Source organism: Chaetodon auriga, chromosome 2, assembly GCF_051107435.1.
Source record: "Chaetodon auriga isolate fChaAug3 chromosome 2, fChaAug3.hap1, whole genome shotgun sequence".
NCBI lineage: Eukaryota > Metazoa > Chordata > Actinopteri > Chaetodontiformes > Chaetodontidae > Chaetodon > Chaetodon auriga.
This window is the reverse complement of record NC_135075.1, coordinates 9633047-9892146: the sequence shown is the minus strand read 5'-3', so window position 1 is coordinate 9892146 and position 259100 is coordinate 9633047. Positions and strand designations below refer to the sequence as shown.

The 259100-nt window shown below is 40.9% G+C and overlaps 2 protein-coding genes across 19 annotated transcripts; one reads left to right on the top strand and one right to left on the bottom strand.

The window, feature by feature from the left end:
• The first annotated feature begins 19443 nt into the window (after positions 1-19443).
• LOC143334276 (band 4.1-like protein 1) lies at positions 19444-97442 on the top strand. 17 transcript variants are annotated; one of them, XM_076753007.1, is made up of 25 exons: positions 19465-19608; positions 59592-59729; positions 60821-60988; positions 65706-65810; positions 69717-69759; positions 69959-70034; positions 70374-70592; positions 70979-71066; positions 71176-71328; positions 72809-72906; positions 73919-74094; positions 75684-75904; positions 76320-76355; positions 77016-77060; positions 79298-79447; positions 80691-80777; positions 81044-82462; positions 84292-84342; positions 85341-85697; positions 86166-86294; positions 91890-91949; positions 92656-92751; positions 93448-93528; positions 93619-93735; positions 94023-97442. In XM_076753007.1, exons 2-25 carry the CDS (start codon positions 59691-59693, stop codon positions 94026-94028), a joined length of 4020 nt encoding a protein of 1339 aa, XP_076609122.1. In that variant the 5' UTR covers positions 19465-19608; positions 59592-59690; the 3' UTR covers positions 94029-97442. The 17 variants fall into 17 exon arrangements, with proteins under 17 accessions (XP_076609149.1, XP_076609141.1, XP_076609122.1 ...); XM_076752992.1 differs by having other exon boundaries at positions 85338-85697; XM_076753017.1 differs by having other exon boundaries at positions 19468-19608; positions 60827-60988; positions 85338-85697.
• A 2130-nt stretch (positions 97443-99572) lies between these two features.
• Positions 99573-237306, bottom strand: cntn4 (contactin 4). Of its 2 annotated transcripts, none has more exons than XM_076753139.1 (23): positions 236812-237306; positions 221921-222057; positions 195523-195655; positions 186129-186304; positions 171555-171650; positions 151084-151287; positions 148641-148743; positions 147548-147732; positions 142785-142924; positions 138826-138955; positions 137835-137985; positions 120131-120258; positions 110743-110918; positions 108539-108659; positions 107935-108093; positions 106914-107063; positions 106135-106205; positions 104386-104620; positions 103981-104096; positions 102882-103068; positions 102687-102799; positions 102421-102589; positions 99573-102009 (listed from the first exon to the last, which is right to left on the bottom strand). In XM_076753139.1, exons 2-23 carry the CDS (start codon positions 221973-221975, stop codon positions 101918-101920), a joined length of 3090 nt encoding a protein of 1029 aa, XP_076609254.1. In that variant the 5' UTR covers positions 221976-222057; positions 236812-237306; the 3' UTR covers positions 99573-101917. The 2 variants fall into 2 exon arrangements, with proteins under 2 accessions (XP_076609254.1, XP_076609262.1); XM_076753147.1 differs by having other exon boundaries at positions 108539-108656.
• Positions 237307-259100: the final 21794 nt, after the last annotated feature.

Sequence of the window (259100 nt, the reverse complement as noted above, 5' to 3'; positions counted from 1 at the left end):
AACAGAGCAGCCTGAGTGTAATGGTCAGGAACCTTGCTTGATGTCATTGTTATGAGCTTCTATTAGTTGGTTTTAAGGTACTTCATCAGAAACTGAAAATTCCAAAAGTTTACGTTAAAAACATTGAAATAAGAATATTTTATTTTCAGGATGATTTAGCTCTTTTGTCACATCCTGTAATTGAAGTTAAACCAACAATGTGCAGAGGACTAGTTGCTGTGCCATTTGAATAGCAAGCAACTGTATTGTTATAAACATAAATACTTAATTGGGATCGTCATTACTAGTCTTGACTTGGACGTATGATTTATATGATGCAGAATAATCAGAATAAGTTCTGATGAACTTATTCCATCTAATATGGATTTGCAATAACAACTTACGACTTGCACAGTTTCTTTTCATTCATTCTTTCATTGTGACAAACACAAATAAGCTTGTGTTTTATGAGCAAGTAAAATTTTCTTGTAGAATGTAGATTCTGGTATTCAAATTCAGATGATACCAGACAGGTTGATTCATCCGGGCAGGGAAACTGAGAGATCAGTGCTTGGTCCTGCTGTCAATACTACTGAGGTGCCCCTGAGCAAGGCCCCTTACCCCGTCTGCTCAGTGGCTGGTAAGTCAAACAGAGGTTGCTCTAGTTGTACTCTGCAGCTGCCAGGTGTGAATGTTTGTGTGTGTGTGAACAAAGCGTGACTGAGAAAGTGACCATTTTTTTTAGCGGTACTTCCCTAAAATACAACAGGATAAAAGAGCTTTGTTTCATGCTTTCTAGGGCTTGTGCTGGGAGTCTGGCTGTCTTTAAACACAGTCAGATCGAGCTGCTGCTGAAACTGTTGCAGTGTATTTCTCACTTATGACAAATCAACACCAACTTTGCTCTCTGTTAACAATAAGGTCTACTGTTTCTTAGCAGAACAGCAGACTGTGTTTCTGTCAAACTGAGCCATTTTTCTTCGTGTTTGTAAAATGAATTGGCTTAATTACTGTACAGAACATTAATGAGTACGTTGAGTGAATGTTGGCCAAATGCCCAGCAACTGTTGTTGTGTCTGCTATTATTTCAAGCTGCTATAGAACCAGTGGAGTAATCTTAAAGCTGCAATGTGTAAGAATTGGCCACCTGTTAAATTCATACAGCAAACAAATAGGAGAAGCTTATCACCAGAGTAACAACTAACTGCTGCTAACTGTAGCTGGTATTCGCTAGTTAGCTCAGTTAGCTGTGCAGTTAGAAGTCCTGTTAGCTGACTCTGGCTGGACTGGGTGCTTGGAGCACTGTGGGGGTGTTGGTGTAGTTTACACTGCTAGCACAGAGCTTTGGACCACCAAGAGGAGGAGGTTTTCAGGCCTGGGCAGGGGGGGCTCTAGATTGGGAATGCTGGCAGGGAGCAACTCCATAATGGGCACCAGAACTGGAGCAGGGCAAGTGGGTAACGGAACCAGCCTCAGCAGTCTCCAAGTGAACATGGCCGGACCGGGACCAAACAAAACCTCCAAGAGCAACGGAGACCAACCAGTTTGATGACTGTGGATACAGTGCTGGCGTGTTTTACAACAGCTCCAACCAGGACTCTGACTCTTTGGATGATGAAAACACAGCAGGTTCCAGTGGGGACAGGAGAGAGAGGGAGGTCGGGCATCGCTCAGAGCCCACCTTCGGAGGGCTGAGCCAGCGTTACGGGGTGCCAGGAGCCAAACCTGGCAAGAAAACCACCTTGGTGTTGTTGGACTGAGGGCAGACCGGATGCTACAGTGACTCACTGTCGCCTTTTGAGGTACAAAGTGGTATTACAAGAGAGGATGGGCAGGGACTAGCTTGTTAGCATGCTTCAGTAGATATCTCTGCAACACAATATATAGACATCTTTGATATGATATCAAAACTGTTATTTCCTCACATTCTGTTGATAATTTTGGTTCATTTTTGGATGTTTTAAACAAACATTCTTACATATTGCTCCTTGCTTGGGTGCCTGTTCTTGATCTTAGAACGGTTTATAGTCTGACACAATAATCTTAACTCTAGGTCCACTTACTCACTTGCCGATGACAAAAGGCTGATGTTTGCAGTCCAGAGTGAGTGAGCCTGGAGAGCAGGTCAGTTAATTCACACACTCAGAGACCTCTCTTAATTGTTCGGGCCATTTGGACACACAGCATTGTAAAGCCTGATGTGTGCTGACACACAAAGAGCACTCTGTGCTCTGTGGGGAGTACAGATGAAACAGAGGCTGAAGATGTTCTGCAGCTCACTACAGAGGAGGTGGAAGTGTAGTCCACGAGGGGTTCACACAGAGTTCACATTCAGCGCCATGCTCTCCTCTGCCTGCAGGCTGTCCACACACAGACCTACAGCAGAGAGCCTTTCCTTTCATATCTTCACCAGTGAATTTGATTTAGCCAGTAAATAAATTTTAACTATGTGTTCTGCATTTGTAGAATGCTGAAATTCAATGTTGTTATCCTGATCTGACCTTTTGAATATTCTGTTGCAGATGAATCAAAAATATTTTAAACGTATGTCCATTTTTAGACTCAGAATCCACATCACCCCTGCACTGTTGCTACTGCCATTATCTAACATATCATGCAGGGTTTCCACCTTAATGCCACATATGAAGATCAAGCTGATTGTTCCTCCTGAATGAGTTCACCCCCAAAACATGTCAGTGGTGCATTCCTGCCCCCTTGAGGCTAAAGGTTGTATGGCATCAAACTGTGTCAATACTGTGTAGATGTACTTGTTGATGGTGCAGAGGAAGGCCTTTAATATCAGACTGTTTCTAATGAAGTGTGTGATCAGGAAAAAACAATTACAAGTGCTGACAGCTTTTTGAGGAACTGCATAAAAAAACTCCCTCAATCTCCTGCACGCTGTTCTTAAATCAAGCATCCCTTTCATTTTGATAGCCCTCGCAGTGAGAGCATTTAAGTACTCTTTTCACCTTCAAAATGACCTGTTTGCCAGAAAGTATTACTCATTTCTCAGTACTGCAAAATAAATATCTCTGAGCTGAAACCGTAGAGGATTGTGCAAATTAGGTGAAACTCACACCAGAATTATATTTTAATCAGAGAGGGGGATGCAAAGAGAGGTCTTTCTGTATGTATGTGGGTGTTCTCATTTCATTTGCACAGAGACCCAAAGCATTCAAAATTATATAAGACATTATGAGTTCGACCAAAGGAACAGCCAATCATATCTGCTGCACTCGTCTTGATTGACACATAAAGGGAGAATGTTGTTGTGAAATAAACAGACTTTGGCAAAGGGGATGTTTTGTAATGAAAACAGCTAGAATGAGATACAAAATGACCTCACTGTGAAGAAGCATGATAGAATATCATTTCATAATAATCAGCTTTAAATTTTACTGGATCATTTCAGAATTTCATGGTTGGATATTTTGCCTGTATTCATTTATCTGATTATTTATTTCACAACATATTATTCATTTACTTACATTTGACCTTTTCCTTTCCTTTCATTTACTCTCTTGCAGCACACAAGCTGTTCCACACAGACCTTAAGGGTAATAATAATAATAATAATAATAATCATGTTATAGATGTGAAAAAAGTAAGAAGTAAGGAAGAATGACTGGTCCAGGCCTCAAACATGTGATATCATCAAAGCTGCAGAGCAAACAAAGAATAAGAACACTGTTTTATGGACCCAGCATGTGTTGAGCTTATACTCAAATGTAGTCTTATAGCAATGGGCCGACCTGAGACTGGATGCAAAACTGGATGCTCCGTACTCCCTGATTTCTTGCTTACCCAGTTAAAATATTGACATTTGGGGAAGAAAAAAAAAAAATGCAGCTCCTGAAAAATGAGTGTCTGTTTAGATTTGCAAGCTGCGGTATGCAGCCAAACCAGCTGCAAATGTCTTTGGCTGTTTATAAAAGGAAATATTGACACCAGCACCTTAGACATATTTTGAAGGAGCTGTTTTCCATTTGTAAGTCGTGTTGCACACCCTTGGAACAAACCGTTCTTCCATGAACTCGTTATCTTAAAGGTAAACCAAGGGCAGAAGACATTGTAGATGCTCTGGCAGTGTAGTAATGGGATGACTCAGATGGCCTGGGCACCCTGTGGTCACACTGTGGGCATATCCATTACTGTTTCCTTCAGGATAGAAGGGCCTCAAGGACATCCTACTCATCTCAAAACAGCAAAAAAAAGAAAAGCTTTTCTTTTCCAAACACAAGTACAAACATAATCAGTCTGTGTGTGCTGAGTGTTTACAGTCAGTTCAGGCTACAAATTCTCATGAAATCCTAAAAAAATAAAAAAACATCTCATTAAAATGGATGGAGGTGTGTCAGATCACCAGTCAGTGCTTGCCTGGATGAACACCATAACATCATATTCACGGCAAGAATGTGACGCAGAACGTCAGAACTATCCCAGGAAATTTCCATGTTGGGCTGCAAGATTCACTCAGCGGCAATTACACCACTGAAACTGACAGTTGATAGAATTTCATTTAATTTCACTGCTTAATGAGTCGTGTGAGTTATCCAATAACTCATGGGTGGAGGTAAACACTGGGAAATGCTTAAATGAGCAGTTTCCTCTTGCTCTCCTTTGGTAACCTCCTAAATTAATGACTCCAAAATGGCAATGAGAATTAATTTAAACTGCTTTCTGAAATCATGCAGTGGGGGATCAGTAAAAGGCACGCAGCATGCTCATGATTACCACCGAGGTCTTTGATGGCTTAACACCAAAAGATGCCAAAGGGACAGTTTTAACATGAATGAATCTGGCTTCCTCTAAACACAGTGTCTGCTCACTGCTGTGTAGGAGACAGTTTGGACTGATATTTCATATTTCAAATCTTCCTGGTGTGTGTCAAAGACGTCCTACCACTGATTATATAAAAATGAGACCAGTGTATTTTTATATGCAAGGCTGCCTGTGAGGCAGTTGCTAATGTTGCCACGCTAACATGCTCACAATGATAATGTGATGAGCAGGGATGATGTTTACCATGTTCACCATCTCAGTTTAGCATGTTAGCATGCTAACATTTGCACACTACACACAAAGTACAGCTGAGGCTGCTGGGAATGTCATTTGTTTTGCAGGTATTTGGTCATAAACCAAAAGTGATGGACAAGTTCTAGTTTTGACCTGACGGTGCTCGAGGGAGCATCAGGGGGTCACCATAGTTCTTACAATTCATCCTGAGGGAAACATGGATGTATGAACCAGATTTTATGGCATCCTGTCGAATAGCTGTCGAGACATTTTACTCAAAACCACAAATTTATGGTGCCAGAAGAAAAGTCAGGGTCGCCAAAGTCAACATAATTTGTCCTCTTGGGTAAATATCTTTACAATATTTTGAACCAGTCAATCTAGTGGTTATTGAGGAGTTTCACTGGATAAGTAAAGACTTCAAATTGCTGGTGGCGCTATGAAAAGTCAGAGGATCATTAGAGTTTGCGGGCACCATGAACGCCTGTACCAAAATTTCCCAGCAATCCATCCAATAGAGATGGAGATATTTCAGTGTAGGTCAAAGTGGTAAAAGTCAGTACTAGTGCTGAATGCAGTGTATTTTCTATAATGTATGTGAATCATATATTTTAAATGCATGTTGTTGTCTTGAATATGCTCTTGCTCTATGTAGGTCAGTTAATATTTTATCACTTGCTGTACTTGTTATAATGTCACATTACTCTGAAACTAAGACACATTTCCAGTGTGCGTTTTTCTCTTGGCAGTAGTTCATAATTAGAATAAGTAGATGTGATTAGGTCTCAGTTCGATCATCTTAAATCATGGCACATTGTGTGAAAAGGGAAATTTCAGTTGTTGATGAGCTAAATCAAACCTTACTAATTCCAACCACTCTCACAGTAGTGAAGGACATAACAGGGGCGGCAAATAGCAGAATTAAAAATGTTGCTTTCCAGAGCTATAAAAGCCTCGTATTGACAGGCTTCCTCCCACTGAGGCTGTAAACTGGTCAGTGCATTAGCCCGCACAGAGTGCGCTGAATATCAATCAGGCAGCTCCAGGCCAGCAGAGTGATAGCTGACCACACAGAGAGAGGGAGACACAAAGAAAGAGAGGCTGGTGGGGGGTGGATTGATTTTTTTTTTTTTAATCGGAAACGGTTTGTAATAACCCTGCCCCGTCGAGTATTGACCAACTTTCTGATTTGACAGTTTGCCATGTAAAGCTTTACAGCTAACACACAGACCTATAAACTCTTACGCACACATCAATTCATGTGGATTTTCTGGACAACTGTTGTAAATTCTACTGCTATTTTTAATCCTCGATCTGTTACAAGGCTCCACATTATGTTGCCTCAGTTTATCGCTAATCATTTAACCCAGGGAGTGTTTAGTTGGTGTTTGGGACAGACACTTAATAGCAGCTGATCTGTCTGCGTTGGTCAATGCAGCACATGAGGCCAGATGGTTGACAGTTTAAGTGAGACTATGTAAGTTTTGAAAGAAGAAATAAACGATTCTTCCTCTTACAAACAAAAAGTTGATTCATGTGCTCCCCAGTACAGTCAGGCTGTACTGACAAAGCCTCACTTGGTCTGTTATGACTAATAGCTTTTGATGGCAAAGGTTAGCTCATGTTTATGGACTGCATAGCTGTTAAACTGACATTACCAAGTGAGTTTGTCATAAAAAATAAATTTTTGTCAAGAGTGTTGGTCAAAATCACAATTCACTTTATTAGATTTTCCTCTGAAGGCATAAGTTTTGAAATTAAGAACACTGTATTGCTCTCTGTCTTGACCCCATTAATAGCGCTGTGTAGTGCCTAAAATGGTCTAATTTACATGTTGTGGCTTTAAATTGTGTTCAGACCGGATGCAAATCTTAGAGGTGGGGGGACTGCATATAAAGTGAAGTGAAAATAGGCTGTGAAAATATCCTGAAATGCATGTTCACTATCACTATAATGCAATTAAATTGTGAACCGAAGTGGAAAATGGGCAACACTCCAATAATAAGCAATACCCCAACGTATCCATCTGAAACATCCAAAGTATTTGACAAAGTATTTGCTTCTCACTCTAAGCTGCACTGATGTTTTGGCTACTTGGAGACAGTGGAACAAGCAAACACAGCATTGACATTATGACCTTAAAAAGTTGATATGGTCCACTTGTTGGCAAACAGTCTGTTATTTACACATACAGCAGATATGGTGCAACTTTAGCAACACCTGACGAATACGTCCAATATTGACTGCCCATCTAATTCATTTCACCTGAAGGGAAATCTCTGGCTCTTTATCTGATGAATGCTCTGCTAAATTCACTAGCTTAAAAAAAAGTGGGTGGAAAGCACTTTTTCCATTTTTCTTTTTTTATACTGAAAACAGCTACCGGCTGCTGCAGGACACAGGGTTGATGAGAGAAATGAGACTGAACCAAACAGTAAAGTCGTGGGTGGTAAAACCAAACCAAAAGACTCTGAAAAACTCACCTGAGCTGAGGGGAATTGATTCGGGTCACACAAACACATACAAGAATGGTGTGCATGTTGCCAGTGAGTTGCTAAATTCATAATTGTGGGGTGAAACAGCAGGCACTGCAAAGATACCACACTGGTCAATTTCTTGTGAATAATGTAAAGGGGAATTTGCTTTGTGTTCAGTCTGATCACACCTTAACAGATGTCTATTTATCAAAGATTTAATATCTCTGTCTGACAGCAAATCATCTGTACCTCACAAATTAAGCAGTGAGATTAGTTCCCCTCATTTAACCACGGTTGCTTAAATACCTCTTGAAGTGTTTGTACTTCCTGAAATCTCAGAAGTTCCAGCGACAACGTTTTAAACTTTCACTTCCCCAGTTACTCATGCTTTGACAGGCGTTAAGCAAACCAGTGTTTGCATGTGAGATGTTGTCAGATATTGTGTTCACTGAGCCCTGCTGGAGCCTGTGCTGACCTGAGCTGTGTTGGTGCAGCGAAGACGAGGGAGCCTCAGATCAATGGTTCAGTGTGTTGGGCATAAAAGGCGCAATGTGCCCCAGAGAGAAGGGCTGTCTGTGCCCCAGCGCCATGCAGCTGTGGGACCTGGGCACCCATCCATGCCCTCTACTGCATACACTGCTAGTCCTCCCTCTATGGCCAAAACACTGCAAGCTGTAAAATTATTTCCATAGAGGAGTCCACAGGAAATCCATCTGCTTTTATGTCATTTTGAGATGTGTGTAAGGTGTTCATTTCTGTCGTCAGAGTCAGTAACTTTCTAACTTGTGTTTGACTTACTATTTTCTGTTTCTACAAAGGCTGCTACATGAGTCCGGTGAAGCAGCACGTGGAGGGTGGGAGATGTATTTCTGTATCCAGGATTTTTACAGTTGCTTCATCTGTTTATCATGTGTTTGAAAGTTCAATGATCCCTGAAATCTTCAAAATGTTTTTTTTTTTTTTTTTTTTTCAGAATAAGAGGCAGAGCAGGAGCTTTCTTGTGACTGCAGGGCTTCATGCTCAATAGCACACACAATAAGGCCTCTTAAGTCCACTCCAGGACACGTCTGGGTTTTGATCTTAGATATTAGATTCTCTGCTATACCCTATTTATCTCTTATGTTAGTGCAATGGGGTGAAAACCGTTTACAGCATAAAAGACTCTGACAAAGATGTAAATAAAAGCTGCTCCTTGTTAGAGACAAGACAAATGTAAGCATTGTTAGTCTGACATCAAATCTAACTTCTCTATGTCAACGTAAGCGTTTCTGCTGTCAGTTCCGGTGAAGGAAAACACAAACTGATTTAATGAGCCCCTTAAAGGGAAGCACAGAGATTTACTATTACACCTCCATGGTGTTGGGGGACTCAGAGATAGACTAAACGAAAAACAGTCAAAATTGAACCAGCAGACTTTTAATCCCTGTTGGTCAAGCTCCAAAAATGCTTGATTCTGCGTTTCCCACAGTGCAGCTCAATAACATCTTACTGTTATACCCTCCCTGCCTGGTGAACACCCACATCTTTCAAACTCCAGTTGCACTGTGGGTAATGTGGGTGCCAGGTTTTGACAAGGAAGAAGAATGTGTGAAATAAAAAAGACAATATCTGTGGCTCTGCTGCAACAATTTTAATTTGTTAAACTGTCCGTCGTGAGTGCAACAGTGTTACAGGAGTGCAATGCTAAATCAGCAGAGTGCTCCTGTAATAGTCACAAAAAGTATGAATATAGGCGAAGACTAAAATTCTCATATTATCAGCAAAAAGTATTCTGGATATGTCTTTCCCCCCTCAATCAAATGTATTAAACCAGCTCATGTCTGACTGAAATTCAAATGAGAATGCGACTAATAAAGTTAAAATATGAGGATAATTATGTCAGTTATTATGCAGGCCTACAACGTCACCAGTCAGGTCTAAATATGAGTCAGCCTCTGTGGGCGCAAATGCAGAGAGAGAGAGAGGAAATGCTTAGAGGGACACACAGTTCAGTTAAGCTTTTATGCAGCAGGAATTCAAACCGAATTTGTGTGTGAATACATGAATCATCAGACCACTTACATTTATCCATCAGCCAGTCACTCGACAGCATCCTCAAGTGTATGAGCAGAGTGGAGCTATCTATACATAGAGTACACTTCAAAGTTCGTCCAATCAGAATCTTTGTTCAAATAACTTTGACTAGATAACCCAATTTCAAGCGGACTTGGTAAGTGGTTTAAGATATCGTTAATATTTTCATTGTGCCAACATGATTACAGTTGAGCTTATATTTACACTGTATGATCAGTTTTATGCAATACGTTGGAGGCTATAGTCTTAAACCTTGGTAATGGATGTCATGCCTCTGGGACCTCTAGAGAAATAAGTTATTTGAACTTGTAGTGTTTTCATCCTGTGCCATACCTCAATTTTAGGTGTGACAACTTCATATGTTTTGTCTGCTTTTTATTGTTTGTTTTATTTTGCTCATTTTGTGTCTCAGCACGTCCATGTTCTATGTTGGATTGAATGTGTGCGTTTTTGTTTCTCTGGTGGGAAAGTGTGTCATGTGTAGGCTGTTTTATGACAGAATCAAACCAAACCAAAGCTCGGAGCTCTGGCTTTGATTGCTTTTCTTTTTTTATAGAATACTTTCTGCTTTATTATGAGAGTGACAGGAGGACCAGAGATGACATGCAGCAGAGGGTCTTGGGCTAGGATGGAGCCCGGGTCGCTGTAGTGAGGACTCAGCATCTGCGTGGTACTCGCTCTACCAGGTGAGCCACCAGGGCACCCTGGTCTGCTTTTCTTTTGAACCATCCTGTATTGCTGATGAATCTGAGATACTGGGAAGCTTCTTTTTTGGTACCTCCTAATATTGTTCTGCCCAGCTCATTCAGGAGCATAACAAACAAGGGAGGTGCACGCAGAAACCATTTAAGTAAACAGGGAATTTATTAAGGATAACTCAATAAAAGCAAACTATGAAGTATTAAGTCAGCAATCAGTGGTGAAGTGTGTTAGGTGAAAGGGAAATGTGGGTGCTCAGCTGAACTACCTGTAACATGAACCAAGGCTTAAACTAAACACAGTCAAAACCAAACAAAACCAAGCAGAGTGGCTGAAAAGCATCAGCTCTCCAGGCGGGAGAGAGAGAGACGGAGCCATGCTGAAAGCACTCAGCTTACATGGGTGCATCCAAAGTCTCTTAAATTGCATCCGTCTTTCCCTCGCTTGTGTCTTTTCCTTGCATCTTAGTCCGTCTCATCGAGCGTGCATGGAGAGACGCAAGTAAACCATGTGAGGCGAGAAGAAATAAGGAAAACATGTTTTTAAAGAAATGAGGCATCGTCACATGAAGCGATGTCCGTTTCTGCAGATGATCACAGCTGGATCAGCTGTCAGTCAGCTGTAGAGACTTTTGATGGTTTGTGTCTGCACACATATGCACTGTTCTAATAGGCCTCCTCATAAAAGCACACAGCCATCCGTGCCAGAGCAGCAGTGTTATCTCTCTGCAGCCTGTTACCTGTTTAACAAACAACTGCACATGAATACCAATCTGTATTCTGTGTTTATACTGTATTCTGCTCAGAGGCACAGGAACCATTTCTACCAGCAGAATGTCTTTATATTATTAATCCATTCTTCGCATCTGTACTTATTGATATTTATTGTATTTATTGACAAGTGACTTCCAGTCACTTATTAGATGAAATGTTTCAGAAAAATTGAAATTATGTAACCCTTATCCCCCGCACTCATCAGCCTCTGGAAATAAGAATAAATTAAGCAGAGAGTGTTTCCTCCTGACTGACAGACTCTCCAACCCTAATTGTATCTATAATCAAAGTTAATGGAGGGAATAACAAACGTGAACAGAAAAATCTTTCTCATAAATGACTTGTTTGTGGTCCTTTGGTTTATCAGACCTACAATTAACACAGATTAACTAGATGGTGAATCAGAAAAGAAAATCTAAAACTGGAGTGACACACTTGAATTTAGCCTGTTATCTGTCTTCACTTTGATATGAAACGCCACTGATGTTGTGATGTATCAGATCAGTCAGCAGTGTCCGATCAATAACGAGGGGCGTGTCAGCCAGTCAAAGACTTCTGTGAATCCTGCTCATGTGTATCATTCATGGCTCCTCAGAGATCTCTCCTTTCTCCTCGGAGTAAAAATAAGAGCTATGGGACAGGCAGCAAGATGGCGGACCAGAACAGCATCAGGTTCAAGTGAGGATGGAGGAAACGTTGCACGTTGAAAAATGACGCTAAAGAGTTACCCAGCATCTGGAAAAAGTGACCAAGCGTCTGCATGTGATGAGCTGCTAGTAAGAACTGGAACCTGAACCTGAAAAAGGAAGCAGAAAAAAGGCCAAAACAAGTACTGTCATACAGTACAGGTCACTGTCACTGTCAGCGGGCTGTTGTTATTATTGTTGTGATGACCATATGTAGGCAGGGGCCACAAGGTTCAGGATGCTGGTTTCCTGCGCAGCTGTGAGGGAACTGCTGCCGTCTGCAATCATCATGTCTGTCGAGGTGCACATGCATGGTGGAGCATGACAGGCGGGTTCCCTTCTGACCCCTGATGCTGCACAGACACATGTGGGGTGAGGCTACAGATGGCACAGGGATAAGAAGGCAGCAAGTTTAGCCTAAAAAATAAATAGGAAATCAACACTCCAGTGGCATGGTATGAGGCAATCCCTGCCAAGGATAAATGCTAATTTCCTTAAAAATGACTTTGAATATGAAAATGTTCTTGGTCTCTTTAAAAAAAAGTAAATTATTGGCCATGAAATGCAGAAGATCCACTGTGTAATGTTATCATTCTTATCAGCTAAGGACTTCCTTTGAATGGCTAAAAAAAATCTCTTGTTTTAATGTCTATGTAATCAATCATCTTGTCAAAGTATGGATGTCACCTTGTTTTGTTGCATATTTGAAATCTTCAAAGTTGTGCAAGCATAAAAAGCATCCACCAAATAATCCTTGACAGATGAAAACCATGTGTTGACCCTGTAGTCCCATTAATGGCTTTTTTGTCTTTCCTTCATTCTGACAGATAATGAGACTGCACTTGAAAATTCACCTTTTAACTTTGTGTTTTAGCCACACTTCCACCGCCACGGAAAAGGTCATGTGGTTATGGAACAAATGAAGAGAAGGAAATAGCCATGTCCTGGCCAAAAGATAGCGGGGAAAGGGAATCAGACAGTGAAGAGACAGGATGCCGCAGCTCTCCTCTGAGTCTTTTCAAAAACACTGTAAATCACTTGGATGGGCCCATTTTATCATTTCACGCCAGACTTTATCACATAGGGGGGAATACTGTAAGGGATGTGACTGTTTCACATAAACAGATGGGCTATGTGCTAAATGGTAGCGGCAAGAATAATTTAAAAAATGGGATATTTTCCCAGGTGCGGTGCAAAACACAGCTCTTTTATGGGTATTCTGCATAACTAAATAGACGCCATTCAAATGCAGTTAATATGCTGTAGGGATGATGCTATTCTAGGACATGGTAGCTCAGTGGGAAGGTGCACAGCACGAAGGACCCAGATTTGATTCCTGGCCTGTGTGGACACCCGATAAAAAGCAAATTAAATTTACCTTCAGGGAGAGTGAGAAGTGGTGACTTCATCAGATGGCATAGTTTGGAAGTCTGTCAAATTTTTATTTATTTATTTTTTATTCTATTTTATTTTGGCTTTAACAAATAATGTCAAAAAAAGAACAGGAAAGAATAAAGAGAGCACATTAACATTCAAGCGAGACCCCAGGCTACCTTCACTATTCACTATTAAATAGATAATAAAATACATCATGAAATAAATTATTGTATGACTAAAATAAATAAATAAAAATGAACTAAAGATTTGTGAAATAATTGAAGAAATCAATAAAACTCAACTCATTATTATGAAAAGCTATTTCATCATTCAGTTCCAGAAAAAAAGATTTTATTGGATATCATTTTTATTTCATTATGGACATTTTTATTTCAAAACACACATTTTCAAAAGTCTGTTTTTATTTCAGTGGCCCTTTTTATTTCAGCTGCTACCAGATGTGACCAGTTAGCTCTTTTAAGTAAATTCTAATGATCAAACTGATTCTGTACATTGTAACCTATGTTTTTTCTGAGCTGAAGTTTTGCCTTCATTGACATGGATGTAGTCTCTGCAATGTCGGTGACAGTGGTTTCAGCTGTGACCATCTTGGCAGTGCCTGACTCCACCAAACTCCCAGCTAATCCGAAAATTAGCAAAGAGGTGCAGCGTGAGGTGGAGCCATGGCCATAATTAACTTTAAGCCTTGATATAATTTAAACAAGGGAGTTATTTAAAAATTCACTCCTCCTCATGAACAAGGAAATTAGCTAGAGGAACCAAAACCATGTTCTGTACCAGGCTGTAAACATTCCTGTAAATAGTTTGATGTTGGCTCACTGTTAGAGGCAGCATCAAGGGGCCAGTTGACAAACTGCAGTTTTTGGCATTTTCACGTTTCCCTGGAGGTTGCCGCTTGGTTCCTTTTAGTAACCATAGCATCATTCTTCCAGATGTGATAATCCAAAGCATCATCTGTCATCCGCCTCCTGGTCCTGCTCATGCAACATTGATTGGCTATTGATGGACTGATTTAAAGTATTTAAGTTGTCATGAAAATTTGCTGTAATGTAACTTTTAATTTTTGGACTTCAGGAGGATATCCAGTTATACCGACTGAAAAGGCTAAATCGAACAGCTGGATAGAAGAATGCTTGAACATTGATCCACTGGAAAAGAGGTCATAGGCCTGTCCATTTGATATGCCATGCAGCTGCATTCCTGCTCCATTACACTGCAATTGGAAGAGGACATTGGCTCTCAAACAGCAATCAGTCTGATCATCAATATGCACCATCCATGGGCTACTGCAGTACATCACTGTCTCCATCTGACCAGTTGCATATTGCTAAAACCTTTTTCAAGTGTAGATGAGTAATGCACTCACAGCCATATATTTTGGACTTGTCTCTGGCTGGAGGATTTTTGGATGGTGGTATTTAATACTTTGCTCAAATTTTGGGCACAGTTGTTGATCTTGACCACTTCCATATTCAGGGTGGTCCTAAAGATCACAGCTAGCCAAGCTGTGGTCTTCTATACACTGCATGCTTGTCTATTCATTTGCCTCAAATGGAAAAAGACTGCATCGCCATCTCATGACACTGGCTGGATGATGTAATGGCTAAAGGCGTGCTAATGTATACTCAACAAGAAAGTTTTATATGATCAAGAAACCTTTTCTATCCTGTCCTTACCACAGTAACTGATTCTAGGTCGGAAACAGGAGTGAAATGTATGTTTCTAATGAAAATGATCCCCTTGGCCTGCCCAAGCTCTACCTGTCATGTGTACTCTTTTAGTTTGCTGGCTCTTTAAAGTCAATAGCAATTTCAGACAGTTTATTTTCAGCACTTTCAAGGCAGACTGAAGACTCTACAGTGCACATCGGTATGAATGTGAGCATCTGTCTCTTGTGTTAGTCATGTGGTGGACTACCTACTTGTGTTTTCCTGCCTCCCATCCAGTGCGTGCTGGGATAGAAAACTGCAGGTGAGAAGGGAGAAGAAGTGAATGAAATAATTATGATGTTCTGTCCTATTTTAAAATGTCATTGGAAGCAGCATATCTCAGAATACATACAACGTCATTGCTTCTCATGGAGTATTCATCCTCTCTTTAATTGCCAATGTGCAGCTAATAGCCGATGCCAATAGAATTCTAAAAGCCTGTCTGAGCTCTAATTCTGGGGAGCACCAGCCCAAACTGCCCTGGAGCTGTGCAGAGGAAGATGGATTATAGGTAGATGATGTCTAACCAGGATTTGTGTGGTTTCAGCTGTTTTTGTTGTCCACTGTGCTTCCACTGTCCTGCCAATTGGGCGTTTGCCTGGAGCCAAAAAAAAATCCTGCTTCCATGGAGTCAGAACCTGACAACTAGTTTGCACAAAAGCATTATTTAAAGGCAGTAAATCTTGTGGTGTGCCTCCCTGCCAACTATTAATCACCAAATAATTCAGCTGATGTGTGTTTCAGTGCCATTTTAATGTTTCATCATGGTCTAAATGCTGTGTGAGAGGCTTTTCCACAGTGACAGGAATAAAGTATTGACAGAAACATTGATTCTTTCTGTGTTTTGTGGCATGAAAATATTATGATTGCACAAGCAGTTTAAGAGCTGGCTGAAAAGCAGTATTTCACTGCTATGTCTGGTTTCAACCCTGTTTTACCTCTTCTAGCATTGATGCTGGGTGTGGCTGGGTGTGGTCAGAAGTATGTGAGGGCACCTGCTAACACACCTAATGTTGAGAAGTTAAACAAAAAAAAAGATTTTCAGGGATTGCTACGTAGCTTTAAAGATTTAAAAGCGTATGTACTTCTGACTTACAGCCACTAAAAATAGAATTTTCAAATCATCCAACTCAGCACCACCCAGTGGTGGAATCCAGAAAGGCATCACCAATTGCTCACCACTGGGACAGTAGTTTAGAGTTCCTAAATGTAGACAGAACTGTCATAAACACTCATTTGTTCCTTCGTCCATGGTGTTAAACAGCAGCACTTAAATACTGTACTGGTGGAGTTCTACATGGACAGAGCAGATTTTTTTCCTGCTGAAGGTGCAATATTCAGGATACAAGGTGTGATATGTGCAATATTCCAGTTTTACTAGTTTTATTGGTTGCATGTGGGTTTTTAAAATTGGGTTTTATTGGTCTTTTTGTTGAATATATGAACACTGGCTTGTAAAAAAATGTCTTCTGATACATGAGTGATTGTAAGGAGGCTGTTCGGTGTGTCTGGAGATGAACGCAGTGATGTGGAGCCCAATAAAAGTTACTATTTTTCCTCTATACTATCAAAATTATTCAATTCACTTCAGTTTTAAATACTTCATTCATCCCTCAAGGGGCAATTTAAGGCGAGCAAATTTGCAAACTATTTATTCACACATATTTAAAGGAATCTAAAAACACAAAATACAGTAATGTAAGAAAAGGGCTGAAATACACAAGGGTTAATGGAAGTGGCCAATAATATGCTTATCCAATACCACAAGGGTGCCTTATCCAAAAGTGTAACAAATGATGCAAAATCACTGCATCAATCTACGCACAATGTAACCTGACCATTTCTCCTACAGCAGCTGTTCACAAATCAAGTAACTTCTGCAATAAAACTTAAGTTCCCTTTGTTTGCTTTACATACAGACAGCCTTATACACCCTCCTGATGGCATTAGATTGAAGTAGTCATAGATGACACGTGCAAGTTAAAATGTATCATAATTCCAGTCATTTGAATCACATAAAAACTCCATGCGTAATGGCTTTAACATGGGACCTATGAAAGGTGTGCTCAGAGTTGTTAACAGTCTACAGTAGAAATGAAAGTGTAGCATACAGATGGAAAATGTAATATATCTGTATATAGTGAAATTTCTTGCTAATGTTCCTTTTTATTTTAGAAATGAGAACATTTTGACAGCTTCCCCATAGATTGTGAGCTTCAGAGCAGGGCATCAGTGATATCAAAGTATAATTGCAACCTCACAATGTTTGAGAAGTTCAATTTGCTGGCTGAACCCAAAACAGCTGCACTGAGTCACGCCTCTGTGCTTACTCAGCCGGTGTGGACAATTAAATTGTGACCAGAGGACTAACACCCAGGATCAACATATTTCCATTTTAATGTCTGGTTGTGCATGAATATGCATTATTACTATGCTCTGTACATTCATTTAATGTTCGTGTGTTTGTGCCTTTCCTGCAAGGCCTGATCATCATCTCTTTACACCTCCAGCTCCTCATTTATGCTGTTATGAAAACTCACCTGCACTGTTGTTTCCTGCTGCAGACTACAGAGATGCCTCATTAATGACCAGACTGGCTCCAAAGTAGTTATGATTGACAGTTCACAATTTAAACAATCATATGTGTTTTAAAAGGAGCATTAAAGCATAGATGAGCAGGTCAATATTTGAAGCATTTTCATTTGAGCTGGCCTATGAAGCACGGTGTGTTCTGCTTATAGGTCCACTGGTTTAAGAACAGCTAGAGCAAAGCCAGAATACAGCCACTTAAACACATATGGCTTTTGAATTCATGCTTGTACTGTATGTCCTTGAAGTAGAAGTGCTATCAGTAACAGAGGTGTCACACTCCGAGTGAAAAGCAAGTGGCCCTTGACACCCATAAAGCAGAAACCTCAGAACTGTGCATGTGTAGTAGTTTTCATGTTGGGATTTGAAACCTGGGATTCTTGTTTTTTAAATGCAATGGCGTGTTTATGTCTCATGGACTCTCAAACAGATGAGATGTTGCACAATGTATAAATCCCAGCCATGACACCACAAGTATGCTGACTGAGTCAATGGATACTTGTTTTTCCTTTAATTTGTCACCTATCTATAGATCAAAAGTTATACAGAGAATAAACATGGCTGGATTAACCTGCCTGGGGCCTCTGGGTGAAGATAAACTCTAGGCCCCAGTTATTATCTGGCATCAGTAAAGTTGCGGGCTATAAAATCAAAACAATCATCTGAAGGACACTAAAATGCTATGCAGGGCCGAGGGGATCTAAAAACATTGATTTACCTGCTTTAATCATATGAATTTAAGAATGTACAAAGCACAAAACTGAAATAATAAAGGTCTCTGAGTTAGATTTTGACACAGAGAGCTGAGACAAGAGCTCTAGAGTAGGCAATAAAAACAGTTTGAGAGGGGGATACCACACGTTACACACCAGGTCCTGAAGAGTACTGCTGCGCATGTGAAAAGGCTGTATAAAGCCTGTTGTGGCCTCAGAGGGAGCTGCCAAATTGTTGGCGGGCGAGTTGCACTGTGGGTAATGTAGGCGCAAGAGTTTGACAAGGAAGGAGAATGCCTGGAATGGTTTGGTATGTGAAGTTATGCTGCATCGATTTGAAACCTTTTGTCAGTATTCAGACAATGAATACAATCCACAATCACTGGAAATTCTCATTATTATTATTATTATTATTATTATTATTATTATTATTATTATTATTATCCCAAATAAATATCCAATCAAATTAACACAAATCAGCGTTAGCACAACACATGTTAGATATAAATACAATTATATTGTTCTACAGTAGAATCCTTAGAGCGTGTAGTAGTTGCAGTGACCTTGTATGTTTTATATATGGGGTCATGGTTATGTCTATATTGCTTTAGACCCAATACTATCCCGAGCTGCAGTATGCTAGCCCTGCTTTTGTAATGACTGACAGTGATTGTGTATCAGCAACATTCCCTTTCATCAGTGATTAATTACATCAAACTCAGTTAGCCTCAAAATAAGATGTTGCTCATTAACCAGGCACAATGGGGAACTGATACCTGCGCATTTCCCATTCTTTGTGTTTAAGCAGCGGGAGAGTCAGGGCGCGCTGCCCTTTGTGCTCATAAATTCCATCATCTCTGTATGCAAAGGTGAGGGAGTCACGGCTGCGTGTCGCCAGCAGTGGACGAAGTGATGAAATCAAAGGGACTGTGTGCCATCCTGACGACACTGCAAGAAATATTAGCAGCCCCTCTGATGTGGCGCTGGGACTTTAAATATTTCAGTAAAAGCCTGAAAATGAAACATCTTCACTCGCCAACACATTCGAGAAATACATCTCTCATATTGTTGCCTTTTCATGACAAATCACTGACAGGTCCCTGGAAGCAGCTGCTGAAACAATATGAGCTTATGTCACCTTGCTGGCATGTTTCCGCGTGTTTATTGAGGTTTGACTACTTGTTGACAGAAAGGAGCATTTTCGCTCGAACGACAGAAGCGTTGTTTGGCTTTACGCATTCCGCCTGCACACAGCCTGACTGTATACGTGCGTGTGTGTGTGTTCCTCCCTCCTGCCTCTCTGCATCTGACAGTGTCCCTCCCTCTTTCTCTCTCCTCCTCCTTCTCTCATTAGGCTTTTCACCGGCAAAACACCGACACACTCCCTTTCCCTGAAACCGGGGAATAGACGCGGAGCGGCGGCAGGAGCAGGATTGACCTCCCCCGGTGCGCACCATCCATGGTCCTCCCCTGGATCTCTGTCTGACAGGAGGGTAGGTTGAAATATTGCTATTTTCCTCCTGCCAGTTTGCTCATGTCGTTGGAAGCCCGGGCTTGGTTATGTTAAACGATTTGTTGAATGTCGGGCTTTAAGGTTTGCGAGATATTTCCCGTGTATTTGTGCGTTTTACGCGCAATTCGTCATTGATTGCGATGCTTTGTTTTATTCGCTTTGTGCTTTTGGCTGCTGCATTGTAAATGTCTTTTTTTAAAGCTGCAGCTGTTCAAAAAAACCATCATTTCATAACGCGCATGGACTTTGCCCGCTTGCTTGCTGTCCTCCACCGGGGGATGAATGTTACAGTGGGAATGAAGCAGAAGCAAGTTGTAGCGTCGTTTTGTGCCCACTGGCCCAGTCACTGTTGACATCCAACCTGAAACCTGCAGCCAGGCAGTTAGACCCCTCCAGTGTCTCCTCCTCTGCTACCTAGACAGCCTCTTCACGGGCTGTCCTCACCTACAGCACGGCCTTCGCTGTCATTTAGGATTTTTCATGTCCTTCAAAGTTGCGCTGGGCTTCAGAGATCAGCTGTTTTCTACTCCTTTCAGTTTGTGTCTCAGCCTGTCAGAAGAAACTGGATCTGCATTTGGTTTAGTCAGTGTATGCTCCAACACACCCAGCACTAATTATGCAACAGCCTCATTGACAGCTGCACATACAGGCTTGGGACTTGCACAGTGTTGCCTTTGTCACACTCTCTCATCAACACCTCTGCTTTGCCCTCACAAAGTGGTTGAGTTTGCTTTCAAAACACTTAAATCAATTTGTTAATTGATTTTGGCCCTTTGTGTTACTCACGGTGTAATAGTATGTCCGTGATGTGTGAATGGTTTCAAATACAGGCTTCAGCCGAATGCTGTAGAGACGTTTGGCAGAGGTGAAGCAGCACTCTGCCTGCATGCTCAGGCAGGTCCATGTATGGAAATGAGCCCACCTTTGCCCCCTCTGGCTTTCAACAGTTTTGTGGAATTATATACAGTACTGAAAAAGAATGTTTCAGCTCTGCACGGGTAGGCTTCACCTTCCTGATGCTTAGCTTGAACTTTTATATTTCTACCTCTATGTCTGGCGAGTTAGGTAATCTCTAAGGCTGTTGCAAAAAACTGTGCAAATAACATTTCCAAGAAGTTCTACATTAAGACAAGTTATTATATCATATTTCTTATTATGTTTGCTTGTCATGTCCCAGTGTTTGTGTAAGTCAGACCAAGTGTAGCACGGTTCCTCTGCAGTGTTGTGGCCTGCTCCCTGTCGCCGTACAGGTGGGCTTACGATACTTCGTCACACTCTTCCTCCAGGCCGCACACACTGTCAGCCTCTTCTAGCAGACCTGCTGTCACACAGCATCCGTGTCGTTAACATCGGCCACACTCCTGCGCCTGCTGTGTCAGCCTGCCAGCCAGCCTCCCTCTGAGTATCACCTGATGCTTTTTCACCCCCCCCCCCCCAAATGCCAGGGAGCCATTATCTCATCTCAGCACCAGCACCAGTTTCTCCCCTCTTTGCTCATCAGTACCCCAACATGAATTTGTGGTCGTACAGAGTTGAGACACATCAAAGTGAGTCAATCTCAAAGATTCCCCGTGTGGCTTTTCCTCTTTACCGTGGTGTGTATGTGCACAAAGGCTCGCTGCTATTGTAGTGTGTGCATGTCAGTGTTTGTGCGTGAGTTCAGATGCCCGAGGGTGCTGCTGGGATTTCACAGCCCAGCATGCTGCCATTCTCCATTTGCAATTCAAATGAGCATGTATGAGGCATCCAGTGAGACTCCTCTGTGTCTCATTGGAGACAATCACTCCTTGCTCTTGCAAGTTAACTCAACCACTTCTTATTGACTTCTCCTTTGGAAAAAGCGAGCAGTTAGTGGCTCCTGTGTATGAAACACAGGCAGAATATTTTCAGGTGGCCACTGAGTCATAGTTTATTTTGTACATACTGTAGCTCTTGGCACAGGCTTGGAATGCTGTATGATTGTGTGGGGTCACCTTGATGTTACCACTGACGATGCCAAGGCATGCAACAGGTTGTATGTGCATGCTTGTCTGTCTGTGTGTGTGACTGTCATTGCTGTTGGTCCCGCTGAATGTTCTTCGACCCGCTGTTCAGCTGGGCCAGCAGTTCAGTGTGGTCACGTCTCTTCCTGCCCGCTGAACACCAGTGACTAATCACACGTGCATAAACAGAGAAACACAAACATACATTTGTACTTCTGTGCTTGTGAGGCTCCTTATTGACATCATCCTAATTCTTAACAATAACTGTATCCATTATAGCCACATATGTCATCTAACCCTTAACCCATTTTGATACTATTTCTGTTTATGGAAATAACCTTTCATTGTGTTTGCATTCTGTTGTCGCCTCTTGCTAAACTTGTTTTCACTGATAATGACATAGTCTTCTTTTCCTGCACACAGTCAAATTGCGTACCCAGACACACGGGGATTCACAGGAAGTGATGCTTGCATGTAGCAGATGTGAAGCAGAAGACCAAAGCTGCTGCGTGCATGTAGTTTGGAACATTTGATATATATATATACATAATCGAAGACATGAATGTCTTCTTCTGCCATACAATAAACCCTCTCAGCCCTTGTTTTTCCCACAGGGGTACATACACGTGTCATTTTTGGAAAGAACCTGTTATATTAAAACACTTAAGGGGCGATGTGACCATAATCTTCTATCATGGCATATATCATTTTATATCACAGTAAAGGCATATATCATGGTACATTATAGTATAGTTTTGTAAAATCAATGAAATAACCGTACCATACTTCATCACATTTGATTATTTTCTTATTTTATTTGGAACACAAAAAACAAAACAAAAAAACAGCTGCCTCACACTTAAAACAGTAAAACAAATTTTCTGTCATTATCGCTCCCTAAGGCTGTTTTCTCAAATAAACTCTAGGTAATGTCCACAGAATCCAAGAGTCCAATGACATGCACCAGGAGGAGGACTCATCCACAATCATGACTGTTTTTGTATTGATATCAATACTACATATATTTGGACATATCCGTCACATCAACCAAAAAATGGAAAGCAACATACAGACAGGCAGAAAAGACAAAGCACAAAGCAGCTACACTCTGTGCAACGTCATCAACACACCCACTGGCTCGCTGTGCAGCAGTGCATACTCTGTGAATGACAGTGTGTAAATATGGCTTAAGGGTTAGCTCATCAAGTGGAAACAGTGCAGCCAAATCTCTACCAGTGGTCACCTTTTTACTGTCGCACAGTGTTTGAACCGTCATATCGCCCAACCCTACATCAGACTTTTAGAGCACTTGTCCAGAGCCACAGAAGACAGTTTCCAGCTGCTATCATGGCTGACGGCTCTCCATGATGAGCAAGCTGACCTGTATGTTTAAAATCAGTGGAGTGCCCCTTAAAGGTTGATAACTTTAACCCTGAAGCTGAACGTGGTTCTCTATACAGGAGCACATTCAGAGGTCAGTGACCAGAAAAACATGGAGTCTGTACACTTTAAATTCTGTGTTAAAATGACTGCTTACGACTTTCTATATGCAAATCAAGCATTGTTTACACACCATGCAAATAATACTTGATACCTGATAACTGGGTTATTGATTGTTGGCAGATATTGCAGTACTACAGTAGTGCAGTGCACAGCAGCTTTGTGTTTGTTTACCCGATATGCACAGAGACCTAATCTTAGACCTAAATCACTGTTTTACATGCTCTTTTATCAGCTTTGTTTGGAATAACCAAAAGAGGATAACAACATTACCGCAGCTGAATCCAGTAATCACAGTGGCTGCACGCTTTTGTTTTATGGGAATTGAATTAAGCCTCATCTGGATGCTGCTTCCACTGCAGTCCGGTCTAAATCTTGTTAGGGTGCAGACTTGAACATCATACTGTTTCACTGTCTCATCTGTAATAGTGTGTCTGGGGGTTTTGAGCTACACTGTCTGCAGTTATTTGCAGTGGTCAAATCCCTTCTTCATCCTTCTGTTGAGGGTCTCTCCCCAAAACCAGTTGCAGTCCTGTCGCTGTCTGTCTGATCAGGGCATTATTTTGAGCTGTTTTTACTCACATCTGCATCATTCTGTCTGCACTCGGATGTGAGAGCAGAGAAACAGAAGCTATTTCATGCAGTAAGACGGTTTTATTTCACCATTCTGTTTCCCACCTTCAGTCATGTCGCTCTTCAGAGTTGATGAGAAGCATCACATTGTCCTTCTGAAGGGGAGGCAGCGAGCTTTACCCTGAGCAGCAGCAGCTCAGCTTGCCTCAGCCTGATGATTACAGTGAGTCAGCAGGTTCTCCATTTTTTTCCCCTTTTTCCCCTTCCTTTGCATACCTACACTTGTCTCCCTCGCTCCCTCTCCACTGCTGCCTTCTTTGAACAAATCCCTTGCTTCTCAAGGATGAGACTCATCATGTTGTTGTCTGGCTTTGATCTGGTGCAACGATACCCATAATGCTGCTCATTTCTGTCTCCCCACAGCAAAGCAGAATTCATATTTCAGGCAGAGTTGGTTCATGTGGGGAAAGGGAACAGTTGCCACTTCTTTTTGGACCGTTTATTCTGCCCTCAATGTGGTCTGCAGCAGAAACACTTTTCTCCAGCTATTTTGGCCTCTTCCAACAAAACCAAGCCAGCAGCCATTGTTTTCTTTTGGCCACTTCACACTTGGCAATCATTAATTAGAGCCTTTGCATTCAACAGTTGTGGAGGAAGGCTAATTCCATTGTTGATCTGTGTTCATTTCCCTGATGATTAGAGTCTGTGATTGCCAGGGTCTCCCACATTGTGGAATGCTGGTGAATCGAGGAAAATAGCGCTAAGGTTGATCTTGGTGCAAACTATTTATAGATACATAAAACAAGGCCTAAAAAGAGGACTAAGAAAAAAAATGGAGTTGCAAAAAAAAAGTTAAAATTCACAACAGTAACCTGCTTGTTACAGGAGGAAGAGTTGATTTGCACACATATATTTTTACACCATGATTAAGTTGCATGCTGCAGGTATAGTTAAGTGAAGTTTCTCTGGCTGAATTTGATTTTTGAGGACGGTGGTCCCATGGTAACTGTACTTTGATTAAAAAAGGTTGCTGCTGCTGTGTGTTCAACGAGATATGCAGCTCCACTGAGGAAGGTGGGTACACTCTGACCTCTGCATTATATTTCACTGGTAATTAGACTCAAATATAATTACGCACAAATACCCAGTGAAGCAGGTGGGTGTAGTCTGTATCCAGACTGTGGCTGGCTGCCCGCTTGTTGGATAGCACCCACCACTCAGTGATGAGAAATGTGTTTGTCGAGGGTCGTGCCGGCTTTGTTTGTTGCAGTGGTCTGCGCGGGAGTACATACACAGACTACTCCCAGTCCCTCTGGGCCTGTCGTGTGTCTTCTAAACTGGTCAGACAGGTCGGAAGGCAGATCCTGACACAGCCTCAGTCGTTACTCCACTCTTTGTACACTCACACTTGCTCTGTGTTTACTGTTCTTAGTGACACACGTGACACATGTTGTCTGTGTGGTTCATGTATTTTGGTTTGTTGACTTGATTGTCGCTGTGTTTGTGGCCTAGTGAAGAATCAAGTGTACTGTGCACGTGCGCGCGTGCGCACACACACACACACACACACACACACACACACACACACACACACACACACACACACATTGTGTACACTCTCTACCATTTCCCAGCAACATGTTATATCAACAGAGCGTCTGTGAAAACATATCTGAACATGGTGTCTTTTGTCAGAGGTCAGGCTGTTGTTATCCATGCTGACCATTTCATATTGAGCTGTGTCAACAGAGTTTAAAGGATCATACTGTATTTTCAACATGAGACAGCAGTGTACCCGTGGATGCACAGACCACTGTTACTGGATTACTATGATACTGTGGAAAACTGAAAAATGTAAGTTTCCTCTAGAACTATAAGGAGCATTTTCGTCTAAGACTTCTAGGTGGATGTATGGACTCAGCCTCCACGGGGGGGCTGTTATAGCCAGTACATTATCAAAGCACACCATCTTTTAGACTACTGGACATGTCCGACTCTACCTTACAGGAAATCCAAGGCTACCATTCATTTAATACAGTTAGATATAATCAGCTTGTCTAGACTTTAAACCTATAACAGGGCTGCAACTAGTGATCATTATCATTACATTTTAGTGTGTAAAACAGACACTGTAAAGTAGTTATTCCAAACATCTGAAAAGCTGAACACAGCAAATATTTGCTATTTTTGCCTGATGGACTGATCTGAACCGTAAATCAATTATCAGCATAGTTGGCGATTAAATGTTTAATAATTGGCTGATCAGTTAATTGTCTAATCATTTGAGCACTGGTTAGATATCATTTGGTTACATGATGAATGATTGGCTGATTAGAAAAATCTTTTGAAAATTCTATGGTGGGTTCAAGTGCAGTAGGGAAGATCTGACATTACAGATCTGAGAGTTAACTGGCACACAGAACTCCTTTTTTTAACTTAATGTTATTTATCATGTTTTATTATCTGACGACATTGCTTGGTAGTTAAATTGTAGTTCAGTTCCTTCAGGATTTGTCTCTCACTCCAGATATTAGGGCTCGCCGCCGTGAATACACGCTTTAAACTGGATTTTCATGCAACCGTAACAGATCAGAAATACATTTTCACGGTGATGGATTGCCTTTCTCGAGCAACTTTCAAAGAAAAAGCAAGTCTCATTACATGTTTTGTTGTAAATGGTCCAAAAATGACACAAGCTCTGGTACGAATGAGTTCCTCTATCGCCTCATTTTGCTCTTACAGTGTATCCATCACAGCTGAATCAGCTGCATGCTCTGTTGTTCCTCTTCACTGCCTTGCTCCTCAGTGTGCCAATAAACGTCCTCTCACCTCATTAATAAGGTTGTTGATTTATAATCAGAGCAGGTGCTTTCATCTGCAGTGAGCTTCTCTGTGAAATCACACGCTGGTTTTGCTGCAGCAGCATTAGGTGGTCTTGTTGGGAATGTGTCAAAACTAAACCCAGAGTAAAGTTACAACAAATCCTAAAATCGGCAGTGGTTGATTCAGCAGAGGAAATGTAATGTTTTGGGGTGGTCCACGCCCACCTGAAACCGCTGCTCACCGGTTGTTTGATCACTCATGTGATTGTATTGTTATCGCACCCTGCACAACACTCTCACTTCTCCTCCCCACCTGCACTCATGAGTTGTAAGACCACTCCTCACCGACAGAAGCCACTCATTGTTTTGGCATCAGCAGCTCCCTCTGCAGCTCCACAGGCTTTTTCTCTAATTGTTCCATGGTTTTTAGAGCTTTTTAGCTGGCCGGCTCAAAATGTTTGCCTCTGCACATACTGTTCATTCATGGATTCTCTGTCATGCATCGATTTTTTATTATTTTTTTTTTGCTTTTGTTTTTATGTTGGCAGCGATAATGAGAGGCTCCTTTATAATTCATGCCATGATTGATGTCCCTCTGGTAGCAGTTTTCATGCTGCAATCTCACCAGGCACTTTTACGCCAACAGCACACAGCACTGCCAAACACTCCAGTCCACAGATTAAGATGCTTGGTGTTGGCTTTCAGCTGCCATTTAGCAAACCACACTTTGTTGTCCACATAGTCGTAGTTCTTAGCCAGTGACTGACTGTGTACAGAAAAGTTTACAAGACAACTCTAAAATGTTCTTGAGCGGTTTTGAAATGCTTTTCAGCCTCAGTCTCTCTGTGCCTGTCCCTGTCTATACTTAAACAAATAGCATTGAGCTCCTTGTTCAGCATCTTTTCAAATCCTCTGACACTGACACCAATAACACAGAGAGCTCCTGTAGCTTCCTTTCAGCCCCAGCACTGATCCTAATAAGGAGAAGAATGGCTCTATACAAACAGTAGAGTGAAGCTGGGGATTGGATGTATGCCCACTGCCTCTCTCTTTGTGTGTGCTGAGGGTGAAATGCCTGTTTCAGTCCACTCTGATCTGCTTCTGTTCCTCTGTTGACCTGGTGAGTGGTCGGTTCAGGTGTGGACAGAGGGGACAACTCCCACAGCTCCTGGATCAGGCAAAGCTAATAGTTTGCTTAAAGTGAAAATCAGAAGACACACATGCATGCACGCACGCACGCACATACTACTTTTCAGTTCAGAAAGCACAAAATGCAGATTTTCACTTTGTAACTGAAGCTCTTTTACAGTATATGAGACAATACTTAAAGTTACAGAAAAGGGCCTCTTAAAACAAAGAAACAGCTAACTACATTTGCTAACTTGCTTGCTATAGGCTTTTTTTTTTGGACTCACATGCACCTATTGCAACCTTTTGACATCACAGAAAAAAATAAATTACATAGTTGATAGTGTGACGGAATGAATGATAGTCAGTTACTTTCACAGTAGAAAATTTCATAAATACTCATGCTTTATCCATTTGTTCTCTTGCTACTTTTTTCTACCTCTTTCTAATTTAGAATTAGCCAATTAGCATCGAGCTCACTCAAAACCACACAGAGCATTGTGGGTATACTTGCATGTAAGTCATGCTTCCTGGGATTACAGATTGGATCTTTAAAGTCCCGGTGAAACGGCAGTCTTTTGTTTCCGTAATGTGACTTAATGCCATGTGAAACAGAACATGCAGCAGAGAGCAATTTCAAGAGGGATTCATAGATTTGATTTCATTGCTTAAAAGTCAGTGTAAGTCAGTGACGGATGAGGGTGAAATGAATAAATTCAACAATAACCACGTGCTCTGGGAAATGTAGCCGACACAAAGTTTTTGCCAACTGGTATAGACACAACAGAGCCATGATAAATCTAGGCGTGCACAATGGATAAGTCTGCTTTGATACAATGGGTGGGGTTAGCTGGGTGCGCCAAATCCTGTTTAATTGGATAAATTTGTTGGTATGTCGCTTAATGTAGGATGAGTCATCAAAACTCTTTTAATATTGGACTAAAACAGAAAAGAGAGGTACAGTTGATACTTCACTGTGTCTTTAACACTCAAAATGGTGTACTCTGTGCCAACTGCTGGTCCATGTGGTCACAAAGAGAATATAGAGTTTCATATTAAATGTGAACAGTTTATTGGATAGGGATACTCTACTATGTGTGGACATGGTGTGTGGGGCCCTGCTACAGTAGTGGATTGGAGCTTTAAAAAATGCTATTAGGGGACTGTCACACATGGAGGAAGGCAAGACTGTAAAAAAGGAGTTTTTTTTCCTCCCCTGAACTCTCCTTTAACACTTGGAAACGATCAGCAGAGGACTTTCACACCCAGTGTCAGTATGATGTTAAGTGTTGCTGCTTGCTGTCTTCATGTACATTACAGGGCTATATTAAGAACCACTATTATGAAAGAAATGGAGGAAAGCTCCATCAAAGATTAGCCAAAAGTCTAAAAGCATTTATGTAATTCAGTCTTGATACAGATTTGTCGATTTTATGGAAATGAAATCACAGAACTGGATGATATTAATTCATTTTAGTTCATACTTTAAGTGCTTTCCTGATATTTTGCACTATGTGGTATCAGGATGAACCGTGCAAGAAAAGAGCATCAACCCTTTTTCTAGTATTTTGTACAAGTTTTTACTGTAACCTTGTACTTGGTTGACAATATACAACAAGATGAGAGCAGACCATTGTTGGAAATAATTTATGTGGAGGAATATGAAATCCATGACCAGTAAAAGACTGAATTCCTCGCGTTATTGTCTTCACTCTTATTTATTTCCCTGCACAGAGAGTGGGAAGCTCTCGCCATAAAGTGGTTTGCATTTGCACATGTTGTGTAACAGAGAGAAAAAACAAAAAAATGTGGGAGTGAAGTGGTGCACTGTCACAACATCGCTAGGATTATATGTTTTTCTGTTGGTTCTTCTTTGCAAGCTGTAGTTGTTTTTCCAGCATATCTGCACACTTGGTGCTTTAATTGTACATAAAGAGAATAAACCGTGTGAGTTTTACCCTCAAAAATAGAATAGCTCTCTCCCACAGGACAGGGTTGAAACAGAATGAAACTCCCTGCAGCTGACTGTGATTCAACAGTGACAAACCTAAATCAAGTGTTTCATTTAATTTGATACCCTCATATTAACAGCATCTTTCACACTTAACGAAAGCAGTCCAGACTGCTGTTGATAGACTTTTCTGGTCACATACCGTTTCGCCTCAGAGCAAGCCTGATTCTGTCTCTACACCTGAGTCATCGCTGCTCGCATTCAAGAATTTTATTTTGCTTAGAAACAGTGTTTTTGACACCACCCTTATTGCAGCCGCTGGCAGTCTATGAGCTTTACTGATTATTTTCAAGGCCTGTCTGACCTGCAACCACACTGTCTCCTCATAGGCAGGCGGTCAGGCATAGCTTTGGCAGAGACATCTTAGTCACCCCAAACTCTGGATTGTGACCCTAAGCTGAAGGTCAGCCTAGGAGATTCCCTCCAACACTGGAGATTCAAGAAATAGTTTGACACTTTGGGAAATACACTTATTTGCTTTCTGTCAGACAATATGTGTCTTTCCACCTACCTGTTTGTAATGTCTGAACAATTAGCTGGAGAACAGGGGTGGGTGGAAACACTACTAATTGGAATTTCATTCTGCCAGTTTTCTGTGAATTTGTTTAAAATTTGCATTACATTACAGGAAACCTGAGAAGTTAGACGAGATCAACACTGTCATTATTGTAGGATAATTATGAAACTACTGCCGGGAGCCAGTCAGCATAAAGCCTGGAAATAGGGGAAAAAGCTAGCCTGGCTGATTTTTACCTTTTGCTTTTTGAACAGATTAAAGAAACAAGATATGCAATTAGTGTGTTTAATTAGTGTGAGTGTTCAAAGTGCAGGTCCGTAGATTGTGTTACCTGTTTCCTCGTTTCCAGTCTTTGTGCTATGCCAAGCTAACCGGCTGCTAGCTTATATTTACTCCACAGCCATGATTTTTTGTTTTTACAGCCACTTCTCTGTTTTCATTTTCTGAAGCTTTTCAGAACACCCGATGAATGTGACAGATGTGTTTATTGAATGTTTTTTGAAGCTGTAAATGGGTAAATGTTTATTCTTGCAAATTGAGGATCTAGTCAGTAATCTGCAGACTTTGTGCAGTTGCTCTTCCATCCACCTCCACATCGTCTCTGCCAGGATGGGCTGCATGCTGCCATTAGAATTTCCAAAAAGACAAACAAACAAAGCTAATTAGATAACTCAAACAATGTCTCGATGACGCATTTGACATTTCTCTGGGATCGATATACCCTTACCACAACAACAGCCCCTACAACAATAACAAATGTACATAGAGACGGATGAAGCAGAGCAACACCATCATCATTCACTTCTCTGTGTTGCTTTGTGTTATCACTTAATCCTGCAACAATCTGCCTGAAAACCACATTCATAATTCATGTATATTACATTAATGTTTAAATATTTCATGTTTGGGGTACCATTTATCTCTTACTGAAGAAATCCTTCTGTGCTCACATTTAGCCCCTTCCTCAAGAAAAAATGTACTAAAAAGGACGCTGGGTAACACACAGAGATGGGTTTCATCAGGAAGGCCCACTTTTCAGGGACCAATGTTTATGTAATCCTAATTCATATTCACATCATCAAACTGGACAGTAGACTGGAAATCGACACACTACTCCAGAGGATGAGCAGCAAGCAGACTACCAATAGAACATTCAGTCCAACCACTATTATCTCATATTGTGTGCTTGTCTTCAACCCCCCCCCCCCCCCACCCCATACTCTGCTCTCTGGTACTGCTAGTTGCATGTCAGATTTTCCTTACTGGGTTGGATAGTTGGGTTTTTTTTTGTTTACTTTATGAAACTTGATGTCCTCAGAGAGGCAATTTGTGTTCCAGGTACACACAGTATCCCCCAACCAAGCTGAAATTGTTAATACATGAGTATCTAAATTGCAACACACCCAAATGCTAAAATCATCAATATGTTCACATATGTGGCCACCACATCTTATTTGTGTTATTGCCATAGGAATAAATGTATGTTTTACATGGTTGCTTTTTAATCTGGGGCACCTGTTGCTAGAAGGAAGCTGAAACACTGCTGCTAACTTGTCACCTTCATTCTCAGGCTGGTCAGGTACAGGTGGTACAACTCTGCTGCAATCTCATGATTTTTCCACAGGTCTTAACAGTATTCCCTATAGGGGGGCACCAGCGGAGCAACTGTAGCATATCATTGGTGGCCTCCCACTGTTCTAATTCTCTTAATTCTTGCCTCCATTTTCTGATTTTCATCAGTTTGTGGTTCCTCTGATGATGATGAAACATTTTTTTTTTTTTTTATCACTCTGCTAGCATACCAAGGCAAACTGAAAAATGATGAGTAAATGATAAAGTTGCTATGGTGAACATGTTAGCAAACAGTTGCTTATTTACACATTCAGCATATTCAGAGTAACATTAGCCTCATATTTGTTTCAACCTGACGCCCAATTGTCCTTCTCTGGTAGCCCTGCTTTGGTCTCTACCTCTCCTGAGGGAAATATCTGGCTTTTTAGCAGATAAGTGCTCAACTCTGTTCAGACAGCAGCTAGTACTGACTGTGTCTGTCTCTGTTTGGTGCTGGGCATGTAGGTCAGGGTGGGTTTATCAGAGCTTTTTCACTGAAACAGCTGCCTGCTGGACGTGATGCTGATGAGAGCAGTGAGACCAATTCACAACTCTTAAGTTTTTGGCCGCACAAACCAAACCATGAGTGAAAAGACACTGAACATCTGCAGAGTCCATGGAACATTTTCTGTGGGTTTGTCACTTTGAGCAACCCCTTTAACATTACACATCATTCAATCCATTGTTGATATTAAAATCTAGGCTATTCTAGTGGATAGAAGGTTTCTATGGCAAGTGGCAGTGCTATTGGACTGATGCCTTGTAGCCTTTGGCTGCCAGTTACAACTGCCACATAGTCTTGGCCTCAGCCAAGATGGCAACAAACTGTCATTTGGATTTTGCCGTTGTTGAACAAACAGCAAATTAAATGGCTGTAGTTCGATCTGGATGGGCTATGTGACATTTCACTTGCATCAATGCAGCCTCACTGTGGCCACAGGACCTTTGGAACATGGAAAATGAATCAGCTCAGCAGGGCATCCACCTGTCTGTGTTTGCTGGTGTACATCATTCGTTTCTTTATCATTGCTCGTCATGGCCACATTTAGAATTCATGCTCATTATACTTTCAGATTTTTCATATTTCACGCTTTTCTGGTGATTATCCATTTTTCAACAACTCCTGTCCAGTGTGGTTTTGTTGTGTTTGTATGAATATTTAATAACTAGAGATGGAAAATGCATGGCTTCAGCGCATTAAATGTTGTCATTCATATGATTGGTGAATGAGGGAAACAGCAGGACTCTATTAGTGCTGATTTCTTCTGTTTTTGCCTTTGAGCGTTGTTCAGTGCAGAACTAAGGACGAGCCATTCGTCTAATTCATATAATTATATCGGGGAATTTCTTGCTTCAGAAGTTTTGCAGAAAGTCGTTGTGTGTGTGTGTGTGTGTGTGTGTGCACGTGCGTGCGCATGCATGTGTGAGTGGCTGCAAGTATGCGCTGTCAAAGATATTGTTCCCCAAAAGTGTTTTTCTTTTAATTTTTGGAGAAGTAAAGCAGCTTCGCTTTTAGTTTGATAGGAATGCAAATGAAGGAATATATTTTGATTTTAAATTAATTTCCTGAAACCTAAGTGCAAGTAATGGACCGTGCAAGCTTTTCAATTCTGTAAATAATTGAAGTGTAAAACAGAAAATGTTTGAGTTGGAGTTACAAGGTTTTCACTTGGCAGCAGTTCTACAGGGCTACAGTGACCTAAAATCCCTATTATTCATTTATGGCATCACTTCAACACCTTCTGTCTATAATTCTATCTGACAACTTTTCAAAAAGAAGTAAAATTGAAAGACTAAAGCTATGCCTGACAGACCTTGACAGACTGAGAGTCTCCCTAACACGGTGTGCAATGTGTACATTGTTTTGCCACACTCGCTTTAAGCATTAGCTCCATTAGAGTGTAAAGCACAAGGGGAGACTGACAGTGAGGCAACGGTGACTCAACATAGAGAAGTTTTGTTATCCTTTCCTCACCATCATAGGGCTGGGTAAGAAATACAATTTCCCAATAAATGTGACTTTCAGATGACTGATAGAAGCTAGATTCTTAAAATCCCGAGGCTGATCTTTGCATCGGTGCTTTTTCTCAGGGAGTATGTGTACGTTTGTGCTAAATGTTATGTGTGGCTGTTGTTAAATGGGCTGCATCCAATGTTACATCGTGGAACTCAAAGTATTACAACATGTTATTTTCACTCAGAAAATCAGCTGGCTAAATTAGCTGTTTTGAGTAAAAAGTTCTCCAAATATAATGACAAAATACATTGTTTGAAGCTGCCCTTCAGAGTAACACAGTGTTCTGATTTGATGCCCTTATTGGCAGACAACTTAATTGGTCTGTTCCTGCTGGAGCCGTTATGAATCTCTGTAGAAAAAGGAATTTCTTTTACAATACTAGGCTTTGGTTAAGGTTTGGGTAGGTTTAGTCACCAAAACAACTTGGTGACTATTTTGTTAAGGTTAGAAGACCTTCTTTCTTTGTCTTTGTTACAATAATAAAGAAGTTAAAGTAGCAGTCATCTGTCTTCAAGTCTGATGATCCATCCACCACGATGTCCTTCTTATATAGACTTTGTCGCTCTGTAATGTCACCTGTAGACCTCCCCGTTGTCCATTAATTCCTGATAATGGACACCTCATAGGGCATAATTCCATACTTTTTTACATGACAAAATAATCAAGAATAGAATCAAATTGAATTAGTCACTTAGTGCCAATATCCAGGTCTGAATGAACACTGAATATTAAAGTAATAAAAGCTGTTATTTTGGGGCCAAATCTCCAGCCCCAAAATAACAGCTGCTACCTGAAATAACAACTGCCACCCAAAGGACACTTACTCTGTTTGAAGGAGACCAGGCAAGTTGCACTTCATTTGTCTGGAGAATACTTCATCTAGCCACTTTTTGTCTCTCCTGTCTCTCAGTAGTTGTCCCTCCCTCCCGTCTTTCCGCTTCACGCCCTCAGCATTGCACTTCGGTCACCCTTCCAACCTTCCATGATTCTCGTATTGATGTGATGTGGGTATCTTGGCCAGACTTGGAGGGAACATTGATTAAACTGGGCGACAGGTTATTAGCCATCTCTTTTGTTTACCCAGCTGAACAGGCTTCAGCAGAAGTCGAGAGCAGGAAGCGGAGTGAAGATCAATGTCAGATTCAGAGCAAGGCTTTTTATCACAGCACATCAATCAGAAGTGTCTGCCAGTGAGTCATTCTTCATACTTCTTTGATAGAATCTCAATTTAACCATCTTCTCAAGGTTATTACAATACCTCTTCAAAAGCCAGGGGTGTGCGAGCTTCTAGTCCAAATCTAAAACTGCATCAAATAGTCATTGGTGGCATCTTTTATGTGTCAGAGCTGTTTATTAAGGTCAGATTGAGCTCAAGGCTGATAGCTGATGTTATGCCAGTTGGAAAAAGTTAACTTTTACTATTTTGACCCCTGTGGGTGAATCTGTCCTCTGCATTTGACCCTTCCTAACTTCTTAGTAGCAGAGATCAGCTTTCCAGTGCCAGGGGATGAAGTCTAATTCAATGCATAAGCCAATAGCAAAGTCAGGAGTATATTTAATACCAAACATGTATGACTTTTGGTGTGGGAGGAAACCAGGGCAGCCAGAGGAAACCCACACAGACTCAGCAAAATCATGCCAACTCCAGACAGGAAGGGGGCTGAGATGTTAACCCAGGGCCTTTTAACAGCTAACTACTATGGGAACATGGTGCTAAGCTAGCGTAGTTATTCTCAATGTCTCTACGTCTGACAATTTCCACACCACAAAGATATCAAGAATGATGCAAGGAGATGTAACACCAGCACTGATAACAGTAGAAACTGTTTTCCTGTGATAACACAAAAAAACAAGGAATTACTGCATCATAGATCTGGTGTTGCTGTATGCATCACCATGATTCATAAGATTACAGAAAGGCTCACATGGACAGTCAAGAAACACTTGGACGTAGTCGATGTAATGTCTCCCATTGAGGTTTCTGATGGAAAATAGAATGTGATACATCTGATGGAAAATTGGAGAATTAGGGCAATGAGGCTTCGTGTAGCTGGAGTAGGCCTAGAGTGAGCAAGCAACAAATACCATACACTGCTTGAAAGCAATAGACAGACTCAAACAATTAAATTAAAGCTTCACCAATCAATATTTTTATATCAGCAATGGCTCAGAGGACTATGCGTAATGCAAAAGCAGTTACTTGAGGAGAGACATGCTCAAAAAGTCGTTACTGAATGCTGAGTTCCAGTCAGCTCTTTAGTGTTTTTAGTGTTTTTAGCTCACTGTTTTGGTTTTAAAAGCTGCACATTTACTGTTTTGGTTCAGTCTCACTGCTCATCAACGTCTTAGCAGTTGGCAGACCAAAAAAGAGCTGAAGGAGGAGTGAGTATTGAACATTTTTCAGATGGCCAGAAAGACAACTCCAAGTGAACGCTAGTGCCGCTCAGTGTCTGTTGGATGTGTAAATAAAAGGGCAAAAAGGGCAATTGGTGCACTGCTGTACTACTAGGCTACATACTGTGATACATTAGCCATATCAACTTGATAAGGCCATAATCTGTTAAACCAGGGATGGGCAACCTTTTTCCTATCAAAGGCCATTTCAGTTTTTATAACATCCATCGAAGGCCATACTAAATTATTAAACACACTAACCTCTGAGATGGCTGGAACTGCTCCTCTTCGGTGAGGGGTCTGATGTCAGATGGTAGAGATGATGATGATGCTACTTGCAGCTGGTTTCCCTGGTTTGGGCCAGTCAGTCTTGAGTGGAACTGAGTCTGTGCAAGAGTCAATTCTGAGAAGAACTGCTAGTAGTTTGTTGATGATTTCATGTTGTAGGTTTTCAGGAACATCAGCTGGTTCCACATTAGACAGGGTAGCAAATATGCTCAGTACCTTTTGTTTGTTTTGTATGTCCTGAAACCTCTCACCAAATGCCTGAAGGAGTTTTTACTCTCAGCAGCATATTCAGATGTCACAGCAGCTTTTGTTCTTGCAGAGCAGGAAAATGCACAGTGTTTCCCCAAATGATTTCACATTTGAAAGCAGAGAGCTGAAAAACTGGCTGGAGTTTGAGGTTCACTGAGTTCTTCAAATCATACAGACACTTGCTATCACTGAATTTCCACGTCAGGTTTTCCTTCATCTCCATGAGTTATTGCAGACAAACTGACACTTTTTTTTTTTTTTTTTTTGTTTAGCGATTTTACGCAGTCTGGTAATAGCAGCTTCACAAAGTCTCCTTCTGAACAGGGTTTCAGCTTCTTCACTGTTAGCTCACTCATGACAAAACTGGCCTGCAGATCACTGTCTCTGTCAGAATGTGGTTATGTGAAAGCTGCTTGTTGGGCTCCCAAACTCCACAGAGGAATGTTCAATTTTTGCCCCAAATTTTGGTCCCCAAGTGGCTAAAGAAAACCAAAACCAAATCATTACTGCTTTAATTTACTGTTAAGCTTTAATGTCTTCTTAATGGAAAAAGTATTGACAACACATGCATTGGAAGCTGTAAAACTATTCATTGGGGAATTCTCTTGGAACCTGTGTTGACTGTATTCTAGATAGGAGTAGAGGATTTTTCAGTTGATTCCAGTGCAGTCAAGAGCTTTCTGTAGCTACCATTGCCTGTGTCATGATTATTAGAGGAACAGTATCATAACCACCCCCACATTGCCTTAACATTCAGTCATGGTTGTTGACATTTGTGCTAAGTGTGCGAGCGAATAAATGAATATATGAATAGGTGACAGCTATGGGACTGCAGCTTCAACTAACCTTTCCTTTGATATTTCGGTTGATTGTTCATCTTTGTTGTCACTGTAAGTGTAATTCTTCTATTTCATGCTTCATACATCAGTTTGTCAACCAGTTTTGAACTCGAATTTAGTTCAAGATGTGCTGGACAGTTATTGATTTCATGTTTTCTGCTTCTCGCCTCTTGCCTGTTGCATTTTTGCCCTCAGTATTGCAGTGCTCTGTCCAGAGCCTGACTGACATCTTCTTTAGCTGCTCCGGTCTGCACATATTCACCTTGAGGCCTTGGGACGTGACTTTGAAAGGAAATTTAAGATTGCAGGCCACTATTTGTTCACAGATTAAACTTGAAAGTCAACATTGAATTGAGTTTTTCCCCTTTGTTATCCAAGTGGTATTGAAATTCTGGTTATTGTCTAACAAGGATTGTGTGTTTACTGCAGACTCCTACTCTTGTCTTGCTGGAAAATCTCCTGAAACAGAATTAGAACTGCCATGTGACTTCTAAGCTAATAAAACGGAAATGATGGGTTGGCTGGCCTTTCAGATGGATTGCGTCTGGTTTCTTTGCATGTTTTACAGACTGACAACCTTTCACCGGGTTTAAAATCCCTCCTCATCACATTATAATAATTACCTTGGTCAGCCATCTGTGGTGCAAGCCATTGTAATAACAACATACTGTACATGGCTATATTTATGTGCTAGAATGATAAAGATTCACTACATTAGCTGTGATGAGGAAGAAACAGTTTTATTGCTGGTAGATTACATGACAAAGCACTATCTAATTTTAAATGAATAGACCAGTCATATTGACACATGAGCTAACTCTAACTCTAATTTATACACTGGTCATGCAGCTTAGACTGTTTTGCATCACAGTGGCAGACAGTGCCTGGAGAAAGGTCTGGCAAAAATGGTTTGGGGAAAAATGTCTAGTTAGGTTATTATATTTGTATTTACATCAGCCAGTTTCAATAATCCACTGCAAATACTCAAGTACTCAGTATTGAGCATTGTTTTGTCTGCAAAGGAGTGTGTGTTTGTGTGTAAGAGAGAGTGAGAGTGTCCACTAGCACTCAATCCCCTCACAGACAAGCCTGACAGGACAGATAGCCATTTACCTACAGAGTGCTGGGTCAGCACATTCAGCCTCTCTTATTTCAAGGCGGCAGGCTGCCAGCCATCCCATGAAAGGAAGAAGGAGAGAATTGAAAGGTGCCTTTGTTTTGGTGTGATGCTGCCTCTTGTCGCTGTACAAGTACGAAAATGTTCAGCTGACTTACAGTCGGTTTCTGTTCGCTGGTGTCCAGCCCTCTGCTGCAGTTGTAAAGGGGCTGAAAGATATGAAGATGAATGGTCAAGGTCATAGACTGAGCCAGCATGCAAGTGTGCTCCACCAGGTAACACACTTTACCCTGTTTCTGCTTGTTGGACACTTTTTCATCTCGTGTTATAAATGTCTTAAATATTGTATGTGCAATCATGCAAACTTTAATACACCACTTTGCACAAAGTAGTGCAATATTAAAGGAATTCTTCATGCCATCTCCAAATTAAAAAAGTTTTTCAGGTCAGTTTTCTTGAAAGCCATTTGAGGATGGGGCCTGGGGGCTAAAGCCTGTCTTTGCCACAAGCGACATGAATTTTATTCCCCTCATGCAACCTAGGTCTGTTTTGTATCTTCTGTGTGAACCCATGCATCTGCATTATATATTTATGTATGTATTCATTCATTAATTCATTCATTCATATTCTTAGGCATGTAGAACATGTATCTCCTCTTGGATCTGAGCATGCACAGGTGTCAGTTTTGACATCCTTGGCAGTAAGCCTTCAGTTCCACAGGCATATGTCTCCTGAAAGACATGCCAGCGAGTGCTAACATTAATAAGTCAAATAATATTGCATAGTGGCATTGGTACAATAGGTGCATGGAGTCATGTGTCTGAAATGAGTTGCTTTCTACAATAGAGATAATCAGAACACACTGTAATTTCAATATGGCTTTGTGAAGACAATCTCAGCTTTTGTTAAAGCTATGTAAAATGAGGGCAAAAAGAGCCCCATCCTCTAACATTAATAACATTTTTTGCCTTCTAGCATTCTTTAGAAGTGTCACAGGGTAGCTGTTCATGTCTTAAGGAGGACACAGAAGTTGCCTTTAAGCAAAGGAATGCATTATTCAAGAGGGTGCACACGGGAATAGGGAGGGGGAATCATAACCAGCAAAGAAGCTGAATATCCTCTGATAACTCCTAATAAATAGAAGCAAACATCAGCATGAATGTAGAACATCACTGCACACATAAGGGACTTGAACATCGACAAGTTGCATCACATGATAAGTAGCTGCTTGTGCCGTGGAGTAATCTTGTAGATAATTTAGAGGGTTTGGTGATCGAGAGGAATTATGAGTAGCATGCTTGCCTCTCTCAGACCCCCCTCTCCTCCTCAATTATTCATCCACTCAGGTTCCAGGTCAGCCTTGGTTTAACACAGATTGATAGATTTTATAACCAGCAGGTTTTTACTAAGGGCTCTAATTATACCCTGGGCTAAGGACAAGCATATTAAACAGGAGATTATGTATAATGCTTTCTGCAATCTCTCTGTAAGGGTCTTTGAGGTGACAAACAGTGCTTGAAGAACAGGGGGAGCCACACACTCACACACATACACACACATGATTTGTGGTGAATTGGAGACCGACTGCCCACCTTCATGTCAGCTTAATTGGACAGAGTGTGATTTTAGGCTTCAGCGGGCACCAGCCCAGATCTTGTGTGTTTTTTAGACTTTTTGTACGGAGCCGTGTGTGTGAGGAGTATCTCTGAGCTCTTTAATGTTATACAAGAGCTGAGACTTCAGAAGTGATGTTTGTTTTACCTAAAACTCGAGCTGCGTGTGACAAAGCTTGCTCAGACTGACTCAAGAATTGAGAATATTAGGTTTGACAGTTTTGTGCGTGATGTTGCTGATGTGGTCATGTTAAAGCGTCTCCTACCAGTGTAAGATCTTGAAACAGTGCAAGGACCCACCAGGGCACAACCAGTGAGAATATTTGACCAATGATGACCCGTCTTTTACCCACTGGACCTGTTGGCTTTGCACTGCCATGCTTGAGGACTTTAAACCTGCATTAATTGATTTTTTTTTGCCTGCTTGGGGACAGTGGAAAAAAGTTGTGACCACAACATTGACATATCGTCACCTTCTAAGTTGCTATTTACACATCCAGCAGCTTTCGTATTTCTGTGCCACCTGCAAATGTAAATCCAATGTTCACTCTCTTTTTAGCTCTGTTTTTGGTCCCTGAGGGAAATGTCTGTCATTGCATCTTAAGAGACAACCACACCAAAAGACTCCTCTTGATCTTTTTCATCTCATATTTGATGTAATTCTCCAGGTGTTAACTGCTTGTGCCACCTCTTCCTTTTCTTTTCAGTGTCTCGTTCCCCAGCAATCTCAAAGTTGTCATTTTCTCCGAATGGATTAAACGAATTGTTCCAAGTCACTCATTGTAATTAAATGTTAGCTTGATAACTTGTTGCAATAGATGGAGGCTTTGACTCCAACCCTGTTGCTATGGTGACTCATTTTCGATACAGGCTGTGCATTAATTTTATAACGTTAAGTAGACATTTGAACTGGCACTGCTTCGTAGGTGTCCATTATCAGGAGTTAATGGACACTCCTCAGTTAATAAGAAAAGAAGAAAAATAAGCTCTGTGTGCAGATTCAGGAGATAATTCAGTGGAGGTTCAGCATTACGAGCAGCACTTCACCTCATCCTACTGTTTCCCCATTGTCATCTGATACATTGTTATGAAAATACCAATTACAGCCTCTCCAAGCTGTTGAACTGAAGCCTTATCGCAAGCTTGAACTTTTTCTTTTTTTATTCAAATTGCTATTTGAAACAAGAGCCTCAATTTTATGATCCCTTACATTATTAACAATGTCTTAACAAGCTGACAAAGTGGAATATTTGTTTGGCCACCAACAATTTCGCAAGATAATGACAACCGTGACCAGAATATCTCGTCGGCTGTCGGGAGTTAACATGATTTATGTCACTTAACTAAAGAACAAAATGAAAGTCTGGCTGCTGTCTGGTTAATATGCACTGTTGATATTATAATTTTGATGCTTGAAAAGATGGAGTGGAGTGTCTGTGCTGTTTTAAAAGCTCAACAGATGGACGCGTCTTTCTCTACATAAACAGCCTAGCTGTCAGAGTTAGCATCATATCATTTTCAGACAGTTAGCTGGTGTTAATGACCGACAGCTGGAAACAGCAGTTGTAATCTCCCAGTTCAGCTTTTGAGTACATTATATTGTAATTTAAACTTCTTCAGTTATTTGTTCTGAAGTATCTCCCTCAATGTGAGCTGCATTTGTCAATTTGTCTGTTGTAAACTAGCTAAGTTATTTAGTCTATTTGACTTTCACTTGCTCTCCACAACTTCTGTTCTGTTCTTTTCATGCAGAAACAATACGTTTGTGACCTTAAATAGTGAAAATAAGCCTGGAGTTTAATCAACTGATATTCAGCCATTCATATCGGAATATTTCAATCAGATATGCAAGTCCCTCAGATCGATCAGCCCTATCTCATTGTATGCCGCAGTTTATGGCATTTGTGTAAAATGTTTTTATGTACTTTCTCTTGCAGACGTTAGCCTGACACACACACACACACACACACACACACACACACACACACACACACACACACATGTTTTGATCACTTCTGGGAACATTGCTTGACCTACTAGCCTTACTTACCCTCACCTTAACCCAAGTCTACGCCCTAAAATTTAGGATTTATGTTGGGGACTTGTGTTTTGTCCCCCATCAGGAAGACAGGTCCCCACAATGCGACTATGTAAACAGATTTATGTCCCTACAACATGGCTAATGTGCGCACACACACACACAGACTGATGCAGAGAGTTTCCTGTGCCGCAGTGGCTCTTGGCATGCCCTTCGTGGGAGGATAGCGGAGATTGGATGAGCATTCGTGCCTTCATATAAACACAATGCAGTAGCTGATGTGTGAGTGTGTGTTCGCCCATGTGTGCAATCTGCAGCAACAAGGTCATGTTAGTCCAAATGTGTGGGCCCTCACTGATGTATGTGTGTGTGTGGGTGTGTGTGTGTGGGCGTGTGTGTGTGTTTCCCAAGTGAACAAAGTCAGAATTAAGTTGCTTTAGCTTCAGAACCTGGCTGTGCTGTCTGTAGATTTCACTCTGTGTGTGTGTGTGTGTGTGTGTGTGTGTGTGTGTGTGTGTACTTGAAAAACTCCTCTATAATTTCCCAGTAGGAATACATGTTCATGGAGGCAGTCAGGAGAGTGCAGGGTGTCCCAGTGTGAACTCCAGTCAAATTCAGGAACTTCACTTTCTGCAAATGTGTCAGCCCATGGACCGTTTCTCCCTCTGGGTTTACATTTGGAATAGTGTTTCTCTCCTCCTGATAATGTACAGTATGACACAATGGAACACTACTTTGTATAATGTATAAATAACACATGGCAGTGGCAGTGTGGAACATGGTCTGAGAGGGGCAGGATTATTTGGAAACGGCTATCTGGCACTTGGTCAGAAGTACGTGCTGTGCCTGTCTCAGTGGTGAATGCAGGAAAGAGTCTTAAGGAGGCCTGAAATCCTTCATACATGGATTGGGATATGAGTTATTGATGAATTCAGCCTGTTCCGTCTTAACTTGTCAGGCTGTTGCGTTCGCTGTGTGAAAGTCTAACACCGCAGATCATGAGAGTCAATAAAAGCAGAATCAGTTCTCTCAGTGAATGTCCCACAGCTCGCCCAAGGATGACTCTCTTCTTGGATTTGCTGCAGTAATGACAGTTTCTTCCTTTATTTGTGGAATCAAGGATGACTCAGACTTAAAGCAGAACAAAAGAAGATTCAAGTGCCAGCCAAAGTATTAAGTTTAATTGATTCTGCAGCTGAATTCACAGTAGTGTTGCGCTTCATTTGCAGGCATGCATGAGCCTTTTTTTTTTGAAAGCACATTGTCCTCGGGAACAATATCAAATTAAGATGTCAAAATGTTGATGTTTGGTCAGGGTCAGAGTCTTAGCCCACTAATACAAAGAAATACTTTGTTCTTTCACCACCATTGGCTCATGTTTTGTTTCCATCCAGCACGTTTAAAGCAAGGTTCCCTGGAGTGTTGTGTGTTTCTCGCTTTGATTTCTTTTCCACACTGAAAAGTCCAGCTCTTATGATTATTAGCTTTCATCATGATCAAAGTGACTGTGAGATACTGTGAGATTTTAATAGTTTAACTGTTTTCACATCCCATAAATCAGATCGAAGTGAATAATTGGGCTTTCATGCCATCAAAAATCACCTTTCTGCAACACGCAAGAACTTCTTTCAGGAGAGGAATCCTGCTCCTGCCGTGTGTCACATTGTTGCAGTGAGGCTGAACCTGCTCTCAGGTCAGCGTGGTTGTAAAATCTGATGCTGAGATGTGAAGATATTAAATGTGGAAACTGCAGGAGCTGGTGTTTAACATGAAGGAGTAAAAACACTTCCTCACTGTCATAACAACAGCGCTGTTGTGCCGTGCCCTTCCCTCCATGAGCCACACGTCTCTTGTACTGTGCACATTTTACACAGTCCTGATGAATACCACTTGAATGTGCAAGCTGAAGACTGTAAGGGTTCAGTTTCCTTAAAAATGTGCAAGCAGACTGTCTGATATTGAAGTCCTTGTGTGATTTTGCCTTTAACACAATGAAGTTTAAGCTAAGAGTTCAATCAGACAACAGGAAGCGAAATTATCAGTAAAATTTGCTGGATACTCCCTGTTTGTTTGTCTTGGTGTAAATAAATTAGTTATATAGACCTTATTAGAGTATTTATTGAGGCACTTGCAATGAAGTGAGACTTCAGCTTTCTTATCTTGATTGCAAGAAATCAAGCCTGAGTGCAGCAACAGTGCTTTTACTTTGAATATTAGAAGGCTGAAAACAAAACAGCCTCTGTCTTTTTCTCTGTTCTAACCAGGCTGCATATTTGGAGAAGAAAATAAATGGCTTTTAGAGTCAATCTCATCTTCAATTTGGTTTTTCAGGGGTGGAAGAAAAAAGAGATGCGAGGAAGCATCTTAATGAGATGTGGAACAGTCTGCTGGCCCCCTTTCTATACAACACCCATTGTTTTGCATCTCAGAGGATGTGTTGAGGAAAATCCCAAAATGCAGAGTTTAGTCAGCCGTGAAACACAACAGCACCACAGCTGCTCTATCCCTGCAGCAACAGAAAATTAACTGAATGATCATTTTGCTAATCAGCTAATTGTTTAAGTCAGTCATCATGTAAAAATACCAAACATTTGCTTTGCAACTGTTTCTCAAACATTGGGATTTTCAGCTTTTCTTGTCTTTTGTCATTCTCTTTCATATTTAAGTCAATTTGTCAAAAGCTAAATAGATTATGAATCGTCTTAATACTTGCACCCTTAAAGCAGGATTAGCAGCTAATAGCCACATAATTGAATAAACCCTGTGCTTCCTTTCAAATAATGTATTCGAGTTATTTGTGTACAGTGTCTTCTATATTTGTTCACATTGATTACAACTCAATGAAAAAAAACAAACAAACAATTTTAAAGATACTTATCACAAAAACGTACGCGCCATGTCATTTTAAGTAAAGTGAAAAGGAGAGAAATTCTTCTGTGTAATCTGATATTCTGCATCTAACTGTCCATGATCTGTAACTCCAGAGTGTTTCTGTGCAACCTTGTGGTATGAAAGCTCTGCGCCCACTGGCAGACTGTGCCACAGATGTTGAACAGTGCTGCCGGCGCCCAGTACCCACTCTCCATGTTGCTTTGTAAGGACAGGCAGCAGAGGACACTTTGAGGAGGACAGATCGATGGCAGCAAAGAGTGTGCTGTGGCAAATCTCATACCACAGAGAGCAAACCTTTGTAACAGAGTCACACACATACCCAGGTACGCCAAAACACATGTGTTGCTCTCTTCTTTTAAGCACATGCTTATTCGTGCTTCATTTCATCATTTCATCTGATAGAGTTCAGATGGATGGATTGCCGGATATGATCTGGATAATGTTTATCCTGAGTCACTCTTATACAGCAGAGTGCTGTAGATAAGAGCACTCCTTCACGTTGGGCAGCTGCTTCTTGTTTCAGTGTGCTTTGCAGCGTCCGCAACGATGAACTAGTGCTTACTAAAAAGGTGGGCAAGGCATCATTAGGCTAAAGCCAACCACCAACAGAGAAAGGTGTCAAATTAAGGACTGGAGATCTGTAAATTACATCAGTTTGATACATATTATGTTTTAAAAGATTCACTTGAGCATTCAACATTTCCTGTAGCGAGAAGACACAGATTAGCACATTTACAGTAAACATCTTTGGTCTCAGAAAATCTACTTGTTATACAAAGCGAAGAGAGAATTTAGGAGGAAATTGTAAATCCCTGTCTGTAGGCCTGTTTGGTCTGTATGAGTTTAAAGTTGTGATATTGGGATCCTGGTTGGTTTGGCAACACCCCTGGTTACTGTGGTAACAGCAAGGGCGGGTTAATACCACGGCAAACACTCCCTGAGCAGCTGCTTTGTCGAAAATAGAGGAGCAACTGGTGTATCTCTTTACAGTGCAGCCAAACAAACTGGCGTTTTTCTAAAGTTTATGATATTTGCAACTGCGATCTTATTTCTGACAGCTGCTCTCGGTGTCGGCTCCTCAATAAAAGCCACTCCCCATTTCCTCGGTTGAACATTTTTGATGTGAAGCAGCTGCGGTAAGATGTCCTGTTTGCATTAGAAGTAACAGCTCTGATGTGGCTGTAGGAGAGTGAAACCTTTCCTGTGAAACCCTCATTCCAGGAAGACATTCTGAATCCAGCATGGGAATGGTGGACTCGACCACTACCAGAAACTGTGGCAGAATAATTGAATGTAAATGCTTTTAATGGATTTTGCAGGAAAGTGCCGGCCATCAAACATGTCGTTTGAGTGTATGCAAATCTTAAAGATGCTAACTTTAAAGTAAAACAAAAGATATGAGTGATGTGATAACCAGCAGAGCTGATAGAGAGGGCTCAGAGCAGAGCAGGTGGAGGGTGGAGATGTTGTTGATATGCCTCACTAGAGGTAGCCCAGTGCAGAGTGTCTTATCTTTAGAGTGCAATCATACCCTGAAGTGATGTCACAGCTCACTGAGCATCACTTTCAAGCTTCATTTTAAGGAACACAAACCACTACTTCCTGTCCTGTTTGTTTACTTTTATGAAATATTCAGAAATGACTTTGTCATTTGTTGCTTTTACTGATTTTCTTCTTATTTTCTCCTCAGCCTGTATTGTTTCAGTCATTTATTTTTAGTTAACTGATTTAGTCCAGTTCCCTCGTCACATGTGTCTCACTCTTTGTCTGCTGACATTTAGATTTCTGTGAGAAAAAGAAAATCAAGTGTGTCACATGTGTACCTGAAAACCTTGGCAAAAGCTTGTTACATCTGGTCCATCTGTAGCAGTCCAAATGGTATTTTTGAAATCCAATTTCCACACATTTTGTAATGACTAAAATGAACATAGACGCATTTACAGATTCATTTGTTAACTTTATCTATGTTTTTCATTGAAAAATAAAACCTGAATCTGAGGAGCCCTGTATGCTTCGTGGTACATTGTAATGCCTTATGTAAATGTTCAAGTGACTGAAGGCTTAGCTTTTTGCAAAGCTAATACATATAAACCCTATCTAAACCCTAGCAGCTTCATTTCTGGCTGGTTTTAGTACATAATGTCAGACATTGAAAACAATATGATATGCGACATCCGATCTGACTGGTTGATGACAGAGCGCCAGTCACCTAGTGAACGCCTTATCAATACAACCTTTACATAAATGTGAAGCCTGCTGAAGCTAATATTAGGACCTGACACTAATGATTTTTTTTAAAGCTAGTCTGAACCTCCGCACATGATAATTACGTGTCACTGTGACGGCTTCCACTGTTATTACAGAGCGCCACATCCAGATTGCACCTGCTGAGATCCATGCAGCTTTATCGGCGTGCTGTAATGGAGCTGTTAGCAGATAACACGCTAACTGCTTATTATTCTAGGGCTATCAGATCACAAAGGGCATCGGGGGAGAAACAGAGAGAGAGAGAGAAAATGTAACTGCCTCAAACATGCCCCTTTCTAGACCTCATGTCTTCATCTGCAGTCAAGATCACCATCTGTTTTACATGTAAAGCGGGACGCCGTTTTGCTTGTTTGAGCGGCCTGGTAAAGGTGCTGTGCGGGGAAGGCTCTCTGGCCTGGTTATGAAGAAAACCTTCCTGATCACAGAGGCATTAATTAGTCCAATGGACAGGATCCTTCCTTTCACAGCTCAGCTCTCCTGTGGTGCTGCAGCCCGCCACATAGAATACCATATGGCATGGCCTTGTGCCACCTTCTCCCATGGGCACAAGGGAACAAGCTTTAAATGGGCCATGACAGGGACAGTGGGTGATGCTGCAGGCTCTGTTGCCATAGTATTTTGTGTGAAATAATCTCTTTGTTGCGGATCAGTCCAGTAATTTGTTACAGAGACATTGCACATGTTGTCTCCTCTCCCCTCTTTCCTCTGTGTGTCCTCTCCTCACACCGTCGTGGCACTGCGGTATTTTGCATGCGTATGGAAGAGCCTTAGATAGCCATGCCACAGCTTCATTCTCTGCATTCTGGCATGGAGAATGTGAATCGGCCCGTAGCCAAAATGTTTTGGAGTGTGCAGCGCTTTCCTCGGATGATGGAAAAGCTTAGGCCTAGGGTGCGTGTGTGTGTGTTTTGCATGCGTGTGTGTGTCGAGAAAAGGTGGGTAGGAACGTAGGCAAGCAAACAAACACACACACTGACTCATGCGCTCCAGCTGCTGCCTCAGTCTGCACCTGCAGCATGCCAGCCATGCTGATGCACGTGCCCACAGTCACTCCGCCTCCTCTCACTTTAAGCAGTCCATTAGCCAACAGCAGTTGAGTGCCGCTCCTGCTAGCTGGGCAGCAGCAGGATGTGTTTAGCTGGCAGAGAGTGCTGCCACTGGGAGCTAGCAGGAGGCCCATTTATGCCAAAATAGCTTGCGTCCAGCAACCCTCTTAAGTTTTCTGAATTGTTCCCGTCGGAGCACACTGCAATGTCATTCTGATGAGTTTTTCCTGAGCGCCTTCTGCCATTAACATTTATAGAGATGCTACATGAAAGCAGCAGCTTTTGCTTCACCTCTCTCTTACCACAGAAAGATATCTGTAAAAAGCATTCAACCTTTCTGTGAAACATTCTAATTCTCTGTAATAATCTCTAAGAAATTCTGCACTGATACCAAATTCAAGGGCATTTTTACTGCTCCAGGCTTGCTCATGGGAATCCCAACAATCCCTCCTGTGTTTTGCCAGCTGATCCATCTTGATCCCCTGAGATAAATACAGTAAAAGAGTGTGACTATAACTCAACACGACCTGTGCTGTGATGAGTCCTGCTGTGAGCGCCTCCCTGTCATCCAGCATTTTCCTGTTGATTTATTGCATTCTCTATGACTTCTAAGGGTGAAAGGAAATTGGAAAAACCACCTTCGAGGTGATTGCTGTGTATATAAGTGGCAGCTCAGTGTTAGGAGGCAGTTAGTTGTGTCCTTCCTATGGTAGATATCCGAGGCCTGTGGCGCTCTCTCCATTTATTCCCACAGTGGAGATCTCTTTCTGATGAACTCTGTTACAAGGACATGCGCTTGCAAAATGCATTTGAGCATGACCATTAGCATAATATTATGCATATGCAGGTTGACCCGGGGCTTCATTGTCACTTTCTTGTGCGGGACAGACGCAGCACTTAAATCCTCACTAAACAAAAGCAATATTTGTGAGTTGAGTAGAAGAAATGGGAACATAGATTGACCTTGAACACATCACAAATGCACAAAGAAAACATAACAAAAGATGAAAATGTTTTTTTTTTTCTTCAGAGAAACACATCTTGCTGAAACACACCTTGTCACTGGAAATTGACCCAAAAAAGCAGAGTACATTTTAAAGAAAGCCTATGTGCAGATCAGTTTTCCACTAAAAAGGAAAACTAATCTGAGCCTTGCGCCAGCCAGGCTAACACTGTGGGAAACAAAGCAGGTATTGTGTCAGTGCTTACAACAGGGTCATGAGGCAAGACTTGCAACTTCCCGGTTGGAGAGCATGGATTTCACAACAGACTTAGGTATTTTATCTCACTGTTACTAGAGGCAAATAGATGTCTATAAACATATATCCAGGAACAGTGTAATGACATGAATTGCATGACTGTGCTCTGTGGAACATTTATAATTCTAAGCAGTGAATTACACCAAACCAGTGAGACTTAAAACTGAAATGAAAGGAGGGAGCACGTACATGGAATATATAACTGTGCTGACTTCATCTGTTTGATAAAGTAATGGCTTATCATCATTCAGACACAGAGTAGGTGTCTCTTACATAAATGTTCGTTATGGCTTCATTCAGATATGACACGACTCTTAGAGGAAGACCCAATGCTTGATCGGTATGTGGCACCACTGATGAAGAACAGGTGTGTTCGAAAATAATGACATCAAGGAGAAGATGGTTCCTGATGGAATGTGCTCACGTTAAAGCTACACCTCTCAATGTTTTGATGTCAGCAAAAGGTCAAATGATTATGTGTAATGTGTAAAGGGTCACTTGTAGTGACGAACTCCTCGAGAATTGTTACCAAACTCAGCAGTTTACCTCCGCCCTGTGGAGCTTTTCAGTGTCTCTCAGCTCGTTGTTTTGGTGTTGAGGCCTGCAGCTTCACTGTTTCGGTTCACTCCTACACCTGTCATCAGCATTGTTTCCAGCAGCAGTAAACACATGTTTTAAGTTCAACAATTTAAAGCTCTGATAAACCCACTGGATGCTCACGGCCAAGAACTACAAAAAACAGATGAAGTTAGTGACAGGGTAGGATATGGCTGGCCAGAAACAGAACTCCAAATGAATGCTAATGTTGCTACCTGTCTGCCTGATGTGGACATAGACAACTGTTAGCTAGCACAGTCACCACATCATCTTTATAATGTGACAACAGAAATGATGCAGGAACTGGGACACCCACCGAGGAGTCATTTTCTGTATGTGTCACATGGGTGTTGCCACTGACATACGCCTATAGGAGACGCATGATCCGGAGTCTGTTGATTTCAAAGAGAGAAGTGAATGTAAGCACTGATTATGATGAATTCTTTTGCCCATTGTCACTGCAGTAAATATTGGACTCATTTTTCACACCCCACTTATCTGAGCATTCTGACACTAAAATGTAATTTTTCAGACCAGCAAATGTGGAGAAAACTAACTTTGCTGGAGATGTGTCTCAACAACAACAAATTCTCACAAGCTCTGGAGATCTGGAGTGAGCATATTAAGCTAGCAAATAAAAACAAGCAGAAAAACATGGCACAAACATTAGATTTGCACTGTATCTAGTGTTGTATTGCTTTGAGAGGGACAAGCAAAAGTCCACCACTAATGTGTTAGTGTTAAAGAGGTCCAGTGGAGATCTGGGGGAGCATCACTGGTGATAAGTTTGTGTTAACAGTTTATTGCATTTCGCTGAAGTCGCCAGGAAAATCACTTAATCCAGGTGATGTAAAGGGTATGGCAGCACAAGTTAAGTACACACACACACACAGGGTAAACTGTGGGAAGTTTGTAGGCTTTTTCAATATTATCAGGTAGCAGCTGGCATTCTTCATGCAGTGTTGGAAGTGGAAATTTTACTACCCCCCTGGGAAGACTGCTGTTGTGACTTTTGCATAAAAGTAAATCAAACATTATTCAAACATTATTCAGACATGAGCCCACCATGTCAAATTTCATCACATCAAGGTGCACGTCTGAAAGGGGCTTGTCAACAAATGCTCCTGCATTCAATGACTGCTTTCGGACTGATTGCAAGGCAGTTGATTTGTTCCCGCATGAAAATAAACATAATGACAAAGTAGGCTACAGTAAACAGTACAAATCAGAAGAAAAGCTAGAGGCTTGTAAACACATCAGAAAAACATGAAAAGTGTGAAAATGAATATGAAATGTATACATAAGAACAAAAAGAAAACTAAATTAATATAGACCTAATGCAGAAAGCGAAATCAAAGGGAAAGTGAGTGTGTTGCGTGGGAGGATGTGTGTGTGCATGTGTGTGTATTTCTTCAAAGGGAAAGGGAAAATGAGGGTGAGACTAGCAGTGTGTGTGCCGTGCTGAGGCAAATCTTCAAGCAGTTTGGGTCATCAGACGAGTCCTGTTTGAAATTGTTGAGTGATGTGGATTTATTGACAGCTTGACTTGAACTGCGGCACAGTTGAGTTTGTCTCATCTAATGGAGAACAAACAGCATCAGCCTGCAATTCTGGTGAGTTTTACGCCTCTGGAGTATCTTGTATTATACTGTAGTTTTGCATTTGTGAACTGCATAGAAAGTGCGCTTTAAAGTGGGACGGCGAGGGACTTAACCTGATCTATGTATTCAGTAATAACATACTTTGTCAGACTGCTTGTTGACAGTCACCAGGCTACCAAATCTGTGCAAGTGATATGTTAATAGTGAGCATCTTAACAATGCTTATCTGTGTTTGTGATCAAATTATCTTTAACCCTGCTACACTAAACAGTAAAAACGCTCGCGAGTCATTTCATCCAGGCGTTAAACTGACTGAGTGCAACGTTATTGGAACCGCTCTGACCGGTTTGTTGTTTTTTGTCATCAGCACTTTACCAAAGCCAAAAACCAGCTGTAATTGTGGTTGCAAGGAATGAATTTTGCCGCTCACAGATTACAGTGGTGGAGAATCTGGTTTGGGATGTGCAGCCATTGTGACAGTCTCTCATTAACTGGAGCACAGCGGAGGCTTCACGCCGAGACAATTACACAGTGGCCTTTGAGAGTGTGACAGCACTTTTTGACAGGAACTGATAAAACAGGAGGCACATGTGTTCGTATCTGAAAGTGTTAGACTCGAGATTTGATTGATATGTAGCATATTGTATGCATCTGATGGGATAAAATGGAACAAACTGTTTTGTTCAAACTGTTTTTCCATTACCAGTACAAAGTACTCTCAAATTCTTGACATTTGGTGAGGAGAATATGAGCCCTTGCCATGAAATAATAATTATTCAGGCAAAAAGCAGTAGTGAAAAAAATAAGAACAGTTGGAAGACTTGATTTGGGAGACTTCGACAATTGTATCCTGAACATTCGCAAGAGACAAAAGGGAATATTTCAAAAGCAAGCATTTGAAGGGTAATGCCTTTAAGTAGCATGGATCTGTGTGTCATATTCATGGTTCTGAGAATTTAGCACAGCTTTGACAGAGCACTTACAAGCCAACAAGCTATGTCTTGCAACCATGTGTCTCCCTGCCCCCAAGGTTCATGATGATGGCTGCACAACCGCCCATGTGCTCCCACACCCATGTCCTCATTTCAGCTCTAAACTCCCATTAGCATGCTCTCAAACTGCTATATTTCCCTTTGGCGTCGCTGCTTTTGCTCATTTATCCCAGTATCAGCTGCATTTGTAGTCCCCGCGGTGCACGGCGTCTGGCAGCTTCAGGGACAGACCCGTCAGCGGTGAGACGTCCTGCCTCGTGCATGCACCACTGGTCTCCAGCACAGCATGAGAAAGGTCAGCTTCCATTAGATACACTGTGACAGAATGATGTCTCTGCAGCAATTTGTACCCAGCCAGCCTCTGGCTCTGGCTAATTCTGGTCTCTATCTGCGACTGTGTGTGTTGATATTCATCTGAGAGTGAGCACCTTTAATTTAGCTCAGTGAGTGGCAAACTTTGTGTTCAGACATCTAGTCTGCTGAGAGGAAGGCGAGCACGTGTTATTACTACAGCTGCAAGGAGGAAACATGGTCTGTTTTTTTCTCAGGGGGTGATTCCAGGCTGTTGCAGGAATGTGAAGCATGAAGAGTCATGCAGTTGTTGTCGCTGTACTTTACTTAAGCATCAGTCTTTCCGCTCAGGCTTCATCTGTCACCAACCATTGGCAGGAGCTCATCCAGGAAAGGTAGCAGAGTAATGAGGGGGCAGGGAAGGTGTTTGGGCGGCATCGTCATGTTAGGAACGGAACGCCACTCGAGTGGAAAAACACATTGCATCTCTTAACACATGATGCTTTGTAAAAATGTGCTCTGGGCGATGACTGAGTGGCTTCCATGAGTTTTTCAGTGTAGTTGTCAGTGTATGTGACAGGCCGTATGTGTAATGTTGGTGAATGAGAGCCGTTGAGCCTCCCTTCCTCGCCTCTGAGTGACTGTATGAACTGTCACTGACATACTGCAGTGTGCCGTGCATCAGTGGGGCCGAGACATGTCAGACGGAGACACTGCTGCTTTCTAGGAAGAGGAGCCAGAGTTGTTGATGACATGGTGAGATGATCACGTTTTAACTTTCAAAGAAAGCAATGCTTTACGTTTGTGAGGCCAATACCACAGAGTTGCAACGTGGTAGTATCTGGTTATGAACTGAAAAGTTCCATTTGTGATCCCATGACTTTTCCTTGAGTGCCACTGTGAGATTTCTGAAACGACACCACAGCTAACCTCAGCAACACAGCAAAATATGAGCATGAAAGCACGCTAAAAAAATATGGTGAAAATGGTTAACATTATAAAAGATCAGGATGTTTTTGTGCACATGTTAGCAGGCTGGTGTTGGCATTTAGCTGAAAGCACCATTGTGCATAAATACAGCCTCACAGAGCCACTAGTGAGGATATATTCTCTTAGGCTACCAGCCATCAGCATGGTTTGGCAGTTGGCTCTTAAAATGCTTTATTTTTGGAATTGGAAACAAAACACAGCTCCGTTGTTTCTGAATTCATTCAAAATCTACAACTGAGCTATAAACTGAATGAATATATTATCAGGCTGCTACAACAATCACAATAGAATTTCAAGCTTGGTGGGCGGATGTTTTGATTGAACCAGAGGAGTTTCATATCCATCAAAGCGGTGCAGGTGCTCCAACTGTCAGTCACATAACCCCGGACAACTGAAATAGCTTCTTCCACTTTGCAGCTGTATTTGACCTCAAGCCCTGAAGCGGAATGGGACTTTAACTCTCTGTGCCTGTAATCCAAGACTTCACTTTTATCTTCAGTATATCATCGCTGTCATTTCATCATTTATAGGTTGTTCTGTAAATTCTTTGTACGTCACACATCAGTAATGTCTCACTCTAATTTACAACCAGTTGTCCAGACTGTGGAAGCTGGAAGGTCAACATCTGAGTCTTCCTCATAGTAAAAAACTCATGAAGTGTGCTTGTGACTCTCTTTTAAGAGTGAAACTTATAGCTGTAGCTGCAGACCTGTGTGTTCACTTCCATGACTACATGGCAACAGTTGAATTCATATGCAAATAATTTGCAAGCTGGTAAGGGGACGTATTGTAGTTGCTATTGTGTTCTGTCTCAGTGCTCAGTGATTACTTGACTGCATTGTGCGCTCAGTGCATGCTAATGGATAAATGTGATTAAGACCACAGAGCTGAGCCATGGATTGTACAATGGAATTAGAGTTGTGTACGGGCCAAATAGTGATGACTGTGCACTGTCGAGGCTCAGATGAGGAGCAGGTTATGTTTGCTGGTGGATGGGAGAGGGAGGTTAGCAGCAGCGGCCTGCATCCCTGCTTCAAACTCCCCATCCGTCCCTGTGTGCAGCTGTGTGCAGCCCCTCGACTGCTAACCAGAGGGGGAGGCTGCTTGACATTTCCTTTGAGTCGCGATGCCACATCAGCTTATTTCCTCCCTCTTGTCATTTCTTATCTTTTCAGTTTATCCTTGATCCCTCTGTCTTTCTGGCCGCCTCATCTTCTGGCCTCTCATCTTCTCTCCTTGTTCCGTTCGTCTCTCTGTTTCTCTGTCACTCCTCTGAGGAGAGAGACGATCGGCTGTGAAAAAAAAAGAGTACTCTATGCTGTTACCATGGCAACTGCATCCAGGAGCTGAGCCAGTACTCTTCCACAGACATGCGCGCTCCCTCTCTCATTCTCCCTCCACTTGCCTCACTTAGATTAAAGCTCACCTCTGATGAAAATGAAGAGAAAGAGATAGAGGCAGGAGAAACAAGGGAAAAGGCTACGCTTGTTAGGGAAGAGTGGCGTTTCATAACCCTCCAAGGAAACAATGCGCTTTTCTCTGTGATGAATCATTATTACTGATGGCAGATATCAAAGACAGACATTGTCAGTGAACTGCACGCAGTGCACAACAAAGGAAACACGCAGTGTATTCCTGTACTGTAAGGTGCTTTCCTCTCCTCTGTAGAGGTGTCGGTCGCTGACTTGACCGAGGTGATTGTGCGTAATGGTCTGTTACAGAACATTAAGGCATTCGCAGGGCTCTACTGCCTCGCTGCATGACATCAATCTGCATTAATTTGCCAATTAATCTGATTTCATGAGAAGATGTCTCAATAAGGGGCCCCATTTACCACAAACTAACTTTGGATGCGATTTGTGTGATCTGTATTCTGAATCGTGTGCACGTGTGTGCATGTGTCCTCGAAGGGCTTTTTCATTACTGGCTGACATGTTTTGTACAAATCTATTACGACCACTTCAAAGCAGCAGTAACTATCAATTTGGGTATGGTAAGTAAGTGTGTCATGGTTGGCTGTGTGCTCGGTAATGTGTTCGGAACAGAAGCGAAAAATGTCCACAGTGGGGAACAGAAATGGTTCGACTGGAGTTCAGATAATTCTTTGCTGTGAAGACAAAACAGCACAGCAGACAGGTATATTCACACAGATGGCTGTAGATGAATGCATTGTGTCATGTAGCCCAGATGGATGTTAAGTGAGGGGGGACGTCAGCTTCTGTTTGACTTGGAAAGAATGAGAAAATGTGCGCCTGTAATGCACACAGGGGAGACGCGACGTTATTTTCAGCTCGACTGAATGGTACTGGGAGGCGATAACAGAAAGACATGGTGGTGCGGAGTGTTTGCTTCCTTCACCACCAGAACACGATACCCGGTGGAGTTTTTCCTCTCCAATCAGGAAGTTTCTTTGGCAGTTATATCCACGATTCAGCCAGTGAGGGAAAATTGATTTAGCAACTTATAGTTCAGTGCCCAGCTGGATCAGACGGCAAGAGCGAAATGAGGCCCTGAGTGGACATACCACTCCACGCTTCATTTTTGTCCCCAAGGAAGGGAATTCATTTCTGTCAAATCACTGTGATTGTAAGTAATGGGACGGTTGTTACAGCGTAGCCGAGCAGGAGGAGGAGGAGGAGGAGGAGGAGGAGGAGGAGGAGGAGTGAGGGGGGAGGGTTTCACACTCCTTTAACCACGTGCAATATGTCAAGACCTTCCCTGGTTGGGAGTCGGAGGGGGATTGTCTCTCCTCTGAACCAGTGTGAACCGGTTGTGTTCCTGCCTCAGTCATCAACCCCTGGAACATTACGTGGATATGATTTGCTGCTTGTGAGGCAGTGAGACCTCCTGGGTTATATAAAGATTGAATTATGTACGAGGTCGTGAAATGTCTTGGGAACTGTTTGATACATAGGCATTATTCCTATATGCTGTGTAGTATAGATCCCACTGAGGATATGTTCACACATTATGGGCTTTGTCTTCCTTTGATAAAAGGTCATGGAAGAGCATGTTCCAGGGTCATAAGCATCTTTTTCAATTCACAGAGTGGTGTAAAAAAAAAACCTTGAACACACCCTCGAACACAGGAATATCTATAAACAGGCTGCCTTGTATTTTTGGGTGTTGGTAGGCAGCTGTGGGCAACTGCGGGGGAGGCAGAGATGCAACTTTATCCCTAACAGACACCAATGTAATGCACACAATGTGATTTTTTTTATTTTTTTTGTCTGTGTCTTTCACATAAAAGTACCCAGCCTACATGGGTTTAGAAGACATCAAATAAAGCGTTGCAGTGGGGAAACAAAAGCTTGTCATAAAAGAATATAAATTATTACACGGAACTCTATTGCAAACAAAATATGTCTACCAAGTTGGCTTTTCTGAGCTCCAAAAATGTGACACCAAAAAAGGTTTCCTCCTGAAAAAACACAACTCAAATCTTTTATTATCATGCAGACAGAATAAACACACATTTAATTTCAACATTTCCTGGAAGAGTACAGTCCTTACATGAGGTTGCAGTAAAGATGTAAAATCCATATGAAGGATGTCATTTAACCTGAAATTAATATATATATATATATTTTTTCCTTTTTTGCATTGACAGTTTTATATCCCAGAATTCCAAAAATAAATGGGATACTCCTCTCAAAAAATGATTCTACCAAAAACAACAACAACAACAACAAAAACTCCATGTAATAACAAAAAACAAGGTGTCCAGAGTGTGTGCTCATCTGTGTTTGTGTGTCTATGTGTGTGTGTGTGTGTGTGTGTGTGTGTGTGTGTGTGTGTGTGTGTGTGTGTGTGCCCTTGTGCTTGCGTGGGCATGCTCAATCTAGCCTTGGCTACATTTGCTGGACAAACTCTAAATTTAATAACAGCTCAAACCACTATAGAAGAAGTCAAAAATCCTGACTCTCTCAGCATGGGTCCCTCTCCGTCCTCACCCTCTGCCATATTTCCATCAAGTAAGCTCAAGCTCTGTATTCCCCTGCAACAGAGACCCTGAACCACCGCACTATTGAGAAATACAGTTAAAGTAGTAACGCCTATACTGTCCAACACTGACACACACACATACTGACATAATCTACTTTGCTGGAAAACCCATAGAGTATTATGTAAGTGCAACAGTCAGTCAGTGTACTATGGGACACGTCTATGAAGAACATTTACATACAGCATTAACAGACACACATACTGACGCTGCATGCAGCAGAGGAGGCTTTCCTGTAACAGCAAAACCAGCTGAGCTTGTGCTGCGGTATGAAGTGTGGAGATAGCGTTAGCTCTGCCTGTGCGCGACTACAAAAACAGCTACCCACATCCAAGCTACCACTCTGCTCTCTCTACTACACATGGCGCTGTGAATGTAACACTCTTGAAAATAAATGATGATGACATTGATAGATGCTGTCTGTCAAAAGTCCCAATTCATTTACTCAGATATCTCTAATATCTTTCTATTGAGCCTCTGTTTAGACATGCTTACAGTACCCACCGATGTAAACTGACAGTCCAGCCACACTGATAACCTGCAGCTGAAGGCGTCATATTCCAACAAATCTCCAGAAAGATGTAGAATTGAACAGAGTGAAGTAGAAGTTGATGAGGTAGGCGGTGGGGAAGTGGCTGCACAGAAAGGAAAGTAACAACACTTCAAATATGAAACACTCACACAAATGACGTGCCCTGCACTCTGATATTCTGCTGTGTGCGTCTTTGTGTTGATTAGTATTAATGCCTGAATATGTTTTTGTATTAGACAAAACAAAGACATAATATGCCTGCCCAGGCATCCATATCCTCTCATGGATCAGTGGCAGTGCTTTTATCAGTTTTTTGGTTGAACACCTTTGTGATTTAAGGAATGCACTGTTGATAGCCAGGAGCACTGACGGTAGCGCTCATGGCCTAATTCTCTAATTCATTTTTTTTGGTCGTCGTCATCTTAGTGGTGCAGCTTGTCTTGCTTAAATAGATGATCATTATCTGGCTCAGTGAAGGATTTTATAATTAAAGTAAATGTCCTTGACAGCAAGGTGAATTATGTCTGTGGAAACTGTGTTGTATCGAGAAGCCACAGCTTTCAGAATGCGTGATGAGCGTGTGATCCTGGCGTGAGTGTCGTTATTGTTTTGGGTTGAATGCATCCGTGTTCAGAATTTTTCACAGTCTCCAGCTGCAGCACCTGTCATCTCGCCTCTTTTGATTCTGACAGACAGCATGCATTAATGCTTTTGACAGGGCATTTTGAAGAGAAGGCGCCAATCACCTGAGACACTGTTTGAACATTTTTGCTGTGATCTTGTCTCGGTGCAGGTTGGTGTTACATCGGTGAAGCGACAGAGGCAGGCCGTGAGTCGGAGGTGAAGAGAGCCAGACAGGAGTCCTCCCAGCCAGCAGGGAGCAGCAGCAGGCATGCAGGACTCCGCTTCGGACAGCAAGATGGCCAAACAGGTCAGAGCGGCAATAATTGCACTAATGGATTACAGCCAAAGCCAAAGGCTTAGCAGTGGTTGTGAAAGTGAAGATAGAGGAAATAATACAAACAAACAAGACAACAAATCAATCCACTTTGTAAACAGGAAGTCACTGTATCATCACTAGCTGTAAGACAACTGCTAAAAATAACAGTTAGAAGGGTGAAAGATACATTAAACTTAACTGACAGTCCAAGTCTGACTAGTACTCGTACAGTTTAATATGCTACTTTAGTCTACCATTTTGAGGTTTATTGTATGATTTTTGTGAAATATAATTTAATCAGATTTGCTGACCATATTCCATATCACCTCTTTTACTCTTAGGTCTAAACTGTACAAGCTTTTTAAGTTCAGTTAGCACCAGCCCCACCTGGCAGTTACCGGGTACATCTGTGTGACAACTGCATTATAAGAATAAACTTAAAACTAAACACGATCTTAAAACTAAGCAGAGTTTGAATGTGCAAAGAGCTGATGCAATAGCTTGTGCTTCAGTGAGCTGAGAATATCATAACACGGCAGCAAAATAGGGTTCATTTCTTCATATTGCCTCCTTCGGGTCTTGTAGATAATGAAGATGACATTTGTTATGAAGGAGTTTTATCTGGATTCATTAACGTACATTATTTCTTGATATTGCAGCGGTTTTGCCTGGTCTGAAACAGAGTTGAAAGAGTCTATATGTCGATTATATAAAGGGGAAAACATCACTGATGACTGCTGTGATTATATTTTATGTCTGATTTCTGTTTCGTCTTGCAATGCAATGATTAGTTTTAACAACTGGGAGTCAATGCAGTTTCCAGTAGCTCCACATTTTACTTCATGTTCTTCAATATTTGAATTAGATCAGATGGCACACAGTCAAATATCCATTAAAGCCTCAATGCTGACTTTTCCTCACGCCATTATAATCAAAAAACTTAATGTTAAGGCATTGTCCTGATATTGATACAGTACTTCAGTGTATTTGAACTGTTTCAAATATCCACTCAGGTGTCAGGGATGACAAAGGAAACCTAGAACTGTGTTATTTGACTGCCTTTTCTACATTTCTGTGTTAAGGAACAGAACTCTAAGCATCGTGAGGAACACAGAGAAACGGACGACATGTCTGAAAAGATGTCGCCAAACAAAAACCCCAAATCTCCACAGAAAGGCTCCAAGCGACTTAAAACCACCCCCTTCAAAGTGACCCTGCTGGACTCCGCCGAGTTCGAAGGAGAAATTGAGGTATGCGTGATGAAAAACAATTTGTGGTAACATGTCTTCTAGAATTAGCCTTAATGTGCTTTGAACAAACCGTTGAAAAGCAATGTTTTTTATTTCCTTTGTTGTTATTTTCCTCTGTAGGCAGTTGTGTGCGTTGTACAGTGCTGCGCAGAGCAGATAAAACAGGCAAAGAGAATAAAAGAGAGGGTGCCATGCTGAGCGCTCACCAGGGGGGTGAAGCCAAAGCAATGTTACACATTTCTGTAATACACACACACAAAGTATATGCACACAAAAACGTCGTCATTCCACACAAGATATGTGTTGTCATTAGTCCAGCAGTGTGAGGAGATTTCCCACTTTCTGTGGATGGAAACTGAAGGCATGGATAAAAGAGAAGGGCAGAGATAGATGGAAGTCCATTGCCTTAGATAAATCTACTTCTTTGCTTTTATGGCTAGCATCAGCATCCACCTGTGCCAGAATAAGTCTATTATTCCTCCTGAAATATCTTTTACAGTATTGTGATTGAAGGAATTCATATCCAATTACTCGACTGTGGAGGTGAGTATGCAGCAGTATTTTAAGCTCTGTCTTGTTAAGGCTCAACTTTCGATTCTACTCACTGTCAATTCATTAAGTCACCCAAATCGAGGATATGATGCGTCTGTCTGGCGCCGCAGCCTCTGTACCTGAGATGATGGAGATAAATCAGGCTTCTGTCTGGCCCTGTTGGTGGCAGCCAGCGTGTGTCACAGCTCAGTGCCCTGCCTCTGCATTTCTTCAGCAAGACTCCTGTCTGATGCAGCATGGACTGGGACTGGAGATACACTGAGCATGTTCATGGGTAGGACTGGGCATAACCTCAATATATCTAAAACAAAACAAAACAAAACAAAAAAAGTGTCGAACGTTACAACAAGACCTCCAACCATTACCTTTAAAGATCTGGCACCCTTATCAATAGGAAAACAATGTTTGTTTCCAACTGGAGAATTAATCCTATGACTGTTTTCTGCCACCTTTAGCGTTCACGTTTGGTTACATTTAGACAACAAGAACTACTTGGTTATGTTTAGAGAAGGTTAACATAAACCAACATTGATGCGAGGAGCAGCCTATAGTGTCAGAGATGCACAGTAGGCCTCCTCATCCAGTCTCCCTCCTGGCAAGTTGTCTGTATACTAACAATGTCATGCTACTTACTATATGTCCTGTCATTATCTGCACGGACACAAACATAGCTTGTTTTAAAGGAATAGTTTGACTTCCCGGAGTCTTGTTCTCAATATGAGGTTGTCAGGCAACCTGTGGTGACTCCAGGAAGTCACTGTCCAGTGACTCTGTAAGACCTCATTCACATTCAGATGAGGACTCAACATGGGCTGAAATGTCCTGGATTTAAGTCTCCAGCAGGGGTCAAGCTTCCAAAACACTGGATTCTATATTTTACAGTATGCAACTCAGTACCGTCTTTCATTAGCATCACTCAAATTCTTAACCAGCTTCTCAACCCAAATCCGCGATAACATGATGGCTTCAGGGTTATTTTCTCACATTTGAGAGTCACAGAAGACGTTCTACTTTTATTTTCATAGGTTATGTAATTCATTGATCTTCTGTATTTGTGTATTTTGTCTAAGGTAGCAAAAAGTATTGTTTTCTTACTGATACTGATTTCTTATTGGCACTAATTTAAAAAAAAAATCTTCATTAGATAGATACTGGGGTTCACAGGATGTTGCTTTTGTCCAATAAAAGCCTCCAGCACTGGTCGTTAAAAGGGTGTTAGGAAATCTATAGTTATTACATGGTTGCAAGCCAGGTGCAGCCAAGGAGAAAATAGAAGAGCAATGTTATTATTATGAGCCACCCCTTAGGATACTTATGCACAAGTGCATGAAACTTTGTGTGTGTGAGGTAAGAATATCAGGAATGCTATGCTTGCACCAACCTCTCTCTCAGCACTATGAAAGCATTCAGTAATACCTTTGGGGCTTTTCCACACCACAACAATAGTTCACATTATGGTTATGAAAGCTTTTGTGTCTTAAGTGCTCTTCCTGAATATTCTCCCACCCTCGCAGCACTGCCAATCAGTGCCAGAGAATCATGCACGAAGCAGCTTGCTGTCAGCCCATGATTTTTTTTTTAATTCTAGTTTGGTGTGAGCCTCCAACCTCCAGGTCATTGGCAGGCCTGCTCTCCCTTCCTGTCTTTAATTGCTGGGGTGGAACTTCATGCCTGCCATATCCGAACCTCCCTCATGCTTTCAGGAGCTGGTAATAACAGTGTTGCGAAAAAGCAGGCCACGCTTTCCGAACGCGCTCCCCGAAGGAGGTGCGCATTCATGGGTTAATTAAGTCTCTTGTCATGGATGCATGGCTGAGACTCCCCGTGGTCCTCAGGCAGGATAGGAGGCCCCCCGCCCTCACCCACTTCTCTCACCCAGTCTCCCCCCTCTGCTCACTGGGGTGTAATCTGCTTCACTATGCATGGTCAAGCCTAGCCAGGCCGATGTGCACAACAGAGATATTTTGGGTGGAACTGAGTCTTTCATGCTGGTCTGTTGTCTTTTCATGCTCCACATGGTGATTTGTTTATTTAATTTTGCTGGCAGGTGCTGATGTCATACAGCACCCTCTTGCTTTACATCGGGGACATACTCACTGACATGATGAGAGCTTCTAAAAACTTCCCAAGTGTTGCTCCACCATCCTTTTACCCATAATGAGGCTAAGGCAAAACTCTTTTTCAAGTCCTAGCCTTGAGATATTAAGAAACAAGACAGCAGAGGAATAATACTGCATCTGTTTCCCTGGCAACTGCTTGCTCCATCTCCCTGTCACCTCACAAAGTAAGCCCCAGGGGAGGAGGGACAGTGTGTGTGTGTGTGTGTGTGTGTGTGTGTGTGTGTGTGTGTGTGTGTGTGTGAGTATAATGTGGATGTGTGGTTCAGTGTTAGGTCTACTTCACATGTGGCTGCTAGTTCAGTAAGTGATTGTCTGTTGATCAGATTTCTTTAAAAAGGTCATTATGTCCAGGAAGCTCTTGCCGATTGGCAATCCGATTGGCTATTGACGATTGAAGAGATGATTGGCCATTGATTTTTTGCAATATTAAGGAGCTAAATAAACTGTAAAATCTGCTCTATGCTGTGCATTTACAGGAGATGTTTCTTGTGGAGTGGCATGTTTGCACGCAGCGATGATGATCACTGCTAATCAGCACAAGTGATTCTGCTTGTTGTTCCCATTTACATATTTTTCTGTTTTTTTGTTGTCTGACGCAGATGTACTGTGAGATTTGATCACAGCTTATGAATACTACCTTCACCAGCAGTCATTACCAAGCTATCGTACTGCAGATAAAATCATTAATATGTGATCACTGCATCGTCTGACAAACTGAACAAAAATGTTCAAGCAGTGCGTGAGATCGGCTGTGTCGGCATTTAAAATGAATGATCACTGAGAAAGTCAGAGTCCACATCATGTTTAAGTCAAATAAGGTTAGTGTTACTCTTGTTTGTAGATATCATAACTCCACACAGGCAACATAGGTACAGTCTGACCAACCAGCTTTTGACCTTCAGTTTGGGAGGCATGTGTGCTAACCAATGAACCGCCATGACAGCTGATTTTGGTAGTTTTTTCATTGTATGACTATCACTGAAATGTGACCATCACTAGATGATCCAATCTATACTCAAAACAAGACTAGATTTTTAATCTAAATATGTGATTACCTCAATAATTAGAAATGTACATTCCAATAATTGTGATGGTGTCAATCACTGGGTCCACTACTTTGGTCCAGACTGAAATAGCTTATCAACTATTGAGTAGATTACTATGAGATTTGCTATAAACATGCATGGTCCCCAGAAGGTGAATTGATGACTTTGGTGTTCTCCTGACTTTTCATTTAGCACCATCATTAGGTCAAATTTCACATTGTCAAATACTTTTGTTTATGAATCTGAAGTAGTTGATAAATAGTTAACCATGGTTAACCTTGTGCACGTTAGCATGCTGACATCTGTGTTTAGCTGAATTTACTGCTTCGCAGAGCAGTGATGAAGTTACTTGTGTCTACATTTTGTCTGTTTGGAATTCTTTCTTTGCCCACCTCTCTATTTTTGTACACTTTTTGCATCCAGGCTATACACTAAGGATAAACTGATCTCTGCCAAATCTGGTCTAAAGCTCCTTCAGTATTGTAAGCAAGAAGTTTTATTTGTGCATCCTGATGTTCGCTAGTCAAAAAATAAATAAATAAATAAATAAATAAATCCACATCGAAACGCCCTTCAATGTAAAAACATGAGCTTTTCACTTGAATTTGAAAAGAAACATTCCTGAAATGTTCACCTTGATCTCTGTCAAGAGCAGATGAATTCTCAGCTTACAGTACAAAGACCAATCTTCCCCAGCAATTCACATTCCATTCTCACTCTCAAGTGTTTGATGCACACTGACTGTGACACGACGCCCAGTGGTTGAGCTGTTTTATTCTGTGCAGAACCAGAGAACAGGAAAGTAGTCTTTATAAGCACACCTGTTGAATAGGGTCTGACACTGGTGAGCCAAGCTTTTCCCAATAAAAGGGAACCATATCAGCAGACTCTCGTGCACGCATGATATTTCCGAAATGTAGTAGAGGATCTTTATTTTGTTTTCTTTGGCATTGCTGTTGACCCTTTTACCACTGCTGTGTCATCTATGTTTGTCTGCAGAAACACTCCAAAGGACAGACCCTGATGGACATGGTCTGTGAGCATCTCAACTTGCTGGAGAAGGACTATTTTGGTCTGACCTTTGCCGACACAGACACCCAGAAGGTCAGTGAATTGTGTGCCACAATAACCCCATGGGATGTCTCAGTGCATAAACATGTTGCTCACAGAATAATCTGTATTCCCCTCACTTGTCGGCTGGGTTGGCTCTCTCAGGGGCACATTATCCATCATTCAAAGATGAATGGAAAATGGAAATTTCCATGCTCTGTCTGAGTCTGGACAACAGGCAGTTGTAAAATTTGTGCAGCTGAAGTGAAGACGAAAATGGCTCATCTACTCTTTGCAAAATGTAAACATGAAATTTATTTATACAAATATTTCTCAGAGGCAGAGATGCTCTGGAGGTGGAAATAATGTCATTGATTGGTTGACTTAAACCTCCAAGAGCCAGGTTTATTAGAATAGATAGAAGGAAAAGTTTGGTAAAAATGATTTCAGGGACTTTTTTCTCTTTCTTTCATAACCATGGCACATTGAAGTATAAGCAGGCTAGCTTACTAGCTTACCTTTAGCCTAATAGCTATAGGGAAGTTTGAACTAATATTTGCCCCCATGAGCTACTGGTCAGTCTGGAGCAGTGATAGCATGATAGGTTGGTGATTTTTACTTTTATTTCAATTCTTTTAAAACTTACATCGTGTAACCTAACTTTAAGGTCAGCCATTAAAACAAAAAACATGTCTGCTTCTGTAACATGTGTACATACATTAAACTTCAATCAGCTCACGTATCATTCTGACATTTCAAGAAGAAGGTCTGAATATGTTTTCCTCTGATCTTTGTTGACTTATTATCATATAATCAAGTAATTGACTCTGAGCTGATGGGCCCTAGCTGTCCGCTGAGCTCTTTTCTCAGATGTGGGTGTGTTGATTGACATGAGCCTCCCTGAAGGCGGTATGTGTTTGCAAAGGGCTGCAGAGGCACCTGCTGCCTTTTGAAGATAGGAAAGATGACAAGGCTAAGTCCCTTTTAACATCTGGAGCATAGCCTCATCATCAACTTGCGCCTGCTTTGTCAGCTCACATGTTGCTACTTGATGCGTGTCTGACGGCTGAGCCTTTGGAGCATGATGTCGGCCCATACAGACAGGTTAACTGGGGTGTTAGGGAGGTAAACAGACTTGAAGTTCAAATATGTGGCTCTTTCTGAGTGTAGGTAAGGCTATGACTTGGATCAATATGACAGGCTCATCAAAGACAGGCTTATCAGAGCGCAGCTTGATCCTGCTGTCTGGGGTCATTGCTGATTGGTAGACCAAATACGCCTGAGAATTGAAATGTCATTTCAGATGCCCTTTCTCTGTCTCCGTTGGGGGAACAAGGATATAATCTTCACCGTTTGGGAGAACATTTATTCCGTGTGATTGCTTCATGAGCTAAGGTTGCAAAGGGAAGAGCGAAGCCTTGAACAGTCAGTGATTAAAAGTTCTTCCTGCTTTTCTGCAAAGAAAACCAAAGCGGCAGAGACTGCCTTAGTAATTGAGCACTCTTTGGCCTTGGCTGATACAAGATAGATTCAGGGGGACGGTAAATGCCTGCGGCTCATTAAAGTCTTTAGCAGCCTGATTAAACACTGGAGGAGCATGTGTATTTTTGCCGGTGTATTGAGTGTGTATGTGAAGGCACAGTTCGAATTGCCAAAGATGCTTGCAGTTTTCCCAAAATGGCCACAGGATTGCGCTGTGCTGTATTAACCTTTCATGCCCCTGATTCCACTCTGACTGATGTGATACCAGCTGCCAAAAAGACTGTTAGCAGTAATAAGCAGCTGCTGGGTGGTATTCAGGTTAGCGAAGATCCCTGTCAGCTCTCTGCACTGCAGGCAGCATGGAACTATGCTGCGTGGAGCAAACACCTGTTTATGTGTATGTGTGTGCAAGTAGCAGAATTTAAAGTAACAAATTATATTAACTCCCATTACTGTAAGTGAGTAGATTTTCTTGTCTTCTTCTACTTCTTTAAGGAATAGCAACTAGATTCACTGGATGGTGCTGTCGACCAGTTGGTCCACCACTGTGGTCCTGTCCAAAACATCTTAACAGATATTGGGTGGATTGCCATAGCATTTGGTATAGATATTCATGGTTCTCAAAGGATGGAGCCTACTGACTTTGGTAATCCTCTGACATTTCCCCTAGTGCCACTGTATGGCTTACTTTTTATTTTTAGTTTATTATTTAAACAAATGACTGAATGGATTGGCACAACATTTGGTACAGACTTTGGTGATCCTTGACCGTTCACAGGAGTGGTTTTGAGTGATATACCTCAACAAATATGGCATGGATTACAATGACTTTTGATAGTGACGTCCATGTCCTCCTCACAATGAATTATAGCAGCTTTGGTCAACCCATACCTTTTCATCCAGTGGCAGGTCAAAATTGTCCATTGCTTTGGTTGATGACCAAATACCTGCAAAACTAATGACATTCCTAGACTTTATGTTTGGTCAATTAAGTTTTAAGTTAGCATACTAATCCACTAAACTGAGATGGTGAACATGGTAAACACACCTGCAAAACATCAGCATGCTAGCATTTTCATTGTGAGCATGTTGTCATGCTAATGTTTGTCATTTAGCTCATAGCTAAATGTGACACAAAGTCTGACAACTGTTAGGGCCACTGTAGAGTCAGAGTCTTGTTAAATCATTTAGTCGTTGTTGGTGCTTTCTGGTTATTTCTGATGTCAAGCCACCCCTGTAATTCAGATGTAGCAGTAGTTAAAAAAGCAGAAAAGATTCCTTTTGTAGGTGTAATAGTTCTGAGAGGAGTAAAGTGGCCTCTGAGGAGTCCAGTCTTTTTCAACTGATGGTGTTCGTCAGGGCCGCTGAGCACTTCTCAGTAATCTCAACTAATTGGTTTTTATAGAGATGTGTCATGAGGTAAAATCCCCTATATATATGCTGTTTCTCTTTTTATTTTAGCTTATGTTTTATGTTTTAAGAGACCTGTAATAAATATACATAAAACTATGTAATGTGTTTTCAAAGTATGACACACTGAAGACACATATTCAAGGTTAAGACCTCCTTTATATCAGCATAGATGCAAATCTGTTAAAAAAGATAAGCCTGATGAAGGCCACAAGCTGAAATGTGTTGGTCTCAAAATTGTTGCTGGAGTATTGACCTCTTCACGTGTCACCCAGTCACACCTGAATACCACACTCGACATAAGCAGTCAACCAATAAATTCATTTGGGAATTCAGATAGCAAGTGTATGATATAGGATATCAAATCTGTAGATTACTTTCTAAGTGGGCTGATGACAAGGACTTTTAAGACGGAAAAATTCAGGTGTCACTTCACTGTAGTCAGAAGGTGTCATTTTTGAGGAAATTAACTCGTACATTACAGTTACTCGGCTGTGAGGGAAACGGGGCTATAAGAGGACATGTAATGAGAGATTCCATAGAACACCACAAACCAACAAAACCAGCAAAAAGTAGATTTTTCATTCACATTTTTTACTGTTACAAACTGTGTCCAAGTTTAGCAGGCTAAGAGTACTTGAGGGAGGTATTTCATCACTTTCTCCATTGCCATCTCTGTGTTGCTGTGCCTGTTAAAGAGCTCGATTTACAGCTAATGTTACAACTGAGTCAGTGTGCACTGCACCACTGATGAGACGCTGTTGCAACCAAATCAAGAATGATGCCCCTACAGGCGAAGCGGCTCATGATACGGTGGGATGTGAGGAGATCAGATAGGTAACTGGCTGGCAGTGATTTTGCAACACAATGAAGAAACAGATGCTTGAATTAAATCTGCTCTCCGCACATTTGAGAGGCTCAGCAGGGGAGGGCTCAGTTTCTTTATTTAACCATATGGAAATGCTTTCATTAGGAACACTGACGGCAATTAGAGCAAAATGTGACACCGGGTGTGCATTAGCCATGTTTCCAGTCTGCCCTGTGTGAATTCTGCCTTCTGTCTTTCAGAACTGGTTGGACCCCTCCAAGGAGATCAAGAAGCAGATGCGCAGTGAGTGTCTTTTACAAGTAGCTGAGATGATAAATCTTTGAATATTCAATTAGTAAACTCATAAAATTAAATTTGTTGCCATATGAAATAATGCACAGTTTTGTGTTAATGTACTAGATGTTGAATCACAATTTTGTACAATTGTCCTGAGCAGACATGATGGTTGTCCTTCCATCTTTCATTTCTCATTTCTCTTCAGACTCTCCATGGCACTTTGCCTTCGCTGTCAAGTTCTACCCTCCAGACCCCTCCCAGCTCACTGAGGATATAACCAGGTAGAATACACCTTTACCACACACACTGCTCCTCTGGCTGTGCTGTCACATGCTCTTCAGTGTTGATTAGAGGAGAACACATGTTGGTTCTGCAGGTGATTTGCCTCTTTTATTTTCCTGTAGATGTCTGTTTTCACAAAACTATTGTAACAATTTACATGGCATATTTGCCCCGGTGTCAAAGCAACCCAAATCCCTCTATCCTTTTTGAGGATTAGACCTGGAATGCTACTAACTGCCATGGATTAACTACGCTGAATACTTGTTGGAGCTTGCTTTGGCTCAGGCTTGTTTGACTGCCAACACCCTCCTCTCCTCCCTTTTTGTCTTGTCTGACAGATACTACCTGTGTCTGCAGCTGAGGGATGACATGCTGTCAGGTCGACTGCCGTGCTCATTCGTCACTCACGCCCTCCTGGGCTCCTACACCGTTCAAGCCGAGCTGGGGGACTATGACCACGATGACCACGGCTCCGACTACGTCAGCGATTTCCGCTTTGCCCCCAATCAGACTCGCGAGCTGGAGGAGAGGGTGATGGAGCTCCATCGAAACTACAAGTACTGGACGTGCTGTTTGAATCAGAATTTCATCAGCTGGGATGATCAGCTGATGAGTTTAACGTTGCGTGGAGACGCTCCATCATACATATGGCTGATAGATGCCGTCACATTACTGCACCATCTGTCAGTGAGATGTACATGTGCGAGTATTGCCAGTGTGAAAACAATTTCTCAGTTAGGTCTTCACCATGCTCTGATTTGGCATTGCTTTTTGGCATACGGTGGAATGAAATGCTCAGGGGGATGGATGGGAGGAATTTAGAGTTGAAGATATCAAGGATATTATTAAGATAATTCTTCCCCCACTGTGCAAGATTATGGCTTTATTACTTAAGAAGGCCTGTTGTTGTTGGTTACAGATATCACCGTTATTCTGCCCACAGGGGGATGACTCCAGCAGAGGCTGAAATTAACTTCTTGGAGAATGCCAAGAAACTATCCATGTACGGGGTGGACCTACATCATGCTAAGGTCTGCTGGTTCCAAAGTTATTTTAAGTTGCATGAAAGTGGGCGCAAGGATGCACACAGTGTTGCTCTTTAACAATTGCTGCCTCTTTTCTGTCCCTTGTCTGTTGCAGGATTCTGAAGGGATTGACATAATGTTGGGCGTCTGTGCCAACGGCCTGCTGATTTACCGTGATAGGCTGAGGATCAACCGCTTTGCCTGGCCAAAGATCCTCAAGATCTCCTACAAGAGAAGCAACTTCTACATCAAGATTCGGCCTGGAGAGGTATGCGTGGTTAAGGATATTGAAGGGGTGCACTATTCATTTTACACATTAAAGTTTTTGGTCAACATGTTTAGTGCTGCTTATCAAAATAGCTGTGTGATGTCTTCTCTAGCTTTGGAGAAGCTTTGGCAAATTTGAGATAATAACTCTGATGATTTTTACCATACAATTTGGTTGTAGTTGAATTATGTGAAATGTAGGCTTTAGTGTTTTTGGAACTTGATCCATACTGGGATCTAAAAGTCAGGATATTTGGATCTTTGCTTCAATTTTTTTATTCTTCTTTTTTTAACTTGTCTCTCACAAGTTCCCCAGATTTACTGAAATGCAATGTTAAATCAAGAATGTCGCTGAAGTCAGCAGTCAGTTAGTCTAGCTTAGCATAAAGACTGGAAACAGGGTACCAGCTAGCCTGACTCTTTAAAAAGGCAAAACAATTTGAACTTACCCGCACCTCTTAAGTTCAGTAATTATTGACACATTATACCACGTTTGTTTAATTTGTTGGAAAACAGTTGTAGTTTCAGGGGGATTATATGGTGCTGATGCCTGGTGATGGCAGGGAAGTCACTGTTTTTACACTTTAGTTTTTGTCTGGATTAAAAAAATGAAATATAACCTGTTAAATAGTGATCTTATAAGATGCTGGTAGGCTGAGTCTTTTTTACCATTGGACAATGTTATTGACTGTTAATGTGTAAGTTTCTGAATAAAAGTGAGCAAGTCTAATTCTCAAAATGTTGAACTATTCCTTTAAGCCATGACCTCAGATTTTGAGTACAGTAACAGCTGAAGGTCTGTCACAGCTGCCATTGCAGAAATGAATGAGTGGTCAGTTGTGCTGAGCAGATGACTCTAAAATTCTTAGCTTTATACCTCCAGTTTTGCTCCTCTGCATGGTCAGGGTCTATATTCTGGCCCTCCTCATTGTGCTGTGCAGCACTGCAGCTTATCCTCCATGCTGAGCCTCAGTGTGACAGGCTGTCTGGGCCAGACCCAGTCAAGTGACAGAGCCACACAGTGAGCCTGTGGTAGAGCCAAATAAAGAGCTCCTTTAACAGAGCTGCTGCAGCTGCAGCCATAGCCAGAATAGAGGGATAAAGAGTGTAAATATAGAGCCATGAAATAGTTTTCCTCCCTTTTGCTCCCCATGTCTGAACAGTGGACATTATCCTCCCTCTGTCTTGATCTGCTCCTTTCTGCCTGGTCAGCAAAATCCATGTGTTTGCTTATAGAGTAGCAGCGTTTATGCTAGGACAAATTAAAGCATGCTTTATTGATTGGGTTTGGTGCTCATGCAAGTATGAGATGTAATAAAGTTACAGATTTTTATTAATGAATGTTTTAGGTTGCGCTAAACTTTAGGCTGTTGAGAAGTACTGAGGTTACATTTAACAAAACAAAGTATATACACGTTATGCTGTTTCCCCTACAGCTGCCTTCACATTTCTCTCCATCTCCCTGCCTCTCTCCCCTCCAGTATGAGCAGTTTGAGAGTACAATTGGCTTTAAGCTTCCTAACCACAGAGCTGCCAAGAAGCTGTGGAAGGTCTGCATTGAGCATCACACCTTCTTCCGGTAAGAATTGATCTGGTGTTGTGGTTAGAAGGTTCCTGTTCAGTGCCTATCAAGGCAAACAAAACATGTCCATGTGTGCAGCTTTATCAGGTGCAGCCACACTCAGTTCATTACACCGTGCTTTGCCAAGTATACAGCAGGCTGTCTACAGCTCATATTACTTTCATAGCCACCTCAGCTTTGCTAGTGATCAACACTGATACACCTTAGCAGGAGTGTGCAGGAGGTGCAAGGAATCAATCCTCACATATGAGGACCAGAACAGTAGAGCTCGTTATGGAGCTAGCATGCAAAAGGCACTGACACTAAAGCTGCGTTTCCACAGCATGGTACAGCTCGACTGGACTCTACTCGCTTTAGTTTCCAGGTACTTTTCTCTACTTCGTTTTCCTTTGCTGATTGTCATAGCGACACTGCACCCCCTTCACTTTTTCAGCCGACAGCTTTACTTTCACCGTCACTCTCTCTCACTCGCTCAACCACACACTCCTTATGCACACAAAGGAGCAATGCTACTCTTATAATAGAGGATATCGAAGGGATGGTGTATGTCAGCTTTTATCTCAGCTCGCTTTGAACCTCGCCCGAGGTGATACCAAAAAAAAAGTACCAGGTACTATCCACACTGGAAACAGAATAAAGAGCGAGTGGAGTGGAGCTGAGCTGTACCATGCAGCACAAATGTGGCTTAACAGATCTTTATAGAATGTTTAAAGAAGATTCAGCTTTAGATTGAAAATTATGCAGCACTTTTCTACCTGATGAACATCGCTGCTCCTTCATCATGTAGCAAGAAATAGTTGGTCAAAGATGGTTCTAATGTGATGGCTTCCTTTGGGAGCGGGTACAAATCATTCCCTCAGAAGTTAGCTTGAAAGCCAGTTACAGTGCAACACAGTTGAAACTATTTTTAAATCCGCATTCACCCTTCTCTCTGTGCCAGGCTGATTTTGATTACATGGTACAGAATGTGATAAAGAATGTTCACTGATTAGAGATTTTGTTTTCACAGGCTGGTGTCTCCAGAGCCTCCTCCAAAGGGCTTCTTGGTGATGGGTTCAAAGTTTCGATACAGTGGAAGGACACAAGCTCAAACCAGGCAGGCCAGCGCTCTTATAGACCGACCTGCTCCGCATTTTGAGCGCTCCACCAGCAAGAGGTACCTGCTGTCCAGGAGCTTGGATGGAGGTGAGAGCCACAATAATCAATGCGTTTGTGAAAGGTTTGAAGAGTGTATTTTTGAACTTATTTAGTTCCAAGTTGCAACTTTGAGATGGACTTTTAAAGGAAGAGTCAAACATTTTGGGAATTACACTGTATTTGCTTTCTTGCCAAGAGCTAGCTGCAGTTAGGAGATAGCTAGCTAGTTTTACATAAAACCCGGAAGCAGGAGCAAACACTTAGCCTGGCTCCGTCCAGAGGCGAAAAATTCACCTTCCAGCACCTCTAAAGTTCACTACTTTCCATATTATATGTCATTGGTGTAAAAACAACAACTTGTAGTTTTACAGGGATGCAGGACATCATGTCTCCAGTACAAGAAATTGTCCCACACAAAACCCTGTTGCTTTGGCTTTTGTCTTTGACCAGAGCCAGGTTGTCTGTTTCCCACTGCCTGCAGGATGTAGCTTCATATTTAACAGATATGATACAGATACAGTTATGAGAGTGGTATAAGTCCTTCTCTTCTAAATCTCGGCATGAAAGCAAGTAAGGGAACTTTCACACTAAATCTGTTTAGTTTGGTTCCGACAAACTCTGGTGCATTTCATGATAGCAGTTATTTGTTTTTCCCAAGTTTTTTGGCCTTGATGCCCAGCAGTCCTTTCATATTAGTTATCTGCCGATACAAGTCTGATCCAGTTATTTACAAAGCAGCAGATGATATGAAATGCTGATTATGGTAAATATGTATCAGACACACCGAAACAATAGCTGTAGCCTAGCTTTGGCACACTTTATTTTTCACAAGTGACTTAATCCAAATACAGATTATTTTCACACACTCACTCCCATGCACTAGTGAAATGCTGGGACTGGGCTTTATTTTAGGTGATTTGATTCTTCAGAGTATCCCAGGTTCAGCTCTGAAACCGATCCTCTGGTAATCATATTTATGTGGTTGTTGCATCATTTGAAAAACTAAACTACTGTTACTCTAAATGCATGTGCTGATTGTGAACAGTTTCTGATCTTATATGAAGCCAGTTGTATAAGGGATGCATATATTTATGCAAATCATATAGCTACGTTTATGTTGACAGACAGACAACGTACGCATGTCTGCACGAGTGCAGAGATTTTCCCTTACACATCAGACAGTGAGAAGAACTTGAAACTGCTATGTGTACAGCTACCACCTCTATGCACTAGTTCATCCTGTCTCAATCTGTTTGTCATTATGCACAACATGCAACCCCTTCATGGTTTAGTAATACTGATAATGCTCATGATACGTTTTTAATGAGATCTTTGTGACTCCAAGGAACATAATTATACACATAGGAAGCATTAATATGTTTGCAGGACTTGCTGTCAGTTAATCTGCTTTCCCCGCACTGGTCCTGATCATTAGTACATCGTCAGGACTTCACATTGTTTACTTCTCATGGTTCATTTGTAGTAAATCAGTGTGAACATGAACGTACTATTTTTCCCTTGGTCCAGACCAAATGAACTGAGTGTATATCCCAAAATATCAAAGCATTGCTTTAAACCCCCATGTCAGTTGAAGTCTGTCTTGTCTCTTCTAATAACTCACCTCTTGTTACCGGCAGAGTTCTCACGGCCAGTGTCAGCCATGTGTGAGAACCACGATGGCCTCTCCCACCGCAGCATCAGTGAACAGCGTCGCCTCCACAGCCCCTCTGTGGACGAGCAGGAGACTGAGCTGGAACCCAGTTTGGAGCAGGATGAGGACCAAGAGCAGGACCAGAAGACGGAGCAGAACAAAGACGATGACGGCAATGTCACTCCGAGCAGAAAGAAGGAGATCATGGTAGTGAAAATTTCCTGACAGACTTTTTATGAATTGCCATTGTGCCAATGATAGAATTAAGGAAGGTGCAAATGTACAGAGCTTTAGTCAACTTGAAGACAACCCCAGCCTTGGTGCAGAGCGATGCCTTGGGCTGCAGGTGCTGATGTACAGTATATAGGTGCAGTACAAGCTTCTCAGGCTTATCCAGCAGGGGCATAACGCTGTGGTGGCTTTAGTGGATTTAGCATTTACTAACTCTTCTCCTTTCACTCCTATTCACTCAGGCTTATATGCTTACACTGCACTGCTCATAAATCCCGCTGACAGCTTTACAGTTTTTAACCCTTACTCATTATGCTGAGAAATGCAGACTCAAGCTTTGCCCTCTATTGCTAACATGCTTTCTCTTTTTTTAACTCTTGCTGGCGATAAGGAGGAGGCTGGCTCACCAGTTGACAGTAAACAGGAGGTATTTGGTGTCTGGTGATTTGGTCTCAGTCTGTCTGTATACTTGTCTTTATCCATCCATCGTTTCCTTTTTCAAGTATATCTGTCTTATTATATCTCGTTGTGTCTACCTGTCTTCCTCTGTCTACGTGTGGCAGTCAACACTGTTATCATAGAACAAACTGTGCTGCAGTGCGCCATATAAGCAAGAGATGCTGCAAAAGTTGTCTGGACTTATTTGTCATAGTGAAGCATCCCAGCACACATTTGACAGACAGTGGGTACAGTTCGTACAGGTGGTACTTTTTTGGACAAGTTTCAACTGAAACGAGGAGTTTTCATGATACGACCTGTTAAAAAAAGCTTTGGAAAGCAGTTTGATATAAGAAAGTTTTTTTTTGCTGCTATGCACAAGAACCCCTCCACTTTTATATTAATGGTATATTTCCATGCCATATCACTATCTATTCAATTCCAAAATGTCTACTGGGATGCATTTTCAAGTCATTTCCAAGTTTGTCCTGGCTTGGTAAGAAGTTGCCAAATCTAGCCGTCCAGTCTGTCTGCCTGCCTGTCCTCTGACTGACTTGCACCATCCTGTCTCTGCATCTGACCTTGTTCCTGCACTCTCTGACCCTGCACTCTTCACCTTTGACCCCCCCATTCTCCTGCCCCAACTCAGCTCTCTCAGTTGGACCAGGAGGCCACTCCTCGGCACAAACAGGAGGTACAGGTTCCTGTCTTCAGACCTTGTGCTATTTTGTCTTGTGTGCTGCTGCTATTCCACTGCACCTCTGCTGATTGTGGTTTGCCTGCAGCTGCCGTCTTGGTTCAAAGGATATTTTGATATTTGTTTCGGATTGTCATGGAGATTTGAAACATCTGTCAGCCGTGAGAATACTTCGGGTTGTAGCTTTGAAAGTCTCCAGTGTAATCGGTAAAAATGAGCTCTTCTCCCTGCTTAAGTTCCTATTAAGTATCAGTCCTCACGTTTTTTGGAATGTTCTACCCTGTGTGGTGGTGGAGGAAGCACTCAGATCTCATGCTTAACTGAAAGTGTTCAAGTTAAAGTCAAACTCAGAATGTATTTGAAACACCAAAATACTAAAAGTTCTTGCCCTGCAGAAAAATAGCCCCTGTGACTGAAAGATATTCATTGCAGATCTGTCAGCCCCTGGTTGGCTCTTTCCATTGACTTTGCTAGCATTAATGCAGCCTGCGAGGCACCACTTCAAAATCTAAAATGCAGAAAAGATAATGGATAATTCATATATTTGCACTTTATTTTACCAATTGACAAGTGGCAATATTATTTGATCTTTTCTTTAGTCTTTCATAATTAAGAATGTGTCTGTAAAATGAGACTATGAAAATATTTAATGGAAAAAGTACCATAAAAATAATAATGGATATTTTTATGACAAACAAGAATAAACATACACTGAAGTGAATCATGTTGACTGCATTGTTCCTCCCCTACTTAAGTCACTTTACATAATTATATATGACATTATAAGATTGTTAGTGCTGGTGCATCTATGCTGAAGTCGCATTTTACTGTTGTAGCTGGTGAAGGTGGGGCTAGTTTAAACACTTTGTTTACAGTGAGGTTGTCCAGTGGATCCAGACATTGTTAAACTCTGCATATTCTTTCCTCCCTGGGCCTTGTTATCTAAAAGTCTTCTAATGATTGGTGGAATTGCTCACACCTCACAGTCACGAGCCAGAAACCACTGATGTATTTTAGAAGCTTCTCATATGTTTTATTTGTTTGTGTCAGTAAAGAGTATATTTTCATATGCAAAGTGAAACCAGTTTTTCTTGCTGTATTCACTCCTCTTCTTCATACTGACTGTGAATAGATAGATCCCCGAATTTCCTTCCAATGGAAGAGATGGAGGACAAAATCCACAGTACTGGTATTGTGCAAAAATACATTGTTAAGTTTATCTTAAGTTAATTTGAGGCTTCAGCAGTCTGTATTAGACAAATCCAGTGGGTATCCTCCAAAGTTACAGTCTTCTAAGTAGAAGATTCCCTCTTTCTGTTTCCCCTTGTTGAGCTGCAGTGGGGGATAGTGACACGAAAAGGGAATTGTGCTCTAAAAAGATGGTAACATTGAAAGATACCAACTTGATTTGAATAACTCAGACTGCGAAAGCCTTGTATTAACTTCAGATAAACTTTGGAATACATTTTTACACTGACGTACACTGAATATACATGGTATATTTTGTCCCCCATCACTTACATTGAGCACAGAAACCATTAGGAAGGGATATGTTGATGACCAGTATGAGCATGAGGGATGATTACAGGAAGCAAGAACTGTTGTGGTAAGATGGACTTGAACATTTTTGAACCAATCCTTTGAGGTTTAAAGTAACAAATAACTACAGCTGTCACAAGATAAATGTAGTCGAGTGAAAAGTATGTAAATATCCCTCTGAAATGTAGTGGAGTCGTAGCATTAGTCGTCTAAAGAGGCAGAAAATAGAAATACTCAAAATTTTACTGTCCTTCAGTAAACTGTACAAAGTTACTTTCCGCCACCAACTGTCAACAAACAAAATAAAGACAGAATTTGAATTAACTGTCAAGATTAATAGATGTGACATTAGAATTTCTTCTTTCACCTACTTTCTTTGTCGTGTTCACTTGTGTCTTAAAAATGAGTTCCTTTGCTTTCTGTGACCTTCAGTGCCATCTGAAATGTCATTTCTCTCCACGTGCTACATCCCAGAGTAGTAAAACGCTAGCATATTCTCTAGTTACGTAAGTGTTCACATCACATCACACCCGTCGTCTCCTGTATATATGCAGTATTATCTCACATCCCCTTCAGTCATGCATATCAGATGTGTTGATGTGAGCGCTGCTGCTGAAAAGGAAGTTGACATCCTGCTAAGGCATTCCCTCTTCTCTCTCCCTCTTGTTTTCCTCCTTTCGCTCATTCTCCTCCAGTTTCTTGATAAGTCGCAGGACTTCTTGCTGAAGCACCAGGCCAGCATCAACGAGCTGAAGAGAACCCTGAGGGAACCCAACAGCAAGCTGATGAACCGAGAGAAGCGTCTGTCATCCACCTCCCCAACAGGCACGCCAGAGAAGAAGGCTGTGAGTAGGGGATTAGGCTCATGAGGGAGGGGGGATGTGTGGACTCTTAGGTCCACTATGGTCAATATCTCTAATTCAGCGACCTCTGATGCTTGACACTCCATTAACGGGCATTGATATTCCCGCCTGGCCGCTGTCATGTTGAATTCTTCTTGCTGCCTGACTTGAGGGAAAACAGGCCATATTCTGACACATGGTGACTTGTTTTGCAAGTTTTTTTGTATGCTCTTTTCTTTGCCTTTGAATAATTAAACCCAGAGGATATAATGTATGACTGTAAAAAATGAACGTATTTGTGGCTGTTAAATTTCTTTCCTATAAACAGACATGTATCTCCTGCACAAAGGCACCACTGCTCAGAGGAACAAACACAAAATCTGCAGTTTATTTTAAGAGGTGTATAATGAAGTGCGTCCTGCCTCTCTCTGGTGTGCCAGAATAATTCTGACAATATCTCAGAGGTACTTGAAGATGACTGACAAGTAGCAGAGAAGGAAGCATCTTGATGAGATTAGTTTCAAGATGTTGTTGGAGATTTACTCAATGCGAGGTACTTGAGAAATAATTAGCAGTTATCTTTTTTTTTTCCTTGATTGCCTAACAGTGACACAGTTTTCTTTATGCCGGATCATGAAAGCTCTCAAGCCTGGATCACATTTTGGTAATTAGGCTTTTGAAGATAGAGCACTGAGATTGTAGTTTTCAGATAGGATGTCATTGCTGGTGCCTAAGTCGTCTTCAGACAATCTCTCATCTGCAGTCTGGAATGATCAGATCAGGCCAATAGAATGTCAAACACTGTCTGCCGCAGAAAATGTAATCTGCTGTGTATCTCGTTCCAGGTAAAATGGTGGGGTGGGCGGGGGGTATTATTCTGTTTGACTGACAGTCGAAGGCTGGGCAAGTGTCTGTGCTCTTGACGATTTCCAAGAGATTCAGACGAACTCAACTCTTTGATGTAGTTAGAGAACAAAAATATTTGCATTCCAAATGTCTTGCAAATGTTTGCTGATTATGTGGATTCGGTGGCTGTCAGGTCCACGACAGCCAGTTTGAAGTTCATTAAAAAGTTTCTATAGTCAGTTAAGTCCTGGTTGCACAGATTCCTTCTGCCTTTCCCATTTTCTGCCTTTTGCATGGAATGGTTAATTGTGCATCTCACTAATTTACTCCCTCGTCTCAAGTGGGAGCTCTAACGGCTGTTCTTCCTTCTCTTTTAAACTCTCTGCCTCGTGTCGACCAGTTGGTGGGCCGAGCAGTGGGAAAGGACCCTGTTAACAGCCTGTCTGTTGAGGGTTTCGTCCAGAAGACTCTGGTCACTTCACCTGAGGTTGCACATCTCTCTCTCTTCCTCTTCTTGATACAGTTTACTATTTATAGCATTTGTGGGTTGGTGAAATGCACTGCCTACTGCTCATTATCATCACTCACACGTTGTCTATTTAAGACAATACTACCAAATATTGTACGATGAATCCCCAAATGCAAATGCATGTTTACCAAAACTCTGTGATTCAAATGATTGTGTAGAGTTCGGTATTTGCAGTAGCCTGTGCTTGGCATGTCTAACTGTGTTTAATCTATACCAACATGTAGGGCTCTGAGGAGTGGGTATTGATTGAAAAACAAGAAACTTATCAACAGGACCATGACTGGAAGGCAGAAGAAAAGAACAAATCTCTCACATCTGATTCCTCGTGGGAGAAAAAGGCGCTGGAAAAAGAGATAGACATTACCAAAATGATACATAAAGAGGTTACAGGGTATGACAGGAAAGAAATGAAAAGCCATATTGATGAATTTCCATCAACAAAATCATCCAGAGACCCAGATGCATGCTCTGAGCCTCGACCAGCTAACAAAAGTCGTTTTGTGATTCAATTATCTGAGAATGCAGACTTGCTTCAAGACAAATCTCAAAGTAAACCATTTGAGGCCTCAGGCCCTGAGGCGAACAGTGATGTGGCCCTGGGCTCTCGCCAGATCAAAGAACGCACAGCTTCTAAACCAAGGAAAAAGAGGAGACCCCAGAGCTTAAACCTGGGAATGCCTGCCGAGCTCATCTACAGGAAAGGAGACAGTGATTCTTCTGGAGAAGAAAATGAGGGCTCAGATTTGGACAGCAGTTCAGAAAAAACCTCAACAAGAGGAAATCATTGTGGATCATCCCCACTGGTGTTGGCGAAAGATGATCAGGGATCAGGAAAGGATCAGTCTGTCAGGGACTATAAAGACAACAAACAGGAGGATATATCATTAGGAGAAAGCAGGGAGGTTTCCACTCAAGGAACAGAGCAGGTAAAGAGGAAAGTGAGTCAGGTTGGGCCAGCAGATATCAATTTAGGTTCAGTGAACGGACCCGGAAAGATAGAACATGAAAGTTCATTAGTAGGTGTTAAAGGGGAGGGTGTGATGAAGATGCGAGGGAAGGGCCTTATCGACAACAAAGAGCTAGCTGAGGTAAAACTGCGACAGGTCAGGACACATGAGAGGAGGATCAGTAGTTCTGGGGGAGAGGATATCGAGGGTTTCATGGGAGACAGAGGTCAGAGGACGTCTGTCCACCGACTGTCAGGCAGCAGCTACCAGTCGGAAATCACCAGGATTGTCCCTCTCAAACCAGAGCGATCGAAGAGCGTCGCGGGTAAGGACGAAAGGGACAGGACAGGACAGGACGAGCCCACACGGGTCATCAGAAAAGAATACCGCTGGTCAGTCGGCTCTCCAGAGGGACCCTCAGACCTCAACTGGACGGACGTCTCCACCTTCCATCCAGCTTTTGCAGCAGATCTGGAGGGCATTGTTAAACCAGAACATCTCGACAACAGCTATCAGGCTGGTAGAGGATCTACAGAGAGTCAGTTGTTCGGCTCAAAGATTCCACCACTTCCCAAAATGGCTCCCCCAGCCCCACCAGTGAAAACACAGAAGGCCAGGGAGTCCGGGCTAATACTGCGGAACAGCCGAAATGCCGGCAGGGAGCCAAGCCTGGACGCAGCCAAGAAGAGACACTCGGTAACTCTGCTTGGCATCTGCTATTCAATCATTGGAAATAAAGCATCGCATGAGCTTCAGACAGACTCGCACGCCATTTTTCTTTTTTCCTACGTTTTCAGTGACTTGAAACACTCATCCATCTTACCTGTTCGTGCCTGTATGAAGAGCAGGCGGAGCGGTACTTTTGCTCCGTCTTGTGGCAAAAACCAATCAAAAAGTTTGGACATTTTCCCATATGGCAACCCAAATTATCCCCTCCCATTGCTCTCAACATGCACCACAATGTCTGGCAAATCTGTACAGCTCACCACTGGCTGTGAAAGTTTTTTTCAAAAAAGAGACAGAAATCAATCTCTCTTGTTTTGGTTGTCGGTTTGTCTTCGCCTTCTCTAACTTGTGAGCCTCAAATTTCTTTCCAGCTCACGTTGCTCTCTGTCAGAGGGTGGCAAGAAAAGAGAGGCTCACATATTATCATCGCTCTGGTGATTTTTGCACATCTCTGTGCCACGTTCAAACTGCAGATACGAAACAAATGATAAATCATTGTGTATACTAATCTTACAAATTAAATCACTCATTTGAGAAAGAAAGGGTGAAATGTACTGCCATCCATTACTTTGTTGCAGACAGCTATTATCTCCCAAAATTAGAGATAAATGGAGGATAGAATTGGTTTGCGCACAAATGATTGAGAAACTACATCAAACTGACTTACATCAAGAGAATTTACAAAATGTCCCTCGATCCTTTAGATTGGTGATATGCATTATACTCATCTACCCCACCTGGATAGAAAGCTAAGCAGAGTTATAAACACATCGGTTCCTCCAACTGTGAAACCCCAGCAGGCAGCGAGCAGCCAGACACCACAGCTCAGTGCCTGACACAGTCAGATTTGCTGCTTTCATTTCACTGTTGGTATCATTAGGAGCTTGCACGCGTTTGGCACTGGAATGAAAGGAATTTGAAGTGAATAGACATGACAGCTTTCATCATTTCCCACCTTTTCATCTGAGCCGAGCTCTTGCATATATTGGATTAAATAGGCATGAGAAGAGGTGTTGCGTAGCTCTCACTGGCGAGTGACAATCATATCAAGATCAGATTGAACCCGCGGAGAGTGGGAAAATATTAGGTACTCCTCAAAACATGTGGACCCACTCGCACAGTCATTTCAACAGTCTTTGAAATGTGCCACCATTTATTGGACATTCAACAATATTATTTGACAATATTTGAATACTCTCTTGTTGAAATTCAAGGTGCGTAGTTTTGCAACACTTTCTCACTTGGACAACGAGTGGCTGCCGCTATGCTGAAAACCTGCTCATTATACAAACTGCATGATTCTATTACCCTGCCTCTGCTAACTCTAACAAATAAACTTGGCTGTAGATGTTTTTGTTGCAGTAAGCTCACCTCTTTTCTGCCCTCTAAACTATATTGCTGTATGCTGTGTTACTCTGGAGTAGTGCTTGAAATTTGTGCCTGAATCCATTTGGCCCTGCCTGGATCTGAACAGACCCAGTGGGCTTAGATTGGGTCTGGCTGAATTTCTCACCTAAACTTGGGTTTGAGTCATGTAAAAGCCATTAAAAACACTGATTTCTTATCTACTTTGACATGTGTGGCTATATTCAGATTTGGAGTCTCACTGAGCAGAACACCAGGATCCCAGTTTAGGTTTGGAGTGAAATACTTCTGTGCTCCGAAAACACTGAGCTCATATTTTCAGGCTCCAGTCAAGCTCTGCTGGTAGGATGTGTGTTTGTGCGGTGTCGGCCTAGCTTCAGCTTGTGCTAACCTTCAGATGCTCTCTGTGCTCTTTCCTCTGCTTCCCCCTGCAGGAGCCTGTCTCTACTCCTGCCATTTATGAAGAGCCGTTTGCTGATTTCAAGGTTATTCATTTGTATTTAAACCCACCTTCATATGCTCCACTCATCATTTCTTTCCCCTCTCAGCACGCCTCGCGGGTAGACTGCATCCCTCCTAACTGACTGCACCAGTTTCTCGTCATCTATAAAAATGATGAAGTGGGTTACTTTTCACTGGCTACTCAGATGCCCTCATCCATCACCATGATCAGAGTTTGAATTGAGTCTGTGTTGTAAACAGAGGCCCTTGCGCGTGACTGTTGCTGGTATGATGTAGTTTTTACTGTGATCTAATTAGCTAGTGTACTTGTAAATAATGTAAGTAGCATTAGGCCTACTTTAAATTGGCTGCCTCAGGAGCTTCATTATAATTCAACGGCTCCACAAACCTTCTTCTATTTAGGGACGTGTTACCTCCAAAGGCAAGAGAATGGTGACTTCAGAAGCTATGAAATTGACAATAAAGGTTCTAAAATGTTTTCAGGCTAGCGGGGAAACTGTGAAACAGATAGAAAGGTTGTCATTCCTTCTCAACCCCTATCTACTTTTAATGAAGTATAAGTAATTGATTTTAAATGGATAACATTTAAATACGTGCAGTCAGATTCTGCCCTTCACTCAATTTTGACCACATATGTAATACTGCATTACTGCCTTTGTACAGTCCAGTAAAGAAAAGATGTAAGAATTACAAATAAGTCAGAGAAAAATCCTAATTTGTTTGTCATAAAAATAATTCTTTTTCTTTCTTTTATTTACCTTGTGACCCCTCTGAGTGTCCCAGCTCCTTATTTCAGAGCCCCTATTTTAATTCAAACATCAACTTTTCAGTTCGGACATGATTGATTTTTTTGCTGCATACTCAGGATACATTGCATGTTTAATTTCATTGAATTTGGATCCTCCATGAATCCCAGCAAACATGCTATCCTCAGTCCCATTCCATGCCATCTTTACCATCCATCCGTCCTCAGTTAAGTAACCTCAGAATGGTAATCCTGTGTCTGTACCTGCCCCAGAAGGAGGTTGGGGATAGGAGGCCCCAGCCAAGCATAACCTCAGAGGAGGAGCAGGATCGGGACACAGTGGCCTGCATGAGGGAGACCCACCTGGGCATTGAGCGCAAGTGCTCCAGCATGACTGTCAGCTCCACATCCAGCCTGGAGGCTGAGGTTGACTTCACCGTCATCATGGACCTCCACTCTGGCGTGGAGGACTTCTCTAAGGGCATGACGGAGATGGGAGAGAGGGAGCGACAGCCCGAGGTTGGCCGGGAGGACTTTGAGGAGACCTCCAGATTCTACTCTGCCCGTCTAATGGGCTCCCGGGACAAGTCTCCCATAGAGGAGAAACTTCCTGAGGAGGGAACACATCATGAGGTAGACAGATGAATCTCTTCATCATCCATCATCATCACCCACTGGACTCACCCTGCCTGGCTGGTCTTGGCACCATAAAATCCCAGTTACGCATCTTCTTTGTTTTTGTTTTTGGACATTTTCTCATTGTTTGACTTTTGTTACATTTTGTTTCTGTTTAATTCTGTTCAAAACTCAACATATCTTATTCTGTTTGATGCATTAATGTATGAATCTTTTATTTTTGTCTGTTGTGTCAGTGTTTCTTTGAATTCCCCTGCTGCCGCATCATCATTTACATGTTGTCATCAAGCTGAACAATCCAGTAAAGAATTGTATTTCAGTGTGTCTTCTTTTAAGTTAACAGTGTTCACATGCTTTTATCTAAAATATATGCTGCTCAGAAGCAATGCATTTTTTTCCAAGGTCTTCAGAAGTCTTGCTGTGTTATCTTGTGTGTTGTCTGACTTTATTGTTTGTTTCACACAGCCTCCTGTGGCAAAGAAAGACCCCAATGCTGTGAGTGTGGCCCATATGCTGAGGAGGTCCGACACAAAGACGGAGACGCATACGAATGGATCAGAGATCCACCCCAACATCATGAATGTGTCACCGCAGGTAGAGCAACAATATGAACATGTGTGAACAAATCTTACTATACTGTCATGTACAATATGTTGCTATAACTTCACACATGTGCTGCCTTTGCTTTTTCTTTTTCTTTCCCTTTCATTGTTTATTGTGATACTCAACCACGGCTCCACTGTTTCAGCCAGCGAGTGACATTATAACTGACAGCAGACTCCTTTTATTCAGACCCAACATTTGTTTAAGGAATGTTTGAATGAAGTGTGACACTTGGGGAAAAACATATTTGCTTTCTTGCTGAAAGTCAAATAAGATGAGATGATCAATATCACTTTCATATCTGTCTGTTCAATGTAAAGCTACAGCCAGCAACCTGTTAGCTTAGCTTTCAGTAAAGGCTGAAAATGGAGATGGTAACAAAATCCTCTCCATAATCCACAACCCAATTTTTTTAATAATCTGTACAAAAACCAATGTGTTAAAATACCATGGTTATGGTTTTACATAAGGTTATGTGCTGGGAGCAGTGACTTGCTGAGTCTCCACTGGTTGCTTGACGACCTCCTGGATAAAATCACTTTCATATTAAGCAAACAAAAAGGACATTAGTGAGCTGTAGAGGTAAAGGTAGGCAGGTTTTGTTATGTTTGGACAGAACCAGGCTAGCTGTTTACCCCTGTTTCTAGTCTGTATGCTAAGTTAAGATAACCGGTTGCTAATGGTAGCGCATAGATATATGCACATTGATCCTGCACAGACATCTGCTGTTCATGGGAGTGGTGCGTCAACAAGACCACCAAATTGGTGGGGATGCTGGGCCTCCTAATGCACGTCCATTGAGGCAAGGTGTCTATCTACAATTAAAATCATCATAACTCACTTTTCAAGTGGTTGTTCCAAATTTCATACTATAAAAACTTCTCACCTGTGAAATGTTGTTTGCTGTTGCCTGGGTGTGGCATTCCCTCTTGAGAACATCCAAAAACAGCACAGAAGTTTGGCAGTTTCTACTTTTTGAAGCAAGATGGCAGTGACAGAGATGCATCTCACAAGCCTGAATGGCATCTAGTGTATATGTCTGCTGTGGTAGCTTCATATTTACTGTATAGGCACGAGACTGGTATCAATCTACTCCACTAAGTCTTGGCAAGAATAAGCGCTTTCCAACTTTATCTTTGATATGTAGCTTTTTTTGTTTGGATTTATCATGCAGACGTTTTATTTTGCTCGTTCCTTTTTTTTTGATTTCATATTTTATACATCAATGCTTATACATTTTAAGCTGCAGTGTTGGAAGCAAGGGCAAGTGAGGAAAATATCAGAATCAATCCCATCAGTCACCCAACAAATACTTGCAATGAGGAATTTAATGTTTTTGCAGAGCTCTGGAGTTGGTCTTGATTGGAGGAGGAAGCGATTTCTGTGGGCTTCAATGATATGAAGGCCATATTCCCCTGACAGGGATGACATAATAGCGTCATTATGGAGTGATTAAAGTATTGACAGTGTATTAATAAGGATGATGAAAGCAGGTGCGAATCCTATTCATTTCTGGAGGCAAAGATTTGAGTGCTGGCTGGCTGTCCCACAGGTGCCTTATTAAAATATAATCATTGCTGGGCTCTGTAGCCATTCAGCTAATGGTGTGGATGAACTTCGGCAATGATGTAGAGAGGGTGCCTTTGAAGTGCCAGATCAGTGTTGAGTCGAATTTTTTAAGATGTCAGAGCAAGACACAGTGTAGTGTGTGTGTGTGTGTGTGTGTGTGTGTGTGTGTGTGCGCGCGTCTGCAGCAAATGGAAAATGACGTCATCGATAGGCAGACAAAGATCTCCAGCACCAATGTTCAGCCAGCAGAGGGAGCCATGTCACGTCTGCTGAGTTTCTGAACAGCAGCACAAAGGCTGGGCTGCTGCCAGCTGTCTGCGTATCACTGACAGGCTTTGAATGTGTGCAGCATCGCCACCAGACTAGTAAAAGGAATTTGTTCAGCTTGATGATCGCCTTCAGAGACAGTTCATCAAGTATACACATGCTGTTATTGTTGTGGCTGTCACTCATGGCTATGAAATATGTTGTCAAAACAAAACCCTTCACAACTCAGGCAAAAATGTGCATGGACTCTTCTAACATCAAGCTACAGAGATATTATATCGTCTTTTTAAAGTCCCTGCATGTTGCTGTAATAGGTCAAATACTAGATTAGAAGCAAGTGAGACTGTGTAGCTTTTGAAGGATGAAATAACGTTTTTATTCTGCTTCAGTGTCACTTGGTCTGGCATGACAAGTAGCTTATAGTTATTTTAGCAAACGTACTGATATTCCTGACATTATTGTATCTGTTTGCTGTCTCCACGCTGTCACAGATATTTTACATTTATTTTTTTATACTTATGACTATATCAGTAGCTTTATCAGAAGAGTACTGAAAGACAAGAAGTAGACAGGCTACACCTCACCATGTTTGTTGCTTGTGGCTCCAAAGAGCTTTTTCCCTGCAGACACTGTGAATTTTCACCACAGGTGTAACCAATGACATTAACAGAGGCTCCTGTGAGGCCTGTCAATGAGCAAGCAGGAGCCATAGACCTTTGTCACGACAGATATTTTCACTTGAAAAGCACAGCTGAAACTAATTTTGTTAACAATGGCTCAGTTGTTTTAAGTGTGTCATGCCTTGTCCACACATATGTGTTTTTTTTTTCTTTATAAGTAGCTTTTTCTATGTGTTTTGGCCGTTCATCCACACACAAAAGCAGTTTTCGGCCACCGAAAACCAACCTTTTGGAAAACTCCTTCCAGGATGAAGACATTTAGAAACCCTGTTTGCAATGTTGATTTGTAGACAGGGAAAACTGAGTTAATGGAGTGTGCCCCATTATATCCTGTAATTACATGAGGGGATTTTGTGCTTGGCAGACGTGGCCAAAACAGTGCTGGTGCTAACCTTGCTAAGACACGTACTGTTATTGAGGAACAGAGAATGCACTAAGGGAGGTCACTGCTACATAATCAAACACTCCCCTGTCACAATACAGTATGAGACTCTGTTGGTCCTCACATAGGGAAAGCACTCATTATTTATGTTATCAATTACACCTGTGCCTTTCCTGCAAACACACGCCAAAATTTCTGTTGTGATAAAGGTGTAAACCGGGGCCCAGGACTCCTAATGACTTACTGCAACACATTGGTGGGATAGGTTATTTTATACACCTATAATTTTCCTGCTTTAGCAAGTTAGAACGTCTGCTGTGAAAAAGGTCTACACCACTTGCACCATGTCCCAATTCCATACTGATTTGAAGCAGGGTTTCAATATGTACTGTTCATACTAGAAAGGTGAAATAATAGAGTACAATCAAAGACAGTATGTACTATACACAGTCCATTTATGAGCTGTTGATGCACAGTATTCTCCCACAATGTAATGCAACAAGGAAATGGAGGAGCTGCTCATAAAGCTGGAAAAAAATACAGGTGGAGGTGAAAATCTCGGAAAAACAAATAAGCATTTTCTGACCGTCTTTTTATGAAGTTGAACTGTGAAGTTTGATTGACCTCTAACATCACGTATCATTTCCTGTCAATGGCACTACTAAGGGATGGCCAGAGGGGAGGCCACGGGCACCCTGATACAATCACTGGCCTCCCCTCTGGCTCCCCACATGCCTGCATATGCATAATGTACTCCAATCAAGTGTAAAAATGTTTTACAGTATTCATTTCAATCAATAATACATATTTATCGTAACAGCTCATGTGAAAAAAATAACAAATGCATAGCCAGCCAGCTGCTTTTGGCTGTCCATCACTGTGTTGTGGATCTCAAAATGTTAACTAACAGTGTTAGTTAATGCATTAAAAAATAATAATACTTAAAAAAAATCCCCTTCTCGCCCCACCTGGGGCGTTACCGTGCCCCTTTCAAGCTTGGGTCCTCTACCAGAGGCCTGGGAGCTTGAGGGTTCTGCGCAGGATCTTGGCTGTTCCCAGGAGTGTGCTCTTCTGGACAGAGACCTCAGATGTTCTTCCTGATATCTGTTGGAGCCATTCTCCCAGCTTGGGGGTTACCACTCTGAGTGCCTGGATCACTACTGGGACCAGTTTTGCCTTTATGCCCCACATCTTCTCCAACTCCTCCTTGAGACGCTGGTATTTCTCCAGCTTCTCGTGCTCTTTCTTCCTGATGTTACTGTCACTTGGGATCGCTACATCCACCACTGTGACTGTCTTCTGTTCTTTGTCTACCACCACTATGTCTGGTTGGTTCACCATCACCAGTTTGTCTGTCTGGAACTGGAAGTCCCACAGGATCTTGGCTCGGTCGTTCTGGATCACCTTTGGAGGCGTCTTCCACCTTGATCCTGGGACCTCCAGCCCATACTTGGTACAGATGTTCCTGTGTACGATGCTAGCCACCTGCTTATGACGCTCCATGTATGCCTTCCCTGCCAGCATCTTACACCAGGTTGTTATGTGCTGGATTGTCTCAGGGGCATCTTTCCAAACCTGCACCTGGGGTCTTGTCTGCTGTGGTCTGTCCATGCCAACCCTTCTGGCTCCTCCTTTCTGGGCTTCTGCTGCCTGAGGCATTCACTCAGCAGGTCATCATTCGGGGCCATCTCCCTGATGTACTCCCAGAGGCTTGCTGTTTCCTCCTGGATAGTGGCTCTAACGCTCACTAGTCCGCGGCCTCCTGTCTTCCGCTTAGTGTATAGCCTCAGGACGCTGGACTTAGGGTAAAACCCTCCATGCATCGTAAGGAGCTTCCTTGTCTTGATATCAGTGGCTTCCATTTCTTCCAGTGGCCAGGACATTATACCAGCAGAGTATCTGATTACGGCAGGGCGTAGGTGTTCATTGCCTGGATCTTGTTCTTGCCATTCAGCTGACTCTGCAGGACCTGCCTCACCCTCTGAAGGTATTTGGCTGTGGCTGATCTCCGTGTTGCCTCCTCATGATTGCCATTTGCCTGTGGGATCCCTAGTTATTTGTAGCTGTCCTGAACATCTGCTATGTTGCCTTCAGGTAGTTCAACCCCTTCAGTGGCGATCATCTTCGCTCTTCTGCAGCAAGTATATGAGTAGGTCTTTTTGGTTTTGGTGTGTCATCCCAAGATTTTCTCTGTGAAAATTTTCTCGGGGCACCAATACTTCCTGATATACAGTATATATATATATAAGAATATAAAATAGTATATTGATAAAGTATATTGATATTTTTGCATACTATCTGCTAAAACAGTACTATGTACTATGACAATTAGTATGCAGTACATACTGTGTAGAATATGTATGTTGTATGGATTTGGGACACAGTCAGGTTGCCTAATGATGATGTCTTTGAAGCAGTTGTAATCCATAGTTTTAGACAGAAAGTGGATCACATGACTTAAAAAAATGAATCCTGTTGCGAGTAGATAGGATATCATTCTTTCTGGCTCCCTTATTACCGACGACTGGTGTATTTCTAATATGGTGATTGAAGTCATTCTTCTTTTATATGCTCTCTTATTGCTTTTCTTTGATGTTGCTGGACTTACTTCATGTTGGGAGGTTAATAAGACTCTGCCCGCAAGTCTCACCGTTACTGTAAATCAGACTGTTTCTTTCTCTCCTTCAGAACTATGAAGTCATCAGCCCTCGAGAGGCTTCAGCTGCCCTTAAAGAAAATGGCTCCCCTGTAAGTATCTTTACAAAAGAAATGCATCTGTGCGACAGCCGGTGTGTGTGAGGTGGCAGAGTAAGAAACTGTGCTGTCTCCATTTGCATCCTTGACCTTTTCTTCATAGCCTCCTGAGTAAGTGTAAAAATGAAAAAGACAGAACATATCTGCATTGTGATTGGTGTGTGTGAGCCAAATGTTTGCCACAATACTGGTATTTGATGCCAAGGAAATGACTCAGTTTTATGAAACAGAGGACATTTGAAATTAACATTTAGATGAGTAGATGAATACTTTGACTTGATCTGCTCTAACCTAAGCTGCAAATGTCTGCAGTCATTATTCATCTCCCCTTCCCACACATCGGCTGTGTGTTTGTGGTTTGCATTCAATAAGAACCTGAAACACTTCAAATAAAGCAGCACACTAGTATACACACATTGTTTTTATGCGTGCAGAAAAGTGCACTTTGCTTTACAGATATGAATAGTGTTCATGTGAACTTGAGTCAGTCAGGGTTTTAATCTTGTGTCATTTCAAAAGTTTGATAGAGTAGAATGAGGGTGTTGTTCGGAGCCTCAGGTAGACTGAGACTGTGCTTACACACACACACACACACACAGTGATCTGGCTGAGACACTGAACATGTTGTGTTATGAGCATGTGTGTGCTGGTGTGTGTCGCTCCATGTCTGGATGACTCCCCTCTTATGACTGTGCTGTAGGTAAGAGCTGGCACCCAGGAGAGGGAGTCTGTTGCGTCCCCGCTGACCATCACGGCTGACAACGTCACCTCAGCAACCACAACTCAAGTTACCAAGGTAACACTTTATCTGCTCCCATGGTTAAACTTTAGTGACTGGAGTTTGGAATACCCCATGACATCCGACTACTGACTGGTGGGGAGTCTCAGGCATTTGTCCTCTTGCGGGATCACAGCTTCGCCCAACACCATGTGAGTCGTTTGAGTCAAGGTGTGGTTGGCACAACAGGTGCTGATGGGTGAGAACCCATCATGTGACTCAGTAGGGTCATGTGAAGCTTGACAGGCCAGATGCGACCCGTGATATAAGCTGGGTCTGAAATTCGAGAAGCCCAGTTCTACATGCTTGGAAGGGGAGGGTTAGGGGAGGGGTATTCAGTTGGTTGCAATCTAAAACCTCACCAGTAGATGCCACTAAATACTACACACTGGTCCTTTAAGTACATCTCTGTTTCTTTGTTACAAATTAAACACTATAAGGATTCAATCTATTTCCACTTCATTTTATATTTATGATTGTAAACAGTAAGTGTCTTTACTGGGAAAATCATCGGGTGCACAAAAGATGAGCTCGATGATGAAGAGGGTGTCTAAAGAACCGATACAGAACAGCACAGTGACGAGATTTCTGCCACATGGATGGAGAACAATGGTTCTTTTAATCTGACTATTTTTGTCATCCATAAAGGAGAATGTTTAATTGTTGGGAATGAGCTCATGATTCAATAAATGTATCTTTTTCTACATTCTGCAGACTGTGAAAGGAGGCTACTCAGAGACCAGGATCGAGAAAAGGATTATAATCACGGGAGATGATGATGTGGACCAACATCAGGTGAAGAGTGTTACTGCGACACTTGAACTGCATGCCCAATAAGTCATGAGGCACAGGAATCTAATGTGAAAGATGTGTTGATGTCCCCAGGCCCTCGCCATGGCGATCCAAGAGGCCAAGCAGCAGCACCCCGATATGCTGGTGACAAAAGCGGTGGTTATCAGGGAAACAGACTCTCCTACTGAGGAGCTGCAGCAGAAAGCAGAGGTATGTGACTTTGACAGTGTTGACAGGCTGATTATGTGATCAGAGTATACCAAGATTAGTAGGCTTCTGTGTGCATTGATCGATGACCGAACGGCCTACCTCGCACAGACCCAGTGGCCGAAGGGGTCGGACCCTCTATTTGAAGTGACTGTTAACATTTCTTGTCAGAATGTCAATCATGCACCTACAAATAGACATAAAACGACTACAAGGAGACACAAAGGCTCTCCATTGTATCACCATCTTCATGTGAGATGACAGATGTGTGTGTTGCTGTCTCGTTGCAGTCCTGATCGGTTATGGTGGCTTCTGAGACAGGGGGACAGGAGAGGATCCTCCAGCTGTGTGTCTCCCGCCCTGCCCTGCAGTACGCCACCAACCTGACATGAGGACTCTCTACCTGCCTGTATACACACCGATACGAGAACAGACTGCGTTCCATGAAGCAGTAGACCTCCACTCCTCTCCCTTTAGACAAACCAACTGTGACTCGGCCTCTGACCCAACCTGGCCTCCCATCCTATCCTGGCCTGTCCCAGCCCTCCACCTCCGTATGGAACAGGAAATGGCTTCTGTTGGATGATTTACAACTTGGTTTAATCAAGTGGAGTGATGCAAGATTGAAAGTGAAACCCAGTCACGTCTGTTGCTATTTGAATCCACCTCTGTCAGAGTTATTTATCTGAAACTTTATTTGCATATTATTTAATTGATTACAGTTTGGCTTGTTTGAACCCTGAGGGTGATTTGAATCAATGAGTTTTCAACCCTAAAATCACACCAGGCCCGATTCCTTTCCTTTACAAATTCCTTCTTTCTGTTTGAAGATCCCAAACATCTGCCCTGTGCTACTGCCACATATGAAATGTGAGAGCAGAGGAAGGTTTGCTTGAAAGGATGGGGACAATGCTGGGTGGATGGGGTGGGATGGTTGGTGTCAAGTGGCAAGAGGCAGCCTTTCGCTCGATGTTGCCACTCCTGGCTGTGACACCTTCAGTATAATCAACAGCTGTCTTATTAGCTTTTTACATTTTTATCTATAGAGGGTCTAATTTATGTCCAGTGTTCGCTTGTTTATGAAATATGTATAATATCAGATGATTATAATCTGCATGATTCAATTACAAAATAGCTGAGGGAATGAAAAAAGAGAAAAACTACACGGACATGTCCACCTTTGAAATCCATAAGAAGCTCTGAGATGATGGGACTGAGCACCTCTGGAGAACCTGTAAAAATCACTGGGCCTGTGAGTAGTGGACACATAGTGCTCTTGATGGATTCTGCTGAAGAAGGACAGTTGAGTAATACTTTGGTGGACAGCTGGAACTCTGCGTTGGTTCCAGTGTCCAACACACAAACGTCACCGTCCTCGTCCCACTTCCCTGCACACTGTTACTGTTTTCATTTTGGTGTCAGCTCGCCATCTGCATCAAGAAATGCTGGTCACACGTTTTGGACGCAGTTATAGGATTTTTAGAGAAATTTTAATATAAATAATGTTTTATCTACTATGTTTCAGAGATGTGATGATATGTTTTCACTTTTTTCTTACTTGATTTTACTGACTTCCATCAGTGTATTTGTTATTCTTGTGTTTTTGGACCTTTCAGGCATCATGTGTGAACATGTTGAAACCTCTCTCTGAAAAAGCTTTGTTTTTGTACTGTTACTTTGCTCGTTGCTGTGTTTCACTGAAGATCTTACAATGTGAATCAGAGACATGTCACCCAAAACCAGAAACTACTTTGCCGCATTGTGAAGTTATGATGCAATGAAGAGAAATGCAGTGAATTGGGGGACAGGTCTTTGGTAGTCTTAATGCTTTTCATTTGATGTTGCTGTCAGTAATCAGTGTCCACTGAGATAATTGATTTGTGCCACTTGGGGGCAGTGCAACTAGCTGTAAACACAACACTGACATATTCTAATGCCAGACGTGTTAGCAAACACAACCCAATGTAAACATAGCACGGATGGCTGCTGTGTTCATCTGCAGTTTGATTCGTACTAGAGTGAACCAAATACAGGTGAGTGCCATAAAAAAAAACAGTTAGCTAAAAGAGGCTCACATTCTGCATAGAGCTGAGGGAAGAGTGAGAGTCAGGTGATCCTCTGTGGGTTTGTTACGATGAGCAACAGATTTCACATTAGTGTAAAAACATCCGTCACAGCAGCTTTAAACAGTATCTTAAAAGTTAATGGATTTTCCTGCTTTGAATCATATGTGCATGTCCACAAACACTGCCTGAAAAGTTCCAAACCTCAAGATTAACGTGGGTACTGTTTTGTTTTCTGTTGGATTAACTCTTTTAAGTTATGGTGTATGAGTTGTTTATTGTATTTATAGGAGTGTTGAATGTGAGGCCTGTGCTTTTCCTCCCCATTCCCCTCACTGACAAAGCCGAGACTCATAGTGTGACATACACAAAGCACCATCTACCCACAGGACCTGTTGGCTGTCACATAACATATATCCTGGATGACCTTTAATACTATACTATGCATCACTTATCATACATAAGAATCCCTCTGAAGGAGCCTGACCCATGTTAGCTGTGTTGCCGTCATTGTTAACATTGTGCTACTGTTAACCGGAGCAGTGAAGCGCACTGCTTGTGAGATTTGCAATAAGCAGCCATTATTCTTATCCTCTATGTCCTCTAAAGGGAGAAAACTGTGAACTCTCATGCGTACCGAAGCATAACCAAAACTGATAATAAAGAGTTAATGATATTCAAAGGAGCTTTTCCAACACTTGTGACCATGGCTTTGTCACCCTCGTCGTCTAATCTTCCCATCCCCTGACTTGAAACTGTCGACCTGCTGTTAATGTGTCTGAGGAAACAACTGATTATTTGTATATTCTATTTTGCTCTGTTTTATTTTTTTTTCTGGTCATATGACACTGGACTGTTGTGAAGGCACTTGCTTGCAGTGATAGCAGCACATATACTGTAAACTGTTGGGAAAAATGGCCTGTCGTTGCTGTAGTATTGGAGACACTACTGATGGAAGAGAAATGACCGTAGGCAATAGGAGAGAAGTTGTGTACTGTGGGCTAGGTGGTGAGTTGAAGGATGGAGGTCCTGTATTTATATATAAATATCCATACTCTTGTGTATTATCCTGCAAACTATGTTGAAATTGAGAGGAGCAGGGATGTGTTCTCAGACTCAAGAGATGAGGCAGTAAGTACAATCTGAAGGACGGCAGTGCGACAGAAATGTCCCGTGAATGGGTGCCTTATGTTTGGAGGTGTGATTACGGGAGCGGGAGCCGCAGTTATCAGTGCTGAGCCGAAAGTGCTGTTAATCACCACCAGACACCAGCGACCTCTCCTCTCAGTCCAAGGTGAGGAGGAGCTGTCGTGAAAGTGAATTACTGTCTTGTAAAGAATGTGACGTTGAGTGCAGTGGCAAAGAAGTCTGTCTGAATCTGGACTCTTAGTCCTCAGCGGGATGAAAACGTTTAGTGGCCCCATTTACGTAGAAAAGCCAGAATAGTACAGAATATGGATATGAGCTTTATTTTTTTTTTTTCTGTGAAGAGCATCAAACGGCTCTGCTGTTTTGCCTCCGCCTTCAATTCTCCACTGCCTTTTGCTCTACATTCCCCTAGTGCTTGGTGGTGTGTATTTGCTGTATTTGCATTCAGTCTAAATGGAAAACATACATGCATAAATAAATGTCTCCATATGATTCAAACACTGTCTCTGATTCTGAAAAGAGGGGAGAGGAATTTCACTTTGACCAGTTACCTATAATGAGCAAATGAAGCTTGGGAAATGTATTCTTTTTTTTTAACTTAATGATATGGCTTTCATGCATTAATAATTGATCATATGTAATAAATGGTTGTTTTTCTGTAATTTATTGATGGATGGCTGGATAGTATTCTTATTATAGTGGAGCAAATGGACAATGACCTTGTTTTGTATTGCCATCTTGTGGCCAAATGTAGTACATGTACTGGGGCGCACTCAACTTATTTGTGTGCTCTTAGTGCCATCTAGTGTGTTTTTTGCAACCAACAAACTTCGACTGTATCAAAGAACTTTACACACACACTTATAGAGAATGACATAAATGTGGTATTCAGTATAAATAATGTTATATAATAATAATAATATTAATTATGATAATATAATGATGTCCTGCCAAAAAAGGATTACATGCTGTAAACTCTACTCCTTAAAGGAGCATTGCACAGATTTTACACATTAAGGTCAGTAGTCATGAGGAGCACGACAAAGCATGATGTCATCTGAGGCTCTGAAGGAGCTTTGTCAGGTCTGAGAAAATAACCCCTGATGATGTCATTGTGATGTCGGGTGATGCCCGGGTTAAGAATTGATCACAAATTTTTAACAGAAAACCTGTGCTACAAATTTGAGATGTGCAGTTTGAAAAACGTTGCTGTTTAGATAACATGAAGAGTCCAGTGAAGAGCTGGTATTGTGTTGCATTATGGGAAATGTAGGGTCCAGTGTTTTTGGAACTTGACCCATACTAAGGACTCAAATATGGGACGTCAAGGCCTCCACTGCTTCAATTTTGACACTTGCAAGTGCAATACTAAATAACTGGAATACACTGTTAATAATTAACCAGTTAATAATCAATAAACAATTAAATCAACTTATATCTGCATCCCCTTGTCTACATTTTCAGCAAATATGACATTAACTACCATAACAATGCTGGTGACACTCAGCTTCTCTGATGATTTCCAACCTCTTCACTCGGGAGTCAGCTGCTTGGAAGAAATTAACCACTGGATGGCGCCAAACTTGCACCTTTGGCTGAACAGTAAGAAACCTGATATCTCGGTTGTGAGTGCTAAACCTCGGAGTCGGAGACAGCGATGAATACCTGGAGTCCACATCACTATGAACAAGTGAACAGATTAAAATCTTAGGAGTAAACATGGACAGTGAAATCAGTGTTAATAATCATATCAGCAGCATCATCAAGGTTGCCTTCTTCAAAATCAGAGGCTTTCTTTCTCAGTCCAACTCACCGGAGAAACTTATGCATGCATTTCTCATGAGCAGGCTAGACTATTGCAACTCCCTGTTTCTAGCAAACAACAGCAGCTGGTGTACTATCTAGGACTAAAAAAAAAAATTAAAAAAAATCAGACCATATAAGTCCAGTCCTCTGAAAACTTCACTGACTTTCCTTTGTTTTTAGAACACAATTCACAAAACTCCTCTTAATTTATAAAGCACTTGCTGGTCTGGCTCCACAGTACATTGCAGACATGCTGTCAGCTTACAGTCCCTGCAGATCTCTTCGGTCACAAGGTGGAAATCTTCTCCGCACGCCTGGGGCATTTTCAAAGTCTGGTGAGATGGCATTCAGCGTTTATGCAGCCTAGGAATAGAGCACGCCTGCTGATCTTAAACATCCTCCAGCATTGTGTTCCTTTACAACCGTCAGGCTTCCCTTTTGTGTGGAGTGCTTTCTTAAAAACACCTTATTTGTACAGTGTGCAAGCATGCATGTTTAGGTGTATTTATGTTAATGTATGCATAGATGTTTCTGTGTATAAGCCCTTTTTTTAGGTTTTGTTTTTATATAAAGCACTTTTAACTTTTTGTGTGAGATGGTGTCTTTAGTCTGCAAACAAAATCTGAACTGAAATGAATTGATAAATAAAATATACGTATATAAATACAGATGTATCAAACCCCCGTAACTGTTGAATCAAGATATTGTGTTTAATTCAGTTCAGAGTATTTTGAACAAATGCCAAGGCCAGAGAAATAATACTCCTATGTCAGTTCTCACATAGGCCATATGTATTGATGGATGGACCAACAGAGCTTGCCATTGTTCTATAAATCAATAAACTTTATTAACACAGTATAAACAACAAACAGCAACAGGGGAAACCCTCATTTAGAGCATATATGGACAGTAGACCCAGTACATCTCAGAGGGGCTGACTGAGACAGAAGCTTAGTGACATGGGGTTGACCATGGTTCAGAATTCATGGTACACATACAGTATACACAAACCTATGAGATGCATGAATCTTGCATGTTCCTAAAGCCATTCAGTCGGTTTGCAGATGGACAGAAGAGAGAGGACAAAGTACAGTCATGCTGAGCAACAGTTAGCTACAGTATGAAACAGAGTCATTACATAAAAACCAAGTAAATTATCTCTTTAGAAAGGTTCTTTTATATAAATGATTTGAAGTGTACAAAACAGTATATTACACATTTCTTGATGCACAATTCTGAGCAAGACCCAGTAACCTACAGTACACTTCCCTTCAAAGTACAAACTACTTAACTGGATTACAAGCTACATACAGACTGCACTGTACCTCTGCAGCACAGCACTCCCACATGGCATCAGGAGACTATGGGAAAAGGAAAAAGATCAGCAGCATCGTCTTTTATTAAGAATACACACCTATAAAAATGCACCAGGCCCCCATATATTGCCAATATCCCATGCGAAACAGCGAATGCCATTCAAAATAATCTTAGTAACCTCAGAATTGCAAAAAGGATGCTGGCCCCTCCAATCCTGACCGCATACAGTATCTATCAACACAGCAGCATGTAAACATCACCACGGCTGCTTCATAGTTCTATGTTTGTTTCTAATGTGTTTGATATACTGTACATATGATAATTTAAGGCTCTTTAAGGACCTGAGGATTTTGAACATATGATGAGGCACACAGAAGGCAAAGAATAGCTCTAGACACAGGGCTAACTGAAAGAAAGAGGAGCATGAGACGGCCACAAGGGTGGTCCGGTCACCAGTGCAGTTCAATGGCCAAGGTAGAGGAGCTCAGAGGAGGTGCTCTCCAAAACAGTATGGAGCTATTTCTGGTAACAAGCTGAGTAACTATCACATGGATGGCTTTACGGACTCCATCGACTTTCTGAGAGTTCTTGGTCACCTTCCCAGTGAGGACTGGCAGCAAAACCATGGCATGCTAGCACATTACCATCCAGCATGTTAAGGTTTGGACTGTTCTTTTAGTTTTCATGCCATATGCCAAAGCTACTGGTCGCTGTAATCATTCCGTCTGTCTATGCTGTCTGTGAAGTGATCCCCTCTGAGTGCAATTGTAATCTACTTTCCTCCTCCTAGGAGGAGCCCCTTACTAAAAGAGAAAATCAGAGGGGATTTTCCTATGAGAAACAACAAAACTTAGCAGTGTAGTCATGCTTCAAAGGGCCAGCATTGACAGGAATGAATACAATGACTCATAGTTCAAAGTCCACATGGCATGTGAGTACTGTGTTAACATAGACAAAAATCCCAACTCTTCCTTTTTGTCATTAGTGCCAGTTAGCGTTGTCTGATGTAGGAGGGTAACCCAAAAGTTTTTTTTTTTTTGTCTTCATTTTCTGCAAAATTGACGACATATTAAAAGAAAATCTTTCCACCTCATTAGTGAAATCCTTTTTGAATCAACTTTAGCTGCTAACTTTGTCCCGTTTTCCAATGCAAACACTTTATACTGTGTAGAAGCAGATGATTTTAAATGGTAATCCTCTCTTTATGTACAGTGCTTGGTAAGATGACCAATAATGCCAAACACCCAACATGTCCATGTAGTCATTTGAGTGAAATATTGTTGAAATATTACAGAAACAGAACTGCAGAGATGTAACAGATAACAGTTAATAGTTCATTCACTTGAAGAAAGAAAAATGTCTCTGGTCTGTTAGAACCAAAGTTACAAGTCTTATCTTATTTTAGAAGATAAAAGGTGCCGTGTCAAATCACATTCTTGAAAATCTGACGATGTCGTTTGCCATGCACTTAATTGTTCTCGCCCCAGTAAGCCCAGACTGACTTCAAATCGATTAAGAAAAAAAACAAAAACTATAAAAGCTCAACATGTCATACAAAAAGATGCATATAAGACATTTTCTCTCTATTTTTTTTCTTATGAAAGCTGCTTTGGTAACAACATAGTCACGACATCGGTCAATCTCCTTTACTTAGCCTAGGTGCTGAAGGGGACTCCTTCCCTGTCATCTCAATGGCATATTTTTTTTTCTTTTTTTATTTTTTCGTCATCATTTTCCTTCTGCCTCTAAAATCTAAATGAATGGATCTAGTTACACCAGAGTGGGCTGTGTTTGCGTTCTGCCGTAGAGCTGTCTGCACATCAGATGCAACGTCTGCTGGGAGCTGTTTGTCATAAAGATGTCCGCGCTGTGAAAGACAGTGCTATTGTACTGAGGGCTGACAGAGTGGAGACCTTGGATGCTGAGCCAACTGCGTTGGGGCCTGAAAAGGTATTGAAGAGAAGGTGGCTGTTAGTGTGCTTGTTGTGGGAAAGAAAACCCCACACAGACTTTTTGGCATTTCATTTCTTTAATCGGCGGCCTCTCTAGCCTGCTTTAGTAATTACAAGCTGAAAACATTCATTTCCAAAACTGCTTGAGAGTTATTACTGGAGCGGCTGAACGAGACACTGAAAGTATTCTAAATAAATTGCTCAACTTTTCATGCAGCGATTGCATTATGGTGTCACATAGAGGCCTTAATTACAAAAATGTCTTGTGTAGCACATTATTTTCCCACTCTCTCTGTTCCTTTGGAGATGATGATAGCTAATCTGTTCTGGCAAAACAGCAGCAGGGGAGTGGATTATTCAGATCAGCCACGAGGGAGGCCACTAACCATCTCTCCACTGACCTGGTAACCTTGGAATGGTGATCTGCCTGCTACTGCTGCCTTCCCCTCCCTCTCCAAATGGCTTTATCTGGATGATATAATCCTCATCAGTGGGCAGGGCGAGCTCCACAGAGGTGGTGTTGGTTTCCATGACGTTGGGGCGGCTGTGTCGATTCTTCTTATAGAGCACCTGATGACAAATGGTGCAAGTCACGTGAAGAGTCTGGCACAGAAGTCACGGCAACAAACACAGAATGTGCGATAAAACCAAGTGGCTGGGTGCTTACTTTGTAACCAGTGACCTCTGACTCATTCTCCAGGGCTTTAACCTGCTCCCAGTTCAATATAATCTTGGAGTTTGATGTGTTCCACATCACTTTGACCGGTGGCTGACTGGGTGCTGAGAGGAGAAAAACACATTATTCACCTCACACAAAAGCTGAGCAGTGACCAGAGCAGTCATCATCAGATGGGATACTTGCGTGGTTTTTTGGTGGTGACGTTGACAGTGGTGCTGGGAGGCCCTGTTCCAGCAGTGTTATACGCCCTCACTGAGATGTAATATGTGGTGCTGCCTTTCATCCCGCGGATAATAGTAGATGTTTGATTTCCTACAGTCCTTTGCACACGAGCCGTGTCTTCTCTTTCACTTCTACTCCAATACCTCAGCTGAAAAGCAACAGGGCAGAACCGCAGATGTGAATGCGGAAAACATGCCAGACACCTTAAAAGCTTTCTGTTACACCCTGTCAATGAAGTGCAAACTGGAAACAGGAAGGTGTGAACTCAGCTGGACAGAGGATGTGAACTGGTCTGAAAACAAGCGGTGGCAACATGTCACCTCATCGCTGAGCTACGTGCCTCTGTTGTACTCATCAGACACGTGTCACGGTTTAAGTTACGTGGTAAAGAGTGAGGTCTAATATACAGAAGAAAAAAAAAGCAAAACAGAAGAAGAATAAAGAGAATCCTCAAAAATCCCCTGCCATCAACTTCCACTGATAACAGATTTTCTTTGTCACCCTGGTTGTCAGCGCTGAAATAGCTGGCACGCTTGACAGCACAAATATAATTTGTCTTTCCTCACAGGAATGGTTTGCTCAGGCCCTGCTCCTCTGTTGACTTTGAGTGGTCAACAATTTATAATTCTGGCACTTTATGCAATCCATGGATGAAAACAGCGCCTTTGTTCACATCTTGGATTTCAATAATGAGCGGAATTAAAATGACAAGAACTAACTGAGCGCAAAGCCAGTGTCTGAAACTGCTTTGTTGTGTGGATTAGAAGCTAAACGTTCTATCCCTTAGAGTATTGCATCAGTACGCTAATCAGGGTGGTTACAGTACTTAGGTAAACAACAAGAGAAACACAACTAAACCCACAAGCATGAGACTAGGCTGGACCATTATGCATGCAGCAAGCTATTATCTCCTATGCCCAAGGTGCATGAGCCTGAAACACTCATCAATAATAGAAGAGAACAAGATTCAACAGCATTAGTTGCCATGTGCTTGTGCACACATGCACACATTTGCATCCCATGGAAGCACAAACAAACAAGGTATTTCAGTAAAGCTCACCTCATAGCCCAGCACTCTTTTCTTGCTGGCATTCCAGGGCAGTGCTTTCCACGAAACTTCAATCTCGGATGCAGAGAGGCTCTTGGCACGGACCCTGGTGGGCGCTCGGCCAGGCTCTGGAGTTAATGTATAAAGACTCTGTATGATTTTAGAAGTAACACTGAGCTTTGATGACCCCTCAAAGTGGGAACATCAAAACTTTTTTTTAAAAATGATTTCTTTCATCCAAACAACAGAGGGAGAGAATATGGGAAAGATGTCTGCAAGTGCTGATAGAAGCACGCTGGATCCAAGATCACTGCTGCCACTGTTGAGACCCTGAATGGATCTACTCATGTATTAACAGTGGCTGAGCAAGTAGAGCAGTTCCATAACATATTGAGAGTGACATGAGATCATACACACCTTCCTCAGCAGAGTAGATAGTGGTAACAGGTCCGAATGGTCCCTCCCCCTCATTGTTGTAAACCCCAACCTTCACATGGAAAGGCGAGAAAGGCTGGATGCTCTCATTTTTAAAGACATATCTGGACGCTTCAGCGGATGGCACGGCAGCCTGCATCCATCCCGTGGCCCCGTGGGGTCGAAAAGCCACAACATAGCCGAACCCCGGTCCATTCTGCAGCTCCTCTGGAACCGGCTGCAAGAAAAAACCCAGTTTGACAATTTCAATGGAATTTTGTGCATGAAATAAATTTCTATATAGTCACTCAAAACTCTCAATTCATCCTTTAGTTCATCAATTGGTCTTGTAATTCATTAATTCATTAAATACTAATATCTGAAATCCAAATGAAAGATATGGCTTTCAATTTTTGAGGCAATGCTTTGCCTCAAATATAACATGCTGCACACACAAGAGCCATTACTGGACACATCCATTACACAGTACAGTGCACTCAGCATGATACTGGACCAGCAGATGTTGTCCAGACTGATAACATGCCTCATACAGTCAGAGTTGCAGACTTCATTCTAGTGGATAAACTCACCCTTTTCACTCTGGTCCACTAACCGACAGACACTCATACTGTATTTCAAGCACTTCTTCCTGTTTTATCTCTTCTAGAGGTACTCAGACTGTGCTTGGGGTATCACAACTCTGGGCCAGCGTGGACATTCATGGGAATATAATGTGAATGACTTTGGTATCTTTGAGCATTTTTGGATATATCAAAAACCATTGATACACTTGGTCATAGTATTTCATTTATTAGGTTATTGCATTAGGGGTTTAATATGGCTTCTCTTAAGTTACATTGCTAATCAGAAAGATTTTCTAAATGTAAATGGGTGGATTTATATGGTGTGAATTACTTGTGCTGTCCCACAGGAGTCGATTCCAGGACCCCTTTTGTTCCTCCTTTACACTAATGACTGTGCCAACTGTGTGTGTGTGTCTGTGTGTGTGTGTGTGTGTGTGTGTGTGTGAATGGGTGAGCACAGAATCATTGCGGGGTGTTTTAGATAGAAAGCGTTGTATCGCTCCTGATGAGCAGGTTGGCACCTTGCATGGCAGCCTCTGCCATCAGTGTATGAATCTGTGTCTGAATGGGTGAATGTTGTCATGTGTCGTAAAGCACCCTGAGTGGTCGATAGATGAGAAAAGCGCTATATAAATGCAGTTCATTGTCATTTACCATCACGGTATCACAGCAAGGAAAATGGAATTTTCAGGACTGAGGCAAATTAGCAGCTTTGCTAAGCGGCAGTTTAGACTTTATTTGAAAGCTTTATTGAACTCTTGCATATTGAAACATCAACGCTGGTTCTGTCAAACATTTCACAGTGGGGCCTCATGATTTAGAGCAGCCTGAATAAATATAAGCTTTTGGAGCTGGAATGATATGCAGGGGCTTTGTAGGAAAGCAAGAAAAAGGAGAACGGAAAAAAGGAAGAAAGAGAAAACAATCTGAAACAAAGTTGGGACTTTGAAAGAACCATTGAGTTTAATTATCTTATTGAAACCTCAAAAGCATTTTTCTCTCCCCTAGGGTGACAGCAACAGTTATTGCTTCTCTGTTCTTAAAAATGAAATGCCATACATTAAGCCATTCAGCTGTTATTAATGAAACAGCGGCCCAGATCCACAGAGAATAATGACGTCTGGCTCCCTCCTACATGGGTGAGGGGGTCCTGAGCAAGTTTGCTTACCTCCCATGTGATGACTAATTCGGAGCGACTGCCACCGCCTCCGCTCACATTAGCTGGTGTGACCTTCGGAGCTGGAGGAAGAAGACAGATCAGCTCAGCACTGTTGACTTCACACGATGCTAAAAAGGCACATGTAATCGTTTTTAATGTTGCTATTCCCAAAAGGCTGAGAAAGGGGATTTTTTTGACATATTCAGACTTCAACATCCAGAAATTGTGAACCTTGGTGAATCGAGCACTCTCTGGTTACTTTGCTGATGCTGCTTTATAGAGATGGCGAGTATTTTTTGTTAAGGTTCACCTCTAAAGCTCATTACTTAGCGTTTCATGCTGGTATAGTTAATCGGTACAATAAGCAATAAGTGTAAAAACGACAAGTTGTGGTTTTACGTGGGGGTTATGTGCTAGAGTTTACATTTAACACGTTGATTCTTGTAAAGTTAAGACAGAATTCCAAACCATTGAGCTTTAGCTGTGTTCTTGCTGGGGTATATAACCATTTGGCAGAGTCAGGCCATCTCTTTTCCCCTGTTTCCTGTCTTTATGCTAGGCTAAGCTAACCATTTCCTGGCTCTTTCTTCGCATTTCACAGACAACAGTCAAACAGATCTTCTCATCTGACTTCTGGCATTAAAATGTTCCTTCATGCATACATCCCGCCTTTATTCCTATTGCTTGGAGTAAATAAAGACATTAAGCTAATAATGGTAGGACAAGCATGACATACATTTCAGACAGAGGCATAAGGAGATTTTTTTTTCTGCTCATGCAGTACATACAGGTCCCCTTTGTCCTTGCTTGTTTAGATGGCTTGCTGGGCTCGCCGGTCCCGATGGTGTTGCTTGCCAGGACTCGAAACTCATACTCCACCCAAGGGCTCAGGTCTATTACTGTAGCTGTCAGCCGGTGGCCCCCCACCACTTCAGGAACTGGCATAAAACACAGTGCCCCCTTCAATATCAAGATACTTTCTGTGTGTGTCAGCTTAGCATTAGCAGCAGATTGTCCCCTGGCTGAAAAGCCTGGTAGGACTCTACCACAGGTACATAGGACAAGTGTAATCCCTCACAAAGTCACATAATGCACGCACAAACTCAAAAAAAGAGGAAAAAAAAAAGGAGGATCACATATCAGGAGATATACTGATTAATAACTTAATATGGAGATATCTCTTTAGTAAGATGTGCGATATAGTATTTATGCATGTATGTTACTGGATTCAAGAGCAAAGCACTAAAATCAGCATAATGCAAAAAACAAACAAAAAAAACAAACAAAAAAAATTATTAAAAAAAGCAGTGACAAAAAATGACAAGAAGTCAGTTTCTTCAGTTGATGGAGGAGCTCTGTCTACCTGCAAGGTCATAATGTAGTTCTATTTCAAATATATGATCCTGATGTACTAAATCAATGAGGCCAGTAAAACTATCTTAGATCAAAGTGCCCTTAATTCACAAAAACATCAATAGAACAAGGTATACAGTATGGGATAAATGCACATTATGCCAGTCATGCATGAATGCTAAGGGCCCCATTAAAGAGGATGTGGGGAAAAATGACACCTGTGCTATCACTTAACTACACGATCAAATTACAGCCTTGGCAACAAGCTTCATCATGAGGATGAGATCCGTGTTTCAGGACTCCCAGGAGTCAGATAAAATGGCGGTCAATGGTCATGCTACGATTGCGTACCATTTGGTGCCGAGGTAAAAAAAAATTACATCTCCAATATTCTCACAGGCGAGGCAGAATGAAGAGCGGCTCGCAGGAGGCCACGGCTGGTTGGAGAGAGCTTACCTGTGGTGACAGCCTGCCACCCGAGGGAAAATGGTGTCCTGGCCTGGATGGTGTATGCCGTAATTGGACTGTGATTATCAGGACCAGGCCTCCAGGACAGAGAGGCTGTGGTATCAGTGATTTCTTCAACATGGATGCTGGTGGGGGGCCCCGGGGGACCTGATAGATGGCATAGCCAGGCAGGAAAGGGGAGAGAAAGATAGAGACAGACGGAGGAGGGGAGGAGAGGAGGGAGGGGGAGGAAATGTAAATCAGGAAGAGATGGAAAGATGGCAGAGAGTCGTGGTGGTTTTAGCACCTGCGGCTACTGTAGCGAAATCAGTTCACTGTGAAACCTTTGGGAGCTATTTGGTCTAATTAGACAGTAAATTTCCTTTAAACCTTGAAGAGAGAAATTTCCATTTGCCTCCCTCTTCACTCTATCCCCTTATTTTTCATAAGTGAAGCACAACCAGTCACGGTAAAGATTAATCACTAACAAACGCAGTAGATGAACGATGAATCATTTAAATGTTTTGAAAGCTTAAACGCTAATAAGCTGGAGAATGTGGTCAGTGGTAATTTTGAATTGCAGCGTGAATGACCAGCCACTGCTGCCACTTACCTCTGACAACCAAGTCAACAGCAATGGAAATGCTGTCCACCTTCGTTTGCACAGCACACGTGTACTTCCCCGCATGCCTCAGCTGGATATTTCGAATCATAATGTCTCCTGCCGAATGCTGCTGTCATTCAACACATGCAAAATCACACACACACATGCACAGAGAGTTCCATAAGCAACATGGTAAGTCTCCAGCTATTGTAATTCAAGAACAATACTGACTTTCCAGCCACATGGGAACAAAACGGGCTAAACAGAAAGCTCATTCTTATGTACTGTATGTGTATCTTGAATAATGAATCCATAATTCCTCATGCAGCCTTTCCCTCTATTTCCTAAAAAGGATGTCTCTCCATTGAGCACACATAATTACAGAAATGTACTCAGACAGCTTGATTTTGATCGTGGTCTAGTGCAGTTGCAGCCTTAAGGAGCAGCCTAGTGGCTAGTCAAGTTCTTTAAAGGAGTCTTTTATTCCATCTCTAAGTGCAATTCCCACGCCTACATTATCATTTCATCAGAGTAGAGCAGTGCAGGTTCTGTAATTGTCAGGCAGTATGAATTTTATGGAGGGCCTTGTAACTTAATCAATGTAAGTGTAGATGTACACCAATTTATTATGGAGAGGAGGCTGTAAATAACCTAAATTACGGATGAAACAGGAAAGACTCCTCAGTGTTGTATTTTTATATTTACGCCTGCAGTCTCTAAAGGAGCCTTCAATTAAAAAAAAAGAAGCCTGGGTATCACATGCTAAAATGCAAGCTGCAAACCTTTAAAAGTATACAGCGGCTGACTGAGACTGGTTGCAGGGTGCGTATGTAAATTTCATTTTAAAATAAACCACAGGCAGCAATTTTCTGGCCATAAATAATACACTTGATACAAACATTCCCTCTGCACTGCGGCTGAATTTATTACGACCCCGCTAAAAGAAGAAGTACAATATTGATGTACCAATGAATCTTCAGTCACCTCTTGACCTTTTTTCGGTGAAATCTCTGAAGGGGTTGAAAAATAAATTGACGTTTTTTTGTGTAGCAGAGGAGTGTGGTCGCACTGATAAAATAAGGTTTGTTTCTTAATTATTCATTGTGTATTCTGGGTCATGTGAGAGCATGGTGTAAAAGCTGGGACATGTCTCTGAACGATGGCATCGGGAAAGACAAACTTTTGGGGAGATCAACATGAGGTGTTACTTGAATCGCAAACATAATGGGTGAAAATACTCAGTATCTCAAGAGGGAAACCTGCACACTGGGAGTGCAGAATTAGTCGTGATCTGGTCAGAGCCCTGGATTTTAATAAGGTGGTAGGTAGTTTTGAACAGAAACTGGTGAAGAAGAAAGGCTCTGTTTGGGCGATTGGTTTGACATGCGTTTAGTGTTTCAGTGTGGCACTTGGTGACAGCTGATAGAGGTGCAGACTGGTGGCTTTTGATGGAAAATGCATCACCTTTTCACGCTTATAATATTTCAAAGGAAAAAAAAGTCTCAGTTGTGCAGAGTATGTTTTCCTGATCCTGTGTGACTGATGTGTCACCCTTAATACACAGACCAAATCCTGTACTGACACAGTTTCATGAGTGAAGCTTGCCTGTATACACTGCAGGTATCTGTAACTGTATTCCATGTGTAGCGTAAGTCTAGCGTAGCATGTTTTGATGCTGATCAGAAGGAAGTTCATACATTACTAACGAGGGAGCTTCTGCGCTCTTTATTTCATATATGCTAATGTTACCTTTATTCCTTATGCTAACGTTACTGGTGTGAGGAGGCCTGTGTGCTTTTAAGTTTACCACTGCTGCTAGCTGCTGTTTCTTACTGGGATTCTGACTGTTATGTTAGTTAGGTAGATCTGGCAGATGTCTATCAAAGTGTGTCATGCATTAAAAAAAGTTTTAGAAATTCAAGGATGAATGCCACATACAAATCTACCTCTGAACAGGTTACCTCTTAACCTCTTCATTTTATTTGGTTTTTAGCAGGTTGCTTTATTTCTAAACAGTGGAAATGTCACTGTAGCAGCTACAGCATCGTGACTTCGTGGCAACTTGACTTGTAATCCCCTGCTGCATGCATCCTCAGTTGTTTGTGAATGGGACACCCGTCTTTGCAGCTCCAACGTATGTGACAGCCAGTTTAAAAATCAGAGGCATGATAGCCTAACAGGGTTTGAGAAACTTTGAGGGATTATGGACTTACACCTCCCACTTTTTCAAAGAATCCACCGTGGCTGCCGAAGTGGATGAGCTGCTCGTTGAAGAACCAGGTGAATTTGAGCTCCAGAGATGGGTCGTGGCTCACTTGACAGGGCAGGACCACACTCTCTCCCACGGTGACGTCCAGTGTGGATGGCAGGGTCGTTATGATGGTCGGCTCTGAAACACACAATCACACCCATGCACGTCTGATCAAACATACTGTTCGGCTCCACTTTCCCAGGCATTACAATTCAGCACAAGAAAGGGCTTTGCAAAAAGCCAAGCCCTTCCATCATTCTTATGGATATGTCAGACAGTTAATAGAAGGATATATGGGACAGAGCACACAGAAAAGTAGGGCACGCAGCTACAATAACTGGTATTAGTTTCGGCCTGAGCTCGTCTCTGTGGGGACTCTGTGATGTGTCTCTCCTGCATCCTGAGAAGCCTCCATGTGTCACTGCCAGCCCAGTCTTCAGCCTGGAACTTACCCCGATCGCCAGAAATTCCCAAAACGCACCATTCGGAAAACAGTAAACAGCAGTGAGCACTTCTTCCAGTCGTCACTACTCTCTTTTCAGGCCTGCAGTGCATTACAATGGCATCACAGGGGAATAAGGCAAGCGTCCCTATATGCACTTGCGTGTGAGCAGCGGAGGAGGAAGGCGGAAGGACATGAGCAAGGCGAGATGAGAGGCTTTGTTCTCTGAGTGTGCAGCACCTGTCTCCCTCTTGGGGGTGCTGTGATTACTTGGTTGAAATTGCCACTCTGAGCACACAGACTAAATTAACCATGGCAAATGATCCCTGGACAGGCATAGATTCATGTAGAAAGTGCCGGCTGTGCAGTCTTCATCCAGAGTGAATTCGATACCTTCATTGTATTGGCCCCCTCTCTCCACTCCCCAACACACACACACACACACACACACACACACCACCACCACCACCACACACTCACAATGTGATTTATCTAGTCGTTTTCTGATATCAGGCCAGAATGCTATCAGCTGGTAGGTTTTGTCATATACACAATGAGAGTGTGTCTGAGAGCCCAAGTCCTCTATTGCTGGGGCTAAATGGTGAGCAGTGGCGGTGCAGTAAAGACGTCGTAATAACACTCAGGAGTTATTCAAGGGTCTGCGTCTGCTCTGTTTCTAAAGGCCAACTACACCTTGTAGAACAAGTGCAGGAAGGAAAAAGAAACGCTAAGAAATTTAAAGGGTAAGAAACACCAAAAAAAAAACAAACAACAGTGGCCATGGTGTGAGGAGAAGGAAACCGGAGAAAACAAAAGGCCCAGGAAGGATCTACAGGGAAATGCTTGCTGTCAAAGATATTTCCTCCTCTATCTCTGCAACACGGAAACATACTAAAAACATTTATTTCCTTTTTTATCTATTTTCTAACATGACCTCCACTCCTTGTGGCGCGTGCTGCCCGGGATTCACTGGGACAATGATGGTGGGAATATGCTCCCTTACTACCCTCCTCTGTCATCATTTGTGACGGATTATAGACAACCAAGGTTGGTTACACAACCACACACTGGACTCTTGAGCATAATTTGATTGATTTCTATCTTGTATAATGCCTTGTTACCTACTGCCACTGCAAACGAGAGGATAGTAACCCACTCACTTAGCGGGGTCAATCAGAGACAAGATAGAGAACGTGTTAGCGTGCTGAGAGACTGGGTAGCACCTCAGGAAGTGCTGCTGAGGTGGTTCAAAGCACTGTTGATATACTTCACTTTGTACTTATGAGTCGTAAGATTTCAGGAGTGTTCTCTCCAGACTCACCTGTCACTCAATGGCACAGGGTTTAAAATGACAGCATATTAAATAGACACTAAGTAACTAAATTAACGTACATCATATGTATTTCTTTGTAAGGCTAAGTGTTCAAGGTGTAATTTCTCCAACGAGGAACGATAGAGTAGCAGACCAATAAACTGTACCTGTACCACTTTGTAATTCAGGAGAATTCTCTTACTAAACTGAATTTGCCGTGAAGGATATCTTTCCAAAAACAGATTTTGGTGAAGTGACTGAATTTCATGACATTTTCTTATCATTCATTTTTTTTAAATGCTATTGTGCATCTGAAAATCAAGAAGCTATGGTATTTTTTTGTTGGAGTATGTCTGTGGAATCCCCATTTTAACACAGATCAAATCCCAATTTCCCGTTGACTTAACTCATGAAATTAGCTGAACAAGCAAATGTGAAATTTGTCCGCAAGAAAGCACACAATTCTACATATAAGGACAATTTATTTTTCAGTGATAAATGAATAATTGATGAATATTTACTTGGGTTTAGGTTGACCTATTTTCACAATAACAAGTACCAAATCACAGTTATTTTCAGAAAACATCAAGGACACTCTAAGGAAACAACTGACTTGAAAAATAAAAGCCATTATCTCTGATGTCAAATCCACCCTGATGTTCTCCCAATAGACCTTTGAGAAGCTGAAACAATATATCTGCCTTTATGATTAAAAAAGGGCAGAAACCACCCTCTTGACTGCCAGAGATCATTTTTCAGGAACACATAAACATAAGAGAGCACAAGTGTTTGAATACAACCGATGCAGTTATTTTTCTGGCGATCGTCTCCATGAGTGCTGCATTCAAGCCACGTGGCTTTTAAACGTATGTGTCATGCAATAAATAAATTCTGGTTTTCCTTCTGATGTTCTCCGGCTACTCTGCCTTGACTCTCTGTGATTTTTGGACAGATAGCTTCATTCTTTGCTAAAGTAACTGCCAACTGCTGTTAATAGTAGCTGCTGTTAGCTCAGTTAGCTGTGCAGCTTGTGGTCCTCGGCACCTCAGTTCTGTATTCCCTGTTATCAAACTGGCCTCCATTGGTCTCAGAGGCTGTGCTCAGTCCTGGTCCAGCCGTGTTCACTTGGAGCTCTCAGTCTCGGCAGAGTCAGCTAATAAGACCGTTGACTGCATGACATTCAGTGCTATTGGCTACTATAAGCGCCAATCAATAACTGTGACAAGTCCTTCCCTAGCTGCCTGTCTTTAGAGGAAACACATGAATATGCAGAATCTATTGCCACTCTGCTACTTTAAACAGCAACAATAATCACAGCACTACATGCCATTTTAAGGCAAAGGGACTGGAGGAGGTGTGAGAGCCAAACAGAAGACTTACTGACACTGGCTTACAGTGGGAACATTCAGAGAAGCTGTGTAACAATAACATATGGTTGTGCAGAAAACAGAGCGAGCTAACGGTTACCAAACGACTCCCTACTCCTCTCTGAGGCACACTGACACGCCTCACATGGCCAGTTTCACCAGTCTTCATCATGAATAATGCGGAGAATCTGTCCCAGCACTGATGGTCTGAAGCTGTAATGTGTAAGTGTGTATTCTCCTTGAGTATACACACACACACACACACACACACACACACACACACACACAGTAGTTTTTCACACAAGGTGAATGATGTGAGCTTGAATAATGCAAAAAGGAGGGTGTCAAAGAGCCGTGGGCCACGCGATGCAGGGATTTTGAAAACAAATTTACCAGAGCAAAGCCTCACCCTCACCCTCTAAGTCCTTCAAACTGAGAATCATGCAGACAATCTGGAGGCATGCAGGTTCAAGACAAACACAAAACGTTTTTCACTGGCAGGTCAAAAGCCTTTTCTAAAAAGACTGCACAAAAATCTGACGCTGCTTGTCGAGCTGAGGTACATATCATGTAGCTGACGGTAAATCACGAGAACATCACGCATCACATTCCATGCCGCAGAACACGAAGCCTCTCTTTCCTCGGTGTTATCACTCAGGCCAGTTTTGAACAATGCGGCGGTGATGATTATAAAAAGAAATCATTCAACCCTCTCCCCTTTTTTGCTTTTCAAATGAACAAACCAAGCTTTTTGCAATGCAACTCATTTTCCAAAGGAAAAAAAATGTAAGGTCTCTCAAGGACAAACTTCAATTGCTGGAAAACCTTGTGTACATCTGTCAACAGATACATACAGCATTCAGCGAATACTGTATTTGCAGGCTGTGCCGTGGCACATCTGTAGCAACCTGCTGGTGATCACTGACAGATGCCTGCTCATTATTTTTCTATAAGGCTGTCAGAAGTCACACGTTGCATTTATTTCACACGGTTGCTGGCATTCAACGTGGTTTGACAAAAGCTTTGTTTTAGAAAGCACCTCCTAGAGTTCGGCATAAAATTGGGATGTTTTTAGGACCATTCCTTCCATTCACTGGGGCATGAAATCATGAGTAAATTGACCAGATTTATCTTCTGTCTTGCACCTCCAAAAGCTGCAAAAAGATAAAAGTAATGACCAATGCGCTGAGTTCTAGCTGAGAATTTATGTTACTTTCCAAAGCCGACAATCTTACAAATCTAGATTGTAACACAGACCGGCCAGCTGTGTGGAGGTGACAAAGCTGGCAGGGTTGACTGTTTCGTTTAAACTCTCTTTCTTCTTTCTTTAATTATTTCTGTAACTTTTCACATCGGACTGCAACACTACGAATGTTTTCCAGTAGAGACTGTCTGAAAATGTTATTCCCATATTTATATAATTACCAAGTCTTGCCCATCTCTATGGTGGCCAACATTCCACTCCACCTTGGAATGCAGCCATTTTGAACATCTATAAATACTTTTTTCATGTCGTACAAACTAGTTCTTTCAAACATGTCTCGTCCATAAGCGTCTGCAGGTACGGTCAAGACTCTTTGAGGCAGCCCAAATGCAAATGTATGCACGCTAACACGCTCTCAGTGACAAATCCAAAGTGCCAATGTTCATCATTTTAACCATCGTAGTTTAGCATGCTTACATTTGGTAATTTGCACTACACTCAAAGCACATTGAGGCCGATGGGAATGAGAAAGTATCTGAAAGCATACAAGTTCCAATTTAATTTCACGATGGCGCTAGTAGAAGATTTATTGCAATATAGCAATTCATCCTGAGGGGAACACTCAGGAACCCTAAGCCTCACCAATGTCATTAGCATTCATCCTCTGGGGAGCAGAATGTTTGCACAAAAAAGATTCAAGTACCTTAAATACAAGTGGAAACACAGACAACATGACAAAATAACTAAAATACTATAATCATTTTTACTTTCCAAACACCTCCGAAGCAAATGGTTGGAACGCTGTGTCACAGTGTGAACTGCCTTTAGGCTTTGCAGAGGCAGACAGAAGTGAACACAGTATGATCTCAGAAGTTTTGAGTTCACTGACCATCTGTAATGATCGGAGGCAACCCTAATTGCAACGGCTCATCTCCAGTGTAATCAAAATTCAGGGAGCACGTCTATAATCAAGTGCAATTAATCTGCTAATATCCCCCCAGTGTTGGAATAATGGGGACATTAACAGGGCTCATCTGTTGTGACTGCTCCTCTCCTGTTTGCTAGGTGGCTTATTCACAGCGGGAGACGGCAAATGCTTTTTGACAGGTATTTTTCAGCATTCATATCACCAAAGTCAATTTGAATAAACTACTGTCATCTCCCATAAGGGCTGCTCCTGCAACAAAAATTTCCCCCCACTAAACAGGTTTCCAATCCTCAATGAAATAGTGCATGTAAATTACCCCATCCCATTTTCCAAACAATATCGATTGTGACAGAAAGGCACAAGATCATATTCAGGAACATTTGTACATCAGCTGCAGAAAACAGCTTTAACGTATGATGATGGAAAGGACGGGAGAGAGAGAGAGGGTGTCAAATAAAGCCCGTATTCCGTTTCACAAGAATAATAAGTGGATAAAGGCGCCATCTATTTATGCTGAGAAGACATACGTGGGTGTGTTTCCTTGCAGCTTGATTGGAAAATCACATATAGGCCATAAACCTGAACTTACAGTGAGCACGGCAGCCCTCACCCCCCCCCTCTTGCACACACACACTGATTGGCTGGGGGGTTCTGTACCATTTTCATTTCACAGTGTGTGATAAATGGGTAAAAGGAGAGCGTAGAGTGTGACTGGCAGAGTGTAGCAATGCTGTTCTTTTCATTATGCCTCGAAGTCGAGCTCTGTGCTTAAAATTTCACAGCAATTAACACGATCATATGCAAAAATACAAATACACTGACATTTTACACTATTCCTTCACTTCAATTATGCAAAGGTTACTGATTATTTTTGTAGAAAGGCAGAGTCGTCAATGGGAGGCAGAGTGAGGCATCAGCATTAATCAGCAGCAAGGTGCACTCTAAGCTTTCCCCACATCCTTGACTGCTGCTGACTTTCAGGCATTCATAATAAATGAAATCTGTCGTGTATAATTCAACAGAAAAAGGAAACATGCCTTCATAGTGATTTACAGACGAAATAGCTGGTCGGGAGTTTTTTAAAATTCCATTATGATATTATGTGATGTGTCTTCTGGTAAAGAGGGTATTAGTGTATAGATACAGTCCAGCACACTCGTCTTGCTGTCGTATAGTCAACGTTATTTTGACATTATTCAAACATTTTTTAAAGTATTTTCACGCTAAAAATGAAAATGAATTCATGTTTCTACAGTAGCTGCTGGAAAATATGAGGAAACTATTTTTCCAACTGATAGTTTAGCAGGCTGCCATGCAGTTGACACTGTGTTTCAGAGGATGCTGCAGATTGTTAACTTGTAGAGGAAAGACAATTAAATGGATTGAACATTTGAGCAAAATCAGAAACCACAGAGGAAGAAGGAGAAGCTCCATCTTTTCCAGTGAAATATGATGTAACGTCAGAGAGTGGCAGAAGACATACAACACTTCTCACCATATGTTCTGGGGAAGTGGAAGGATTTTGGCACCGCGTTATTAGTTTTTTTTAACCTGTACAATTCCTTGCCGAACCTCGCCACCAACACAGGTAGGCAGTCGGTGTGGGCTTGTTTACATGTGGTTACGCTGAATTCTGTCTTTGGTACTGTAGGTGAAAAAATGTTCTGAGTGAATTTTCGGAGCACGATCTTGCCCACACGGTTTACTTTGACTTCTCAGAATTTGCTGCTTGTGGTGAGACTGATCAAATGCAATGGCGGCTGTCTGATCTGTCTAAAAGATCTGATGTGAAAATTCCAATAATCTGTTGAAATATGCATGCAAATTTATACCAAACCTTTTTGAAATATGAGGCGTGAACTTTTCTCCCTCAGGCCAATATAATGCAGATCAATAATTCTATAAATTTACACAAGGCAAGGCAGAACAAGTAACAATAACACAAATGAACTGAGCAACCTCTGTGAAAATGGGGTCACTGTGAGGGTATAGTTGACTGAATATGTCAGCAAATCCCCCAGAAACTGGAGGAGGTGAGAACACTATCCCCCGTGGACAGAAAAACAGCAGTGTGCACAGAATAAAGCCGCTCCATGCGCAGCAATTTCTATCCAGCTCACATTCATTTTCAAGGAAGGCAAGGCAAGGCTTGGTGCATTTCATACACAAAAGCGATTCAAAGTGCTTTACATAATGCATTAAAAACGTAAAAAAAGAAATAAAAACGACATAAAAACATTAAAATGCAAATTAAAAGATAGAAACCGTTTAAAAGGAAATTAAAACGTTAAGAACAGAGATATAACTACAGGATAGGAAGGCAAGATGGTTCATTAACTTGGATTTAAAGGTAGTCAGAGTTGGCACGAGTCTAATATCCTCTGAAAGTTTGTTGCAGCGCTGTGCTGCACAGTAACTAAATGCTGCGCCTCCATGTTTAGTTTGCACTCTGGGAACAGTTAGCAGGCTTCTACGTGATGACCAAGAGGCAGAGAAGGTCCAGAGATGTATTTTGGTCCTAACCCATTGAGAGATTTATAGACAAGCAGCAGTACTTTAAACTCACTTTAAACACTTTAAACTTCTCTGACACGCTGCAATACAGTGCAGAGATCTGAGAACTGGTGTGATGTGCTCAGTGTTCTTGGTCTTTGCTAAGACTCCAGAGAGAAAGCCATTATAGATGCTTATACGAGATGCAGAATGCAGACTAAATTTCAGCCTTTCTGCTCTGAAGTTTCTGTTCTGAAGATATGACTTGAACTACTTTGGCACTGAGAGCTGAGAGCCCAACCCAGTTTTCCAGTCTGTCCAGTATTATTGTGCGGACTACTGTGTTAAAAGCAGTACTTAGATCTAACAAGACTAGAACTGAAACCTTCCCGAGTCAGCCTCTAAATGAATATCATTACAGCACTTTAATGAGAGCTGTCTCAGTGCTGGAGCGAGGTTGAAATCAAAGTATCAAAGCAACCATTTGAGGTTAGTTAGCTGCTGGTGGACAGCTTTTTCTAATTATTTTGATACTCATCTGTAGTTGGTTACCACAGATGTATTCAGACTACCTGATGACAGAGAAAGTGCGTGATGACAGAGAGCTAATGACTATCTGCAGTAAAAACCGTCGCCAAACAGCTGAAAACATGTTTAAAAAAGCTTGTTGGAGAACATCAAAACAACAGGTGGATGCCTTAAGATGATGCACAATTTCAAGAACAGCTCTGTAGTCAAGAGCATCAAATCTTCTCATTTTAACCACATTCCTTCCATGTTTTTGCAGAGGATGATTAAAGCCAGCAGATGCCATGACATCAATGACATGCTCAGTTTTGGAATTAAAAGGTCTAGAAGATCATTCATAGAGGGCAAAGAGAGCACAGGCAACGAAGAAATAGCTTCCATGAACAGGGCACCAGTATTCTCAATGATGGAACTCTTTTTAACAGCTCCTGATCTTGTGTGGACTTCAGGTGACATATACAAACCACACAAAAACACTGAAGTGATCTGATTCATCGAGGTCAGGTGCAGCAACAATTGGAATATCGCTGATAATCAGAACTGATCCAAACGTGTCCAAAACAAAAAAAAAAGTGCTTTCTCTCTGTTGTGAAGTATTATAAATCACATCACCAGAGCAGAAATGCAAACCCCAGCCCAGATCATCTAACAACACTAGGCCTTTGTCACACCGCATATCCTCTGACAGTACTGGAGGCACCGAGGCAGTGAACTGAATGTTTTCAACACCTCTGCAAACAGACATAGCAACCGAGGTGTGTCTGTCTCTCTAGTGATGACAGCACAGAGAAATGGCCCTGCTCCTCCTGGCTTATCAAAAGACAGAGAGAGTGAAGTGGTTGGAGGCTTCAAAAATCGGTGTCCTTCTTCTCTGTGTTGGTCATGTTTTATTTATGAAATACTTCAGGTTAGTTTTTCAAGGAGCAGAATGAAATATCAAGCAACTCTACGTGCTGTCAGAGTGAAAAACATGCATTTGAAAAAAAAAAAGTGTCCAGTACTTCATTGGTCAGGGTCCCTGCTGAGGGAGCTGCAAAAGAGACCGTGATGAAATGTAAAGACGGAATCGGAAATACCTTTAACTGTGATGCTTCCTGTGCTGCTTGCCATGCCAAACTGGTTTCTTGCCACACAGGTGTAGAGACCTGCATCAGATTTGGTTGCATTCCATATCCGAAGGTTGCCGTTGCCCAGAATGGAGACCCTGCAGTAAAAAAAGCAAATTTATTAATATTACTGCTGTCGCAACATCTTGTTGTATTGGAACAAATGCTGCTTTGCATGGATTGTAAAATTTTGACTGTGTGGCAAAGGGTTGACATAACAGCAAAGATAAGTGACTAACACATGACAGAGAACATTTCTCAGCATCTCTAATTAAGTTCTGCTTCTTGCAGATGACAACGATGAGAAATAGGACGGTAGTTTCAGGGGGATTTATTCAGCTTATGGCTTCAAGATATCTGGGACAAGAGTGGCTTCGTGCCCTTTATGCAATGGCCACAAGTGCTTCAAAAAGGTCAAAAGGCCTTAACAAACCTTGACATTTTCTAAATAACAAGCAAAAATGGAGATTGTGCCCTTGAAAGCAAGGTACTGTGGGAAATCAAGGGTGGAACTACTCATCAAAACACACTGAATTTTAATTATCTGAAATGCTCTGCTGAATGGGCAAATTGTAAATAAGAAACGGTGTCAGCCTGATTGTGAGAGGGCTAAAGTGATGTGATGTCAGTAAATTGCTCTGTTCACCTACAAACAGAGTCAAAGGAGTTGGAATAGATTCATCCACTGTTAGGAGATCTGAGGAATAAAGTTCAGGGACAGCGTGATTTGGTTTAATAACAGCTCTTCATTGACACCCACAGACATGGACACATGTGGGACCACGCAGAGGCACTTGTGGTTGTGACCAGTCCATGTTTTTTTTGTTACTAATGGATGAAATGATTTACGATTACGATTGACGTGAAAGAGGTCGCACAAAGTGACAAACCCACAGAGAATTCAGTTTGTGTGGTTGAGTGGTTTGGAGGCTTTCAGCCCTCTGTTTTGGGTTTATTGTTTGTTTGTGAGTTCACTCTTATGGCTCCAATCAACCTCGTTTCCAGCCAAGGTCTGTGGGTGTTTTCAAAGAAAATGCCCTGATAAACTCAGTGATTGGCAGACAAACCAATTAGCTGGTGAGAAACAGTGCAGATTTAGAAGCTAAAGAATTAATATGTTTCTCAGGAGGTGGAGACCAAAGCAGAGCTACAAGGAATATATATACGGTCGCTATATCAACTTTATAATATGTCCATGCTGTGTTTACAGCTTCTTGAGCGGGCTCCAGGTGGCCAAAAAAAGGATCCCGTGCACATTTCTTCATTTATTATTTTTTTAGATTTTGCCTGCTGTGTAACAGTGGTCAGTCAGTCCAACTGATGACTGAGAGTTTAAAAATATCGCATACAGCCGAAGATTTTTAGAAAAGCCTTTTGAGAACAGTGTCAGATTTCCAGCCTCACAGTCAGTGATAGTAATGGCAATATTAAAACCCCTTCAGTCGAAAATCACACTTTGAGTGCAATGACAGCGAGCATCTGGGTTGAAAACAAAAACACAGAGTTGAAAGATGCCATGAGGCTTCAAAGAACTGCAGCCTGGCATGATAATTCATGCAGTCATGGCATCCACAGTTTATATGACACTACAGATGATAGCTGCTGCAGTGTCATGTTTTTAGAATCACTTTACTAGAAAGTATAAGTAACAGGAAAATTTATTCAGAGTTATTTAACGCTCTATACTACTCTGAATGTAAAGCACTAATTAAAACAATGTTAATACTTAATTCAAATACTACCTGCATGACTGCATTAGTCAATAGGTTCAACAAGACCAACATTCAAAGCAACAGCCTGCTTATCAGCACTAGACCAGCATCACTCCCTCAAATCAGCTTCAGTTTATTCCTGTGCTGTTTTTGGTTGATTCAGAACAACTTTCTGACAGTTAAAGATGACTGATGATGCAGCCTGAGCTGAAACAGAGAGGAGTTTAATAACCACGGTACAAATCTAAATGACACATGACACGGGGAGCTGTTCATCAGCTTTTACCGTTGTTATGTGAGCAGAGTGTTTTCTTGTTTGCACCAGTGATGCGTTTAACTGGATGTACTTGTGAAATGCAGTTGATACAGTGTGACACAGTGTGATATTCCGCCGCCCCCCCCCCGTGTCACTGTCTACATTGGGGAAGTGGTGGGGGTGATAAGAAAGAGCAGAGCCGGTTCGTGTGAGGGAATCTACTTCTAAAACCGCATTGTACTGCTGAGTGCAAGCTTCTTTGTTTTTTTCAGGCGGAGAGAAAACTGCTGAATGCAAAGTAGCCAACAATGGCCATCAGTTACACGTGGGGCGTATCGCTGTGTGGGATGGCCCGCAGTTAATGCCATCAAAGCCGGAGGCCGATAACTTAAAAGAAAATGGCCCATTAAATGGCACCACTGTCCTACAACTGACCATAACCCTGAGCAGAGTAAGCACAATTAAAACAACTACTACACATTACTTACATTACAACGATGGTCCTCTGTGTATACAGCAAAGTTTGTCTTGTGGCTCGTTCCCTAAAGGAAATTGTGAACTAAAGGTAATAGCTCTGCATTACGGTGATTTTTCCCTCCCACCAAATATCTATCTATTATCAATGAACTAGTGGTCAGAATGAAAACAGGGAAAACACATTATTTTAACTGGAACAAGCTCTGACCCAATTCAAGTCACCAGCACACAGCAATACCTCAACATAACTAAATACCTGCATTTGTGCACTGGGCTCTGTATATCCCCAATCCCCTTATCCCCAGGGACAAAACAGCTATCATGTGACTTGTGCACCATGCATCTTGTAAGAGGAGGCTCTGCGGAGTGCGAGCAAGTGGTGCTGCATGCAAACACAATGGCTCTGATAGAGAGTTAAATCCCCTGTAGCCCTCCTGCGGTGCCAAGACTGTTCTCAGCCACTCACCGCATCGTCTACATTTTTTTGATATGAAGACGGCGGGGCCACTTTCCCTTCACCGATATTGCAGAAAGAGGAGCAGACCGGCTGTCTGCACAAGTGTTTGGCATTTTAGTCTGAAACTAATGGAAGATGAGACAGATGAGGTCAAATACAGTCGAAGTCAACAGCGGCGCAGCAGTGGTGAATAAGAGATGGAGGCTTACCATTAACACGTTTCAGTTTTGCTCCTGCCTTCCCTCTTCCCTGCCATGGCCCAGACATCATGTCTGCACGACGTGCCCATTAGGTGAGGAGACATTTCCCACCTCCATCCCAAGAGAAGCCGGCAGGGGGCAGGTATCAATAATTCACATGTGAGATGAACACGAGTGCCACTCCTTTCATCCCTGCCTCACACAGGTTTAATGGACACAGCAATAATTCTCCTAAAAGGAGGCGATTATTTTGAACAAGGCGAGATGGCCAAATGCACTCGTGTAATCCTAAAAAACACAGGTGTGTATTTTGGGCGAGATCAAGCCTCCGAGGACAGGGGCTGTACAGTGTTGATCCTCCCTGCTCTGTGACAAGATGAAAGAGACAAATAACATCAGTCACAGAGCAGCTATCACGGCCACTGTGAAGTGGAAATCGCAGGAAAGAGCCCGGTCCAAAGTAAAAGCCTGTTTTTGTTATTTCTTTACATTCTCTTTGAGACGCTGTTAACAGATGCAGACGTTGCCTTTTTGTCAGCTTCCTCACAATCAAAAAGGCACTTGAAAGCCCTGTTTTGATGTTTCATTCAGACACATTTTGTCTTTGATCTGTTTGATAAATTCTACATTGCGAGAGGAAGCTGTCACAATCCAAATAATGAGTCACAAAAAAAGGCAAGAAAATTGTGCGCTGAGAGCAGCGGCTTTGAATTAAGTGCGGGTCTGGAATATGGAGCGACTTTCTAATGGCAGCGGCGGGAACCTCGTGCTCAAACAGTGAAATCGTGTTAGCTTGCGTTCTACATAAACACACTACCTCGCTAATGCCGCCGAAGAATAGGAGTGCACTCATAAAAATTCAACATACAAACAATACGCCTAATCACAGATTAGACTCTGATTTGAGAGTTTCAAACAGGACTGTTCATGAATACTTAGTGACTCTGCAATGCCATGGCCGACTGGTAGCATGACTGCGGGGTGGAAGTCTGTATCGTCTGTACTTAATTAACAGGGTAAATAAAGCCAGCTTGTGAAAATAGGGGTTAAGATTCTATCAGTGGAATTACTCAGCCATGAGACCACAGGAAGAGAGAACGTCACAAGCTTACGGTGATTTCACCATATAATTAGTCTCTGCTCAGGCCCTCTATACACAGAGATTATTGCCTCAGTGCACACACACACTCACACATGCACACATGCACACACACACACACAGCTTGTTTAACTCACCACTGCGGCAGCCATTCACTTCCAAATAGCAGTCAACTAAACAGAAAAAGTAAGTGTGAAAAGAGTACTGCAGGGGATGTGTTTGATATTGTGTTTGCCAGCTCACAGATAAGGTGAGGTGTGTCTGTGTTACTCTTTCCAACCCACACTGACCATCATCGACCTACCTGCAGGTGATGTTTCTAATCATAATTGTATCAAAACGTCAGCGTTGCTAACAGCGCTGGAGGCGAGAAGCTGTAATGCGGCGAGCGTGCCGAGAAAGAGGTGAGGTCACCATATCCTCTGAGCCGGGACAAGGGGTGGGACCTAACTTCAGGTGTTGATCTGTGCTCTTGACTGCTTTAAAAACCCTGAAGTATACAGAGGGAGGGGCTGTCTGAGATAAATTGAAAGGCTGTCTCTCCTAAGGTTCCCCACAGTGTGCTGTGCTGGAGAGAAACTGCCTTGTCAGCGGCATAAATCAAGCCCAGCTGTGCAGCGTGGACCCAGGACGCTAAAACCTGCCGAGCACGATGCAAGTGTGGCACAGCTTCTCAGATGTCTGCTTTATGCAGCGTCATGACTAAACAAATGTGTGTTCCTTTTTTTTTTTTTTTTTTTTTTTTGAAGTTGTCAACGTCAAGGTTAACAGTCAATTAGAGACCAGAAAGCAGGTACGCTCTTGATGTTCCAAACATGCTCCTTTTTCCTTTGTTCTTTCAGAACAACAAAGCAATTGGCTCATGATGGTGAAACAGGGACACCTGGGCATTTCATTTTGACAATTCTCCGATATTGGTGTAATTGATATGGATTTTTGCTGTGCTCAGACTTGTACCAATGACTCTCACCTTGTCACATGGACCATGAGCTGCAGCAAATGATCAGAACATTACCATGTGGCTCAATGTTAGGAAATGATTAACACTGAGGAGATTTGAAATGGAAAGCCGCGACCGACTACATCTAAAAGCCAAGACAGACTCAGACAAATCATACCCCTTGCAAAAAACTATTTGTATCAAGATAACCGTGCTGAACTTGTCTCTGGCCACGCTTAACCTGGCCCTTTCTCCAAACCTCATGTTTCTGATGATGACCACACCATCAGGTAGATATATGTGCTTTTGAGCTGAAATGTCTTGACAACTGTGAGATGAGTTCTCAATGAGATTAGATACAGATATTCATGTTCTTCAAATGATGACTTGTAATAAATCCTGCCTGACATATGACATTCCCACTACCCTTATCTGTGCTTTCTGATTTAGTATGTAGCACAGGCTACCAAGCAAATCCAGACAGTGCTGTTTCACTGTGAACCTGCCCGCTGTGTCGTTTACCTGGATTCACATCTCTTTAATACAGCCAAGAAAAGGGCCACTGAATACTTCAACAAAGTCTGACCCCAAAAATATCAAAAGCAGGTCATGACACTATTTGATTTTAAATATAGCCTTGACCTGATAACTATCATTGTTTATTTCCATAACTAAGTAGACAGGAATCTGCAGGCAGTGAATATCAGTGGAACTAAACAAACGACTGCAGAACCATTAAAACTGTATGGGACGCTGTATGACCACATCACTTTATCTTCCACCTGACTAATGTCTTACTGCAAACAAACGTGCCAAATCTAATGTCCTATGGAAGCTTTTGGTTTAATCTATGGTGCTACAGCACAGGTTTAGAGAGCTGTGCACTTTGCTGGGCAAGGTGACAGCTGGCAGGCTGGAGAAATAAAGCACAGGTGAAAACAAAAAGGAGCTGTGCTTTAAATATGCCGGTGAGTCAGTGCTCAGGCTGATCACATGGTGAAAAATAGCCAAAAAAGGAGCACAAATCACTCCCTCAGCATCAAAATGTTGTCAGGGAGCTCAATTACAGTTTACCCTACCAGTCTTTGAGCTGTACAAAAGCGCCGTACCTTGCAGACAATTACCATCATTGGGTAGAAAATGCCCGTCTGACAGGGATCTTTTGGAGGCGTCAATCAAAGCTCAGCTACAATATAACGAGTGCCTTTGTGACCACAGTTGCAGATCAAATGATTAAAAATGACTGACACAAAATAAGCATCCTCCAAGTCTTAACAAAGGCAAGCTCTACAACCACAAGCAGGGTTATGTGCTGTTTTTTCTTTTCGGCTACAGAACAGCAGAGTAAGTTGCAGGGAATACTTGAAATGACTTTCCTTTTGGTTCACTGTGTATTGACACTTGTCTCCAGGGCACAGGCTAGCATTAAAGCTTCTTTGGCAATATTGGTGCTTTATAAAAACAGGGCCAGGGGACAGAGGTGCTGGGCTGCGATACAAGTATTAATCTCTTACTCTGTGAAATGCACACTACCGTTACTGCTCCAGAGTGTATTACCATAATATAAGCAGGGAAATGGCAAGTTCTTCCCCATAGCCTCAACAGTTAGGATGAATTTTGCTTTTTTTCTTTTCACGCTGCTTTTTTTTTTTTTCCACAGGAATTGTACACATAATGCACAGCTTTATAACACTAACAGAGCTATGTACGTATGTATGTTTGTTAATTTGAAGACTGGGTGTTCCAGTCAAAGAGAATGTTGCTAGATTGATTTTCTAATAACAAGAAAAGTTAAGCCTCCATTTTTATAATGCTGAGATATATGAAATTAAAAGTACAAGACATTGTGATATTTGCTCTCCCTTCAACAATAAAGGGAAAAGGTGCTCAGGATCCCATAAGGTCCCCAGCCATGAAAATACTGTTAACTTGTTATCAATGCCTATAATGAAAAAATACGAACTAAAAAACATTTTCTCACCAGCTCTCTCTCTTCCACACACCACCTACTGTCTAAGCACCTCCGTGCAAACGAATTCTCTCAGAATAAATGTAGTGGAAAAGTGTGCATTTTTTATAGAAAGGTGTCTTAATGAAGCAGGCTGAGTGAGAGCGTCTTTAGTCCCGCCTGTGGAACATGATGTGATTGTGTTGGTAATTGCATTGTGAGGAGAGGGAGTTTATCAGCCTGGGCCACAGAGAGGTTTTTGCATGTACTTCCAGAGGATTCCTTTAATCACAAATTGTTCTCCTGGTCTATTCCCTTTGCAGAGATATTCATCTCTTCTTGTGTGCTGAGGTATCCCTTCAGGAATAAAGAGCACACACATGTTCCACAGGAAATTGTCAGAGGAACCAAGATGGATTACTCCTGCTGCGCTGGCGGATTCTCACTTTGAAAAATGAGATCAGCCACAGTCTTCCAGATAAAAATAATCCCGGCGAGCAGTACATGGGATGCAGACGGGTAAAGAGGGTTCTGACCTAATCTCAGCAAACATCTCAGAATTCACTTTATCTCTGGTCTGAGATTTATTTGAGTTTAGTCAGTCAGCACCAGATCCTTTGCAGAAGCATGTTTTACACCCCCCCCCCCCCCCCCCAGAAAAGGAAAAACTGCTAATATAGCAAATGTACAGTTGGATTGATAAATGATTAAACAGCACTATATGATCTGCAGACTTAATGATTTAAAGGATACACTGAATAAAGCATATCTGTGAGTGATGCAGTGGGATGAAGGTGGCATAACCAAAATGCTGGAAGGTAATCTTTGTGATCTTCTCTAAATACAACAACAAAATCAATGCCTGTGATCATGACTGACAGGCAAAGGCTGATGTAGCTACAGTCTGTCCATGTCCTTCATCGTGCATCAATCTGACCAGAAGTCAAAGAGGCATCAGAGCCATGTTAGTGTTTAAAAATTCAGTTTAGCTATAATCATCACAAAGCCTGCTCTGTGTCTGTCTCTCCTGCTCCTTCTCTCTTTCTAAGCTGTGCATGTGGAGACAGAATGGAGGTGTAGTCATACATTACAGTCAACAATTCTCAGTGGTTCAATGAAACCTCGGTGGGCAGAGTCAAAGACCCATCATTTTTTCGGGCTAAGTTTAGAGCACTGCTGACAACTCGGCAGCTTTGTCACTACTTTTAGCAACTTTTTAGACCCAGTTGGCACCTGTTTATCTAAAGAGGTTAAACAGAATGGCCAGAATGTGTCATAGTTTGTTATGTCTCATAGATTTGTGTTTTCATGTTGCAGTAACATACATACAACATAATCACAGGTTTACTTTCTATGAAACATTACATTTATGTGCCATGCTGGAGTCTCAGGGAGGTGGTCGGGATGGACAGTGTCATACAAAGTGAAGGACTGAGACAGCAGAATCCAGGGTTCACATCCAGGTTCCTGGTGTGGTTAGGGTTCGGCAACAAAAGCACTTTGGTTAAGCTTAGGGAAAGACTGTGATTTCAGTTCAGTGTTCATAAAAAAGTCTTTACATCACTGCCGAATTTTCTGTATTAAAACACGTCATGATCTTAATCTAAATGCTTTGATAGGCAGTGCCTACACATATCTCTAAAAACTGAATAATGCTGTATTCACTATTGAGTGGATAATGTATTGCAAGATTGTCTATTTTGATGGAAAACAAATGAAATAAGGTGTCAGGAAACATTTTACCCATACTTTCAGCATTTTTTTTTTTTTTTTTTTTTTTTTTTGCCACTTGCCAGGTACATTAAATAACAGCTTTTCCTCATTAATTACTAACTTATTGGCTGTGGCAGATTATTTGGATATAAATATAATTTCTGGGAGACAGGGCTTTAGCCCTTTTGAAAAAATATATTCGGCCCACTATAATGTATTTTAAGAGTAAATCTGTAGCCTAGCAAGGACAGACTACATTTAATAAACTCAGGGTTTTGCAACACGATTAGAGTCTGGAAAGCATACCACTAAAAATCAATGGACCATTGGTTAATCTCTGTCCCCCTTGGTTGGGCCTTTCAACCTTTCAGTTCTTGCTAAATTTGCCATTTAAAATTCTTTTGAGAGCAGATTTTACCATCTGTAACTAGCTCGTGTTAGTTTCTGTTTGACTTTTTATTGTTTCAAGATGACTTGTTTTTAAAAAAGAGCCCTGTTAAAGGGTCTTAAATATGCAAGTCGCAGGCAAAAAGCAGCACCCTGACCATCTGCTGATCCATCAAGAAGACATGAAAATGAAGAAACAGCTTTGTTCTTACATTGCAGCACAGCTAGTTAGTTTTAATGCCTATAATCCGCCCTTTCTAAAATACAGTGAAGATCATGGGCTACTTGCTCATCTAATCCATATTTATCTGATCATCACAGCATGTCAAACACATGGTGCGGCCCCTCCTGCTTGGAGCCACAAATATATCAGGCTAATGATTCATATTCATCTACAGTGAAGTGACCTGGGCAGCCAATGGCCAAGGGTTGGGCACACAGCATGAACAAATATGGCAGAAGAAAAGCTAGTATTATGAAGCCTTGTGGCATTACTTCTTGTTGTTAATAAAATACAACCCAGATTATAAATTGGGACACTGTCTGAAACAGATCAAACAGAATGTGATAATTTCTTAATCCTTATTGACATATACTCAATGGAAAACAGGACAAAGACAATATATTTAATGTTTAACCTTATCAACATTTTTCTAAATATCTGCTTATTCTGAATTTGATACCAGTAACACGTTTCAAACAAGTTGAGACAGGAGCAACTAAAAACTGGGAGAGTTGTGGAATGATCCAAAAACACCTGTTTGGAACATTCCACAGGTAAACAGGCTCATTGGTAAGAGGTGATAGTGTTTGATTGGGTATGAAAGGGGCATCCTGGAAAGACTCAGTCACTCACAAGCAAGGATGGAGTGAGGTTCACCACTTTGTGAACACATGATTGTGTAAAGGAGATTAATACATGGACCAGCATACACTTTGTGAAACAGTTGTCAGTAAACATGAAATGATTGCATTCTGTTTTTATCTACCTTTTACACAGCGTGTATGCAGCCTGTTTTGGTGTTGCACAATCAAACCATATTAAGTCATCTGGGTGTTCTACTTAGCCTGCAGTAGCTGCCATTCGTTCCCAAATTAGTCTCTGACTCTCATGAATGCCTTTTTCATGAACAAATTAAAGAATATATTATTCCTAAATCAAGCTAACTATTTACTTGACCTTCCTTGCAAAAGAAATGGACTTGAGTGGTTCTGCCCACTGAGATTCAAACCAACCAATAAGATTATTTCCGCCTCCTGAGCAGCTCTAACTCAGAGACATGTTTGGATAAATAAAACATTTAATCTGCTTTGCGGATGTGTGTGCTAGCAGGCACCTCTGAACAGTATTGGGTGTTGTCTGCAGCTGCCAGGATCAGCAAAGCAACTAATCCTTGGTTTGCTCCCATTCTCAGACGAGGGGAACGGCACTCCTACTCATGGCTTTTTTAAGATACAGCCAGGGTGGTGAGGTGTATGCAACGACAACATGAAAAGAACCAGTCAGCTGTCCACGGCAGCCTTGTCAGGTAGCAAGCCTTTCCTCAAGGCAATGTAATGAAATAAGTCTTTCCGGATACATTAGCGTTCAGTATTTAGGCCTGGCACGCAGCTAACATCCTCGGAGAGCGAGAACTTCATAAGCAGATGTTCAATTAGAGGCGAATGAGGAAATTAGAGATCTGATGAGAAAAAATGTGAAGTGACATTTAAAAATGATAAACAATACTTTTAATAAGTTTAACAGCATGAAGGCTAAGAATGAGGAGACTGAAATAGCAGTGCTGGGCCATCCGTTCACACAGATCATTTAATCACCACCTTTATTAATACACCTGTTTCCATACACCGCTTATTAATTCCAAGTCTTCATAAAATCAAGCCCTGAAACATTTGATGAGCCTCTTATTAAAATCTCCTCGAAACAGAACAAAGGCATCGCGGAAAGATAAGAAGGTACATGATAAGTAAATTAATGCAAAGTTCGCTGCTATGCCTCTTCCTCAGTGCTGGTGTTCTCCTGACGCTGATTCTTTCTGGAGTGCGTCTGGCAGAGCAGATGGGCCTATAAATGGAGATCACTCTGCAAGACATCTCTTCATTTACGTGACAGCCATGCTTATTTGCTTTGCCAATGTGGGAGGGATATATAATATGCAAGAGGGACAGTGTTCCAGTGGGTCATGACTACAGATGGAATCTGGCCAATCCAGCTATAGCACGTGTTGCTCTGTCTACAGACTAATGGACTGATCAACATCCAGGCCACATACAGATGCCCTCCTGTGTCTTCTCACTTTAACTCAGTGAGTCACTCAAAAAACTTGTCATGTTGAGCTCGCACCTACAGCTCAGGCACCGCTTAAAGCTATAAATACACCTAGCAGATGATTTCCAAACTGCTCCGGGCACGAAATGAATCAGAGAACATCCTGCAATAGTAATTTCTCATGCTCACTGATTCATGTGCCACACTCACTTTTCAATGTGTGTCAATAGTTTGGCAAAAGTAAAAAGTGAAATTAAGCCCTAAAAGTACACATCTGAAAAAGAAATACGGGAGGAAGCGGGGGCTGACATTCAGGCCAATTTTGCCAAAGCGTTTGATTTCTCAGAGTAAACTGTACAGACTGAAAACAGCTGGCCCATTCGTGTGTCAAGCAGCTCGGATGTGGCCACTTTGAGAGTTGATCATGTTTTCTTTACAACAGACGTGAGTGTAATTCAGACATGTTAAACATGGAATTAAAGTGAAATGAGATCTGCAGCCCGTGTTATGACTCGACTCACAGAGCGAGCTAGCTTGCTTTGCTCGCTAGCTTCCAGTTTCTGTGTGAAATAAAAGCAAATGTAGAATGCTGTACATGGGGAGACGTCTTACGTAAGTCGCTAATTGCCTGCTCATTGTAGTGTTCTGTAAGCCATGGCTGTCCTGACTGATGCTCTGCATAAACAGTGATTTAATTGCAATGTGTGATAAGGACCCAGCCTGTTTTTACTGACGCACCATGAATGCAACAGAATAAAGCAGTGTTGATTGTGATGCTTTAAACCACTGAAGAGGGAGTGTTTTCCAACTAGATTAGCGTTTCTGTCTTATCATGTCACAACCAAACCAACCAATGAAGGCTATTTTTGATCAGTGGCCAAGCGGGCCGCTAATGGTTGCTGTGAGATTTCTTGGCAGCAATGTGCATTTTATTTTAATAAATGCATCAAAACCCTAACCTTATCTACTAAAAAAAAGACGGCGAAACTGTGTTAATGTAAAAATACATACATCTTCACACCTAATTTCCACCTCCCACCACCTTTTTTTTCACATATTCAGTAGGAATTATACACCATAAACAGATAGAAGTGAAGTTGCTATTTGGAAACCAATAGTAACATACTGTTGTAAGAAAGTTAACAGTCCTGAATTAACTTTACAAAAGCAAAACTAAACAAAAACAGTTTATGCAAGGCAACGCAAAGGTTTTGCATTTGCACTGAGAATGGAGGAAAGTTTCTGACAGCTTTATCAAGACAAACCATGATACATGAATGTTAAAACAGCCGATATTTGGGAGCCATGCTGCTTCTCCTCCCTCTGGTAGCATCCTTCCTTTATGTTTGTGCCTTTGTGCCGTGGGACTATATTTCTCCAGTTGTTTCAAACCACTAATCTTGGGTAAGAAAGAGCTGATAAAACTTTGAACAGGTGTTACCTTGGCAACAAGCGTCCTGTACTCACCTTGTTCAAAGATGTCACTCAAATGGCTACACTCCTAAGTGCACAATGACGGCTATATCTAACACACACAACACACAACTCCAGTAGATGTAACTGTATCTAATGAAAGTTTCCAGCTTCTTTGGAGAAATAAAGTCTGAAACATAAAAGTACTCTCATCTTTTTAAAATGATCCACTAAAGGACATAAAAAATCACTGACGATCCACAGCTCGTGTCTGCAGAATCAATAAGGTGCCAGTATAAAACTTTAGAGTAAGAATCATCAGGACCATTTCAGGCCCTATAGAGCAATCACATTACCATTTCTTCTCCCATTCAAGTCACAGAGATCATCAGAGCACACTTTGACAGACCGGCAGCAAAAACCCATCAGCGTATGACTCATATGCAGTTTTTTTAAGCATACAGACAAAGGTTTTCATTTAAAACCTAGAAGTTAATACAATTTGTGGGATCAAGGACTAAATTCAGTTTGTCAATGTCAGAAATGCTAATATCACAGTTTGCTCTGTCACAGGATGTTAATGATTAATTATTGAATCTGAAATCCTTTAATAAATGTCATTAAACTGCTATTCAGCATCCCTATTGTGCTCTTACTGACAGAACAGGAGCCCAAGTGGCATTTTGACTGGACAGCAGTTTGCCAGGTGCATTTTGTTCTTGGGGTACAGTACCATCTCTCCTTAGCAATTACAATGTACATAAAGGGCTGCATTTTGCTTCCCCAGGAAGTCTAGCCACCACCGGGGGTTCATATTTCTTCCCCAGTCTAAATACCTTGTTTGAGAGGTATGATGCATAACCTGGAAAAAAAAATCCTACAGTACAAAGAAAGAAAAGAAAATTTTAGCATAAAACATTTGCATCACACTGCCATATCTCAAACCTATTTTAGATGTATGACCTTTTGGATTGCGCTTACTAAAAGCAATTGCCACGGATTCCGGGGGCATGCTGAACTTCTGGCTGTCACTCAGGAGAGGAAGGGAACAGAGTGTGAATGCTGAAGAGCAAAAAAGTGATTGTATTAGTCAAATATATTTTTCTAACGAAAGCGTTATTATCCCCCATCTTTTGTAGTGTGCACCGAAAGACACAAAGAAGCAACATGTATCTGCTGTGCGGCTAAGGAAGCACTCTGCAGCATGAGGCGGGTTGAAAACAAAAGCGGGGGGATTTGTCCCAGCCACACCCAGAGCACTTTAACGTCCCCCTCCAGGCGTAAACACCTTCTTCAAAGGACTGAACCATCCAGCACAAATATTTGCATGAGAGCCAAAGCCGATAGAGATAAATACTCAAGGTCTTTAAAAGACGGTGTTTAATGCAGGAGGGAGCAACATCAGATCGTCAGCACATCCTGCGGCGGCTCATGAGAGGACAGCTGATTGAGTGTGTCTGCTGTGAGCGGCCTAACAAACTTGATTTCTTCCTGCTAGTGACATATTGAAATTGCATGTTTTTTAGGCTGCTCTCCACGGCTGACACGGCCCACTTACACGCTCATCAGCAAGACCTGCTCTGCTCTGCGCTCTCAGCTGCTTTGTTCCAGCTGATGTCATCTAAACCTCGTCTCTGCAGGGTTGTCTGGGGTAGATAAGACACCCCCCCCAATTGGTCTTCTGCAGGAAAAAAGGGGGGCTGCTGCTATGAAGATGGATTACCCAGCTGGTGACACTAGTTCCCTTTCCGCTGAAGCCACGGTGGAGTGCTAACGCAATTAAGGCAATTAATCTTCAACAAAAGGGGATCACAGCTACCTCTTATGAATTTGCACGGCTCTGTACAGGTGCAGAGCCGAACAGACCTGCTCAGACACACATGCATACACACACTGCGCGTGCATATGAAGACAATTCATTTACCCAGGCTTAACATATACATAAAAGCCTAAATAAAGTTAACAAGCAAGAAATATAGCTCTCATGCTTATGACACAGCTGATGTGTGAAACCAGGTTGATGATTGTTCCATTTTGTGCATCAGTGGACTGCTTTCACTAAAGTCTGACGGTTTTCAAAACAAGCAGCAGGATAAGACTAAACGCTGCAGTCGACCTACAGGCAGGACGGCTATTATTGGGCAACCGTTTCAAAGACAACTGTTCTAATGATTACAACGACAGATGTTGAGCATTTTCATTGTGTGGCATACAACACAGGGGTGTATGTGTGTATGTCACAGATGAGAGAAAATGGAGATAATAGGAAAGAGAGTAAGTGGAAGCTGTAATCAGCGCATTTAAAGGCTCTGCCATGTGTTTTGTGTGTTTTTCAAGCTCTGTGAGCAGTTACTCCACTGTCTAGCTGGCGATACAGTCTGTCATCATGGCAAAACATTTCCTTTTAATGTAATCCAGCTGGGACTGTTGAATTTTAATTTCAAATCTGGGCTTCCTTCTTCTTCATTTTGGAGCAGAGGTGGTTTGAGCCAAATATCATTTATTTAGTGCGGGAAAAGCATTAAAAATACTTCTGTACATCAATCAGACTTTCAAAACTCCCAGAATAAAGACAGTGTTTAAGAATCCATCTACTAATTGCCCATTATCACGATTCTCTTAAAACAACAAAGAGCTAGATGAAATGGCTGCAGTAAAGCTGGAACAAAAAGAATTCTCTAATTTCAATGATTCGAGAGTAATTCACTAATTGCACTTCAGGATTCAAACTTTGAATCATTCATGACTTATCAAGTCAGTTGGTTATTTTGTTATTTATCGCTAAGAATAAGGGAGAGCCCTGATGGACAGGTGCATGCAGTGAGAGAATTTCAGCAGAACAAAAGCATCACAAAGCATCTATCTACCACTGGGACAGAAACCGCCTTTTCATTTATCACTTCAAGAGGACGTCAATTCACGTCATCCCAACAAATGTGAAATCAATGGAACTTATGAATTCAAAGCGGTCCAGGTGCTGAGAGGTTGAAATGTGTGATGGAAGTGGCACACAGGGCGAGTGAAGGGCACCAGCAGCAGAACCACTATGCAAATTCCCCGCCACTTTGTTTGACAAGCAACAACACTGCTTTGTATATATGCAAAGCCTGGCAAGACACTGTGCACACAGCCCTGCTGTCAGAGCAGAGTCATGCTAGAGTGGTGACACCCAATGGATGACCCCTGTCTGCAATGAGGCTACTGGGCCAGACTTTACACTTCATTCAGGCACACAGACACACACAAACACGGGCAAAAGTTATCACATGTAGCACACATCACATCTCAGGGGTCAAACATGGCAGGATGCTAAGATCGCCCTCTCTTCCTTAGAGACTTGGAGACCAGTTAGAGGTTGAATAATTTGATTTCTGGAGCCTTTATCATCCCTACTGAGGTGAAAAGTGCTTGATTAGCACTTTGAATTTACTCAGCAGGCAGTCTGTTTGGCCACCTCTCAGGATCTGGAGATAAACCACAGCAAACGCCATTAACCATTACTCAGTCAAGCCTCATGTTGCTTTTCTCTTAGCTGATCACTACATGTGAGGACTGCATCAACACCATGGACACAGAGCAATGAAATATGCCACTGAAGCCTTTTGATGTACTTTCATTCAATTCTCAAAAATCTTAGCCTTTGCCTGATTGAGTAATGAATGGTAATACAAATCACAGCATTAAAAATTGAATATTCTGCTATGTTATGGAATGTTAGAGACAGTGGAGAGGTGACAGGACAGGAAAGGCACGCAGCTGGACTCGAACTGGGGTTACATGGACAACATGATGAACTCCTGGGCCACCGGGGCACCCAACTATACGGGGCAATTTGGATGGAGCAACAAGGCAATGATCCCTTTTGCACAAATGTTTTGCAACCCAGTAAGCTAGCTGTCAGACGGAAAACAGCCCTGCGTTGAAAACAAGGCAAAGGGGCTGCTCTGGTGGGTACGTCTCTTTTTTGGAAAATGACAATAAAAATACAGTACGAACAGGAAGGTGAGTTTGAGTAACTGATGGACAAGTTTGAAGGCATATCAGACAGCAAACATCCCACAGTTCACTGCACAGTTTGTGATATTATGAGACAGGATTTCACAGTGCTGTAAAGTTACTGCTGCAGAAATCATTTTGCCTTTTGTAACGACATTCCGAGGTAAACAGCAGAAATTCAGTTCAGGCAAGGTGATTGATTGGCAAATGCACAGCCTTCCTGGATGATGCTGTTAGGCTCAACATTTTATTGGCAGGGCTCTATTTTTTTTTTTTTTTGCAATGGCATCCCTGCTGTGTTACCAGACTGACCCAATTCAAAATACTGGACACAGACAAACAGATGAAGTGAAAAAATCAACTTTGAGGTTGCCTCAGGCTTGTTGCCAGGCCAAACTGTTCCAAAATACATCTAGTTGTAGTGAACAGACTATTTCACTCTAGAATAATTGTTTTAAATGTCACTGATTATGTAGATGTTCACCTGTTTGAGATAGCTTTCAGTGCCTAGAGACTGTCTTGGTGAAGGGAGGAGAAGAAGAACTGTTGACTTATTTTTCATATTATCTGTAACTCTCATCCAATATTACAACAGGATGAGGGTAAGATCACATTGGAGATGACTTAAACAGAATGTTACGTATTCAAATGTGAACAATATGTTGCATCTGGAAGGACTGACTGTTGTTTAGCATAGGATGTGTCTGTATTACCACAGCTAAAAATAATGAAAAGACATGCAGGGAGAAGTCCAGCCATCCTCACAGTGGGGTAAAAACAGAACCAAATGTGTAAAAGTTGGTTTACCTGTTACTTTCTCTGAGTGGTTCGGTGCCCTTCCGCCAAGAGACCACTCCCCATGGGGACATCTTGGGCTTGCACTCGATGAGCACGTCTCCTCCTACCTTCACCAGCGTCTGGCTCCTCAGTTGGTTGTGAGAGAAATCTGGGGCAACAGCTGAGACAAGAGCAGCATGTTAAAGGCAGTGTTGGTGAAAGCCTCACATCTCTTTTCCTCCAAATGAATTCCGAATATCTATCTGATATAACATTTATCTCTGATTGTATTTTCATCACTTTGTAAAATGAGTTTATAAACACATTGCATTATTGCCATCGATAATTCAAAGACACTACACACTATTAACAATGTGAATAATTAGTAACCACAGCGCTAAATATTAATGCACACATTTTAATGAGATGCTATAAATGTGTTATTATTCTCAGCAGAGACAGTCATGTCTTGTTCTGTCCCATATAATAACATTCCCGGGCTATAAAGCACTTATGTGCTTCCTATGTATTCTTTGTATTAAATTCTGCGCATTATGTGCCCTTTTCACAAGCTGTGCACCTGTCTGATACTGTCTCTCACATTCTTAAATCTCCACCTTGAGTTTGACCAGTGCACTCGGCTGCGTTGAGCCTGATTCCTATCAGCAACATGATCAGGATGAGACATGCTGGAGGATGAATAGTGAATGAGAGCTGCCGCCAGCCCGGAGTGGAGAGTGACAGGCTTGACAGGGCAGATGGGCGAGGCTGGTGAACAGAGCGGCTCTGGCATACATCACTGTCAGCTGGACGCATTTGTCTCATAATTAATGCTTTTCAATTAGTGGCCAATAAGAGACAGGCCAGAGGTCATCCGGTGGTACTGAGTAGAGGATGAAGACCGGGCAAACTTGAGAACAAATATAGACAAAGGTACCCTTGCGCACACATCCCAACACACACATCCTGTACGCATGCATACGTTGAGTGTGCACACATACACACACAGAGCCAGTCTTACCTATAACTCGGAGCTCTGTGTTGGAGTAGACCTCGCCGTGCTTATTCCCAGCCACACACTGGTACATTCCTGTGTCAGACAGGGTCAGACGACTGATTGACAATGCCCCATTGGCAACCTGTATGCGCTCCTATGAACACAGAGACACATGCCTTTAATATGCCTTATTCCCAGTGCTCATCTACATAAAAACAGCCAGCCAGTGGGCCAGTGAATTATAGTCTGGAAGTGACAGACGTGGCAATAAATCTAGGTTTTCATCACTAATGGAGGGAAAGGCTTGGGTGGATGGAGGCAGGCTAGCAGAAAATGACCCTAATCAATCTGCATGTTTATGAGGGTGAAATAAAACCATGCCCTATTTATATCTGCGACTGCACCACGGGGCCTGTTTCCCCTTCAGCAGGAGGAGGGGATAAGAGGGGGAGGACTATCGTAACATCTGAGGTATAATGCATTGTGAAAATTGCTTTTCTGATAGGTATGCCACATACTGTACATACCAAGTGCTGTTTACATGGTCAAGCTGCACCTCCTCTTCATCTGTTTGGACTATTGTTTTTGCGTTCCCGCAGGAGAAACCTTTCTCGCCACTGAGCCATCAAATTAAGGTATACTTAAGGATGGCTGGGTCCGATGAACAAAAAACCCAGAGATCAGAGCATTGTTGGACACTTAATCCTCAATATGAGTTTATCTTTCTGAACTTGGGCGCTCACTCGATTCCTTCAATACAGTATTAAATCCTTGAGCAGTTTTCATATGTCTCTATACAGCTCCTCCTCGTGCCCTTCGTCTCCTGTGTTTTCCTCGGGCTCACCCATCATTTCATTAGAGCCCATTTCCATAGGGGTGTCTGAGCAGCCTGAACTCGTGGGGGATTAAGGTACTGTCACATGAAAAGAGAGACAGTCCTCACTGAAAGATCACAAACTAATCCTGTGATTGAGCAGGTTGTGCCTGAATTTCCATAACGCTCTGCGGCTCTGGATGTGCAGGGCGAATATCCCTGCTGGCAAGGGAGGCAAATGGTGGCGTATATCAGTCTGTGCATGGAAAGCACTCCCGTTTACGGCTGCTATTAATTAAGCATGACGTTCCTCTCAAATCAGCACTTTTTCATGCAGGGACCTGGGGGGACCATCTGTACGCCTTATGCTGTAGGAAAATGATTGGCAATGTCATTTGCCAACAACACTGGGTTAATTCGTCTGATACAAAGCTGCAGAAACATGCAAAAGAATGGGTGGCATGATGGAATAACTTTTATGGTTTAGAAAGTGAGCTTCTTGGCTGTGATTGCTGTCTGCAGCTATGTTCCTCTGAATTACTAATTACTGGAAGTCTTTGTCAGAATGATGCAAATTTACATTTACACTCCAGCTGTAGAATTTAAACAAGCCACATTTTATGTTATAACAATATCAGTCTGCTACTGTCAGGAAAAGAAAACAATCTTTTCCTTCTTGGTCTTCTTCAATTACATTGATGTACCAGAAACAAAAAGCAACAAATAAACAACATGAAATTGATGTAGCTTTGACAAGTTTAATCTCGTAAACAAAAGGAAAATTGCTCTATAGAGAAATTATTAGTGCTCACCAGGGTAGAACTGTGAAAGAAAGTCTGCTAATTCTACTCGCAGATATTTGCTTCATTTATCGTACATACCTGAGTAAGAAAGAACTACGAGCATGCATGAACTAAGCTCAACAATGACTTTGACATAGCAAGAACAAAAGCTCTGAGCTCAGCCAGAAAAAAGGGAAAAATATATCTTTCCTGTCCTAATAAGGATGTAGTGGGCTGCAATAGATTACCCCTTGCTGAAATGTAAAGTCTAAAGATCCGTAACAGGAATAACCTCAGATCAAGTGCACTACTGTAAGCCGTCTGTGTGGTGGTCCCTCACTCCTCTGAACGGACAAAAATCCTGTTTCACGGTGGAGTTAGCCTTTAATTGCACAGCCACATAATCCTGCAGCCTTTGTCAATAAGGCAAAAGAGTGGAGTCTTTCAGATGAGAACAGTCAAAAGAAAAGACGCATTCCGACAAGCCACCGCTAATTTGATTCTACAAAGCGTCACCTCGGAAAATACCAGTCTCATAATCATCTGTGAGAGCTGCATCTGAAACAGTCATACCAGGCTGTCCAACAACGTGCCAGATACTTGTGGAATTAGTTTGAGGGGTACGAGTGAAACACTAGAAATAGTTGGGCCTCTTAAATATTTTAAATGGCAGACATTGAATAATTGATTGCACATATACTCAGCTATATATATCATGAGCTCTTAGAAATCTGCCATACTGTCAAGTTTCCCAACAGGTAAGAGCCATAACCTATGTTTTGTTATGTTTGATAGCTCTATAAGTTAGAAAACTGTCAGCAGAAATACGTTCCAGTGAACTCTATGGTCAGAAAGGTCTCAATTGATTCACTGCAATAAATAACAACAAATGGCGCATCCTCTCCCCACTGCTCCTTACATCATTGACCTTTCCCTCTTCCACTCATTAAGCCACTGTGGTTAATGGTGGCATTTCAAACAATGTAGCACCTTTGCTGATTAATCCATTCACCCATGCATCTGGAATATATCCATTTATTATGTCCATGCTCAGTGGTAATACAAAAAAATCCACGCAGTCACTGTAACCTTTAATCATACATTCACTGCTTTGAATCCAGGTGGCTGAGTGTGACGAGGTGCTATCACCGGTTTTCTAGGATATCTTTAAAAAACAGTTGTGTTTTCATTTGAATGTGTTCAATTCAGAATGAAATGAGAAAGGGAGTGGGAGTATGGTCACATTAACAAAAGAAAAAGAAATCTCATGATACAGTGGGCACTGGAAATTGCCCGTCACAATGCCCCCGAGAAACTACCTGCTGAGAGAAATATAAATGTGATTTGTTTGACACGTAAAAACAGATGGGTTGTTTGCTCTCTAACAACCAAACAAGAGTGCTGTTACCTTATAATGAGTTTGATAAAAATGTTACACAGATCGTTGATTATTCTTCCCGGATAGCAAGCCAAATCTGTTTTTTTTTTTTTTTTATTATGAGAAAGAGGCTTTGCTGTGTTGCCTTTTGTAATAAAATGACAGACTGGTTTAATTCCAAACAACATGTATAACATTTAAGTACTGATCGATATCCTCTGGTGTGTTTGTCGCCTTCTTGCATAATGAAGCAAATTAACATAATGCCTGTTTACTTATCAGGTGCAAGCTGTGCTCGAGTGTCAAATCAATCTTTTTCCAAACAACCTGGCTAAAGGATCTGATGTGATAATCCACTATGATGATGAAGGCATATTAGATCATATTTTTGCAAATGCAAACAAGAGATCTCAGTTAAAGTTAGATGTACAAGTAAGCTGTTTGGATCCGCAATAGGCTCATCTCTCATCGTTGTACCCGTAATGGGATTTCAGAGAGGGCAGGGAGCTGAAATGGAAGCAGGATATACAGTCTTTATATACAGAATCTTACTTTTTCGTCTTTGGTGGCACAGGATTATTAACTGCAGTTGGTGAGGAGAGATTTAACAGAAGATTAGAGTAGCTCTTACATCACTGCACTTTCCAGACTGGCATGAAATACTTGGCCTTTTTACAGTTTAGTCTCTCAGCAAAGAAAGGCACAGTAGACACAGTCTAATTCCTATGAAATGACTGCTGTTTTGCAGAAGTTAATAACAATGCATTGCTAAGCAGGAGGTGCCATGTTGTAATGAAGAAGACAATAATGCATGGTAATTAGTCAGTAAAGCTTCAACAAACAGCACAATAAAGCTTTGAAAATACAGTACGTGGTTGTTCACATTCTTCATTCACCAGCACAGAATATGCGAGGAGCAGCTGCAGCAAAGCTGCTGCCGCAAGGCTAACTTTGGAAGCAGAGCTTTATGTTCAGTTCTAAAGACACGCTAGCGCTTGGCAGATCTCACCTCTGCAGACTCCAGGTTCTCTCCATTTTTCATCCACCTGTAAGAAGGCTTCGGCTTCCCTGTGGCTTTACACTCCCACACCAACGAGTCATCAATGAGCTTCTGGACATCTTGGGGTTTCTCAATGAGATGAGGAGGGGCTGGAAACATCAGAAATGTGAGAGTGAAATGAGACTGTCGACTTAGAAATTATGATCTAGACAAAGTAACATGGCCGTAAGGGAATGACAAATTAGGCATAATTTCTGCTCAGATCAAAACCTTTCTTTTGACTTCCCAGTTTCAGTTTGATTTAATCACTAAAAATCAATATAAAAGGTGACTGTCTGACTCCTCCTGTCCAGCTGGTAACAATGTCGGTGGTCTAAGTCACATTAAATTATTAATTAATTATTATTAATTAAGTTCTCACAGCAGTTAAACTTAATAAGACATAACAAGAGCTGTGTGTGCTTTCTTTTTACCCTGGGTTTCGCCCGTCAGGCTACATACAGGCTGCACTTCTTTCTGTCAGTTTTTGTGGCTGTATGCAACCTTAGGGGAAGACTGCAGGTACCTCTCAGGGCTGACAAAATTTCATGCCTGTTGTTATGGAAAGGACCTTTACCAAGTTAATTGCAAGACTGTCCAATGTCAGACAGGATCACCTCCAACCCCAGCTCCCCGCCAACCGTTCCAGACAATGGATGGATGGACTGATATAAATGTAGGAAATAGAATGAACTTTTTTGTTGGTTGAAGTCCATGTGTTAGTCCATGTGTCAAAAGACCAATCAGGCTGAGAGCAGCTTTCAGTCTGTGCTGACTTTTAGTGACAGGACTTTGAATCCCACCTTTATTGCTTTTAGCTTAAGGTAAGTTATTGCTGAAGTTCTGCTTTCAAGGTTTATCACACTTTCCACGTGTGCTTCGAGTAGAACAAAAGTGATGAAAATCGGATCCATATACATTAGGGTGGCTACTGGTGCCATAAAAACCCTCCATTCGATACAAAATAAATGATGTTATAATTATACAGGAGAAGAATTGATTCTTGTTGTGTCATGCAAGTAACTCAAGGCAAATGATTAAGGCGACAAAAGGGGGACATTAAACTAGATCTGTAGAGCTCGCTGCATAACGCTCTGTACATCCTGGATTATGTGTAGGTCAAGCTACTATCATCCTATATCACACAAGGCCAGTGGCAGGACAAGAGTAATGGCTGACTGCACTTTTCCATTCCACAGACCTCACCTAATGCCACTCTCAAGGACTGACCTTTGTGGAGGCTTTTCAGTACCAGTACAAATCCTGCTCTAATTGGCTTCTGCTATACAGTATTCGCCTTTGAGTAAAGCAGGATGAGACAAAGAGAAATTCAATGATTTCAAACGTAGCCCTGCAATATTTCTGTGCATTACAACTTCAACATGTATTCGGTGTGTAGGTGGGTGTTCAGAAACACAGAACGAGGACTGATAAAAAGAGGTGGATGTCGAGACCAGAAGGGGGGATTTGTGCGGTCTTGTGTATTTATGTGCTGCGCAGATTCAAGATCAAAATCCAGTGCAGTATCAAAAAAAATATTTGTATTTGTGGCTCCTGTCTCCAAGATCCCTTTGGCTGCCGAGGCTGCGGTACAAGGTTGGCTGAGGTCATTAACATTTAACTTGTGTGGAGGCCGTGCTGTTGCCATCTGTGCAAACTGTAAAGAAGGTTATAATTTCCTTTGACTGAAGGCTGCAGTTTATCCTGCTACAGAAATGAGACAGTTATTGTCAAACTATGTGATGTAACACCTATGCTAAGCTCTTTTATTCTCTCTCTCATGAAGTCTTTGTATTCACATTGATTTATTCTTAAAATCAGCTTCATTGGCAGCCCACACACCTGAACAAGCCAGTGTGGTATGTGGTTTATGAGAGTTTTTGGAAGAGATGGAAAAGATGTTACTCTATGAGACTCTGCAATCACCAGTCACTTAGCTTCACATCCATTCCTGCTGCCGAAGTTCTCCATCAGAGCCTGGCTGAGCCACCACACCCACTGCACCTTTCAGGACTGCACTGTTGGCTTTTTTCTCCTCGCTGTCAGGGTCCCTCACTCTATCCCTCACCCGCTGCGAACGTATTGACTCTCAGTCAACGTTTACCAAATGAAAGCAGGCAGCCCATCTCTGCCCGTGCCGGGCCGAGCGCGCATACAATCAGAACAAATGTCAAGTGGCTAAAGCAGAAGAGAGATGGGAATTTGCCTTATCAGTGAAATCACTATGAGATAATGCAGCGGTAAGTCTTCAGAAACACAAATGTGAATACAACGGGGGAAACTAACCTGTCAGAGCTTTGCATTTACTTTCCCTCTGAGTAATATCAACATCAAGGAGTGAGCAAAGGGCCATTTCTTTTCAAGCTGTTCCTTCAGAGATGGAACTTTAACAAAACAACCTCCCGCCTTTGCCTTGAGTGGTAGTTAAAAACTGCTTTCAGTACAGATTTACAAAGAAAGACTGTGGCTAAATGCACCCAAACCAAAGAGAACTAATTAATTTAAATTCACCTCCAGCTCAAAACCAAAACTGTGATTCTAAAGCCTCAATGCAGTTCATGAATTCTCATTTCAATTAGTTCATGAAGACTAAATGAAGAAATGGAAAAATTAAATATTCTAAAAAACACTATTGTAATGTTGAAAGACATTATTCCTTCTGTATTAGTGGAGTTAAGACAGACAGCGTTTTTGTATCTCGGTACGCTAACACTGACATTATAAGTGTGAGAACGTTTTAACAATGACCATAATGCCACCATAAAGGAACACCTTCATTTCTTCCTGTCGAACACAAAGCCCAGCTCTCTTTCCTCTGTAGCTTGCTTGGATGTCCACAAGATACCCTTATTGATTCCCCCATTGGCTTACACTGCTGATGAATGTCTCAAAGGCTTAATTCAAAGGGAGTTCAAAATAAGATTACTGATTTTTATCACCTGCCTGCAGACAGCAGGGGAGAGAGAGAGAGAGAGAGAGAGAGAGAGAGAGAGGGAGAGTGACAAAACACATCAAAAATGAGAGAGCCACAGCTCAAAAGGACAAATGAAGCCTCGGTGGATCACAGCGTGCTCCTGGACTGTTATAGTGAATGACGCTAAGAGCTTCCAGGGCTGTTGTAAATAATGGCAAATTGTTTAATGCCCCAAATGAGCTCTTTTTGACAGCTGACACAGCATGACTTGAAGGGAAGAAAATCAGAAGGAAGAAAACAGAGAGTTGTCGAGGTGAGAGGAAAATCCATAGATTGTTCAAAGAGCAAGTTAAGTGCCTGGCAAAGCTGAACAGAGGAGTCCTGGTGAAAGACTAATGAAAATAGCAGTGGAATGGGATCGTTTTAGCCATTCATTCATGACCATGTCATTCATGATAATGATTACCGAGATCGGTAAATAGCTATAGTATACAGCTGATCTGAACTTGCAAGGGTTTTATACCTTTGATCATTTACACGGTGGACAGACACACTGGATTCATAATATTAGCCTCCTCCACTAAATGATTTCCTTTCTCTCCAAATTTCAGTCAAGTGTTGGTCAGTCACAGAATGATTAATCTTATACTCCATTATTAATGCTACTAAATTCAACTCAGAGCAAATCAATTCTGGCTTCAGACACTGTCCAAATTCTGAAGTGTTTACAGTGTATACCATGTACTAATCCTTATGTTTGCAGTAGTGTATAATTAGTATTCAAGAAATTAACAAAACCAACTGAAAAGATACTTCTGGGTTTTTTTTTCTGGTTTCTCATATTATAAGATCAGAAAGCATATTAGAAGGCACAGAGCTGGATGTGTTATGTTATTTGAAACCATTGCAATACATGATTTTTGTAAATGGAGTCAGCCACGTGAGTGAGGACAAGAATCCGCTGAGGTGTGGACAGTGTAATCTTAGTGAGGTTGTAATAAATGTTGAATTGCAAAAATATTAAACCAGTACAGTGTTGTGCTCTTTACCAAAATGCTGATAATTAACTGGTATATTTAACTATAGAAATGTCTGACTGTCTACAGATATCAGCATGTTCGCCAGTGTTGGATTTAAAGTGATGTCAAAACTTCAAATATTTAGCTTTAAATTAAGATGTTTATTTAAAGATATGGCTGCATCTAATAGATGAAATATCCAATTTAGAAAGGAAATAATTGCTGTCAAATGATGATTAGGGTTTTCAAAAATGTGTATTATCTGTCATTCTGTAAGAGCAGTTTATGTTTCTGACGCTGGGATGAAGTGACAGTCGTCATCGTGACTTCTGAACACAGTAGGTGTGACTCTGTGACAATGGGCGAATCCACTAACCCCCTTCCAGTGGATCCAGATGCTGCTGTGCAGATTATGTCCCTGACATATGTGCCACTGGTCTATGTATAGTACATTTAACGGCTTTGATCTCCAGTCAAGTTGGATGTCAATCATGATGCCATCTGGTGGAACCCAATACAAGGCTCACCAACAAGGTCGTATCCAAGGGCTCAGGCTCATCCGCATCACTCCTTTAATCTGGATCAAAATATTAGAGGCATCATGGCTGACAGCCTTTAATCATTTTGATGTGCCATTAAAACGAGCCTCCCTCCTCATGTGCGCCACACGAGCCTCTGCTGATCGCCGCTGACTGCTTCATAAGACCAGTTGTGTCTGCCTGTGCTTCCTCTGTCTCTGAGCAGGGCTGACAGATGTGGTGCACGCTGCTCAAATATTCATGCAAGTCAGGATCACCTACCATAGAAAGAGAGCTTCCCCTTCACTGTGTTCATTCCCCTGGAGTTTTCGGCCACACACTCGTACATGCCGGCGTCCTCCTGCTGGAAATATGGGATTTCCAAGACACCGCTGGCTTTCCTCATGTCCACTTTCCTGGGGAAGGGTGCACTGTCCACTCTCCTCCAGTTTATGGATGGTACTGGGCTGTAAGACGAGACACAGCTTTCAGTTTCTTTTTTCAAAGACTTATTGTTCATGTGTGAAGTGCAGATTCTGATATATTGAAAGGTTATTTAAGGCTTCACGCCAAGTAGAAAAGAATTGTTTTTCTCCATTTTTGTAAAGTGAAAATCAATCTTGTGCTATAGAAACTCAAAAATGTGAGTTATTCATAATTGTTTGAAAGACAAAGAATTCAAATACTGATACCTTGCACTAATGATACGGAAATTGGGTGGTGAGAAATGCAGACACCTAATTACCAATAGACAAACATTCATTTGAAAAGCTTACAAATGCCTAAACTTTTCCATTATCTGCACAGATACAGCCTTATATTAACTCACAGTTCCTTAAATATTTGGAATTAACATCTCAGATCCCCTTAAATTGCAAGATTAGGGACAGGGTGCTTAAATTATGTTATTTAAATCCTTCATTTTTAATGCAAGAGCGTCTGAGGAGTACAACATTTAGGGCTTTACTTTGATCTTTTAAGGATCAAATTCAGCTATCTTACATTATAAACTGACCTATTCTATGGCCACTCTGCCATAATAAGAAGATTAAGGGACTTGTAGGGTGCACAAGTAAAGGGCTTTGTTCCCTGGTGAATGTAAAAATGCAAAAATGACTCCACAGAACTCTCTTCTGGCATCTTGCCTTGACCTGTTCTCCGGGCTTCAGTACATTGTGTAACAAAACCTGATTTTTGAACTGAAGATTTTTACACCACCACATGTGCCCTCTCATTTCTTAGATGCACAGTCTAGCTCAAAACACGCGAGGATTGCAGCAAAGTGGTGAAAAAAAATATATCCCAGCACTCTTCTGGTAATAATTTTCTTTTATGTGCTAGTGAGCATGCTGAGCCTGACTAAGAGTGGGCTTACTTTCCCAGAGCGAAACATTCCAGCTTTACAGTGGATCCTTTGGCAACTTGAACAACCTCTGGAAACTGAACTTCGATCTTTGGCTCATATTCACCCATCACACCTGAAAGAGAAATGCAAATGAGCATCAGTGTTAGTGCAAAGCTAAACAACTGTGGCAAAAATAAAGGGCCAAGTTGCGAGCCCTCTTCTTCTGCTGTTGCTACACAGTTACTGAAAAACCTTTTTCAAGCAAAGCCCTCTTTTCACTCTGAGCTGAAATGTTTTTCGACTTCCAACGTTGTGCAATGTGAGCAGCAGAAACGCGCTCTGCTCTCAGCAGTCACACAACGCTCTTCCATTGAAAAGAATGAGAAAAAAGCTAAACACAGCTTTCCAGTGGACATGCAACACACTGATGTCGAATGGAAAAAACAACTTTGAGAATTCATAGATGGTTTGAGCTTTTACATCCAGATGAGTTTCATCTCGTTGTAGTGCTAACAGCTATGAACCAGAAAATGGGCCCATAAAATCCCCCTGAGTACCGCTACTGTGTCTACAAAGCATCCCATTCACTGTCGCTGAAGCAGCTCCGGTGGATTATAATATTGCTGCTGTGCATGTTAAAAATCTCTGGATAAAGGAGCAGACGGGAATGTGGGCTCTGTGGTGTTCTAGCTTTGGGACAGACTTATTCATAAATCAAGGCTGGAGTGTCCAACACTGTTGGAAAAGTGCATGTGTTTTTTCTCTTCCCCTTAAACGACACTAAGGTAAATTATTTTAATGAATTTATAACTGGGTGCACTTTAAATTCTCCTTGCTGTGGCAATTCAGGGTGCACAACACGGTATTTTAAGCCCCTCTCATCAACCAGTGCAACAATGGGTTTTCCCCATTGCTGTAATTCAGGGCTGTGTTGCACAAATAGGTCTCGAGATGGAGGAAACAGGCCAATTTCATCTCGTTGATTTGGTGAGGCATGTGTTATCAGGATGGCTCCCTGAGTGACTGTGAAAGCTAATTCAGATCCTTATCACAACTGTCTCATACTGGAACGTAACCACAGCACTATCACCCATTTTAAGCCGACAGGTGGAAGTGGACGGGTAATTGTCTCATACCATAACCTTTTGTAGGGGACACCTGTTCAATGTGCACGCCTGCAGCCCCCTATCTGAGCCCCTGTGACTGTGAGGCAGGGCTGATCTTTTGCTACTAGACCCGCTGCATCAGTGATATAAAGGTGTAATGAAAAAAGAAAGGAAGAAAACAGGGAGGGAAAGTGCTCGGAATTGCTTGAAAAAACAGCCGCTCAGATGGTACGAGCTATTTGCAATTCTGTCTTCCATTCAACAAATAGAGAAGTAAGAAATTTCAGAATACATTCACGGAGTGCTCCCATACGGTCATTTATTCTTAACTTAAATGATACACCGGATAATTCAGAAAAACATTCTTTTAACCTCCCATATTTATTTATTATAAGCTATATAAAAACAATTAATGAGAATCTACAATGTAGCTGTAAGATTTGTATTTGAGTTGGTGTTTTGTAAACAAATATAACTCTAAAACTGTGAAATATTGATAAGTCCATAAAATAGCATTGCTGCAGTTACAGTCCAACCCATACATTGGCTAAAAGTGACAAGCTAATATTAGCCAATATGTCAGTCAGTATTAGTCACAGATATACTGTTATTGGCATATATGTTGACCCAAAAGTGACGAGAAACTGCAAGTTGTTTCGCATTTATTAAATGTTCATATACTGCTTATAAATGCTAAATTGGAAGAGTAAAATAGAGTGGACCCAACAAAATGTTTTTTTTTGGGGTGGGGTGGGGTGGGGGTCAGCTGGAATTAACTGAAAGGCAAAAATCCACATAAATGTCATAAAAGACATTTCTTGGGAAAATAACATTTAGCCTCACATTTCTTTTACTGCATTACATTAGATATGGTAAGAAGCAGGCTTCTGGGACGGAAGCCTACAATTAGATTACTTGCTGACAATGACCTTTTCCTGTGGAGTGCCTTGAAAAGGCCAGCCTAAAGCATCAGATCCACATGTTAAAGCACATGCTGAAATTAGCGAAGAAAGAGGTAATTAACCTTTGCATTTCATTTGTATTCCTTAAAACCACTTGTCCTACATTCAGGTACCAACGAAGCAAGTTTGGCTTGTTTATCATGCATTTTTCAGTGCTACTGAAAGCATTATGAAAGGCAGAAGGAAACCGTCATCCAGACAGGAAAGTGACACGAAGACATTTATGATTGCACAAAATGTAAAATATATAATGCACTCCGACTAACTTTCCCCATCTGCCTTTGTGGAGCACAATATTGCACATGGTACTGAATGTTCACTTGCATTATTTTGCTTATAGAGCAGCTACTTAAAAAAATATAATGTACTGTATGTTCATAAGCATAATATAATACTCGGGCTCACCATCACTGCGGAGCACTAGCGGAGTGGGTGGACCCTGGACTCGGGTCTTGGTGACGGTGTTGGTCACCACACAGGTGTAGTTGCCAACATCTGAGGGCTCCACTTTAGCGATGTACAGATTTCCTGTCTCCTGTGAGATGAAGCGGCGAGTATCTTGCTTCACAAATGTTGGGTACTCATTAAAGATCCAGGAAAATATGAGATCTGTGGATAAAGAAGAATTCTCACTTTAAATGAGGAAACACTTTTTTTTTTGGAGGAGGAGGTCATGAAACACAGGGGAGGACAGGGACATACTTTGATTGCGGTGGTGTGTGATCAGCTTCAGACCTCCTGAAGGTGACAAAGTTGTATCATGCTGAGGTGAAAATTGATGACTGTACCTGTGAGAGGTTACCAACCAATGTAAACGATCTGGACTCACTGCAAATGACCATTTTTCATGTGGATGAGTTCTGCATACTCAACTAGGGACTGTGGACACAGTGGGGTATGTGTTGTCATGACTAATTACAGTTCTCCACTCAGCCAACTGGAATCAGGAACAGAGATAGTTTCTAACAAAGACCACCACAACAAAAGGCACGGTACACTAGTTCAAGCCAACGTATAAAAAAGGCAGTTCTTCTAAATTTGACGTGTTTATGTATTTTTTTAATCAAGTTCTGCATCTATTCTGTCTCAGTTCTACAAGACAGTAATAGTAGGGTAGTCAAGAAGGAATAATGCAGTCCTAATAGCAACTCAGTAGACGCATCACTTTACTTCAGGCATCTACACAATAATAAAATAATCATTAGTTATTAGTTATGTGCCATTTAGCAGCTAATCAGTTAATCAGGAATAAAAATGAGAATCATAGAATTGGCTAATAGTCAGACTCACAGATACTTTATTAAGCAACTTCTCATCACATGCTTGCTCATTCCTGAAGCCAGACAGGCAGCCTTTGTTAACTACGCCCCAAACTCTCCTGAAGTCTTTTCTTTTTGCCTAACTGCTGATTTATTTTGTCTTATCCAGTTGATTTAATTTAATTTAATATTTATTTCCCCCGTGTTTTCATTGTTTTTATCATAGGTGCTATTATTATTCGCTTTTGTGTTATTGCACTGTTGTGTTGCACTATTATTATTATTATGTTAATCTGCTAGTTCTCAACTAAGTCAACTGCTGTCAAATGATTTGTTCTTTATTAGTTCCTTGAATTTAACCAAACTGCAAAATATTCAATAATCACTGCATGTTACGAGAGTGCATGAGGACCTGACACTCAGATAACATGTGATCTATGAAAGGGATGGGACACACTTAAATCCTTCATTTTTATCCCTGGTTGATGCAGAATTGCTTATTTGACATAATGAATCACATCACAGTAGTGATTCTACATTTCATAATCCAAAACAGGCTCATTTTTCTTTCTTTCAATCCCTCCAAAAAATGACAGGAGTTGAGAGACATGCTGCTATTACAATCACCGTTACGATGCAAAATGAGTGCCAGCATTTTCTAAAACGACGTCTCAACCGCCTCAGAGAAACAAGCCCAAAGTGTGATCGCTAACAGGAAGTGGAGCATCATGTTGGCAAGTACCTGTCAGACTGCTAAAATCAATAAACAGTGTTGGAGTTTAAATGTCAGCCTTTCCCCAATGTCACGTAATTGTGTTGGAGTATTTCAAACTGAGCAAAACACCGATTTTGACGTCTTGAGTTGCACCAAAGAGATTCTTTCTTTCTTTCTTTTTCTTTCTTTCTTTCTTTCTTTCTTGTGCATTCACAATTAAAAATCACCACTGTGCGTCCACTGTATTTAGCTATGCTCACACGTGGTCCCTACATTTACTGACATCAATTCTTCTACACAACCTTATGACTGAGCTCTGAGAAGGTGTGAATCAAAAGCAAACTCAGCCCATTTTAGTGCTGGGCAGACAGATCGAGGCAGAAGACGCAGTTATCTGGTTCATTAGACTTATATTTTAGCATCATAGATGCTTTTAAGACAGAACAAATTCTAAAATTAATTTGCCAATTACGGAGGATTTTATAAATGAATAATAATAATGTAATTACTATGTAATAATAACTAATGATTGCCTGTTACAGTAGATGAAATTAAGTAATTATGGGACTCCATTAACCTGATCAATAATCCAATGTAGTGTGAACCACTGTTTGGACTGCAACAGCAGAAAACAGGGGTCTAATGAATAAAAAATGCTTTCAAACTCGCCTTAAATGAGAACATCGCTGTTAACAGCACCATAATTCAACCACAGGCATCATCTGTACCATGATTTCACAGAGATACCAGAAATGACTGCACAGCAGATACGGCATCTGAGAATTGAAATCTAACCTCATTTTACAACCTGCTGTCCTGCAATCTCTAGAAAACTCTACTTCATGTGCCACACGTATGTGAGGTGAGAGAAATACTGCATGTTTGTCGCATAACATTTTTAATAATTCATGGCTCCATGTATCTTTCAGTAGCTGCGTTGAATGAATTGGAGACAGTATATCAGTAACAGTCCTCTTTGGCTCACGCTCGTTCATTCATATGAGAACGACTCCTTGTTGAGTTCTTCACTTTATTGATGTCAACTCATCATCTGAATGTTGTGACGTAATGTGCAACAGCCAGTTTAACTGACAGCCACGTGCTATTTTCCTGCTGAGCTTAATCAAACCCTACCACTTGTTAGCGGACTAGCAATTAAACAAAACAGTCTTGGAGGAACCCTCCACTTCACCTCCCTGTGCTGCTTGGCCATTTATCACAGCACGATCCCGTACTCCTGCTGGCTGAAAGGAGCAGGTACTGTATGGGAAGCGACGGAGGCAGCTGATCAGCATCGTTTGGGGCTTGGGCTTCGGGGGTTGGCTGCTGTGCGTGTGGAGCTGAACACAGAGTGATGGCACAGCAAGACGTCCATGGGGACAGGCGACACTTCAAGGCAGGATAAGGCATGTTGTTTGTGTTTGTTTCCTCTCCAGTGCTTTTGGACTATAGCTGCACCTGCTCTCGTTCTATGTTTAAAACCCATATGACTACATGGCACAACATGAGCTGCAGAATGCCGCAGAGAGCAAAAACATAATGAGATATCTCACACAGCTGGCCGAACAGTCTTCACAAAATCATCCAGGGCATTGGTTTTATGGGTTACACAATGCTCCCTGGTATAAAAACAGGACATCTCCAAGACAAAATGTGGAAGAAAACCAGCTGCCCTGGGAGACAGCATTACAAGCACTGCCATGGTAACAGCAAATCAGCCTTGTATTATGACAACAGCAGCACATGAGCTCAAATTAACAGTTGAAGTTGTTTAAGATTGAAGTGTGGGGGAAAAAAAAAAAAAAAGAAGAGACGTTGCAAAGGTCTCTTCAAATCAGAACACATACAATGATCTTGATTTGTAAAACACAGTTCTACTGGAGTCTATGTCTTCTTCTGTTCGGTCCAAAAAATTGCTGTTTTTCCAAAACATGATCCGATGGAGAAAGGCTTTTAAGAGTCCCTGAAGTGTTCTTTGTGGCTTCCCTCTAGGTTAAAGATCACTTTGCATAAGTCACAATGAATAAAGCTGCTTCACTCACAAAAGGAGACCTAAGAGCAGCTTCAAAGGACAGGCCTCTCTGAATATTCAAAGACTGAACAAGACATGCAAGTCAAACATGCCCATCTCCTTACACAGTTAAGATCACGCCCAGACTGATTTGTGATCGTGTAAGGATGGAGCATGACGACAAAAATAGTGGGCAGTCATCCCAAAGTAGGTCTGTCGTCCTTTATGACAGCGCACAGAGGAGAAGACTCTATCAGGTTCCGACACCTGTGAGTGGATGTAAATACAGTTATACTATATTATGCTGTTCAAATAACTTCATACATTCATTCAAAATTCACTCTCATTATATACATAATGTAATAACAATAGATACAATGTAACTCTTATTATGGGAACTTTGAATAACTCCATATTTCTTAATTTCGGTGTACTATCTACTTTAGCCATATGTTTACTTATCTGTTGAAAGGTGATTACCCTGAGTACTCTTTCAAAACCCTTTTCTGTCCATTCATTGGCGAGTATTGTGAGCATGTTTCCTTTTTTTTTTTTTTTTGCAATATAACTGTATTTATATAATCACATCGAGACAAAACCAGCTGGAGATGTGGGGCTTCGACACAGTATCTCATTGAAGACTGGATACATACAGAAATGAAGGTCCTTACAAACCATTTTAGCAGGAACAAACAACTTCATCTTCATCTCTCTTGGCCTTTTCTACCATTATTTCACAATCCTCCCACTACATGTTATTCCTGTCCTTCATTTGTGGGGATACAAGGGTACAATGTGTCCTGGGTCACTTGAAGTCCTCGCTATCTTCTGTAAATGTAAAACTGAGTGAGCTGCTACTACCATCACCAGATGTGGCCTGCAACTCATTATGTTTTGGCATGTTGAATTCCCGATGCCCGTAACAGTGTGTTAAGGTTCGCACTAACAGTCTGACAGAACCACATGCTTGTTAACAGTTACACAACCATTTGGCCACATTATAATGTGATTAGTGTAGGTAATAGCGTTAATAGAGTAAAGGATATTAAATGAGTGAATAGGGTAGAATAAAATACTACAGGGTTGGCAAACTGTTCAACCATCACTCTCAGGAAGGACTGGACCTCTTCCACTGGTGAGAAACATTAGATGCACGCATCGTCTGACTTCATTAATTTTGGGGCCGAATGGGAATGTGACAGGCTGGATGTGAGCTGGGTCCAGATAGACTTGCTGTTTGGTCCGGATGTGGGCCGAGGGCTGGATTTTGAGAAGCCCTGCTCTCTCTGTCTCGGCTGGTCCACAGATCAAATCACACACAGAAGTGGAAAGTACAATCCTGAAGTACTTGTACTGGCATGGACAAAGCAGGAATTTGGTATTGATTTGGGAGAGAGATTGAAAAAAGACTGGTCAAAACTGATGTTCGAAAGGCACAGATGGCCTGACGTTTAGCTTCAAAAATATGGATCCGTCTCATAGAATGCTAGATAGATATACATTTCCAATAACTAAGCTTAGATAGTATTTTATGATAGACCGTCCCTGCATGGTAAATACCCATGTCTTTCAAAACTCCATATCCACAGTTTGTAACACAGGCTTTCTGTTCAAAACTTGTAGTCTCCAAACCTAAACCAAGTGAACCCTGATGACATCATCTGAGTTATGTATTCAGACCACGGACAACATTACACCACTGTTTTCACAGGCCGAGTAGTGCTCTCCATGATGACTAATTGCCCCTTCAACTTCAGCATGTGCCTTTTCTTACACGTAATTATCAATTACCATTACTTCACTGTTGCCATAAATAATAATAAAAATAATAATAATAAAAAAAAATCATGGTTTCATCCAATAAAGGCAGCCATTAGAGGATGTGTACAGGATGGATGCTAAGTTCAAAGCGACTCTCTACATTTCAGTCTAATTTGCCATCAAGGTTTCTCCGGCTTTGTAAATATAGCAGTTGATTTAAGGTAGATAAACAAAATGCAACAGATAACAACTAATCAAACTCAACGTAAAATGGAAGAACTGTAGTAAATGACTGCGACTGCTGTGTTTGGCAGGCCTCATGTATCTGTTACAGTCAGTGACGTCAGCCAACAGTTGAAAAATCAGCCGTGTTTTTCTCTGTAATGTGATTAATTCCTACACAATACAGGCCCTGGCCTGCTTCTCTTCCTCCTGCTGCAGCCCAGGAGGAAAGCCAGCCACTGACACTGTCCCGAGGGGGATCTGTCCCTACTGCTTAAAGCAATACATATTCTTTTGGACATGGACAATATTTATGACACGGATGAACAAAAACAAAAAAATAATTTTGCCAGCAAACACAGCAGCCAAGAGGCAATACAAAGGGATGTCTGCAGTTTTACTGCTATCAGGATCAGGATGCTGTGCCATCATAATATATTATCAGCATCAGCTGCCTCATCATTTGATATTAATAATCCATGTAAGAGCACACTGTGACAACAATATGCATTTTTAATAACCCAATTACAAAGCAGTGGGATGTGGGCATGCAGCAAAATGCACAAATTCACAACAAAACGGTGCACATTCGTCCTTTCCCAGGCTGAATAATTCTCTGATTACAGGCGTCAGTAGCATGTTATTAAATTCATGAGCAGGAGGGGTTACCGGGTAGTGTCAAACAGGGTAAAACGCGCTGATTTGGTACAACATGAGCTACCTTTTTGAAAATATTTCCGGAGCCACAGAGAGAAGCACTCATAAACAAACGTGGTCACAGACTCCACATGAGGAAAGTCCCAGAGTCAACACACTCACAATTTGGTCCTATTACAGTACACACATTCACGGATTTACGAGAGCATCGTTGAAAGGCTGCCTCGTTGCACAGAAACAAAGAGAAGAAAAAAATGTCCTCACTTAAACTACTGTCATCCCACATTGTGTTACTGACTGCAGTACTCCCATATCTGCTCCAGGCTCCAAGAATTCTCTGCTCACTGTTTCCTTTACAGGACTGGACAGGATGCACATGCTCTGTGTTCTCAAAGCCTCGGGTGGGAGCACAAACAGGGACAACACACAGGCACTAAAAAAAAAAACACTAGTGGAGATGGACAAAAGTGATTTCAGTCTTGAGAGCCTCTTAAAGGTCTCTCCCCATTAGAAAATAGAGGTCAGCAGCATTAGGCCCACGACTATACACAGTAATTGTGTAGTACAAAGAGCGCGGCTGGGTCACACTGGCAGCCCATTAATGCGCTTGGCTTTGAAAAAGACAGAAAGTGACAGCCTCTCAGCTCCTCTTGCTGCGTCTGATCCGCAGTGACAGACAGGAGGAGAACTGGACTGCACATTTGGGAGAAACACACATTTCTGAGGCGGTTTGGTTTAAAAAAGATGACTTGTGCTGCAACCAGGTTGAGTTAATCCATTCTCCCTCCTCCGACTCTGCAGATAGTAATTACCAGTTATTTGTAGCATGCTCTGACACTGGCCTGTCAGATGGAGAGTGCGTGTATGGATGCAGCATGGAGGCAGCACCCCGCTCTGCCTTTGTGTTCAGATCTGGGCTGGCAGGGTGTGTCACGGCTGATCTGCACTCAGGCTCTTCTGCTTGTCTTTCCGCTGCTGACTGGAAGAGCAGGTAGGCGCTCTAATGACGCCGGCCACATTCAAACATGCACAGAGGAAACCAATAACTGTTCCTGCTAAGTTCATCTCCCGCTACTCTCACTGATAGGTGTTTGTTGAAGTTAGCACTGCTACTATTTTTAGATTCAAGTCGCTGATATCTTATCACTGTGCAAATATTCAATACCCTTACAGCTAAGTGCTGTGGTCAGACTGACCACAGCACTCTGTTTTGATTCTGTTTTGATAATTGTGTGTAGAATTTAAGAAAATCTGACTTTGTTGCCCCCCAAAAAGGCCCAAAGCCTTGTGGAATGGTTGATAAAGGCACACAGATCACACCAATTTATTAATTAATTTATTTTTGCCTAGGGCGTCTCATCCTTTAAAACAAAACTTAGGAAAAAATGTATGAATGAACTGACGTGTTATTTCTAAGTCAGGACAAACCTTGACCTTGTAATAGATTATTTCCTTTTTTAACAAAAAAACAAACAAACAAACAAAAAAATCCATGTCTCAAGGTACAATATTGAATTCTCACATTACCATATTTTAAAAGTGGTGGCCGACTCAGCAAGAGCAATCTGAGGTTCAACGTCCTGACTGAGGACAAGAGAAAGAGGCAGAGCTTTCACCACCAACCCCTGGATTGCTGACTGAACCTGCGTCATACCACTGTACACTCACAGAGGGGAGCAGGTCAATGATGCATGCTGGGAGAGTTCCCTCCCTGCCTACCTCAGGATGCTACAATATAAACCCATGCAAACCATTATTGTAGGTTGACCAAGGTTGAATAAGAACGTTTAGTGTTTGTCCTCTACCACCAAATTCATTGAATCCAGTTCAGAAGGAGCTTTAACCATGAAGACTTTCTAATCACTGGTCATTAGACAGATTTGGTTGCGGTGCAGGTTAATATGTTGAATTAGGTCATATTTGTACTCTTAACAGAACTGTCTGTTTAGGTGGTTGGTGGAAGCGTAGTGGGGATTAAAAAATCCTCTTGGAAATTCCATGTATCCTCTTGCAGGGGTCACCGATTTGCTTTTCTTGTCCACTGCTGAATGAATAAAGGATGACACATACAGGTGCGTAGGTGCCTGTGTCTGTGTGAGTGCCAGGGTCTAGCACAGACGGTGTGGCACACATGCTCTATGTTTTGTTCAGTATGAGACAACTGAAGGTGCGACTGACCTGGTTTGATTATTCTTGCACTTCTGTTCTTAACTATACTTCTTGGGCTTTGTTATCCTCACACTGACATTTCTCTCAAATCTATGATTCGTATTATCGTACGTGTGGTAGGGAGTGTGTGTGTGTGTGTGCTGCAAATGCTGAAATAATGAAACGTTATTTTGAAAAAGAAAAAAAAACATCAGGATACAGTATATGTGATCAAATCTAAATTACATGGTATATCAATGATCATCAAATGTGCTCCAAAGAAACAAGTTCATTACAGTGTGTCTATGTGCCTATCATTGGTACTTTCAATGTCCAGTTCCTACTGTAGCTCACTTTAAAACAAGACACAACAGAGACATGTGCCTCTGAGAAATCTACATGTTATGACTAGAACTCCTGCTCTCTGGAGAAGAGGAAAGAGATTGCAACATACTATCTGATGCAGCTGCAGCACAGCGTCTGGCTTGCATCATTCTTTCAACAGGTAAAACTGAGCACACTGGGATGTATGGGACAACACGAATCCTCCATGGTCGTGCACTCCTGAGACAGCAGGTTGCAGTGATACACCTACTGTTCTGCTGCAGGTCAAACAATAAGCTCATTTTAATAGGAGGATAAATTGCTTGTAAAAAATCTCAAAACCTCCTTAGCACCATTTTAGCATTGGTCTCCTATAATATTGTCAGCCTCATGATAGATAGTAAAATCTAAGTCGATGCAGCAGATCCACACTTTTCACAAAACTTTGATGCTATTTTTGTGCTACCTGGTCATTTCTGACACATGTCAATGAAATGCTGACAAACTAAACTATAGCTGCTTCAGCTGATCGTCCAAAAATAGTTTTGTATCATTGTGAAGAGACTCTCTGTGGGTTTGGGGCTGTTGTCTGGATGAAACAAGACATCTGACACAATGTTACCTTGTGTTCTGGGAAACTGTGATGACTATTTTTTGCCATTTTTTACATTTTGTAGGCTAAACAAAGCAGATCTTGAACCCCAGGTACCAGGTATGCACAACAGCAGAGTATTGGATATGACTGTTTGATCACAATTCATCAGTTATGTAGTAGGAAAACAAACATTTTGCCCCGAAAAGGCTTAATACCATTGAAGTTCACACAGTCTGAGAGGAGCAAGCGATCCCAGTAACTGCGCCGAACTCAGCAGCAGTGGATGCAGTAATATAGCTGTAATGGCTAGCCAGCTATGAGGTGTTATGGATTCAACTTGAAACTCTGGTCCAGTGCTCTGCTAAGCAAGCTAGGTGCTGTGGACGGAGCTGTCATGTTTTCGACAATTGTTATTTTCCCCTTGCACAGCAGGTGACAGCGCATTTCTTTTGGGATGAAATCCCCACAGGCACAGAGGGATTTGTGTTTATGTAGCAGCACCGGGGAGCCTGAGGACATGACGTGTGACTGCAGCCCAGCAGAGAGGATGGAGGTGCTCACACACAACCGTAAAGGAAAGGAAACAGGAATGTAGTTCAGCACAAACGTGGAATCAGGTGAAGATGTATACATGTGAACAGCATCCTTTGCTTCTCCCTCTCTTTTTGGCTCTCCTACCTCACACACACACACACTTCAGATGCAACAATAACAACAGCTATGTGTACTGTAAACTTCAAGAGCTTAGAGGGAGATTGGGGAAGCATGTCACTCACACACGTCTGCTGGGAAAAGTGTGTGCTCTACACTCAGACTTCTCTGTGACCTTTTCATACGTGATTAGAAACTCCAATCAACTGAGAGTGTCACTGCCTGAAAATACACTATATCCCATTTCATGCTGCTGTCATGCTGTTGGCTGCTTGTCACTGAAGTTTCTCTTCACTGTAAGGTAACTGAGCCACATTATGTCAAAACTGTACGGGTTTGCAGAAAAGGCTCAGCATGGATGGTGTGACAGTAACATGTGATATTATTTCAGAGAGCTGAAGTCCCCAGACAGACGAAGAGGGGGGACTATGACTGAATGTGGGATTGTGAAAGGAGATTACTCATGGAGATTGTGAAATGTGTCATCAGCTAATCAGATTAAGATCAGAATAATCCCAGATGAAAAAAAAAAGAGAAATTACTCAATATGAGTCATGTACAGTATCATCAACAGATACCAATGGGGAAAACATGTCCTCCGTCACAATGTATGGAGAAGCTGTGATGTTACTTTCATCTCACAGTGACTTCAAAAGATTCCCTTAAATTGTGCATTTGGCTATTAAAGTCACAATTTGCAGGGTATTCAAGTGATTTCAGTCATTTAAATACTGTTCCTCGGCGACTGACAACAAAAATGAATGTTGCCTTGTTCCCTTTTTTTTTTTAGAAATGATAATTGATTTTGTGTTTTACTTTTAATTTCCACATTGTATTTAGGGATTAGAAAAGAACAGATACAAAATACATCTCAGAATTTCCAACGCTGTGAACGTCACATCTGTGGGTTCAGATTGACTCATGAATTTAATAAATTCAAGCCCATTTGAAGGCACCAACAGTACCCATATGGGGATAACCACTGCTACTAAATACGGCTCTTTAATTATCCAGACTAACACCCTTTTCAATAGGAGTTTACACGATCATTCTGATCATTTAACAGCCTCAATATTGCAACAAATGCCAGATTGGAGGAAAAAAGGATGGTGGCACAGCCATCATCACAAAATATTTGGCTCTAGAAGCTTGTTGATTGAGGGACCTACTCGCATGGCTAGTTGGTGAACTATTGTAGCTGGTGAGCTAACTGCAAACACACTAGCCAAGTGGGAACATGGTAGCACTTGTCAGTAACAATACCTCTCCACGTAGCAAGAATAGAATGAGCCAGGAAGTTCACGCACACATTCCACAGGTGAACAGGCTCAATGGTAACAGATGATTGTATCATGATTGGTTATGAAAGGAGCATCCTGGAAAGGCTCAGTCGTTCACAACCAATAATGGAGTGACATTCATCAACACTTTGTAAACACATGATTGTATAAAGGAGATTAATACACGGGCTCAGGAACACTTTTGCAAAACTGTTGTTAGTGAACACAAAATGATTGCATTCTGATTTATCTACGTTTTACACAGCGTCCCAACTTCTTTGGGGTCAGGGTTAAATTTGTACAATCAACTTATGTCTCATAACTGTGTGCATTCGCTGTCTGTTTTGCATCTGCAGGTAAGTAATAACAGATGCTACAGCCCAGCTAATAAGCTTTAATAGCTTTGGACTCTCTTCCTTCAAAGGTGTCACTGAATCGTTTAATGTGTATGAAAATGTTGTCGGTCATATGCTATGGCCTTCACAGTCACCAGATCTCAACCCATTTCAACACCTGGGTAATTTTGGAGCTACATGTTAGACAGTACCACCATCAACTAAGCGGTGAAGAAAGGAATATCTTTTCAAAAAATGCTGTTCACTCCTCCAACAGAGTTCCACACGCTTGAGGAAATCCATGACAAAGAGCTCTGTGCCTGTCACGCCTGAAAGACCAGCGGTGGTACGTGCAGTCCTGGCTGTGATGATTTATCATGAACCTCATCACAGTTGAATATGAGCTTTATTTATCAACCTTCAGACAAACAAACATTTACCTGTACTGCTGACGGACTCATCTTAAAGGTGTAATGAGTAAGAATTGGCCACCTGTTGAAGGTCATTCCAAACACATAATGTGGGAGCTTATCTGCAGAGTAACCACTAACTGCTGCTCACCATACTTTTTGCTGTAGCTATCTAGGGCTGCAGCTATAAGCACCCATTAGCTAGTTAGCTCAGTTAGCCATCCAGCTAGTGGTCCTAGTAGCTGACAGAGTTTGACCAGTTTGGGAACTTGGAGCATCGGCAGAATGTTGATAGCAGCCTTCAAATGAACACAGCCAGATCAGGACGAAAGGTAAAACAGAACCTAGGTGATCAGCAGCTCTGACCAGCAGTCTGACTCTGGGGAAGATGAAGACACGACAGAAGAAGCATGAAGTGGGAGAGGAGCAAGAGGAAGGTCAGTCATCACCAGGGTGGAAACGCAGTGCCTAGGGCTCTAATATTTTCTGAATATTTTTCATTGTTGGACAGTTTAACTTTGAGTTTAATTTGGAACTTTAGACTTTAGACTGCTTCTTTATTGATCCCAATTTGGAAAATAATTTTGTTGCAGTAGCAATTAAACATACAGACAAACACAGAATGTATACAACAATTGTTTAAAAGTAACAAAAAATAGAAACAGGAATAACAGCAGTTTGCTAAAAAATAAAAATATAACGTACAACTAAATATATATTGTTATATAATATGTATTATAATGTATAATACATATAATATAATATTATAATAACGTAATAAAAATACACTATAGCTAAGTATATAAGCAAGTATTTACAGCAAAAAATTTGTGCAGTTTCAGATGGTAAATAAATAGATCTGAATTTGTTTCTGTCCAACCTGAATGAAGTGTGTATTACAGTGAGTTAACTTGACAATTAAGTTTGGTAAAAGGGAGAAACTTGAATTCACAAGGTATAAGTATAATAAAAGTTTTTTTTAAAGTTTTGTGGGTATATTTTGTTTATTTTTTGGACGAAAAAAGCTAAGCGCAAACTTGCTGCTCCCATACATCTCCCAGCTGAACTCCGGGGGACTATACTATCAGACTACTGCCTGTTGAGATACAAGAGGTATTGCGAGACAGGACGGGCCACAGCTACCCGATTAGCATGCTAACTTCAGTAGATATTTCTGCAACACAATACATAATCATCTTTGATATACTGTAACTGTGATAATTGCTACTCGTGCACACTCTGCTGATAATGTTAGTTCACTCTTTATTTTAAACTTACATTCTGGCCATATCTTACACACCTTTTAAATAAGGAAAAGTATCAATACCTGTTAGTAGGCCTATGTCATTTCATTAAGTGGCTTATTGTTATTGATTGTTATCTTATTGTTATTGAATATGGTTGTGAAAACAGCAGGATATGTGATGATTGCATTAAAAAATGCACTGTTGTGGCACTCAAACAGTTACTGTTAATAACATCAGAAGCTCTACAGGTTATACACAGCCACAATCATCACACACTCAAATCAGGGCACCCGTTTACCTCTGAAACTAGAGGCCACCGTCCACGCTCATTTCTCAAGCTCTTTCTTCTGTCCAAACATGTCTTTCTGCATGGACGAGCTCATGCTGCATACAGCAGGAGGGACATCTGTCTGCCATGCATAATGCGTCCTCTGAGAGTCCCCTCTGGCAGGTGGAAACCCACTAGAGCCTTGGGCATATGCCGAGGGTCCCACCACTATGGGAAGGTCTGTAAACATATGGTACGGAGTGGAATGCAGAGGTTTTCCCTGAATGTGCCACCCACATGCAGAATTTGATTAAAATGCATTGAGGTCCTCTTGGTGGTCTGACAGTCATCGTAGTCTTGTTACTGGCTGTCAAGCTGCTGATGCCACATTGAGATACATCTCTATGTCAAAGAGATGGCATGAAATATGACTGTAGATGAATGAACATTTGGAAAAAGATTTTCACCAAGTCTACGCAATGGAACATTGCAAGCACTGAATTATGTATCATGTTTTTTTTTCATGTTTTATTTTCTCATTCAATGTTAGGTATTCAGGGTTTGGGGCGGTGTTGCAGTGTTTTATTATACCTTCTCAAAGCAACCTGATGCAACATGAAACTGTCCAGTATTCTCTCTGTTCAGAAGCAGGGAAATTGGCTCACGAACAGGACCTTGGAAAGGCCATCGCCCATATTAGTATATCACAAACTTAACAACACAAACTTTTATATATTTTGGTCAACTGTAAATTGTCAGGCCAGCAAAGTCTTCTCCCCAGGTCAAACAGCCCTCAAAAACAAGAGAAACACATTCCATGAATATAAATTGTATTTCATTATCATTACCACTCCTTTTTAGGCTGCCTGCAGATTTTATGTTTCCTCACATCCTGGGCAAATTCTCTCGTATCATGGTGTTGTGGTTGGCCTTTTCCTCATTAGCCATCTTGTTTCAGTGAATTTATGTGACAAACACAGTCCATTGCATATCTTCTGACAGGCCAAACAGATTTGCAATAAAATAATAACACAACTGATTGATGACTGAGCTGCTTCCTGAATTCTTGCCCATAATAAAGCATGAAAAAACATGAGGCAGCACAGCCTATGATTACTGTCCGATTCATACAGCCGTTTCTGATCACAAAACCAGAGAAATTCAACTTCCCAACACCAAACATGAACTTAAAGAGTGTTCACTTTCAAAGGACCTTACAGAATCAACAGTTTTGCAAGATTTAACCATTTACTACAAATCATGTATATATCATTACTGACCATTCTAACCTGCTACTTTCAAAATTTATGTGTTTATTCTACTCCAGCAGCATTAAAATCCACATCAATTAGCAAAATCTAACTGGTCTGCCAATGAAAAGCAGATTGATTCTGGAGATCCAAACTGTTTTATCTCCTAAAAATGTAATGCAGACTAATCAAGTAAATGCACTTGAGTATCAGTAACCGAGAACTGTTTTTCATATTTTACAGTACTGAAGTGAAACCACTGTCTTAATGGTACGAAAAAAAAAAGAAAATAAAAAATCAGTACATCAAAAAATATAAAATTGTACAGCATACATTAAAAACTGTCAGCAAAGTATAATGTGCAAACAAGTAAAGAATTTTGCAAGATGTAACTCTTGATAACCAAAAAAACAAAAGAAAAAAGAAAGAAAGAACGAAATATTGATAAATTTTTCAAAACGCACGGTTATGACCTAAAATAGCTGGGCACTATAGTTTTTAGCAAATACTGCTCAAACAGGAGGAAACTAACTAGGGACTTTTTCAGTGGCAGATTAATAAGCATTTGGTATTTTACTGAGTATTTACTGCCACAGGACAGGGCAGAATCAAAAAAACTACAGTGTGTGTGTTCATGATAATGAAGGAAGATGTCACCCAGTGCAACAGCTTGGCTCACTGATGTGTTTTGAGAGCCTGATCTATTTATTGGTAGACCTATTTCATCACAGATATATCAGGATCATATTGGCGCATATATCCGATATGCACCAATATGAAAACTTTTTCTTTTTACCGGATATAATGTAGAGAAGGATGCTTGGAGTTATTTAGAAATGGTGTCATAACTCAGTTGGAGTTAAGCAGCGTCTTCACGGTAAGTTACTTTGAAATTCGGGCTAACTTCAACCAATCAGATCCATATGTTGTAGTAGGACTCTTGCTGAAGCTTGTTCTTTGCTCTTCTTTCAATAAAAAAATACTCTCCAGTTCTGATGTAATTGATGATATTGCAGCTTCTAAAAAACAACAGTACACATCAACGCTAACATTCTAAAGAGGTGAGCGTAGATGCAAACTGTTGTTTGCAAACCATGCCCGCCCGTAGCTTGCAGTAGTTCCTGCTTCCCAGTAGGTCATAATCACCGTGGTTTGGCCACAAATGCATAACTTGAAGCCTTGCAAGATCGATTCTGGGCTTGCATGTCATGTCTCATGTGATCTCATGATTGCCTGAATCCAGCTCCTTTGCGAGGTAATTGGAATAATGGTTCGGAACAAAGAGGGGAGGTAAAAGGAGGAAGAGGAAGGTGAAGGGCTACTTCACCGAGGACACATCTGGTAGTCATCTGTATCTGGGCAGTCATGGATCAAACCACCTCAATCAGAAAAATACAGCCAACTTGTGAGCACATCTTACAGTGGAAAACAAAGAAGCCTATCATGAGGCACAGCTTTAAGAAGACAGAGCTCTACCATCAGTAACACTCAAATGGGTGTTAAGACCACAAAGTGGACCCCAACTGACTTGAGATCAATGGAGCTGGACAAGTCCATCATGGAAATGATGGCCACTCATATCCTGCCTTATGCAATTAGGGAGGATACTGGTTTTAAAAGATTACCGACTGAGGCAGAGCCCAGAAAAGGGAGAAGTACTTTAGCTGATGTGCCAAACAACTTGTAACAAGAACACAGCAACCTTCCTCTGTGGAAAATGTAGGAAACAGCATTGCCTTTACCACTGACTGTTGGTCTGAAGCCCTCATGAGCTTAACTACTCATTTCATTGAAAAGAACTGGAATAGATGTCCAAGTTGTGCTGAATGTGAAGGCCATGTTGTGGGTCCCACACAGGAGAATACATCGGGCAGATCTTCCTGACCATGCTTGAGGAGTGGAACATCAACACACAGTGTGCAGTCCTTGTGCAAAGGAACAGTGGTGCAAAGATGAAAAAAAAAAAAGAGATGGGGCTTATGGAGGTGTCTGACTTGAGCTGCATTGCTCATACACTTCAACTGATCATTAATGATGGCCTCATCTCCCACAGGGTGGTGATGGATATGCTGGCCAACTGAGTCTCTGTCATTCAGGAGATGTCTAGTGTGCATGCCTAGTGTGGAGGTTGGACCTCCAACTCTGGAACAAAAGAGAGCAATCACATCTAATTCCAGTGACCATGGACATTTCACATGTCCAAGTGTGGAGGAGTGGCATGTGGCAGCCAATCTGGCAAAGACCTTGACACCACTGGATGAAATAACACTGGAAAAGTAGACTCCTCTGGCTCCTGCATTATGCCCTGTGTAGGGGTGCTGAGGTGTCTGCTGGAGTCACAGGGACCCACCAGTAGATGAACCAAGACTCAGAGGAAGACTATGTTGGAGAACCTGGAGAAGAGGTGAAAGAGGTGGTGCTCGCATGGCTGTTCAACCACACCACACCAGGGACACTAACCCAAGCCGATGCATGGCTGAGGGAAGAGGCAGAGAGACTCATCAAACACAAAACCAGCAGAAACCACCAGTGATGAGGGGGACCCGAAAAGACAGAGAGAGGAGGACCAGGCCCACTGTCTGCTACACAGTCTGTATGACACATGCTCACTTCAACCAGTCATGCAGTCAGGCAGCCGAGGGGATCCTTGAAGAGCTCGAGAGATACACGGGGGAGCCTATCATAGACAGAAAGAGAGGCAACCCACTGCAGTGGTGGAGGGGACTATCAGGCCAGGCCATGAGATGCCTCTCCTGTCCACCCTTCTCTGTGCCAAGTGAGAGGGTGTTTAGCACTATTGGCAGCATTTATGAAGAAAAGCAGAGCTCCCTCAAAGGAGACAATGCAGAAAAACTGTGCTTCCTGCATTATAACCACTGGATTGGCAGTATTAAGGACTGAAGGACAGAGGGAGCTGGTGAAAAAGAATGGGTGTTATGTTCATTTAGTTGTTCATTTACATATTCACATAGGATTGCCTCACACGGCCTTTGTAGCTAAATTGCCTTTTTTTTTTATTTTCATTATTCATTTTTTAAAGATGTTTTCAATAAACCTGCCTCTGTTGGATTGGCAGTAAATCCAGTATCAGTCGGGCTGTATTGTTTTTAATAGTTTCTGGACAACAATGGAGCTCTATGGCACAGAGGAATGAGATAAGATATATCAGGCTTTGACTACAAATCCAATACTCTGGTCTTCTGATAGGATTTGAAGAGAAGAAAAAAAAATATTGCCAGCCTTATACTTTAAGGAGCTAAAGAAGACCAAAACACTTTAATAGCATTTTCAAAAGGCAAAAGGAAAATCTGCACTGTGCACCAAACATTTCTGAAAGTAGCCACTAAAAATAATCAGTAAATACAAATAAATAAAGCACCTGTCAAATGTGAATGATCAGGTAGACTCATCACCAGTGATATATTTGTAACATCTAGGTTGTCGCCTTCCATCTTCAACCAGTAAACAAAGCACTGAGTGCTGCACAGAGTAAGCAATCAGCAAGCATAATTCAGTTTAGGAAGACAAATTATTATTCAATACATATCCTGCCACTCATTTCCTTCCCATTCCAATTAAATTAAAATGAACTCAAATATAAAATGTGACTTTCAGGTCAATCACTTTGGTTTCAGCATGACGTGGAAGAAACAAATCTAAATAGGCAAATATCGGCAGCATTTCCTGCTACAAGCAGAGGTAAGTGCCATTTTAGATGTAACAAAAAAAAAAAAAGCGTATCAGGTCAACAAAGAAAAGCAGTAGTGGCAAAACACTTAGGTCTTTGCCTGCAGATTGATTGCTTTTCATTGTTGCCAGTTTGAATACTCTGATGCTCCAACCAGCAGCTTGGCTGAACGTCTATTTGTGTGTGTGTGTGTGTGTGTGTGTGTGTGTGTGTGTGTGTGTGTGCATGTGCTTAGTGCCAGCAGCCTGAATAGGATGTGTGGGGAAGCCTGTTGAATCTTGATTTGGTGTCTGTTGTTTTCTATTTCATTCTGCCTGGTGTGTGAATGAATACAGTAGATGGAACTGCAGCTGAATGTGTTATTGTGTGCAGATATACGCTGACAGGTAACGGTTTTACAGTGATTCTGGTGAATTGTCAAGGTTGCTCTTCATGCCAGATGCGAATATGGTAAAACAAACCAAAATTTTAACTATTACATGTCAGGGCTTTGAGGCAAGAAGAATCAAAAACACATCAAAACAATTTGTGTTTACTGCATCTGCTTAATGCAAGGAGGGCCAAAATAGGAACCAAGTGACGAGTTAGTTTTTCCAGCTGAATGACGCTGTGATAGCAGCTTCTATTACAGCTGAGAGATACAGCTCACTAAAATGGCCTTGTAATTGACAGCTTGTATTGGTTCTGTGTATTAGTGAGGAGACAAGTGTCTTAAGGGGCCTTTTCATGTGGTGAAAGATGCCTGGCATGTTGGAATTATTTCCCCATTGGTTTTAAAAGCCAAACCTTAATTGTATTACTTCAGCATAAATTGGCAGATATGAAAAGAGTCAGAGGAGCAATTGTTCCCAGTACAAACAAATATGGGCTTATCAGCAGAACTACTTGCAAATAAATCTAACATTTCAGAATGCCACTGAGTTTGCCAAGCTGTCACCTGGTAGAACCCCAGAACAAAACAAGAGCCAAACAATTCAAATCTATTCTAGACAAGCAGCATTTTTACCACAGCGGACAAGTGAATGAATGAGTGATATCTATAAGGTGGCTTTCAGTTAGGTGAATACAATCCAATACAAGCAGTGGTTGCATTGAACAGCTCCAGTAAGAGAAGAGAAAAAGCTACAAAAGGACACATCTGCTGCAATTAGACAGGAAATATGAAGAACTTTGCCAGAAAACCGAGGTATGACTCATACCTTTAGCTTCATATCAGCCAGGAACTGACACATGAATTCCACATGTTCCTCCATTATCTGGCGTCTACCGCAGCTGAATAAAAATAGTAAGCCTGTTTCCACAGAACTACTGTTGCAGTGTTTAAAAAATGTTTTTTATTGATTTTATTTAAATCCTTCTTGTAACTATATCCTGCCTGCATATTCCATTTTACTCATAAATCTGCGACATGACAGAAGCTGAAGACGCTCTAATGTCCGTTTCACTGTGACTTCACACTTTCTACAGTCTGACCAGCTATGCAGTTTTTATGCTGTGCTAGGCCAATTTCTAAATGTATTTTATTAAAGTTTACTACTAGTAAAGTAGTGAGGTTTATTAAAGTATTTTGCACAGACATTCGTGATCATCTCATCTAACCCTAGGCAAGAAAAAAAAGTAGCACATGATTTGTACCTTATCATACCAGAGCATCGTTTGCTTTTAGCTTGAGAACAAAAAATGATGACACTGAAATGAAGCAGAAAAATAAAGCTCTAATGAAAGTAGACTCAGCTGTCAGTTCCTGACAGCGAGGCTGTCGCACTTCCCATGGCCTAACCGAGATTGATCACACCTAAGCAACTCAAGAATCACATTTCAGACCCCCAGAGCAACAGATGTAAGGTGTTGGTTAACAAGTCAAAGGTGTCATTGAAACAGCTGGATCATAAACAGCACCAGCCCAAACCAAACACCAAGAGCTCTAAACTGCACATAACCATCTTAAAAGTAAAGAACTCATTCTGTTTTTTTTATTTTTCAGTCAGCCACCCCCTAATGTTCAGTGTGCATTTGGGTTCAACAGTCATTAAAAATGAAAGTGTACTGTTTTACCTCCAGAATGTGGTGGTGGGCCGCACAGCAGAACCACTCCTTGACCTTCACGGACAGACACAGAGCTTCTTCTGTGAGTCTTGAAGTTTTCCAAGTCTGAAAAATAAAAAGGGTGTAATGATGTACGTATCTGATCCTTGAACAGATGAAAGCACTGTCATGAATACATGCTTTTTTTTTCTCACTGTACTGCTTTTCTTGCTTCTTGCGCTTCTCAAGGTCACAGCCTATGGAGCCTAAAGCATTGTGCAGCAGGCAGTGAAACACAACAGGTTGCCAGTTTATTATAGAGCTCACACAGACAAACACACCGTATACACACACTGCACCAGACAGTTCCTGGCCTATATTTCTTTGGACTGTGGGAAGAAACTGAAGCTTAACCCTGATAAATATAGTTCTTGTAAACTCGAAGGGCCAAGGTTCAAACCTACACTCTGTGTGAGGCAGCAGTGCAAACCACTGAACCACTGCACCACCCTCATTATACACAAATACAGCAACACCATTGTCCTCCCTGTATCTATGCAGTGTAAGAAACATTTTCAAGACTGAAAAATCTTTGGGCGGTAAACAGCCTTTGGCTTTGCCTCGGGGCAAATCACCCCCGTGTGCATCTGTGTGTATTTGGATATCCAAGACTCGCTGTGATGGTGCCACAAGTATCAGAAAGGAGTAAATTAAAGGGTCTCAATGGGGACTTTTGTAGACAGCAATGACTGGTTTTAAGTTTTAAAAGTTGAAAATTTCATGGGATGAACCACCGCCAGGTAAAATTAAATGAATGCTAAGAAGATGAAAAACCCAGATTTTTCAAACATGTCTTCTACAGGCATTGAATCTAAGTTACTGTGCGGCAAAGCAAAAAGCACAACTTCCAAAAACAAACAAGTATATAAGTCTAGATAATATCGTATGTTGTATTTACATGCATTTGTTTTGTTTGGTTTTAATATTAGTCGTTAAATGTGATGTTCAAGGATGTTGTAAAACTTTATACACTACTACACTATCTTAAGTCTTTACTGTGAATGTAAATGCAGATGTACAGATAAAAATAAATGGAACTGTACACTTGTCTGCTTACAGATCTCTTTACGCTCTCCCACACTGGGATTTGTTTGTTTATGGCCCAATAACCCAAAAGACTGCTGCCGCTGTTGCCTCATCTTTTAATGTTGACTGTGTACAGTATGTGAGGTTTGATACTTTCAGGTTTTTTTGTTTAAACAACACATATGAGGACTTATTTGGGTAAATTTAGAATGAAAACTGGCAAATATGAAAGAAAAGAAAGCAATCAAACAATAATAAAGAATGAAATCATCACATTTTAAAAATACAATTTCCAATGCAAACACTGTGTAGTTTAACCACTGGATGAGCTTTTTCAAATTTCTATCAGAGAATCTGACCATTTTCTGCCTAGTTTTCTCTTCCCTCTCAATTGCCAAAAACATTTTTGGAGCATCACAAGAGAATATCGGCGCAGGAAACTACTATGTGGGGACATAAAAGCTGGCAAAAAAAGAAATCCGTTTGAACTGATGTGCTCCTTCAAAAACAGCTGGGAATATTTGGGTGAAAAACACTAAAAACTGAAGATGATGAACCTGCTGAGACGGCTTTAAACCCCAGGATTTTAAGATACAACTTACTGAAAAGCTTTTCTTGAAAATCATTATAGTCAGTTCCAAGTCATGCCTCTTCCTTTGTTTTTATATTGTGTGTGTGCTGTAATTTATTTCCCTGGCTTTAAAAGTCAGATTCATTGAGGCATGTGGAATGTAACAGAAGACATATAGTTTTACCAGCCAAATAATTGTATACTGGGAGAGAGACACAGCCGAGAGAGTGAGAAAATGAAAAGAATCGGGATTATTACTGTACCCTGTACCCTGCTGTAGTAATAGTATATTCCAAAAATAATGAATGGAAGCCCAGCATGAGCTACATGCATTATGAAAAAAAAGGAGTGAAATCAATAGTGACACACACCAACTAATATGAGCCAAACAACAATCTGCAGCCCTGCTGCTAAGTAGAGAGGGTTGCTGTGGCAGGTCACACATGAGGGATTTTAATAGCTCCGGTGGTGATCAGTTTACCTTTCATTCATCACGCCCACCCCCACTGAACATTACAACGCTGCTTCTGTTACAGTTTCAACAACAAAAATACTGCTGAACCGAACTCATTGTAGTTTGACAATTGCTAGAAACAATAGCAGCTCATAGGATTCGCTGCACTGATGAAGTATATGCTGATCGAGTTCAGTGAATGTAAGTCACACATGATGTGGAGGCTTCATGGCTTTGATTACTCGGGTGGGAGGGGGATAAATATGTTCCTGTTGCATCTAATGTGAGAACAGCTGTTTGACATTTGAGAGAAATAGGAAAACATGAATCAGTTACTGCAGTTTGTTGTTATATGGCAACCTCATTGCAACATTATTAAATTAGTCAAAAACGATTCATTCTTACTGCACTCGTCTGGTTCCATTTCTACTAATCAACATTTGAAAATTACAGTCTTTTACGTTTGATTATTCTTATTGTTAATATTCGTTTTCAGGTTTGCTGTATTCAGTTTATACATTAAGGATACATTCACTGAGGTGACAGTGCATTCATAAAAGTGCTTTTAAGAGAGTAGAGTACAGAAAATGAATATATGAAGACAGGTGATGGGGGTATACATACACATTCTCCAAATTGGATTAATTAACCTTAATTAACCTTGCTTTATTATATGCAGCATATTCTCAAGTCAGTGAGAGCAGCGATGCAGACACCAGTGCTCTTTGAAGACCTGCTCGTTGCAAAACTGCAACCAATCCACTTTCAAATGAGATTACTGATTAGTTCAGCTCCAAGTGATCTAAATGTAAAATTATTGGGCTCACTGATTTATGAAGAGGAGTATAAGGTCAGTTAATATATGTCATATTGGCTGCAGGACAAGTCAATTAAAGAGCAGCCTTTAATTATTTCTTTAAACATAAATCTCTTTTTAACCCACGAGCATGGTTTAACTAATAGCTATTTGAGACACTTAAGCCCCATTAAGAAAGCGGTTTCTAATATTTTTCTGAAGATTAACACCAGATTTGGCACATTAGGGTCAATCTGATGCGTCTATCTCAGGGATATAAAAACATGATGCAAAAACTCTCGTTTCAGCTGTATGAAAACATTTTCATGTCACCTTTAAATCAAATAACTCAATATAACATTACCCAGAATTCATTTATTTAAAACAGCTTTGATGAAGTGCAGTGAAGAGTATTTAATGGTTATACAGGTTTAGTATCTGTAATGTCCAGATAACCTTCTTGTCTTCTTGGTATAGATTTATTGTGACGTTAAGCAAAAAGCAACAAATCAAGCTGCAGAAAGACTGCTATTGTTTTGCTCCGCGTGCCTCTGGGGTGTTTGCACGTCAGCTCAGTCAGATACAGGAGCTGAGAAAAGCATCTCGGACAGCCCAAATGTCTTCCCGGTGCATACACGCAGAGGGCACTATGGATTACTTCATATTTTAAAGCAAGCTGTCGATACACACTCGTACGAGTGCATTGCTGAGAAAGTGTAACAAAGCACCTCTGCTCTGGCCGGGTGGCAGCGCAGCTTGCCGTGTGGAAGGAGTGTGAGCCCCCAGGAGCTGATTGTAACTGCTCCAGTTGCCCACCAGCTGCAGCAGAAACTGAGTCACTGTGCTGCAGAGGGTTTCATCAAGGAACGTATGTGTTCTGTGTCGAGGGAGAGCAGGTGTGACAGTGAAGGTCTCCAAACTTTAAGAGATAGACTGGAAGAGAGTGACAAAGCCACCGACTACTGAGGAAGTAGTTTGGTGTGGCAGTATATTCTGAATAACACTGAGACAGGTGAGGATATGAGCACTAACTTCACCAAGTTGCCCACGCTCTCAAATCTGGTTTCATTTGTCAACCATTAACAATGATGAGCTGAACAATCAAACAAAAAAACAGCTGATTTTGTACTACAACAACATCCTCATGATGCAAGTCTTACATAAAAGACAAAAAGCTCTTCTGTTACATTGACAGTGAACTCGGCAGCAAGACAGACTTCATCAGATTTTCTTGACTTCAGTTTTGACTGACGTGTTTGCTTTATAAGCATCACCTGTTTTTCTTTTCTTACCTGTCAAAAATCTGTCCACTGTTTTTTTTTGTTTGTTTCATTCTGCTGTCTGAAACCTGAATGTTGTTTGAAACTCTTGCTGGTTTATTGTTGCTGCATCAAGCCGATTCACACGCCACCCTGCAATGCCTCTATACCTGTGAGGGGTCCTGCCCGACAGTCTGAGAACCACTGAACTACCTGGGGGGACAGGAATATTGTAGATACAATCAACCAGTTAAAGTACATAACCAAGTACATTTACTCATGTACTGTAAGTACAATTTTGAGACAGCTGTACTGAACTTGAATACTTCCATTTTATGCTACTTGATACTTCAACTGCCACTTTTCTGGAGCGGTTAGTGGACAGGGTTTGAGGACTTAAGATCATTACTCAGGGAGATACAATTAGCAGAAACTATTATGGCATCATTCAATACATAAAGAATGTAAAAACTCAATATTTCTAAAGGAGTGGGTTAGTAATGTGTAAAAATTGTACTCGTGACCTACACTTCTACACAGACTTTTACTTCACTGTTATCTCTCTCATTTTACTTTGTATAATAAAGAACAGTTTAACCTCTTTAAGCCCACAAAAATAATTCCAAAACAAACAAACAAATGTGTGAGAAGGTTGTGGTTAAACTCCTCACAGACATTTTACAACCTGCAATAATGGGTTGAAAGCACACATTACTTTGTTCTCGGGGGTCATGACACAATTAAGGATGGGAATTACTTAACTTGACCACAAGCATACAGTAGAGTGTTTATTATATAATTCACATTCTGAATTTAGGGTTGGGTTAGTAAACAGTGCCTGCTATGCTATGATAAACTACCAGTGCTACGAAGTACTACGCACTCTGACAGAGTATTGCAATTGTGCATTCTCCACAAAAAACTGCAATGAAGGTTGTCTGTGCAAGCAGCTTATTACAACCCATATTACCGTTTATTGTTGGGTGGCGACTTCCCATCATAATTTAATGTAACTTAGCTTATGTGCATAACTTAACTTTGGTAACTAATGTACTTATTTTAACCCAAATCATGATCTTTTCCTAAACCTAACTAAGTAGTTTTGGTGCGCGACTGTTCCACAACACTAAAAACATATCCAGGTGTGCTGTGTTGGGCGTCATTGGCAAACGACCTATTCTGCTGTTCACGTATGAGGATGTGCTGAATTATTTAGACATCCTAATTGTAAAAGTAAAAAAGTGTAGGAATGGAGTGCAAATCCACTTATTTGATTTATGTACTTGGTTGTCCCTGCTACTTAGTGGAAAAACGACAAGCCACACCGGAGTAATTGAGCATCTGAGCACCGTCCATAGATTAGATGACAAATTCGCTGTCTACAGTCATTTTAGGTCTGCAAATCACTGTCCCTCTAAATTATATTTTCTGCGCTGTGAAAAAGTGGCCCAACACTGGCGGGGTGGTGACCAAAAGTGCTTAAAAAGGAAAGACAGGGCAAAGATGGTTGAGGATCTGCATTCGAGATGCTTTCTGGGAGGTTTATGGCGTGTGTAGAATTCAATCTGGCCTCCGTGCTTAAATTCGGTGATTTATTTTTATAGCTTGTCATATTTTACAGATCGCTACTTTTCAGTAGTTTCTTGAGGAACGCTGGCAGTCTGGTTATCTCTTAACTGTCACTCAAAGGTGATTAATGTTGTAGCAGGGCTAATTGACTTCCCTGTTGTCAGTTGGCTTTATCTCTGGTCGGTGTTGCTCATCAGAGATCACTGATGAGAGCTTGCATGAAATATCTGCTTTGCTGTTTCTTCACCTCTGCACCTTTAGCTACATGAATCACTTTGGCTGTGCATTAGTCATTTTTGCACTCTTGGATGTACAGGAAAAAGCTGCAAATAAGAAGACAGCCTTTTCTTAACCAAGCATAGCTTGAATTGATGAACGAAATACTGTTTTTTTGAGTCTTGTCAAATCAATCTGGCCACTCCAAAATGGCGACAGAAGCTTTTTATGAGTAGCCCCACCACTTACTTTCATCTGAAGGCGCGATAGAAGGTTAGATAAAAGCACCCAAGCCTCCCCAAAATACGAGCCCATAGAACAAAGTGGACAAGGGTAAGAGACATCTAAGGTACTGAATTTATTCCAAAACAAGTTTTTTTTGGCATTATTTTTGGCTGAGATCAAAGCTGTTGTGATTTGTGAAGTGGCGATGTCTACTTCACTAAAGCCACTGATTGTCCCTGTCCACATCCACAGACGTGGCCTCGCCCATGCTGAAAGCATGTTGGAATAGTGGTATAATCCAGCGTCCCCTCCCCCCCTCCCCACCTCCCCATCCATCCACTGTCAATAGCGAAAAAAGAGCAAAAGAAGCATTGTTGTGAAAAGGGCTCGAGGAGAGCAACGGAAAGCGTAATTCACAGTACAGTACACCCAATGCCTTCAGCTGCAGGGCAACATCGTGGGGGGGCCTGACCAAAGGCATGCTTTTCAGAGCGCCCACAGCTCTGCACATGTTCACTTTGAGTTCAAAAGAAAGCATGAAAGTGCACAGTTTGCCTGCAAGGGTCATCTCAAATAACATATCCATTAAATTAGCAACGAGCATAACTCCTTTCAGGTTTCCATTCAGAAATGATTGAACTGTGCTAATGTTTCCTACAACAAGCCTTCAGAAAAGCTTCAGTCATTTTCAAAAGGGAAGCGGCTAACAATGATTAATAGCCTCTGAACAAGTAAACGTGATGCCCCATCTAGATCCATTAGCATAAATTATTGCAAACCTGGGCTGGCATTACAAACAATGATCCAGATTAGGCTGATGATCACATCCCAGACATATGAGCTTTCCAAATGCCAGCGCAACTTATCATACTTCAACAAGCCTGTCCAAGCGTGACCGTGAGATTCATTACAACCTGCGACTCCTCAAGGATGCTCTTTGTCTTCAAGTGGATGGTAGTTAATGTGTGTGTCTGTGTGTGTGTCACAGCTCTGTTTGCACAGTTTGTTTGAGAATAAAATCACATGTAAATATATGAAGGTCATCTTTTTTACTGAAACTGTTTCACAGAGGGGCTGATTCAGGTTTATCTTTGTGGCAATACTGAATCGTGTTTAGCAGATTTGGTCTCCCCTCACTGAAATAAATGGAGAAGATCATTAGACACACATCCCTGTATAACAGTACAGTTCAAGAGCAGCACCTACTGCAGCCTCAAAAATGACCACAAAGTTGAATCAACTCTCTAAAACAGCTTCAACAAAAATGGAACATTATAACCTTCACGGAGGAAAGATTTATTGCTAGCTCACTGTGTCAGACTCCATTTGCTTTAGCAAGGTGTACCTAATAAACTGGCAACTGAGTGGAATTCTTGCTGTTCATTAACTTATCTTAGAAGGTAACTACTTAAATTCAGATTGGAAAAAGAAAAAAAAACAGTGTTTGGTGCACTGCAGCAAATTATTCAGTTCCATTAAATTGGAAAGTAATAATAATAATAATAATAATAATAATAATAATAATAATAATAATAATAAGCTCTGTCTACTTAAACACAGGCACTCTAAAATGCACGTGTAGCTCCTTTTATGTTAACTTAACCAACCAGGTTGTAAAATAGCCTTTTTGCCTACATAACCATGACGACCACAACCATTACCTTCACAAAGTGCTTATTTTAACCCAAACCACCATCTTTCCTTGTTCCTAACCAAACCTCAACCACAGCATTCTCACATTCATAAACAGATTAATCCGAATTAATTAAAAGTGATTTGTAATGCTTTTGGATGGCGTCTATTAATAGGGCGTCACATCAGACAGATCTTCTAATCTGTCATTCCAGCACTGATAGACTAACGATGTATTTTGTACTTTAATTTTGAGGACTTGTTGCTTTTCAGTGGCTGAGTAGTAGTCCTAGTGACTGGCTATGTCTCACTTTAACAACAGTTTAGACAGAAAGTGATGTAACCCAGGAAAGACATGAAGATTGAAAAGTCTTCAGTGTAAAAGAATATCAATAATCTGTAATCTGATACAAAGGAGATTAGTCACATAGATATTCCAGATGTTGCTGTGCCTTCTTCACAAAAGTCTGCCATCGAAAACAGTTCCTAAATATGTTGTACCATCTGCATCGTCAACAGGTTCTGGAGATAAAAAGAAAAGCTTAAGTGTGTTATGCAGCTATACAGCAGGTCCTCAAGAGTGGTATCTTGATAGTGTACTGCAGATAAAAAGTAAAAGCCAGAGTACACCCATTAGCTATTTACACCTCATTAACTAAGTCAATATACTCACTCCACATTATCACAACAGCTGAGAGGAGTCTAGAGGATTTATTTGCATTTAAATGAGGTATTCATGTTTCCCCTCAAGGCTTTAAAGCCTACTCTGGTGACATCAGGAATTTTCACCCCTATATGCACAGCAAAATATGAGTTTGTCTGACACTAATGAGACACTATATAAGTAACCGAATATAATCTCCCACGCAAAACAGGATATGTTTCAAAGCAAGCTCCTCTTTCTAGAATGTTTTTCCTGAGAGGTGGACCTTCTTGACATATCTGGTCATAAAATGGTAGTGCGGAAACTTCCACACTGAATAAGCTCGTCAGTGCATTCAAAGCACAGCCCTCTCAGCGCCACCCATCTAAGAGGCCCACGCTGCAATTCCGATATTGAATACACAGCCTGTTCATCAGTATGAATTATGGGTGTACATCTTTACATAATCACTGATATAGAATCAATAGACAAGGGCAGCAAGTATTGAGTGGGAGCGCCCACTGCCCATCAGTTATCCTTGCCTCAGGGGGTAGACAGCCACAACCCTTGCGAGGAGTAGCATCATCCATCAAAAGTTTTGTGACACGGAGGGGAATGCTGAAGGATTTGGAGTCCCGCCAATTTCAAAGAATAACCTTGAAGGCGTCATGGAGCAAGTAGACTAACAAGTGTTAACCAAGGAATATCATTTTGCAGAAGAGCTGAGATTCAGTGAACAGTGTGTTTACTCTTGTCTGTAGAATATATGTACAAGATGAGGAAGCAGAGCGCTTGCACACAGCTTAGCAAATGAAAATTTAGCCTGTGGTTTTCATTTGTTTTTAACAAGACATTAAATATTAAAGCCATAGAAGGCGAGGGGTATTATTATATCAAAAAAGAAATGCAAAACTGTTTTTTAATTAAGATGTAGTTGTAAAAGTATGATTTAGGTTCAGACCTACACGCAGGTCTAAATTGAAACGGCACTATTATCATGCTGTGACAATGCATTGTGACTTAAACAACACAGTAATGCTTTTTAGAAAGATTGTTCTCCAGGAACAAGATTAAGACGCCACTGATGCCTATTTAATTAAACAAAAGGCAGAAATCCCTCACAATCAGAAGCTAAATGACTAAATTAGAAGGCAGAGCATGTTCACTGTGCTCTCCTAAAAACAGGAACTCCTGCTCCCACTGACTCACTATCAGGATTTAATTATCAATTCTAAGACCCGGTTTTAAATTGAAAACATTTTTTTGTGAGAAACTAGATGTTTAATTCAGTTTGGAATCACTGACCCTCACTGATGTGTGAAGTAAATGTTCAATAATCTTGATAACTTCTAGCACTTGGTGGATTTTGGCAGAAAAACATGCCATAGCATAAAAAAACATGCCATGGTCTCAACATTTCAACATTGCATTCAAAGAACTCATTCTTTCCATGAACAGATGATAAATCATCAAAGCAACAAATGAAAACGAAGTCTGGCAGATTCCCATTAATACATGAATTAATTCATTAATGATTCAGGTAAATTTGCTAAACCTTTGAAAATGTGAATGTTTTGTGGGTGCATTCCTTTCATGTAAAATCAGAGGTAGAGCCGCAGTAAATAAATGACGTGATTAATTAATAAGGTGGGAAATGTATCCGCTTCTAAATATCTGAAATTCACTTGTGATTAACAGTTTCTTTGCTTACTCTTGCTCATCGTGACAGCTCCCACATGCAGTTGTAGAGTCGTGTTTATTGCCACCTACTTTATGTAAATCTGTCATTCACGCACCTTCTAGCTCAGTTTTGGTGTGCACCAACCTTGAGAAATATGTGGCTCTTAAGCTGCTGAATATTCCACTATGCTCATCAGCTAGTCACTAATTTTGTCTGCTGTTTGGAACTGGGAACATAGCATAGAGTGGGTTTATCAGAGCCGTTCCACTTGAAAACAGCTGCCTGCTGCTACTTGAAACGACGCTAACGAGAGCAGTGAGACTGAATCAAAGCAGCAAACCAAAACTGTGAGGTGAATGATGCTAAAAAGCTGTAGAGCTGAGGGGAACTGCAGAGTCCCCTCAACCCACAGAGGAGCTAACTCTCTGTGGGGATTTTACTATGAGCAATACCTTTCACATTACACATAATCATTTGATCATTTGTTCATATTAAAACATTGATTAGTGCGGCTTCAAGTATGGCTAGCATGACAAAGCTGTGTTCCTGACATCCTCAGTCATGCTTGTTCATACGAACAAGAATCCAAATGCATCTAATGCAAGTGATATCAAGCCTTATGACTGCTATAAGCAAGGGACATATCTTTTGTTATGCTACCAAACAATCTCAAATGTCAACTTCCGGTGCTAAAATTTGGCATTAAATAGCGTGTAAGTAGTATATTTAAGTATCATATACATATTTCAAAGTCAGTTATTATTTAATGAAGAAATACATAAATACTAGTTAGTACAAATCCCCCATCATCCTGCCTGCATGTAGCTGACCCCGTGTAGGGTCCTGGACCCTAACAACCACATAAAGAAGTACGCTCCTGGTCAGTGCCGCAGAGGTCTCGTGACAGCTCTGGAAAAGGAACTCCACTTGTCTGCATTTGATTTCTGATACTGCCTGCCAGTCATGTCAAGACAGATGAGACTGACTCATACTGGAGCGTGCAGGAAAAGAATCACCGGCAGAGTCACCGCTGATACATTTCATCCTCGATCACTGTGCTGTGACACAAAAAAATCCTTTGAAACAAGTTTTTGTGTTTTTACTTGTGTGTGAGTTCAGATTGTTCACCTCCTCTTCAAAATGAAGTTATTTTTTGAGCAGAGGGCTCATATTTGCTATAATATTTTGTTCGATCTAATCTATATACTTCACTATATATTGGATCTGTGCAGCAAATCTATCTGCTAATAGCGTGTCTCCAACAATGACTATCATTTCTAACACCTCCTTTCTCTATACATATGTTTTTGTGTATTTGTGATGGGGTAGGGTTAGGTGAACTCACTTTGAATCACACAGCTAATTTGTACTGAAACAGACAGAAAACTGTAGGTGCTGTACAGTTCACAGTATGAAAATCAATCCTGGGACAGGCTACAAATCTGTTCAAGTCTTGCTTGTCTTGGCCATTCCAGATGAAACATTTGCCTGGTGGTCAGGCAGTTCTTCATAGAAGGCGACAGGAGAAAGATGTACCCCATGAAGAACAGAGATGGCTCACCACCTGCCTCTGTTATTTAAGAATGATTCCCCATTCCACCCGGACAGTCCACAATGAATCGATTTACAAAATAGTTTTTCTGTCTTTCCTCTCCAAAGCTATTGTAATAGCAAGGAAGAAACTGCACAAGCAGTTAATATTTACTCTCTGTGCGTAACAGATTATTTCTCCTCCTGCTCAGTCTAAATTTCCATTAGCTAAAAGCATTACAAATATTAAACACTTCTTGAATAGGTATGCTACCAATAAGACTGGTTATATCCTACTATTTTCCTTTTGCCAACAAATCCCATGAAAAGACAAAGCAAAGTGTTAGTCTGTGTCTAAACACGGACTAACACATTGTTAATCAACTTTCTTATGGTGTCTGTGGCTCTCGGCCCCGACACAACTGGTTCCTACTGAAGGTGGGAATCTTTCCAAGTGTGTAAAAATGCATGCATATACTTTCCTTTCTTTAAGAAGGCTCAGTAACACAAACATTTTCAGTCAGGAATAAATGGTGCATTTGTTGGGGACTATTGTCAGAAGTGGATTAATACATATTTGGTGTTCTAATGGATATTTACAGCAGTAGGATCGTGTATGTGGGATGGACTTGACAAATGACAGTGCATGTGTTCATTGTTATGGAGAGACATGTCTCCCAGTGCAACGGTGTACATTAAAGTCCCCCCATTAAGCAGTGCTATTACATATTTCAACAATGCCACCCCTTCATGCTTCAAATACAAGTTTCTTTAATGCTCTAATTCCTCTTAGAGATATGCTCCCTCCCTTCCCCATCCCATTTCAACAGGGAATACACAAATGACAGGAAGTAAGATGCTCTCAAGGCAATGCAAAATGAGATCAAAGATTTCACTGTCTTTTAAGTATCTTGACTTTTGACCTTTCAGGTGTAGCAGATGTGCATTTCTGTTCAAAATGATTGCTCCCATTTTGGCTCTGACATCTGCAATTACCACTGGGCTTGTTAGAGGTGTGAGTAGGCTCCAACTCTGTCTTGTATCAAAATCACAGTCAAATTACGCATAAAACTAATTACCACCAAAAGGTCACGGTGTTCACTGGAGGGAAGTAGGATAGGTGTTGAAACACCACATGCACCTAAATTGCTCATGGTGTGTATTGCACTAGTAGTCTGCGTAACAGGAGAAGTTTAGCTCTCATGTACTTTTGTAGCCGTAAATTTCTATAAAGAATTACATGACACACCAGCTGACCTTAAAATTATTCACTTGAACCTTCACCATTCGATCATGCTGTGGAGTTAATTAAGCTATACCAAGAGTAATATAGAAGATAGATGACACTCGGTCATACATGCACACCCTGACTCTGTGACAACAGCTGAAGGCTGATAAGGTCAGAGCCCAACAATTGATTGAACTGTCATCCCATCATAGTGGAAATCCACCAGCAGAATCAGATTGTCGCTTGACTTCTCACTGATCCAGGCGAACAAACAAATCGCCTGAGACATGCTGGTGGCCTTGTCCCTAAACTCTACACCTCAGAATCCAGTCTGAGCAAGCGATCACTCACTTGCTGTTAATGTCATCATTTATGCTTGTCCGATAACTGGCACATACAGTAGGCAATCATTGATTTCCTGCTGCTTCAGGAATATGAAGTCCAGAGGCTGTCAGTCAGACTCATCAAGTTCTGTCAAACAATCTATCATCGTGATGGTCAGAAATCAGCAAAAAAGAGTCATTAAATAAACATTACTCTGCAAAACGGATAGTGCTGACTTTGCATCTTGGAATACTGTTTTTTTTTTTTTTCTTTTCCTGTTTGTTAGTTTGGTGTTAGTTAGTTCTTTACAATGGTTGAAAATAAAGTACATCATACTGTTCTTCTGACTCCGCCTCATTTATTTGACGGCTATTGGTACAGATTAGAGATATTCATGATTCATTGTTGAAGATGCACTGTTACAGATTAAACTACCCAACAGCATAGAATGTAATTAAAATTACCGTCATTTGGAACATCCATAACCACAAGGCTAATGTAATAATGTGGCACATTCAAATAGACGTTTGTGCTTAATGAATCTTTTTACATGTTTAAGTACATTTTACTATGAATACTTTTGTACTTGTGCTTAAAATTGGACTAATTGTATTTTTTGGCCACTTAGGAGCAGCAAAACAAGCTGAAGACACAACAGTGGCACATTCTTACCATATAAAGTTGATAACGTGAATATTTTAGTAAACAGTATTTACTCAGCCTGCAGATATAAAGCAATATTATTCTTCATCTGTGGTCACATTTCTGGCCACCTGAATTTAACTCCAGTATTCACTCTGTTTTAGCTCTGTTTTTGGTCCTGCCAACTCCTGAAGAGAACATCTGGCTCAGTGTGCTGTTTGGTGCTGAGAAGGTAGTGTACAGTGGGTTTTTAGAAAGATAAAGTTTAATCCAGAGAGCTAAACAATTAGCTGAAACTCACTTTAAAGCTCAGTAAAGCCAAGGGGAGCAGGTGTGGGTTCATCACTACAAGCGACCCTTTGTACACTGTCACACTGTCATGATTCATTGTTATTATGGGCTTTAAGTAAAATATATTTCTTCTATAATTGGTTCTTTAATAGCATTGGGCAGCACCAGTGGCAGTTCTAATATTTACCATAAAGAAGCCATGCTTTGAGTTTCACTTCACTTAGATTTTTTTGTAGTTTTGCGTTTGATCTGCTGTAATGACTTAGAGTACGCTCGAGTCAGCACACACAGGGAGCTAATAGTTCCCCTGAGAGATGTTTCCATGTTCATCATGTTATCAAGCAGAAACAACTATGTTATCCTGCAGTGTCTTTTTTTCTGCTGCAGCTCTTTTTCCGTGAAAGCTCAGAAACCACAAAAGTTAGCCCAGAGAGGGACAGAAATAAAAGAGACTTACATGCAAAGGTTAAACTGGCCTCTCGGCTGACAATGGTCCCAAAAGAGTTGGAGGCGAGGCACTGATACGTTCCAGCATCTTGGTCTTTGTTCAGATGGCTGATTCTGAGGTTGCCTCCAGAAAGGCTGTAGTGAGATCCAGATGTGGGACTGATTCCTGTGCCATTCAGTTTCCACCTGAAAAAAAAAAAAAAAAAAAGATGAACGTTAACAAATGAATTTACATTAAAAATGATGACATGAAGAAGAACGTGACATCTACATTGGAATGTATTTCAACAGGAGAGAAATAAAATGTGGAGACAGTCCAGAAATCATGCCTCCCAGCTTCGTGTTAATCTAAGCAGCAGTGAACCACTGTGGTGCCAAGGACTTGACTTCCTGAGAACAGACAGCATTGCAGGCCATCCATCTTGCCAGACCCCAGTCAAACCACATAAAAATGCTACTTAATCATTATGGTGCGACAATTAAAACAAATGCCTGCAACCTTGTCCTCACACTTGTGTATTCTCCACGAGTCCACATGATAATCATTGGTGTTAGGGGTAATCAACGAAGGGTATAATTCACTTAAAATGGCAACAGATTCTCCAATCTCTCCACACAGATGCACCTTATTAGAAGAAACACAGGTGGGAGGAAAGTCAGTAATTTCAGAAAAAAATGGTTTCAAGCCATAACTTACCAGGCAAAAAAAAAAAGAGCTCAGACACTGTTATTTGTTATCAGTGATGTATAACCATCAAAGCAATAAAAGGTTCTGCACAGATAAACAAGCATAAAAGGAGCTTTTTATACCTTATTGGAAAATGGATGCAGATTTGATTAGGGCCCAAGGTGATTTAGCGGTTGATTATTTCTTTGAGGAGAAGTTCTATGTTTCCTTCTGCTTTGATTTTTTAATTTTCTCTGAATGATTTCAGGTTCAGCTGGGAAAACTCTGCTGTATTGTTTCATTTGGAAAAGAAAGCAGCTTTGATGTGAAAAGAGGGGCTTTGCTACAGCCCTTTTGTACAGTAGACAGAAGTTGTGCAAAGCTGTTTTTGTACACTGCTATCTTAACTTGCCTTGCTGTGCCAATCTGGTGCCTTTGAGGCATAAGAACCTTTCTGAGAAAACACTGACAGTGCTGTTGTGCTATCACTGTGGTATGTTCTTGCTAAATCACATCTCTTATAGCATAACATACCCTATAGAACACACTCGATTGCTTATTTTGTTGCAGAAAATCAACAGTGTTAGGTGCTGTGGCCTCTGGAGTCGGTACAGGATCGTCATATAATACACAAGTAGGAGCTGATTACATGAAAAACAGTGTCAGACTGTGTTGCTTACCCGCCTACCCACACAATTTGTGGGCCGGGCACTGCAGCACTCACAAAGCGCCTCTACAGACTTTTTTCTTTTAATAGACAAAATGTGTGGCACAATGGTCTTTCATGGCCCTTCTCCGGTTTAGTTATAAGTAAGTGCATGCTCTCCAGAGCCTTATTACTACACACAATAGAGAAGCGCCTGGGGTGGGGTGGGGTGGCTGCAGTCTCACAGGACTACAGCAGTGATTCATTTGCAGCTGAAGTGGAACAAACAAAAATCAACACAAATATTTTACAGCCAAGTAAAACCTTCGACTTGAATGAAAAAGCAGAGCGTGCAGGGGAGGGAGGAGAATGATGCCCCAAACCTCAGTATCACACTCAGATTGTGGCTTCCTCTGTTCCTGAATAGGGGTCCCATCAAATGTGAAAGCAGCCTTTTCACAGACGTAATTGCTGGGAGAGACTCTGCATTGTATCCATATTGAAACGGTTTAATCGGGTGACAGCTTGAAAACCAAATGTTGCAAAAGACAGTTGTGGATTCAGTGCTTTATCTGTGTCTTTCGGAAATGTTAGACTGGATTGCTAATTGAGGCTGGAAAATGTTTTGATGTATCTGAGTGAGTCATCATATTGAAAAGGATAAAGAATTTTCCCAGTTGGAGGAAGATATCGTGAATCCCTAAGTATGTGTATGGTCATTACACAAAGTGGTAGTTAAAGATAATTGCCCACCAGAAGCTGCCAATGCTCTTTTGTGACCAAAGCAAATGTCCTCTGACAGCTCTTGACACTTTAAGCCAATTAGATAACAACTTTAAAGCCGCTAAGTGACAGATACTCTAATTTCTGTGAAACTCGAGCACATTCTAACTACGGATAAACTGAGACCAGTTCGGGAACAGTGATAGAAAGCAACATGAGGGGGACTTTGAATGCTGTGATTGTGTCACCGCATATCCTCCTCCGTGGAAAGCGTGGAGCAACAGATTTCATCAAACAGATATAAAGTAGATTATTTAATAATTCTATTTACAATGATTTATGCTGGCAAGCAGGCCGCAACAGCAGTCCCATTTGTTAGGCACATGCTTTATGTAATCATGTAACAACAGGCCGTGTACACAGAGGCATAATACCACACCATCTGGCTTCTGCGGCTGTGAATGTTAGTCTATTCCTCTTCTTAAGCCTGGTGCTTTAATGTGTTAAAAAAAACAATGCTACTTTGTACGACTATTTTGTAAATGCCACAACTTGCATAGTAAGAGTTTAAGTTCATTTTTTCAGTTTGATTCCCATGAGGGAATATTCTGTGTATGTATACTGAAGTATGAAATTAAACAGGACTACCTCTGGTGTTCCCCACAACTGCTGTTGCTCTTGGAGGGGAGAAGAAATCACCTTTAGAGAGGAAAACAATATGCGCTCACTCATGTTTAGGGTGTGGCATAAAAAAAATCAGCTGCAGGCACTGTACCGTACCATTCACCGTAGAGCTTCCAGGGAAATTTGCATCTTTTGCTGGTAACTCCTTATGTGCCAAGTGAGCTAGAGTGTAGTACAAACTCCAATGTTCTTCACAGTGCAACTCTTCCAGTTGTGGGTTTTGGGAAATGCAACACCATCCACGTTGTCCTCAGGCTTCGTTCCCCTTCAACTAAAAGAAGACCGAGGGATGAGGTATCTGAGCACCACTACGCTATTTGCACTGGGAGCCCTGCTTGTCTAATGGCCTGCAACTATCTGGCAGCCCAGCATGGCAGTGACTCCACCTTGAGAGTTATAGGCATAGAGGCATAGACATAGGTTTGGATATCAGATGTGACAGAGGTAAACACCTCTGCTGCTGGGATGCACACTGCATATACAGCTTCAGCGTCACAAGTCACCCAGACATGAGGTGGTTTATCAATTACTGTAAGATGGAACATACTGTCTCTATAACTCATCTGATTTTGTTAATTTATGTAAATATTTTTACTGTATGCAGTGTTTTTAGTGTTGTTTGTTTGCAAGCGTGTGAGACACACGTGAGCATTCTGTTTTTTAAGTTTGTGCTCCGAGTGGTTAAAGCATTTCAGAGCTAATGCACTTACCAGTATTCACTTTCTGGTCCATTAAATATAAAGCTGTAGCCAGGTAGCAGCTATATAAACATATATTATTTTATTTCTTGTATTAAAGAAATTGTCCTTGAGCACCTTGTATTGGATTTATGCCACAACCCACCCATTTTCTCCACTTTGAAAAAAGAAAATATCCTTTGCTTCCCTTGGTTCAGGTTTAGTGCAAACAATCCTGAGCACATATCGTCGCTTGTGGCATTTAATGTAAACACTGCAGCTCAAACTGTCACACTTTACTGCTGTGTGACGTGCAATTAATGAACTTTGAGCATGATTTAGCTGTTGTCTTCTTGTTGCAACACATCTTTAGAAGGCAGCAGCCGCTCTGACAGGACCACACGGCGACCTTGACAGGAAACAGCTGATTAGGTCATCCTCTAAGCTGGCTCAATCCCAAGTATTAAATGTACCAATCCTTCCAAATCTCACCCCAGCAATTTCAGTGAGCAAACATGATTGATTTGAACTTTTACTTGCCAGAGATGCCGCAACACAACACAACACAACACGGCACAGCACAACACCCTTTCAATAGACTAATGGTCCATGTGAGGAGGAAATAAAGAGGGAAAAAACAGCTGCTCTTTGAACTCTGCAGCAGAAAAAAAACATGTTTTAGTTGGGTGCAAAGCTCAATGTGCTTTCCTGGGCTAGATGAGACATGGTTCCAGTGGGGCGTTGAAGGGAAAATCCACCACAGACTAGAACTCATGTGATACATTCCTATGATCCTGATCATAAACAACAGCGCCAAGACTCTCTTGTTGCTGCGTCAAGAGACAAATCCTGGAGCGGTTTCATTCATGATGACTGGAAGACTGAATCTGAGGACACAAGGACAATACTCAGCACTCAGCACTCAGCAATATTACCGGATATTTCCCTGCTTCATTTCTGATGATAAAATGAAGGACGTTTGAAAGTACAGGTTCCAAACACTGTTTGAGTCCATGAAAAGTTTACTTCCCTGTCAATGGGGCTTCATCAGGCTTTGTCAGATTAGAAACTTTCAGGTTTCTAGTTTTAGGACAAAAGTGTCATGCAGAGTGTGCAGCTTAAACAGTCTGAGATCAAAAGAACAATATGTGATCTCTGTTTTACGACTCATTGTTTTAGATTGTGACTGAGTTTGAATCACGTACTGTAATTACTTTTTATTCATTTTATATGATCAAGAATCACACTGTTTAAACTCTCCTAAAGGCTGTGAACCTTTGAGACAGCCCTTTTATCCGTTCTAGTTTTCATTTGTATGTTTATATAAAGAAAGATAACAATGCCTATTACACTGGCTAGTTTTTGCTTTTTTTGAAAAAAGGAAAAATAAGTTTTTACAATTTTATATTTGAGTCTCTTGCCTGTATGTCCGTATGTTTCCAACACAACACAAGTATCTGTAATATCATAGATCGAAGACTAAAAAATAAACAAACAAACAAAAAAACACTGGATTTTCTGTACCTGATACTGTCAAAAATGTACTGATGTAAAAGACACAAAGCAGGGAATTTATGGATTTTGCCTTTCCTAAGTTTCTTATTTCCATTTGTGATGGATATATTTTGAGGTTAGGCGCTACTGCTCCACTTATGCTTTAGGTGATGTAAACAGACTGTAATATTGCAATGGAGTTAGATGTGTGCTACACTTGATTCTTGTGTTTTTCTTTTTTTAATGCTTATCTTTGTTCACTTGTAGGTGAATCTGCATCAAGAAATGTCAAACTGCACCAGCAGTGAATTCGTTGCTGGTAGTTCCTCTTTGCACCGTAACCATGGATCTACAGACAATAATTACCTGGAATCCTTTTAATACTTAAGAAAGAGTAAAAATTTGATGATTGTGAGTTGATGGTGATTGTGAGTCCTAAAAGTATTTCTATATGATTTCTAAGGGAACATAATGTTTATCCTAAATAGACATATAAATCTATCACTGGACAGAGTTAATGGCAATTTTTTATTATTGTCAACAAATCCGAACAAACACAACTAAATACTTGTAATATTGGACTATTTTCAGATGGATTAACACATTTGGAGCACTCCTGAGTATTTTCAGCTGCAGAACGGTTCTGTAGGATTGAGCTCTAAACAAACTACAGTGTCAGGGAGCATCACAGTGAAGGAACATGTCACTCTGTGCCACAGTGTTGCTCACTGATGTGTTCTTAACAGCAATGGAGGTCCACTGCTCTAAAATTTATCAGTTGTAACAAAACATATTCCATAATAATCAAAAATTTTAAATGACTGGGTCCACTCTGTATAATGAACACTTTTACTGCATAATGAGTACTTGTACTTACCATTCCTGTACAATTAGCCTAAAATGCCTATCTGAGTGCATGCACGGCTTTGGTCTCTTGAAATGCAACACTGAAGTTTTGCCCCCTACAGTCAGAGTCACTTTAAATGCAACTTGCATTGAGTGATAGGAGTTTGAAAACACTGAAGTAGAAGGTTTTTATTTCATAGAAGAGCATTTTTTTGCAAATAGATGCGTGCAGATGCCTATATCTGCATTAGAAAAAAGCTATTTAATATATCTATTGAGATAAATTTTAAATTTCTAAATTTATATTTAGGCAATCTATATTTAGGACATCTATATTCAGATTTTGGACATGTATACTTATATTTAGAGTCTATATCTTTATATTTAGGCTATTTACTACTTATCATTTTAAAACCTGTGTAAAAGCCGTATCTGCACTGAATTTTTTGATCTGACTGTAATTTACACACTGAAGCAGCAGATCCTTGTTTTTGTAAATTCATTGACTATATGTAGTGCCAGTCAACTGCACCAATTGATTGCAACTGGCTTGATCTTCACATGAAAGTAGAAGGATGTGCACAACATGGACTCTCACTGCCTATTGTCGGCTGTGGACGTGACATAGAAGAACCTAACTGGTCGAGTGAAGTGTCAATTAAGTCAAAGTATAGCAGCAGCAGCATAGTGCCTATGCCTTCATGCATGAGTTATAATGGAGAAATCGTGGAAAATTAGCATGTTGCTGACTAATTTGAAAAGATAAAACAGCTTTCTGTGGATAATCATAGTGTTTTACTCTAAATATTTACTGGATTGGATCGAATCAACCTATGCCAATGGAAGCATACCATTTTTGTTGTATGTTATCGTGTCATTGTTCAGTGGATTACTATGAGACTTCATAGGTAAGTTGCTTCAATTTTGGAATTGTTTGTTCTTTGCCTTTATTGTACCTACTGTTGTGATTGTATTGTTGAAATGTCTGTGAAGATTCTCAGTCATCCAGGTCATAGTTATCCAAGGAGGGTTGAAACTAAGGTTACTGGATTTGGTTGTAGAAACTTAAAAACATTTTGCCTCTCTTCTTCAGTTCTAGCTGCAGACAAAAACATGGCTATGCCACAGGCTCACCAGTATCTCCCATTGTGACCAATCTCAACATGGAAGAAGTGGAAGACAGAGCCCTGAACTCCTTCAGAGGAACAGCACCGAGCCACTGGTTTGAATATGTGGACGAACATGGGTCAAAATCAAAATTCAGGAGGTGCAAGCCATCACACAACACATTAACTTAGTGAACAGTAATATCAAGTTTAGACAGATGTCAGGAATAATAGCTTGGCCTTTTTGGACTGTGACATGCACATTGCAGTGGGTCGGAGCCTCCACAATGAAGTATATAGAAAACCCACACACACAGACTGATACTTACTCTTTGACTCTCACCGCCCACTGGACCTCATGTTAGGAGTGACCAGAGCCCTGCAACACTGAGCTGATAGTGAAGGAGCACAAATATCTGAGGGATGCATTTAAAGTCTGTGGCCACTAGGGCGGTCAATGAAAGTTCTAAATTTGAATTTCTATACAAAATGTAAAAAAAGCCATACATTTGATTGTGAAAATCAATATCTGAGTGTGGGAGTGGGAAGTACTGCTGCAGCAGCTGCATTGACAGCATGGACAGGAGTCACAAAACCAGTTTCTATCATCTAGTAATTTTTTAAACTAGGGAAATCTGTTGATGTCCAACATATTTAAGTAAAATTTATATTATATTTAAATATTCTTGCTCCACACACTGTTTCCCCTGCTGCTTCTCCAGTGTCCATCCTCTCTTTCGCTCCTCTCTTGATTCAGTGAAATCAGAGTTTATGTCAACCAGTACAGAGTTCATGATGATCGTTGAAACAGTGAAACCAACCAAAAAGGTTTTGGTGAGTTTTATTGAGTGTGTTTTATGATGATAGAATTACTGTACTGTGAATGGAGTCGGGTGGCTTTAGAGCGATATAACAGCTGTTTCTGGTTAAACAAACACAGATCTTACTCTTTAACAAGAAGGTATCTTTGTAGGGATCTTCTCCATAATGTTCTCAGATGCTATTACAATCTGAGCCTGTAAGTGGCAAAAACACTTTTAGTGGATGTACATTGATGGTGCGCAAACACCCAGAGGGATTATATTACTGCCAGTTTTGTGGCTGCTGGCTGCCGTGCTCTCGTTCAGCGCTGACAAACTTCAAAAGTTGTTGTCTCCATTAGTCACTTGAACACAAAAAACATGGACAATAGGGTCCGTAATCAGGTAATATTCGACCGGACTTCCTCATGTTTGTCCAGGACATTGAAGTCTTCCAGAACGCGTGGACACCGGCACCAACTGGAAACTCTGTGCAAACAACGTCACTTTGATTGATTGAGAATGTAACGTAGGTCAGGCTGAAACAAGCACACAATTCAAAAACATGGTAGAGGCTGTTCTGTTATTTGTTTGTTTGTAATGTGTATGTATGTAGATCTTTTAAAAGACGTTTATGTTGAAATAATATACAAGTAGTATGTCTCGTATTGGCACAAAAATAGATATTTGAATGGTTGGAACCTGTTTTCTTTTCTTTTTCTTTTTTTTTTTTTAGGAGGGAATATTGGAACATCATTTTTAGCCACTTTTAGCCACACTCCAAGTGGAGACTCTAACTGAATGAAGAACAAACGCAGCAACATCATGATTTTGTGTCTGGAGTATCCAAGAAAGTCAGGAGAATTTTCTACAAACACTACATCCCTGTCTTTTTGCAACCCAGCAACACACTAAGCTCCACCTGATAGACCGCACGCCCAGGCACAGGAAGAGTAATCTAGTGTATGCAGTCCAATGCGGTCAGAAATGCACAGACTTGTAAATCGAGGAAACTAAACAACCATGAACAAAAAAACGCATGGCTCAACACAGGAGAGCCAACTCAAATCAAGATTCAGCAGTTTACCTCCACCTGAAAGATAAGGGACACTCATTCAAGGACAGCAACGTGCATATTTTTGACAGGAAGGACAGATGGTTTGAAAGAGGAATGAATGATTTAAGAATTTAAGAAGAGTTAGCCTCATGTGACAACCTTAACGACCGTTGCTCACACAGCCAGCCACACCCAAGTGCTTTCAACGACCATGATGATGACCCTACTTAGGACTCCCAAGCAGCCAGTTACAACTGAAGAAGCTCCTTCAACATGAGGGGTGAAATGGTTTCAAGCTCTACAATCAAGTCCAGTTGCCCTTGATTCAACCCTCCTTGGATATTTTGAAATGGTTTACAACAATCATCAGTTGTCAATGGTTCGCATCAATTGAATCACAAGAATCTTAGCTAGTTAACATGGGTATGAACTTAAACGTAGAGGTTATGTACAATGAGAAGTTGCATACTTAACACTCCAAGGGCCAAGGTATTAATGCTTTTGTGTTTTTACTTAAGTAATATATTGAATGCAGGACTTTCACCCGTAACCGTATTTTCACAACACGGCATTAACACTTGTGCTTAAGCGTCTGGATACTTCTTCAACGCTCTGATGATGGGTGTGGATGAATATGTGCCCACATGAAGTGATTAATCAGTCTTTAGTTATTAAACAGATGCCTGACGCAGTCACACACTCACTGGTAGATGGGAGGTGGGCTTCCCTGGGCTTCACAGCTGAACACCACCTCCCTGTTCCTCTCCAGAGTCTCCACAGGATACACAATGCTGCCAGGCTGCTTGGTGAAGACAGGACTCTGCAGGACACTGCTTTCTGTAAGACAACAAGGAAAGACAGCACAGTTGACTCTAAACTTTGACTTGTGCCTGTTTGTAAAACAGCCACTTACTCAGTGGCAGAAACAGGCTGATGCTACCTAAAGTGTTCAGAAGGGTAAAACCACAAGCAGACAAAACATATCAATTTGAACCGCCTGTCACGATACCACAGCACAGAGAAGAATGATTAGAAGCGAGACGTGTTTTCAGCAGCTATTTAGGTGGTAATAGGATATAGAGCCTGATTTATGTTGACCAATTGTGTGGAAAAATGCCTTCATTTAAGTCTGTCAACCTGCTTTTATCTGTTTATTTATTTATTTATTTGTGCAGTGATGTTAGGATTATGTGTCCATGCAGAGGTGTAATCAGTTGGTTTCATGTGGTTAGGGCTCTTTGTTGTAAATGACACAACAGATGTCTCAGTTACTCCATTAAGGTGCCATTAACACTGTGCGTTTTAGAAAGCATCAGTGATGCTTTTTGAAGACAAGGAAAAGGAACACAATCATTATTTCTCTGTAATTGTTCCTATTCTTTAAAGTTGGGGCAATCACAATCAGTCTGATTCACTGGAATCTGATATCCGTTTACTTTATTCGTATCAATCAGCGTTTTTTGTTTTTGTTTGACAGTTTCATCCAATTGAAAGTTCGCATAGATCTTGATTACTATGCTCTGAAATCTAAAGAAGAGGAAGAAGAAGAAGAAGGAATATAACACCGAACAAGGCTTGCATGTTTCCCTTTAGAAGTCTGGACATATTCCAGTTTAAAATTGTCAAACTGCACAACAGTGTTGATGGTAAAGTTGAAGAAAAACTCATCCTCTGCTTTTCAGAAATGCACATCGAGCAACATCCTCTCCACTGCAAACTCTCCGCTTACAGTGGTCGTGGCCATCTGTCACAGCGGAGCCCCTGAATATGGTGAATGCACGGAGTCGTCTCTTATTCAGTAATAAGACAATGAAAAATAGAAGTTATCTTAAAGTAACTCTACTCTCGTTCTATATCAAGTGAATGAAAAAACGTGCAGTTGCATTACCCTTGTGTGCAGCCAAATTGATAGGTAGAGAACAATAATTAGCCTGTATCCGGCTTGTCAAATATAGCAGTGTATGTCCGGACAGGGCCAGCTGCCTGTTACAGGAGCCTCACACTGCATCTTTATTGTGTGTTCCTCAGGAAAATAATTTACACCACAATCTGGGAAGTTCTACAGTATATCAGAATTTAAGATGATTTTACTGCCTACAATGTCACCATTGTGCAACTTTAAATCTTAAATCCAGTGACTTTCAGACAAGAAATGATTTGACACAGTTTATTAATTTAATGGTGGAGACCTGGTAACCTAATATCCATTGCAGCATACCAGTACATGAGGATATTTGCATTACTACTGTGATGTTAACCTACTGCCTATCACAATGTTACTATGATGTTTGGATGCACATGAATACCTTTGAAAACATCTGGGTCCTCATTTACCACAGAACATGACACACATTTGAAGTGTTCAAGTCTATTTACTGAGGGAATTCAAATGACTATATGAATTAAGTCATTCAGAAGTTTAACAGGTTGACTAAATGATTATATGGATGGTTAAACAAATCAGTTTGAACATTTTAATTTATTAGCTAAATAATGCATACATACATTAAAAAAATCTTTCAAAGCAAAATATATACAGAATAATAATGTCAGATTTCAAAAAGTACAGTGTAAGAAATGGAATCATTGCACTTCTGCAATAAAGATTTAAATGCATGAAAGATCTAACATTTATGTTGGCGCAGCCTTTTCAAACATCTTTGCTCTTTTCTACTCTGGTTGGCTGGTCAGCTGTCTGTCTGCATCCCTTCAAACACTTTGAACCAGATTGTAATATCTCTACTGTACAACTGCCCTTGTGTCTTTGAATTTAGTTTAGATATTTGAGGTCTCTGGATGATAACTCCTCATAATGATTTTGCTGACCCTTTGAGCCTTCATATAGCACACATTTCCTATTGACAAACACTTTGGCTCTTGACAAGCACTTTCCACATCTACTGACAGGTTCCCTATGAAATTTGCAGTGGGGATTTAAGTTCCTCATATTTTGTTCTTCCGGCCATTTCTTTATCATCCCATCAGGCCACAACCTGCACAAACTCACTGCACAAAAAACATTGATTTTGGATAAATCTATAAAACTTGGAACAAAGGATTCTTTCTTGGATATTCTGCCTCCACAATGGCGACCGCAATCATTCATTTTGTCTTCAAACTACAGAAACTTTTAAGCAACAGGAGGCTTCAGCATTGTGTTGGGAAAGTAGTGACAGATTTGTGCATAGCTGTATAGGACACGGAAAGGGTAATGCATAATTCAAAGAACTGCTCTATATGCAATCTAGTTCAAGAAAATTTCTTTTTCTATGCAAAACTGAACACAGTGTTTAAAGGTATCACCTCTGGCAAACACGCAATCTGCTTAAATCTGGAGAGCGATATAAGGAAAAAAAGTTTCTAGTAAAAGGAATGAAATCTGTATTATGTAGATTCAGCCATTGATGCTGTCAGAGCTATTGTCATTATTTAAAGCCTGTCTGGCTGAAAACACACTGATCACACAATAGATTCTGTAATTTTAAACAGATTGCTTAGATTTATGTTTTAAATGCTTTGTGTAGAGAGAGCAGAATGCTGTTTGGTTTTGCTCAGGAATGCCTCTCCGACATTAACCAGCACATCCCCAAAAGAGGATTTAAAACAGAACAGCAATATGCTTGCACATTTTTCACTTCTAATTATTTTTGGCATATGCTAGTTGATTCCTGTCATCCAGCAGGAATTACTGAGGTCATTCAAGGACGCAACAAATCTGAAATAATTTGCTTACAAACAGCTGACTATGCTTGCTATAACCTCGTAAATTCTTGGGCAAAAATGAATGGACTGTGTGCTCATTGCCAAGAGTGCACCATTTGCAGCAAAAGATAATACTGACTGTCCCACAATAGCCAGCATGGTCACATTCACGAGCCATTTCTGACTGCAATTGCAGTATGAGGGGCTTTCCAACATCAATGCGCTGAACTAACCTTGTTGTGTTTCCACTAACAGTGAGAATTACAAGAATAATTTTAACCTTATACAGAAGGTAGGAGAATATGACAGGTTTTAAATGTTTCTCTGCATTATCTGACCTCACTCACTGAAATGCAAAAGAGGCACAACTGAGGGCCGAGAAGGACAAAGACAAAAAAAATGAAAACAGCAGCAGTGAAAAAAAAATGCTAATGTCCCCAATAGGCTACAATGATGCCATTAATTTACTCCTGTCAGAACAGAAAACAACGCTCTGTGTCAGTTGATAAAGTGACAGAAATTCAACATCACTCCATTTTATATTCATTGAAGATTAATATCATTATTACTCATAAATCATCAGAGCTACAGTCTGTGGCGCTGCTGTGAAAATTTTTGTGAAATCATCTCCACAGATACGGCCAGCCTGTTTACTATGGCTATATTCCAAATTCAATGTATCATGTGCTAAATAATCATTAGCAAATGTAGCATATCTTTAAAACATGCCATTTTTCAATTATAGGGATATTTATCTCAATCCCATCATCACACAGACATTGTGCTCACTTTTGCTCTTGTTGGTGTGCAGTTCTTCAAGGCATAACAAGGGGAGTAGGCTGAATGCATTGAAGGGGAGTAACCAGACCTACTGTCTGTATCGCTTTATTTCACAAAATCTGTATTGAGATCTAAACTGGGAGTAGTTGGCTTATACTTGCAGCCAGCAAAAAAAAACCAAATACAAATAAAACAAGCTGGAACTGCATTTGGTCTTACTGTATGATTTGAAGGAAAGGCTGGAGGTTGTGTATGTAATGGGACAAGGTTCAGGTGAATGTGAAGGGAAAGAAAATTGGTTTGAAAATGATAAAGCCTTTCAAATATTATTTGAAAGGCTCTCTTGGTCATTTTGTATGCCATGCTTCAATATCAGATCATGAGGCAAAAGGAACACCATAGCAACATAAGTCAGGCTTTATCCTACGCTGCACAACTAAGCTGTTATCGAGGATTAACCTCAATGCACAGTTTTACTCTTCTGTGGTTTTAGCCTGTTAACATTTTAGAAAATCTGCATCTGCAAATCATGCCGCTTTGGTTACTAGTAGTTCCTCTAGGCACTTTACAGGCAACAGACACCTGAATTACTGCTGATACTGAAGAAAAAGTTGGAATATGATAATCTCAAGGTATATGGACTGCCTTTTAAATAAGATTTCTGAACAGTTTTATGAACATTTATCCTCAATGGACAGTGGAGTAAGAGAAAAGGTCTGGATACACCAAGATTTAAAACTTTTGAAGCAAAATCAATTCTTTCCTATGGAATCCACTAAAGGAGATTAAATTAATCAATGCGAATGTTCTGAGTAGTAGAGTTCAACTTTGGTGAACTTACGAAATTTGTACCATTGACCGATAGCAAGGCGTCTTGATAGTGCTGAATTTTGAGGGGACGGCGAGCCAGAGAGTTTCCAGATAGTTATACGACAGGGAAATCAATGATGAATGAAATTATGGCGCAGCTCCGTTGAATACACTGTGTGAACTTCTCATTAGTGACTGAGCTAAGCTAAGGAGCTAACAAGTTTGCTAACTCCCCTCAGAGAGCTTTATTTCATGCGAGAGAGGCGACATGAAAACATCTTCTAGACGATGAACTTTCCTCTGATTTGCTAACTTTCCCAGGTTACCCAACATTTGACCAACGGGTAAGGAGGCATAACCCATGCAAGCCCTGATCACAACTACATTGATTTATTAATAATTCCACCTCAAAATCTGACCAAGTCCTTATCTGAACATGCAGTGGCCACACTGTCTCATATTCCTAAACACATGAACATATAGCCCCCCATTGTGTGCAGAACATCAGTTTTTCATCTGGCCTCACTCAGTGGCACCTCTTTTCCAAGTCACCACAACACAGTGAACAGGAGAATATATGACCGAGGTAAAATGCTAATGAATGGTTCTACTGCTACAACGTCACACAACTTAAGTATGTTACACAAGTTAAAAAAGTCAGTGTAAACTTACAGTTCCACACGAGACATAAACAGAGGTCTCCTGGACCCTTGCTCTATATGCAGGAGGAAGGTGGGGTGATATTACTGCATATTACTGCTGAGGCTAACCCCAGCTTTGTTTAAGTTCTTTGTGAACAGAACCAGCTGGAAACTTTCCTCTTACTCAGTCCAGAGGAGGCTGTTTAGCATGCCCTCCTGCAGTGGAGTCGTGCTGAGCAGAACAGAAGTAGGTCATCATTAAAATCCTAACCCTATGTTTCTCTAACACTCGGGTCCCTTTAGCAAGCCTCCCAGTAGGCCTCACACACCTATGATGGGCTGTTTCTCTTCTCACTGTTCCAACCTGATTCATGTGCATGCGGCTCTGCGGGAGAAACATGTCAGCCCACAGCACCAGGTTACTGCCACAGGGAAAAAAAGCAGCACTCAAAATTGGTTGCCCACATTGGTGCCATTAAAAGATTTCTAAATCTTAAATGGGATGTAAAATATGTAAGAATGTAGGAAAAGTCTTTGAACTTTACAGACCTCACTTTTCTGTCTCTCACTGGAATGTATTACAGTCAACTTCTGTATTTATTTTGGTACTTTAAACATTTGCAGGGTGCTATTCATCTTAAGATCATAGGCTTTTTTAAAATCCACGCTTTTTCCATTCTGTACCCTTTAACTGACATGTTTGCTTCACATTCACCTCAGGTATCACTAGATCTTTACCTGAGTCAAGGTTTCTGAAAAGAAATTGTTTGTTCACTAATACAGTGTGGAATACGTGCCATCATTTGGGGGTAATGTGAGAAAAAAAACTACTTTCTTTCTGTGTCTTGGCTTATCCTTCGCCATCGATTAGCAAAGTTTATTTATTTATAAGTGATTTGGTCAAATCACAGTTGTGCAACACACACCCCAAACTGTTTGCCTCTATAATTGTGAAGAGAAAGAAATAACACAACCCCCAAAACAGTTGAAATGAATGCATCTTTAATGTGTATTTTGATAATTTCTTGACCTCATGTCTTGTTTTCTATTTCTTGGACATTTCCTGAAACAATTGTTTCCACTATTCTTACATTTGTCGCTATTAGTACATTCAAATATTGGCCATATGTTGTTGAGCATCATACTTTTTGCTTGAAAGTTTTATATTAAAAATATGTATTTCCTGGATATTTCATACAATATTTAATATATCCTCAATAGTTATTCATTCTGTTGCCCTTGTCTTCATTAGCATATGCATGATATATTTTTCTTTCAGGTTATGGATGCGGATGTGTGGAGACCTGATTATTGTTTGATCTGCTTTCCTTAGCTACTTTTTTACACACACACACACACACACACACACACACACACACAAAGGCATGGTTTCGTGTTGATCAATCATTAACGTGGTAATTGCCTCAAAGTTGTTGACAGTGTCCAGGAATTCCACCTATTCTTTCACACTACTTCAGTTTCCTATACATCTGTCAACAAGGTGCGCTCTTTCATGATTTTTTCAGAGAAGAAACAAAACGACATGCTGCTTTATAGCAAGATTATGTTGTCCAGCTAAAATGCGTCAGGCTCGCTATGATTCTCTGCAAAAGAATCTGTGGCTGAAAATATTGCCCTGCAATATAACCACCCCTGTGCTGATGGAGCCCCATTCGATCAGTCGCTTTGTCTTGTGCAGCCTTGTGTATACTGAGTGTTTGAAACTAATCCACTGAGGGCTGGCAGGTTTTAATGTCATCCAACAATGCAACAATCAAACAGCTATTCAGATGGTATCAGCATTGATCTTCTAAGAGCTGGAAGGGAGATATTTTTGGACAGACTATGCTGTCTCTTGCTTAAGCTGGCCATAAAGGAGTAGATTAACTGCCTGCAAATGGTTCTGATTTGGCCGCCCTGAACTGTATTCAAGCTTCCAGCCTGACCTGTTTGGAAAGGTTTTCCCACTATTGGAGCCACAACAGAACACACACAAAGATGGGGTGGACAACTATTCTGAGAAAGGAGAGAACAATTGAGGACATCCATGTTAGAGTTCATCACGAGTGAAATGTGAAGTCGCTGGATGGACGTTATGTTCGCTTTGTTAGGTTAGCAGGAACAAAGCAGTGGTTTGACCAAGAATGAAGAACATTATGATCTTGAAAAATATACCTTTCTCTTTCAGAAATATATATGGAGCATTACACACATAAAGAGATGAATGCAGTATATTATTTCTGCAGGAATAAAATCAGAAGGAACCTCTGACTCACTGTTTCCTGTATAAACCTTCTAAGTATAGTTTGTGCTTTGGAACATTAGACTTTTTGTTTTTTAAACCGGTGCTCTTCTGCCAACAGTGTTCGACATGCTGAAAATGTATAGTGCAAGATTAGTGAACAGTATGGCACATTAATGTGGCTGTTTTAGAGCCTTAATGCACCGTCTGCAGTGCAAACGATGAGCCAGTCAACTGTACAGACTGCAAACACTCCACACCACTGTACTGTCTATGTAGAGGTTTGCTGAGACAGAAATAAATCATGTGTTCTTACTCCATCAGCCTCTAATTGCAAGGCATTTGAACAGTATAATTGGGCTGATGTTTTCTCCAGTCAGACAGACATGTGGTCACAGTCCTCACCAGAGTGACTGAATTCCCTGGTGAAGGGACAATTGAGCACACAAGCATTAGCAGGTATGATGTAACACCTGCATAGCATCCAGGCAGCAACACCTGGTACGAAACAACAAAGACGAAGTCTCACCTCCACAAGTCCTCGAAATTAAACAACAAAATACGTCCTTGTCAGCAGAACATCTTTTTGTCTGCAACACTGTTACATGTCACTGTTGCAAGTTCAACAAGATTGATCACAAATACGATGACCTCATCACACATCCAGCCGGATATATATGTATAGACAGTGTTGTTGTTCTTAGAATGCACAGCGTGTCACGGGATCATTGTTGGATCATCACAGAGCACCTTAATGAGCTACCCTGCCTATAGAGTCCAATTAGAGGTCAAAGCATGCACAAAAATATGTGTTCCATCTGATAGCAGCTTGTGGTCTATCTGATAATCAGATAATCAGGCAAACTTGTCTTGCGTAATGTACTTTAATAGTCACACACATGCAGTAATTCCACAGATATGGTCTCCACAGCGGTGGGTCCTGAGATTTAATAAACACTGACATGATTGTAAAAGGAAGAAAAAAATTCAATTAAAGTTCACATCTTTTAATATTATGATTAACATGAATCCTCTGCTCGGGTGGAAAAGGTATTGCATGTGTGCCCTTTGGGATGTGGTTAGAAAACCCCTGTAGCTCAGTCTCTCCTCCGCTGTCCTACCCTGCCTGTGCCAGGGATGTCTCATCAGTGTTCTTTTCCAGCCACTCAATTAGCATTGTTGTCTTGTTAAAAAAATAAAAAAAAGCCTGTCAGCAAACTAAAAGAATGTTGTGTGATGTTCAGTCTTGGTTGTTCTGCAACCTCAGTGTGACAGTCACATAAATCATTCATTTCTTTGGCTTACATGAGAGTGAGGCAGTGTCGCAAAACTAGCTTTGAAATGGCAACCCCATCCACACATACACAAGGCGAACACTTCTTGTGTCTTCAGACAACAGTAAGGTGATCTTGACTGATTTTACTCCAAAAGGCCATGAATAAAACATGTATTGATATGCATATCAAAAGGCAAGAGTTGACAAAGCAAAACAAAGCCAAACAAAGATGTTGGGGCATTGGAAAGGGGAGGGGAGAGAGCCTTCTCTTGAACCTGCTCTGAATCCTGAACACTGCCAATTAGCCAGGGCTTGGCTTGAAGGACATCTGGGGATGCCCGCTCCTTCATCTTGACATAATTGCTCCTCTTGAGGAAGAGCAGGTGAGTGCACCTAGAGACGCCTGCTCTGGGTTCGCCAGACATGCTCTTCAATTTCATGGGCTACAGCTGAGCTCTCACTAATACTGTCATCAAGCAGATCTCAACCCTAATGAAAGCATTAATAGACAATAGAACAGTGTTAAAAATTCTGAAAACCTCAGAGAGTTAAACAGATCAAATGGTGGACTTCTGAGGTTGTGTTGCAAGGCACAAATTTGCTAAGATGTCACCGTTTTTTCTTAAGCAGTGCTCCGGATTAGATGATCAAACCTACCTCACAGAGCAATCTAGTCCTAATCAGCACATAATGAAGTGGGGACAGCTGGCCCTGTTTAGAGGTGTGCATGGGCAAAGACCCAGGGGCAAAGGGCCACAGAGTCTGCCTTGCAGCACGGTTCAGCTGGCCTGGCACCGTCAGGCTCACCGCAGGCTGCTCACCCAGTGAAATGACAGAGGTCAATGTTCATCCTGTCACTGTAAAATGGCCTGAAGAGATCAGGGCAGCACTACTAGAAGAGACCTTGACATATAAGGCCATCTGACATGCACGTCAACCTAAGAAATGCCCTTCATGGGCAATGGACACGATTATGGAGACAGATTAAGAGTGCATAATTCTGGATGGCTGTTACTGCAACATCCAGGAGCGCTGCTGTCGCTATGACAGATGCTACACGTCCTTTAGTTAGTCAACAATATTAAACCACAGAATTGAGTGAAGAGAATATATTAATCAGTGAGCACCTTTAGTCAAACTGAAGCTAAAGTGATGCACAGTGGGTTTGTGTATAACTGAAGTTTAGCATTAGAGGAGAGGTTCATGCCTGTCAACTTTATTCGAATTGAAGTTATTTGTTGTGCTTAAATTGAACTGTTGTTTCTAATCAATCCATCCATCACAGCAAATATCTTGTCGGCTTCTATTGCTGTCAGAGTTACATTGTGATTGTCTGCTAAGGCAGTTGGAAATGCAGAATGACTTACACAGGCTTTATAGCATTACCACACAACAATAAACTCATATAAATAAAAGCTGGCATCATATTCACTGTGATGGATCACCTGTCCTAAGGAGGTTTAAAGTTGGAATGCTTTTTTATCAAAGGCTGCAAAAATGAAAGGAAACTAGTGGCAGCACAAAGGGTATGAAAAGACACTCTCAGACATGTAAAAACTCAATAGCATTCCTTGTGAGGTATTTGGCAGGACTCTAAAGGATATGCAATTTATAGCAAATGTCCTCCATGTAACATTGTCCTTTCTAAGAGGCCTGCATGGCTGAAACCTTCTCCAAGCCCGCTAACGGTGAGCTGACGGTGAGTCAGCTTCACTGATTCAATTAGCAGTGAAACAACTATGAGGAAGTATGCCCCATTCTCACCCAACTGGTGAGAGAGTTAATAATTTTAATTATAATTTGTTTTATGGGTATAATGTCAATTAAATGTATAACGTAAATGTAAAATGAGCTGTTGTGGTCTGTTAGCTGCAAACTATTGGCTAGGTGGTGGCTAATAGCTTCCATCTAAACTAGCTACTGGCATCAACGCAGTATTAGTTAAAAATGTGTTACAAATTAAGTGTTTATGTAGTGATAATGAATAGAAACATACATTCAGATGCCACTTTATTACTGTAGGTAAACCTATATAATCCAGTACAACAGCTCTGTCACTGATTCTACTTTGACCTAGAGTGTTCAGTTTTTGTTGACAGAGATAAAGAGCATTCTCAGTAGTTAAAGTAGTTTTTCGCAAAGACCTTATGTTGAATTGCACTAGATAGCACAGGTGTACCTACAATAACGTGGTCACTGAGTGTGTATCTTTTATTACTGCAGCTACACTTTCTGTAGCAGCACAACAAATGGATGTATTTATCCCTCAGTGTGGGTCAGCGGTAGCAGCAACAACACAGTTACAAACTCTTTCATCAAGAAGGGATTACAATGCTAGATCACTGACTGAGGAAACAAGGCAGAGTGCCACATGGCTAATTGGCTACGTGAAGCTGATTCACTATTTGGCGACTTAGCGGTCCTCAAGTCAAGTGCCGTGGTTCTGCACGTGTCTTCAAAATATGAATCCAATTAAGAGAAATAATCCCATTCAGTTTCATTCGGTTTGCAGGGGAGAGGGGTGGAGAGGGATTTCAATTGTTTAACGAGCAAATTCCACTTTTTGCAACTGAAATACTACCTCTGCTCATTTAGATCTCCTTTCCCAAATGCAACTAATAACATTAATGACGCCTCTGTTCCATTTAAGTGATACTGCATGCACAACAGGGCCATTATGAATGTTAGTGCATTTATCACACCTGTGCTCTTCCTGCTGTAACTTGTCTAAATGTCTGCCATGAAATGGGCCTACTTTTTCCTTTTCTTTACATCACTTTGGGCTTGCTGTTGATCAGAGGAAAAGTTCACTGAGGAAATGTAAATTCAACTTAGATTACACATTACTGCAAAATGAAATGTACATGGCCAATACAAACACAACTAATAACTCAGCAAACTGGTGCAGGAGCAACTGTTTGATATGCTAAAGAGTGCCATCTGTTTCCAACAATAACTTAATGTACTGAGTGGATAGTGCCATCTGATTTCATTACTTCAAAGTACATTTTGAAGTATAGGTAATGATCCCCTCTTGCTCATAACCCTTCAACAACACAAACAGGAAGCCGCTGCCTGTTGCTGAACCTGTCCTTTCACATGTTTGATATCACATCAGATAGCCATCGTCTTCTTGGGAGCACAACAGAAGTGGGAAACACAGTGCTGTGCAACAAATCAGCCCTTGAGTTTATCTTATTGGATGTGAAGCCGTTTTGTAATTCACTTTCAGGCCAAATGGAGCAGCATTCTCACTGCATGCTTGAGCAAGAATTGCTGTAACACCTCCACAGAGATCTCCTTAATGAAATGTCATAATTAGGCCTACAAGTCATCTATCTGTCTGTCCCAATAACTCACTATATACTTTATCCATTAGCATCAATAGGAATCTGTTGGAGCAACTTGCTGCATAATGTAATGGGTTTGGATGATACATAATGCATAAGCGTTTTCCTGACCTGAGGGTTTTCAACCGTTTTACAATGCCATTAAAAAGAAAAAGTCCCCAAACTATTCTTTTAATTTTGGTAGCTCAGTGGATTATGCAAGTAAATTGTTTATTATTAAGACAGCAGCACTGTTTCATGGCCGTATGAGTGATTAGCCAGCAGTATCACTGCATTGACTATCACGCGCTGAAGATTCATGTATGTGAAAACAAAATTATTTTTCACCATGTTACAGCAGTCTGTGCTTTTGCTAGGAGGCCTGAAATCTAAATATAGCCCTGTTATTAATATGAGCTGCATGCAAGATCAAACCAAGCAAGTTTAGGGGAGTGCTATGCGTTTGAGGAGAATGCATGTATGAATGCATATGACCACAGGACACACTGGTACTGTTAGATTACATCCAGAAATGTGCATTTTGGACTTTTTTTTTTACACCGATACAGTTTGCACAGTTATACTTTGAATAGCCTTGTTGACTTGTCCAACTTCTATTGCGCTTAATTGTATATATTGTATATCATACTGGATGATCTGAACATGTATTTGTTGTATATGTAAACATGCATGGTGCAGTGTACTATGATACAGACATATTTATGATAAAAGAGTTGGGTTCAGCTGTAATGCAGTTCAGAAATGTGAGCACATGAGAAGGATTCTTGTTAATTTAGCACATAAATTCAAATAAAATAAATAAACATTATTTTAACCTTGTTTTTGAATGTCAGCATCCACAGCTTTTTGCCCTGACCTCAGCAGTTTGTCCTATTTTCCTGTTTGCGATGACAGTAAGCTCGCAGTGGTCAAGCGCATACTGTGTCCTGCTCAAGGCAGGCTATGACTCACTCACTGAATCCAGTCTTGGGGTGACACATGGCTAAATGGCTGCACAGTTCCCCCAGCTATGTGTCTGTCTCAGCATTAGTGCTTTGCCAGTCACTGACTAGAGCTGCTAAGCTGCTCACTGAGTATTTTAGGTGAATACTTGCATTAGCTGCACTTCTGACATGGTCTCAGAAAATGTTGTGAAATGCAGAAACACAGTTGACAATTTGGGACATGAAGAGTGAGAAGATTCAGGTCATAACTGGCCATACAGTCTTGGCATGTTCTTGGTGTCCAAAATGTAGGTTACATTGGTTACATTTAGCTCAACAAAGTAACATTGATTGAGATTAGCCTTGGCTTAAAGGTAGAGCTAGATGGATAAAGATGTAACATCGGACAATATGAACTAGCAGATATATCGCATGTTGTAAATATTGGCTGGTAAGTAACAAGAAAGTGATAAGAAGATTGGCTCTTTTAATAGAGAAAAACAGCTCAGTTTAATGCTGCAATCATATTAACACAAGCAAAATAGTTATAGTTTGTACCTTTCAGTCAGTGCTGCATGGTTAGATGCTGACTGTCGCTCTAGGTACAGATACAAGGATCTGTTGATGGATGTCAAGTCAACGGATCCTATTCATTTTCTCTGGAGAGGAGGAGATCTGGTGGCACAGTGCATGATGGATATGGCACAGCAGTAGTGGACCAGTCGCCGTATCTGAAGTTGCATAATCACGACTTATCTTTAACTTTATGCCAATTAGTACAACCTGTGCGACGCAACAGGATCGCCTATTTCTCACCTAAAATGTTTTCAGAGACATATTTTAATGTACTGTTTCACTCTAATATGAGACAATTTGTGACCCAGCTGCTATGTTGGAAAAGGACAAAACCAAGCATCGCTGAGCTCCCACTACGTCACCCTCTAACCGGACCTTTCAGCGGCCTGTTGCATTCAGACACACCCTCGGTGATTCTGTGTGTCTGTGCTGTACCTGTACTCTTCAGCTCAGGGATACATACATCGCAACACATATTGAATCGGTACCCAAGTATCGTGATGTTATCGAACTGGGAGATAAGTATATCATCTCTGACCAATCTACCACAACATAGGTTTACACAATAGTGACTGAGCTGATGGCCCACTGATGAAAGCATTCCAATATTTGTATATTTGTAGTATTACAAAATGGGTGTCCGTCTTGACATTGCCAGAAAAAATGTTGTATTAAGTCACTGTTAATACAAACCGAACATTTCCTTCGGCTCTAGCTTCACACTAAAGCATTTAACCAGTGAAATACATGTTGACTTTTATTGTGTAGTCACAAGAAAAGCAATGTGTTTGAAATTTGTAGTTACCACTATCATTCATCAAAAATGTGTGTGCAAAATGAGACAACAGTCATCTTCAGCATTTGTTGACAGAGGATCAGATTGAAACATTGCAGAGAGTACTGGAACAAGAAGGAGCAGCCAGAACTGTTTAAGAGCAGCAGGCAGCAGGCTGCACACCTCCAACTTCTCAGCAAGGTAACCAACTCCTTTCACTGTGCGCTGCTGTTTGCAGATTCATGCCAAGTGCAGCATAAAATCAGATCACAGTTGCTCACAAAATGATGTGGCCACATCTGCTTTAACACCACCAGTAACTACAGGTGTTGCCAAATCAACCAGGACTGAAATCTTTGAGAGAGTCACTTTAAATTCTGAAATATTAATTAGTACTCGCCTCAAAAAGCACTGGTTGGGCTATACTTAGAAAAATAACAATGAAAACCTTATTTTCAGGCGAATGAACTGTATTTAACAGTCTATAGCACATTGATTTTAATACCATTGCTATATTAAACTGTTCCTTGTGCTCACAAGTGTTCCTGACACCAGGCTGGCTGTTTGGTGCTATGACAACTTTTTAGCCTCAATCATGTTTGTGATCGTGTAAATGATAACTGTGTTTTAAAGCTGTGATCTGCTAACAACAATGACAATGGCATCAATCTTGATTGTAATGATGATGAACATAATGATGCTAACAGTGATGCTGATTATATTTCATTTTCTTGGTGGAACATTTTTGGTCATTGGCTTTGTTAGAGTCACTATTTCCAACGCATGTGTGATAATAGCAGTAATAGCAATAATTTCAGATAGAAATAGCACAAATAGCAGACCCCTGGAGTCCTGTTCAAGGGCCCCCCACTTTGTAGACCTCCAGCTTGCTGTCTGGTTGCTTTTAATAGCCTACTGTTATCATTTACCTCTCTGTGTAAAATGTTAAATTAGGTCAAAAAGTGTATGTGTGTTACTGTGATCTGTTTTGCTGTGTGGTCTTTGTCAGGAAACCATCTAAAAATAAATGTATGCAGCAATCCAAAATGTGCCTGAACTGACAGGCGAGGGTTGTAAATGAGAGGATATCAGCCTCCTATTCATCTCTGTGCTCCCACTCTCCAGCTAGTATTCACAGTAGAACTACTTTGGTCTGTCAGAGAGCAGTTTCCATGACAAGTGACAGTTTAAAGAAGAAAACAAAAAATCTCAAGTCCAATTGCAGAAGATAGCATATAAATTCATAGAGCATAGCTCAGCATACATAAAAAAAAAATAGATTGAGGAGCACCTAAGTGAGTTCATTTCACAAAATAAGGTTTTCATCAACTCCCTTACATACTCTCATAACTCATGTAACAACCTGGCCTCAAAAGCAAAGCAGAAGATAGTACATCTTCTGAGGAGGGGGATCAAATATCTTGTGCATATGTTTTTTTCCAGGCCTCGATGTGGAGTTCATTAGAGATAGTGTCCTGTGTGATTGTTAGAGATAATACACAAGGCTCTGCAAGTGGAACAGATACAGCGGCAACACATGAACCTTGAAGAAAATGTATTTTCTCCATGTTTGCTGGAGGAACACTGAATGTCTGGGCAAGCCTGCAACGACGGAAAAGACTTCACAAATGGGTCCAAAACAATGAGAATGGAGGATATCTGCACATATCTTTCAGGCTTGTAACTATCAGAATAGATAGTTCTGTCACAGCACATAAGTAGTTCACTGAGCTGGGAACATGCATTGTCTACAGTCAGGACACTGATATATGGAATATGTTTAAACCGCAAGGGTCCATTTCACACCCACTGGTTTTGCAAAAGCAGAGAGAATGAAAACCAAGCTGAACAGCATGTTGATATAATTTAAAACAAATAAATTACACTTATTTTGTCATGGTCTTAATGTAGAGCATTTGTACATTGTATCCAGAGGAAGCTGCACAGTTTTGATAGCAATTTAAATCCACCATAAAAGGACACTGCTACAATTTAAGCCTAATTAAGGTACAGTTGACAGATATCTTGTTTTTACCTTTTCCCGTAATATGTATGTAAAGAGTTGATTGTATTATGATGACACTTTTATAATATGCACTCATTGCCAAAACAACATATTATTTCTCTTAAGTTCTCATCTCCCTGGCCGACTTTAGCTCAGCACAATAATCAGCTACTGTAAAGTGCCTCTGATTAGTTTTATACACACTTTTATCCTTCTTAAGCATTCGCTTCTGATTAGACTCATAAATTTACAAAAATGTCATCATCAACGATCAATTCAGGACATTTTAAAATATCTTTATTTACAATTCGATTTTGTTGTTACGTGTGTTGATAGGCAGAGCCAGCCCTTGGCATAAATGCTGCATGTCAGCAAGAGGGACGATACTTAATGTCGTTATCGTAATTCTTAATGACTGGAGTTATTTGGTGTTTGCTTGTTTAGGGCCACAAGAGACTGTGGTGGGCTCTGGGTTACAGACACTCACAGCTCTGCCTCACTGTAAGAACAACTCTTATATGACTGAATAATATAATGAGTGCAGCCATGTGTGGGTTGTCTGAGGGTCTTAGTAGAAAACAGATATTGAGGAAGGTCTAAAAGGAATATAGTGTATAATTCAATGTGGTGTTCTCAACCATAGACAAGAATTGATATAATAAAACTTCAGGCAGCATTTTGCTGTTCACGTTGACTGCTGAGGTTTGGAAATATCCATCATTATGATTTCTGCCTCCCCAATTTTGCTTCTAGCGCTCAACGAACTGAAAAATGACACTTTGAAAGACCTCAGCATGTCTTCCCAGAAATACTATCCTGTTTGCTGGGAATAATCCACTGACTTCACTATCAACAGTTTTAATTGGCACTGGTTTGTACCATTGAATCCAATGACAACAGTTCAAAGTGAGATCTGTGGATTAAAGTAACCGGGACTTACTTTCTGGGAAGGCTCGCTGCTGCTGTTTATTTCAAATGCAATTTCTGAATGTTTTCAGAATCACAAATGAAATTTCATTCAGTTCCATTGTGCTTGGGGTGAGAGCCACAGGGGCATAGCTGCCGGAGCACACCAGAACGACACTCTGTCACCTTATTTTGTCCACGTGAGGAAACAGAATATTGGCAGCTCTCATAAACTGGTTGAAATTCATACATATTTTTTATGCACTTGAAGATCCAATCATCACTAAAGCATGTGTCATGTAAATGACATATAGAGTGCTCAAAGTTGTCATATTGGCATTTAAGGTATGTTGATTGATTCACAATGCCAACGCGAATAACTTTCTAGAAAACATTCCACCTTAAAAGCTGCTGGTAGCTGCTGTAGACTCTGAGCTGCACAGTGAATTATATTCTTTTTTCTCCAGTCTAGCTAATGTTAACAAGTAAAGATGAAAGGCAGCAAAACAACCATTCACTCCTCTGACAGTTTCTTTATTTGTGCTGCATTTTCAGAGAAACATCACCAACCCAGCCTGTTAAACTGGCCAGCTTGTGCTGCATCCACAATGCCAGCAGGAAATGAAGGCTTTCTTAGCTGTGTTTTCATAGCCTGACCTCTTAGATGAGCGTGACCTCTACCTGCTGAGAATGGAAGTTTCAAGAGCAGCTTCACTTGCTTGGCAGAGGTAAATGAAACCATTCAAAACACGAACTACTTACGTTCATTTGTCTGAATTATTTAATGTCGCACTCTTTACATCCATGGTATTGTCTACTACTACTTAGCTGGATGTTTGGCTGCCATGTCTCAACATGATGAAACCATTCACAAAGGCAGTCTCGCATAGTTGATATGTAAACATGCAGCCATAGGAACAGAAGTTAAGCTACCACAACATAACCGTGCACGTATGCACTCGTCGTGGATGCACTCATATACTTATACTTACAAATTGGAGTGGAGCTTTGAGACCTCCAGTCTGGGGACCCTTGTTCCACAAGCCAATGGAAAGAGAGTCAGGGATGAGATGTGACACTTCCAACAATGGTCTTTATTTTTTATGTTTTCTTTATTTTTTATTTTTTCTTATTATTTTTTTATTTAACCAGACTTGAAAATGCCCACAACAGAAGCAGTGTTTACAGGTATTTTATATCAGGTGAAAAACAAGTTAAATATTCTTTCTAGTGGTGTGTTAGCTGTGAAAGAAATGCTATGCTAAATTACCTAAAAAAAAGCACCACTTTATATAGTGCAGTTGATGTTAGCTTGTTGAAGAAGCTGTCACTTAGGTTACATTAGCCCTATAAAATATATGTATCCTTTGGAAAAAAATGAAAACATTAACCTCTCCTGTGTTGTTACTGTCAATGTTAATTTTATTAATTGTGCTCCATAAATGTATAAATATATAACAAATAATAATAAATACAGAAAATGTTAAAAATGCATTTCAATTAAATTCATTAATTACATTCATTTCAATTAAAAATACATTTCCATTTTCTTTCCAGCGCAACAAGTAACAACAACAACTTAATATCACCATACACAACAAGCTGATCTTTCTTTTTTCAGACTTTTCTGATTTCACTTGCAAATGTCTACATAAATAAAGTTAGATGTGTATGGTAAAGTTCAAACATTTGACTCTTTGTGAGGCTTTCTTGGATTTGTATTTCACTTGTAGCAGGTTTTTTTTTCTTTTTTACACAGAAGTTACTGTTACACTCTCATTCTGAGCAAAAGGAGTTAAATTCACCATAAACACAGTAGCCTATTTGCCATGAATTGAAGTATATGCTATTCATTATTGATACAGCTCCCTGTGAAATGTATATATATCTCAACGGGATTTCTGGATTTCGTTGTGTGTGTGTGTGTGTGTGTGTGTGTGTGTGTGTGTGTGTGTGTGTGTGTGTGTGTGTGTGTGTGTATAAACTCCTGGCCTGTATCTCATGCTGCTCTAATGTGAATTTTCCCCAGGGATGAATAAAGTATTTAATCTTATCTTAGGTTGTTGTCTCACATCTTTCTTATTTTTTGACTGGACTTGCAAAATACTGTTCTTTTATTTAGCTGTTATCTCAGCAATAATACTCCTGTTGGGCTCCATAAAACAATTCCTGTGAATATCACAGATGGGAGATGTATATCAGTGGACACTCTTACTTGAGCTGAAGACGCTTATGAACTGATTCAATCTGCACACATGCACACACACACACGCACACACACACCTCCCTCTGCAACTACTCTTGAGCAAAGTAGTCGAGCAGCTTAATGGCGAAAGACACAAACAAATTTCATCATATTGAGCAGTTCCCAGGAGAGACTGTAAATATGAACATAAATCATGTAACGCTGAAAAAAAAGTGTGTTCAGCAAACAGTCCTCAGGTAATTACAATTAAGAGAATAAAAAAGCTATATGATCCCCCTTTGATCCCTATATGATCCTCCTCAATGCATATTCAAATAAATAAATCAAAACTCAAATAAATATTTGATGCATAGCACAGAGGAAGCTTTGTTATCTTGGTGTACTTGTTCATATCAGCAGTAAGCTGGAGGCAGTTATCTTTACATATGAAATATTGAAGAGGCTGACACTTTGAATCATTTAGTATAACTAATGTAGATATGATCTGTTTAATTGCTCAATTTGTTAGTCACTTGTTAAGCAACAGACACCTTGCATAAACAGTCCGTTCGATGATTAATTCTTTAAAGTTTACATTCTTACAATGTCTAAAAAGCATCAACCTAATTAGTGTTCTTCTTAAATATACGAAAAACTCCCCCTATGAAGAAATGTGCATCGCCTGCAACTATGCACTAAGTCAGTATGTGTGTCTGTGTGCATGTATCTTTTAATCTATTATGTATGTTGCAGGGAACTGATTTAATAACCTATTTTTTCAAATGCAGACAAATGTATGGGTTGCATCTATGATCACTGCGCTAAAATAAACAACTGCTCATAAGAAGAGCGTCGCTTTGTATTCATACTTAAAGACATGAATGTGTGATGGAATACATCAAGGAGGCAAGTAAATAAAAGCTGATGGTTCATGTGCTTGTTTTGAACCACCATTAAAGGTGTTCAAATCAAATCAAATCGCATGTATGTATATAGCACATTTCATGCGGAGCAGACTTAATGTGTTTCACACAACAAATGTGGACAAAATGAAAGAGAATGAAAATATATATGAAAGCCATATGAAGAAAAAATGTCATAAAAAAATATTGGCCATCCAACAACATAAACACACCCACCCATACTCAGACAGAGATAGAGGGACAGAGAGATGGAGACACTGCTTAGCCACACGCCTGTGACAACAGGCAGATCTTAAGCTCGCTTTTAAAGGAACAGCTGTGGTACATCATGTATCATCAGGCAGCTTTTCCTCCAGAGAGGGGGCCCATAGTAACTGAATGTACCTTCACCAGATTTACTCCTGATCATGGGTACATTTAGACCAGTGTCTGATGACCTGACGATCCTGGAGGGTTTGCAAGCAGTAGGCTGGTTATGTTGATGTTTTTAGGAGATAAAAATGAAGTTTACAGAACAATATGTACAAAAATAGGCAAAGAAACCCCTTTTTCCCCTTATCTAATTTCAAAAGCAGAGCATCATATCAGAAGGGGGTCTTGAGGCACCACTACAGGATGATAGGAAAGGTGAGGCTCATGAGGTCAAAGGAGGTCACGGTGCCACCATGAGTGCTAGCGAGCCATGCTACAGTATGCATGCGGCTATTACACTGTGACAGATTATCACTGCATTTTAAACTCACTGCTGGTTGTTTCTATGTAGCATTTTGTGTGATTAAAATGGCTTCATTCTGGCAAAGAATGATTATTTTTTTCAACAGACTGGGAAGCTTTACTGGGCCAGCTGCAAAAGAAAATCCTACATATTCTAGTAGAGCTGGAATGTAGACACATACTGCACATACACAGTACCAGTCAAGAGTATGGACACACCTCCAGGTGACAGCCTCATGAAGCTGATTCAGTGGGCAAAGCTGTCATCAAAGCAAACGGTGGCTACTTTGAATAAGCTAAAATATATAACATATTCTGGGCTGTTTAACACTTTTTTTTTTTACTACATAATTCCATATGTGTTCCTTCATAGTTTGGTTGTCTTCAGTATTAATCTACAATGTAAACAATAAAAAATAAATAAATAAAGAAAAACCATTGAATGAGAAGGTGTGTCCAAACTTTTGACTGGTACTATATATGTATGGTTGAGGGTATAAGTAGGTCATTACAACATATATGTCTGTTTATTGTAAGGCAGTTTATTTGTGAGTCATTGGCAATTGATCTATTCAGCCGTGTAGGTATGAGGACATGTTGGAAAGGAGATTACACTTATGTCCACTACTACTGAATGTTGGCAGTGGACATAAAATGTGAAGTTTGGATGTAACAAAATAATCCCTGACCAAACCCCCAAGTGGACAAACAGGTGAAACAATTGAAGATATGATTGGATTTTTAGATTCAACTTGCACGTGTATTTTTTACTCATTTGTGCATGAAAAAGTAATCAAAGTATAACTCCCCAGGCTGAGGAGCACAACTGAAGCCACAATAAACATCTGTACAATTCTTTTCCCCAAGCCTACATGAGATACACTCTACTTGCAAATCCATTCTTGCACTGTGCAGCATATTAAAGGCCAGCTTTTCTGTTACCAGTAGTCCATTTTCAGGCACCTCTCTAATCCATATCGAGGCAAAATCATCAATTGTGAAGTGAGTTTTGTTCCAAGCTGATAAACAGGAGGGTTAGTACAATAATCCTGTAGTCAAGTTTTAAAGATCTAGAAAATGCTCCAAGATGTTCATTTCCAGCTCAGCTGAAAACACATTAGCATTATGGAGGTCTGAGCACACACATCCCTGAAAGATTGTTTAAAGCAAATGTTCATGTCTAGTGAGTTTTGCAGGGAGGATAAACCAATTTTAGTCTAAGAGCGACCCTTTCACGGCTGTGGGTCATGGACGTTCTCAGCGGGTCCGTGAGAGCACACACTGCTCTCACTCTGTGGTTTAAAAATGTAGGAACTGTGTCCTCATTAACCCCAATTTTCCCTTGATGTAAATCCGCATACTCTGCTCCCGCTCTTATATCAAAGCTGTCTTAATGAAAGGGAAGACAAAAATTCATATCAAGAACCTTAAGACACACAGAGATCTGGATATATGTACTATATGCAGATATTACTTGGTATGACCTTTTTTAGTTTATGTTCAAAAGGCTAGATTCAGGCCAGTATTACTCAGAATTATGTTGGATGAATGTACAACACATGATTAACTTCCAGTGCCTGTGTTTATTGTCAATGCTGGAAGTACCGTCCCCTTTACATAGTGGAGTGAAAATAAAGCATCGTAAGCATCACGTACAGCCTGAACCACACACGGATCCACCATACAGAGGGAAGAAGCAGTAATGGTGCAGTTGACCAGAATGTTGCTGCTATGATTCACGGCACAAATATGACAAAGCTTGGGATATTCTGAAGAGTTGCCATGCTTCAGTGCTATGAAATAGGACAGTGGCGCATCTAAAGAAATTAATGTATGCCAAGACACTACCTGTGTGCAGGCTTACAAATGTTTTGATGTGGTGTGGAGTTTGAAGTGGCACAAGAAGTTGCAGCACATCCAAATTTGACTGAGACTAGAATTCGACTCCAAGCCTGAACATATTTTAACCAGAGTTTATCATGATCACAATCTTTCCCGGACCATAACAGTATCACACAGAGTGAAGTTAAACTGGAACTTCTGAGATTTGTCACACAAGTAAGATAACTATGGCTGAAAACTATTCTTATTTTTTAATTTTTGTTAATTCAATTCTGTTTTAGCAGCTTTTAACACTGGGGGTGCTGTTACAGACCTTGTGAGATGTGTCCAGACATTTTACACACAAACGCACATTAGTGCTAAACAAACAATACAGTAGTATGTGAACTGCACCAGCTCTTTGCTGAAAATGCTGGCACCCACGAGAAGTATAAGGCTGCCCAAACCTTTGGAATCTGATCAACTGATCAGTAGCAAACGAGTCTGATGGGTCAAATCAGGATCACCATGCTGGTGACACGCATTAGCATCACAGAGGTGAGGAAGATGACACTGTTGACACTGAAATGTCTCCTCCATATCGTTGACTTGCCAGGGGTCAACAGACAGCCCGTGGACTTGGAGAGGAAGAAGACACTGGCAAAGATGAAGTGTGAAAAAAAATGTGAATGTCAAGTCGATATTCTGCTTGAAATGTAAGAATATCGAAAAAAAAATGCAGTTGCATCCGGTTTTTGTTCAAAATCAGTTTGTTGGTTTGAAACTGACCAATATTCAAGTGTTTGTGAAAAAAAAGAATCAATCGATATCTGAATGTATGACTTCTGCCAACTCCCACCAGCAGAACAATACTGAATGCAAAAATGTAGTTTATAAGAGAGCCATTGCTTATGGGGATGTCTCACTATTTGTAAGGGAATGGTACATTAGTACTCAAACATTGTGTTTGTGCTGGTTTAGTATTATTGTTTTTTAATTATTATTAGTCTTAAGCCACAACACAAATTGCCATGAGCTGGAATGAGCTAGAAACATGAAACCCAATACTTGTACATGACATCCAAGCGCTTCCCAGGAAATATGAGCCCAACTGGCCAGATGGTGACACTGTAATTAAAAAAAATGGAAATTGGAAACACAACTCCAGTTCGATTTTCTCTACAAAAAGCCTCTTAGACCATAAAAGTCTGTCATGATAGATTTTTCACCATTTCATTGAAAAAAGCAAAACAAAAAAAACAAAAAACAAACAAACAAAAAAACAGTATCATGAATAGAACTTGTTGGATTTTGACAATTTCAACACCAAAATGGCTACACAGCATCACAGGAGTGAGATAGACATTTCTATTATGAATGAGCAAGATCAAGGAAAAACATGGCCACCATCAACCCAAATTTTAGGAAGGGGCAGACTGTAGCAGGAAAATGGCCATACCTCATTGATGAATTGTCCAATCATCGTAAATCTTCAGGCCATGATTGGGAATAGGTCTACTGAAGCATTCTGAGCACAATCTATAGAGGACGCCACAAAACCCAGTGGACAGAATTTCACCAGTTTCAGTGCAGTGGGAGCATTAGCAAAAATCTTCAGAGCCATATTGACTGGTTCAAATGGGCATGGTCCACTAAACTCAGCATCTGCTGAAAGCAAAAGGGCTTGAACCCAGAATGGCTTTTTTTATATATTGGAAGTGAGAAAAAAACGTAAATATGAAATCAGTTTATTCCTTGAACACGACAAAATAACAAAAATGTATTTTTCCCAGCTTTTTATCCTTTTTTTAATGAAAAATAAGAAGAAATGCCCCTCATTCTGGGGGTATGTTGTTTGATGTTTCTATGCTATACTATTATCACTTCAGATCTGAGATGACACCATTACTGTTAGGACCAAGCTGTTATTGGGGAGTGTCAAAGGACAATGCTACTTTCAACAAAAAATAGATCAGAAGTACACTGTTTTACTTTGAATGTAATCCAAAAAGGTCTGCAATCCATATGCATCACTAGACTGTTGATTTGGTTTGATTATGTTCGACGTTTTTTCTCCACAGCAGAAATGACCTTCTTCATGTATCAGCTGCGTGAGGATTGAGCTACACCCAAAGCACGCCGATCAATTATCACCTGCTGTCTTCTCTGTGATCGTGTGGGATTGTTAGACCTACCATATGATGAGCAGTGACATGCACAGGCGAAATCATGAAGACAGTGCAATATAACTGAAGGTTCTCTTTAATAAATCTCATCCGCTCACAAATCTAATATGCAGAAGAGGGCAAGGAGTTCACAGCAGGCCTAATGTGTGCTGAGTAATGAGATGGAGGGTTTCACCAGAACACAGACCTCATCAATACAGTCTTTTCTTCATCTTGATTTGTACTACACCTGTTGATTAAACACTGAGGGATTCAACTGATTCTCTCCTGTGACCCCTCCTATTTATAAAGGAGACAAATTAAAGTCCTCCATCAAAATGTGATCAATGCCAGGGAGCCTCTGGCTGAAATGGGCACCACGGTGTAATGAAGCTATAATTCAACTTTACTGCACAGTAAATGAATGATGGACATTTGAAACAACCCTGGACCGATTTCCTGTTCACTCATTGCCTCTTTTATAGATCAATTTGAGAAATTAACCTAAATTTTAATAGATTTTATTGATTCATTCACTGGTTTACTGAATCATTGATTGATTGACTGGTGATTTACTGTAACTAAAAAGCTGGACCAATTTTTATTTGGATCAGTCATGTTCTAAAATAGTACAGGAAACTGTAATACCTGATGTGACATGTACATTTCCTTTATAAGTGTGTTTGTGTGTGTATGTATATATATATAAGTAACATTACTGAAGTCTTCATTCTATCATTAATCTCAACATTATACAACACTGTACTGCATACAACACATTTGCAATCTCATAGCCCTTATTGGATGTCTTAAAAAGCTTTGTGTAATGTCGTCTGTATTGTTTAAGTTGAAGGCAGGACTTTACCATCACTGTAGGTTCGTGGCAGTTTTCCACTTAAATCTCGGCTCTATTTGTGATCTGTCAATCTACGTGAAACAGAATCTTTTCCTCCCTGCTTTGATGTGGTACACTCCCCTCATTCGCATTCAGGATGATATCGCTAACCTTTTCTGAGTGCCAAACACACGAAGGCAAAGCCACAATGCAATATTGCCTGTGATTGGAAGTCTTTAGCAGACAATGTCGTACTCTAACAATAACTTCCTTGTTGAATGGATTTTGCATTCACATTATTTTACATCACTGGGGGAAAAAAAATATTAGCTTATGGCTTATCTACTAGAGGTTGCTCCTTTCTAAACTACAGCTTTCATACTGTCACCTGCCCCAAATACATATGAATAAGGACTCAGACTTCACAAAGGCAGCTTTGGCATGCATCAAAAGTTCCTAATAAGATACTTTACCTGCAAGGCACCCCATAAGTGACTGCAGCACCAGCAGTTTCCATAGCAACATCATCTTCAATTTTGTAGGGTCAAAGTAGTCTCACATCCAATCACAAATGTATGGAATCCGATTTGCACCCTTCTGGTTCCTCAATCTGTATAAAAAGAAACAAGGGGAGATGAGCATGGCGGTGAGGTTCTTACCCGCAGTACCTGTGAAAATCAGTCTTTGTTGTTTCCTGCTCAGCATGCTCTTCCCACAAGGTGTGGAACACAAAAGCAATCCCTGCAACAGTGCAGGCAAAGATGCAATACAGCAAAGAGCACTGTGATAGTATCAGTAACAAACTGCACTTACAGCTGAACCGAACTTAAGCCTGTGACATTATGGCATATTTAATCAATCACCATTTAAAGTCTTCGCGACAAAGTCTTTCAATCTCCCGTTAAATCACCAAATCCACAGTGCAACTTCCTCCTGTTCCCACTTTCCTGAAAGTTGCTCCGTTGGAAAAAAGAATGGGTTTCAGTGCTGGGTGGATGAACACAAAATACCTCATATACATTCATTTCCATATCTCCAGCAACTCTAGGGACAGCGACTTTTAAGTCAATATGAAAGCAAAGCCACTCCTGTAAGTTCTCACACTGTAGCGTTGTTCTTATTGAAGCCTCATGACTTTTATGCTCATAAAAGTGTAAAGCCAAAAGATGAGAAATGCTGAAACATCTAGAAGAATTTCACAACAATTTTGTGCTTTTTCCCCATCACAGACAATATCTCCCTGGAGTGAGGATTAAAACTCGAAAGCTCGTTGAGTGGCAGGAAGGTAGCAGCGCTCAGCCGCTCAAACCCCAGTGACAGGAAAGAAGCTGAAGGTATGAATGAGGCTGAGGTGAAGGAAAAAACATGTTGTGTTAAAAGACGTTCAGCACTCACAGAAATGCTCTGTAACTTTCTACTCAAACAGGAAATCCAAATGTTATGAAATGTTTTTGTTGGGGACTGACTACTCACGGATAGATGATTCGGTACATGCTGTGCTGAGTACTAGAGAGCATTTACAGCACATCATTTCTCTAATTGTTCAGCATTCTCAACAAAACATTTATGTATATAATTTGAACCTTGTGGGTTTTTTTTCTGCACACTGGCATAGTAGTTGAATGTCTTTCATTATTATTTTCAGGATAAATGAGATGATTCACTCCTATATCCAATATCATCATTTTCTTTTGTGAGGAATATGTTTTTGAGTTTTGACATCATTCAACATGTTGCTTCTCGTTACGTTTTGATCAAAACAGAAGAACTGAATGGAACAGAATCAGTGTGTGAGATGAGGGTTACAGCTCAAACCACATTTTGGCACATCTCTGCCATAGAAACGGATACAATTACAAGGTTACAGCCATTAATAAAAGTAAACCTTGGATGTACAATATGTGTACATGAACATGCATGTGAGACCAAGATGATACATACAGTGCATTCAGGTACAGATGAAATGTGTCGCTTGACATCAACAATGTGAAATGAATGAAGTTAAAACTGAGAGCAAATATTCTGTTCAATTCACTGAATATACACAATACATGTTTGTGAAGTAAAATAAACTGAGGAGAGAAATGATGACCTGTAAAAAGTGACAATTAAGTCCTGCATAGTCATGTGGTTTACTTTTGATCCTGAAGACTTGTCACATAGCCAGCAGGCAGCTAGACCAAAAACAGCCACGTATAAAAAGCAAAAAAAAAAAAAAAAAAAAAGCAAGCGGCTGCACTGGAGCGGCGTGTTGCTTCAGGCTCCACTCAAATGAGTGACAGTGAACGCTGCCTTTGGAATAGGTTGCATTTATATGTTTGTTTTTTTTTGCCGTATGATTATTTTTGACAATAAGAGGAAAGAGAAAGGGAGCGATTTTGGGTGTTTAGCTGTGTTTGCCACTACTTCTTTCATTTTCATCCTGATCTTCTTTTATTATCTTTTCAATCTTCTTTTGATTATTTCTTTTTATTATTCCTATTGCTATCGTTTCAGACCTATCGTAGCCACCAACTGCCAATCTGTGTTACTGCCATCCCCAATCACCAGAAAAGTATATTCTGCACCTGTGTGCTCATAGCATGTACATACATCCTCACAAAGATGCACTGGTGGAACTTGCTGTTCAAACCATGGCTCTACAGCGCCACTGATTGTTAAACACTACACAAGGTACATTTAATTCTCCATTCCTCGGCTGAACAGTCAAATTCTGTCTCACTGTGGAACCAATTTGATTGGTATTTGGTTAAAAGGGGTTGTTGAGTGAAGCAGGGTGTAAATAGGGCAGAGTGAAGGGAGGCAGATTTATCCAGTTTGCCAGCAACTCTGAGGGAAGAACACAGCATAATTTGGAGGAAATGTCAGAGGCTGCCTCTGGAAAAGCTGTACTGATGTAAGAATTAAAGCAATACAACCAGTTAAGTGAAATCTACCTTTTGCAGAGCTCCTCGAGGAAACAGCAGCGTTAATCTAATGTCTCCTGGGTAAAAATATATTTAAAGAGTTGAGGCATGTTCAACACAAACCTCTCCAAAATTACAGCTATTTGTGTAATTTTGACATTGCAGAGAAGCACAGAAGAACTCTGTTATTCCACCCCTGCTGTGATTCACTATAGACAGCACAAAGTTTGAAAACACAGCGAGAAAGAATGGAACAAAGCCAGTGAAAAACACATCCAAAAAGGCACCTGAAACTGTTTGAGTAGGCCGTATTCTTATTAATCTCAGATTCTCTACCTTCCAGCTCTGTCTCCTGTCTCCACCTACAGAAAAGCGGCCTTTTATCTCCATACATCATATAGAAGGTTGTCAGAGTCTGTCTTGGGTACATCAATGGTGCAAGGCTGCGCCTTACTCCGAGAGAGCAGTTTTATGCATCTTAAAGTGTTATAAAGTCTTCTGTGTCTCATGAAAGCGCCTGGCCCTGTGCCTATTAGGCTAATGCCTGTTTTGTCTGCTGTGTAGGTTTGTATCCATGTGCCACGGTCGAGCCTCCTCAGGGTGGAAAATCCTGTTAAAGGGCAGAACATGCATTCATGGTACTGTAGTTACTCTTGGTGACTACTTTTCCCCCCAGTGTCAGAGTCTTGCTTTGGCTCCGTCCACCTCTCTCAACTCAACCTGATAAAGTACCTCGGCAGCTAAAGATAACACACCACTGAGAGCCTCACAAACTTGCTCCTGCCTCTTACTGCTGTAATCTATTTAGTTACTTGATGCCAGGAAAATGGAAGTTGATATACAGTATGCTCTGGCTACACAGAGCATATTCAGCCGCGCCTTGTTAACAAAGGTACTGGTTAGGTTCACATAGCTTAGTACTGCTTGTAATGTTACAACTGACACACAATATGACACATTCCTCTTAGACTTTCATTTGCAAGAACACTTGTCAAAGCACTTAACAAGCAAGAAAAAAGAAGGCAAAAGGAAAATAATAACAAGGTTGATGCTCTCTAATTATGGTGATACTTTGACCAAGGAATAATTGATTTCTGACTGCTGTTAGTGAACAGCAATGACAAAAAGCAAAAATGGAAGAAAGGATGAGTGGTGAATGCACTTCTTCCCATTGCCACTGTAGTATTAGAATTAGAGCAGTTTGCAATACCACTAATGCTGCTTCTACAACTACTGCTACCAATACTATCAGTCTTTATATTAATGCTACTACCAATATGCTACTACTACTGCTACTATTACTAATATTAAGTAATTCTAATTCACAGATGCCATTCATTTTTAATGCTAATATTCTATGATTACCTGCCATAAGTCCCTAATTTGCTATTAAGTTCCGCACCGTTAAATCATCAGTAATCATGGATGTACTATACTGCAGCTGCAGTTTGGCATAGAGAAATGACTGATGCTGCTGCTGCATGGTATAAGGGGAGGACACAATCAATGTATTCAGGCAGTAACAAATTACCAGAAAATGGAAAGATTAATCGATTTTTGCCCATCATACGGCTAACATTATAATTGAATTGTTCACGTGCAAAACGAGGACAATAACAGCAATTGTGCAAACTGGATCTTTCAGTAATTACACGGCAGTTCCAAGGTTATTCCGTGCATTGCATTCTGTGAAAACCTACTATGAGCCTGAATAGGAAAATGCAGAAAATCTATATGAAAATATATGAAAAGTGTTCAGAACATTTGCAACTTAGTGCTGTAAAGTTCTTCGAAATTGCTCTTTTGTTTAACTCGCACAGAAAATCATCTGTCTCGCTCTCATTAAAATAGTGCACTGTTTGCCAGCTAAAATTTTGTGATGAAGAGAACAGTCCAGAATCGATCTATTACGAAAGCTTGTTCTAAGAGGAAACTGATGTCTTCGTGCAGGAGGTGCAGAATCGCACTTGGAATTAAATTAGCTTGGGAGGAGATAACACGTTTGGTTAATGAACTGCACTGGTCCTAAGAAATCCATCGTCCTGTGTTCAATGATATCAGGGCGAAAAGCCAAGCAGAAGCAGAGGTGATCGAAGGGAACGATCAGCTTTAATAGAGGTATATCCTCCAGTCGGTTTCTAACATCTGCAGGAGAAGCAATTGCTTTTCTGACTTTAATGACAACCACACCACAGCCACATAGCTAGAATTAAAAATGTACTTCAAGTCAAAGCAGCTAACATTAACAGACAACGTAGGGAAGCTTTCAAATGGAACCTGTTCGTGCTCACAAGGTGTGCAATTAGCACAGAACATCAAAGTGATTTGCGCCTCTGACCTGTTCTGAGAGCAGGGTCAAGGCGAGCCTAAATTTCTAAAGCAGTTTCCTTCCAGCGAAGATCATGAAAAGAGAATTCAAACTGAACAGATTTCTACACACAAATGCTGCTGTATTTGAGAAGACAATGGAAATGTGACACAGACAGAGATGGACAATGTGTAATCTTCAGAAGCACTGGCTAATATCTTCAGGGCTGCAGCTCTTATTTTCATAATCAATAATCTACTGAAATTATCCGCCTAAAATATCATATTAAGTTTATCCAACAGTCAGTAAAAAGCAACAGTATTTTATTTACAGTGGCATGAAACTAAGGGAAGCAAGGAGCAAATTCTCCTGCGTCAGATGCTGTTACTGTCAATGATACTTTAAGTATAGCCAGATTTTTAGTATTTCCACTTAATAACTAAGCATGTTTTTGTTATAACTTTTCTGTAAATCAATCTGTCACTCACTTCAGCACCACATACATTTTCCTTTTCCTCTGCAAAGAGTATGTCAGCTATTCTTATCTCAGCTTTAATCATCAAAAGTGAGCACATTTAATTAGAAAAACATCTGTTGTTGCAGCTCAAATCATTGCAGACACTGGGGTACATGTCAGACAGGGGTGAGATAGCAGATCTGGAATCCTTGTCGTAAACATTACAGTGAGGGAAACATAGCATTAGAAAAGTACAGAGACCTGGACGCATGTAGCCTTGAATACCTACAACCTACAGCACAGGCTCAAATCTCAGTGTTGCCACTGAGTAGAGTCTTGACAGGTGATTGGTAGCCTTTTTCTTGAACTTTTTTCTGTGTAGTCAGGAAAGCCACAGTGCCTTCAAGCTTATATAGAGTCTTAGAGCTTACAGAAGTATTAAAGCTGTGGGATCATTCACAATACTGTCAATGTGTTATTTCCGCATGGTTTCCCATTTATACAAAAAAAAAAAAAAAACGCTGCACCTTCAGGTTAAGTAAGTTTCACATTGCACTCCTTGACGATTACACCCATTCATATTTCAATCATGAATTATACATGTAGACTATAAGGTATGGTTCAAAAATTGCAGTGCAAACAAAAATTCATGACGCGCATGCTGAAAGATTTGCAGGAACTCCGTCTGCTGTCTCGAAAGTAGATCATCAACCAAGAGGAGTGAGCACTTAACAGGGAATACAGCGGTTCACGGTCAGGGAGATGTTCATATTCTTGATGTTCGCTGTTTGCTAGCATTCCAATGACAGCTGCAAGCCTTCTTTTCCATCTGTTTCAACACTTATTCCACCAAATTTCTGAAAAGTTTACTTCAGCTATTCATCTGCAACATGTCTACTTAGACCTGAAGCGACTAATTCAGCTCCACGACACGAACCGTCCTCCGAGGCTCTCATTACATTTTGATATTTCAACATTTTACATGGTTGAAATATTGAATTCCAGGGAACAAAGGCTTATTTGTCTCCAGGCATTTTAGTGCCCAGAGCATAACAGCAGTACATCATAATAATCATCAATAATTTCAGAAATGCAAATACATCTGCACTTGTGGGGAGATCATATTAGCCAGTTCAGACCATTAAAATCAGAGACATGATCAATAAAACACACCCAGGGCTGTAGTACAAGTCAGGGCAGACTACAGTGACAGGTCTCTGCTGTGTATCCACATCACTGCTGACGTGGGTGGCACACTGGGACACTTCTGAATTGGAGAGTGACATCTCCAAACTGTATCACCCCGCCACATCTCAAGTGCCAGTCAAATGTTGGAAAGAAAAGTCAACTTAAGCTTGAGCTAAGGATCTTTTGACATTCGGTGCCAATAAAGGAGTCTTGACCACTGCGGAGAAAACACACTAATATGCTGCTTTTCTGAAGTTTTTCCTCGGAGTGATTTCCTGTTCCAGGTCACTTATAGAGGCACACAAATAGAGGTCAGTGTTTTTCTGGTGAGGACTGTCTCAGTGTGATTTTAGTGGAGTCGCAATCACCATCAATTGCCCCTGAAAATCTGTCAAATACTTCCAAATCCATTTCCTTCGAGAAATAATGACGCGCAAAGACCTTTCCACCTTTCAAAATGTTAGAGCAAAACTCTGTAGTGAATCTGACTGCAAGCCCCAGTACAAACACACTGCAGGCTGCATACTGTACATTACTTATTTCAGTTAACTAACTCCAATATTGTGCAATATATAGCACAAACCATGCAACATCTCTGCATGGAACATCATGACAGCTGCACTAAATCTGAATACATTTTAACATAAGGCATGGCTTTTATTAAGGAAAGATGCTTCTACCTATTGTATATCCACATTGTTGGATAAGTCGAAAATAACCAGGTTAAAGACAGCGACAAAATGACCACGTCCAGGCTAAGGAGAGAGGGTTTGATTGACCGTCCCTACACATGGACCTAGTTTCCACCATAAGATTATCTGGCACAGATCAACAGTTTTGAGGTTGATCAGGATTTCTTTCTTATTCAAACTGAACAGTCATCTACTGCACAGGAAACACAACTAGGTATTAGTTTGTTCTTCTTTATTGTCCTTGCTTGAAATAGATGAACCATCTAATTGCACCTTGATACAATGATGACAAAATCTCATTCATCTGAACTGCAGACATCTGAAATGGTCTGCTAAACAAACAGTGCCTTCCTGGAATGCCTAATTACTCCATTTGAGAAACGGACGAGGTCTTGAATACCTGTACTGCATCATCTGTACTTCTCTTCAAACTCAATTCACTATTTAACATGAATACAACATTCTTAAATGTAAAAAGAGTTTTTTTTTGTCCCTGGATACAAAACAAAAAAGTCTTTTAGGGACTTCAATCAGCAGCTAAATGCAACTAATGATAATGGGAAGCCACATCATTATTTCCTCATTTAACAATTGGAAATCACTGAGAAAACAACATCCACTGAGCAGCTGCAACACGTGTCTGTTAACTGATTGGCAAGTTACCAAATTCATATTTAAAATCTGTTTCTCAGCGAGGAATTCATGCAATGTACTGTGTTGTTTGTGAATGTGGATATGTAACCCTGACTGATTAATTACATTGAAAAGCCAATATATAAATGTTAACATTTGCATAGAAACCGTTCATACGGACACTTAAATATATCCCCTGGGTTGTCTTCATTCTCCAGAGGCTTACTGTGTATCATGAGGGTGCCCTTGAGCCAGACACTTCAGATTGGAGTGCGACTTCAGCACCTCACAGGTTGAATTGTGTGTGAGACATAATACTCCAGCATGCAAGCTCAGGAGTTCCACTTTATTGTTGAATACCTAAAGGTAAAAATGTGTATGTTTTTTTACGAGGAGACAAAACAGATTAACTCAAACCTGCTGTTGTTCATGTGTAAAGCTTCAGGCCTCCAGTTTCATGGCGGTGTGGTGTGGCTGAACGTGTAAAACTGACAGTAACAACTTAACAAATGATGTGTCTCATTTAATCCATTCCCAAACCCAAGTCTGCATAACAATATGAAGCCAGAATGTGATATTTCTTATTGATTCTGCCTAATATACACAAGGCTGCATGAAAAATGAAAGCAATATGCAGGTGGGAAAAACTATGTGGTGAAACAAATTCAACTATCAGGGTACTCGTTCAGCTGTTTCATCACCATCACACCCTGTGTGATAAACCTATGTCCTGATTTACAACATATCTGGTTTAGTGACTTTCCAGTCAGCTTAATACACTAACAATTCATAATAATAATTAATATATGTACTTTATAATGACAACATAATATTTTAAATACAAACATGTATATAATTTTTCCAAAGTAAACTTTCTTATTAGTATTCCATTTTGTCCATTGAATGTGATGACAACCGAGCAAACTCCATCCTCTGATGAGGACCGTGGGATGAATAGGAATGGAAAAGCTGATACGCAGACCTGCACGAGGACTTCTTTTCTCAATCTTTGAAAAGAGATCACTCAGAGCAACAAAGGGCGTTATATACACCTGTTTCCACAGGCTGAGCGCTTCTCTTCATGACAATTAAACTGAACTTTATGTGTAAAATCACTGAAGCACACCTTGAACCTTCTGGACTGCTATTCAGTGAAAATCCACCTCTGCTGCCAGCACAAAATACTATTATAATGTTAATAGCTAATCAAAATGCCATTTTGACAAGGTGTGTTGATTTTCAGAATTCTACTGTTACTTGTGCTGTTTCCTTCAATCTAAAAAAAAAAAAAAAGAAAAATGACCATTGATTAAGAAGAACTCCCTGAGAGAAATAACAGAAAATTTATATAACCACCGTGGATAATATGACCTCGCTACTATACCTTCATTTCCATGTCTTGTACTAATTTACTCTTTACTCTGAAGATAATCCTCTTTCTAACATAATTAAGACACACTGGTTAGTCTGATGCTCCATAAACCCTTTGTATGCCCCACTAAGCTCCTGACGAGGGAGATTTTGTAGTTTTATAATACAACCAAGGGCAACTGCTTCTTTTTTTTTTATGTGAAATTTAAAGTTATTTTGAAACTGTAAGTAAGTAAAAGCATAATGCCACACACACCTCAACATACAGCTTTTACATAGCTAATATAACTTGATGAGCATTATTATTATGAGCATAAATTTGTATTAAGGAAAATGCCACTGAGTTTTAAAACATACTATCTGTCACTCATGCCGTCTAAGATAGCCCATTCAGTCGTGGAAAATTCTCCAAAATGATCCAAAGCCTGTGACAGAATCAGGAACAAAGCGTGCTGTTGCCTGTATTTTATCGACAGTTATCAACAGAGAGCAGCACGCTGCTCAGGGTATATTTGTAACATTCTTCTGAGTCATCTCAGCCTGTCTATTCAGTCCTTTAATCTTGATTCAGACAAAGAAAATAACAATGCCCTGTGGGGAACGCAGTTTTATCGAGCACTTATATTGTACTAAATGAGGGAGGAAAGATGGCTCTCACACAACAACCACACCCAGTGGAGCACAATACACCTCTGAAAATGTGCTGTGGATATTCATTTGAAAAGAAAAAAAAAAAAAAATCCACATTTACTTGAGTTGTACTATCAAGAGGAATCGTCGACCTGATCTCATCCTGAGATTGCTTGGAAAGAAGATGTTTTCAGGTCTTATATAAGTACATTTAATAATGCAGCACTCCCAATGCTCAGATCCCCCCCGGAAGTTGGCTGCTGTGTGGCGTCGCTCTTATTAAGCACTCAATTAAAGCCATTCCCAAGGAGAAGCCGTGTGCAACAATGTTTGAATTAGGAAACGTTGCAGGCTCAGACAGTCTGTGACAACTTACCCCAAAGGACCGCGGTGCCTTGAAACCAAAGGCCTAGAAGTGACAGAGCAGTATAAAGCATTGCTAAAGCAGATAAATTATTCTAATATGATTGGATTACAAATGGGGCATTTACAGAACCAATGAGACTAGATAAATACAGCAGGAAATGGAGCTGTCTCAACGAACCATCTTGGATCTTTTTTTTTTTTTTCCTTCAGTCTAAATATTAAAAATGAACGGTGAGATGGGACTAGGTAGACAACACTGAGGAGCTCTGCTATATTATCGTCAAGTGTACTCATCCCTGACAGTTGTGGGCTCCCAATTCACAGCAGTGTGAACATGGTATTTAATCTATAGAGTTTTGTGCATGAATGTTCCTTTTTTTTTTGCTCGACACTTGCACGACCTTCAAATTAAAGGGACAAACGTAGCATAAAGAGCAACAACAACCAGACGTTGCATTTTTATTATTGCTAACCTGACACGGGGTGAGGGCGATGGTGGAGCAAGGATTTTTCAAACTGAAATACGTTGTGGTGTCGCGATACAGATGTTAAATTCTGTGACTATTTCACAAACTGCTGAGACTCTGTCGAAATAACACTTATTTATGTTCTTCCTTAGACTGAATTAAGCAGGAACTCCTCATCCTCTTGGAAGTGCACCGCAGTACAGTAGGTGGACGCCTTGCATGCAGCCTCATGCAGATAAAAGATTTGTTTAAATGAAATCCAGTCTGTGCTGTACAGGAAACCGTCAAACTGAAGGCACCTCGTTTAGGAAAACTGCCTCCTGACGACTTTTCCTGCAGTAACTGTATTTTTTTTTAGCAGTTATAGTTCCCAAAAAAGAAACCAAAATTCACTAAATTGCATCAGCTAGTAGCCTCGCGCTGAGTTCTCTACATTACTTTTTCCTTCCATGCTGACTCTATAAAGCACAGTCACTTTGATACAGTGAAAACAAAATTCATCTTTTCTCCATTTGCTCAATAGTGTGCTGAGACTCCTGGAATACAGCCTAATCATAGAGTAACTATCATACCTTTTTTTAGAGTTTGGTGGAGGAACAAACGTGTAATTTTCCAGCATTCTGCTTGACTGGCAAGATTTCTTCACCACTCACAGCTCAGCTTGTCAAACAACTCCATTATGCCAGATTCAAACAAGTAAGGCATGGCATACATAAAACCACAGTGCACTCCGGTAAAGGAGCATCGGGGGCCTGCAGCTTCCTCATCCATTACGGTGTTGTGGAAAATCTCACAGCGCTGTTTACTTTAAAAATCCAGCAGAGTGAAGCAAAAAAGCAGCTGTGCTTAACAACTGACACCAGACATTTGTTGTTTTTTGCTGCTTGTTACCTCTAAGAAGTGATTTTAACCCGGTCAGCAAGGTGCTGAGTTGTCGACTGGAGTGTATGCAAGGATGAATTATGCTCGACAGCACTGGTTCCCCGGGGGTCCAGAGCCCAGCAAGGGGTCATGAGATGCACCTAAGGGGTCAAAGGATGATTCGGGTAGGAAATAATAAGACAATACATTTTCTCTAATTCTTGTAAAATACTGCAAGTTAGGGTTTCAACTAACTATTATTAGATTCACCGGCTGATTATTTTGTTTGTCTGTGGATTGATCATTTTGTCAGAAAATGTCAGAAAATAGTGAAAAATGTCCATCACAGTTCCCCAAAGATAAAAACAACAGATTCAAATTAGTTGATGAAATGAGTTGATTGACAAGACACTAATCAGCAACTATTAAAAAAAAACAAGACAAATGCTTAAAAATGCTGGGAAAAAAAAAAAAAAAACATGTCATAGGACCAGCTTCTCAGAAGTGAGAATTTGCTGCCTTTCCTTGCCTTACATTGTAGTACATTTAATATATTTGGGCTTTAGACTGACAGACCATGACATCTGAAGATGTCACCTTGGGCACTGTAAATAATGTGAATTTCCTCACGAAATGGATGTTTTTATAGGTTTTCACATTTAAGACGCTGAAACCACACATGTATTTTGTTACTGCTGCTTGAAAAACGATTCAAATTATGAATCCATTATTAAAATAGCTGCTTGTAAATATTCTGTTGAATGACTAATCAATTCTGCTGAATGCCTAATCACTTCATTGTATAGTAGACCAGAAACCAACTGTTTCAGGCTTCGAAAATGATTATAAGTTGCAGCAAGAAGAAAAAATCTAGGTTGCACTGCTTTGTGATGAGAGGGTCACAAGCAGAGAAGGTTGGGAACCACTGCTGCCCAGAATAGCTTCAACAACAGTTATACTCCTTAATAACAATCCTTTAGAACGGACTGTCCAGCCCAAAGTGTAGCCAGAGATGTAGAATACAGATGGACGAAAGGTGAAAGGTCAAGCAACAAGTCCTACTACCCCCAACTCCCAGCATGCCTCCATACAGTTCAAAGAGCTGACAGACTGCTGGTGTAATGTCAGCACTTACAGGATATCCTCCTGTGGCAGAACGAGTCAATGTGAAGAGTGCTTCAGCCACACATGGAGCGTTCTCCATCATATCTCACATACATTCAAACACTTAGTACAAAACAAAAAAAACACTCTCCCCGTCTTCTGTTCCTTGAGCTAGCTTTCCTGGAGAGACATGAAATAAAAATGGCCTTGATGACACATTGCCTCGATACTTCCTGCGGAAACCATGCGATGAAATTTTTATGCCGCGCCTCTAAATGCACCTATCCCAGGATATTTTTAATGTCACTTCTGTGCCCTGTCACTTCTGACAGGCTTGTTCCCTTCCAGGATGTCGGCAACCACGAAAGGGCTGTTTTCCTGTGAGGTTGTATCTGGGCAGCCTGGGCCACATCACGTAGCCGGCCGATACCCAACTCAGCCTCCTCAATCTGCCTGCAAATAACATGACTTTATACTCTCAAATCGCATGCAGGTACTTCACATTCACTTCTGTGGAGAGCAGATCCGTACTCAGGTGATCTTTGTTGTCATCCATAGGTGACTGTTGTCATGGTAACAAAAATAAACACGTGGTTCACGTGAAATGGTCAGTTATGTTCCATATATGACGTTAAGTTAAATACCTGACATCCACTAACGTACTGAAGTGCTGCTTGTTAATTAACGTTGATTTCTGGCGTCACATGGGACCAGAGCAGCCGTCTCCTGGGTGAGAGTCCTGCGTTTGATGTTTCTCACCCTTCATACTACGTCTCCTGCCTTTTTCATCCCTGGTATTTGGACACATCTGCTTTCCTTAGGAGTTAATGGGAAGGACTGCCGAATCACTTGCACGCAAGTGATTGGACTTTGCCGTGTGTGCTGCATGCAATTTCACTGTGTAAAGTCCTGTTATTTGTGCGCAGATTGAAAAGACTGGGCTCGGATACCATCAGCTGCCAGTCAACATGCAGTTAATTGAGCTCCAGTTGGTGTCTGTAGTATCTTGATCAATACAGCTTCCTGTGAGAAGTTTTGATCATTTGGTAGTTAAATTAGTAGTACAGTCTCTCCACTCCCCAGACTTTAATTTGGTCATTTTTTTTCTAAATCTTAAATATTTATGCTTAGAGCTTGAGAGTCTCTGCTCTCTTGTCTCTTTTGGAGAGCTATTGTACACTTATGTTCACAAGTCAAGACTGAGCTGTAGAATAATCTTTCTCAATCTCTTTCAAGTGAAGTTTCTTTTTTTTTCCTGCATAACCTTTGGCCTATGCAACAGATCACACATTGAGCTCCCGGACCTGGTCCTCAGTCAGACTTTTAAGTCTGGCTTACTAGTGAATGAACAAAGTACGTACATCATCAGATAGATGCTCATTTTGCCATGAGTGCCATTAGGTGTTATCAACAGACACATCCTCTCAGACTGTGTCTGTACATGCCAGGTTTAGCCTCTCTTGTGTTACGGAGCAGAGACAGTCTACGGGAATCAATCTCAGTTATCATTTGAGAGGACAGTTTCGGCAGAACTTGGCACATCATGATGTGCTGAAGCTGCACAGATGCTCATATCTATTAACATATTAAAGCAGACTTAGCTGGATGGCATTTGCTGGTCATCAGATTCCAGGCCCAATAACCACCAGACAGCTTATGTACTGACTGACACATGCACTGATAAACTCCATTAGTGATACAGTGACTAAAGGCTGATTCATTCTGATCTCCACTCAGGAGCATCATGAGGCAGCAAACTACCAAAACAAACACATCCACGACTTTCAATGAAGAATGAGTTTGGGGTTGCTTTAATCCTAAAAGTGCATAATTTAAGGGTTTCCACTATTAAAGACTGAATTTTAAAGACGCACAGCAGCGCCGTGTTTGCGCTGGAGCTCAAGTTTTCCGGTTTAATCCCGCGGTATCCAGGACACGACGGGTACCCGTGTCCTCGGTAGGTGGTCATCAACGGCAGCGGCGGCGGCATAATCAGCAAAATCCGACAGGGATTATTTATAGGAGGGTCAACGACGGAGGATTACTAAACATCTGCACTGATCGGAGAGACGCTCGCACACACTCGCAGATTACTTTGCTTTCCACCATGATAGTCCCACAACAAAGTATACGCGGGCAAATGGGATCAGCAGAGGGTGAAATTCAGAGAAGGCAATCCCGGCTGCTGCCTCCCCTGTTCCCCACAGCGTCAAGGTTTTCATGTAATCTGTGAAAAGTTAGGATGTAGACTGAGCTTTATGCGTCTGGGCTGATTCTACTGCTGAGCGGAGCTGATGGAGGTTTAACTTAAGGGATGCTAAAGTTACAGTATGGAAAAGAACGGAATAATAATAATAATAATAATAATAATAAAATCTTACCTGTGCTCACAGCAGTAATGTCTCCGAGGAATTCACAGCCTCAGATTAATCCGTATTTTGTCACTAAACAAAATTCTGCACTCAGACATCACTGTCGAGTCGCGGCGGCGCCCCCGGCCAAAAATATCCGTGTGACCTGCGCGCAAAGATGCTGCTCTTTCTGTTGTGCAGCGCTACATTGACAGGCTGCCCTGCGCTCTGCTCTGCTCTGCTTTGCTGTGCTGCTCTGTGCTGCTCTGTTCTGTTCTGGGCTGTTCTGCTCCACTACTGCACCTCCATGCCTGCCTCTCTCGCTCTCAGTGTCAGTAGCACAAGTAGCTGACGGCGTGGCGTCTCGCAGGTTGCATATTGGAAAGTGAAGCCTCGGTGTGCTCACTCACTCACGATGCGTCAAGTGGCTCTGCCTCCCTGCCTCCTTCCCTCCCTCCCTGCCTCCTCGAGCCGTGCTGGAGCGGGACGCACGCACACGCGCCCGGCGGAGAAAGGAGGAGAGAGGCTGAGGGAAGAGGAGAAAGAGAGAGCGCTGTCTTGTCTGCCCCCCCCTCCCCACCACAGCGACCAGCCTCCTCACTGCTCCGGCCATCCAAGCGGAACAGACTTCCTCCTCCTCCTAATACTATTTCTTCCTCACCTCCTCCCTCCTCCTCCTCCTCCAGCTGCTGGGATGTCCAAGCAGTCAGAGATGTTGATTGACCATACACCTTTCAGCTGGCTTGTTATGCTGGAGTGAACAGTTTAGTGTGCACTCTCCAAGTTTTTTTCTTTTCTTTTCTTTTTTTTTTTTGGAGTAAACATAGTATGAAATTTTCAAATTTTTGCATTGTTATTGCTCAAGTTTTTGTCTTTTAATTGGCATTTAAAGTCATAAAAAAGTGCAACAAATCACAGATAGAGCACAATACCCCCGCCATGTTTCCGCTCCAGCAGAGCCTCATTCCCACAGCACCACCCAGCAACCAAACACAATCGGCTTCACAGTTCCACAAAGAAACTCAATGTGACATAAAGCATGGGTTCAACAAACAATAAAAAATTCAATTCAATTAAAAAAACATAATAAAAAAAAAATAGATTAAAGTTTAGTAAATTACGAATGAAATGGGGTAACATCAGTGGCATTCATTGTTTCTATACAGGTTAAAAATGTTTGCCATATAACAGAGCATTTCTGAGCACGCACTGATGTGGAATAATGAATTTATGCCAAAGTCAAATGATGTGTAAGGTCTTTAATCCATAGCTTAAAGGTTGGAGGGAATGTTTCCTGCCATTTAAGCAGTGTAAGTCATCGAGCTAAAAGAGATGCAAAAGCTGTTGTATTTTTCTGCCTTTCGACTAAGATGGATAACTTGTGGAGCTACTCCAAACACTGCAGCAGTAGCAGAAGGTTCAATGGGTACTTCCACAACGTCTGAAAAGGTTTGAAACATTGATCGCCAGAAACTATTTAGTTTTTGGACAAAACCAAAAACAGTGAAAGGGCGGCTTGCGCTTGCCTGCAGCGGTCACACAGGGGATCAACACTATAGGCGTGAACTTAGTTAATCTTACTTTAGACCAGTGAAGACTATGTAAAACCTTGATTTGGATAATTGTAAGGTGTAAGCAGATTGAGGAGGAATGTGTCCAAATGTATCTGAAGCCTTCTTCCACACTTCATCAGGAAACTCCCCAAATCTTAGAGTTCCAAATTATTTGAGTGTAGCAAGGAATAATAAGGAACACCCCCCCCCCCCCGAACACTTTTTTATTCAGTGTTAAATTCCAAAATCTATGGGTGTTGAGCAGGGAAGAAATACAAGCTTCGGCAGTACATTCATTGTGGTTGTACTGATTCTTCCTCCTAATGATAAACCCCAAAGTTTCAGCTCTTGTTTCGGACAAATGAGGACTAATCAGCTTTTAATAGGTCTTTAAAGTCCAACCTGGTCTCATTCTCGCTGCATCAAATACCATTGCTTTGTCACGGGCATCCTTCAGCATCTGCATGAGATGCACCACACTTTCAACTCAACTAACTCCACTGTAATATATGCATATGCATCTATGTTAGAGGAACTGCTCCGGCAACAAATTCTCAACCCAGCGATGCAGCTGTCACAAAGCCTACGTGGTTAAGGTTGTGAAACAATCACAATTTATTAGCTTTAGGCACCAAAACTGCTTGCTTAGGTTTAGGAAAAGATTGTCCACTTGTGATTTCTCACGCGACACAAACTGTCTTGCTCTCTATACCACGTCACCTTGCTCTGATTGTCTAATGTTGACGTACTTTGTTTTACAGTAGAGTTAGTTGAAAGCCTGGTGCCACACCGAGGGGCGTGACAAAGCGTCTGTATTTGACACACTGGGGATGAGAGAGCTCTAAAGTCATGTGTGACCCAGTTTCCTGAGTACTTGAATTTGCGTGTACTTACTTTAAGGGGAAATTAACCAAATGCAATTAACTTGGCTGCAGTTTTCAGCTACATTATCTCGCTCTTTTGTAAATTAACTTTATATCCCCATATTTTGTGAATGTCTTCGAGTAGACTAAATGTTTTTGTTAAGCTAATTAAGGGGTAGGGTAGGTATAAAAGCATGTCATCAGCATAAGGGGATGCTTCATACTTTTGAAAGCAATGTGGGAAATAGGAGCGATTGCTGTTAGTTCAGACAGTCGGCAATGAGGACGAATAGAGCACCATTACACAAGAGACAAATCTTGAACCAAAAAAAGATAATGCCACAACGCCCAATCAAATGCCTTCTCAGCAAGCAATATTAAAGGGTGGGATCATGAGGGATAACAGATAGCTGTCATAGATCAAAAAAAAAAAAAAAAAAAAAAGAGTTGCGACTTTTAATAGAGCCTCTTTTTAGGGATAAGTGAAATACCAGTCACATGGTGACATGTAATGACTGATTCTCAGATATGGAAAGTAAAATAGGGGCCAGAAACCTTTCAAATTTTGAAGATAAAAATGTGTTTTTGGCTAACCCTAACGTACTGACTGCGCAAGTGGAGACTTTGAGACCTCTTTAAAAACTGAACACCCGAGGAGTACTAGTGCATAGTGCCAAAAAAAACCCAGAAAGCCTCTTCCTTGTGCCTCCAGACGGAGCGTATGAAGTCTGATAAACTGCCTCAAGTGATGCCACTTGAGTCACAGAGGAGTTAGAAGGAACTGAGCTGACCAGACCTCTTCAGCCCACTCCTCATCTCTGCCTGAGGATACATTAGTGGCAGTTGCATCATGGGTAATGTAGGTGCCAGGTTCGTGGATGGGAGGATGCAGATCTTTGTATCTCCTGCATTGATCTTAATTCATTTCTTTTAAACTGTCCACTGTGAGTCCAACAATGTCATAGGAGCGTGATGCTAAACTGAGGAGAACCATTTCGTTTGTTTTATCAACACACTGACACGTGATACTGTGACTTTTCTAATTCTCTGAGAATTTTTTATTAAAAACGGCCAACCCAAAACATGTTATCTCTATTTGAACTCCTTAAATAAAATGGATTTTCATAAACTATATATCTGCGTGGCACTATTCTAACTACACATCTCAAATGCAAGTCTGTTATCTGTTATTTGTTACTGGAGACTTTTAATGGTTTGTTCATGAGAGTTCTAACGGGGAGTTAGACCCTTGACCCCAAACACGAGTAATATCACTTTGTAAGACAACATGCTGTTGTGAAGGATTTTTTGGCAAACAAAATGAAATATGTTATATATTTGTACAACTTGATCTATCAGGTTGCATATGCTTCTACATATACGACAGATACAACATTAAATATGGGCTTATTTAATGTAATAGCAATCCTTCATGACCGTGTCTATATTTTGCAACTTCAAATGTGAAAGGTCAGTTTTGTGGCATACAAAAGGTTTACCAATTCAAGACCTTTTCTAAATATGTAGTCAGTTTTAGTCAGGCCAGTAGAAAATAAAAACAAATATCTGAAGAAAAGCGCAGCCTGTACAAATATTAAGGAGGTAAAGAGCATCTGCTTTTTCAACAGTTCTCCAAACAAAAGTGTATTTGCAGCAAAATCCAGTAATATCTCACTTTTGTGCTTGAAAAGTCAGTGTTTTTACTCTTTCCAGTGTGGCCCTAAAATGAGCATGTATTCACGTCTTTTTCTAGGTCATATTTAACAACAAACACCCTCTCAGGTATGTGGGACAGTATCTCATCAAATGAGGCAGGCCTGTAGTCTGATGTCTATCTATTAAAAAGTCCTCAAAAGAATGACAGAATGAAAGAAAAAAAAAAAAACTCTGGGTTTCTGCCTTGTCTTACAACACTTCAGTAACAAGTCTGCAAATGTCTTTTTTTGAAAAATCCCAATCTCTCCTGCGCTCACAACAATTTGGGATTCAGGAGCGCACTTCTCCCAGCAGGAGTCATTCAAGTGTTTTACTCATGCTTGGCTTTTTGTGCAAACTCAGAGACCACCCACGGGACCAAGAGAACAATTTCCATATGCCTAGTTTCCTTGAGGAAAGAACTACTGCAGTCTCATAATAATACATGAATTTTACTTAAAGAATATATTATCTGGTTATGACACTAATATGGTGAAGCTGTAATAGGTTTCATGATAGTGACATGAACAACAGTAAAGTGACTATGATCTGTCTCTTGAGTGCCACAGGTACAGTAAGTTCCTATAGTGATTCCACATAGCCTAACACCACCCAGTGCTCCCATTCCAGTGAATGAAGAACACACAGTGTTAAATGAAGTTTTCCTACAAACAATACTGGCTAATCACTCGTCTCTCTGCTTCATGTGGATAAATCACCTCACCACCATTCAACATGTTCTCTGACCATTCAGACAGGATTCCCTTCGATTAAGCCGGATTGCCTGAAATGATCAATTTTCGCCACTGATATTGACGTGGGATGCAGGGGCGGGAGGTCAAACTGGTCCATAACCTCTCTGCATCTCCACCTCAATCAATAAACTGATTCTAGTAACACCAGTGAATCCATCTGTATTCACCGATTTCAGCCCGCACTCCATGGACTGTCACAACGGTGGCATGTGTGTGAACACTGAACACAGACATTTACATAATAACACAGGCTGTCAGAGCTAAAGAAGTGCAGAGTATCAGCAGGACATCGAAGTGTCGGTGAGGGGGAGTCTCAGTTCAGTTCAGCTTAGAATATGTCAAATGCTTTAAAGGATGATACTCAGTAGCTTTGACAAGCCATTCCTACACTGTTCATTCCTGCCTCATACTGAAGCTTTGACCATAATTCAGCAGTTTTTGCTGCATTTGGCTTCCATTTAATGCTGAATCATTACTTCCACAGGATACCAGTGTGTTTCAAAATGCAACTTAGACATGTGGATGTGTACAGAACTACTTTTTTGTTCTGTTTCACATGCACATATAGCACTGTTTTTTTTGTTTGTTTATTTGTGTCAGTTTTAGGAACATTTCATTGATTTGCATATTAATTCCCTGGAGGCTTCCCAGACCTTAACCATAACGTCAGTGGAGGCACAAAACTTTTTCAGCTGAAGCTAAATGCAGTTGCAGACAGCTATTATGTCCCTAATTAGATGCACTGTCCAACTTTCAGCCTGTTTAAAGTCCAAAACTTGTCCCAAAATATGACATTGTACAGAGCACATGCAAATATAAACACACACACACACACACACACACACACACACACACACACACACACAGCAAAAAGCAATAAAAACACCCAAACCCCATTTGGCAGTTCCATGCTTATTTCAGAGGTGTGACTTTGGGGGAAGTTGTCTCAGTGTGCCATAATTTATTCCCCAAGGAAAGTGTATTTATAATATTTTCTCTTCCCTCATTTACTAGGCCTGTAATAAATATATTTATGACTCCCTGGGTTTTAGGCACCACATCGCGCCACAACACATCTTGTTAAGGGTTCAGGCTTTCAAAGACTAGGGGGAGATTATGCATTTACATCAGAGGATTTGTAAAGTTGTAAAAAGTGAAGTTGTTAAACACAGTTGCGGGATGATGGGCCTCTGCAGCTCAGCCACACGAGACTGCGACCAACAACGAAAGAACATGCAGAATGCCCAATGAAAATCGAGTATTCCTCGGAAAGTCTCATACTCTCATTTAACCATGATCAGATACATAGTGGTTGAGCTCCCCAGCAGAAAATGAATTTTTCAAAGAGTTCATTTGCTTTCTTGCCAGGAGTTTGATAAAAGCATCGATAGTCTGCCACTTTCATGTCTGCACAGTTACTGCAAGCAGCCGATTAGCTCACCCTAGCATAAAGACTGGAAAAAGTTGCAGTTACTGTTCCTGGTTTCGAAAAAGTCCAGCACATAAAACCCCGTAGAACCGCCGCCATAGAGGTGTTGATAGGCAAGTTTTCTGATATTTGAACAGAGCCACACTTACTGAACTGCCACATGGGGTTTGGGTTTTTTATGCTGAGCTAAGATGATCATCAGTGTGTTGCATTATATTTAACATTAGACTTGTCTTAATCTTCTCATCTGAATTTTATCAATAATGCTAGGAAGTATATATTTCCCAAAATCTCCACACCACAGAAAATGATTTTCAGAGTTTGTTTTAAACCTTTATGTTGGACTGGAAGCTAAAGTCCTTTGAGTTCAGTAAGAAGCTTTTAAATGTTTTCTTTGTTCTGTGGCCAGTGTCTTGTTTTATGATGTTGTACATTGGGCCAACATGACTGCCAATGATAAACAAGAGGAGAATAGCTATTCAACTGGCATCATTGTCCATTGTCCAGTCATGACTAGCATTGCTAAAAGTGTTTTGTTGTTTTTTTTGGATTCACAGTTGTTGTGATATCTGCCTGTTGTCTCATAATTTTAAGGTATACAATGCAGGAATTTCCTAAAAAACAATGTATAGACTCACACAACAATAATGCCTCTCAGTCGTCATATGACCCACTAGAAGTGTGTGGCGGTGTATTTATCAGCAGAGACACTGCCCTCTGCCTGTATTTTCTTATCTTGTTCGCATTTTGTTCTGTTCAGGACGTTTCTGGGCTGCAACCCCCAGCCAACAACAGCATGCAGGTGAGATCAGGACTTTAAAAAAGGCAGCGACCAGCTATGAAAATGATGGATTCAGTGCTGAAAACTGTGTGTTCATGAAAAATAACTGATGATTCCTTTGTAGTTTACCTTCAAGTTTCTTTTCAAATGTACTGCTATAGTTATTTTTAAGTATTGCCTATATTTCTATTCCTGTCTTTAGGTGCGTCACTTATAACCAGGCTTTTATTCATGGATGACTCAAAATGATTGTTTTGTATTTAGTGGCTGAGCATGCTCCTCAGGTAATATCCTCCTGGAAGATGTGTTAGTTTGGGCACTGCTGTGGTTTCAGTATGTTTCACACAGTATGTTTATTTGAGAGTTATGAAAGTCATTTCTCAGATATTCTAATTCAGGGATTTGATGTTTTCGATGTTTGTTCAGCTGGTGTCTATAAAGCCAAAGACAAACAATTTTGAGTTGTTAGCATTCCCACCGTTGTTGCAGAGTGTGTACAATTTGTGAAAATTACAAGGAAAAAGTGCTAATGTTTAATTTCAGACTTGTATGAATGTGTGTGTGTGTGTGTGTGTGTGTGTGTGTGTGTGTATGTAGTGAAATGCTGAGACAGACAACACTAGGTGACAGTAAGCCTCAGGAAAATTGCCAAATTTACAAAATGTGGAGGATTTGAAAGTATATTCTATCTAAGTGTGCATTTAGTATCTCTTCCAGTCAACCAGCTTTGGTCTATCTCGGGGTTTCCTTCCATGAAAGTCTTCACCCTCAGTACCTGAATGACATGCTTAAGGCTGCAATTAATTCAACCTTTGATCCACCATTTTTTCATTATCCTGATTTAAGCCTTAATTATAATGAAAGGGATTTAAGAAGATGTACTCCTTTAAAAAAATCAATATATAAGCAAGACCAGTGGTAATTAGTGAGACTGTATGGAGGATATTCCTAGTTGACCTGCAAAAGAGCGGAAAACGACAGAGATGATGTACTGGTTGGGAAAAACGGCAGTATTAACCAGGGGGAAATATCAGCACTTGCTGGAGTCAATAATATCTGAGTGAAACCCACTGATGCTGTGACTGGTCAGTGAGCTAAAAATACACCTCCTACTGTGCACTGAAAGCATCGCAGGTGTTAATCTGACTCTAGATATTTAGTCCACATCATATCCTATCCCTTCTTTTCTGTGCATGCAATCTCCACGAAGCAGATGAGCCATTAAGAAAATGTTTCACATTACTGGGAAAAAGGAGGCGTTGCGGCTGTATCATGTCCACTTCTCAGCCTGCTAATGCCTGCTTTGCTAACCTCCGTAAGATCAGTCTTTTCTCCACAGAACAGTAAAGCATCTGAACCACGAGACAGAGTTCAAATTTCCTCAGCAACGAACGCTATCTTTTTCTTACAACGTATACAGCCAGTTTATCGAGGACTCATTAGTTTCAGCAGGACGAGGACCAAAAATCAAGTAATGGATTAATCAATTAATGTGTTAATCAGTGCAGTGAGTGAAGGATGCTCTTCATTTGAAACACAGATGATGTTTTTTTAATGTATACTTAGGGCCATTGTGAACCACGCTTAGAAGATTTCTGCCAGAACACTGTACGTGTAAGATTGAGGCAATTGCTTTTCACTTGAGAATGCACTAGTGGGGAGTTGCGCAGATAGAACCAGATGACCGAAAATGGAATTTCTCATTACTGTCTCTCTGATATCTCGGGTTATTTTCTCTCAGAGAACACAACCATTGTGTCTGAAAGCCAGGCGCGAATGAGAGAGCTCACACTGAGGTTTGAAAGCCTCCCTGTGAACCCCCCCCCCCCCGCCCCGCCCCCCCTGCCAACTGCCACCCCAGAACCACAGAGCAGCATATGATATAGAGCAGAGCTGTCATCCTCGGCAGCCTGGGTCTCATTACTCAGGCCATATTTATCCATCCATGCTCAGGAAGTATGCGTTTATCAGGGCTTTTTATCGATGGCCATTGGGGTCATTACTAGGGATGGACGGTATTTCCTGTGCAGTCATAATTAAGTCATACTGCTGCAGTCATTCATCAGTAAGGCTATAGTTTGACTGAGAGCTGTAAACGCCCGTCATGCCAGCTTTTCTAAACAGCAGAATTTCAAGATTACCGAGGTCTCTTTGTCTTCGTTATGACACCTTGTCAGGGGACGTTATGTTAATTAAGTGGTCTACAGGCAGGCACACACACACACACACGCACAGTTGCATGATTTGTGAAGCCCTGGTGTATGTGTTCAACAAAACCCTTATCCTTCTACATATATTAAAATCATGTTGTCATCTAGTACGCCTGAGTCATCACGTGTCTAACCCCTGGGGTTTGGATCAGACTTATGGGAGTGCTAGCAGGTGGGAGAATTACAGTGCATGGGGTGGCTTGTATAATACTGAGAGCTCAGCATTTTAAAGCTAATTTCAGCATTACTGTCACATTGATTTCTGCTGCTGCAATCCTGTGTTTTCACTTAAATATTAAAAAAAAGACCACATGCAGAATATGTAAGACCAGATGATGAAATGGTCGGACACATGGGCTCTTGTTAAACATCTTTGGTGTACACAGATGAGATTGTTGTCAACATGCAGAATGGATCAGTGCTTCTATCCTTGCTCTTAATGGATTTAATAAAAAAAAAAAAAAAAAAAAAAAACATGGGATACAAGTGACAAAGTCAACAGAGACCCTCTTCAATTTGTGGCATAAGCAAAGTGTAAATGTTGCTGCGAGACAATAAACAGAAAAGACAGTTAAATCTCTATTCATCCCTTGATGGAGGAGAATAACCTTGTTTTATGGGCTGCGCCACAAAGCAGAAAATTAGTTCCTGAAAAAGTCATTATCAACTTGCTTGTTTTATAGGGCGACATGCCCTCTTGTGACCAATACTGTGCATTTTTCTCCGTAGCTTTTCCTTGTCAGATACTTAAACACAGGAAAAGGTGCTGAGCGGAAAATACTTACCGACACTTCCATAGAGTAATTTATCCTGGTACTGGCCTGTGAACGTATTTACTGTAAACATTTGGTTTAACACAAATTTGCTGTGATTTGCACAATATCTATGAATACACGTGTTAGATATATAGCTATATAAATTCATCACAGCATTTCAAAGGTGGACAGCATGGGGGACAGACCTATTACGCATTCTTCTCCACATTCTGCCAATATATGCATTTCTGTCTATATTGTAAAATATTATCAATTATGATTATTTTAGTCTTGAGTGGCCTCCGACATGATACATCACATAAGATATGCTTCCAGCAATTCTAGGTGCTGAGTTATAGCTTTGCAGGACATGGAGAAAATTCACTATATCAGAACACTTTCAACACACTACATGTTTAAACTATGTATACTATGTCTATGGGTTTGAAATAATCTAAACTGTAATTGATTGTCAGTCGCTGCTCTGGTCTGAAATTAGATGAAATAATGCAACTTCAACTTTTATAGCAGGAAGTTACTAAACATGCTAACATTTTAATAATGAATAACTAAAATGTGAAAGCGATGATATAGACTTCTTGGAGAGCCTTGCGTGGAAATCCTTGAAAGAAGAATTTGAATTTTAAAGCAGCAATCAATATTTCAATAATAACAACGTATCAAATGACAATGTGAAAACAGTGAGAATGTGGAAGAAGTCGCTCACAGCGATGAACCTTCAGGGAATCATCAGCTGAATTTTCAGCTCTTCATGGAGCTTCACAATGAGCTTCAGCTCATTCCAGCTGCCCAAAACTTTAGTGTTTTGGTTCACTCTCACAGCTCTCCTAGCACCAGTTTTGGCTGCAGCAGGCAGCTCTGTTCAGAGAAAAAGCTCTAAAAAGCCACTGAACACAACCTGCTCAGCACTAAACAGCACACAGACACAGTTAGTGACTAGCTGGTGAACATAGTGCAGCGTTTAGCAGATATTTATGTGTCAGACATTTCCCTCAGGGGTTGGAGGAGACCAAAACGGAGCTAAAAGACTTCAATAGCGTGCAATTATGAAAATAGTCTTCGTATGTCAAACCATTTCATTAAGTATTCATTCCCATGTGATATCACTAAAATCAGATTGTTAACCTGTTTTATCACATAAGAGACATTTTTTTCCTGAACTGACATGTGCCTGTGGAGGAAGAAACAACTTGAAAAATTCAGATTGTCAGGATATATGTTTTAGATCGAGACAGCAAGCTGTTATGTTAAAATAGGAAAATCTGAAGTGAATGAAGACATGACACCTTCGGAAGCCTTGAAGCCTCTAGGTGAAGCCGACACTGCAGAACGCTGCTTGAAAACAAGCATGAGAAGTTGCAGTGACGTTCACAGCATAAACTGAACATGTACCGTATGTAAGAAAACAACTGATATTTTTTCTAGTCTCAGACTCTGTGTCTCCTTATCCACCTGCAGAAAAGAAACACTTAATCTAAGATCAGGAGAAGGCACAGGTGGAACAATGTTTGACTGGCCTTGTCATTGTGTGTTTTTCCAAAGAAAAGAGCATTTTGTTTTTGAAAACTACACATTCTTCTATTAACACATCTGACTGGATAGAGTGCTCGAAGCAGGCCGACACTCACTGGTACGCATTACCGGCACTTCTACATTTCACTCTTTGGTGTACCTTGACTTGTTGCACACTGGTACTCTTTTCTGCCGTCTCCATATCAGAATCTCTGGACGATTCACGATGGCATTAAATAAACTGCATAACCCTGGGGTCACCATGTGAAGCTCATCTGTTGATATTCTCGCCTGCCTGCTTTTCTCTGTCAGCGGCTGGTCTAAGCAATATTAACCTTGGCCTGGCTCCAAGAAGTTACAAAGAGAACATGAACAGAGTCAGACGATGACACAACAGAGCTTTGAAAGTCAAATGCTACCAAACTAGTACTAAATGCAGACTGGGAATAGCAGGCTAAGTTAGTTTCACTGCTTTCAGTGAAGAGACTGCTGATGTGCCATTAGCATTAAGAAAAACAAGAGACAACAAGATGAACAGCCCGACTGCTGGTCAAAGGATCGGCCCATACACACGCCAACATGTGAATAAGGGGAGCGTTGGCACGTATATTTTTTCCCATTTCAAGCACTGAGTGGATATGACTACTCGTTAAACTCCTGTGCTATCCCAGATCAGTGTTCATTAACTGTTAATGAACAGTGGCGGAATGAGCACGGATATAACAGACAAACAATTAGACAGGCACTCAAACAGAGGCTGCACAGGTCAAAGTGCAGCAGATTAATTACCTTTGTCATGTGCAAATGAAAATGGAAGTTACAAGAGAAAGAACACTGGCAAAGACTGTGTTTATGCTGTGTAATTTTCTCCAAGGCTATTTTCAGGCAAAACAACATCTTCAGGTTGAAGCCTCTGAACGCAGAGCTTGAGAAAAGGCCTGGATACACCTATGATGCTCCGGTGAATACAGAGATGTTTTGCTTTTTTTTTCCCAGATTGGAAAAAGATCATAAACAGAGAGACAGGAGAGAGTGAGGAGGCACAGGGAGAAGTCTAGTGTTTTAAAGCGTGCCACCTCATCACCCACGAGTGATGCACTGATCTTCATTTCCCTGCTCACTGTAGCACATCTCATCTCATCACACTTTCCAGGTACAGTCTTTTGAGCGGTTCCCTGGTGTCAGCTGGGCATGCTGAGATACTCGAGGACATGCTAACAAGGATACGTGGAGGGTGTTCTGTGCTCATAGCACACAACGGGGACATGTGATAATGTGAGACCTAGTTAGACTTAACATCATGTTAAGCTCGGTCACATATATTTGAAGTGTTCACCCACACTGTATGTGATTTTGAGGGGAAGATATTGACATGAAATTATATGTCATTTTGCTGAAAATGACCCTAGCTCTAAAATGTCCCCAACAAGACTGGTCTTTTGTATTCAGTGGAGGAAAGACATCAACGTTTTATATCACCCCAGTGGCCATGCTTGCAAACCACCACCAATATATATGTATGTGCCGGGGGGCTACACAAACACACGCACATATATCCATGGTCGACTTCTGTTGTGTGGTTCACAAGGAAGAGATAATTATATAGAACCACAAAAAAAAAAATCATGAAGGGAAAAACACAGTGAAATAGATGGTGAATTGGGTGAGCCAATAAAGCTACATTACACCTGCACAAATACCACACATCTTACTTTTCAAGTAAGAGTCAACAAGAAATCTGATTCTTTCACAGAGAAAAGAATGGCTGTCCGGCAGTATCTCTGCTTTCACTGCTTGGCAACACAAGCGTCATGACTTAGCGGTTGACTTCATGAGCTAACCTGCCTAAAGATAACAACAATTCCTCAAAGTTGAGATACTGTGTAAAACAAACAGAGTGCAATCATTTGCAAACAAAATATTTTTACCCACCATGTTTTTAGAAAGTGTTCCCAAAGCCCATGTACTAATCTCCTTCACCCAATCATGTGTTCACAAAGTGGTGAACCTCGCTCCATCCTTGCTTGTATACCCAATCATGATACTATCACCTGTTACCAATGAACCTGCATGTCCATGCACCTAAACTGTAGTTTTCTCTAATTAATATTTGTGCAATTTACATCACAGCAGCCTCACTAATGGGGACATGCTAGTAATAGACCTGTGTAATATATTCATTTAACCCTGTGAAGGCTGCAGCTGCTGCCACACAGCTTGCAATAATGTTGTTAACCCTCCTACACTCACAGTAGTTTTCTTTCCATTTAATTATTCATTTAGTTGACCTTTTGACCTCATGACATCCACATTGCAAACGCTAAGGATGACACATAGTTCTTGTTTTCATACAAAATATACATATTTATTTTGCATAAGTTGACTGTACACTAGTTTCTCAGTTGGTCTGTTTAGTTTGCCTTAAGTTTGGAAAAGTTGGTCTTTTGAGTTACCAGTGTTGAGGGTCCGGCTGCTGCTGGAGGGACATCTGGCCAGGCCTGAGCAAAGCATGCGGCTGCTTGAACAGAGCTAAATACAGGAAGTGGCCTGTTGGACTGTACCAAGTGCCTGCAGGATCAGGGAGGGATTTAGAAAGATTAGTTTAGGATTTTCTTTATTTCTTTAAATTGTAAGAGGGTTTTTGGTGTTCTTTAAATTATTTATCAAAATAATCCAACTGGCAGACTAGTTGTCCTGTTTTGTTTCATTTGGAGTCTAGTTAGGAAAATTTGTTTTTGTTATCTCCTTTGACTCACAAATGGTCTGATCAGCCAGTATATATGTCCCCCCTTGTACAGCTTGTTAGGTAGGTGACCTCTTTTATGGGTCCAGGACTTTTGTATTTATTGACTAATTTCTGTGTGAATAAATCTTTTTGTTTTGTTTTGTTTTTCCACTTCTTGGCCTGCCGGCTTGGAACCTCAAAAACCCCATCATGGTGTAATCTCGATGAGAATTTGATAAACCCCGAGCTTGGCTTGTTTGCAGTGCAATTCTAGGTTGAGAAATTAACCAAAACGTTAATTATGCTCACACAGCATCTGTACTGATAAGCTAGCAACATTGTGCATAATATTCACACTCAAAGAAAACAGAATAGAAGGAACTCTGGTACTACTTGAAATGAACAGGTTGCTACTGGACGATGAAGAGTGCTCTGTATTTTCTCATCTGCAGGTTGTTTGCATGTTGAGAGAATGGCTGAAATAACAGTTCTTTGCTCAAATCTCTACATATTGTCAAGATTGTATAGAAATCTTTAATACAATGTTTTAAAACCAGCCTGCAGAGACACACACTGGATATTTACAAGTACTAGGTCACTGGAAACTGGGTTCACTATTTTACACTTGAAGACATCTGATTTCCTTCAAGAGGCTTCATCAGTTGAGCTGACGGGGGCCACACCGACATCGTTGAAGTCACATGGCCGTCATGTGAGAGTTATGAATTTGGGTGTGAATTAGTGTGAAATGTCTTGGGAAGTGATGTCTTAGTGGCACTAAAGGCAGCTGTTAGGTGATGTCGTATCATCCCACCACCTTCTTCAGGAAGGGTTATTCCAGTTTGACAGATGGTCTCTTTTGCTCTTCTTTTTACCCAGCTGTCTTCTCTGTGCAAAAGTCATTCATTGGTGTCCATAAAGGAGTGTCTCTTGTTCCTTGGATGGAGGTAGACTGCTGAGTTGGTCCTCTGTAGTGGGTGTTTTGTCTTCCGTATATCCTGCAGTTGCTGTCACAGCCTGTAACAGATGTTCCTCCTGGTTTCTGCTAGCATTTTGATGTGTTTATGGTGATTGCTGAGGCACCACAAGTAATATTTTGGGTAATAAGATGCGCCAAACATGGACTTCACATAACCATGATTTACAGATACTGCCAGTGTTGTGCAGAAAAATCAAAATAGAGAACCCTTGTTTTGGTAAACTTGAGTCATTCTCTTCCTTGTAGTTTTTAAGCCACACTGGATGTGATCACGGCACTCCTGGTTCCTCTTAATTATCCAGCGTATCCACTGATAGAGGATATCATTTATTTTCCCAACATTATCTTCTTGCGGCTAAATTACAGCATGGTTGCCATTCATATGGTAATAATTAGGAAGCCTGTATTACTCATATTAAGATTCAGATAAAAAGTGGCCTTGGTCAAATAATTTATGCGATATGTATTTAAATTTGCAGAATATTTTCCAAAACCACCACCTTTCTCTAATCAAATCGTGGTCATTTTTTTTTAGATTTTCAGAGCCTTAACCCAACCACACATGGACTCAGTACATGAAACTTGCTGTTATGTGCAGAGATGCAGCACACAGAAAAATGGTGCCTGGAAACACAATCCTTAAGCAATTACATTTTCTGCAAAGCACATTTGGCAAAAACATTTAGTAGTAGATAAAAGTTTTAGGAGACAAGGTGATGTTGCCAGATTTGGGATGCATTCAGCACAAGAAATCATAGATTATTTCATGCACAGTGCGAAGCAGCCACAGGCATTACAGCACTGAGAGCTTTTTTAACCACACAATGCCCAATTTTTGGACCCTCACCCATTCCTCTTTACCTTTCACTTGTGTCAACTTCTGTCAGGAGTGCTCTGGCACACCCCCAATGTCACCCTTCACCAACAAATACACTTGAGAACAAACAATTAATTAAGCTAAGCTAATTAGAGCAGAGATTCAACAGCAGCATCTAGTGAATGGGTTACACAACATTGTACTGAGTCTGCAACAATACTTCTTTGTCATTTGTTTTTGTCGGTTTGACAATGAAATGTCTCTCTACGCCAGTCGCTCACTTGTAGCACCATCCTCCATTGTGAAGTGTCTGAAAATGTGAAAAGGGTAGGAGGGGGGATTGTGTCTTGATGTTAGAGCAGAGAGAGACTTTTGTTTGTGTGAGGAGTGAGATTTGAAAGCAGGAAACTGCAGTGGCTCGCCTCGTAATATGAACATTTGGGGCTTGAAGTTTTATTCTGATAAATTTTTTTGCTATAGGGGAGAAAACTTGTGGAGATGGAAATTGTTGGATGCATCTGACATCTCTGTCATCACCCACATGGTGCTGATATTTGTCTCTGCAGTCTGTCATCGTGTGTTCAGTGAATTTCTATCTGTGTGTGGGACAGTGTTGATTTTGATTTGGTTTCTCTTGACATTAGAGTTAGCCACATTTAATAGTGTTATTTTAGTTTTCTTTGGTGGATTTCAAGTCTCTTTTATTCTTTACTTTTTCATTTTTATGTCCTTCTAGAATTCTGAGGGCCGTGGCCATCGTTCATGCGTACAGTTACCCTGGCTACAGTCACTGTCAATGTGTTTAAACCCTCTGGGCTGGTTTCACAAAGAAATTTTAGATTGGCCTGCAGTGTTAGGGCCAGTCGTAGGTTTGCTCTTAGATCAGTCTGAAGCAAGTGAGACAGTTTCACAAAAATAAAGCTAATTTTAAGCCTAAAAAATAGCCAAAGCTATTCTAACCAAGAGCCAACAGTCTGTGACACCTGCTGACCAGTGGCCCCCAAAAGAGGAAACATGACTTGTAATTTGTGTTTTTTTCAACGATGTTGTCGAACGGGAAATGGGAAGGAAAAGAGCTTCAGAGAGCACAGTAACCTGACGGTCCTCAGTTGAAGCTATCTTTAGCCCTTTAGCAGAAGCACTGAGTCCTGCCACGTTTAGAAGCCCCAGCATCTCAGCCGTGCTACAGGTCTGCACTGCCCTGAGGTTTTATGCTACTGAAGTTCTCTTTCCTTCTTTCTTCTACTCTTTGCTGAATTTTCACAGTGAAATATCCTTGTAACTGCTGAATTCTCCCAGAAGGCAAAACATCTTGTGCAGGAGTGAATGGAGCAAGTTGCAACAGCAGCATCCCACACAGCTAAAATAATATTAATGCTGTGATTTTCCTTAACAAACATCTAGAGGATGATTTCGTTGGTTGGCAGCCGATCTCTTCCTACTGACATCCTGTCAACAGAAAAGATGGATTTTAGCTTACTTTTCGACAAACGCTTTTCAGGGTTTGTTCCAGCTGTTTTGTTGTTGCTTTGTCGTAATTTACTGGTTTGCTGTTCCGAGACCGTGTAATGTTAGCCAACAGTACTGGAGTTGTAAATGAACTTTTTGACAGTAGCATTCAAATTGTAATTAGATCATGTGTCCATTTGTTTCTCACAATATTATTTTGTATTTTTTTTTAAATAAAAAATTAAACCAATTTTGTCATAGTTTTTGTTTCAAAACGTACTTTTCAAATGTAGTTTTAGGCCTGTTTTCGGTTGTTAGCCGTCATAGTTTTTATTCATGAAATTAATATTGATATGAATGCAGTAAAAAAAAAAAAAACATATCCCAACCGTGATCCGTATAAAGAGTTAAACACCAACACATCATCAAGTTTTCACAGTTGCATCGTTCACAGCTTACACACCAGTTTCACAGGCAATATAGCCAAGTTGAACTGTTGAATATTATTTAAGACAAGTGCGATGTTGTGTGCAAAGATACGAAGTCAAGGCGAAGGAAAAAGACAGCGGAACTTACTCCATGTGATAGGCTGACTGTTACACCCCTCCCACTGTCTTGGAGGCTCTCCCTCACAGGACTACTGGTTGACCTGGGAGGGTTTTCAGTTGATAAAGCACACATGGGCCCTCAGGCTGTAAAAGCTAGCCCAGCGGTTGTTGCTGTCTCTTCCTTCCTACAGCTGGCATCCGCATTGTATCATTATCCTTTGCATGTCTTATGGCTTGTGTTGACTCTAGTTTTAATAATTTCCTCTTGTTTTAAAAAGATCTCTTGCATGGACTCCTTGTCACCTTCACTGAGCCAGTATGTGACACTGACTGTATCCCAAAACTTGACTTTCCTCACACCTTTCATGGTTTTCTGCTTCCTTATTCAGCCCAGTGGCAGAGATAAGAGGCGAAAAGCCTGTTTTGAACCTCAGCACAATACAGCCCTAATGGTCTTAGATCATGTTCCCTCTCTGACACACCATTAAGTGCTAAATGTTAGGAATTGCATTACTGCAGCTTCTAAGATTAAGAGTGATAAGGAAAAGCTGTTATTCCTATCCTCTGTGCTCACCAGCACAGGCCATAGCTTTCTGCTGATGAATAATTCACACAGCCAAATCATCCACCGCAAAAGATAAAGGCCCTCCAACCATCCCTCAAGTGTATTGATTTTTGTTCTCTTTGTATGTTGGACTGAAGAGTGTCAAATGGATAGTGGAAGTATAAACTGAAAAAAAAGAGTCATAAGCACTTTCAGCCACTTCAGGATTTTTTTGCTCAGGCATATCAAGGCCAGAAAAAGTTGCAAAGGTTAATTAAATGTCAAATTCTTATATATATCTAAATTCAGTTTTGCCTACAGGATCATTGTTTTTTTCTTTTATCTCCATTTTTTGTGAGATTTTATTTACTTTTAACAAAACAGGAAATTTGCATTATCAAGTCAACTAAAATAACAAAATCTTTATTTTGCGGTCAAAAGCCAGATCAAATTCATTGTCAAATTTAATGTTCATTTTTCTTTCTTTCCTTTTGTGTTTTTTAAAGACAGCTCAGCATATTTGAAAATTTGGGTGTATGTACAGACTGACAGCTGAGCTAGCAAGCTGATAAACAAGTCTGCTGATGCCTGTAGCTTACAATCCAGTGACGTGGATGTATTAAACACGCTGGTCACGGCACCACCTCTCAGCCTTGCTGCTAATTTGGTTCCTCAAACTGCAATAAAGGACAAATATTACTCTTCTTGTATTTGGAAAACTTTCCCAAAGCCCAGGAAAGTGATTTTAATGTGTGTGAATATGCTCTCTAAGCAATTTCATCACGTAAATGGACGACATTTTTGAAACACTGGTACACAATTCTTGTACGTGGCATGTTAAGATTCACGCATCCCCTGTGATTTGGATGCCTGCGATGCCTTTTGATTGGTCTGCACTTGGGGTTCAAACTTTGTTAGCTTTCCTGGACACTCATTACAACAGATTCATATGCATCGGCAGTATAATAATATTATATAGATAATGATATTTATTGTTATATTGCACAAATATAACTGAAACTCCTGTCTGTGGATACAAAGATATTTTAGAAAAAGAGCTATATGTTGGCTATTTCTGTTTAAAATAAGTTGCCTTGAAAGGTTGCATTTTCATATGCAAAACTACTGCTGAGCTCTGAATCCTGTGGAAAAAAAACAAAAAAAACAAAACAATATGATCGTGCACCCACTTAAAATGAGAATTCAGTCATAAACCTCTGACACAATGGAATTTATCATGGTTATCCAGAAGAAATGAAGTTTGGAGATTTACTTGAAGTAAAAGGAGGTGGTTGCTGTATAATTGATCTCATTTGAATCTGTGTGGAACAGCTCATAATAAACACAAGAGATCATTTACTTTGGGTTTCAAAAGATTTCTCCATCCTTCTTTCTTCCCTTCAGCATCCTGCTGCCTCTTGCATTTCATTTCATAACAGAGTGAGATACTGCTATATGCAATGAAATTAAAGAAAAAAAAAAGATAATTTTTTGACTATTTAATGTTGGCAGCTCACCTGAGAGCATATGATACTGAGGCTGAGGGGTGAAGTGGTGGGGGTTCGATCCTGACCCGTGGCTCTTGGCTGCATTTCCTACCCTCTCTCTTCCTCTAATGCTGTGACAATAAAAATACCACCAGCTTTCAAAAGCTTCAATGAATGTGACAGAGAGACCTTATTTCATTTCATAGAATATAAACTGCAGTGTCATCTGAGGTAGTTGTGTCAGATCTTCTGTTGCCAACAGCTGTAAAATATTCATAGATCCACATCTGATACACATAAGTGCAAGTCCTGCTGTGCCTCCTCATTTAAACACACACACACACACACACACACACACACACACAAACAATTATGATCTGATCCTGTACATTCCAGCTCAAAGGCTATTAACCATCTTGATGAAACATGGATTGAGTGGATGGCCCCTCTGCCAATAAATCTGCTCTGCCATTTGGTTCTTTTAATATCAATAAATGCATTACTCACTGTATGTGATCGCTGGATCCTTCCTTTCGTTTCACTCAAACTGTTGTAGACACACCCCTGCAGGCCTGGGCTACAGAAACCCCTTACGGAAGAAAGTGTGAATGAGAAATTTCATGCCATATGTCTCTGGCTCTAATGGGAACTGAGTTAGAAGGAAAAAGTTTTTTATTAAGAACTGTATCCTTTCAACCTCATGAAGAGTTTGCACAAGTCTGTAAAGAAAGATGAGTAATGCAGCGATACATTACAACGAAGAGAGGAACCCTTTGCGGACTTTGTTGAGAGAGAGAGAGAGAGAGAGAGAGAGAGAGAGGAAATTCATCATTGATGTAGTGTATAGTGCCAGTCTCTTAGATTCATACGCTCAAGTATAGAAGAAGAGACTTCAGGCAGACACTTGGAATGAAGACTAAGTAATTTTTACATCAAACTTTGCCAATTCATAGGACATAATATATCATAGTGTCTTGTCTGAGATAACACAAGTGTTTTACGTTGTATTTTATTTGCCTGTTTGTGATTACATATACAATTTGCTCTACTCAGACGTTGTTGTCAACACTTGATATATATTTTTCACTGCAAATACAGGTCTTCATCTAGAAGGCTAGCATAAAGTTTTTAAAGAAGAGTTGTTTTTTAAAGGGAGACTCCACTGATTTTCATTTAGTTTATTTACAGGTCCTGAGGCATTATACCTGTGTGGTATAATGCTGTGTGTGTGTGAGTGTTTAATGTGTACCATCATGAAGTCATCACATATAAATCATCATAAACGATCTCAGTCGTCATCAAACATCAGAAAGGTAAGCAAATATTCTGTTTATGGACCTCATATGAAAACAGGCATGAGAGGGGTTTCATGAAAAAGAATTGTTAGTGCTGCTTACGTTCTTACTCCATAATATACAAAAACGTCAAATTCTACTTTCTTACACCTTCACTTGTTCCCCTTCTCATTTACTTTGCCACTTGCTGACTGTATTTTTTTTTTTACCAAAAATGTTGTAAGGATGCATATTTATTTTCCAATGCAAACATTTCCCTTTCTATGTTTGAAAAATGGCGTATACATAGTTTTTGTGCATAATAATGCATGTGTCATATACAGTATCTGTTCACTAGGAACATTTCAGCTGTCCTCACCAGAAAAGAGGCCATATAGGTTATTTGTGCAAGCAGGTTATACTGACCCATATTTCTGTTTATTATTAGGAGACGACTTCTAGCAGCCGTAGTAATTATGACAGGAGTCAAAGAGGGAGTCACATGACAAAGTATAAAAAGCAAGAAAGTTTGTATATGGAGGAAGGTGAGGTGGATGACTTTCACCCTGGAGACCTTTAATCCAAACGACAATCTTTTCCTAAACCTAGGTAAGTAGTTTGGTGCCTAAACCAAAGCAAACTGAGACCGTTTGACGTTAAAGACGTACGATAAAGGTGAGGTACGCCTGTTGCTTTTTTAGGAGTTTTAGGAGTTTTGTCATTGGCAATCAAACTACTCAGACATTTAAGTATGAAAACGTGTTGATTTTCTGTGTAGAGGTGAGCTACTGTTGCATCAGTTAACTTTTTCTTACCCTTGTGAACAAGAATATTCTGTCAACTGGCTTGTGGCCCCTATTTGTTACCATGTATTACAGTGCCATAACTTGGATGTGTCATATCTGCACATTGTATAGCAGCA

What these genes read in the sequence shown, in the direction of transcription:
- LOC143334276 (XM_076752992.1), top strand. Translation starts at nt 59,691, where the DNA reads ATGCAGGACTCCGCTTCGGACAGCAAGATGGCCAAACAG. An exon ending in GAGCATCACACCTTCTTCCG is followed by an intron (nt 72,907 to 73,918) that starts GTAAGAATTGAT and finishes TTGTTTTCACAG; the next exon opens with GCTGGTGTCTCCAGAGCCTC. An exon ending in GTCCAGGAGCTTGGATGGAG is followed by an intron (nt 74,095 to 75,683) that starts GTGAGAGCCACA and finishes TGTTACCGGCAG; the next exon opens with AGTTCTCACGGCCAGTGTCA.
- cntn4 (XM_076753139.1), bottom strand. Translation starts at nt 221,975, where the DNA reads ATGATGTTGCTATGGAAACTGCTGGTGCTGCAGTCACTTATGGGGTGC. An exon ending in AGCCCACCTCCCATCTACCA is followed by an intron (nt 186,305 to 195,522) that starts GTGAGTGTGTGA and finishes TTTTTTTTTCAG; the next exon opens with GTGGAAACTGAATGGCACAG. An exon ending in CACAGAGCTCCGAGTTATAG is followed by an intron (nt 137,986 to 138,825) that starts GTAAGACTGGCT and finishes CTCTTGTCTCAG; the next exon opens with CTGTTGCCCCAGATTTCTCT.